The following is a 280257-nucleotide window of genomic DNA, read 5'->3' as shown; positions in this document are numbered from 1 at the left end:
AAATTAGGTGGTGGGTCCTACCACTAAGTGGGTCCCACCATCATTAATTATTTTTTTATTTTTTATGTGTCTTTATCTCTCTAAATGGAGAGGATTTTTTTTTGAATGGCAAATATATATATAAGATAAAGAAAAGAAGAAAGAGTACAGAATATACAGATAGAGCTGACAAACGATACTCCTACAAACCACCACAAAGGGGGGACACCCGGAACCCCACAAGCGAGGCCGGAAGCACACCAAGAAAACCCCCTAAAAAAGCAAAAACACTAAAAGAAAAAGAAGGCACCAAAAAGCCGAGAGCATCGAACCCAACAAACACCTGCAGGCAACAGAAAAACAACAAAAATAACCAGAAGGCCACCCCGGGGAGGAAGGGGAGATACAACCACACCCAACCCCAGGGAAAACAAACCACCACAAAACCCTACAGATTCAAACACAGGACGGGTTGCACCTCCCACCCATAGAAAGAACAGGAACTAGCAGTGCACTTAGCCAGGAACCACTTCCAAGCTAAGAGTTTAACTCTGTCCACCACTGGCTCCTCTCGGAGTAAGCCACCAGCAAAGATAAGGTCATTCTGAGACGCCCAAATGGTCCAAATAACAGCATGCCAAACAAGAAGCAACCCTAACCTAACTCTCCTACCCCGTCCTAAACCCGTAAAGGTCTGAAACTGCTGGGATAACCCCAGGGGTATCACAAACTCCCAACCCAACCACCTAGACACCTGGTACCACCCCGGAAAGAGGGAAGGGCGTGATAGGAACAAGTGCACCGCAGACTCAGACGGCCTGTCACAGAAAACACACCCCACCCCATCCTTAACTCGTCTTAAAAGACCACATTAAGAAAAAAGAGATTCTTAAAAACTATTAATTCTTAAAAAATAACATGTTTCTAATTGCTTACATAATCCATATGAAATAGTGTCCCAAAATATCTAGTAAATGTGAAAAAATGCAAATACAAAATCAACTTGAACTTGAACTCCACTTAGGGCGTGAATGGGGCGAAGACAACTACTGAATTGTGTCCACCAAACCCAAATGAATTTGAGATAGCTGCAGAAAGCAAAACAAAGATTAGAAACGTACAATTTCTTTTCTTTCTAAACTCTTTGTCAATATTCAAACCAAGGTAACCTACATACCAACATTAACTTCATGCTTCTTTTTAAGATTAGGGACAGTGTCAATTGTAACATCCTCCTCCAAGTTCTGTCGAAAAAAGGTTGTATGAGAGTCAAATAGATTAAACATATTTGGTATTTGTTTAGATTTGCTTATTTGAACTTATTGCGAGACTATTTTCAACTTATTTCCATAAACTCTTGAGTATAACTTACGAAAACAACTTAAAACTCATAAAAATAGTTTGATTTTATCTTTCTGTTTTAAAAATAACTTATACATAAACGCTTGATTAAGTTGTAATTAATTAGTTTCATGATCAAGACAGTACATCTTGGTTAATGGTTGGATGCAACCATCCAGATGTTATTGCTTTGATAGTTGCTATAGCTTCCAAACCACCAGCAGCACCAAGACAATGACCAATCATTGACTGAAAAAAGAAAGAAACTATATTAATAAGCTTCAAGATCCATAAAAGGATGTTGTTGGGGTTTTGATATATTTATTTTTAAAAGTAAAGAAGCTTTATACCTTAGTTCCGTTCATTTTCAATTCTGATGTGTCCTTAAAAACCTTTTTGATTGCATAAACCTCAGCCAAGTCACCAGCTACCGTGGATGTGGCATGAGCATTCACATAGTTCACCTTTATAGTTTAGAAATTAACCAATTAGGATTTATCAACTTTACTTGAATAGGACATATTTGAATCCGATTAAGTACATGTTTGAAATAACAGTGAGTTTGAAGCAATCGCAATCACAGTGACACTGATTTCATTTCATTGAAGATCCAAAATGCAGTTTTTGCCAAAATATCACGTTACACCGTGATTCTGTCCAACTCACCGCAATCTAAACATGTACTAAGATTAAAAAAAAAAATTCCGATATTAATGTTTACTTGTTTGTTACCTCTTCAGGGGAAACCCCAGCATTTTCTAAACTCTTGTTTATGCAAGATGAAACACCAAGTCCATCAGACCTTGGATCAGTCATATGATGAGCATCACATGTTATGGCACCACCCAAATATTCAGCAATTATTTTTGCTCCCCTCTTTGTTGCACTCTCTAAGCTCTCCATTATCTTATCTCATTGATATAAAATCAAGTTCACAGTGTTTGAATTGCATCAGGTGAACATAGTTTATTTGAAAGAAAAATGAATAAAATGAGGCTATGAGCAGTTGGTAAACAAATTAATTGTTGATATTATATTCACATGCATAACAAATCATGGGTGCTGAGTAGTTAAAATTCAACTTTACTATTTACTAACTACTCATTTTAGATGAATCAAATATCTGAAACAAGATGGTAAGTTTAAAATTCTACCAGTACACCAGAGCCTTCACCAAGGACAAAGCCATCGCGATGTTTGTCCCATGGTCTTGACGCTCTCTGAGGCTCTTCATTCCTTTGAGACAAAGCCCTGCAAGCAATGAATCCTCCAACACCCATAGGTATAATTAAAGCTTCGGAACCACCAACCACCATAATATCTACTTCACCCCTTCTAATGTGATTAGAAGCAGCACAAAAGCAGTAATTTGCTGTTGCACAAGCAGTAGAAATGGAATAATTTGGTCCCATTAGACCAGTTTCTATAGCCAATAAAGCAGAACCCATATTAGAAATGCTGTAGGGAATAAAAAATGGATTAATTTTCCTATGTCCCTTGTCGATGTAAGCAGAAACAGCATCGCTAATAGTGGCTAAACCACCCATTCCTGATCCAACTAGAACTCCTATTCTTGTTTTGTCCATCTGTTAGAACAACAACAATTTCGGTTCAATAGAATAAAGATACGAAAAACTCAATCAACTTATCCCTGATTGCAGTTCCTTTCTATTATTTCCAACTTAAGATTTAATGTATACAACATGTTCTTAAATACTAATCGTAATTAGTAACTATGAGTCATACTCATTGGTACCTTCAAAAAATATTTTTGACTTACATTGTTAAGGACTTCATTTCCAAGATTAGCATCTTCAAGGGCCCTCTTGCCTGCAACTAAACAATATTTCAAGAAATCATCGAGGCGCCGATCATTCTTGCCATCAATGTAACCTTTTGAAGAGAAATCGCGTATCTGACCACCAAAACGGACGGGGAAGCTTGAGGCATCAAACCTATCTATTAGGCTTATCCCACTTTCTCCCTCTAGAAGCTTGTTGTAAAATGTATCTATGTCACTTCCAAAGACTGACACAAGACCCATTCCTGTTATTACTACTCTCTTTTTTGGATCTTTCTCTCTTTTAGGAGCTGCAACAGTTGGAGAAGCCATGGCCTTGATTGTTTTGCATTTCCTGGCTGCAATACAAGTGGGGACATAGTTTATTTGCATGCATGCAGCTGAAGGCATTTGCATTCTTTGGGCCAATCTAAGTCCTTCATACTGAACCTTAAATATCCCATTGTTCTCTGAGACTTTGTCTGGGAGCAATGCTCCTAATGGACATATACCAGCAATTCTGGTGCATGTCATGTTGGTTCTCTCTCTCTCTCTCTCTCTCTCTCTCTCTCTCTCTCTCTCTCTCTCTCTCTCTCAAAAAGGAACGATTTGATGCTATTTTTTAAAGCAAGGGGTCGAGCATTTCTTTGTCATTTTAAAGAAATGATTAACTGTCCTCGTGAGCGTAACTGATGAAGTAGTTTTGCATCAAAAACAAGATAAGTATTTGTATCGTCTCCACAGGGATTAGTACGACATCACGGATATTTCAACATCAAATATCATTCTAAGTAAAAAGGGTGATTGTTTGTTTGAATTTACAACTATGTTAACTAAATGCAAAAAGTAAAAGATGAGATTAATAAGGATTGAAACTTGTTAGGAGTAGCGTTTCTTAACCAAGCGTCACACATAAACTAATGATCCATACGAATTCTAGCTTTATAAACAACATTATCACAATCAATTCTAAACTATCCTTCGTGTCCAAAGCGATATAATTAATTCTAAGGTATCGTTTAAACATTCGTGTCCAAATCCCTTAAACGATAACAAAGTCGATCGAATAACCTAATCGACCGTGTCCAGCCTGATTAAGTATCCGAAAGCATTTAACTCTTGATTATGGTGATTATCACAAGATTAACAAACTTGTCAAGAATGATATAACCTAAGATATATTGCTACTCTAGCTCTAGATTCAAGAGTTTGTGTCCAAATCATCTTGAATCTCATTGAAAGCATTAACACAAGAATAACAACAATATTGAATATAAATTGCTAGAATCATATTTTGCAAGATCAAAAGATTACATATTAGCAAGAATCAAGTACCTCTCATCCCAACAAAGAGTGTTTAGCTACACATCATCATGGAAGCCTTGCAAGGATGGATTGAAAAGGAAGGATTCATTACACTTGTGATGTCTCAACAAAGGAGTAAGCATCCAACTTCCAAAATCACTCTCACTTCATATGATCTACCCTATTTTCTCTCTAAGATATTACAATGAAAACTAAGAGAAAAGCTATAAAAAACTAACTAAGTTACTAAGACTAATATGAACTATATATATCTCTAATGAAATTCTAATAATATATAATATATCAAGCCCAAAATATCTAAATAATATCTAACATAATATCTAATGGAATAGTAAATATCTAAAATAATATCTAACATAATATCTAAATAATATCTAACATAATATCTAATGGAATAGTAAATATCTAAAAGAGAGGTAAACTTTTATTTTAAAGGGCTGAGTTTTTCACCTACGCTAATAGCGACATATACGCTATTAGCGAAGTAGGTCGGCCTAAATGGTGGCCAATGAGATTCTGCCACGTTGCTCCTTTTGCCCTGCTTCGCCCAAATCACGCTAATAGCGTGATTTTCTGGAGCTTTTACGCTAATAGCGTAATATACGCGAATAGCGTATTTCTTCAAACCCAGCTTCTACTTCGCTCCAGGTACGCTAATGGCGTACCTCTCTGGACCAATTTCGCTAATAGCGTGGAACACGCTAATAGCGAATTCTTCAAAACCAGCTTTTGCTAATTTGCACTTTTTCATGATTTTTGGTCTTTGCTCAGTGTCTTGGGGTAAATTTCTGCATAAAAGGATAGAGTAAGATATATAAAGCGTAATAAGGCATTTAACGCTAATTTCTCGGCTTTTCCTTCAATAACTTGCAAAACAAGTAACAAAAAGTGCTTAAAATATAACACGAAATTAACACTTTTTAGCACTTATCAGTAGCTCAGTTGGTAAGGACAATATATTATATATGCAAGGTCTGAGGTTCAAACCTCCACCACAAAAAAAAAAAAAGCAGTGTTTAAGGGCCTGTTTGAAATAGTTTTTGTTTTCAGTTTTTGAAATATACAAGTCATCTTCTTACAATGGTTATCCTTTTACATGTTTTAGTTTTTTAGTCCCCAAAACTAAAAAATTCAAAACAGTTTCCAAAACTGTAATTGCAATGCTATATCTCTAGAAAAATAACATCAAGAATTCTTCAAGAATAAAGAGCAGTCAATCACAATGCACTATTTGCCATAATTCAAGGTGGTGTGACTGAAAAATAGGAAGTGAACAAATCAAAAAATGCAATTAAAACTTGCCAACTGTGTCTTGAAAAATTCTTGATGCTATTTTTCTAGAGAAATAACATTTTCCTTTTAAAAATAGTTTAGCAAACAAGTTTTTAATTTTCAAGTTTTTAAAAACTAAAAGAGTGTTTTTGGGAAGTGTTTCAAACAGGTTAATTTTTATTTTTTTTAAAAAATGTTTGACTATTTTGTTTCTTCTAAACAAAGTTGTGGAATAAACAAGAGATGTACATGGCTTGGTCCAAGACTTTGGGGTATGCTATGTATGCACACCTATGTATAAGTTGGACCAGAGGTGTATGGTGAATAATAATACATTCTTTTTGGTGTATTCTAAAATTCAAATATGCATTTTATGATGGACCATTCTAAACTGTGTTGTCCATTTTGAAGGTAGATTGCGTTGTGCAGTCCGTAAGAAAGCAAATATAGAAAGTAGGTGAATTGGAGGTAGATGGCGTACATACAAGTTCTTGTATTTTTCATCTTGATGATGCTATATGCTAGTGGAATAACACCTCTAATAAGCAGTGATCTATTGTGTGTTCTTTGTGGGGAACATAATGAGACAATTTCACACCTTTTTATGGAATGTCATTGGTCAAAGCGGATATGGTTTGCTTCCTCTTTAGGGGTGGTATTTGATTCGAATGAGTCCAGGTATGTTCCTTTTCATAAGTGGTTAGAGAAAAATATTATTGATGTCGATGAAGATATTATAGTCCGTGTTCTGGCCTTGTGTTATGAGATATGGTGTGTTAGAAATAAGAAATGTTTTGAGGGGACCGATGTTGATGTGACTGCCACTATTCAAAAGGCACAAAGATCTATTGTGAATTTTAAGAGTGCTGGTACGGTGTTGGTGGAGACACTGAGTGGAGGTCCAATGTTGCCAATATTTGATGTTCATTGGACACCTCCGTTTAGTGGTTTCTATAAGCTTAATGTTGACGCAGCAGGTCCGATAGAGGGTGATAAGTGGGGTATTGGTGTTGTGGTGAGAGATAATGAAGGTGTTGTCGTTGATGCTAGTTGTTGGCAAGTCTGTTCATTAGCAGATTCATGGGTTGCAGAAGCTTTAGCTATGCGGAAAGGTTTGGAATTTGCAAAAGACATGTCTTTTCTGAATCTTATAGCAGAATCAGATGCTTCTAATGTGGTTTTAGCGTTGAATGCTCACCAACAATCTTCCAACTATGTTGGCTCTATTATTCGAGATTGTATTAGTTTTAAGGGTAGTTTTCGTAGTTTAAATTTTTTGCATGTTAGACGTGAAGTCAACCAAGCTGCTCATTATTTAGCTAAATATGCTCTTAAGAATTTAGATTGCATATGGGTCGAAGAAACTCCGCCTTGTATTTCTGCAGTCTTGGCATTTGATTTATTGCCAAACTTTCGTTATTGAAATTGTCTTTAACGTCAAAAAATAAAATAAAATAGTGGAATAACTCCTCTATTAAAAAAACCTCTGGACATAATACATGTCACCTACATCGGCTATTCAAATCCAAACCGATTCAAAATAAAACCGCAAACTGATCCAAAAAAACCCAAAACCGCAAAAGATCGAATATTTTTGGATGCGTTTGGATGTTGTTTTAAAAAAATCGCTATGATCGGATCGGATTTCGGATCACTTTCTCAACACCGAACCAAACCAACCGAACCGCAAAAGTAAATATTAATACTTATTATTAGTATTATATATTGCATTATTATGTTTCTTGTTGGTTTTTAATCATATATATTGCACTAATTTAATCTATATATTATTACTTCATATGTTTAAAATATAATCGATAATTTTCATACTGTAATTTTAATTTTTAATATATTTTGCATCAAACCTATTATTTTATCGTGTTTGTGTAATGCTAATATTAATAAAAAAAATTATATTCTTCAACAAAAAGTATAATATATATTGCATTTTGGATCCAAAAACCGATCCAAATTAAACTGCATATATTTGGATCGGATCGGTTCGGATTTTTTTTAGAATAGTCATCCAAACCAAACCGAACCGCATGTGATGTTTATTTTGGATCGGATGCAGCTGCATGAAAGAAAATAATAGGAATAGTGTGCTTATTGCAATAAGGATAGAATGGTGAAAGTGAAAGAAAGAGGTATTGCATCTTCCTTTTCGCAAGCACATTTTTCACATAGATTATATACACAACTTACCACTTGCCTTGGAGTGACGAGAAGGATAGGGAGTGGTACTTACTTAGGGCTCCCTTCCATGTTCAGACGAAGTAAGAAAGCTGTTTTTAACTATCTCAAAGACCATATATGGAAAAAGTGTCAATATAAGATTCATATCTTCTGTTGCAAAAGAGTACATCATTCCTCCTACAACGAAACTATCAATCATTGGGTTGGCTCGAACCAGTCTACACAAGATTTATAAACTTCAAAATTCTTAGCGAAATTTGTTATTATTTAAACAATCAATAGAGGTGATTGTTTAGTTCGAAACTATAGATGATGTTTGTGTCATATAGAGAAATCATAAGGAAAGTTTATGTAATTTTCTAGTAGTATGATGTCGTTGGTCACTTAAGATCTTGTTTTTAAAACGGATTTAAGTTTTGTTTGGAAGTTCGGAGCGAGGTGAGGATTTTAAAGATAAAAGAAAGAATAAATTGAAAAAGAAGAGTAAATAGTCCCCTCATCTCATAGATTTTGTTTTTCATGCAAAATTCAAATGCACTAGACAAGAATTTTGGAGGATTTGTTTTTTCCGGGATAATGGTTAGAGGTTCCTCGTATGTACGGAGGTTTTGTTTGGGTTTCACCGTTTCTAGGTGTTCCGCATATATACGGCACCTTTGTATTTCTCTTTTGGTCCAAGTTTTTTGTGTTCCTTACACATTCTTGACGTAATATATTTTGCCGATTCAAAAAAAAAAAAAAAAGAATTTTGGAGGATTTTGAATAAATTTTCAAGTTCATTACTTCTCTTTATCTGTTGGAAATTCATCATTTCGCTTTATAAAAGTTTCAAAATGAAAGATATATTCCTCATAAAATAAGCATTTCATTTCACTCTCTCAATAAAAGTGAGGGATTCCAATATGTCTTGAAAACTATTACTTAAAAAGTAACAAGTTTCAATTGCTTACATAATCCATACGAACTAGTGTCCCCAAGTCACTAACTAGATCTAGTAATGTAACAAATACAAAATCAACTTGAGCTTGAAATACAATTAGGGTGTGAATGGGGCAAAGACCACTACCGAATTATGTCCACCAAACCCAAATGAATTTGAGATAGCTGCAGAAAGAAAAATAAATATTAGAAACATACAACTTTTTTCCTTCAAAATTTTTACCAATGTTCACACCAAAGGCAACCTACATACCAACATTAACTTCATGCTTCTTTTTAACATTAGGGACAGTGTCAATTGTAACATCCTCCTCCAAGTTCTGTGGAAAAAAGTAGAAAAAAAATTATTAAGATTGTATGAGAGTGAAATGGATGAAACATATTTTAGGTTTGTTTGAATTTGCGTTTTTGGATTTATTTACGAACATAAGTAGTTGTGAGATTATTTTAAACTGACTTTCATAAGGTCTAGATAATAGCTTATAAAAACACCTTAGAGCTTATATAAAAGAAAGTTTAATTTAATCTTATCTTTCTTTTTAAATATATCTTATACTTAAATTCTTGATTAAGTTGTTATTAATTTGGTGGTCAAGGCAATACATCTTGGTTAATGGTTGGATGTAACCAGCCAGTTGTTATTGCTTTGATAGTTGCTATAGCTTCCAAACCACCAGCAGCACCAATACAATGACCAATCATTGACTGAAAAAAGAAAGAAACTATATTAATAAGCTTCACGATCCATAAAAGGATGTTGTTGGGGTTTTGATATATTTATTTTTAAAAGTAAAGAAGCTTTATACCTTAGTTCCGTTCATTTTCAATTCTGATGCATCCTTGAAAACCTGTTTGATTGCATAAACCTCAGCCAAGTCACCAGCTACCGTGGATGTGGCATGAGCATTCACATAGTTCACCTTTACAGTTTAGAAATTAACCAATTAGGATTCATCAACTTTACTTGAATATGACATATTTGAATCCGATTAAGTACATGTTTGAAATAACAGTGAGTTTGAAGCAATCGCAATCACCGTGACACTGATTTCATTTCATTGAAGATCCAAAATGCAGTTTTTGCCAAAATATCACGGTACACCGTGATTCTGTCCAACTCACCGCAATCTAAACATGTACTAAGATGAATTTTTTTTCCCGATGTTAATGATTACTTGTTTGTTACCTCTTCAGGGGAAACCCCAGCATTTTCTAAACTCTTGTTTATGCAAGATGAAACACCAAGTCCATCAGACCTTGGATCAGTCATATGATGAGCATCACATGTTATGGCACCACCCAAATATTCAGCAATTATTTTTGCTCCCCTCTTTGTTGCACTCTCTAAGCTCTCCATTATCTTATCTCAATAATATAGAATCATGTTCACAGTGTTTGAATTGCATCAGGTGAACATAATTTATTTGAAAGAAAAATGAACAAAATGAATAATATGAGGCTATGAGCAGTTGGTAAACAAATTAATTGTTGATATTATATTCACATGCATAACAAATCATGGGTGCTGAGTAGTTAAAATTCAACTTTACTATTTACTAACTACTCATTTTAGATGAATAAAATTTCTGAAACAAGATGGTAAGTTTAAAATTCTACCAGTACACCAGAGCCTTCACCAAGGACAAAGCCATCACGATGTTTGTCCCATGGTCTTGACGCCCTTCGAGGCTCTTCATTCCTTTGAGACAAAGCCCTGCAAGCAACGAATGCTCCAACACCAGAAGGTATAAGTGAAGCTTCGGAACCACCAACCACCATAATATCTACTTCACCCCTTCTAATGTGATTAGAAGCAGCATAAAAGCAGTAATTTGCTGTTGCACAAGCAGTAGAAATGGAATAATTTGGTCCCATTAGGCCAGTTTCTATAGCCAATAAAGCAGAACCCATATTAGGAATGGTGTAGGGAAAAAAAAATGGAGAAATTTTCCTATGTCCCTTTTCGATGTAAGCAGAAACAGCATCGCTAATAGTGGCTAAACCACCCATTCCTGATCCAACTAGAACTCCTATTCTTGTTTTGTCCATCTGTTAGAACAACAACAATTTCGGTTCAAAAGAATAAAGATACGAAAAACTCAGTCAACTTACCCCTGATTGCAGTTCCTTTCTGTTATTTCCAGCTTAAGATTTAATGTATACAACATGTTCTTAAATACTAATCGTAATTAGTAACTATGAGTCATACTCATTGGTACCTTCAAAAAATAATTTTGACTTACATTGTTAAGGACTTCATTTCCAAGATTAGCATTTTCAAGTGCCTTCTTTCCTGCAACTAAACAATATTTCAAGCAATCATCGAGGCGCCGATCATTCTTGCCATCAATGTAACCTTTTGAAGAGAAATCGCGTATCTGACCACCAAAACGGGCAGGAAAGCTTGAGGTATCAAATCTATCTATTAGGGTTATTCCACTTTCTCCCTCTAGAAGCTTGTTGTAAAATGTATCTATGTCACTTCCAAATACTGACACAAGACCCATTCCTGTTATTACTACTCTCTTTTTTGGATCTTTCTCTCTTTTAGGAGCTGCAACAGTTGGAGAAGCCATGGCCTTGATTGTTTTGCATTTCCTGGCTGCAATACAAGTGGGGACGTAGTTTTTTTGCATGCATGCAGCTGAAGGCATTTGCATTCTTTGGGACAATATAAGTCCTTCATACTGAACCTTAAATATCCCATTGTTCTCTGAGATTTTGTCTGTGAGCAATGCTCCTAATGGACATATACCAGCAGTTCTAATGAATGTCATGTTGGTTCTCTCTCTCTCTCTCAAAAAGGAAGGATTTGATGCTATTTTTTAAAGCAAGGGGTCGAGCATTTCTTTTTCATTTTTAAAAAAAAAAAAAAAATGTTTGACTATTTTTTTTCTTCTCAACAAGTCTTGGAATAAACTTATATAGCATGGTCCAAGACTTTGAGGTATGCTATGAACTCTTATAAATAAGATGTTGGACCAAAGGTGTATGGTGAATAATAAGACCTTTATTGAGTATTCTAAAATTTAGATATGCATCTTATGATGGACCATTCTAAATTGTGTTCATTCAATTATGGACCCAGGCTTGAGGAAGTAGGTGAATTGGAAGTAGATGGCGTACATACAAGTTCTTGTATTTTTCATCTTGATGCTATATGCTAGTGGAATAACTCCTCTCTCTATTAAAAACCTCTGGGCATAATACATGCTTTAACACCTCCTTTAATTAAAAGTTAAAACTCAATTTTCGCTAATTCAATTATTCAGGCATATTATTCACAATTCACAATTCAAGTGTACAGTGACACCAAATAAGAATCTAATAACAACAAAGTCTAATATATCCGTTGAGGTTTTAGTAAGAAGCTTAAAATCATCAATTTGACAAAAATAACATGTCTAATTTTATGCATTTCCACAAAATCCGGAAATAAATAATTAAATCTCTTAAAATTTAATTTAGAGAAAATGAAACTCACCAAAAAGAAGGAAAGGATGTGAAATGGTCGCAATCACGTTTCCCGGCACGGAGGAGACGATTCCTGACGCGGTGGAGGTTAGTCCCGGCACGGTGGTCGCCGGTGAAAATGTTCGGATCAAGAAATAAGTTTAGGGATTTTGTTGCGGACATCACAAGGAAAAAGATGGTGCGTTTAGTTTTTCAGATGGTGGTTCATGGTGGCCGGAAAGTAAGAGAGAAGGTGGTGGTTGGGGTTTTTGAAACTTCACCGATATAGAAATAATAGGGTTTTAAAAGGAAGGAGAGAGGAGTTCAATGGTGGTGGTAGTGTTGTCATACGACGTCGGACGGTGGAGTAATGGTGGCTGGAAGTTTTTGGTGGTGGTGGTGATTGGGAAGAGAAGAAGAAGCGTAGCTATTGGTGGAAAACAAAAACACGTGGTGTGTGTTTAATCATTAAAAAATATTACACAATAAAATAAAATGGAATTGAAAGTAAAGAAATAATAATAATAATAATAATAATAATAATAATACTCCCTCCGGTCCTATTTACAACAAACAATTTACTTTTTAGATATATTAAATAATTTATGTATTTGGTTTAGGTTCTTGACTAGATACTAGATACATACATTATTCAATGTATCTAAAAGGTCAATTTTTTCTTGTAAATAGGACCGGAGGGAGTAATAAACTAGCATCCAGACAGACACTCCCGTCTGTCCATCTTTTCTATTACGCTAACGTATGTATATACTTAACTATATTACTTTGTATAAATCATTATATAGTATTTCATACTCAAATATAATTTATTTCTTGTATAAATCATTATATAGTATTTCATACTCAAATATAATTTATTTCACACCATGTAAAAATAATATATAAAGCTTATAACATACTCCCTCCGGTCACATTTATAAGCAAAAATTAACTTTTTAAGTTCATTGAATAATTATTGTATCTGGTCACATTTATAGACCAGATACATTAGTCATTTAATGAACCTAAAAAGTTACATTTTGCTTATATATGTGATCGGATGAAGTGCAAAATAAAAACATGATAAATAGAGTTCTGTGAAACTTTGGCTATCCCAAGACTTATAATAATAATATGAAACTAAACCCCTAAGGCATAAACACCATTGGAAATGGTTAGTTTGATTTAATACTTACATACATTTAATTTATAGGCTAAATTTTCCCCCTTAACTTTCAAAAACTTGCAATTTTGGCCCCCTAAGTATGAAAACTACAATTTTGGCCCCATAAGTTTTAGCCCCATTGCAAATTTAGTCCTTTTTGCCAATTTTGACCGGTCAACGCCTACGTGGCACGCCACGTGTGTAATTATTTAATTAAAAAATTTTAAAAAAAAACCATATAATCATTTTTTTAATTAAATAAATGAAAAATGAAATAAAAAAATTAAAAAAAAATCAGAAAAAAAGAATTTAAAAAAACCAATTTTTTTTTTTGTACTTTGCTTCATCTTCTCTCCTACTCCTCTTATTCATCTTCATCAAAATCTTCAAATATTTATCAAAAAACAACAACATCACGTTTTTTTCTTCTTCTTAGTTCATTCCAAACACATAACCACAATCATCAAACACCATTTCTCTTTCAAATCCATCAACAACAACACAAAAATTCAAATTCGTCCATAAACATCATAGATCAAGTGATTCGAGCCAAGAACAACACACACCCTAGCTGTTTCATTTCGAATCACAAAGAGCAACAAACAACTTAAGGCTTTGGCTCACATACCACAAAAACAGATCGAATTCAACACAACAAGTGAAGATTCGTCATTCAACACAAACCATTTCCAGAACCTTTATCCAACAATAACAACAATACAACTTCATTCATACAAAGATCCAATCAATCACAACCGGATTTCGAGCTTCAAAGCATATTATCAGCGGCCAATTCGCGTTTTGGACCAAGGGAAAAAGCAAGAGCGAACAAAAACTTGAAGAAAGAAGAAGGAGGTGAAGAGAGTTCCTGATGAAAAAAAAAAAGTGAAGAAAGAAGAAGAAGGAGTTGCCTTAGATTTGTTCGTGAACAAAAAAGAATTAAAAAAAACCAATTTTTTTTTGTACTTTGCTTCATCTTCTCTCCTACTCCTCTTATTCATCTTCATCAACATCTTCAAATATTTTTTAATTCTTTTTTTTTGTGATTTTTTTATTTTTTATTTCATTTTTCATTTATATAATAAAAAAAATGATTATATGGTTTTTTTTAATTTTTTAATTAAATAATTACACGTGGCGTGCCACGTAGGCGTTGACCGGTCAAAATTGGCAAAAAGGACTAAATTTGCAATGGGGCTAAAACTTAGGGGGGCAAAATTGTAGTTTTCATACTTAGGAGGCCAAAATTGCAAGTTTTTAAAAGTTAAGGGGGGAAAAGTGCACTTTAGCCTAATTTATATCAAGAATATCAATATATTAATTACATCAATCACCGCTTAGAATTGTGATGGTACTCTTTTCAATACATGTCTATCATGAACGAAATTCACTTCGATTGCAAATAAAATTAACAACCAATAAACTTAAAAAGATTAGCACCATATTCAGACTTTTGAAGGGGTTTGTCCTCTTTCTCGTACTTCACTTCATTTCTTCTTTTTTATAAGCTACTTCATTTCTTTTAATTTATGCTTGTTCTTGTTTTCCCACTACATGCACTTAAATTAAAACAAGGCCGCCACCACCACATTAAGAGGATAAACACAATGTCACTCTATTTGATTTGGAATGAACAAATGACATATCAATCCTTCCATCTTCCACCTTACACCCAAGTAAATTTACATTGATAGATACATGATTATTATTGTTGCAATTGGACACAATATACATTTACTTTTAGAATTAAAGTATTAAAATATTTGTAAAATAAAAATGATTGAGACAAAAAGTGGTAGCATTTAAACCTTAAAAAGCAAGAACAATCATAAGAGTATAGGTGAAAAAGTAATTGCTCATAATATTATAGTTTAGGTTAGATACTTCTACATTTTGTTGTGTGTTGATACTGACAAAATATAAAAGATATAAGTATAAGTATGACAAAGTCATCGTGATGTTTGTCCCAAGGTCTTGGATGTTTGTTCCATCAACAACCTTAACCCAAGAGGGAAGTGTGTTTCATTGTTTTGTTTTTTGAAGAAGCTAAATTAACCCACTCAAATTGGTACAGAAAGAATTGAACCTGAGATCTTGAGGATGAGCACAATCCTAGGTCACAAACCAATATCATCAGGCCAACCCAAGTGGGTTGGAGTGTGTCATTATTTAAACAATCAATGGAGGTGATTGTTCAATTTGAAACCATAGAGAATGTTTGTGTCATTTAAAGAAATCATAAGGAAAGTTAATGTAATTTACTCATAGTATAAAGTCGTTGTTCAGTGAGGAGAAGGTTTTAAGGATAAAGGAATGAGTAAAGGGAAAGAGAAGAGTATGTAGTCCTCTCACCTCACAATAGATTTGTTTTGATGGGAAATTCAAATGACTAGACAAGAATTTTGGAGGATTTTGAATAAATTTTTAAGTTCATTACTTCTCTTTATTGGTAGGAAATTCATTAGCTTCTTTTTATAAAAGCTTCAAAATGAAAGATATATATTACTCATGTAACCAAAAAAAAGATATATATTACTCAAAAAAAGTGAGGGATTCCCATATGTCTTAAAAACTATTACTTAAAAAGTAACAAGTTTTAATTGCTTACATAATCCATACGAACTAGAGTCCCGAAATCACTAACTACAGTTAAAACTCTATAAATTAATAATGTCAGGACCGGAGAAATTTATTAATTTAGAGAGTTATTAATTTATCGATAAATTAATAATTATTAATTTAAAGAGTTTTTAAGTAATTATACTGTACATACCAAACAAAAAGGCAAATTAGTCTATGCCTCTTAGAATTACGTTGCAGCGAACCTTGAGACTCAACGTAAATTAGTAACTACTATGTTCATATGCATTGGAAATCAATAATGACTTTTGAAGTACAGTAAATGTAAACAAGAGGAACAAATGTGTTCAATGTATTCTTAATATATATTTTTTTTCAGTTTCTATGAATTATTAATTTATGATTTTCTTGGGACCGAAAATTATAAAGGAATCTCCCGAAAAATTATTATCTTATTATTTTATCGAGTTTTTCAATTTTTTACATTGGCCCAAGTCGGGACCGGACAAATTTATTATTTTAGAGAGTTTATTAATTTACCGAATATTAAATTAAAGAGTTTCTACTGTAGATCAAGTAATTTAACAAATACAAAATCAACTTGAGCTTGAATTACAATTAGGGTGTGAATGGGGCAAAGACCACTACCGAATTATGTCCACCAAACCCAAATGAATTTGAGATAGCTGCAGAAAGAAAAATAAATATTAGAAACATACAACTTTTTTCCTTCTAAACTTTTACCAGTGTTCACACCAAGGCAATCTACATACCAACATTAACTTCATGCTTCTTTTTAAAATTAGGGACAGTGTCAATTGTAACATCCTCCTCCAAGTTCTGTGGAAAAAGGTAGAAAAAAATATTAAGATTGTACGAGAGTGAAATAGATGAAACATATGTTGGGTTTGTTTGAATTTGCGTTTTTGGATTTATTTACGAACATAAGTAGTTGTGAATAAGGTCTAGATAATATCTTATAAAAAACAACTTAGAGCTTATATAAAAAAAGTTTAATTTAATCTTATCTTTCGTTTTAAATATATCTTATACTTATTTTTTTTGAACAAAAATATATCTTATACTTAAATGCTTGATTAAGTTGTTAATTTAGCGGTCAAGACAATACATCTTCGTTAATGGTTGGATGTAACCAGCCAGTTGTTATTGCTTTGATGGTTGTTATAGCTTCCAAAGCACCAGCAGCACCAATACAATGACCAATCATTGACTGAAAAAAAGAATAAACTATAATAATAAGCTTCAAGATCAATAAGATGTTGTTGGGATTCTGAAATATTTTGAAGTAAATAAATTTCTAACCTTAGTCCCGTTCATTTTCAATTCTGATGTGTCCTTAAAAACTTGTTTGATTGCATTAACCTCAGCCAAGTCACCAGCTACCGTGGATGTGGCATGAGCATTCACATAGTTCACCTTTACAGTTTAGAAATTAACCAATTAGGATTCATCAACTTTACTTGAATATGACATATTTGAATCCGATTAAGTACATGTTTGAAATAACAGTGAGTTTGAAGCAATCGCAATCACAGTGACACTGATTTCATTTCATTGAAGATCCAAAATGCAGTTTTTGCCAAAATATCACGTTACACCGTGATTCTGTCCAACTCACCGCAATCTAAACATGTACTAAGATGAATTTTTTTTCCTGATGTTAATGATTACTTCTTTGTTACCTCTTCAGGAGAAACCCCAGCATCTTCTAAACCCTTGTTTATGCAAGATGATACTCCTAGTCCATCAGATCTAGGATCAGTCATGTGATGAGCATCACATGTTATGGCACCACCCAAATATTCAGCAATTATTTTTGCTCCCCTCTTTGTTGCACTCTCTAAGCTCTCCATTATCTTATCTCAATGATATAGAATCATGTTCACAGTGTTTGAATTGCATCAGGTGAACATAATTTATTTGAAAGAAAAATGAATAAAATGAATAAAATGAGGCTATGAGCAGTTGGTAAACAAATTAATTGTTGATATTATATTCACATGCATAACAAATCATGGGTGCTGAGTAGTTAAAATTCAACTTTACCATTTACTAACTACTCATTTTAGATGAATCAAATATCTGAAACAAGATGGTAAGTTTAAAATTCTACCAGTACACCAGAGCCTTCACCAAGGACAAAGCCATCACGATGTTTGTCCCATGGTCTTGACGCTCTCTGAGGCTCTTCATTCCTTTGAGACAAAGCCCTGCAAGCAATGAATCCTCCAACACCCATAGGTATAATTGAAGCTTCGGAACCACCAACCACCATAATATCTACTTCACCCCTTCTAATGTGATTAGAAGCAGCACAAAAGCAGTAATTTGCTGTTGCACAAGCAGTAGAAATGGAATAATTTGGTCCCATTAGACCAGTTTCTATAGCCAATAAAGCAGAACCCATATTAGAAATGCTGTAGGGAATAAAAAATGGATTAATTTTCCTATGTCCCTTGTCGATGTAAGCAGAAACAGCATCGCTAATAGTGGCTAAACCACCCATTCCTGATCCAACTAGAACTCCTATTCTGGTTTTGTCCATCTGTTAGAACAACAACAATTTCGGTTCAATAGAATAAAGATACGAAAAACTCAATCAACTTATCCCTGATTGCAGTTCCTTTCTATTATTTCCAACTTAAGATTTAATGTATACAACATGTTCTTAAATACTAATCGTAATTAGTAACTATGAGTCATACTCATTGGTACCTTCAAAAAATATTTTTGACTTACATTGTTAAGGACTTCATTTCCAAGATTAGCATCTTCAAGGGCCCTCTTGCCTGCAACTAAACAATATTTCAAGAAATCATCGAGGCGCCGATCATTCTTGCCATCAATGTAACCTTTTGAAGAGAAATCGCGTATCTGACCACCAAAACGGACGGGGAAGCTTGAGGCATCAAACCTATCTATTAGGCTTATCCCACTTTCTCCCTCTAGAAGCTTGTTGTAAAATGTATCTATGTCACTTCCAAAGACTGACACAAGACCCATTCCTGTTATTACTACTCTCTTTTTTGGATCTTTCTCTCTTTTAGGAGCTGCAACAGTTGGAGAAGCCATGGCCTTGATTGTTTTGCATTTCCTGGCTGCAATACAAGTGGGGACGTAGTTTTTTTGCATGCATGCAGCTGAAGGCATTTGCATTCTTTGGGACAATATAAGTCCTTCATACTGAACCTTAAATATCCCATTGTTCTCTGAGATTTTGTCTGTGAGCAATGCTCCTAATGGACATATACCAGCAGTTCTAATGAATGTCATGTTGGTTCTCTCTCTCTCTCTCAAAAAGGAAGGATTTGATGCTATTTTTTAAAGCAAGGGGTCGAGCATTTCTTTTTCATTTTTAAAAAAAAATAAAAGAATGTTTGACTATTTTTTTTCTTCTCAACAAGTCTTGGAATAAACGTATGTAGCATGGTCCAAGACTTTGAGGTATGCTATGAACTCTTATAAATAAGATGTTGGACCAAAGGTGTATGGTGAATAATAAGACCTTTATTTTGTATTCTAAAATTTAGATATGCATCTTATGATGGACCATTCTAAATTGCGTTCATTCAATTATGGACCCAGGCTTGAGGAAGTAGGTGAATTGGAGGTAGATGTCGTACATACAAGTTCTTGTATTTTTCATCTTGATGCTATATGCTAGTGGAATAACTCCTCTATTAAAAACCTATGGGCATAATACATGTTGTAACACCTTCTTTAATTAACTTAAATTAATTAAAGAAAAAAAAAATTTGATGAATTTTTGTAAAAATTTTGGTATGACCTATTTTAAAAAATCAGTCTTTGTATGAAGCCAAAGTTGTACCTGATAGCAGTTTTAATTTTTTCATAATAAAGATTATAAAATCATCACAATGGACTTAAAAACAATTGCTAGATGAGAATATGAGGATTTCATGCTTTTGAGATTTACTACTCATTATGTACAAAATAAATAATCATCAAGTAAATTTTGTTATTTTAATTTTCAAAAGATTTATAAATGATAAGGGAGGTATTACGTAATGATACATGCACAATTTTCAAATCCAAATAGAAACGAAAGTCCTCAAAATACAGTACATACAAATACAAATACAAATTAACAAGCGACTACAAATACTCTATCAATTTAGTGATAACATGCAAAATACACTGTCTAAATAGTTTGTTTTCCATTTATTTTAGCGTCAATTATTGTATTTTGCATGACTACTGATTATATTTTGATACCCTAGCTACCGTAATTTCGAGATAGTTAGAGTTCATCTTTGCTCCATTTTCCATTCCCCCTTATTTTCCACAGAAGTTTAATTTCAGTTTGGCTTTATTATTCCATTTAGATTTACGCTAGCCACCGTACAATCTTCAGCTACTGCATATTTCAGAAACCCTATTTTTCTAGAGATTTTTGAATTGGAGTTTGCTTGAATCATTTCTTTCCAATTCACGTTGTTCCAATTTGTTTCTTTTAGATTCAATACTGTTGCGTCTCTTTATTTTATTATAATTTCAATTCATGTTAGAAGTATATCTTATGCATTCATGTTAGTGTTTTTTTTTTTTTTTGAGAATTCATATTAGTGTTATGCGGTTCAATATTTCAATTCATATTTTAATTTGAATTCTTATGCATTCATGTTAGTGTTTTTTTTTTTTTGAGAATTCATATTAGTGTTATGCGGTTCAATATTTCAATTCATATTTTAATTTGAATTTAAAACCTCTTTATTATTATTACTGCTACCACTTGCTGTTTGCGGCTGCTAGACCTGCCATGCGATTCAATATTATTGTGTTTATTGTTGCTTCTATGCGATTCAATTCATGTTGCTGCTAATTCCTCTACTGCCGTAGCTTTTCTTTTCATTTAAAGTGTCCATCATTAACAGGTTTGGTCTTTTTTATTTATTTATCAATATGACTTCATCAAAAATAGGTTTAGAATATTATTTTATCATGTCTGAGTAGTTTATTTGAGTCCAGAATACGAGTATCGTCAAACCAATTATACTCTAATAAATTGTATGTTATATAATTGAAACGAGAAGTATATTTTTAGTTCGAAAATTTTGTTTTTCTAACTGAAAGCTTTGCTACGAAAATAGGAATATAGAGATATTGTTTACACGTCGAAAGAGCGGCAACGATATTGGACACTAGAAAATTCGGAAATTAATTTTTAAACACATCGAAAGCGCTTTTTAAATCAATTTAGAAAATTTATATTTTAAAAAAGAGATTTTAGAATTATAACCGTGCACGCGAAAGCTGGCGGTTTTAAGTTTAAAATCTGGTAACGGGCGTGCGAAAGACGACGGTACCTTTAAATTGATTTTCTACTAAAAATTACTTTTTTTTTCCAAGTAAGAATTAATTATTTTTCAAAAACAGGACTTCGAAGTTGTAATTCGTACCACGCGAAAGCGGGCAATTACAAGATTCGACTTCTGGACCCGCGTGCGTTAGAGTAAGCGGTTTCTTTAATTTAATTATTTCCCGCAAAGAAAATTATCTTGTTTTAATATAAAAGTACAGTTTTGTGAGTATCAACGGTCGACGAGAACTACATTCCGGTCTCTTGTTATTATTATTAAATTAAATTCAGTACCGCAAATTTCAAACTATTTTACGCGCAAAAACATGTGGTGTGTGTTTAATCTTTCAAAAACATTTCACAATAAAATAAAAGGGAATTGAAAGTAAACAACAGCAACCAAGCCTCACTAAGTGCGGTCGGCTACATGGATCAAATTACGCCATAGTGTTCTATCATAACCCAAATTTGGATCCAACTCATTGACCTCTAAATCCTTTCTAATGGTTTCTCTAATAGTTTTCCTATGTCTTCCTCTACCTCTTTTAACTTGACTCTTCTTCATTTGATCCACTCTTCTTACGACGACATCTACGGGTCTTCTCTCTACATGCCAAAACCATCTAAGCCTATTTTCTACCAACTTTTCTATTATATGTGCTACCCCCACTCTCTCTCTCTCTCTCTCTCTCTCTCTCTCTCTCTCTCTCTCTCTCTCTCTCTCTCTCTCTCTCTCTCTCTCTAATGGTGTCATTCCTAATCCTATCATGTCTAGTCTTACCACTCATCCAGTGCGACATCCTCATCTCTGCTACACTTACTTGATTCTCGTGTTGACTCTTAACCGCCCAACACTCTGTATCATACAACATCGTCGGTCTGACTGCTGTCTGATAGAAATTTCCTTTCAACTTAAGTGGTACTTTCTTATCGCACAAAACACCTAATGCTCTTCTCCATTTCAACCACCCAGCTTGAATACGATGGCTTACATCTGCTTCTATTTCTTCGTCATTTTTACTATGGACCCAAGATATTTAAACCGTGTAACTTGGAGTATGATATGATCTTCAACTTTCACCTCCAAGGTAGACCTACTTTTCCTTTTGCTGAAGTTACATTACATATACTATGTCTTGCTTCTACTCAAGCGGAAACCATACGCTTATAAGACATGCCACCTGCATCAACAAGCAACTGCATGAAAGAACATCATAGGAATAATGTACTTTATTTCAATAATTTAATCTGAAATGAAATCTTTCATGTGTGATTTTTAGAGTGAAGGGTGATTTCTCACAATTCGAAAAGAGAGAAAAACACATGCGTAGAAGAGTAAGAGATTACACTTTATCTTCTTTATCTCTTTTTATAAGATTCATATCCTCTGCTGCAAAAGAGTACATGATTCCTCCTGCAACGAAACTATCAATGGCGGGAGATTATTTAGGGTTTTGATTCCAATTTTGATTTTTATTATTTCTTATCTTTTGTTTCTTAGAACTATCAAATGGGTTGACTCAACCCAATCTGCTACTCTGTTCTGGCTTGAAGAACCTGACTACATAAATGTACCAAATTGACCACCCGCTTCTTTTCTTCAAAGAGATCTAAATTAGTATAAGGGTAAATTACATTCATCTTCCTTAATATTTGTTTGAATGTCACTAACACCCTCTCTATTTTCACATAAACATTGAACTCCCCTATTACTAACTATGTGTAGATGCCGTTAAGAAAAATTGAATTCTCATAGCACCACAAACTAAGAAGGCATATCACATAAGAATGACTTTTGTATGTGAGAATGGTGAGAATAATTATCTGCCCTTAAGATTGAAATAGATGGTTGAGATTAAAAAATGTCATTTAAATAGCTCACGTGTCATTTAAAAAATGTCATTCGCCGGATCTGCAACGAATTTCCTCTAAATGCAAGACCTGGGTTTTCAAATCTTCACATGAAAAACTGACCCATTTACAATTAAACTCAGTCACTACCCGAATGAAATTCCTTCCTATACTTTCTAACTTGATTTCCAGTTTCCATTTTTTCCAAAGAAATTGTGTTTATATAGATCCAAAATAAACAAACATAATCAAATTCAAAGGCTTTGCATCTATCAATTATTTACAAGCCTTAGAATTTATTTCAATCTCAAATTTATTTACCAGCCTTGAAATTGGATCGGAAATGGTTTTGTTTTATGGGGTTGCCGGCCGTGAACGGGTGTAAGAAGGTGGCGGTGGCGGGTTTCCGACCGCAAATCGATGGTGGAAGGTGGCGGTGGTGAGATTCGCGCCGGAGAAGATTGATGTTGAGGAGGAAGAAGAAACAGTAGCTAGGAAGAAGAAGAGTTAAGGTAAAGAATGAAAGGTGTGAAAGTAATTGAGTGAGATTTCATTAGATGATTGACACATAGTCACTTTTAATCTCAGCCTTTACTTTTTAATCTAAAGGCTGTAGTTTATTCTCACCATTCTCACATACAAAAACCTTTCCTTTTTCTTGGCATTTTTGTTTGTGTTAGATGTTTGTTCCGTCAACGACCTTAACCCAAGATGGAGGTGTGTGTCATTATTTAAACAATCAATGGAGGTGATTGTTTAGTTTGAAACTATAGATGATGTTTGTGTCATATAAAGAAAATCATAAGGAAAGTTTATGTAATTTTCAAGTAGTATGATGTCATTGTTCACTTAAGATCTTTTTTTTTAAACGGATTTAAGTTTTGTTTGGAAGTTTGAAGTTAGGAGAGGGTTTTAAGGATAAAGGAATGAGTAAAGGGAAAGAGAAGAGTAAGTAGTCATCTCACCCCACATTAGATTTTGTTTTTCGTGGGAAATTCAAATGACTAGACAATAATTTTGGAGGATTTTGAATAAATTTTCAAGTTCATTACTTCTCTTTATAGGTAGGAAATTCATAACTTCTCTTTATAAAAGCTTCAAAATGAAAGATATAATTACTAAAAAAAAGTGAAGGATTCCTATATTTCTTGAAAACTATTACTTAAAAATAACAAGTTTTAATTGCTGACACAATTCATACGAACTAGAGTTCCCTAAATCACTTACTAGATCTAGTAATGTAACAAATACAAAATCAACTTGAGCTTGAATTACAATTAGGGTGTGAATGGGGCAAAGACCACTACCGAATTATGTCCACCAAACCCAAATGAATTTGAGATAGCTGTAGAATAAAGAAAAATAAATATTAGAAACATACAACTTTTTTCCTTCTAAACTTTTACCAATGTTCACAACAAGGCAATCTACATACCAACATTAACTTCATGCTTCTTTTTAAAATTAGGGACAGTGTCAATTGTAACATCCTCCTCCAAGTTCTGTGGAAAAAGGTAGAAAAAAATATTAAGATTGTACGAGAGTGAAATAGATGAAACATATGTTGGCTTTGTTTGAATTTGCGTTTTTGGATTTATTTACGAACATAAGTAGTTGTGAATAAGGTCTAGATAATATCTTATAAAAAACAACTTAGAGCTTATATAAAAAAAGTTTAATTTAATCTTATCTTTCGTTTTAAATATATCTTATACTTATTTTTTTTGAACAAAAATATATCTTATACTTAAATGCTTGATTAAGTTGTTAATTTAGCGGTCAAGACAATACATCTTGGTTAATGGTTGGATGTAACCAGCCAGTTGTTATTGCTTTGATGGTTGTTATAGCTTCCAAAGCACCAGCAGCACCAATACAATGACCAATCATTGACTGAAAAAAAGAATAAACTATAATAATAAGCTTCAAGATCAATAAGATGTTGTTGGGATTCTGAAATATTTTGAAGTAAATAAATTTCTAACCTTAGTCCCGTTCATTTTCAATTCTGATGTGTCCTTAAAAACTTGTTTGATTGCATTAACCTCAGCCAAGTCACCAGCTACCGTGGATGTGGCATGAGCATTCACATAGTTCACCTTTACAGTTTAGAAATTAACCAATTAGGATTCATCAACTTTACTTGAATATGACATATTTGAATCCGATTAAGTACATGTTTGAAATAACAGTGAGTTTGAAGCAATCGCAATCACAGTGACACTGATTTCATTTCATTGAAGATCCAAAATGCAGTTTTTGCCAAAATATCACGTTACACCGTGATTCTGTCCAACTCACCGCAATCTAAACATGTACTAAGATGAATTTTTTTTCCGGATGTTAATGATTACTTCTTTGTTACCTCTTCAGGAGAAACCCCAGCATCTTCTAAACCCTTGTTTATGCAAGATGATACTCCTAGTCCATCAGATCTAGGATCAGTCATGTGATGAGCATCACATGTTATGGCACCACCCAAATATTCAGCAATTATTTTTGCTCCCCTCTTTGTTGCACTCTCTAAGCTCTCCATTATCTTATCTCAATAATAAAAATAAAGTTGAAAACATTTTGAATTGCATTAGGTGAATAGTAGTCAATTGAAACAAAAACATGTAAATACACAATGTTGGTAAAACATATAGTACAACCTAAAAGAACGACCAAACTCTTCTAAAGTGAACAACTCGTTAAAGAGATTGTCCATAAAGAAATCAATGAATAATGGTAAGTTTAAAATTCTACCAGTACACCAGAGCCTTCACCAAGGACAAAGCCATCACGGTGTTTGTCCCATGGTCTTGAAGCCTTCTTAGGCTCTTCATTCCTCTGAGACAACGCCCTGCAAGCAATGAATGCTCCAACACCAGAAGGTATAAGTGAAGCTTCGGTACCACCAACCACCATAATATCTACTTCACCACTTCTAATGTGATGAGAAGCTGCACAAAAGCAGTAATTTGCTGTTGCACAAGCAGTAGAAATGGAATAATTTGGTCCCATTAGGCCAGTTTCTATAGCCAATAAAGCAGAACTGCTGTTAGGAATGGTGTAGGGAATGAAAAATGGAGAAATTTTCCTATGACCCTTTCGAGTGAGAGCATCAACAGCATTGTTAAAAGTGGATACACCTCCCATTCCTGATCCTACTAGAACTCCTATTCTTGTTTTGTCCATCTGTTAAAAAAATAGGATATCTGTTACTGTTAGAATAGCAATTCCGGTTCAAAAGAATAATGATACGAAAAACTCAATCAATTTGATTGCAGTTCCTCTCAGTTATTTCAAATTTTAGGATTTATAACATACAACATGTATTTACATACTACGGTTCAGATTACAACATTACCCTTAATCAGTAAATATGCGCCGTAGCTATAGTTTGTGGTATCAATCCCAAAGTAGGAAACTTTAAGAAAATACTTTTGACTTACATTGTTAAGGATTTCGTATCCAAGATTAGCATCTTCAAGTGCCCTCTTTCCTGCAACTAAACAATATTTCATGCAATCATCGAGGCGCCGATCAGTCTTGCCATCAATGTAACCTTTTGAAGAGAAATCGCGTATCTGACCACCAAAACGGACGGGGAAGCTTGAGGCATCAAACCTATCTATTAGGCTTATCCCACTTTCTCCCTCTAGAAGCTTGTTGTAAAATGTATCTATGTCACTTCCAAAGACTGACACAAGACCCATTCCTGTTATTACCACTCTCTTTTTTGGATCTTTCTCTCTTTTAGGAGCTGCAACAGTTAGTGAAGCCTTGACCTTGATTGTTTTGCATTTCTTGGCTGTGATGCAAGTAGAAAGGTTCAACTCCAATTAACAATAAAGGTAAGATAAACATGTTGTAGGTAACATTTCTTTGGTTTACATCATATTATATTGACAATATGTTCAAGGTCCTAAGCTAATAACCCGGAATATCGATATTAATATAGCTTATTTGATGTTCAAATCTTATTAGTATAATGCTTAAATTCAAAACAGAGAAGGAAAATGTAAATAAAAATCTAAATCTTTTAAACATGTTGGGTAATAATGAATTAATAATAAAAAAAACGGGGCATCCATTGTTCATGCAAACCGATGCCCAATGAAAATCCATAAATTGTACTCTTAATACTATTAATTTATCAACCTATCCGTCAAAAAGAGAAAATATTTGTATTTTTTTTATGCCAAGTGAATCTATTTTCTTAATTATGATCTAAATTTGAGAGTGTAACTCATTGGTAGCCAAACAGAACTTATTAAGTTAACAAGCAGTATTAAAATCAGATCAACATCAAGAATGTAAAACTTGGATATTTAAAGCATGGAAGAAACTAAACATTACTATTTCTAACTGAGCTACAATACAAGGATCAAGAGTAAAAAAAAAAAAGAAAAAGAAGGACTATTACCTGAAGCTAAAATGTATCTTTTCGGCATGCATGCAGCTGAAAACATTTGCATTTTTTGTGTCATTCTAAGCCCTTCATACTGGACCAAAGATACCTCAAAAGGACATGTACTAAACATGCCAATGCATGCCATGTTAGTTTTCTCTCAAAATGGAAGGGAAGAACAAATTAAGGAATATATAAAAGGCAAGCTTTGTTTTGAGTGTGGTTTGTGAAGTGCATGTGTCACTGTTTTTATTTGTCCTGAAATGTAAGAAAACAAATGGCTTTGGAGAAATAAACAAAGCTGAACAAAGTTTTGGTTTGCATTTCTTTCCTTTTAATTTCTTAACTACCTAAACAACTGTATTCAACCTTCAATAAAGAATGTCATATTTGTTGGTGAATCGTGATTATGGTCCAAATCTACTATACTGAGACATTCAAGGAATACGTACTATGGTTCAGTTCTTGTTTTTTTTGCCGGTAACTGTTGTTCAGTTGTATTTGTCCTTGGTTTAATTTTTTAATAATGAAATAAGAGTGTTCGTTAAATCACTTGTTTTTACTTCAATTTTAAAGGATTCTTTTTACCTTCTTGAATCACTTATGAAATAAGACTATTTGCCGGTAACACATGTTAGTAGATAAATGACTTCTTGAACGTAAAATGTCATTTTTCTCTTAGTTTGTTTCTTCTTAACTATAATAATATTATTTTTATTTTACTTTTTTTTTTGGGAAGAACAAAGTGAAATAAAAATATTGGTTGGTTTCTATAAAAAAAAATATTATTATGATTAAAACAACAGAACATTTATTGTTCATTCTAAAGGGGGGTTTGACCCTTTTATTTCTTCTTAGCAAAAGTGTTGCGATAAAGAGTGATTGTTTCTTTTACCATCATGTGAGCTTTTCACGCGCACTATACAGTTTGGATTTTAGAATCCGATAAAATCTGAACTGCATAAAAACTCCATAAAACCTCCAAAAATACGTTGAAATATTTCAGATTTTAGAATTTAAATATGGCGCGCAAAAAATTTATAGGGTGGGAAAAGTAATGACCAAAAACAATGGACGTGTATATAGAATGGTCCAAGACTTTGGGTTATGCAAAATCCTATAAATAAGATGTTGGACTAGGCAAAAGGTGTATGGTAAATAGAAAGCAGAATTTCATTTTCCCACCCTCCAAGACTTTCACCCGCCTCCATTTTTCTAATTTTATCTCGTTCGAATTAAATAATCTTAAGTCAAAAAACACGTTTCAGATCATATAATTCGGAACATACCCCTATACAACATACAACATCAAACTCCTCCCCTCATTTTCCCATTTTTGGACTTCGCCAGAAACTACTCCCAAACCATCCAAAATCTGAACCTTAACATATTGTATCATTCTTGAAGTAAAGTTGCTTGATCACATCGCACTTCATACCTTTTCTACCACTAAATAAAAGGTGAGTTGATTTCTTTTTTTCTTCTAGGCATTGGTATGTTTCAGATTATATATTTTGAAGTGCATTCATTAGGTATTCGGATTATATAATCCGAAACAAGGTCTGGTGTGATGAATGTTGATTCATCTCATTATTTTCTTCAATATATTGATTTGTGCATGTGCTTCTTTATTTCTTTCAAGTTTGGAGGCACGTCTCGATCGTGTTTGAGGCAACAGGTCGACCATGACTGCCTCGGTTAGGCAATAATGGATGGTTGGTAGGAACAAGTGAGTAAGGCCAAGCGTGACAAACTTGGACTGCTTCATGTGCTAGAGTCATAGGATGTCCCCAATCCTAAGCCCGAGGCAACAAAGCTCCAGCAATATGAGGCAAAGGATCAAGAGGATGTTGAGATGCAAGATGTGTGGTTGCCTGCCCAGGATTCACATCCCGACATTGTAGCGAACATGCCAGTCCTCGGTTTGTATGCACACCACGTCTCCAAACGCATATAAGAGGGAGATGTAAGACTTTAAAATTATTATTTTTGTATATATTTTATTATTTATTATTTTTTACAATTTCGCCCCAATTTAAAGTGCGTCAACATTAGGAAGAAGAGCTGAAAGCTGGAAAAATTGAATGTGTAACAGTTTAGAGTTGTCATCGCAGACAATGGATTGAATGCTCTTACGCGTACAAAATATACCATAATTGACCATAAATTGTTATCGACCCTTTTTTAGAGGTGGCATAAGAAGACATTCAACTTTCATCTCTTCGATTGGAGAGATGAAAATGGCATTGAACGAGGTGTTGTGTCTACTGCATCTTTCCATCGAGGACCGTCTCCTAGACCACGATGAGAAATCGAGTAAAGAGTCAGGGGTTGAGCTGGTAATTGATTTGATAGGTATTGACTTGAATGAGGCAGACAAGTAAGTGGATGACGCGCACATGGCTCAAGTAAGATTTAGCTACATGGAAAGAGAGTTCGTGAGTCGTTTGGAGGAAGCAAATTTAGGTGAGAAGGAGGATGATGTGGTGGAGATGGAGCTGAATCGACAATACACTTTCCAGATATACCTGTTGTACTTGGTGGGCATCATGCTCTTCACTGAAAAGAGCGCCACATATATTGATATGGCCTACTTTGAGTACTTCCATGATCTGGAGATGATTCACGACTTTTCCTGGGGGATGGCTACCTTGGGTCAGTTTTACGAAAGCATAAAGTTGCCTCTATTTATAAGACGAGGCAAATGGTTGGTTACCTTGCGCTGCTTCAGGTAAAACAAACGCATTGTTATTTATGTAATTTATAAACATTTTATATTATGTGTTGTTTTCTTGTTAGTACATGTTGATGCATGCATGGATATATCAACATTTTTTGGACATTGGGGAAAGGATTTTGCGGGCGTGTCCAAGGAAGATAGTCACTCGCGTGTTGTGATGTTTATATCGGTGAAAGGTATTACAATCACAAACCTTTATAGAGAGCACTTAGATCATATAACATGTTTTGATTATGTCTTCTATGCGTACTCTGATCACGTCAAACACGTCTGTTCCAAAACATCAGCCTTTACTCATGTTAGATCAGATACTAACCTCGAAAAGTTGTGTCTCTTCCTGAGCGAGTGTTGCGGCAGTTTGGGTTTGTCTAGACCATTCCCAAATATCCAACTCAGTATGTTTCATCTATAATTGCTCGACATAAGATGTTGACCACTAAGGACTTAAAAGATAATGTGTTGCATGATTGATAACAACATATGATTACATGAGATGGTATTTTGGGATTTCACATTTGTACGTGTTTCCTAAACTTGCGAGAGATCCTCCTAGGTCACCTGAGTAAGAGGTGATTACAAAGATTGTGCCTGAAGAGGAGGGCACCATGTTGTTAATAGACATGGGTCCACGATTAGGCCGCATTGTGACACTGGCCACTAGGTTATTAGTCGACTGTCATGTGGAGCATGGAGTCCAGTCTGGCACGATTTGGAGTGAATCATTGTAGAGGCTTAGGGAAGGACGATGTTTTGTGGCGTCAGATGGGGTGCTAGGGGAATGCTACCCTGTGGTTTATGGCTTCGTTTGATTTGGATATTTTGTTGGAACAAAATATGTTTAACAATAAACCTTTGAGAGTTTTGATGATAACAAGGTATTAAAAAATTGTCAATTGGATAAGCTAATATTTGTTCAAGTGTACAGGACCATAGACAAAAAATTTGACATCTTAAATAGGTTCTGGAAGAACAAAAGAGAGCTAAGGAATCAACAAAAAGGAAGCTTGAAGTATCTGAAAAGAAGTGCTTCTGAAGTCAAAGTGCTCCTGAAGTGAGGACGTCATCAAAAGCAAGTTCATCAGAAGCATCTCATCAGAAGCAAGTTCGTCACCAGAAGCTGAAGCTCATCAGGAGATGCAAGACTTAAAGCTTCAAAGGTTGTTCAATGGATTTAATCTCGTCTAAGTATTGCAGAAGACTGGAAGTGTGAAGCAACGACTATTTTGAAAGGATTTGAAGGCATTGGATGCTTGTTCTTTAAAGAGCGTTGACAAAGTACAATTGTACAAAGTGTACAACCACTACCTCCACTACTCTGTTTTTGTCTCTGCTACAAGACAAGAAAAATAGCTCTGCCTGCAACTATGTTCCCTCTCTATTGGAATGGATTTGAAATTGATCCTTCATAGGACAATAACCATATCCGGCAAAAGAACATTGGTGATTGATCAAAGCTTCAAACGACTCTATTTTGATGTGCTGGCAATTCACAACGTCTCTTTCACACCTCTATATAAATGAGTGAAGACTTAGAGTTTGGAAGAAGGACTCAACAACAATTTACAAGTGCCAAAACTCTGCTGAAATTGTTCTGCATTCAAAAGTTCACTTAGAATTTCTTATCAAGTTTCATATCTTAGAAATTCTAGAGTCTTAAGAGTCTGTATCTGATTTGTATTATGAGCACTATTGATTGTATATCAAGTGTTCAACCTCAAACATTTTCTTTGTAATTTTGTTTGATTAGAAGTCTCTTGCAGTTGTGCTTGAGCATTAGAAGTCTCTTGATTGTGTTCAGGAGCATAGGAAGTCTCTTGCAGTTATGCTTGAGCAGTTTGAAGTCTCTTGCTAAGTTTAGCAATGAGCAGTTGTAATCAGATATTATATTATAGTGAACTCTCCTTGGAAGTGCAAGGGGGACAGGACTACTTCCGGTTTGTGGAAGGAACCTGTATAATTGATTTGTGTCTTTCTTCTTTCTCTCTCTCTGTTTTTATCCGCTGCAAGTTAGTCCTGAACATCACTTCAGAAGCAGAACTCTATCTGCTCCTGGTCAGTGTTTTCTCACCTTCATATTTTGTTGGGAATACTTTGTATAATTTTGATATTGGTTTATGTATGTATGATATTATGATTAATGTGTGTTATGTTTTCATATTTTTTTTATGTGTGTCGATAATTTGTTTTTGATGCTTCTTGCTTGCAAATCGACGTAAATTTGCAAATAAGTGTTTCTTGGAATAAATATTCAGATTATATAATCTGAACTGTCTTTTACGTATTCAATTTACATAATCTAAAATGTGTCAATACAATGACCACAAGTGTTGTTAAAGTTGTTTTGGTGGAGGTTTGAGACATTTTGAATTATATTAACTGAAATGTAAATTTTTTGTTTTCGGATTCTATTTAACAAAAGGGCATTAACCATAATTGCATTGATTTATTTGCAATACACCAAGTCTTCTGAGTTTTGAGAAATTTTGGTCTATATAATTTGAAATATCATTAAAACACATCGTGTTATATAATTCGAACGGGGTAAAATTGGAAATATGAAGGTCGCGTGAGAAAAGGGTTGTGGGAAAAGAAATATTGATGTAACAATTCAAGTAAATGCACCCAAAAACCAACCCATTCTTCACGGCAACCGGCAAAAGCCCAATTGAATAATCCACCCGTCTTATTTTAATTGTCATTTTTGTATTTTTTTCTGTCTCAAAATAATTGTCATTTTAAAATACAATGCAACATTTATAATTATTTTCACTAATGTACCATTATTTATTGAATTGCACTGCATTTAATCACTTCATCAACTATATATAATTAATAAGATTGTTTTAATACATGATACTTATTTTATTATTAAAATCAACTCAACTACTCCCTCCGTCTCACAATATTAGTCGTTTAAGGTTTGTGCACGATTATTAAGAAAATGATTAATTGTGTTGATTTCAATGGTAAAATTAGTAGCATTTACTAAAACACCCTTATTAGTTGTAGTTAGTGGAGTAGTTAAGTTGGATGAAATTCAATTAATAAGGGTATAAGGGTGGCACTTCCATGACTTTTTTGCGGGAAAGTCATGTGACTTTGGCTTAATCTCGTCCATCGGATCAATCATACGCTTCAAATCATGACACATGTCTATTGATTTTAAAAAAGAAAATCAAAATTGGTATTCTTAACAGAAAAGAGAGAACACCAGTCTTCTAACCCACTTTCTCCCTTTCCACTTCAACCCCAAACGCAACACCACCCGTTTTCTCCGCAATCTGCCGTCAATCTCCGTCGTGTCGTCGCCTCCCTAATATGCCGAGGCATATTTCTGTAGGTTCACCTTCCATTATTGAATTGATGATTGTTGCATCACTATTATTCCATTGATGACCATTGTGGCATAACCATGATTTCTTTAATTTTCACCTACATGTCTCAGGAAATACAAGTCAGTTATCTTCTTTGATAACAAGCATGTTTGCAATTTTCACTATGTTTTTTTCCACAATACAAGCCATCCAATTTGGAAAATAGATTGAGAAGGCTGGAGGAGGTGAATTGCATAGCGTGTGGCAGAACGATTTTGGACAGTGCGGCGGATGAAGGTGTCAGAGAGCGGCGGCAGCGGTAACACTTGTTCGTGGTGGGGGTGGATGGTGGTTGAAGTGAAGCTGCAGAGGTTGGGTTCTGGGTTATGTTCCGTTTTTAATTTCTTCTGCAGTCTTGTTACACATTCTTCTATTCTAAATTCCCAGTTTTTACTTTTTTTATTTTTTAAATAAGAAATGACACGTGTAAGGTTTTAATTGGGGGAAAGGCATGTGCCTTTGGCGCCCAGAAGGCACTGAAGTGCTGCCCAGGGTATAATAGTGGAAAAAAATAATAAATGTTGCATTAGTATTGGAAAGTGACAATTATTTTGAGAAAAAAGAGACAATGATTATGAAACGAAAAGAATAATTATTTTTTATGAACTGCATACAACTCAAATACGACGATTAAAACAAGACAGAGAGTAAGTGATTTTGGCCCTATCCAGTATTTTGAGCTTTGCCTGTTTTGGCACAATCAATGCCTAGGTCAAAAGCTATCGTGTGAAATAAAAGGGAAATGTACTTTACCCCCAAAAAAAGGTAAATGTATTTATTTCTTAAGGGGAAAAATTATTAAAAAACTATAACTTGTAAGGGGAAAAATTATTAAAAAACTATAAACTTGTGCTAGCGGATATAGCGGCTTAAAGAAAAATGGAATTGATTTCCTTTACAGACATGATTAGCATGTAATGTGGGAGGATGAAGCAAAGAAAAATTATGTATCAAAACATTAATCAATGAGTAATACCTCAAATGCGTCCTTGAATTTTCACCAATCAGCCAAATTCGTCCCTGAATTTTGCGAAATATCTATTTAGTTCCTGAATTTTACAGATGTCCATCAAAATGGTCCCTCCGTCCAAAAGCTCCGTTAGTGGTGATGATGTGTCTTCTTGCATGCTGTGTTGTCCTGTACACATGTCAACAAGGCAGCCACGTGTATAAGGACTAATTTGATAGAAATGGTAAAAATTCGAAATTTAACTTTTCAGTGTCATTTTTTCCATGTTTCCAATTATACCCCTCTATGATAAGGATCGATTTGATACTTATTGTGATAATTTAAGGACTGATTTGATGGATAGTGTTATAATTTAATGTCTGATTTGATTGATTTTGTTTCAGGGAATGAGTACAAGGAAATATGGCATGAGAGGGCCAGTGATTTCAAATGACATGCATAAACATACACCACTTAGGGGTTCTGCTCCACAAAATCCAAGTGCTCTTGGAGTTATTAGAGTTCCAAATCCAAATTACGGGTCATCCACTTCTACACAACCCCAATACATGGAGTTTATCCCAACTCCAGGATTTCCAAAGCAGTGATGCTTGTTTAAATTATGTTTTTGGACTAGTTTCATTAATGCTTTTTGGACTTGCTTAATTTATGCTTTTTTGGATATGTAATGACTTAAGAACATCAAATGCTTGATGGCTATGTAATGACTTATTAACATCAAATGTATGACTTATGATGATATGCAAATGTCTGTCTTTTTACAATCAAAGTGTCTGTCTTTTATTTTTTACTTTGTTCAGCAAATGTATGCACCAAGGATCACAATGATTTATGTTGTGAAAATTCAAGGACTTATTTGATGGTATTTTCACTAATTTGGGGATCGATATGATGGATAGACATACAATAGAAAGACCAATTTGATTGAAATTTTTTAACAGAAGGGTTGGATTCATTCATTGACAACCTCTTTTCATTACAACATTACACAGGCTTGACACAATACAATAACATTTTAAACAAGTAAATCAAACAAATTACTCCTATCAATATCCTAATAAACCTAAGCTCACTTCCTACACAATCAACTTTATCCATCAACCTTGCTCTCCAAACCTCTTCTCTGACACTATCATTTGGCTTCTCCATCAACCTTGCATTTCTTCCATGACCAACACCATTGTTTTTAAAATAACGTAGTTCTTCAGCTTCATCAACCCACACAAAAAATTTACAACTTTCATCATCATCATATACAATCAAAAGACAAAATCAGTACTATTTAAACAAACCATTCACACATCACATAACCATTGTTAAACAAACCTTTGGCAGAGGGCAGACAGAGAAAGGCCTTCTTGGGTTATTGACAGTGTTGGCTTTTCTTACAACACAAATTCTAGGATACCAACATTGAAGCTCTCTCACGTCATCATTGTACATAGAGCTTGAAGATCAAGACCGACTGTTGTAGTTGTTTTTGTCCATACACCCACCACCAATCATTTTTAAACACCAAATCTTCAACAATGACCACTGATTTTTGAATTTCGAATTGAATCAAAAAAAAATGAGGGTTTTAAGTTTTTTGAATTGGGGAAGAACTTTGGCATCAATTCATGAAAGAAATTTTGAGGATTTTGAACTCTAGGTGACAAATTATAACATTAGGGTTCCAAATTTATATATTTGGGGAAGAAAGAGCCGTTAATGAGAAAGAGGAGAAAGAGTCGTTGGGAATTTTGTAATTTTCTGAAAATCAATCAATTTGGTCATTGGCAATTTTCTGTAAATCAATCAATTTGGTCCCTGCTTGCGTGACATCTGACGTGATAAGCCTTGTAAGAGGTTAACGGTACACGTCATCTCCGTTAACAGACCAACTTAACGGGGGGACTGATTTGATTCACATTTTGTAAATTCGGGGACTAAATAGATATTTCGCAAAATTCATGGACGAATTTGGTTGATTGGTGAAAATTCAAAGACGAATTTGAGGTATTATTCTTAATCAATCGATAATAATGTACTGGTTTGGTTAAAGATTTTGAACTTTGATTATAAGGGAAAGAAAAAGGAAAGGGGTATGGGTAAAATGGTAATTTGAGATAGAAAGGGCCACCAGCAGACACGGGGAAGGGACCTGCTAAACTAAATTAAGGTTCATTGAAGATGCCACAAAAGGACGTGTCCGCTAGTTACGGACCACATGATCCAAAGTTTTTACTTGCACAATGTAACATATAAAGACTGCAAAGTCTCTATCTTGTATGCTTACGCGTCCAAACTTCCATGTCTTAGGAACTAAGTTTAATTTTTGTCCCTTTCAAAAAAAAAAAGTTTAATTTTTGTCAAAAATTGAATATGGGAAGTTTTTCTTACTGTGTGTAAAACAATCCTTTCAATCGATATTTTATAGTGTAATTTGATATATGTGGTCGAGTTTACTCCGTCCGTCCCATATTATAAGAAGAAAAAAAATCACACTTATTAAGAAAACCAAAACATAGTAGTTTGCAACATAGTTTCTTGTGTTATCCTTGAAATAAATTTTATAGGAAGATGTAAAAACAATTTTCATTGGTTATTGAAAAAATGAAAGAGATAACAAATTGAATGCACTTTGCATTTAATTTTTCTTTGGAAAAAATAATTTTTTGAAACAATATAATTAAATATGATAAAAGTTTGTCTTTTTTGCTTATAATTTGGGACAAAGAAAATGAGTTTTTTTTGCTTATAATTTGGGACGGAGAGAGTGTTTATTTATTTAGGGATAAAGTTTGAACCAAAATAAAGTTTAATTGTTGTTGTAAAAAAAACAAACTATTAGAAAAAAAATACTTGAAGATTAATCAGATGGATTAAATTATAATTTATGATAAAACATTATGATGTAATTTGATCCATATAAATTATTTCATTTTTTTTTTGTCAAGTAGCTTAGTGGCTAGAGCTCACACAATTTAATATAAATCAATCGATTATTACTTTTCATAAATTAATATAATTAAATGTAGCAAAATGATGCATCAATTGTAAATTACTCCTTCCGTTTCACAATACTTGTCCATTTTGAAGAATTTACACATACCAAGGAATCAAATAAATGTTGTCATTTTTGATGAAATTCTTTGTGTTTTTTCTTTAATACCCTTAGTCATTTATTATTTAATTCTATTATTTTTCTCTCTATAATAAATAGGTAAGGGTATTATTGATAAACTAATAATTAATGTTGCATTGAAACTTGAAAATGACAAGTAAAATGAAACAAAATTATTCTCCAAAATAGACAAGTATTGTGAAATGGAGGGAGTATGAATTATCGTTTCAAATCAATTTAATTAAGTGTAGCAAATCAACGAGAAAGGAGACAATATGGAATTTTGCTACATTTAATTACATTGATTTGTAACAATAATGTACTCCCTCCGTCCCAAATTATAAGCAAAAAAAAAAGGGTTAATAGGCCTTTACCCCCTGTAATATAGGCGACTTTTGGTTTTGCCCCCTGTAAAATTTTTTTTTTTAAATTCCGTCCTCGTAAAATAAAAATTCTTCAGGTTTGCCCCCTGACCCCAATGAGTCAGCAGAACCTCCAACGTGGCACGCTGCGTCACCTTTTTCTGATGACGTGGCGCGCTGACTGTATAATTATTTTTATATTTTATTTATTTATTGAGGTACACGTGGCATTTTTGATTTTTTTATTTAAAAAAATTGAAAAAAAATCCGAAAATTAATAAACAAATTGAAAAAAATATTAAAAAATTATTGAAAATTGAAAAATTAATAAAAATGAAAAAATACGGAAAAATTTAAGAATTTTTAGAAAATATCATTTTTCAGAAAATTTTGAAATTTTATTTTTTCCAGAATTTTTATTTTTCAGAATTTTTTATTATTTTTCATTTTATAAGATTATTTTTTTTTTAATCATTTTTTATTTTTATTAATTTTTCCAGAATTTTTAAATTTTTTCCGTATTTTTTCAATTTTTTTTTATTTTTATTAATTTTTCCAGAATTTTTAAATTTTCAGTATTTTTTTCATTTTTATTAATTTTTCAATTTTCCAGAACTTTTTAAATATTTTTTATTAATTTTTCATTTTTCCAGAATTTTTTAATATTTTCAGAATTTTTTTTCAATTTTTTTATTAATTTTCAGAATTTTTTTCAATTTTTTTATTATTTTTCCTGAATTTTTTAATTTTTTTAAAAAAATAAAAAATGTCACGTGTACCCCAATAAAAATAATTATACAATCAGCGCGCCACGTCATCAGAAAAAGGTGACGCAGCGTGGCACGTAGGAGATTCTGCTGACTCATTGGGGTCAGAGTGCAAACCTGAAGAATCTTTATTTTACGAGGACGGAATCTAAAAAAAAAATTACAGGGGGCAAAACCAAAAGTCGCCTATATTACAGGGGGTAAAGACCTATTAACCCAAAAAAATCACACTTATTAAGAAAACTAAAACATAAGAATTTGGAGTATAGTATTTTGTGTTTTCTTTAGAAAAAGTTTTATAGGAAGATGTAAAAACAATTTTCATTGGCTATTGGTTATGGAAAAAATGAAAGAGAGAGAAAATTGAATGTAATTTGCATTTAATTTTATGAGAAACAAAAGTTTTTCTTGGAAAAGAGATTTTTTTAAAAAATAAGATTAAATAGGATAAAAGTTTGTCTTTTAGGCTTATATTTTGAGACAAAGAAAATGAGTTTTTTTGCTTATATTATGGGGCGGAGTACAATTATTCGTATTGATGTGTAATTATTCTCATCCAATATTACAAATAATTCATATTTTAATGACTAATGATATCTACCTTATAAAAAATAATTTTACTTCCTTCATTTTTTTTTTACTTTTTAATATGTATTTTTTTTAAGGATTTTAACATGTATTCTAATCTAATATTCTTTTTCGAAACAATGCATTCTAATATTATTAGCTAATATTTTTGGAATAAATATGATATATAATTTTGACATTATTTATATTATTCATTTAATCTTTTAGGTCAACTGAGTTATTGTTTTTATTTTATATTTAAATAATTTAATTTGGTAAAATTATACTATTAACATCATTACAACGAATTTTCCTATAAAAAAATCATTACAGCAAATTTATTTTAAAAAAGTCCAACATAAAAAACTAATAATTTTAAAATATACTAATATAAGAAACTGAAAAATTGTTTAACTATGAATAATTATAAATTGAATACTCATTAATTTAAATACATAAGTCCCCTAAGAAAACCAAATATAAGTTACTCATTAATAAAATAATTTTTATATGACTTTTAAAATTTGTTGAATATTTTACTAGTCTTTTCAATTGGTTTTTTCTTACAAACAAAAGAGTAGTAAAACAAAGTCTTTTTATTTGTCACAGTAAAACAAGTCTGTGTGTGAACTCTATTTTGTTTAGTGTAGTTCTTATGCTTTCTAGAAATCAAAACCCAACCGCCACCTTCCACTGTCTGCCACCTCATCACATGGACGCGGTTTTGCCATCATCACTCATCACTCACTAATCACCTCCCCCCACCTAATTATTGTAATTAAATTTGAAATTAATGAAATTAAAATGACAATCCCAATTACCAGAAACCAAGTTTTATTTCGACATTTGGCAGGTACACGCAAACCTTTGTATCACTTTCTGCGAAGTTTCATTTCAACATCTCATCTACAAACAAATCTCATTTCCTATTTTATTTATGAGTATTGATTAAGGATTTTATAAAGGGAAACTTTATATTGAAAATATAATTTTTTACATCAGTTTTTAATATACAACTATCTTTTTTAATCAATGTTTTTAGAATAATCATTAGATAAGCAACAATAAATTAATTTAAATGGTACGCGATGTGTTTTTGAAGAAATCAAAATGAGATTATATTAATCACCAAGAGAGATTCTACTCGTACAAGGTGTGCAGAGAGAACCCCTCGACAAAGTTACATAGATTAGTGTCTAATGCCAATGGTACGAGATGTTAACTTGTGCCTATGACAAAAATTGAGATAGAAGGAAAGAATAAGTTTGTGTGTCGCTCATATTTTTTTTATAGAGATTGGTCATTGTTTTTTTTTTTTTTGAGAGAGAGATTGGTCATTGTTAAATTGCGGCGAAAACTTCATATCGATAACATGTTAATAAATATATAGTTATCAGCATTCTTTTTTATTAATTTATAAATTTAATTTAAGCAAGGTAACAAGAAAAATTTAAATTTTATATTATAAAAAATACATTTTCAATATAAATATTTATAGTTTCACAATAAAATATATGTTAAAATAATAAAGTCAAATTATATTTGATTCCAATTTAATTAGATGAATTTACAAAACAATATATTTCTTCTGACTTAAATATAAATAAAATAGGTAAAGATGTATTTAGTCTAAATATAGACCAAAATACACCTTAAGAAGTAAAAATTACATATTCATTATTTTGATTAAAAAATTATTATATTATTTATTTTTCAAAAATATAAATAATAAAATAATTTTTTAGTTAAAATAATTATTAGGAGTATAAAATAAAATAAATACAATACCCGATTCACCCTTTCTCATCATCTATCTATATCTATATATTAACACTTGTCACTTTTTTTGTCATTTTCTCTCAAACATTTTCTTCACTCTCTCCACACACACCAACTGCTTTTTGTTCTCTGTTGTGCAAAGCAACATTGATTACATATACACATACACATAGGTAGTATATCTTTCAAGTTTTGTGAAAAAATGGAGAACAACCATAACAATCAACAATCTTTTTGGCAATTCAGTGATCAACTTCGTGTCCACACATCAAATCTAGCAAACCTATCTCTTAATGATTCAATCTGGGGAAACAATTACTCATCCTCCAAAAATCAAAGGAGAAATTTTGATACAAAACTTGGTGGTGAAATCATCATCAACAACAACTCTGTTTCTCTTGGAAAATCCCCTGTTTCTGATCATTTCAATAATCAAGGATCATCTTTTTTCTCTTTTGATGTTGGTGTTTCTCCTATTAATGGAGGTTTTAATAAGGGAATTTATTCAAAGCCTTCTTATGGTGGGAATTTTAATAGTAACATGAATGTTACTAAAGGTGAAGATGAGATTTTTCATCCATCTAAATCTTCCAAGAAGAATTCAAACCCTAATAAAAAACAAGGGGAGAACAATAACAGTGATGGAAATAAGAACAAGGATTCCAAGGCGGCTGCTGACAAGAGATTCAAGACTTTGCCACCAGCAGAGTCTCTTCCTAGGAATGAAACCATTGGTGGGTATATCTTTGTCTGTAACAATGATACCATGGCTGAGAATCTCAAAAGGCAACTCTTTGGTAATGATCCTTTCTTTCCTAAATTGTTTCCTTCAATTATGCAATTCTTATTATTTTTTATTTTTTTGACAAATTATGCAATTCTTATTATTATTTCCCTTTTTTTTTTTGGTTCGATTATGTAATTGTTGTTCTTACTATTATTTTTTGACAAAATTTTTTTAAGGTAAAAAGGATACAAATTATTATTATTATCTCTTGTCAAGAAATAAAAATAAAAATAAAAATATTATTATTATTATTATTATTATTATTATCATTATCATCATCATCTCCAATTAAAAAATGTATATTATTTTGCTTTTGATGCTATATGTTCTGAGTTTTTATTTGAAAATTCGGTATTCGGCCTAGATCCGACGGTCCAATCCCACCCCTTGAGGGCCCATTTAAGACAGAAGTAAAATTATACATGAACTAGTCTACTGAAATTGACACGAGTGTATGAGTGGTGAAGCATAGTCTTAGCTTGCGGTGGCCTTGGCTGCCCCATTTTTTTAATTTTGTTTAATTTTTTTTATAAGTTAAAGTGTAATTTTGGGTTTAGCTACTCGAATAATATGGATTTAGCTACCCGGAATAAATTACTTCGAAAATTATTAGTAGAAACATGAAAGAAAACACATTATCACTTAATTGATGCATTTATTTTTCTTATTTTGACACTTTGAGTCCCTATAGCAAGTACATAGAGAACTTTTTCAACAACGAAAATTGTCAAAGTATTTTTTATTTTTTCTATATATTTGGCCCCCTCAACAAAATTTGGCTAGCTTTGCCGCTGCCGGGGGTATATGTTATCTGATTGTCTATCTGTAGCTTTATTTTGGTTACCATGTATGGGGTGATATCAATATCACTGTACTGGTTAGTTTTCAGTTATGATATATAATTATGAAGCCTGAAATTTTGCAGTTATTGTTGACTCACCATAGAAGCATAATATATTTACTATAGATTGGTGTGTTAGCCATATAAGGGATTATAACCTGTTCTTCAATTCAATGTCAATTGCAATATTTGAGGTGTTTAATTAGTATCATCACAATTACAATAGCCTTCAGTATCAATTATGTTTTTTGTGAATGTTTGTGTTTTTAGGTTTGCCTCCCAGATACAGGGATTCAGTTAGGGCCATTACTCCTGGGTTGCCCCTTTTTCTTTACAACTATACCACTCACCAACTCCATGGAGTTTTTGAGGTATGTGTTACTTGGTTAATGTCATCTTCTTTCTAACCTAATCACATTTATGAGACTGTTAGTTAGGGAAGCCGAATTATCCATTAAAATTGTGCATTAGGCATCTCAATAAACTAATTACCAGCCTCATAATTTGAATACATTTTGGAACTTCATTTTCGCTGTGTCGTAATGTTACGTCGTAACATGTGGTGGGGTCGTTTGTTTGTTTAGGCTGCAAGTTTTGGTGGAACAAATATTGATCCAACGGCTTGGGAGGACAAGAAGTGTGCTGGCGAATCTCGTTTCCCTGCTCAGGTATCATTTTCATTCCAACCTTTACGGCTTTAGTATGGTGCATCAGCCGTAAAGAGTAGAGACGAGACAGTAGATTTAGACGGTCCCGTCCCATTGGCTGCTGCATCAATACAACAGTAGAGTTTCATGTTTTGATCTTCTAGTTTGTGGAAAACTAAGAATGTTTTCTTTAACATTGATAAATACAGGTAAGAGTGCTTACTAGGAAAACATGTGAGCCACTAGAAGAGGATTCATTCAGGCCAGTTCTTCACCACTATGATGGACCTAAGTTCCGTCTTGAGCTGAATGTGCCTGAGGTATTTGATCGTTCACTTGCGCGTATTGAATTATGGATCCCCCTTTTTTTTTAATTATTTCATTTCAAACTAAACTGTGCTTTCTTTTATGGGTTGTAGGCATTGTCTCTGCTGGATATTTTTGAAGAACAAGATGCTTCCAACGACACTTTCAAGGTTGTGTCAGCATAAAAGGGATGCAATCTACAAATTACTACAAAGAATAAAGGAAAAGAAATTGCAAGTCAGAAAGACGATACACTAGATAATTAGAGATTTGGGTTTGTTTTTATATATAGCTACGGACTTAAAAATAGAGTCCGTATATATGTAAAAAACAATTTGAGAGGATGTTCAGCCTATATATTGTGTTATAGAGCTGCTATACATGATTGTCCAATTTTTCTTTTGTTTGGGATTTTACTATCATATTTAAGAGAATACAATAATAATTATTAGTATTGAACTATTTTGCTTTTGGTTTTTATGCAAAGCTGCCAATTTACGGTTGAATGGTTCATTATAGGGTTATAAACGCAACAAAATAAATTTGTGCTTGAAACGTTGATAACTTGATATGTTTCAACTTCTGGAAATCTCAATAATTTCTTTTTTAAATTAGGTCTTTGACCTCTATTACATGCTCTAAGCGATTTAGGTCTTTTTTTTATTGATACTAAATTAATCCTTGAATTTTTCACCTTGAATGAATTGGGCTCTTTGGACGACTCTAGAAATCAAATTTAGATTTTTTTTTTTTTTAATGTAAGAGTTGTTGATTTTAATTGTTGTTAAATGATCATTCTAAGTAATCCTTGAATTTTTTCACCTTGAATGAATTGGGCTCTTTAGACGACTCTAGAAATCAAATTTAGATTTTTTTTTTTTTAATGCAAGTTGATTTTAATTGTTGTCAAATGATCATTCTAAGTTAGATTTTGCATCCTCATTTATTCTTTTGACGGATTGCATTCTCAAGTATACATTTTGATTGCAGAGTCAAAAATAATGTTCTTCTACTAATGAGAAGAAGACTTTGCCATTTCATTATGTCATTACATTGGTACAAATTAGAACAAAAGTTTATTAGAAGAGAATGATTAGGTGATCTATTTCATGAATGAAGAAAAATTATACTTATGTGATGTGATATGAATAACTGTGGTGTGTTCAGACTTCAGAGTATGGATATGCTTCAATCGTGAATTATGTGTGTGCTGGTGTTGCTATGGTTTGGTAATCTACCAAGGGCCGAATACTAATCCACAAAAAGCATCCTGTTGGTTGTCTGTTTTGTGAATCGTGATTGATCATACATAGAAGTAGATAAACTTAAAAGGTACGTTGATCCATAAATTAACAATAAAATAGCTTATCCTTTCGTTTTTTTTTGGGGGCTATGGATGTATAATAATCGTAGTAGAGTTCTTTAGGCGTTAAAATTTATTTTTTGTTTCAACGAATAGCTCTAAATTATTTAAATAACTTGTACTAGTTGTCCCCAAAAAGAAAAACTTGTAGTAGTAGCTGAAGTACTAACAAAGAAGCATTCTTTTCACTAATTGACTATAGTATAGTCAACTACACATTTTCATTTTTTTTTTTTGTTGAGGGTACACATTATCATTTTTGTGCTCTTTTTTTTTTTAATAAAAAATATGCGTCAATTTTGCAGTTGGTATATCAAAACTAGCTGGCTACAGCTATTACTTCGGAGGAGGTGCCTTACGGTATAAGTAAAGATAGAAGTCAATTCACACTTACTTATTTTTATTTTTTTAGGGGAATTGCCACACTTATTCTCATAAAAATATATATGAAGAATTAAGCTAACAAATCTACTCTCACTTGTTTTTGACCAATAACACAAACCTTTCTTCAAAATATCTACTTAAATGTGTGAATATTTACCTGATTTTGTAAATTTAATTTTTTTTAAAATAAAAAACCATGTAATAATTTGCTCTTATGACATTAAATTTTTGGGTTGATGTCATCTTACTTACTAAATTTCCCCCCATTTTTCCCTCCACTTTTCTAAGCCATTGGATTTTGCACATTTAGGCGCCATTCAATTTTAGCCATTGATCATATTTCATATTTATCTCTTATATTTTCCGAAACAACTGTTTCATATTTATCTCTTCTATTTTCCGAAACAACTGTTTCATATTTATCTCTTCTATTTTTCGAAACAACTATTTCATATTTATCTCTACTTCCGAAACAAATTGGCCCTACAACTATTTCATATTTATCTGTAGCCCTATTTTTCCGAAACAACTATTTCATATTTATCTCTTCTGTTTTCCGAAACAACTATTTCATATTTATCTATAGCCCTATTTTTCCGAAACAACTAAAGCTAACCCTAACCCTAATATTTTCCCCCCATTTTTCCCTCCACTTTTCTAAGTCATTGTATCTTGCACATTTAGGCGCCGTTCAATTTTAGCCATTGATCATATTTCATATTTATCTCTTCTATTTTCCGAAACAACTATTTCATATTTATCTCTTCTCTTTTCCGAAACAACTATTTCATATTTATCTCTACTTCCGAAACATTCTCTTTTCCGAAACAACTATTTCATATTTATCTCTACTTCCGAAACAAATTGGCCCTACAACTATTTCATATTTATCTATAGCCCTATTTTTCCGAAACAACTATTTTATTTTTATCTCTTCTGTTTTCCGAAACAACTATTTCATATTTATCTCTACTTCCAAAATAAATTGGCCCTATTATCTCTTCTATTTTACGCAAAAACTCTTTCATATTAATTTGTGTCATGTGTTTCATCCTTATCAATGTGTCAATCTTTAGTTAACAGAATGTCCTATTTTTCCATGCTTATCAGTATGTCAATCTTTAGTAAACAAAATCGCCTATTTTTTATGCAGAGAAGTCAACACAATGTGAATAACAAATTATGCTATTTCCTAAAAATAACGAGTATTTCAATCTTTCATGTTTATCAAGATGTCAATCCTTAGTAAACACAGTATGTCAATATTAATTTCAGGCTGATTCATATTAATCCTTATCCTAAAATGTTGGCCATTTCCTAATTTTGTTCCACTGTTTTGTGCTTAACGTGATAAGTAATACTCTTTATTGCTCAACCATCATATCCTACTCATACGTATTGCACCTTTTTCTATAAATACATCATAACCTATTAGCCAGACCTTCTCAATCTAAGCAAGCATTCTCTTTCTTGGAAAGGAAAAAACCGGCCAATGATGTCTGCCAAATACACTCCAATCTCAGCTGTTTCTGGAGGAAGAAAGAACCTCAAAATGTGTGTGCGAGTTGCTCACATTTGGTTGATTCGAGAGAAGAAGGTCCCCACTAGCATCATTTTCCTGAACATGTTACTGGTCGATGAAAAGGTTTTTACATGTTTGCACTCTTAGCTTTAAAATTAAACTAATGTCATCGTTGTTTTTTAGTTATGTAATTTAACCAGCTGTTTACTGATGTTGTTGTCGTCAATAGGGTGGACGTATTCACGCCACAGCTAGAAAAGATTTGGTGGCAAAGTTCAGGTCCATGGTTGAAGAAGGGGGTACATATCAGCTTGAAAATGCAATTGTAGGTTTTAATGAAGGTCCTTATAAGGTAACTTCACACAAACATAAGCTTAGTATGATGCACAATTCAACTTTTACCAAAGTACACTCGCCTGCTATCCCTATGAACGTTTTTGAGTTCAAGCCGTTCAATGAAATTCTCTCTTCAACTGTCGAGGAAGTGTCTACGGGTAAGACTTCAAAGACTTCAATTCTGAATGTGCGTTGTACATTATTACTACCTATAAGCATTCCTTTAGGAATTTCATACATTTGTTATTTGTTTTTGCTTTTGTATACGTAATTTCAGATGTTATTGGTCATGTAAGTGAAAGAGGTGATATAAGGGAAACTGAAAAGGACGGAAGGAAAAGCAGGGTTATTGATCTCACTTTAGAGGATCTTGAGTAAGCTTTGTCTGTTTCTTTGTAGCTGGTTCATGTAATATAATTTTAATATACCTTATGTTCCTGAATTGATATTTTGGTAATATTTTATTAAAGAAACAACCACTTGCATTGCTCTCTTTGGGGTGAACATGCTGACAAAATTGTGACCTTTTTTGGCAACCATGACAACCACACACCTACTATATTGATATTGCAGTTCTGCAAGACACGCATGTATTTAGGTATGTCATGTTTTAAGTTTGTGCTTTCTGCTGATATCAAGAATGAAATGTGAAATTATGTTCACTTGTTGTTGAATTTTTGAAAAATTAGGTGCTATGGGAGTTGCTAATGCCTTTAATGGGACTAAGCTGATACTTAATGGCGATTTACCTGAAGTCGCTGCGTACATGACAGGGTAACCATTTACATTTTTATATGTTATAGAATAAAGGCAAGTTTTTTTGGTCGTAATTAAGTTGTCTGGAGGTCCTCCCATCGTTTATGGTAGCTTATTTGGCATACGACCCTAAAGATATCCACTAACAATAGTTTTCTGATGGCATGTTAGAATTTGTAATAAGTAAGAATGTTTGAGAAGATGTGCACACAGAAAAGGGCAGCACAATATTAATAGTAACACTGTCAAATACTATTGTCCAGTTATTATTAATAGGTTACATGAGTTATATGTTGTCGTCCCTTACCTTGCTATTTGAGTCTCGCTACTCTTCTATTGACATTGGTGCCCTTTTATTAGAATGAAAAATGCATCAATACAGTTAACCTGAAGTGTCAGCCAGATTTCAACGAACAGCTCCGCGTCTTTATCAGATGACTTGCTCAACACCAATCGAATGACAATTGAAAGCATGATTGAGTCAACTGAGGTGGCTATCTATTTAATGAAATTTTTAGATGTATTTTTGGATTCATCTTTGTTATTTTTGTTCAATATTTTTATGCAAAAGGCTACGAAATATTTACAGATCTGTCAAGGTTCGGTGCTTGCCACTATATGTGAGATCGAAACTGGGGTTGATTGGTACTTTCGATCATGCACCCAGTGTGCTTCATTGACCACCGTTGACAATGGAGTGCTCCGTTGTCGCAAGTGTAAAACTTGCAAGGGTGCAGTCCCAAGGTAAACAAAGTTTATCCGAATATAATTTTTGTTTTTATCATGCGTGGAATTGTATTGATATAGTTGATTATTTGATAGGTTCAAGCTGCATGTCATCGTGATGGACGACACATGGTCCACTACTTTTGTTCTTTTTGATCGCTAGGTGACCGAGTTTATTGGGCGTAATGTGCAAGACTTGATCAATGAACGTGATGAGGTAGTCGTGTATTATATAATTGTATAAATGTGTGGTCTATATATGAGGTATATCTACCGACGAAAATTTGTACTAACATTTTATTATTTTTGAGCAGGGAGCAGTAGGCAATGATTATCCTACTGATTTTAATGTGCTGATTGACAAGCAAATTCTTTTCAAGGTTGAGGTTGGTGAAGGAAATGTCGTAAAGAAGTATCGGAATTATGTCGTAAAGAAGGCATCCGATGATGTTGGTGTCATTGAGCAGTTTATGTATAAGTATAATTTGAAGGTAGACATAACTGATATTACGGTTTTATAATTGTTATAGAATAATGCACATAAAGGAAGAATCGTGTTGCTAATTGCTTCCCTTTATTGATGTATACGTGATAGAAACCAGACGATGGATCTGTTGTTGAGCTTAGTGTGGATGGTGTTGCTTCCCTTTGTTCGTGTAAAAATTGAGCACAAGGACGACAAAGATGTTTAGCTTGCTCGAATGCTGAAGTCATTTGCTTTGTTATCGAATTCCTTCAATCTGCATAAATCAGACATTAAATAATCTGTGTTTTTTCCTCTTGTTTTTTACAGTTTGGTTTTTAATTTTCTTCAAGTTGCTGTGTCAAAAATTTATTATCATTGTCTTTTATTAGAGCTTCGACCTCTAAATGTACGAAATTTATTTTTAGATCTACCTCCGGAAGGTGTTAATATTTTTCTAAATGTTAGATAGTCATTCACTAAGTTGGTATGCTTGATGAAGAAAACTCAATATTGATTTGACTTGAGTAACTAGATCCCGCGCATTCACAGGTTAAATTAAAAGTACAGATTGACAAAACCAAGTTAGTATGCTTGCCTTTGCTTAGTATGTGTTTAAGCGAAGGAACATTTTATAATGTTTTAAACAAGTATGTAAAAAATCATTAAAAAATTTAAAATTTTAAGCATAATTAAACAAATTTTAATTTAATAGGGACTAAAACTACGTGCTGAAATTTTTTATAGGAACCAAAATCTATCAAAAAAAATTATGAGGACTAAAAACGAAATTTGATATATTTATAGGGACTAAAAACTTAATTAATTCTTCGTTTTATTATGTATCAAATTATTCCAGTCCGTGAGACCCGTTTTACGTCAAAACAAATAGAGGACCGCTATTTGAAGCGAATTTTTTCATCCCGAAAAGATCACGAGCGTGTAATGCTTTAATCATCAACCATTTGACCCTTTGACCTTGGTGGAAAACAAAGTATATTGATGTTAAATAGCCAATTAATAAGTGCCACCTCATGTGAAAATCTTGTGAAACCTTTTTTCGCCGAATCTAGCATTTACCAAACAAATATTCACGTTTAACAAATACTGAATAATGCTTATGGTTCTTGCTTCGATTCATCATTTTGATTAGAAAATTGCTGTTGACACATTCCATATGGCTGGGACACACATGTAAAATACCCTTTTACCCCCTCGACAGTTAACTGCCGAGGAATTTGAAATCCGGCTGCAGTTAACAGCCGAGGAATTCCTCGGTAGTTAACTGCCGAGAAAAACTGTTTCATCAGATGAAACAGTCACCTGCTCCCCCTACACACTATTTTCTCATCACCTTCCATACAACTCCAATCCAACCCAAAATCCTAAATTTTTTTTCATCAAATCTTGCTCCAAAATGATTCAAGCATCAAGCATAGGATGATTCAACACACTTTTGACGTAAAAAAACAGGTATTGTGCATTTTATTCGGTTTATTTTTTGGATATGTAACACTGTCATGGTGGTTTTACAACGTCAGTTACGTAACACTGTCATGGGGAATCTCGGTAGTTTACTGCCGAGGAAAACCTCGGTACCTTACTGCCGAGGAAAACCTCGGTAGTTAACTACCGAGGAACACTTAGGAAAAAATTTTGGAACGAAAAAATGGCAGCTACTGCCATTTTTTCCAAAAAAAATTTTCTTTGTTTTTTTTTTGTTTTGGTTCATTATGGCATTGATGTTTATGCATTAGTAAGTTGTTAATTTATATTTTTGTGTTGTTTAATTATAGTAATGACCGAGAACGCGGAAGATGTTTCGGGAGAGACAAAACGTAATTTTGTCCAAATTTCCGGAGATGTCAAACCGCCTAAGGTTGAAGTCAAACCAAACATTGATGGAGCTTCCGTCCATGTTGAAGCTTCTAAATATGTTAGCCCCGGTGTCGTCCCACTTCAAGCCCACGAAGTGGACACAGCTAGGTTTTTTTCTGACGACATTAAGTTTCAAGATAGAGAAGAATTGCTTGGGTGGGTACGTTGTCAAGCAAATAAGGCGGGATTTACAATTGTTACACAAAGATCAAGCTTGATCCATCCAATATTGTGCCTAGTGTGTGAAAGGAGTGGAGCTCACAAAGTGCCTAAAAAAAACTGAAGCATGCGACAACGGGCTCAAGAAAATGCGGGTGCTTGTTCATGATTAGTGGATATCAAAGTACGCAAACAAAGGAATGGGGATTGAACATTCTTAATGGAGTTCACAACCATGCCATGGAGCCGGCTTTAGAAGGACACATTCTTGCTAGTAGATTAAAGGAGGATGACAAGAAGATTGTACATGACTTGACCAAGAGCAAGATGCTTCCAAGAAATATTTTGATACACTTGAAGAACAAAAGACCACATTGCATGACAAATGTGAAGCAAGTGTACAATGAACGTCAAAAAATATGGAAGGCAAATAGAGGTGACAAGAAGCCGTTGCAATATCTAATCTCGAAGTTGGAGGAGCACAACTATACTTATTACTCAAGAACACATGGTGAAAGTAATACAATCGAAGATATCTTTTGAGCTCATCCAACATCCGTTAAGTTGTTTAACAATTTTCCAACGGTTTTGGTTATGGACTCTGAAGGTGAGAAAAACACAAGAAGGGGGGTTGAATTGTGTTTTTGAAATATTCTTCGTTTCTCCTAAAAACTGAACACACTGATCAGAAGCTAAGTGAGACAGCTTCTGAAGTGATAATCAGAATCTAAATGCAGCGGAATAAAACAGAGAGAGAGAGAAGAAGAACGACACAAAGCAATTATACTGGTTCCTTCCACAATCCGGAAGTAGTCCAGTCCCCCTTGCACTTCCAAGGAGATTTCACTATGAGTAATATCTGATTACAAATGCTCAAGCACACAAGCAAGAGACTTCCAATGCTCAAGCACACAAGCAAGAGACTTCCTTTGCTCAAGAACACAATCAAGAGACTTCCTGCTCAAGCACAACTGCAAGAGACTTCCTAACTAAACAAAATTACACAGAAAATTGTTTAAGGTTGAACACTTGATATACAATCAGAGGTGCTCACAATACAAATCAGATACAGACTCAATGGACTTAAGAATTTCTAAGATATGACTTTGAGACACAGAAATTCTAAGTGAATGCAGAACAATTTCAGCAGAGGTTTGGTACTTGTGAAAATCTTGTGAGTCTTTCGTTCAGCGTTCTTGCATTACCAATTCTCTAAGTCTTCACTCCTTTATATAGAGGTGTGAGAGAGACGTTGTGAAATTGCCAGCACACCAAAGAGTCGTTGTTGAAGCTTGATCTTTCACCAATAATCTTTTGCCTGATTTGGCTGTTGTCCTATGAAGAACAAATTTGAAATCCATTCCTTATCCAAAGGAACATCTATGCAGGCGAAACCGTATTCTGGAGCTGTTTTCTTGTCCTGTAGTGCGGACACAAAACAGAGTAGTGGAGAACGTGGTTGTACAATTCGTACAAAGTACAATGTCAACGCTTTCGTCCAAATTGCAAACACACGCCTTCAAACACCTTTGAAATGACCGTTGCAAACTCCACTAATCCTTTGTTTGTGTTTTCGAATCCAATAGACAGCTTTTGCATTGATGATTCTTCAATTCTTGATTCTTTGCAAATCCAGTTGATATTCAGCTTCTGGTGAAATGGCTTCTGATGAGGCAGCTTCTGATGATGCAGCTTCTGATGATATGACTTCTGCAGCTTCTGATGACGCAGCTTCTGATGATGTGGCTTCTGGACCTCTTGTCTTCAGAAGCACTATTCTTCAGGAGCAGCTTACTTCAGGAGCGCTATTTCTTCAGGAGCGCTTTTTCTCTTTAGTAGCAAGATGCCTTCAGGAGCGTCCAAGCTTCAAATTTTTGTTGTTTCCATAGCTCTTTATTTGCTCATTCAGAACCAATGATGATGTAACTTTATAATTATGGTCCTGTACACTTGAACAAATATTAGCTAGTCCAATTTACAATTTTTAATACCTTGTTATCATCAAAACCCTTTAAGGTTCATTGTTAAACACATTTTGTTCCAACAATCTCCCCCTTTTTGATGATGACAAACAAAAGTATTTAAAATTGATCAATTGTTGTTAATCTAATTAACAAGTTGACTTTGGGGTTCTGAGGTTTGTAAGCTCAGAATCTGAGGTTTGTAAGCTCAAACTCCCCCTGAGTCTGATAGTCTTTAAGGTGAGGTTTGTAAGCTCCCCCTAAGTTCTATCCAGGTTAATTAAATTCATTTTTCGCACAATAATATTATCAGAGCTTAAAAACAAAATTGAATCATTGAAAGAATTAATTTATAGATAAGAAGAATGGTTCAATTAATTTTACTTGAATTTTGATACTCCTTCGTTCGTTCATAGCTTATACCAATAAGGTAAAAAAAAATGATAGAAGGTTTTCAAAAATTTCAAATGCCATTAATGGGGCTCAGAGCCTTTAAATACTTGTCACATATACTCCCCCTTTTGTCATTATCAAAAAAAATAAAAAATAAGCATAAAAGACAAAAAGATTTGAGAAAAACTCAAACAAAAGAGAGTATAAAAGAAAATGAACTAAATAAGTCAGAGCAAAATATATGAACATGCATATCAATTGTCAGAAGCAGCTAAACAGTCAGAATCAGTAAGCATTCAGAAGCAAGAGAAATAAGACAAGATGGTTTCAGAAGCAAGGACTAAGAAATTTTAAAACAGACAACAAACAAAGAAAAACACAAGGGTGTGCAACTAAGGGTTGGTTTGTTGTTGTTTCTTCATCTCTTCCATTTCTTCAATCTTTTTCTTCAACAGTTCTTCAAGTTGTTGTTGCCTCTGAAGAAGAGCTTGTTCCCTTTCTCTAGCTTCTTGCTGCTGCTGTGCCATCTGTTTCTTCAGAAGCTTACACAACCTGGCTTCTCTGGTCAAGTAATCCGTTTCAAAGAAGAAAGGCTGGTTTGCCAGGAGCAGTGTAGAACTTCTTACTCTAAGACTCTGATTCAGATTTTCCATTAGCCTTCTGACTGAAGCTTGCTTGACTCTGATGCATTTAACCCTTATGCTTTCAATTAGCTCAGTTGCCCGGTTCTGAAGAGATGCCCAGGAGTCATCATATGCACTTGTGAGATCAATTGTCCTTCGTTGATCCACAAGATTATGCAACTGACTCAGGATTGAGAGAAGCTCAGAATTAATATATCCAGATTCCAGGATGTTTGAGGGTGGTTGTTCAAGGATTTCAAGATCAGAATCACTGATTTCCAAATCTTGAACAGGGTTAGGAACTGGAATGGTAAAGTGTGTTTGTGTGTTTGAAGATGAAGGCTGGTTAGAATCAATGTGTGTGGTGGAGGTTGAGTCTTGAACATTGACTAGAGAGATGTCAACATCCATGGGAGTTGGTTCTGGAGAGTGTTCAGGTAAAGGTTGAAATTCAGTTTCAGTTGGTGGTTGTTGTGGTGAAGTTGTTGTTTGATTGTTGAGTTGGGGGTCAATGATGGCTATTGGTGATTGTGGGGGTGTTGTGGGTTTTTGTGGTTCAGGTGTTTGTTGATGGGGGTTTTCTGAAACAACATTTTCAGAAGCAGCTGCTTCTGGAGTTGTTTCAGAGGCCTTTTCTGAAGTAAATTTGTCTATGGGTAACTCACCTGAGTAGTGGAGAGCAAGATTGTCTAAGACAGAAGTGTCTTCTATTGGTTCAGGTGCTGATGGTGAAGAGGGTGAAATGGGGAGAGAGGTGACTGGAATCTGAATTACTTGATCTGCAGGGCCAGCTTCAGAAGTGATCTTCTGTGGATCAGCAGATTGAGAAACTGCTTCTGAAGTTCCCTCTTCTGGAGCATTTTCAAAGACGAGCATCATATCGTCTTCCTCATTGTCTTCAGTAGGTTTACCAGCAATGGCTCTTACTTCAGCCGGTTTATCTTTGTAGAACCTATCACAGTCCTCCAATCCCAAAGCCTTGAGCTTTTCATCTCTTTGATGAGTGTATTGAGCTTTTTGATCCTTTCTTTCTGATATAAGATCAGCAGCACGTTCATCTGCCATCCTTTTCCTTATTCCTGTCATCTCAACCATAGGACTCACAAGTTGAAGGGGAGCCTTCTTCTTCTTCAGCTTGGGATCAGCCTCCTCTTTCTCTATTTCTTCAAGAGCTTCATCCAGCTGCTCTTGAGTGATTACCAAGTCTGCCTTACCTTTTCTCCTCTTCTGTGGAATAGAAGCAGCACCAACCTTCTGCATCTTTCCTTTTTCCTTGATAAAAACAGGTTTGGCAACTTCTGACTCAGTACTAGTTCTGGCCTTCTTTCCTTTAGTAGGAGCAGCTTCTGATTCAGAACTAGTTCTGGCCCTTTTCCCTTCAGGTGCCTCAGAAACAGCAGCTTCTGACACAGCAACTGCCTTGGCCTTCTTGCCTTTCCCTTTAGCAAGAGCAGCTTCCTCCTGAGACCTTGCATCTTCCTCCAAGACGTACTCAGCTACTGATTGAACTAGGAAATCAGAGTCACTTTCCTTAAAGATGGGAGGAAAGTCCCTGATTATCTCAGTTTCAGCAGTTGTCATTTCTAACCACTTTTCATCTTTAGGGGCTTCTTTGATGAACTTCATAGAGCATAAGCTCCTGCTACTGATAGTCCTTTCAGCAGTAGAGACTACGAAACATTTATCAGAAGCACTCCTTGTCCTTTTTAAGAACTCCAGCACCCTTCCTTGATGAAAGATTTCAGAAAGCAATCTTCCATAGGGTACTTGTTTTCTTCCTCTTGTAGTGCTTTCGTTTATGGCCCAGCAGAGATGATCCATTACATATCTGGGGAAGTTTATCTTTTCAAGATTGGTCATGAAATAAATTGCTAGCTTCTGTTGGTTGTTGGGTTGGTCAGACCCTCCTGCTCTTTGAAAGAAGCAATCATTACTGAATTTCACCAACATTCTGTTGTGAATCTCCATCTCTGAAGGCTTGGCATCTTTCTTCCCACCCAGAAGAGAGTTGTAGTAACCTTTTAGCAGGACATCTTCCTTCCTGACTATTTCTTGGAATCTTCCCTCTGCATGCATCCTACAAGCTTTAGCTATAACGTCCTCAGTGATGGTTATAGGAATGCCCATCACTTCAGACCTTATTTCTAAGCTATCAAATGATGTAGGATTCATATCCATGACCATTTTCCCTTTCTTTGACCCCGCTTGTTTGCTTACGACTTTTGCAGGCTTTTCATTGTACACTTCAGCTTTTAACCAAAAGTCCTTGACCAAGTTCACATATGTTGGCCCATTTAGCATCTTGAAATACTCAGACATCATCTGAGTTTCTATCAAACCTTCCATGTTTACTTCATACTTCTTGAGTGAAGCAAAATCCACCGGTGACTCTACTTGAACTATTAAGGATTCCCATGGAATATCCATAGTCTTCTTTTTGTAGATGGACCCAGATTCTGATACGCTTTGCTTGTTTGATGTAGATTCTGAAACTTTTGAGCTTGATGATGCCATTTGATGATTTACGAAGATTTGAAGAAGATGAAGATTTTAGGGTTCTAAGGTTGAGAGAATGCGCTTACTTCGCAAGAGGTTTGAGAGCAAATGTGTTTGTTGTGAGTGAGTAGTGTGTGAATTGTCAAAGTGTTAAAAGTAAAACGATTGCAATTCAAAAGAGACAAACAAACATAACATTAATGACAAAATTGGGGGCGCGTGAAAAGTACTTTCAAAGCTTTTAAATCATCATTGCCCTTTTAGTTATACACCAACACATATAGGCCACGTAAGAAGTTCACAGAGTAACTACCAAGTTAGTGGGCCAGAAGTTACTTTTTAAAAGGTAACTTCCAACGTTTCCACTAATTCAACTATTCAGAAGCAACAAATCCAGCTTCTGGACTTCAGATGCTGACGTCATCATCAGAAGCGAGTTTTCCTCAGAACCTCAATAAAGAGCTTCTGATGGACTACCGCTTCTGAACTAACTTCAGAACCTAAAATCCTATTCAGGAGCAAGCAAGCATTTAATCAGATACAAAGTGCATGTTCAAATTTTTCTTTATAAAATCAAATCTTTCAACAGTTAAAGGCTTAGTAAATATATCAGCCCATTGATTTTCAGTATCAATGAATTGTATATCTAAAATTCCTTTTTGAACATAATCTCTGATAAAATGGTGTTTGATTTCAATGTGCTTCGCTCTTGAATGCAAAATTGGATTTTTAGACAAACAAATAGCAGCAGTATTATCACAATAAATGGGAATACTGTTAGCAGTTATCTGATAATCTTCCAACTGATGTTTCATCCAAAGTAGTTGTGTACAACAACTTGCAGCTGAAATGTATTCTGCTTCTGCTGTAGACATAGCAATAGTTGTTTGTCTTTTGCTAGCCCAGGATATAAGATTATCACCCAGAAATTGACAATTGCCACTGGTTGACTTTCTTTCAATCCTATCACCAGCATAATCAGCATCACAGAATCCAATTAGCTTATAATCTAAGGATTTCCTATAAAGGAGTCCAAGATTGGTCGTTCCTTTCAAATACCTGAAGATTCTCTTGACAGCAGTCATATGAGATTCTCTAGGATCTGATTGGAATCTTGCACACAAGCATACACTGAATAAAATATCTGGCCTAGATGCAGTGAGGTATAACAAAGAACCAATCATACCTCTATACAGCTTCTGATCTACTTTAGTTCCTTCATCTTCTTTGCTCAGGTTGCACGTAGGATGCATTGGAGTGTTCATCACTTTACAATCTTCAAGTTTGAACTTCTTCAGAAGCTCCTTTGTGTACTTTGATTGATGAACATAGACTCCATCTTTGCATTGATTGATTTGAATGCCAAGGAAGAACTTCAGCTCTCCCATCATGCTCATTTCAAATTCATCCTGCATTAACTCAGAAAATTCCTTGCAAAGAGATGCATTAGTAGAACCAAATATTATATCATCAACATATATTTGCACAACAAGAATATCTTTCCCAAGGGTCCTTCTGAAGAGTGTAGTGTCAACCTGTCCTCTCTTAAAATCATTTTTGATTAAGAAATTACTTAGTCTATCATACCAAGCTCTGGGAGCTTGTTTCAAGCCATATAGTGATTTCTTCAATTTAAAAACATGGTCAGGATATTTAATATCCTCAAATCCAGGAGGTTGCTTAACATACACTTCTTCTTCTATGACACCATTGAGAAATGCACTCTTGACATCCATCTGATATAATATTATGCCATGATTAACTGCATAGGAAAGAAGTAACCTGATTGCTTCCAATCTTGCAACTGGAGCAAACGTTTCAGTGTAATCAATGCCTTCTTGTTGACTATACCCTTGTGCAACAAGCCTGGCTTTGTTTCTTGTTACTTCACCTTGCTCGTTCAGCTTGTTTCTGAATACCCATTTTGTTCCAATAATGTTCTTGTGCTGAGGTTTGGGTACCAGATCCCACACATCATTTCTTTGAAATTGATTCAACTCTTCTTGCATAGCTAGGATCCATCCATCATCTGAAAGTGCTTCATCAACTGTTGTAGGTTCAATCATTGAGATTAGTCCAATCATTGACTCTTCTTGTCTGAAATGTGATCTTGTTCTTCTTGGACTATCTTTGTTTCCAATGATTAGCTCTTCAGGATGTGAAGACTTGTGTTTGAATGTGTTTCTGGGAGGATCTTCTTGATGTGAGTCATCTTGTGCTTCATCAGAAGCAGCTTCATCTTGTGCTTCTGATGTGGGTTCAGCTTCTGGACTATTTTCAGACTCAGCCATCTGATCAGGTTCTGGAGTAGCTTCAGGAACCTGTATTTCTGCAAAACTTTCACCTTGCTTTGAAGTTTTATCTTCAAGCTCTTTGTCATCAAATTTAACGTGCATAGATTCTTCAACACAGAGTGTTTCTGAATTATACACCCTGTATGCCTTTGACCTTTCAGAGTAACCTAAAAAGATTCCTCTTTGGGCCTTGGCATCAAATTTCTTTAGGTAGAGCTTGTTGTTCAGAATGTAACATGTACATCCAAATTGATGAAAGTAAGAGATATTGGGTTTTCTTCCTTTAAAGAGTTCATATGCTGTTTTCTCCAAAATAGGTCTAATATAGATCCTGTTTTGAACATAGCATGCTGTATTCACTGCTTCTGCCCAAAAATGTTTTGGTAAATTGTTTTCATGAATCATGGTTCTGGCCATTTCTTGTAAAGTTCTATTCTTTCTCTCTACAACCCCATTTTGTTGTGGTGTTCTAGGAGAAGAGAATTCATGGAAAATTCCATGTTTTTCACAAAAAGCTTCAAATGGCTCATTTTCAAATTCTCCACCATGATCACTTCTGACTTTCAAAATTTTTGATTCTTTTTCAGATTGAATTTGAGTGCAGAAGCTACTGAATACATCACACACAACATCTTTACTCTTTATGAATTTCACCCAAGTCCATCTGCTGTAATCATCAACAATGACTAATCCATATCTGCTTCCATATAAGGATGCAGTACTTACTGGTCCAAATAAATCAATATGGAGTAATTCTAAAGGTCTTGAGGTTGAAACAATATCTTTTGTTTTAAAAGATGATTTCACAATTTTCCCTCTCTGACATGCACCACAGAGTGCATCTGAATGATAGTCAATGTCTGGTAGCCCTTTCACAAGTTGTAACTTACTAAGCTTAGAGATTAACCTCCAGTTAGCATGTCCCAACCTTCTGTGCCACATCCATTTCTTATCATTCACTGATAGTAGGCAAATCACCTTCTGATCAGCCAGTTCAGAAAAATTGATTTTATAGACATTGTCAACTCTCTTTCCTTTGAACACAATGGATTTGTCTTCCTTGTTGATTACTGTACAGTTGGGTTTTTCAAAAAGCACATCATAACCATTATCACAAAATTGACTAATGCTCAAAAGGTTATGTTCAAGACCATCTACCAACCATACATTATTAATTGAGGTAGAGGAGTTACCAATAGTTCCTGTACCTATGATCTTGCCTGACTGGTTGCCTCCAAATTTCACATTTCCTCCCTCTTTCATTGTTAGGCTGAGGAACATGGACTTGTCTCCTGTCATGTGTCTTGAGCAACCACTGTCTAGGTACCATGATCTTTGCTTTGGCACTGCTCTTAGACATACCTGCATCATTGACATTTTTAGATTTAGGTACCCATTGTTCTATGGGTCCTGGAAGGTTAGTACTTAAGGCTTTACTCTTCACTTCTTGTACCTTGTGCTGTGAGTTGGGTTGCTTCTGATTAACCATCACCTTAGGTTTTGGTACTTCAGAAGCAGTAACTGTCTTCTTCTGAAACTTAGACTTCAGAACCCCAGATTTTGGTTTCACCAGACTCTGAGGAATAGGTTCTGATCTTTTCAGGATCCTAACCTTTGAAGTTTTGGAATCAGATTTGATCATAGCCTTTGACTTAGAGTTCTTTGGCTTTGAAGTAATCTTAGCCTTAGAACTAGAAGCTTCAGGTTCTGATTGAACAACAGTTTCCAACTCAGCCCCTTCTGGTACAAAGAATGTTTTCAGACCTTCCTTGATGCATTCACAACAAGACTTTAGATTGGTTTTCTCCAGTTTCACTTCTGGAAAGCCAATTCCTCTGCCATTGTTCTTGTAAATGCTATAAATCATAGAAGCTACTCTGCTTCTGTCAATGCCAGATATAATAAAGTCTTCAAGAGCAATTTCATGGTTACTTAAAGGTTTTTCATTACACTTTTCTTGTAGCTTCTGACATAAGAACCTGAGCTGATCTTCATATGTTTTACACATGAAGTCAAAGCCCCTAAGTCCTTGTTCAGAAGCTTTCAGATCCAATAAAGTTGATTTTTGCTGTTGTACCAAATCAGCATATTTTTCTTTTAAATCCTTCAACTCATTGGTTCTTTCTTCAAAATGTGTAAGAAGTTCTTTAAGTGACTCAACAAGTTCATCTCTGGGAATTTTGGAATATACCTCATTTTCATCTTCTGAGTCTGAATCTGACCCAGCTTCTGAAGTTGCTGTTGCTACCAACCCAACAGCTACCTTTGCATCTTCATCAGCTTCCTCTTTATCAGATCCAGATTCACTACCCAAATCATCCCAGGTTGCCATTAAACTCTGCTTAATCTGCTTCTTGAGTTTGCTTGGTTTGAATGTAGACCTCTTTGACTTGTCCTTTGACTTTTCTCTTTGAAGATCAGGGCATTCAGCAATGAAGTGTCCAGGCTTCTTACAGTTGAAGCATCCCTTCTGATCTTCTTTCCTTGAGCTTCTGGAGTTACCCCTTCTGGAGAGAAACTTTCTGTTCTTCTTGGCCAGATATTGAAGTCTGTTTGAGAGCATGGCCATTTCTGCAGCATCTGGTTCAGAATCTGAACTTGACTGTTCTTCCTCTTCAGATTCAACCACTTTGAGAGCTTTTGATGACTTGCATTTGGATGGAAGAGCTATTGATTTACTCTTCTTAGTAGACTCATGTTCATTAAGACTTAACTCATGAACTTTGAGAGAACTAACAAGATCTTCGACACTTAAAGTGTTTAAATCTTTAGCTTCCTCAATGGCAGTCACCTTCGGTCTCCATCTGGCAGGTAAGCTTCTGAGAATCTTGCTTACATGATCAGAAGCAACATAGCTCTTCTTTAGAATCTGTAGACCAGAAACTAAGGTTTGAAACCTTGAGTACATCTCCTCAATAGTTTCATCATCCTTCATTTTGAATAACTCATACTGATGTACAAGCAGGAGAGCCTTTGCTTCTTTGACCTTCTTGCTCCCTTCATAATTTGAACAGAGAGAAGCAAACATAGCTTTAGCAGTGGATTTGTCACTCATCTTCATGTATTCTGCTTTGGGTATGGCAGTGACAAGAGCTCCTCTGATAATATGATGCTTCTTGTAAAGTTTCCTCAGTTCTGGAGTATGTTTCTTTCTATCCACAGCAGCTCCTTCTTCATCAAGGACTAAACCACCAACGCCGTCTTCCAGAATATCCCACAATTCTTCATCTAGGCTCATGATGTAACTATAAAAATTGGTCTTCCACCAAGAGAACTCTTCAGCATCTCCATTGAACTTTGGAACTTTTCCAACACTGGTTTTCTTACTATCACTATAATCATGTGAGACATTTTTATAGCTAGTATCACCATCAGGAGGAGGAGTAGTCATGTTTTTCTCAGATCTTTGACTGTTGCACGGTTAAGTGATACACAACAGACCAAGGCTCTAGATACCAATTGAAGGTGAGAAAAACACAAGAAGGGGGGTTGAATTGTGTTTTTGAAAAATTCTTCGTTTCTCCTAAAAACTGAACACACTGATCAGAAGCTAAGTGAGACAGCTTCTGAAGTGATAATCAGAATCTAAATGCAGCGGAATAAAACAGAGAGAGAGAGAAGAAGAACGACACAAAGCAATTATACTGGTTCCTTCCACAATCCGGAAGTAGTCCAGTCCCCCTTGCACTTCCAAGGAGATTTCACTATGAGTAATATCTGATTACAAATGCTCAAGCACACAAGCAAGAGACTTCCAATGCTCAAGCACACAAGCAAGAGACTTCCTTTGCTCAAGAACACAATCAAGAGACTTCCTGCTCAAGCACAACTGCAAGAGACTTCCTAACTAAACAAAATTACACAGAAAATTGTTTAAGGTTGAACACTTGATATACAATCAGAGGTGCTCACAATACAAATCAGATACAGACTCAATGGACTTAAGAATTTCTAAGATATGACTTTGAGACACAGAAATTCTAAGTGAATGCAGAACAATTTCAGCAGAGGTTTGGTACTTGTGAAAATCTTGTGAGTCTTTCGTTCAGCGTTCTTGCATTACCAATTCTCTAAGTCTTCACTCCTTTATATAGAGGTGTGAGAGAGACGTTGTGAAATTGCCAGCACACCAAAGAGTCGTTGTTGAAGCTTGATCTTTCACCAATAATCTTTTGCCTGATTTGGCTGTTGTCCTATGAAGAACAAATTTGAAATCCATTCCTTATCCAAAGGAACATCTATGCAGGCGAAACCGTATTCTGGAGCTGTTTTCTTGTCCTGTAGTGCGGACACAAAACAGAGTAGTGGAGAACGTGGTTGTACAATTCGTACAAAGTACAATGTCAACGCTTTCGTCCAAATTGCAAACACACGCCTTCAAACACCTTTGAAATGACCGTTGCAAACTCCACTAATCCTTTGTTTGTGTTTTCGAATCCAATAGACAGCTTTTGCATTGATGATTCTTCAATTCTTGATTCTTTGCAAATCCAGTTGATATTCAGCTTCTGGTGAAATGGCTTCTGATGAGGCAGCTTCTGATGATGCAGCTTCTGATGATATGACTTCTGCAGCTTCTGATGACGCAGCTTCTGATGATGTGGCTTCTGGACCTCTTGTCTTCAGAAGCACTATTCTTCAGGAGCAGCTTACTTCAGGAGCGCTATTTCTTCAGGAGCGCTTTTTCTCTTTAGTAGCAAGATGCCTTCAGGAGCGTCCAAGCTTCAAATTTTTGTTGTTTCCATAGCTCTTTATTTGCTCATTCAGAACCAATGATGATGTAACTTTATAATTATGGTCCTGTACACTTGAACAAATATTAGCTAGTCCAATTTACAATTTTTAATACCTTGTTATCATCAAAACCCTTTAAGGTTCATTGTTAAACACATTTTGTTCCAACAGACTCCACCTACAAAACCAACTTGTATAAGATGCCAATGTTTGAGGTAGTTGGGGTAACTTCGACCGATTTGATATATTCGGTTGGGTTTGGATTCTTGATGCATGAGAAAGAGGAAAACTTTGTTTGAGTTTTAAAAATGTTGCATAAACTTCTTACTTCAAAGATGAATATGCCTAAGGTGATTGTTACCGACAGAGATGGGTCTTTGATGAAAGCGGTTGGAATTGTTTTCCTGGAAAGTTATGGTATGAATTGTTACTTTCATGTGCAAGCAAATGTTAAACAAAGGTGCGTCTTAGATTGTAAATATCCTTTGGGAAAAAAGGATGGGAAAGAGGTGAGTAATCGCGATGTTGTCAAGAAGATCATGAGGGCATGGAAAGATATGGTTGAATCGTCCACTCAAGAGTTATATGCAAATGCATTAGTGGAGTTCCAAGATGCTTGTAGTGATTTCCCACATTTCCTAGCCTATGCCATGACCACCTTGAATGAAGTGAAGGAGAAAATAGTGAGGGTAAGGACAGACCGTGTGTTGCATCTTGGTTGTAGATCCACCAATAGGGTAGAATCGACTCATGCTTTGGTGAAGAAATATTTGGACAATAGTGTGGGTGATTTGGGTACTTGTTGGGAGAAAATACATAACATGTTGTTGCTTCAACACACTGCGATACAAACAGCCTTTGGTCAGAGCGTTACCGTGTTGGAACATAGATTCAAAGATGTCACTTTGTACTCCGGCTTAGGTGGTCATGTGTCTAGATATGCTTTGGACAACATTGCTATGGAAGAGTCACGTTGTAGGGAAACGTTGTGCATGAACAAGGAAATTTGTGGTTGTGTTCAAAGGACATCTTACGGCTTACCATGTGCATGCGAAATTGCAACTAAACTCCTTGAAGAAAAGCCAATTTTATTGGATGAGATACACCACCATTGGAAAAGGTTACGCATGGGAGAAGAAAGTAATGAACTTGGTTTTTCGGTGGATGATGAGTTGAAGGGTATTGTAGAACGTCTCAAGAAACTCCCTTTCCAAATGAAGCTTGAAGTCAAGGAGGCTTTGCGGCAATTGGCATTTCCCGAAACCACCATGATGTCTCCACCACCACAAAAAGCAACAACCAAGGGAGCCAAGAAAAAAGTGGACATTGCGATGTCTAAAGGAAGAATTACATCCACTAGCCGGATCCCTTCTTCTTGGGAGGTTGTTGGTTCCCAAAATCCGGATAGTCAACCGTCACCATCACCAACAACATCATCATATAAAAGGAAAAAAGGTGCTCGTCTTGGTAAAGCACCAATTTCCCCACTTCCACCACCTTCTCGGTATCCAAAGCCTAAGGCTATCCCGGTTATGAGGCCTATTGATTATATGCCACGCTTCATGCTTCCATTTATTGAAAAAGTGGTGGATGTTATTGGCGATGGACATTGTGGATTCCGGGCTATAGCCGAGTTCATGGGCTTAACCGAACAAAATCATCTCATGATTCGTACACATCTTATTCAAGAATTGAAAGATCATAGAGATGATTATGTTGAAGTATTTGCGGGTGAGGATCGTTATAACTACATTTTAAATGGCTTACATCCTCCCGCAAATACAAAAAGTTGTGCACATCTTGTTGATAAGTGGTTGACTTTTCCGGACATGGGGCACATTGTTGCCAATTATTACAAAAGGTGTGTGGTTGTGTTGTCAAATCTTGAAGTTGGTAACTCGGAATCTTTTTTTCCACTAAGAGGGCCACCACCGCCGGGTAAGCAAAAAACTCCCATCATGTGCGTTGGGGTAATTCCTAATCACTTTGTGCTTATTTACTTGAGGAATGGTTGTCCACTACCTCCATCATCTACGGAGTGGCACAATCACAAGAAACAAGATGCAGTGACTTGGGAAGATGAGTATTTGGATCAACATGAATTGTTCCGAAAGCTCATGGCTAGTGAAAGTGGAAACAAACCGCCAAAACCACAAAAGGAATAAAACAAAGCGGCGCCTATTTTGTTGGACACTCCCGAAAAACCAAAGCAACAATTTGAAGTTATTGCGGAAGATGAGGAAGATTTTATGTCACTTGATCTTCTCCAATCACTTGGCCTTTAACAAGGGATTTTTTGTCGGTGTTAGTCCTTTTTTTTTATAGAAATTACACCGACGTATATTTTGGGGTCAAAATTGTAATGCCAATTTTTTGTGGCCAATATATAAGTAGCATTATGTAATTGATATTGATATATATGATAATATGACTTTTATTTACTTGAAACTAGTGCAATACTTATTTATGGCTTATTAATGTTTACGCATTTGATTTATTCGTTATTACATTCCATTTAATTTTGTTCTAATCTATGATTATTTTGTTAAAACTTTTGTCAAGTGAAACATGTCAGAGGTTGCAAGAATTGAAGGTCGTGTTAGGTATTGCTCGTTTAAAAAGACGGTTAAGGTTATGATAACACCGACGGACTCTATTGATGATTTGAAGACACAACTTAACACTTATTTTGAGCATCTTGGTGAAAATCAATATACACGTCACTTGTCTGCTCTAATGCCAATGATAGACCTAGGAGAAGATAGAGATGAATTCGCATGGAAAACGGCAAGCTATATGCCTTGGATTATTAAAGACGATAGCGACGTCGGATTTATGTTTAGGAATATGGTGGAAAATAATGTATTATATATATATATATATATATATGTTCGTTCCATATGCAATTGTAATGAATGTAAGTAGGGATTTAATTTAATGATGTGTAATGTGTTGTTTTACAGTTGTAATGTGTTGTAATGTGTTGTTTGATTATGGACACTATGTTCCGTTTTGATGAATTTCAAACTTTTGTGTGGTTTGAACCAAATGTCGGTTTGATTTAATTATGGACAAATGTAAAAGATATTGTATTTTTCTTGTTTATGACCGAGTTTCATTGTTGTATAATTTGAATTGCCTATGGAAATGCTCTGGTGAAATTACAGGTCAAAACTGGCCTAAAAACGGCTTGGTAAGGGTTAGCATTAATGCAGGACCTGCTGTCTGCATAAATGCTTTCCTCGGCAGTTAACTACCGAGGAATTCCTCGGCAGTTAACTGCAGCCGGATTTCAAATTCCTCGACAGTTAACTGCCGAGGGGACAAAAACGTATTTTACATGTGTGTCCCAGCCTTCTCTAATGTGTGAACAACAATTTTCTTTTGATTAATCATTAGTATTTTTTTTTTGTATAAATACACTTTTCTAAGAGTCTTCATTTTTTGTTCCCCAAAATTGTCATTTAAAAATGCATAAAACTGCATTCTATACACCTCACCATGCAATTGTGTCAGGGTGCATGGGTTGCGCTTGGGCGTAAAAACAACTCCAAAACACTTCGTACAACTCTATTGCGATTGGACGCAAATCTTTTGCGCCTAGGCTTAAATTGAAAAAATGACTAGAAAATATATTTTAAGACAATTTAATTGTAAGGGTTAAGAAGTGGAGGTCCATGGTTTAAATTCCTACAAAGAGAAAAAACTAACACAACAAAACAATTAACTACTAACATTTGTCATTAAAAAATAATTGTGAGAGAGGCGATACTTGATATTTACAACAACAAAAATTATAGGATGATTACATTGATTGAAGATTTTGGTTTAAAAAATCGAACTCCTTTTAATAAGTTTGAGATATTAATTTGTTCATTACTTTATTACTTTTCTCAATTCCTTTTGTTTGTCTATTCTTCTTGCACTTTTAAGTCATCGATTCTCTAAATATGAAAGTTAGTTATCAACAAAAATATAATTATATCACATTATAATTATATAGTGTTTGATTATTTAAAAAGAAAGGAATGGTTGCATTTTTTAGTCAGTGACAGATTCACGATTTTTGAATAGTGGGGGTACCATATATAAAAATTTGTAGCATTAATAATTGTCATCCTACGATTTTTTGTATTATGGAAATTTTGAATGATTTTCTAATTTTTAATATCAGTAAAAATATCTTTCTTTATATAAATAACAAAACAATCATTTAACCGATTATCTCCCATTCGATTTCGCAGCATTTGATTCTTGATAATATTTATATTATCAAGAAATAATTAGAGATTTATGATTCCTTAAAAAAAATTAGAGATATATGATAATATGTGTGGGCCAAGAGAGAAATGATTTGTGAGAAGTGTAAGTCATATAGTCAAAATGTCAACTATATACATTATACTACTAAAAAAAAGTTTTTAAATTTTTTGTGTATGCACATCTTAATATTAGACTATTAGAAGACCAGTTTTAGGTATGTTTTGACAAGTGTCAATTTTTTAAGTCATCCACCTATACATCACAAAAACTACAAGGTACACTCTTTTTTTCCAAATTTAGCTCTCATGGCTTAGGCGCCAAACTCATTCTTTTGAAATTCAAATCCCCACTAAAATACAAAGAAGATGCACTCAAATCCACAATTTTAGGAAAAATATCTATTCACTTCCTCAAAGACTCATACTGTCATACCTCATATACCCACTTTCTCACACTAACTGCAAATTTCTTTTTCTCTCTCATAATCTCAAACCCGCTTCTTCTCTCTTCGTTTTCTTTATTCTTCCCTTTCATTGTTTCTTCTTCTCCTTCTTTTTCAAACCCTTTTCCTCATCAACATAAACATAAACATGGAGTTCTTCTTTCACTATTGAGTTCTTCATTCTTTATTTTTCCTCAGATTTTTTGGTTCAACCATTGTACAACACGGATCTACAACACCAGATTTGATCTTTAAGGGTAAGTGACTCTCTCTCATTTTTTAATTTCGTTATTTTTTTATTGTTCAAATTATTGCTTGGGTTTTTCTCATTTTTCATATTTTGAATGTTTTTGACAGCAATGAACAATCAGTAGCTATGATAAGGTAAATTCGTTCATCTCCCTATAAGTTAAAAATGTGCTAAGAGTTTTCATCTTGCTTTCCATCTCTTATTTCATGAATTGATTCCATATTATTATTATTCTTTTGTTGAATGTTCAATTGTTTGTTCACATTCACGGTTGTTTTGATGCTTTTGCTGAAACCTCAATTTTTTCTTTTGATTTTGAACCAATACGAGAACTGAGTTGTTGTATTAGTTGGTGGTAGAATTTCCTCAAAAGAAACCCCAATTTCAGTTTCCATTAATTTGGATTATACTTTCAAGTAAAGTTCTTCATGTTATTTGGTTATCGAATTTTGGTAGTATTTATGCGATGAATCAAGATTTTAATTAGTTATTTCAATTTTTTAAATGCACTGCTGCTGATTTCTTCAACCCACAAGGTGTTTGTAAAAGTGTCTGAATGAAGGTTTCAAGATTATATGAGTGGGATGTGTTATGAGGGCTACTTACACATCCAGGTGAGCTTCTATTGTTTTTTGGTTTATTTTGTTGCATTTTGTTTCTTTGTAGATGATCTTAGGTGTGACTCTTTAATGATTTTAATGGTGTTTTTTACAATACTATATAACTTCATTTTACTAGCTCATTATGTATACAATATGCTGGTTCATTTATTTAGAGTCAAGCACAAGATTCATTTTTTTTTCCCTAAAAATAATCTTTTTTTTATTGTTGTGTGCAGAATCTCCATTGTATATTTTCACATTATGCACTGATCTCTCTATGCTCTTTGTGTTTCCACCATTTCCACCATCTCACCTTATTTTATTTTATTTTATTTTCAGCACATCATGGAAGAAGAAATAAGAGCACAGTAGTAAAAGAATTCTCTTGTGGCCGAAAATGGTATCTCGGCTGTCCTTTAGAATTTTGCCATTCATGGTGAGGCCCAGCGAAAATTGTACTTTGTTGTAGTTTTAAAGGCTTTCTTCTTATTGTTCTCATATATTTTTTACGGTGTTTCTTATTTTACAAGTAGGTGTTTCTTAAGATTCACTGTTTGTAAACTTCTTATTTTACAAGTAGATGAACTAAGATGATTATAGTGATGATTCAACTTTCTTGGTTCTTTATTTGTTTGATTTGCTTCTGCTACCAATAATGCTATGTTGCTTTGTACTTTTCAGGTAGTTGATACCAATCCAACCAAAGGTATTTTTCCTCTAATCAATAGTGATACTCCTATTTTATTTTTGGCTCTATTCTAACTTAATTTAGATTCTTTTTAAAAAATCATTTTGCTGTCACTTTTGCTTAAATATGATTTTATAGTTTTGTTTGGAACTTACATTTTAGTGTATCCAAATGTGAAGTTAAGACTAAAACTTAACATGATTGTTTTGTGTTGTTCTGCATCTACTGCATTAGTTGGGGTAGGAGCGTATGCATATTGGAAGGATTTTGTTATTTTCTTTCCATAATTTAGATGTCAGAAATAGACTTCCTGAAAGATTTTTTTTGATGCCATTTATAGGTTAACACTTTTTAAAAAGAACCCTCTTTCTACAAAAAAAAAAAGGGTTTTTAAACCCATCTGCAATATTCGGTTCTTATCTTCAAAGTCAAACCCAAGATGCTTTGTTGGTCCATGCGACATTAGTGTGAAATTTTTAACTTATTAGTGACTTTCTGTTGACATATTTTCTGTGTTAAAAAATTAATCACATATTTTAAACATATTTATGTCTTTTTAGTGTTGAATAATGTATGTGTTTCTAATTTGACATCGGAAGATTGTTTTTGTCGCATAATCATTTTGCTTGCTTGCTTGCTTGATAAGATTATAGTTTCTTCATTGTTGATATTTTTATTAGATTTTTATTAGCTATTATATTCTTCTACAAGTAATTTCATGAAAAGTCCATGTCTTTGTACTTATTGTTACCTGAAATATTTTGTACAGATTTACTCTTTGCCATTTTGAGTTAGTGGACCAGAAGAGTTATTTTTCTTCCAAGAGGTATATTTCTCATGAAAAGTCCCTCACTTAAGGTTTGTTTGATTCATTATCATTGTATGCTAGATGGTTTTATTAATTAATATATGAACAAGATGCAGTAAGGTTTGTATGAATTGCACATAAGTCATAAGATGTGCACTTTGCATGAGAAAACATCAGGTTAATCTAGAGGGTTCCACGGGGATATATGCTGGCCCTTTTTAAAAATTAAGTACTTTAAAGTTTAAGTATTGTTCATACTTTTAAATGTTGAGCCATTATATTATATTTCTTGGAGTAGAATAAACATGTAATTGTCATGTCAAAAGAAGTCAATTGTTTTAAACAAGAAAAACAAAAGAAGTCTGTTGTTCTTCAGTAGTTTAATAATACAATAATTCAACAAGTTATTCAGGTAGTAATGTTATGTCTGTTTTAATGGTGCTGCGTAAGTTTGAGTACACCTGTTCCACTCAGAGTTAATTAATATCAATGTTGTAATTTTATGTTCCGTATGTTTAGGGCCAATTGCAAGACAAAGTTGCTTCAGCTGCTCTATCCAATATACTTAAGAGATGATGATGCTATAATCCAATGGTTAGAGATGATGCTACTGAAGCTTTTGGTTCCATTGCAGGTATTGCATTTAAAACTTCATATTAGGGAATTATGTGACCTCTCTTGTGTAGTCAATAGTATATGCTATTAATTGTGCTTTGTGATGTCATCCATGTATAAAAAGAGAAACACAAGCAAATTGTGTATTGTATGGAATCCATTAATAGATAGTATAGTAGCAGACTAAGTAATGAGCAGTTCTTCTTGTGGTTTGTATTCATTTTTTGTTGATAATTTTAGGCCATGTTTACTATACCATTCTTGGCTTCATGAATTTTGACATTTTGTGATTGATCAGAATTAATCCTTTTTTGCAAGTTTGACCCCAATTTATTTGCTTACAACCCAAACTTTTTAACCCAATTTAGACACAAGTTGACTTAATCAGAAAGCATCTTCTCCATACATCCTATATTTGTGCTATTTTTTCAAGAATCTTATTCCACACTCCTTCAAAGCTTCTAATGTTACACAACTACAAAAGCAGGTTTTACTTTGCTGCAATTTATAGCCAAACTTAATTAAGTTCCCCACTCTGTCTACTTTTCAAAATTTGAATCTCTTAAGCCATATGTCTCTCCCATTTTGAATTTTTACCTTTTCAAACTTACTTAAGTTATTTGCTAATTGTTATATCATACTTTTTATGCAACATGTTTAAAATGTTTATTTAATCTAAACATGTGTCAGATTTTAAAGGCATCCACCTATTAACTCACAAAAATAATAAAGTAGACATTTTTAGCTACTGCTACTTTTATTCAGGAATCTTTCTCTATACACTCCTTCAGAGCTGTATGACAAAAACAGGTTGTATGGTTCCTGAACCTCATATACTTTTCCGTGAAAGATTCCTCACCCCCACAATTCAAATTCAAATCGGATCAAGTTCCCCCCTCTTTCTACTATTTTTTCTTGCCACACTCTTCTATTGACAGTTAACTACTCCTTTTATTCAATATTCACTATAATTGAAGTACATTTTGATCTATTGCCATATGTTGTTTTCTCCAATTTTATAAGGATTTTTTCCCCATGCAGTCTTCAACTATATGCATTTCAAATGAGCTTCCCATATATTCTAGCTTTCATATGAGCCAAACTAAATATAATTGAAACTATGAGCACTTCAAATCAGGCCCACAGACCTCTTAATGCATTGGAGGGCTAATCAAAATTCTTAAATAACTTTTACTTCTTTTGATGGCGATCAAGTTCTGAGTCACTATTTGGGCTTAAGGAAGAGTTATGTGCATCTCATAGATTATGTTAATTTTCAATTTTATGCATATGATAAACGTACAATAGCGTTATGATTTATTGATAACTTCCACAAGCAAGGTTCAAACTACAATGGTAAGAAGGTTTTAGTGAGCTTCATTAGTGTTGGGATGGGTGGATTGTCACCAATTGATGGATTTTTCAAGGCACTTCAAGGCTTAAGAGTTAGCAGCAACTTTATCGTATCTTTGTTTGGTCTGCTGATGATTCTATGCCAATGGTTTTCGCTTTCAGAAGCAATCACAAGCGTTTTTGAAGATACAATACTAGCTTAAATATGACATTTGAATGATTTTAACGTGTATTTAGTATTACTCATGATGAGACTGTAACATATTTGTGAATGTATACATGTTTATATCTTAATAACAGACTAATTTAGCTCATACTTTTAGTAACAAATGCATGAAACTTCCTCAAACTATCCACTTATTAATCATAAAATCGTTAAAGTACAATTGTAGTCAAATTTAACTTTCACAATCATACAACAAAACACAAACCATACACCAACCAGACCAAAATTATATTGTTTCTTCCTCCTAACACACAAGGCCATTTTGGCAAAAATGAAAGCAATTTTTTATAATTTGAATATGTGGTTGATCAGTTGGAATTATGCAAGATCTGGTGGTGGTTTTTTTAACTTTTTATACACAAGGAAAGCAATGTACCTGATTTTTTTTTCTTTTGTTATCTGGAGTTATGTTCTTATGTGGGCATGTATTGTACTTAAATCTACAAGTGCATCTCTAACTCTTGCCTTATGTTATTTGGTTATGTCGCATCATTCGATAACACTTTTGTTGCAATACTTGGTGTAAGCATGACGCTGATTCATTTTGCAATTGTTTTCAACTTCATTATTTCTTTATTATTTATATTGATGAATTTTAAATATTAAGCGTCTCATTTTTTAAACTTCAACCATTTGGTTGATTCACAACACTACATGATTTGACATGTAATCATATTCAACTTTTGAATTGCATTGGAGGTAGTTTAGCTACTTCAAGGGTAATGCTTTGATCGTAGAATTGGTAGTGTAGTATTTTTTTTTGGTTAGCGACTAGATAAGTAGATATAATACAAGTCAAATATTTACTAAATGAGCAGATATAATACATTATTTAAAAAAATAGATATAATACATATCAATCAAGTCAAATCTTTACACGTGGCTATTAAATTTATGGGGACTTTATAAAGAAAATACATGTGGTTAAGCGGAGGTCAGGAGGATATATCTTTAAGTGAACAATTATCTCATCAAAAATTAAGAGGATTTAGAAACAATTCATACACAACTCAATCCGCACTCCAAAAACACGGGGCCTGTAAGATATACTTATGGTTTGAAAATAAAATGAGTTAAAAATTTTGTTTGTTGGATTAACAAATAATAGTGAATTTTGAGATATACATATATGTTAATCAATATTAAATGTATTTCATTCTGTCAAAAAAAAATTAAATGTATTTCATATTAGGTATAACAAACTACAAGTATATAAAAATATGTATATTTATAATTAATCTTCTCATAATTAATTTTCTTCCCGTGCGTTGCACGGGTGTAAATACTAGTGCCCACACATCCAACAACATACATCTATCCCAGACAAGAGTTATCTTTGATTCATTTATTTGATAAAGTGAAGCTTCTCTTGCAGGTTGAAAACTAAGAATGATAATTTAACTTTTGAGTTTCATGTACGGTGTATTAATCTTCTTCGGTCTTTGAGTTATATTACTTAGTTGGTGTTTATGTATTGTTTTTTGGCTAATGTTTGTGATATGGTCTTTTTTGCTTTGTTGGTATCTGATTTATAATTTCTCTTTGCATTGACTTTTCATTCTTCACATTGCACTGTGTCGGTTAAGATCTTTTTGTAGTTAATATATTTCATTTTGACATCTTTAAAAAAAAGTATATAGTCTATGTAAACTTATCTTAGGGCTGGGGTCACCTTAACGGTGAATTTGAATTGGATGAGTTTTAAATGTATTTTATATACATTATATTATATGGACACATGATTATCATCAAACGGGTCCATAGCTCAGTGGTAGAGCATTTGACTGCAGATCAAGAGGTCACCGGTTCGAACCCGGTTGGGCCCTTTTTTGAAATACATATTTTTTTCCTTTTCACCACTGATTACTACCCCAATAAATCCAGCTGGTTTTATTTTAATTTTTTGACTGAAAGCTGCAACTAGTTCAATAGAAGGAGATTGTCGTATCATATAACAAATAGTAGTAACTTTTTTCACAAATATTATCCTTACATTCCCAAAAAAAATTAATTGTCTACAAAGGAATCAAGATATAATTTATAGAAAATCATGAGCACTGAGAAGTGTTCTTGAACAGATTGTAAGGTCTATTTTTTGATGAAAAGTGTACGATGAATTCAAAGAAGGGGACAATGCTCTTAGATGGGCTTTAAAGGATCAAGTATTGAAACTCAAATTAGTTGTTGGAAACATTACACTCACCTCCTCTCAAGATTGTTTGAATGACAAACACTCCTCAATTTTATATCTTTCACAAAATTGAGGGGTTAGAACTCCGAAAAGAAAGCAAACTACAAAGAAATTAATCTACCAACAACAATAAGATGACTCATTTGAGCATGCGATTGTTGATACTAAATCAAATAGAACCATGATCACCAAAAAATTGATCATGAGGGTGGGCTCGAGGGACGGCAGTCCAGGGCACCATTTTTTAAGGAGCACCAAAATTATTATTTTTACTTAATAGTATATAGATAGATATATTTCTTTTTAACTTGTTTTGATTAATTATATTGAAAATATATTTTTAAAGAACCTTGATTATGAATAAATCTTTTGCAATAAAAAATGCAAGAAGAAAGACGTTCGAATAACTAAGGGCACAACTTTATTGATTCGTCCAGGGCAAAAAAAAATCTTAGAACCGGCTCTGATCACAACTCATTCATTCAGAATATTTACACAACAATTGGTTTGATGATAGAATTGATACACGTTAACATTTGAACAATCTACCCTAGCTTGAGTATTCCTGACCACCACTTCAGAATCAACACGTAACTCAACTGCTATGTATCTCGAATTTTCGATCATGAGCTAAGCTCCATCTTTCAAGAACTATTTCCCATAATTCTACCACATATGCGCTACAACTATATCCAAAGACTTGGAAATCGGAGGTCCATCTTTCTATCTTCATATTACTTTTTTCCTCGTATTATTATTTTGCATCTCTTTCGCAACTGCTAGTATTTTTTTTTCTTTTTCCGTCACATGATTCATGAGTCACGGCTTCTTTTTCCCCTTTTCCCTCCTTTTCTATCTCTTTTCTTTCTCAACACAACTTTCACATTTCATGAAGGGGTGAGATAGAAAAGACATTAAAGGTGTCCTATATTCTCTTAAAAATGAACACAATACTTTCGTGAATTTGGTATAACATATTCTCTAGTACCACCACTAAATAGAGGTACTGATGATAAATTTCAAAGGCAGGAATAGATAAGTCATTCATAATCCATAATCAGATGAAATTACAAACATGTTCAACGTATACACTTGAGAATAGTATTTTATTTATGAATAAAACAGTAATAGTATGAGTGAGTATACTATGAATTAATATTACAACAAGAACTCAAGAAACAAGTATTGAAACTCATGAAATTAATTAAAGACAAGTAGGGCAATGGACTAACCCATTCTCATTACACTTGGGGCACCTTATTTCACCCCCAGCAGTAACCAACTTACAACTCCCACCACAATCCCAACAAGGAACAAATCTAACCCCACCACATCCACCACACCCTTGTCTTCCAACACCTCTCTCCACACGTGTCGCATTCAATATCCTCCCAAGTCGACCCGTTTCATTAAGCTCCATCAACTCATCCAACCCACCCAAATACCTACCCTTCACAAACACCCTTGGCAAGACCACACCAACCCCTAACTCTTCCTCCGATAATAACAACTCCTTCACTTCCTTTAAAAACTCTCCATGAAGTGCCACGTCACGCTCATCAAACACAACCCTATGATTCTCCAATAAGTCTCTTGCTTTGTTGCAGTTATCAAACGTCTTTCTTACACCTCTCAACGATGTTGTATATATTACTACGGCGTCGTTTCCATTTGGTGGACATTTTTCTGGATAGTTGCTTAGTGGGTCCCTCCTTAATCTTTCTATTCTCTCGAAATTCGATTCTTTCTCTTCCTTTTGTTTCTCTAGTATGTCTCGTTGTATGAATATGTTATCCTTCAGTTTTGATGATGACAAAGATGGTTTTAATGTCCTCACTGAACCAACATCAACAACGTTCTTCGTTGGTTGAGATTGTGGTTGTGGTGGTTTTAGTGACTGGGACTCGTTTTTCTTCTTTGGGCTGCTTGACTTTGCATCTAACTCTTCGAGTGTGTGAAAGGAAGCAACCTTACGTGGTGGTTGTGGTTGTTGCGATGGTGGTGATGACGGTGGTGATGGTGGTGTTGGTTGAGGAAGTTGTTGAACAGCGGGTTTGAGTTGTTGGAGTGTTTTGCTAACTTCATCCCATGATTGAGGAGATTTTTCAGTAGCATCCAGGATGTGGAGAATAGGAGGAGGTAGAGCAGGTTTTTCTTCTTGGGAGATGGTGTTGTTGGTGTTGTTGAGGTGTTTTAGCCATGGCTCTTCGATGGCGTTTATGTCGAACACCGCGAAACTCGTCGGTGGTGGCTGGTATACGGCGGGTGCGGTTGCTTCTATACGTTTAGAGTTAGCACACCCCATTTCCTCTTGTGTTGTTTTCCAAATGCCAAAAGGATAGAGTGGGTTGTGAGTTTCGCTAAAATGTTCACTCACATATAATCCATATATGCATTAGTACTAAGTATATAAAAGAAATATAGGTTGGAATTTCTATAGTCACTCATATTTTGTCCAATCAAAAATTAAACAAATATATAGCATGCATACACTTATTTATGTCATTGACTATAATAAATTAATTAAATCGATGAGCAATTATCAATAATAGACAAAATATATTTGTCAATTTAATGATATTTTTATAACATGTGGTTCATATTTTCCAATCAATAATTATTTTGAGTTAGGCTAGATCCAAAATTTGAAATAATATCATAATCTATTAAAGCTTTGCAGGACCATATGATATTAGGTTATTGCTATCATTTCAATCGGTTCACCTTAATTTGATCTTACTTTTTTTGAAAAAATATATATTTGATCTTGATAGTTTATGAAAATTTATGCAATCAATACATTAGAAATTAAAATATTGAACATTTTTTGATAAACTAATTTTTATTTTAAAATCTTTAAAGAACATTCATTAACAAAACTCCAATCTTAATCTAATCTTGATGTGATAAGAATCGACATTGGATGTATATGACATGACATTAATGTGTTATTAGTGGTGGATAGTGCTGGTTTTTATAGGGATTAAGTTAGACATAAATCAAATCCTAATATGATATCTGTTAGAGAAATAGATGCTAATTTTACCAAATTGTTTTTATGAAATTGTAGTGTTTTTTAAGAGAAAAATAGCATAGCAAATTACAAAATTATTGTCTATGACTGCAGTGTGTGGGTAAAAAACTAATGTGAAGATAATGTGATAATTGTAATGCAAATTTAAGATTGATACAGGCGTGGTGGAGTGTGAGAAATAAAATTTATGTGGCTTTGATAGAGCACTATCCATTTGGTTAAGTTTAGATTGGACAAAAAGTCAAAAACTATAGATAGAGAGTGATAATGAGGGTAGGAAACATGCAGGCCTTAAGATAATCGTCTGGCAGGTGTGTTACTTACGTGGACTAGCGAACAAATCCAGCGGAATGTTTTTGTCCGGTTTGGTCCTACTGCATCTGCGTGCGTGTTGTGATTTCAGACCAAAGCCTTATACATATTTGTTTCCATTTTTTTTCTTTTATCCTTTTCATTTCCTAACGTATTTCCTAATTTTAGTTATTTTTTAACGTATTTCCTTGCTTCATAATATAGGAGAGTATTAAGTTCTCTTCTTTACCAAGTCGGCTTTACTTTTGTCTTTCTATTCTCTCTTTTATTTGTTTTTATTGAAGGAGTGTTTTGGGGTTAAATTTTTTTTTTTTATGTGAAATTATTTCTCTTTATTTTCCTGTTTTCATTTTAATTTAAATAAGTGATTTTTATATATAGTTAAGTTTTTTTCTCTCTTGTGATTTCATTACATGAGTGTGACGTCGTGTTGTTCGTCTTATGCAACGTTGTGTTGTGGTATTTGTTTGGTTCTTATTAAAAGACCGACTTTAATCAATTATAAATTTCAATAAATGATTTGGATTTCATAGCCGATAATTAGCATGTGCATGACAGGCTATGTAACAAAATCCAAAATTTTGCCACAACCAGGGATATAAGTAGGACTCCTCTACATGTTTGTTACGGTTATAGAGTGGCTAAATTAAGTCTACACATAAATTGACTAAATATATAAAGGGGTTCTTAATAGATTGAGTGAACCTTGGTGTTAGCTGAAGTTTTCTCTAAATCTAACAGTCTTTACAACTATAACACCATGCAGCAGCTCTAAAGGATCCAAATTCTTCTGATTGGTGAAGTGAGAACTGAGAAGTGAATGTGTGAAGCTAAAGGAAACTTGTGTGATGTGCTTGAATGATACTCCCTCTGTCCCTTAATATATGATCTAGTTGACTCTCGCACGTATGTCAATGCACAATTTTAAACTTAAATTTCTATTATTATCTAGTAGAAAAAATTATGAAAATTTAATATTTTGAAAATATTCATCGAGACGAATCTAACAACATCTTATATGCTATAATTTTGTCATTATATATTAGTAGAAAAATATAGTCAAAGCATGTTACATGAATAGTACACATTTTTAAACTAGGTCATTTAAAATGGGACGGAGGGAGTACTGTTGAAGATGAAATTGATGATTAGCCTTTCTTTCATATTTCTTATCAACAACTATTGTAAATGATAGAATTATGATCAGCTTCATTTCCATTAATTCCAGTTGTTATATTGCAATTTTCTTCTAAGCTTCTCTTTTGCTTCTTGTAAGAACTTTGAATTTTGGAGGAAGTGATGACTTTAATCTATTCCACACTTACCAGTTACCATCTTCAGATTCTAAATCCTCCTTTGATTTTTAACTATTATGTTGCATCATGTATTCTGCTTCGATTCCATCTTCACCATCGGGTTTGAAAAGAAACACTTAACCATTTGTTGGACTTGGAGTAAAACTTGATTGTCTCAAAGAAGTTGACAATATCAAGAGATAGGTTTGATAATTAAGATAAATAATTTAGGGATCAATTTGACAGCGAGTGACATAATTTATGGGCAAGTTTATGGATCGATTTGACAGTGTGACCGTTTGTAATGAGTTTCATTTAAAAAAAAATTCAAAAAAAATCAAAAATTTTGATCAAATTCGTCCATGTGGAAGCTTACTTGGAACTCCACGTCAGCGTTTAAGGTAACACTTAGCACCGTTAACGGCGAGACTTGACGGAAGGACAAAATTGTTTGAACATTATAAAATTTATAATTCAGAAATGTGTTGACTATTTTGATTAATCTAGGATGAAACTGATGGTACATACAAATTGAAAGACGAAAAATCATATTCACTCAATTCCATTTCCCCATGCATCAGAACATACGAGCAAATATAATTCATATTTCGGAACCATTCCTCACATCCTTATCATAAGAGGTGTGTTATTTGATGACAACTTATTTGACAACCGTAATTTAAAAAGAAAAAGTAGTATTGGCACGGAAACCATAGCAATAGAGAGATAAAGTGAAAAATAATGTGAGTATGAGAGAGAAAGTTGTCACAAAAGTTGTCACCAAATGCATGTTCATATATCATTTCTCTTATCATAAAAGTGCGCCAACACAAGGAAAAATAAAGTTTCAATTCTATTAAATTAACATATTAGTTACTTGAGTTGGTTGTAGCCTCTATACGTAGCTCAACAGTAACATTTCAAATATTATTGCAAAAAAATACTCTCTCCGTTTCAAAATGAGTGTCGCTTTAGCCAAAAAAAATTTGTTTCAAAATGAATGTCACTTTCAGTTTCCAATGCAATAATAACTTTTTCTTTTCAATTGTACCCTTCAATTAATACTCAGCGCACTACTTCCAAAGTATTACTTTTAAAACTAACCAATAGTTAATAAGGATAATTTGGTAAAATAACCATTCTTTTTCTTTTAATCATTGCATTTCTTAATATGTGTGTAAACACCTAAAACGACACTCATTTTGAAACGGATGGAGTATAAGTGCGTTATTTCTATGCTATAGGACAAAAAGTTGTGCAAATTATTTTGTCTAGCTTCTTTTTAATTATATATTATTTGGAGTGCACAGTGCAACGTCCCTAGCAGTTCAAATACAACAACAACAACAACAACAACACCGCCTTATCCCACTAAGTGGGGTCGGCTACATGGATCAAATGCCGCCATAATGTTCTATCAAAGACCATATTTGGATCCAACTCATTGACCTCTAAATCTTTTCTAATGGTTTCTCTAATAGTTTTCTTAGGTCTTCCTCTACCTCTTTTAACCTGACTCTCCTCCATTTGATCTACTCTTCTTACCACGGCGTCTACGGGTCTTCTCTCTACATGTCCAAACCATCTAAGCCTATTTTCTACCAACTTTTCTACTATAGGTGCTACCCCCACTCTCTCTCTAATGATGTCATTCCTAATCCTATCATGTCTAGTCTTACCACTCATCCAACGCAACATCCTCATCTCCGCTACGCTTACTTTACTCTCGTGTTGGCTCTTAACCGCCCAACACTCCGTACCATACAACATTGCCGGTCTGACTGCTGTCCGATAGAACTTTCCTTTCAGCTTAAGTGGTACTTTCTTATCGCACAAAACACCTGAGGCTCTTCTCCATTTCAACCACCCAGCTTGAATACGATGATGTACATCAGCTTCTATTTCTCCGTCATTTTGTACTATGGACCCAAGATATCTAAACCGTGTAACTTGGGGTATGATATGATCTCCAACTTTCACCTCTAAGGTAGACCCACTTCTCCTTTTACTGAAGTTACATTCCATATATTCCGTCTTGTTTCTACTCAGGTGGAAACCATACGCTTCTAAGGCTTGCCTCCAAGTCTCTAGCCTCCCGTTTAACTCCTCCCTCGACTCACCAAGCAAGACTACATCATCTGCAAAAAGCATACATCTCGGTGCTAACTCTTGGATGTGTTCCGTCAGTACATCCAAAACTAAAGTAAAAAGATAAGGACTTAGGGTTGACCCTTGGTGTAGTCCTATTGTTATGGGAAAATCTCCGGTATCCCCATCCTGCGTCCTGACACTAGTCGAAGCCCCCTCGTACATATCCTGGATAGCTCTAATATAGGCAATCCTCACCCCTTTCTTCTCCAGGGCTTTCCACAAAATCTCTCTAGGTACTCTATCATACGCCTTCTCCAAATCAATGAAAACTAAGTGCAGGTCTTTTTTATCCGTCCGATATCGCTCCATCACGCGTCGAAGTAAGTAGATCGCTTCCATAGTCGACCTCCCAGGCATAAAACCAAATTGGTTATCCGTAACGTGAGTCTCTTTTCTTAGTCTTCGCTCAATTACCCTTTCCCATAACTTCATGGTATGACTCATTAGCTTAATTCCCCTATAATTCGCGCAATCTTGTATATCCCCCTTGTTCTTATAGATTGGAATTAAGGTGCTTCTTCTCCACTCGTCCGGCATTTTCTTCGTCCTCATAATCTCATTGAAAAGTTTTGTGAGCCACCCAATTCCTCTATCGCCAAGACTTTTCCACACTTCGATAGGTATGTTGTCCGGCCCAACTGCCTTGCCATTACTCATCCTTTTCAACGCTTCTTTCACCTCGTGCTCCTGAATCCGACGATAATAGTTATAGTTTCGGTCCTCCTCTCTGATGTCTAACCTGTTAGAGTCTGGTAAGATCTCATATCCTTCATTAAATAAGTTGTGGAAATACTTCTTCCATCTATCCTTAATATCTCTCTCTTGCACCAAAACTATACCCTCTTCATCCTTAATACACTTCACTTGGTCCAGGTCTCTTGTCTTTCGTTCTCGTCCCTTCGCAAGCTTATATATAGATTTCTCCCCCTCCTTGGTACCTAAAGATTGGTATAATCCTTCAAATGCTTGAGTTCTCGCTTCGCTCACCGCCTTCTTAGCCTCTTTCCTAGCTATCTTATATTTATCCCAAGTTTCGGCATTTTTACACTTAGACCAATCTCTAAAACAATCTCTCTTGATCCGAACTTTACTCTGAACACTGTCATTCCACCACCAAGATTCTTTACCCCTAGGTCCAAAACCTCTAGATTCTCCCAATGTCTCTTTTGCCACCTTCTTAATCTCATGAGCCATCCTCTCCCACATATCATTAGCGCTTCCATGTGGTTGCCTGAAACCTCCCTCTAATATCTTGTGTTGGAATATCCTTTGTTTGTCACCCTTTAAATGCCACCACTTGATTCGCGGAGCCCCGCTACGGTCTCTTCTCTTTGCTTTCCTCTTAACCCTTACATCCATCACCATTACTCTATGTTGGGTAGTTAAGCCCTCTCCCGGTATGACTTTACAGTCTAAACAGGTCTTCCTGTCTGTTTTCCTAATGAGAAAGAAATCGATCTGAGAACAAGAGGCCCCACTCTTGTAAGTGATGAGATGCTCCTCTCTTTTCCTAAAACACGTATTTGCTATTGTAAGATCAAAAGCCGATGAAAAATCTAAGATGGAATTTCCCTCCGCATTTACCTCCCCGAGACCATACCCCCCATGCACGCCCTCGAAACCTCTCAAAACCCTCCCTACATGCCCATTCAAATCCCCTCCTAGAAAAATCTTTTCTCCTAATGGAATATCCTGAATTAATCCTTCTAGCTCCTCCCAAAACTTTACTTTAAGGTGTTCTTCTAGTCCTACCTGAGGTGCATAAGCGCTAATTACGTTAAAGGTGTCTTGTTCCACTACACACTTTAAGGCTATAATCCGATCTCCTATCCTTTTAACATCCACAATATCTTTCTTCCACTCCTTATCCACAATGATGCCTACCCCATTTCTCGATCTAACTTCGCCCGTGTACCAAAGCTTAAATCCTGAACTATCTAATTCTCTCGCCTTTTTCCCCACCCACTTAGTTTCTTGTAGGCACATAAAGTTAATCCTCCTCCTAGTCATAGTGTCTACTACTTCCATAGATTTACCCGTAAGAGTACCTATATTCCAAGTTCCAAAACGAATCCTACTCTCATGAACTAGCTTCTTTACCCGCACCCGTTCACGAAGATGTGGGAACCCTTGCTTATTTTTCACTACATCCAGGCGGCGATGCAGCGGCCCTTGCTCATTTGACACTGTACTCGAGCCATACAGCGCGTTGCTTCCGGGCAACGACCTAGCATTCACACTATTTCGTATTTGGTCCATGTCATAGAGATTCGACAAAGTTTTACGTTGGCTGTCGAGGCCTAACACAACCCTCTCCATTTTACCCGGGCTTGGGACCGGCCTTGGCAGGATTGTCCCTAGCAGTTCAAATGAAATTGAATAATAGCACCAGAAAGCATAGGTGGATGCAGAGCCTCTGGCGCTGAAATTTGAAATATATGCTATTGTTTGTTAATATTAAATTTGAGAATCTACCTATCATTCTGTTGTTTTCCCTTTGGATCAGTAGTTGTTATCACAAAAATCCAACGTTTTTCAATTGTCATACCAAATCCCCAACGGTCCAATTTCACGTGAGCACCTCTAAGATAAACAAAAATAAACAATCTAAAACAGGACGGTAACTAACGTGCCATGACACTATAAGGACAAGTTTTTGCCGAACACGATAGATTTCAAACTTACAATATAAATCAACTTTGAGAACATAGCTCTGTCTTCTATGTTATAAAACAGCAGCAAAACAACTGAAAATTGAAACATTCATCACTGAAATTTATCAAATGGGAAATTGTTCTTTCAAGGATACCACTGGTGAATGCCATCACTCTATCAGAATTCTATGTGATAGTGGTTCAATTTTACAATTCAAAGGTCCCAAAACAGTTGCACAAGTCCTTGAAAATCGCCCGGGTTATGGTGTTTTTCGCCAAGGTCATGTGTCGGCACCATTATCAGACCAAGAGAGCTTAAGCTACGGTCTTCTCTATTATCTTCTTCCCTTGAAGGAGGTACAACCAGATCAGAAAACTAGCTTTAGTGATGGAGTTTCTGAACAAGAGCTGGTTCAAAGATCAGATGCAGGGTTGAAGAATAGGAATGATGAGATTGTAAAGAGCTCGGTGCATGTTGCAGCGTGTGATTACGTGGAGAATCTGTCGAATGGTTCGGCTCTTGAAGTGTTGCCATCAGCTAAGAATGGTGTGTGGAAAGTGAAGTTGGTGATTGGTACAAGACAACTAGAGGAGATTTTGTCAGAACAGGTAAATACTGAAGCTTTGATTGAGAAGATGAGGATGGCTGCAACTGCATATTCTATTAGTAGCCCTACAAGGAGCAGAACCATGAGCACTTGGAAAGTGGGATGGAAGCCAACGTTTTTCAAAACATTCTTGGCGCCCGTTAGCTCTGGAAGAATTCCAAATCGCACTCTTTCTATTGATGATGCTGCAGAAGGGTCAAATTTGGATTTAAGTTCTTGTTAAGAAAAGGCTTCATAGTTCATACTCAAGAATGAAATTCATGAGTATGTTAAATTGTTAGTGTTAGGTTTTCCTTAACAATAAGGTTCATAAAGATGATTTCATCAAATATGTTTAGAAATTATAGGTACTTCTAAGATTGCCTCTGCTTAACTGTAGGGTATGTTTTGTGAATATATTTGGATGACTAGTCCAAATATGGATGTAATATGCAATGAATGTAAGTGTTATTGAACACTTTTCAGCGTGATCAGCGTGAAAGTAATTATTGATTTCTTTTATATGATTGCCTCATAAAACTACATTGACTAATCATTCGCAGCCTTAAAATCAATTGGTGGCCTTAGAACTAAGTATCACCACGTCACTTTGATGAAACAGTCGGTGGTTCTTTCTCAGAATCAGCAGTTGAGACAGAGACGTCTATGCCAGGCAGATCAGACTTTCCTGTAGGATTGTCAGGACTTGGTGATTCGAGAAAGTGATAGAGAAGCCAAGAAAAAGCAAACCATATTTCAGAAACAATAATAGACATTCTCCATAACCAGATTGCATCGGTAATTTCGTGTGTGATCCTCCAGTACAGAAACAGTGCAAGAACAACCACACGAATAAAGAAGACGAGGCTGTAAAATTTGAGGCAACAGAAATAAAGGCAATTGTCAGAAAACGTAGGTGGCTTTCAAGATTAATAATGACTATATCACATTATAAAACGTTAGAATTACAGGCAGGTAATATGTGAAGCAAAAAAGGCCGATATCATATTGTAAATTTGGTGGTGTTATGTGGACTGCATACTCACATTCAAGATCTTAATAAATGGACGGAAACCAGATTGCTTCTCAAAAATCTCGTTCATTAGGCATAAAACCTTAAACCAGTTTTCATTCTTCAATTATAATGACAAGCATTAGAGAGAGGATAAAGAAAACTTTATCCATCAATTTTTTAGGTTTAAAACATGTCATATTGCATTTACATAGGTCAAATATATATAGTGAAGCCAAAATGGTCATTCAGAATAAAAGGTAGAAAAAATTTGAAACGCAAAATGCATTTTATGATTGATTATTAAAAAATATATTTGATATCTAAAAAGAAAAAGGCATCTAACAAAAAGAAGGATTGGTACCGATATAATGAGCCAAGAGGAGCAGCAGGTCTCTTCAATTTTTGTGTAGGAGCAGCAGCAGGAATCATCAATTCTGTTGGCTCATCATCTTTTACATTTCCAGAATTCCCATCCTTTCGCCTCCTTGATAAGAGATTTTTTTGAAAGGGAGACATCATTTCTAAACATAAAAATACACTATTCAGCTCAAGATCAAAATGTAACTATCTAGTGATTCCTGTTTGTTTCTGAAAGAAGAGAGCAAAAATTATTAATTAAAATTGGTTCCATTTTTAAGAGAAACCAAATGGGGTTGCTCACAATTATTTCTCCAATTTTATATGATACTCCTATTATGGTGGAGGTACAAAATGGTTTGTGTAATGTTATTAGATGAAGAAAAAACTTACTGATCAACAGATATGAATTAATGCTTTAAGAGTTACTGATGAGTTCACCTCAGAAGCTGTAAATTATAATATCACTTTAGTTTCCTCCACTGGACCTCACTGTATTAATTTATTTCAAACTTGGAAGAGTTGCATTATGATACGCTCATGGTTTTGGATGTGAATTGGAATTGATACATCTATGCAGGGCCGTCCCTAAGAATTCGGAGGCTCGCCTCTTGGAATGAAAAGAGACCAGTGATAAAATCAAAACGTATTTTTTTTAAAAGAGCAATGTTCTATTTATATTTTTTAAAAGATAAATACAAGGTGCCGTATATATGCGATACACCCAAAGGTGAAAATGACTACCGTATACATGAGGAACCCCCACCTAACACCAAAAGCAAGAGGACCTAATTCTAATAGACCTAAAAGGCTAAAACAAGAGGACATAAAATGACTGGGGGTATTAAAAAAAATTGGAGGGCAGTAATACTAGTGAGTATTAAAATAAAATTTGAGGCCCATGGATGAGGGAGGCCCAGCTCTGTTGAGCTGTTTGCACCCCCTCAGGGCCGGGCCTGCATCTATGAAGCATGGACTCCGACACGGAAACGTGACACGACACTGATATGAACACGTCGACACCACTAATGTAAAAAACATAGGACACCGACACCACTATCTATATATTAATTTATTTATAAAAAATATCTAAATTTAAAATCAAAATACATACATATGCATCTAACTTAAGCAATTTATTTTATTAAAAAAAGTTTTATAATAAGATAGAATACTGACATGTGTCGGACACCGCGACACGTCTAATCGTAGAGGGTGTCCGTGCTTTATAGAATAGAAGGAAATATTTGAATCAATGACAATAAACTTAAAACCAAGGACACCCCTAATATGGACCCATATTTTTAAGGTCCGGCAATGGACCCTTTTATCTTAACTGCTACTACCAGTTTCTAAAAAGGAAAAAAAAATTATATTTAATCATTGGTAAAGTGCCCCGAAAAAATATTCTTGGTAAAGTGAGTATTAAGGTGTGGTTTTTCTCAACAAAAAAATTTCAAAGAATGCCGATCTCACTCTCACCCCCAAATTCCATGAGAAGATTAACAAACCCCAAATCTCGGCATCAACATATTTGTTGGATGAAGCGCTAATCTGCAAATTAATTTCATCTCGTTCAAAAATTCTAAATTTATTTGCACTAAACAACTTATTGTGTGACCTTTCAAAAAAAAAACTTATTGTGTGACCGCATCCGGGAGTGAACCAACAGAAGGGGAAGAGCTTTTTCACCTCAAATCAAGTCCTCTTCATCAATTCAAAGTCCAAAGCTGCATAACATGCTTTTGCTAGTAGTAACAAAATATTTTTTGCCAACTTTGTTGTTGCCATGACCAAACTGGGTCAAGCTGGTGTCAAGAATTCAATTCGTAGAATTAGAATTATATTAATGGTGACAAATTATATTAACGGAGTACATTTTATGTAAACAAATTTTCTTGTTTTTCTTAAAATAATAAGCACCGATGGTAGTTAATTTCTTTCATAGATCCCATGATTTCTCTTTTTTTTTTTTTTTGGGTGTGGAGATGAAGGTGGATAAGACATACAAGAAGAAGAAGGAAGGAGTCGATGAACTAAGAGAGTGATAGAGGAGGATACAGATTATAGAAGGGCATAAAAGTAATCATATATACTCTACTCCCTCCGGTCATTATTATAAGCAAAAATCAACTTTTTAGGTTCATTCAATAAATGATGTATTTGGTCTACATTATTGACCAAATACATCATTTATTGAATGAACATAAAAAGTTGATTTTTGCTTATAATAGTGACCAGAGGGAGTATTTTAAAAAAATTACTATGTGGGACCATGAAAAAATATTGAAACCTGCTGTAGAAGGTCAATTAAAGGAGACCATTGGTGGACCATTAAAATTAAGGACCATATTATGGGCTCCCTAAAACCAATATTATATTATAGAGCCTATTTGAAGGTGACAAATAAAAAGCCTCAACAAATTTTTTGTGTGGACTTTGGCAGTGTTGTTCACCAAATAGATACTGAACTTTTGATTTGAACAAAAAAAAAAAAAAAAAAAAGATACTGAACTTTTGATTAAAGGATAAATGTGCTCTGTTGCCATTTCTCAACTCTGAACTCATCTTTACCCTTTTGCTCTCTAGCTAATTAAGTTACTTTAGATTTCGTTTTCTCATTCTCTCATGTCAAAGATTGTTTAAAATTTAGGATCACTGATAAATAATAATCAAAGCACATATGGGCTTTGGATTCTTTCCATTGAAAATTCTCTCATTTTTTTCCCATTTTCAATCTCCAAAATTGAAATACAACAACCACTTTTCTTTATAATTTAATTCTCATTTTCTCTCTCTCTCATGTTTGATCGTTGAGAGAATTTTCAAGTGGAAGAATCTAAATCTGCACATATGAAGCCTTAAAAACCGTCATTGGTAGACCTCAAGACTCAGGCTTACTATTTACAGATCAGCCAACATTTGATCTCGCAATGATAATCGCCAATTAATTAATAAATAATATGCAAGAAAGGCATGAGTATGACAAAAAGTGAATAGATAATATATAATCTAAATGAAAATGAAAAAAAGAAACAATGAAAATAATGGCAGCATGATTGCGATAATAAAGGATTCAAAGTTATAAACAAAAGAAACAATGAAAATAATGGCAGCATGACTAATCATTAATCAATCCCAAATATCAAGGAATTGAAAATAAATAAAGTTAAAAAAGGAAATGAGAATTAATGTGAGATCATAAATTGCAAATGAAAATCTGAAAATACTCCTTTACTACTTATTACTTACGTGTTTGTAAAGATTGCCAGCACAAGCTTGCCATACATATAGTACATACCTCATCGCCGTTCTTCTCTCCTTTTACTACGGCAACGGAAGCACCTTCTTCTTCCTGCATGGTGATCAAGCTCCTCCATCTTTCTCTAAGATCGCGTTCTAGTTCAAACATGGTTGCTTCTTCTTGTTGATTGTGTTTGTTGTAACACAGTTGAATGTTCTTGACTTTTTTTTTTCTATTCTAGTGTACTGCTTTTTTTTGTCAAAAAAAAAGTGTACTGCTTTTTATTCTTTTGTGTTTGCTTAAACAATATTTTTTTTTATTACCAACTCTAAACATAAATAATAATAAACTCAAAACAAGTTTAAACTTGCATATATTCTTGTCTCGTCAAACATACTCCTTACTTTTTGTCAAAAAAAAAAAAAATACTCTTACTGAAACTACATACACTTCGAGATCAACTATTTTTGTTGTACTGTTTAATGTTCTTTTAGAATCGAGAACTTTCAGACTTATTTTAGGCATAATATTTTACACCATTAATTATTTAATATAGGTATTCTTGATTTTACAGTCATTCTTGATTCTCTTGGATTTCTCATTAAAAACTTCCAAATGAAATCAATTTTATACAATCAAATTTTTGTATTTTTATAAAAAAAATAAATAAAATAAAAACAGATTTACAATTAGTAATATTTGTAATACATAATTTTAATCATAAAAATTTTACTTTTGAAAGAAAACTACATTCGATAGCATAATGTTAATCATACAAATTTCTTATCGGCATATTACCAAACACAACCATCACAGAGAATTAATATATGGAAGGAATATCATATTACTGCATTCAATAGCATTCATTTCACCTCCTCTAGAGTTTTCCTACAAATTCTACTCCAGCTGCACTACACTGAACAAAACATGATTCACAATGATTTCAAGTCCTGAACAAAATGGTCGAGGATATTCAGATTACAGAAAAAGCAAAGTCATGTCACTTGAGAGTTGAGACATCAAGTATCACCACATCACTTGGCAATCATAATAAGACAATGACATGAATACTTCAACCTGCATATGGAAGTCATCTCGTCCTTATACACGTGACTCCTTTTTCTGAATGGCTTGTTCTATGTCAGGCACAATTTTCTTGAAGGCTAACCACTGCTCCTGAGTCAAACTTATTCCTGAAACACAAATATTAGAATTTGGAAATAACCCTCAATTATAGAACGTAACTATGTGTTTTATAAGGAAAAATATTACAAATCAAGTGAACAACAAACTAAGCTTTCTCCCACTACACGGAGTTGGTTGTATTGACTACTATGCATCGCAATGTCTTGTCTCATAGTTCATAAATCAAATCTACCAATAAACATTTGAATCGAAATCTCTGTTAATGGTTTTATCTATAACTTTTCACGGTATCCACCTAACTCCAACCGGTGGAATAATTTTTATCATGTACATGTGCTTCTACCGCTGTATGCACAGACCACCTAAAACAACACTAACCATCTTTTCTGAATTTCTTGGTAAAAACACCTATTTGCTAAATTATATATGAGCATGACAGCCAACAAAGCAGATCAATTTGGCAAAATCAAAAGTAGAAAGTACTACTCATACTATCATATAGGGGAAGGGCTTCACATTACACCAGAATTTAGCACTAAATTAAGCGTCAACATGCATAAATATTTTAATGCCAAACTTAAAAGGAAGTTCTCAACTGGGTCAATTTTGCTATGCCAATTGCAACGCCGAGACATCTAAGTTCTAACTAGTAAAATTGGCAATATGACATGAATAAGAGTAGTGTAGTCCAATGAAAAGTAAAAAAAAAAAAAAAAAAAAAACTTACATAAAAGATAGATAGTTTCAATTCATGAGCTTTCATGATTCATGTAAGGAATATATAGACAAGTTCTATGAACAGAGTTAAGTAATATTGGCAACAAGGCCCCCAACTTATTTTGAACCCTAATGTTTCTTAGATATTAAATGGAGCACAACAAGGGAAACACTCGAAAAGTTCAACTTAATTCATAACAAAATTTCCAAAGTTCAAACTGTATAAATTTCGATTTCGATGCACTTGACCAAACATCCATGAGAAATGCTAAAGTGAGACTGAAACTTAAGTAATTTGAAATAAATCTCCACCTATAGTATATAACCAAGGCCAATACCATATTAAAAGTAGATATACTTGTGATTTTGGCTGCAGCATAGTTCTCTATTGACAAAGCCTCAGACAGAAACGATAACTACTGCATGAACTTTCTCAACGTGCTATGCCATACTCATGTTTTTTTTCTTTCACAAACATGCCATACTCATGTAGTCATGTTATATGCCAAATATATAGATCATCGTGTCATCGTAAGTTCTTGAGTCTCTAATTTGGTACTAAATTAATGCAAATTACTCAAAACCATTCCATGCCTTTATCATTTTCAAATTTTATTCATTCTACCTATTTATAATAAAAGGTGTTTTAATTGTTGAAATCCTTCTTCTCATGACTCTTGAGCATTTTCATATAAAAAAAAATATGGACATTCAGATTTGTCATTGTTGATAGGTGAATTAGTTTAGAAGCATGCTTATATGAACCTTTAAAAAGGAACACGGTTTGTAGAAGCATTTCGGATTAAGGATGTTGATAGGGACCGGTATTGTGGGGTCAAGTCCCACATCGAGTATTAATTAAGAGGCCTGTTTCTTACCCCTTGATAGCTAGCTTTTAAGAGTTTAGTCCCTATTGTGAGAAATAAGCCAGCTTGTGTCATAGTTGTGCCTTAGAATGCAGTTTCAAATAAATAGGGAAGCTATGCAATTGGCAGGGAAACCAATGTAAACTGTCACATTCCACTCAAATCCCTTTCTTCTCTCTATTGTTCTCTAATTCTGTTGTTATTTCAAATCAGTAATAGAAATTCTATCTCAGTTTAGATTCTTATAAATTAAAACCAGTTTCCATCAGATGTCTCCTGAAAATCAATGTCATATTATATAAAAGAAATGGTCTTGACAGAAATTATATAAAGGAGCTTTAATTTTCTTTAATATTCTTGCCTTTAACTGTTTCTAATCCAATCTTGATATTTCTTGACAATAGAACTTAGGTGATACAGTTGTGCAAGTTAATAATAATTTGGAGATTTCATCTTTCATTCTAAGGAGCTGTTTGAATAAACAGCTTATTCTCAGCTTATAGCAAAAGCGTTTATGCATAAGCTTACATAATCTTGATATTCCGTTGCCTTGCTTTTTGCTAATTAGCTTAAATTTAACGGCCAAGGATAAGGGTTTGTTTGGATTAATGCATAAACACGTGTGAGACTAATTGATAGAAATTATGGAAACATCTTATGAACTTATGGAGACTAATTGATAGTACAACTTTACCTTTAGAAGAAGGAAGTTCTTTGCCATCCTTGGTATAAAACTCTCTAATGGAGACAAATGTTCTCCCTTTGAAATCCTGAATTGTCACCTTTCTCTTTTTTCCAAGCTGAAATGCAAAACCAAAATAATAATGTTAACCAGGAATAACCCTTTTCCCATGAATTGATTTCATCGTTAACCGGTGAAGTGCGTGCGAAAGAGAGTAAAAAATTACGAAACGGACCTCGCAGATGACTAGATCACCGGAATCATCATAAACAGTGCTTTTGTTGGAAGCTCCCTCTTGTTTAACCTGTTGTTTATCTTCTTCTTCTTCTTCTTCTTCTTCGCCTTCTTCTTTTTCCTCTTTCTGTTGTTCTTGCTGCTTCTGTATAAGAAAAGCTTCGATGATTTGCTTGACGAAGGCTTTGAAGGGAGGCTGAGATAGGTTAAGATCCAATTCATTTGAGGCTTGCTTTCGAATCTTGGATTCGGTGACGTCGTCCATGTTTGATTCTTGAAGGATCTTCAAAACTGTTTCTTCGATTCTTCCTTTGGTTTCGGCGTCATCCATTTTTGACACAGCTGAGCTCACTGGTTCTTTTGGAGAAAAGGGGTTAGTAAAGGGTTTGTGTCTGAAAGAAAATTGTTGTTAAAAAAGCGGTGATACTAAATTACTACGGTATTACGCTTTAATGTGTTGGCTAAATTTATTGGATATTTTTAATCCTTTTCAAGGATAATTTAATGTGTTTGCTGAATTTATTGGATATTTTTAGTCTTTTTAAGGAGGAGTTAAGATCTTCTTCATTTGATAAAAAATAAATGAATAATTTTTTTAAGGAAAAAATAAATGGATAATGTTATTTGATTAAAGATAAATATAAAAAAGAATGTAATGGATCTAGGACTGACAATGAACCGAACCAACTCGAATATAGTTCAGAATTCGACTCGACAATTAACTAGTTGAACTTGGTTCATGAACCAAATGAGCTGAACTTGAGTTGAAAATTAAGTTCGTTAAATAAATGAGCCGAACGTGAGTTATATGTAGTTCGACTCGATTGGTTCATGAGTTGGCTCGATAATATATATATAATAGTTTGGAAGTGAAAAGAGTATTTTGAGGATATTCTCAATTTTAATTCCTGAATTTTATTGGATTTTGTCTCTCTTATATGCACTAGTTTGTTGGGTAGTACGTTCTAATAATAATTTTAAGTCTTTTTTAATTAAATAATAAATTACATACCAACATAAACAGGAAATATGTCCAACAACTAACAATAATAAAATAAGAGTTGTCTCATTTAATAATAAAAAATGGTGAAAAAAAGTTCCACAGGTTAAGAACATATGCAGTCAATAGTTTAAGCTTTTAGAAGTTAAAATAGTCCCACATCGGTGGGTTTAAAAGAATAGATATGAGATTAGCTATATAAAAAGACGGAAGTGTGTAGTAGAGTTTCATAGTAGTAACACTCTACAGTAACTTGCTATGTTACATGCAAAGTGCTGTTTTACCTTGGCTACCCAAGGTTATAATTTTTTGTTTTTGCATTCAGCACAAATCTGTGTGCTATAGCCTTTAATTTATTTATTAAAAAATTGGCATTTTAATTATTTGATTTGAATTGACAAGTTGAACCTAACGAGTCGAGCCGAACTGTTCGTGAACTTTAAACGAGCCGAACTCGAGCTCAACAAAAGGTTCGTATCGAACTCGAGTCGAGTTTCGAGCCGAACCAATTCTTATCGAGTCAAGCTCAGGCGAGTTCGGCTCGACTCGACTCATTTCCAGCCCTAAATGGATCCTATCATAAAGTTGGCCTCACAACTATTAATTATTTTTAAATTTATTTACGTCTTTATCTCTTCAAATGAAAGAAATTGAGAGACTAATAAACGGAAATGATCTTGACCCCCTTTTGAAGGGTAAAATATGTAATTATTAATTTTTGTTTTGCTTTGTTCACGATGTGTTAGTCTCGATACCACGTCACCAAGAATATTAAATAGTTAATTTTCAACCGCATGATTTTTAGAAAAACCGGCCCAAATACGGTTTTTTAGATAAATCTTGTATGATTATTCTAAAAAAAAAAATCCGATTTTGTTTATTACATTGAATAATTTTTTGTTGGGTTTTATCTACCTCTTATTGAACTTTGAATTACAATTTCACCAAAAAAAACTTTGAATTACAATGGTTGGTTTAGAAACTTAATAGTTAACTCATATGTTGAACTTTGACTTACAATGGTTAGCTAGGAACTTCATAAAATATTTTTTATAGATCAAAGGCTTTTATTATGTTTCTTCCTCCTCTCTTCTTATGCTTCATTATAATTTGTTATTTTGAGTTATGTGAAACCTTTTAAGGTTAATTTTGTTAGCCGACAGACTCAATTAATGTAGTCAATGAGAGTTGACTTTTGTTATTTCAAGAATTAAAGATGTTATCTCTAGCATGAAGATTACGACATAGCCGGTGACTTAGCATATTGAAGAGTTTAAGAGCTTTGAAATTCGACAATAGGTAATTCAGAGAGAAGAATGGTCGAAGTCAAGCAGTTGCTGTCAAAAGGAAAAGAATTCAAATTCAAAAGCAGTAGTTTCTTGTTAAGACATGGGGAGCTGGTAGTTTTCGTCGAAGGCCTTCAGTCTTTAGCGGTTTAGGTCTTTGCAGTTATTTTCACTATGTATACATATTAGTTTTTCATATGAAAAACGGGTCACAAATCATTTATAGAATTCCAGCACTCGAAGTACCAGCGTCTAGAGAAAAAAGTCACAAAATGTATGTAATCTAATTTGTTGTACCACATTTACATTAATGCAATGCAATTTACATTTTTTTAAGTTTTTGCGTTTAAACTTTTAAGTCTTTTTTTACTTGCATTTTCTTCACTTGTTCCTGTCAACAAGGCAATTTTATTCATCTTGTACATAAAGCAACCTATGAATATGATGAACATCCAATCAGTTTCTGAAAAATCATTGCACAACATGCTCCAAGGATTTCTAGTTTGATCCTTCTTGCAATAACCAAAATTAGTCTTGTTATTTTCCAAAAACACCAGTAAACAACTCTCCTCATAAGTTGTAAGCATCTTGAGCTGATCATCATATTCTATTTCATTTCTATCATTTTAGTAGATATTACACAAAAACTCAAGCCATAATCTTTTGTACAAATGTTTTTTTTTTTTTACTAATTATACAAGTTTGAGTAGTATTAAAGCTTTAACACATCCACACACATCAATGCATTTCTTAGACTTACCAAGGATCCAATTCAAGTACCTTACTATTTCGAATCAATTTTTCCTTAGCAACCATATACTTTATTTTTATTTTTAAGAAAGCAACCATATACTTATAAGTATATAATTTTAAAATTAAAATTAATATTAGTATCATTTATTTATATTTCATGTATCTTAAATCCTAAAATTGATTACATCATGTCACGTATCTTATCTTATTGGGCCAGAAAGCGGAGACCCCGATAAAGCAGGCCCAGAAAAACGTTCAAAGGGGGAAAAAAGTAAATAATTTTGGCGCCATTTTTCCTATATACTCATCCCCAATTTCTCCATTGGAGCTTCTCACACATTCCTCCATCAAACCCTAGCTCGCAGCTCCACGCAAATCCAAATCTCGTTCCAATGGCTTCAACTCCCAAGAAGCTTCTTCAATCTCCCTCCTCAAAATCCAACCTCCGTTCACAATTCTCACCTCTCACTCCTCATTCCTTACCTACACGTAGATCCACGCGCTTGAACTCCGATACTCCCATAACCCCCAATCTCGTTGCCGAATCTCAAATTCAACAATCAACTCCGAGAAGAGGGAGAAGAATCGGTGAGAATTCTGTTCCAGCTGCGAAATCTCGTCTTGATTTCACTCGAAAAGATAAAGCTGTAACTCACAATAGTTCAATTAAAGTAGAAAATGAAATTGATTCTGCTCAATTTCTGAAGAAGAGAAGTCGGAAAGCTGAATCCGATGAAATTGCATTTGCTCCAAAATCGCCAGATTCATCGAAATCTGTAAAGAAGAGGAAGCAGGAAGGTGAAAAAACGGCTGAATTGAAGAAGAGAAATGGGAAGGGAGATTCCCTTAAGGTTTCATTCGCTCCGACGTCGCCGGATCAATCGGAAACTAAGAAGAGAAAGAGGAAGAACGAGGTCAAGGTTGAGAAAACGGTTGTTACAAGAGCTGGGAGAAAAGGTGGAAAGATTGCGAAGGTGCAGTATTACAAGAAAGTTGTTTATGACGGCGGTGAATTTGAAGTTGGGGATGATGTTTATGTGAAGAGGAGAGAAGATGCTACTTCTGATGAGGAAGATCCAGAAGTGGAGGAATGTAGGTTTTGTTTCCGTTCTGGGGACGAAATCATGATTGAGTGTGATAGTTGTTTAGGTGGGTTTCATTTGAAATGTTTGACACCACCGTTGAAAGATGTTCCTGAAGGGGATTGGATATGTGGGATCTGTGAGGGTCGTAAGATGGGTAAAGATGTTGATTTTCCAAAGCCGCCGAAGGGTAAGAAGCTTGTTAGAACAATGCGTCAGAGGCTTCAATCAAGTGATTTGTGGGCTGCTCGCATTGAGAGGTATGCTATATCTTTTATATATCAATTATATTATTTTATGTTTTTTAATAATAATTATTTGTACGCCAATTATGCGGTTTATTTACATCATTAGTTCAATGTTAGCAGTATATGGAAAGAAGTGGATGGCAGCTACTGGTGTCGGGTACGGTGGTATATGATCCCAGAAGAGACTTCTGTTGGGCGACAACCACATAATTTGAGCAGAGAGCTATATCGGACCAACGATTTGGCCAACATCGAGGTGATGGATTGTTAATGATTTGGTTGTGGTATACTATATTAGAAAGGTGGTTAGTATGAATGGAAGTTGTCCTAGTTGTACTTCCAATCTATCAAAGAGCATATTGAATTTAGCATGTTTAGTGACAATCCTTGATAACTTTGGAACATCTAGATGGCTTGAGTTTTCTCCTCCACAGTGCATACTCAATTAAAGTCTGTCTGAATCTTACTCTGGAAAAGAGTACTCGTGGTATCTAGATGTACCAAGAAATAATAGAACTATAGTTTAATTGAGTAGATAATAGCTGTCGTCAATTATGGACTGATTGCTTACTTTGATAGATTGATTGCATTCTTGATTAGTTTAGCTTAGCATTTCTACGATCACGTCTCTACTTACAGGTCAACTTTTATATGCCTTAATGGCTCTTATCAAACTTAGCTTAGCATTTCTACGATCACGTCTCTACTTACAGGTCAACTTTTATATGCCTTAATGGCTCTTATCAAACTTTAGCATCCTTGGGTCGGTTGACTTGTTTATGCTGATAACTTCGATTATATTATGCAATGTCATACCCATATTAATTTAAATAATTGGAGAAGTAGTTCAACTATTAAGTTCTACTGTGCTCCTGATTATTCGTTTCCTTCTTTTTGCATTCAATTTAATCAAATACAGTAAAAAAAGGGGACTAGAGTTATAATAATGAAATAGCTTGTGTATATAACACTTGTATTACTAAATGAAATAGAAAACTCCATCCTAAAATGTTGGAAATACATTGAAATTTATCCTTGAATATTGACAAGCTCACATTCGTCTTCTTTAGAAGAAGGAAATGGCATCTTTTGGAAACCTTAGAATTGGTTTTTATCTATTCTTGGAAGATGCCACTCATTATCTCCGGTAAAGTGGGTTTTATGAAGAGTTGAGAGAAACCAAGCCCAAAAAATGTGAGTGAATCTTTAGGTAAATGTTAAGTATCACTTCTGTAGTGATTATCATTCCATGTAACTTTTGAGTAGGATATCGCAGCTTGTAGGACGAGTCATGATGCACAACTAGTGGAGGGTTTTCCAAATTTGATAGAATTTGTGATCTATTATTGAGATAATAACAATTTTGTTGAAATGTTTATGTGAGTGTAGGCAAGAGGTGCCAAAAAATGTAAATTATGTTGCTTTTATGTGTGTTTTCATCTTCGATCCTTAGTGCGTGTAATTTTTCCCCATCATTAAAATTGAGCATAACTTGTGGTGCTGTATTATTTGTATTTCTATAGTCTCGTTTTTTAATGTTCAGGGTAATCAGAACTCATTCTCCTTTTTTCTCATCGTGGTGCTTCTCTGTTCAATATAGATGGAATCTGTCCTTCGACATTGCTATGTCATGATCCCTAAGGAGTATGCCAAAGCTAGCAATGAGGGAGATGATGTTTTCTTGTGTGAATATGAATATGACATCCAGTGGCACAGTTTCAAACGCTTGGCTGACATTGATGATGAAAGAGAGGTAACCGTCTTATAAAATATGTACAAGGACCATTCTTCTCATAAAAGAGTTAACCATTTAGCAGTGGTAATATTGACGACTTTATACAGATACACAGTTGAATGGTGATGAGACTGATTATTTAGCTGTGCTAGTACTGATGACTGTATATTTTTACATGGTAGAATTCTGATGAGAGTGACGGTGACGAAGACTGGAACATCGACAAGGAATCAGACTCTGACACAGATGAAGATGTTGAATATGATGAGGAAAATATTAAAATTTCACAATCGCAACCACCGACAAGCCATCAGTTAGCTGCAGTATGAACATTATTGTTCACTTGTATTAATTTGTATTATTTTTTGTGTTTATGAGTTCCTATGAAATTTTTGTTGTGTAAATGATACAGAATCTGCACAAGGGACGGTTCTTTGGACTTCAGAAGATAGGCACAAAAAGAATTCCAGAGCATATAAGGTCTCACAAACAGACTAATCTTGAAAGAGCAAAGGCATCATTGCTGTTAGCTTCGCTGCCTAAGTCTTTACCTTGTAGAAATAAGTATGTTGAAGTTTAACATGGTTTTTTAACATTTCATTTATCTATCCATGTTAAGCGACTATTACTAATCAAAACATGCTTTTATTTAGAGAAATGGACGAGATAACGACATTCATCAAAGGTGCTATTTCTGACAATCAATGTCTGGGGCGTTGCCTCTATATTCACGGTGTTCCGGGCACTGGCAAGGTACTATCTTCTAGAACTATCTACATTGCTTGTTGGTCTAATATCCAGCAGAACTTTAGTTTAGATATCACGGAGCAATTCTTATTATATTACTCCTTTTTTATGTGTGTAACGGCAGACAATGAGTGTACTCTCAGTGATGAGGAGTTTGAAGTCAGAAGTTGATGCAGGAAACATCAAACCATACTGTTTCGTGGAGATCAATGGTCTGAAATTGGCTTCACCGGAGAATATTTACAAGGTGAAGTTCACAAATCTTTTACTGTTTTTGGTTTTATGACCAAATTCCTTGGTTGCCTTATGGTTCCGACTTCCAATACTATTTTAGGTCATATATGAAGCATTAAATGGACACAGGGTTGGATGGAAAGAGGCTCTCCGTTTGCTAAATGAGAGGTTTGTAGAAGGGAAGAAAACTGGAGAAGAGGCTGACCGACCATGTATTTTGCTCATTGACGAACTTGATCTTCTTGTAACCAGAAACCAGTCGGTAACTAACAAATCCTGTTGCAAGAAACTTGTCATTAGGTGTCCACGTTATTTATTATATGAAACAAGATTGGCTATAACTTTCCTTTTATCACAGGTTCTGTACAATATTCTTGACTGGCCAACCAAGCCACATTCCAAGCTAATTGTGATAGGTAAGATTTAAGCTCTTGTGAATTATATTTATAGAATTGTGATCTTCTAGCTAAACAGATGTAATATCAAATACTGGGATCACAAGAATTCATATGATTATAATAAGAACTACAATGCCTTTGTGGACAACAAAAACTTAATTTTTGTAATAATGTACTGAATTCAGGGATAGCAAATACAATGGATCTTCCAGAGAAGTTACTTCCTCGTATATCAAGCCGAATGGGCATCCAGAGGCTTTGCTTTGCCCCATATAATTATCAGCAGCTTCAAGAAATCATTTCGAGTCGCCTCAATGGAATTGATATATTTGAAAAACAAGCTATGGAATTTGCTTCAAGAAAGTTTAGTCTCCAAGTCTTTTGAAGATTGGGTTCCTTTACCATTTTATGCACACGGGCACTTCTTTTGGTACAATAGCTTGTTGATTTACATCTGACATGATCTTTATTTCTTCAGGTTGCAGCTATATCAGGAGATGCACGCCGTGCTTTGGAAATATGCAGACGTGCAGCTGAAATTGCAGATTATCGAATGAAGAAGCTAGCTTCAGATCCTGATAATGTTGCTGCAGGTATAGTCAAAACCCATAGATTTTACGTGTCATCATAGGAGATAGAGGGATCACATGATGTTTCCTATTTCACATGTTGCCAATTAGTTACATGTGCCTTCACAAAAGTCTCATTTGTTTTTACACATTTGTAAACAATATGTGGATATAATAACCTAACAATAACCAAGTCAGATAAATCTTCACCCACATAAACAACTAGATTACTTGAGAACAAAACAATACACATTATTACAAAATTTATAGGATTTCAGGATCCAAGACCAAACTTCAGATTTTAATGTATTGTTTGCCCGATAATGTAAATCTAGTGTTCTCATTAATACTTATGCGGGTGCATCAGTATAATGAATTCTCCATTACATTGGTGTAATTTTATTAAAAGAAAAACATCGGTGTAATTTGATCCCTCTTCATAATCAATATAAGGTTAGTAGTCATATCACATAACTTGTATCTCAAACTGATTATGATGTAAAATATTTTAACAATTAATCAAATTATTTGTGTTAATAAGTTGATCAAATCTATTGGCAAGTGCCAACCACTAAGTTGTTTTCTTCAAGCACATAAATTATATAATCAGTAAACAAAAGTTCATGAATCATGGTATAAACTAAATAACCCAAATTATATAGTTATCATCTATCATAACCTCTACCTTTAGATGGTCTTGCTGATCCTTCAATGAATTACCATCAATTGACTCAAATTCCTGCCAGACTGAACTCTAGTCTGAAACTGATACCTACATTACCAAAATTGGAAATTGGGCCTCTTGAGTGTGCACGGCTACACCTGATTTCCCCAAGAGTTGCTTCACATTTAGCCATATATCTATAACTTCAGGAGGCACTTACATGTATCATATCAATGAATTGAAAACACACCTGCTGCTCCACAATAATTTTGTTGAAACTACCAGCATCAGTATCTCCAAAAAGAGTCTGTTACATTACCATGAGATTATGATAAACATGTCAACCATATTTTTTTGTCCACTTCAATATTTGTTATTCCGTTGTTACCTATGTGTGAAGGCTTGGTATTCAATGAGTTGGATCCAAATATGGTTTTTGATAGAACACTATGGCGTCATTTGATCCATGTAGCCGACCCCACATAGTGGGATAAGGCTTGGTTGTTGTTGTTGTTGTTGTATTTCATCCTTTTTCTTCTATAGTGGAATGTTTTCGCATGTTAACCTAAAATGCAGTCAGCATCACTTGTATGCACTGATACTTTATGTCTGAGGTAGTGTTTGAGCCCACTAATTCATTTGCATCTGCTCTCCAGGAAAGGGACTTGTTTGCATGGCAGACGTTGAATCAGCTATTCAAGAAATGTTCCAAGCACCTCATATTCAAGTGAGTTGAAATTTGCAGTGTGTGGATTTTTTTCCTTGACATTTCAAATATTTTTTTCCCCAAATGTTATAAGATTCCTAAGCAGCAGTCTTGACTGTGAACCAAGTCATGAGATGTAAAGTTATTAAATATACAATTAATACAAATGTTTCTGATGTAACTGAGATATCCACTTTTTTAAAAAGCAAAATGAGTGGTTTCTTTAACTGAGTATTATACCATGAACGAAGACTTTATGCTGTTTTATATGGCGCTGGCATTAGGTAATTAAGAAATAACTCACATGCTATTTTAGTTTATCAGATGTGACTGCTAGTCTTGTGGACCAGCGATCATAGGGCATAGGAAATTAATGTTTTCCTTTATCTTTAAGCCAGTTTTTTCTTGCGAATTTCATGAAATTACTTGAGGCAGGGTAATAAGCACTTTTATATATTCATTTAGCTGGCAGACTGACAGCATTTTATTTCAGTCTTACATCACATGCACCTTTTTTCGTTTTGAAGGTGATGAAAAACTGTTCCAGACTTGGCAAAATTTTCCTGACAGCTATGGTGCACGAGCTTTACAAAACAGGAATGGGGGAAACCACTTTTGAAAAGGTATGCTTCAGAAGTTTCTTTCTGTTGTTAACTTATTTTATTCTCGCTTGACATTCAGCATAAATTTTTCCACCTTAAAATTGAAGAGGTGAAATATGCTTACAACCTTCGTCCTCAGCTCTTTTTCAGTTTAATAGCATTATGGAAGTTTTTTATGTTGCATGTGACTCAAAATATATCAAATTACTTTTTTTTTTTTGAAGCATAATATATCAAAAAAAAAATTTATTTATTTTAAGGATAATATATCAAATTTCTTGGTGAACTTAGATGTGTTATATCCTGGTGTTGACTTTCTAGTAGAAAAGGCATTGGTCAGAAGCTTAACATTAATTTGTTTAAGTTATCTTATGTAAAGTTTCATTTTAACAATGCAGTTGGCAATGACGGTTTCATGTCTCTGCGGCAGCAATGGTGAAGTGTTTCCTGGACATGATATCCTCCTGCAAGTTGGGTAAGACTTATGTTTGTTTCTTACATGTTTCTGCGTTGAAGTGGCCTGGAAGGGAGAACCGGGGGGTGGTGGTTGGGGGGGGGTCTTGCTTTATACTCAAACACAAGTAACAGACTGTTTAACTGCTAAGTGTACGAGATCCATCCTAGTTGCATGTCTATTTTATCTAATAAGCCCTTCTTCCATTTTTTGCAGCTGTAAGTTGGGTGAGTGTAGGATCATTTTGTGTGAAGCAGGTGCCAAGCACAGGTTGCAAAAGTTGCAGCTCAATTTCCCGAGGTTATTTCTCAAAGCCCTTATTACTTCTTCAGCTGCCATTAATGATGCAAACCGATGAGTGAGATTATGATGAGTGTCATTTAAGTATAATCAACCAAATCAATCATTATTTTCCAGTAGTTTTGATCTTAATTTTGCATTCATCCGAGCCGTGTCTAAAATGCTTAATTTATTTGAAGTGTGTACGTTGCTGCAAATTTGAACACGTAACAATCACTTGTAATTATAATGAGAAACAGACTTAAAAAATTGGGTAGAGTGCTTTAAGAAAGAATTATGACGACACTTTGTAGTTTAGGCATATGTATTGGATCTGACAGTTTGACTTACAAATTTTGTGTGGAAACAATCCGTGTCTTTTGAAAAATCAACAACCCTTACGGGTACTACTAATGCTTCAAGAAGTTAAATGAGTATTTCAGCAGTTTGGTCAGTCTGTAAATAGATGGATACAAACACTTAAGTGAGGCGCAGGCAAAATAAGAAACAAGTTTCATTCAAGAGTACATCCGGTATCATTGCGTTGCTAGAATATGAAAACACTAATCTAGATGACAATAACGGAATAGTTTTTTCCCCTCCCTGTGCAACAGCCTTTTATTAAATGGAACAGAAAATGTCCAAAGACGCAAGGTTACAGTTATGATCACTGATCAGCAGCTTGCTCAATCTGTTTAATAATAAGTCTGGGAATGTAATTCAATTCTAGCTAATTCATGAACTAATGATATTCACTTCTCGCAGTCCCCTTTAACATGCATACATGCATAGGAGATGAAAATCTTAAAGTAGTGGAAAAGAAAATTTACTCACTCTTCAACCTGTTCATTTCTGTTTTATTTATGACCCACAATTATGTGGTATTAGTGAATGCAATTACATTAATTTGACTATTTTCATTCTACTTTTTATGACAGCGATGATGTAGCCTTTTCGCTGAGAGACTGCAAAGATCTACCTTGGCTGTCCAAATATCTAATGTAAGAATGGAAATTTGATTATGCTCTTAAAGAACATTTTTTCCTATTAACTTATGTTAATTTTTTTATTATTTACATAATTGTTACCATCTCCGGTACTATTATGAAGACCAGTGTTAGCATCTGTTGTATGTTGGTCCTTGGGTGGTCTGTCTATGTATTACACATGTATTAGGCCTTGTATTACCTGTTGCATCCCACAAAAGAGGGGCATCTCAGCCACACTATTATGACACTCTTGTAATTTTCACATATCAGAATTAATAATACAGTTTATTATTTCAATTTTCTCAGTTTCTCCTTTTGTCTCTGGTTCAATTTCTAAACTGTACTTCAAAATAATTGATGCTACAACTTCTATTCAACGAAAAATGATGCTTTTACTTTTTTGTTAAATTATTTTTGAAACATGACTTAAGCCAATAACTAGATAGGATTCATAAGGGGAGGATGTAACCTTGAGTGTCTGTGAGAAGATGCTTGTTTGTATTATAGCTTTCAATCTTTTTTTGTCAAGATAATTGTGACAATGAAGTTTGTTATTGATATCAATTTGGACATGTTATTACTCTAACGGCTGAGATATATTTAATCATTTTTAAGTATATTTAAATAACTAACTGTTCAACCTTTCTCTACACTTATTAAATTACAAATGAATCATCTTGTAGGTTAAAATTATGATTGTTTAACCTTTCTTTCATCTCAACACCATTTTCTGCTAAGGTTAAATTTGTTAGGAGTGAGAGTGGGAAAGATATCCGCATGCCCTCTTATTATTCTTCCTTAATTGTCCATCAAACATATTATGTTAACAACAACAACAACAACGCCTTATCCCACTAAGTGGGGTCGGCTACATGGAAAACATATTATGTTGTTGAGACATGTAAATATTACTAGTGTTCAGTTTTCATTCTGAAAATTGCATAGATATTTTTGGTCATAATATGCCCTTTGTCCTGCTGGTTACATAATTAAGAAAGGGGGATGGGATGCTGTGTGCCTGTGTTAAGGGTAGGTCTCTTAAAAATATATAGAGTAAAACGGGGCGGTGTTAAAAGTAACTCCCTATTATTATATATTATGAAACTAGAATATGCGATCCGCGCAGGTGTAGAATTATATTTGTTGTTTCATTCAAATCTCCATTGTCAGTATCAAACCGTAAGAAAACGTATAGTAATAAGCTCCTTTAATTTGACAAAAAATGCATAAGGTAAGCAAAGACAGAGGACACAGTTAGACGCCTTACCCCAACAATGAACCGCTTTAAGAGTTGATTGAAGCCGTGTTTCAGAATTCGACACATGTCAATGTCCAACACAGACATGACACTGTCACATGTGATAACACTGAATTATCTCAAATTATCATCTGTGTCAAACTCCAAACATGTGCTGGAAAGGGACCCAATCATCTTCCATCTGCTGGGACCGTATCTTTGTTTTCATATTCATATGAATAGTTCAGTGGGAGGAGGGAAAAAGGTTTTTACCATTGCTTGTCGAGAGGTGGTGGATTGGGAAAATTGGGTAGAGTACATAATTTTGAAGGAGCAATTAACTCTTGCATAATAGATGAATTGATTAATTAGACTAAGGTAAATGTAATGTTAGGCATGGAGGTGGCAGAATTAAGAAAGGAAAGAAACAGACGGATATTATGTAACGGAAGGTATTTTGTAACCAAGGAAATTTTCATAACGTTCATTCAATTCCATACATAATGAGCATAGACTCCCAATTAAGAAGGTAAAGAAACGGATGGATACGACATGGAGTGTACACCATGCACGAGAGCACCGTCATAAAAAAATAGAAAGGAGAATGAAATTTATGATTTTTGAGGATGACATCTCAACATATTTTTGACATGGCAAAATTGGGATTAGGTGGAGTATGAAAAGCTGAGACCATCATTAAAATTTGAGGGGCTGAATTAATAAATAATATAAATAATAAATATAATGGATTTATGTTTTTTTAATCAGTGTTAGAGTTTGAATTGATTAACCAACAATGTATTGGTGTAAGTGGTAAGAGACTTGATCTTTTTAAAGTGGAAACTCCGTACCAATATCATAGTAATAAAAAATAGAGAGTTTGATTTGTAAAAAAAAAAGAGAGTTTGACTTGATTATTTATCATTCTAGTGTTGTAAAATACTATCAAAATGGGGCAAGTTATACATACTATACCACGTAGTACTACTTTACCGTTCTTATTATTAAAATTGTATACCAATTTTTTAAGTAATGTAAAAATGTCATAAAAATATTGTTAGTATTTTATCTGTACAAGATGAATCTTAATGACGAGAAATAATGTTCTACAATGAGGTCGTCTTCTCTTGCAATTCGGTTGGAAGTCTGTGAGGTTGTTCCCGCCAACAATAATAATGATGGTCATGATGATGACCAACATAACGAACTCATTCTACTACCTTCTAGAGTTCAAGACAACTATCCAGAAGTCCTAGCTCAACTGGCAAAATGCCGAAATTGTTAGACCGGATGCCATGACCGTGGTTCGAACCCCGATACCTCCACTTGTGTGTGTGAGTTTATAATGGTTTTGCCATTTCGTTTATCTACCAAAAAAAAAGAGTTCAAGACAACTAGAATGTTGAGTTGTTTAGGATGAGAAATGGTCGTGCTCAAAGAGTAGAGTAATCCGACATATCGCAATAGAGGTAGACCTCATTGTGGAACATCCTATCCTATCCTATTATTAAAGATTTTGTGGTGCAAATATAATGTTGCAAGGACATTGCAATAGTCAGAAGTTGAAACTGAAATTCCTCACTTTTTTTTTTTAAGTGTGTTCTCCACTTATTTTTTGAATTGCAATTTAGGTTCTTAGACTATTTGACAAATAAAATAAGTAATAAAGAAACAGGGAAAAAAGTTATGGTACAAATTATATGCCTTCGGACAAATTAAAAGATCAAATTTATGATTTGTGAATATCGCACGAGGCCACACTATTATTACGGTACTACTCTGGTCTCTATGATAAGAGAAACTTTATTTTTTTGATACATTATTTATTGAATGTGCTTAAAGAGTGAATTTTCTCTTATAGTAGAAACCGGTAGTTTTTTTTTTTGAAGGAAGTAGAAACCAGTAGTTGATTTATAAATTATTAAAGCTTATATTATTAAATGTGTGTGGGTTTGATATTATGTTCAAAAAATAACTCATTCTACATTTTTTTTTGGAGGGGATAACTCATTCTACATAGCAAGCTGAAATTTCTACCAATTTATTTTGTTTTACCGTGAGAATTAAGTTCTACTTAGCAATTCCAAAGAGTGATTTCTTATTTATTTATATCTAGTTTTTTTTTCTTCAACGACATTTTTTTTCTTCAAATCACACTTTTTTTTTATAAGGCCAGAGCAATTGTTCTTGCAAGCAAGGAAACAAATTCTTCAAATCTTACTCTTATGCATGATATCAATTTTTGTACTGTGGTAAATGTAAGGGATCTGTGTTTTCTCACCAATCAGGATGCTTTACTGGAGAAATATAATACTACAGACATATTCAGTGAACTCGAACTTCAAGAAATTCGCCGACCTAAAAGCTCTATAATGGTAACTTGACATGTTTGGTGTTTGGTTTGAGAAAAAGTTTTACCAAACAGAGGAAAACTTACTAATTCTGATTTGGTGTTGTGACTATGAACAGGTTATTCTAAGTTGGCCTTGTCTACTTGCCTTCCATCTTTACAAATTCTTCCAGTGGTCTTCATCACTCCTCTCGACGTGGCAAGGAATCTTGTTGACAGTAGTTTTCCTGGTCATTGTGTCAGCTGTTATGGAAACACTCTTCATTCATCTCAATCAGAAAGTTCTAAACCCACCAATTTACCTATACAAGGCCCCATCAAGCATAGGCTTCTTCAGAAATGAGCAAAAATTCACCATTATTTAGTGCTGATCACATTACATGTCTCTATCTCATTAGTATGTATATACATTTTCTTTATCCCTAGGTTTTTGCTTTGAAAATGCAAGATTTGTTAAGTAGAATAATGTTATTGATATCCGAACTAGTTGACTTCCTCTGGCATGTATTATTTGAGTTAAAAAACAGAAGAATTAGACAGACTGTAATTGGTTACTAATTTTTTCAGTGTTTATTAGTATATAAGAGTTTAGGTATAAATATAATATTATTCATGTACGCATAGTAACACAAACATGTCTTTTAACACAATTCTTGTATCATAAAAGTAATGTTGGAAGTTAACGGCAAGGAACCGGTGATCAATGAAAAAAAAAAGCTGTTGAGATTTAAATACTTCCACATAAGATGATTACATTGCAATGCCCTATTTTACGAATACATTGATAAGACGTATACGTATCCAGAATCCTTACAGCATATTTTGTTTTTGCCCCTCTTCCTTAACCCTGGGTTTTATGTCACCTCAATGAAGCAGTGGCTGGTATATTCCTTGCAAACACTTAGCTCTTCAATTTGTTCGATCCATCCTTTTTGTTACTGCAAAATTTGGCACCATGATATATTATACTGATTAGAAGCTAAAGACGGTAGCAAATCATGATAAATAGAACATATATTTTTTCATCAAGATTTGAGCTAGCATTGGTTTGGAGGAGAAAAATTGGCCATCATCCTATATAACAATTCACACAATTTAGATATCTTAGAGTTATTATCATACATTGTACCAAAAAAAAAAGTTATTATCATACAAAGTAATTGAGAAATAAAGTGAGATGTATTTCATGGTTCTAGTTCGGTAGATGAAATATTGGAACACTTGAGGTGTTATTTAAGATAGAAAGGTGTTTCTTAAGCTAGAAAGGAAAGTCTACTGCAATAAAGACCAATAGTGCTTGAGTGCCGACAACACACTCTCTAACACCCTATTTGCAAAACACACTCTTCTATTGCTTGAAATTCAAATAGATTCCACTAATTCACAGTGCTTTATGCCTATGGAATTACTCCTATATAATAAAAGGCCTGCAAGTGTGTAGGCTAAGGGCTTCACAGCTAAGCATGTTGTCTGTGTTAAATGATTGGTCATACAAAAAAGATAAGATCAAGAGTTAAGGTAATTTGGAGAAAGTAAGAATAGCATGTATTAATAAAATCATGTCAGAAGCCTCATAGTCATAGCCCTTTAATTGAACGTAGAGAGGTGACCTAAGAAAGACTTAGAATCAAGCTACAAGAATATTAAATGTAAATTTGCTAGTTAAAATCAATCACTCCCCTTGCGAACCAAAATAAAAAATAAAAAATAGGGCTATGTTGTCTCCCCTTCTATCAACATAAACAAAATAAATATGTACCTATTAAAATCCTTCTCATTTGAACCAACTAGACCCTTAAAAGTCTTGATGCAGCTTCATGAATGATATGTTGTAAGACAAAGATTTATCTATAAATAAATGGTAAACTGGATAACCCATATACATGAGAAAGAGACAATAGATACCTTGACTTGGAGTCAGTTGCAGTTGGTGTTTTAATTTTGCCACTACCGGAGACAACCTCGTCCATGCTTTGTCCCTGTCGTCTGTACCTACCACCAGAAGCCACAAATCCAGGACATGGCCTGTATGCCTTTATAGGCCACCAGCCAAAGCCAGGAACTGTTGCAATACCACCCTGCATCCTACCCTCACCATTGCATCCTTTCTCAATTTCTTCGTTTCCACATGCTTTGCAACCGCTGTTCAGCAACTACTCAAAATAAGATGTTGTTGTCTCTAAAGATTTTTATTTAATGAAGGGGAAAATGGATGGTACCTCTGTTTAGTGGAGAATTCTGATTGATCAGAAACAGCAAGTTCATCATCTGGTGCAGAAGAAATGAGTGAAGTTGGAGAGCATAGTGTGGGAGGAACAAATATCTTAGTAGCTGGCCATGATTTTTTTGGTTTGTACAATTGAACGTGATGATAATGTTGAGGTGTTGGAACTGTGAAGAAAGCTGTTGTCATTCTCTCTCTCTCTCGGGGACGAGTAATGTGAACCACACTTTTACTTCAATTTATATCCCAAAAGTTCAACACCGATAAAAAATATTTACGGATATTTCTCGCTTTATTAATCGTATATTAGATTTATTTCTATTAACTCCTTTTTACTCGGGCAGGGTGCGCCCGTGTTTAATTTATTTGTAGAACAAGACCGAAAAAAAAAACACTGCACCTAACAAATTATCATTCCCACCAATATATTTCTTAAATCATGATTTTCGAGCAATCTGACAATAATATTGGAGAGGCTTGTGTGTACAAAACAGTACTTCTCAGACCATCAATTCTGCTTTTTACAACAAAATCATCATTTGTTAGCACAAAGTTTTAAAATTTGACTCGAAAAAAAAAAAAAATCCACACTGCTACTGGAACTAGAATGCGCAACAAAATTGGAGAATGCTTTTGCATTTGCTCCCGCAACTGCGCAGCCTTGGTTTTTCACAAGTCTCGCCTTAAGTTAAGACTTGATGCCACGGGTAATCTTTTCCATCCATCTTTTGTAGATTTACTTTTATCCACTTACCCTAGTTATAACTTTTCTGGCAAAATTATAATTTCCTGTATTATATACAGTATGAAAATAAAAATGAGATTCGAAACTTCAAAATAAATAAGATCTTCCAATTACGAAAAATTTCAAGCAGAGCTTCTGCAAATAAAACCCCGTCTCTAACACCAGTATCAGACATAATATATCATCTCTTATTATTTATCCATGCACAATTTGTTGCTCCACATCCCCATTCATCACAGAACTGTGATGATGAACCATGTACCACCGTCCATTATGGAACTCGAAGACATTGGTCACATTGAATGGCCCTGTATCCATGTCAACATATGTTTTCATGGTAACCCAAGCCATGTCTGTCAAAACCCGAGCACGTACATCCCGAACCTGAAAGTTCAATCCTTGATCCCAGTTGAATATGAGTTGCCAGCTCTGCATTACTCCATTATACCTGCAACATGGATTATAGTGTTACTGAACAATATTTGTTCACGCCAGAATGGCATAAATTCAAATGAAGTAAGAAGAATGTCAATAATTTCACAAACTTGCCAGAACTTCTACAAATTCAAAACTAATTATAATGAAAATATACATTCAATTTCAATCATGTTCAAACTGCCTGTATCTCTCTTTAGTATCAAGTCCCTAAATAACCAAAACTCAGTTTTATTGACCTGAAACTAGTACTAGAGAGTTCGCTAGTTCAGCCAAAATATTCAAGCTAGAAAACACTAAAAAAGAATTTTGAAGTGCTCAAATTGCTAATACTCTTGATGAGATGCCACCAGCACAATGAAATACCCTACCTTAACAAAATATAGTGAGGAAAAGAAAGAGGGGAGGAGGTCAGGTGGATGTCTACTAGGCACCAAATCATTCCCACCTTTTCTAAAGGATTGTCGTTTCAGGTTTTTCCTCACAACCAAAAAAAAACAATAGATGAATGAATGAGCATAACAATTTTATAAAATTATCCTATTAACCATTGGTATAAAGTATAAACACATGATGCGGTTTATTGAGTATGGAGTACTGTACCGACTATTAATTTGGGAGTAAATTGAAAAAAGTAAATTAATTGCGTCTTGAAAACACAAAACAACAATAAAAAATGAAACTTTTAATTGTTCTAAACCGACAATTATTTAGAAAATGGAGGGTGTAAGATCCCTTCCAAATCCTTAAATATTATCTTTGGTGAAGAGAGAAAACTTGCACAGGCATAACATTAGAACATCCTCTTGTTTCTGATTTAAATTTAATAACAGGACCAATCCAGATTTTGACTATCCGTAAATAAAAACCTAGTGGCCATCCAAAAACTTCTGTCAATATAATATTACTGGGAAGTGGGACCTAATAATCAATCCCTTCCTTTCAAGTGCAGTGTATATCATGCATGAGCCACATCCAAAAATATGAAGATAATTTTATAATAGAGAGAGACCAATTACTCATGAAACAAAAAGCCATACCCTGAAAAAAGTTCTCCTGAGGCATGGACGCACTTCACATAATCTGCGTTAAGCCAAAAACGACTCATTGCCGAAATGGACTTATCTCTTAAAATATTGAAGAATTCTGTATTAACAATCACAATTGCTCTTGTGGCAGCATAGTAAGCCTTCCACCCATTGCTTGGTCTAACGCTATCTTGTTCCAATGTGAAGTCCTAAAAACAGAATTTCAAAAAAAAAAAAAAAAAAAAAAATCACTAGAAGATACACATGGCAAATTGAGAATCGAAAAACTCGTCTAAAAAATTAAACCTGAGTAACCACCCAAATACACAGTAAGACAGGACAAAGTATAGGATGTTTAGGTTCATGTCAATTTGTTTTAAGCCTTTATTCTAAAGTGTAACTAGTAGGCCAAGGACGATAAGAAACATAACTTACGTGGACATTTTAAGCTATTACACCATTATCTAAGGAAAGGAACAGCAAGCAACGTCAAACAAACCCGCTCCTTTTAAACCTAAACCGCTGTTTTAAGATCAATGGTAATTTGAACATGGAACCAGACAGTGTGAGTTCCCACCTCCTATACTTGACCCAAACACCTGGAATCCACTCCCACTAGGGTTTTATAACAGCAATAGTTCAAACCAAAACCAAAAATGATAATTTTAATGTGGTCTATTAATTTCTAAACCTAGGAATTGAAAACAGTATGAAAATGGTAGCTTTTGATGAGAAATGAATTATTCACCTTGTGATAGAGGGCTTTCCAGGCATTATCATCATTAGCAGCCTTACGCATCAAAGAATTGGTCATTGAAAGACGACACAGACTGGGATAATCCAAGTAACTAAGCGCGTGCGTAGTAATCTCCGGAACAAGTTCCTCCATCATAGAAGAACCCGTGCGACGATCAGCCAAAACAACCGGCGCCGGACTGATCTCCGTCATTTGAGAAACACCACCGTTCAAGTAGGGTACAACAGCGTCGGAATTGGAAATGGAATTGGAAGAAGCGCAGTTGCAGTGCTTTGTTGACGGCGTGAATCTTCTTCTGAGGGAGAATGTTCGAAAGAAAGAGAAGAGAGCGATGAAGAAACAGAGGGCAGTTACAGTAACGGCGAGGAGGAAGGGTTGGGAGAAGTTAGAGAAAATATCCATTTATAAGACATTAAAACTTGGGATTCGTCGAACATGAAAACCCTAATTTGAAATTAGAAACCCTAAATTTGAAGAAAGAAAAAGGTTAAATTGAAATTGAAAGTGAAAGTGAAAGTGAAAGGCGTAAGAAATGAAATTGGAGAGTGAGAGAGAGAGAGAGATAACAGTCGCTTCACTCGTCACTCAAACCCGACAACGCCCACAACTGCTCTGCTCCATTATGCCTTCCTTCTTCCTCAAATATATTTCATCCCTATTATATTTTATTATTTGTCCTATAAAAAAGTTACATGCTTAAATATAACATTTAACATTGTAACCAAAAAAAAATATAACATTTAACATTAATTGATGTATCTTTCTGTAATTAAAATGCAACGTAAATATAAATATACAAACACGTTAATACTCGTCTTTTTCATAATGAGATTAACAGTAATACTGATACATCGTAAGATTCCTAAAAAAACAGTAATATATCCTATGTGTAAATATCTTTTTTTTTTGACAAAATCCTATGTGTAAATATCTAATTAGAGTCTATATAAATAAACAATTTTTTTTAAAAAAAAGTTGTGAGGGAATTACGTAATTCTATTATATATGTTAGATAAGGTAAAAAAAATTATATAAAAAAAATAAGGTAAATAAAGATTTTTTTTTTGTGGTGGCCGAAGGTTTACCGGGGTTTGAACCTCGGACCTTACATATATTATGAATTGTCCCTACCAAAAAATATGTTTGTGTGTGTGTGTATATACATTTTTTTTTGAGCAAATATATATATATATATATACATACATACATATTATATATATATATATATATATATATATATATATATATATATATATATATTTCATCCAAAAAATGCATATATTATTTAATTGACAAAACCACCCTTGTAGAAAAACAATATTTATTTTTTTTGAAGGAAAACAATATTTAATTTATTAGTTAAGTTAATATTAAAATCTTTATAATTTTGATAAAATTTTATTTTTAAATAATTTAATTTAAATTAAATAATTTTTCATTTTTTAAAATTTAATATCAAATTATTTTTTATTTTAATTATCTCTGATATATTATTATATTTCAATTTACTATATTTTTTTTTTGATCAAATAGTAAATGCAATAAAAGAGCAGGAAAAATTTTAAATTGTATTTAACATGGATAAGTCAATAATTTAATTTCTTATCCCATCTTATTGTTTCTAATTCATCTCCTGAAACTTAATTAGAGAGACATAATAGGATAGGTCATCAGGATTAATTTATCATATAATATTGTCTCATCAAATACTGCATTGAGATAAGATATGAAACAATTATCTCTTTTGGTTTTATAAAAAAAAATTTGGGACATTTTAAAGGATGATCTGATGCGTTTCCTTCATGAGTTTCATAGGAATGGGCGATTGGCCAATGGGATAAATAGCACCTTCATAGCTCTTATCCCTAAGGTCGATGGTCCTCAACGGCTCAACGATTTTCGTCCAATTTCCTTAGTTGGAAGCTTGTATAAAATTCTGGCGAAAGTGCTTGCTAATAGACTTCGGTTGGTGATTGGTTCGGTAGTCTCGGGCTCTCAATCCGCTTTTATTAAGGGGCGGCAGATCTTAGATGGTATTCTGGTGGCAAATGAGATTGTGGATGAAGCCCATAGGTGTAAGAAGGAGTTATTATTATTCAAAGTTGATTTTGAAAAGGCTTACGACTCAATTGATTGGGATTACTTACAAGAGGTGATGCTGAAAATGGGTTTTCCGACTCTTTGGAGAAAGTGGATTAAAGAATGCGTTGGGACGGCCACAGCTTCGGTCTTGGTTAATGGCTCTCCGACGGATGAGTTTCCCTTGGGAAGGGGGTTGAGGCAGGGTGACCCTCTTTCTCCTTTCTTGTTTCTTTTGGCTGCAGAAGGATTTAATATTTTGATGAAGTCTTTGTCTGATAATAATTTATTTACTGGTTACACGGTGGGTAGAAGTGAACCTGTGACTGTTTCACATCTTCAGTTTGCAGATGACACCTTGATCTTGGGAAAGAAATCTTGGGCCAATATTCGTGCTATGCGGGCGGTTCTTATGCTTTTTGAAAATCTATCTGGTCTTAAGGTGAATTCTCTAAGAGTCAGTTGGTGGGGGTTAATGTCACTACCTCCTGGTTATCAGAAGCGGCCATGGTGTTGAGTTCTAAGGTTGGCTCTGTTCCTTTTGTGTATCTGGGGTTACCTATTGGGGGTAATGCGAGGCGGTTGGCTTTTTGGGAACCATTACTTAATCGACTTAACTCTAGACTGTCCAGCTGGAACTCTAAACATTTATCCTTCGGTGGTCGCCTGGTTTTACTGAAGTCTGTCCTGTCATCTCTGCCTATTTATGCGCTTTCTTTCTTTAAGGCTCCATCAGGTATAATCTCCTCTTTTGAATCTATTTTAAATTGTTTTTTTTGGGGGGGGAGTGAGGACCACAGGAAAATATCTTGGGTGGATTGGAATACTGTTTGCAGGAGTAAGGAGGTTGGTGGTTTGGGGGTAAGGAGAATTAGAGAGTTTAATATTGCTTTACTAGGTAAGTGGTGCTGGCGGATGTTGATGGAGAGGGAGAGTTTGTGGTTTAAGGTGTTGTCAGCTAGGTATGGTTTGGAGGAGGGTAGATTGAGGGGTGGTGGGCGAGAGACATCATTGTGGTGGCGTGATGTTCATGCTCTGTGTAGGGATGAGTGGTTTAGATATAATGTTAGCCGTGTCATAGGAAGTGGGAAAAATACTTTCTTTTGGTCGGATGTGTGGTTGGGTCAAGTCTCTCTTCGTGACAAGTTTCCTAGATTATTTGATTTATCGTTGTTTAAGGACTTGTCTGTGTTTGATATGTGTCAGTTAGGGTGGGGGTGGAGGGTCAGGCTTGGTCGTGGAGGAGGAGGCTTTTTGCGTGGGAAGAGGAGGTGGTGGGGGAACTAATATTATTACTTCAAAGTGTCTCTTTACAGGTTGATAAAACTGATACTTGGCATTGGAAGTTGGAAACATCTCATGTTTTTTCCGTCCGAAGTGCTTACAAAGTGCACACTTCGCAACCGATTGGTGTTCCTACGGTGGCGGTGACAACTCTTTGGAATAAACAAGTTCCCCTTAAGGTCGTGTTGTTTGCATGGCGTCTGTTTCGCGATAGGTTGCCAACGAAGGATAATCTTCTTCGTCGTGGTGTGATTCCTTTTGACTCTCGGTTGTGTATTGCTGGTTGTAATTCAGTCGAAACTAGCACTCATCTGTTCTTACATTGTGCTACGTTTGGCTCGGTATGGCAATTCTTGTTAAGGTGGCTAGGCTTCTCAACAGCCCTACCTCTTGGTGTGGTTGACCACTTTAATCAGTTCTTCTTAGATGGTGGTAATGTGAAGGCTCGTGGTGCAGTTTTACAGGTTATCTGGTTAGCAACTACGTGGGAAATTTGGAAAGAAAGAAATAACAGGTTATTTAAAGGCAAGCATAGCTCTATTCCTCAAATGGTAGAAAAAATTAAGTCACTCGCTTTCTTGTGGTTGAAGGAGAAATACCCTTCTCTTCCCTTCAATTATCATGCGTGGTGGCTTAGCCCATTCACCATTTTGGGCATAGGTTAATTGTTTATGCTCTTTCCATTTCTTTTATTTTACTGTATTGTGTCTGTAATTATTGTTCTGACTTTGTTGTTTCCACCCTGGTACACCTTGTGCTAGGGGGATCTTTTGTTGTGGTAATATAATTCATTTTAGCCTCTTCAAAAAAAAAATTATCCTCTCCTATATAAAGATGACAAAAAAAACTCATACATGTGGACAACTACGGATAAAGCCCGTCATGGACGCATGAAGTATACGTTAATGAGTATCTTTTGATTAAATAAACATATATTTTAAATATTCTTTACTTAATGGATATTGATGCAGATTTAATAGTATATGTATCTGCGGATATCTGTACCGTTATTAAACTAAGTAAATTAAAATTGCTAGAATACACCCTCTAATATTTGTGTATGAGTGTTTCAGCAAGCTACACCTTTGGATGTTTTTGACCAATTTTAAGTTATAAATTGTTAATGCACTCCTTCTAAAAAATAAATGGGTTTATTTTTGAAGGAAAATAGATGGGTTTATGTTAACAAATATCTTATTTTATTATTTTTTAACAAGAATTATTTAACTGTTATTTTATGGATTTTTTTAGAGGATTATTTTATGGATGTTAAATTGACTGCTATTTGTACCTAAAAAACGTATGATATTTTTTGTCAATATTTTTACTATTTGAATTGTACTTACGAGACATTTAAGTTTGACTCCTATTGCTAATTGTCGTTCAAGTTTTGTTTTTCGAATTGGTCATTTTTATGTTGTCTTTTATGTTGCATTTCGTGACTATGGGAACAACTTTTGTTTTATAACTAGAGATTAACGATATTCATCATCACTCCTCACACTAGGAATGAACGACTCATTATTTTGTGTTCGTGAATTTAAAAAATAGAATGCTGATTTAAAGAGATTGAATGAGAAAAAAAGAGTAAGAATAATGATAATTTTCATGTGCTTTTGTGCATTCAAATTGTGTGTTCACAGAGAAAATCATATTATTTGGTGAGAAGAAACAACCATTTAAAAGTTTATGCACGGTTATTTCTAATGGTTAAATGTGTTTAAATATTTCACAACCGATGTTTTGGATCAATGAAGAATCAACCACTTAACCAAGCGGACCATTGCAACACTCTGATGTGAGATAAACAACCATTTAACCAAGCGGACCATTGTATTCTCCAATCAATCAGCAATTAACACTTTACAAATATATTTCACACACACTAGTGTGACACTACCCTTACTTTCATCATTTGTATCAAACAGGTTCATCATTGTGTCGTCACCTTTCAGCTGATATAAACTTGTGTTCTAAGGAGTGTTTCAATGGTATCCAATTCATGTAATAGGTACAATATGGCTCTTCAAGATGCATCATATTTTTTCAGGTACTAGTGAGTAATCAACCATGATATACAAGCCATATAAACATTCTCACCCGCGCTATATTGTTGTTATCCTCCAAGTATCAATCCAAAAACCTGATCTGAAGCAAAACTGTATAGAAAATTGTAAGACGATGACACTAAATAATCTTCATGTAATATACCGTTGCAAAACAAAGGAGGACGGGAAACAACTAGTTGGAAGGATGTGTTGAATACAAAATACGGTGAAGGGTCATTTCCACAACAAAATTCAGTGTATTCTCAGTGAATTCTTTATATGCGCCACTTGACAAAAAGTTTTTACCAGAGAGAAATTTATCCGCGGCCACTCGAAGGGGCTTGAGAGCAAATTGAAATAGTCTCGCACCGTCAAAGGTCCAAACTTTTGCTTGACAACTTTTCCTTGGAAGATTTCCAACTTGTGGGAACTTATCAAAGAGGATGATTATGGGGACGCGGATTGTGTATGTTGTCCGCGGACATTAGAGGACGATGATCACTTGTTTCGTAGGTGCTATCTCTCTCCTTAATTACTTCTCTTCCTCATCTTCAAATAGCAAGCATAAAAAAGGATCAATTTATAGAAGACTTAGTAATTGATATTAAAGTCACCTCATGGAGGTGGATTTTGGCTAGAAAAAAAAGGAGCACCTTGTATGCATCATGAATGGTTTTTGAAATCTCTTCATTGTCTTTTTTTTAGGGGCTAGTTTTTGCTTTTTGTTGGATCGAGTACCCCTTAAACTTCTTCCCATTTGATAGATCAAGTACTAGTTGTATTTCTCTTATTTTATCAAATGCAATACATTTTGCAGTTAAAAAAGGAAGGAAAAAAAAATGAATACATGGAAGGCTTAAATATGAATTTCGTCCCTGTAATATAGGCGTGTTTTGATTTTCGTCCCTGTAAAAAAAAAGTTTGAATTACGTCCCTGTAAAAATTTTTTTGTTTGAAAATGGTCCCTGGGCCCACTGTAGCGCTGATGTGGCATGGCATTTGCCACGTGGCAGTTGCTGACTGTGCAACTTTTGCCACGTGGCACTGACGTGGCGTGCCACATAATATTAAATTTAAAAAAATATTTTAAAAATTCTGAAAATTGTTTTTAAAATTAAAAAATATGAAAATAATTTTAAAAGTCATAAAAAATTACCGAAAAAATTCTGAAAATTATAAAAAATTTCCGAAAAATCTGAAAATAAATTTAAAAATCATAAAAAATTTCCGAAAAAATCTGAAAATAAATTTAAAAATCATAAAAAGATTTCAAAAATTTTAAAATTTATAATTTTTAATTTCGAAAATTTATAATTTTTAAAAAAAAATTGAAAATTTTCGGGATTTTTCAGATTTTTAAATTTTTGAAAATTTCGAAAATTAATTTTCGAAGAATGTGAAAAAAAATTCCGAAAAATTTAAAAAAATGTGAAAATTTTAAAAAATTTTAAAATTCTAAAAATTAATTTTTTTCCGAAAAAAATAAACTTTTTTAAAATTCTAAAAATCAACTTTTTTTCCGAAATTTTAAAAATCTATTTTTCGAAATTTTTTTATGATTTTAAATTTATTTTCAGATTTTTCTGAAATTTTTTATAATTTTCAGATTTTTTTCAAAATTTTTTATGATTTTTAAATTTATTTTGGGATTTTTCGGAATTTTTTTTTTATAGATTTTTTATGATTTTTAAATTTATTTTCAGATTTTTTTAAATTTAAATAAATTATTTTCAGAATTTTATTTTTTATTTTTTAATTATGTGGCACGCCACGTCAGCGCCACATGGCAAAAGTTGCACAGTCAGCAACTGCCACGTGGCCAAACCCTTGCCAACTCAGCTGAACAGTGGGCCCAGGGACCATTTTCAAACAAAAATTTTTTTACAGAGACGTAATTCAAACTTTTTTTTTGACAGGGACGAAAATCATATTTAAGCCTACATGGAATCCAAGTTTCTTTACGCATTGAATGTTTCAGTTTACTTTCTAGTAATGATAATTTACATTTGTCCATAAGATTTAACTCAACTGACAATATTGATATTGTTAAATTTGACATATTTATCCAGATTCGAACACAATACTTCATAGTTGTTAGTATGAGTTTAAGCGATATTTTCTACTTTGTCTATAAAAAAAATTGCTTGGAATATACCAAAAAAGAAAAAAACGAGAAATTGGATGTACTACAAATAACGTAAACACACTTGTTTTTGAGTTTTCTTTTTTGAGCATCATACTCTCTCCGTTTCAAAATGAGTGTCGCTTTAGCCAAAAAAATTTGTTTCAAAATGAATGTCACTTTAAATTTCCAATACAACTTTAATTTTTTTCTTCCAACTTTACCCTCAATAAATACTCAAACTTTTCTCTCACACAATTTTCAATGCAACTTTAATTTTGTCTTTTTCTTATAAAGTAAGGGCAATTTAGTAAAAGCGTTATATCCAATGATTATTTCATTCTATTTCTTAATCTGTGTGCCAAAGCCTAAAGTGACACTCATTTTGAAACGGATGGAGTAATAGATAGTTCTCACTTGGTTATAAATTAATAAACAAGTCTCACTCATAACACCATAACATTAATTTCAACAACACTTATTTTTTAAAACTAATTTATTAAGTGGAGTCTGTGAGAAAGTGAAGAGAGAAAGCTTTGTAACATTTATCCATATTGGGTGTCTATTGGCGTGCTAAAGAGTTACAACACTTGTTATACTCTTAGGATGCGTTTGATTTGCTAAAAAGTGAAGGACATAATATGACAACTTTAGTTGTACAGTGTTTGATCTTGTAAAACTGTTTTTGGAACAGGGCAAACAAGAGGCAAGGGACATGACAAAAGCAGACATTTTTGTCCGTCACTAAACCACAACACAACTTTTTGTCCAACATACAAGTTATCTGAAATACAAAAATAACTTTTTGTCTGCCAAAAATTGTATAAGACCAAAAATTATTCAATACCATAAAAGTTTGTCATGTGTTGTTCTGTCTTATGTTGTGCTGTTCTGTTTTGTGTTGTTTTATCCATTACATGTTGTTTAGCAATTCAAACGCACACTTAAAGACTAAAATATTACCTAATATGAATTTCCCTAAAAAAAAAAGGCAGAATTACACTTTTAGTCCCTTAACTTAATTTCAGGTAACAGTTTGGTCCTTTATCTTTTTTTTCATTTCAATTTTGTCCTTTTTGTCCATTTTCATATACATTTTCAAGCTTCAAATTTAATATTCTTATGCAAACAAAGACGAAGATCGTAGATTTGAAGACTAAAAGACCATAAGAAAATAAAATCATGAATTTTAAGCATAAAAATTTATATGAAAATGGACAAAAAGGACCAAATTGAAATGAAAAAAAGATAAAGGACCAAACTGTTACCTGAAATTAAGTTAAGGGACCAAAAGTGTAATTTTGCCAAAAAAAAACCTAATATGAATGACACCCCCTGGGTATCAATGGACCCATCCAAATAATGTTTTACTCTTATTTTAACTTCTTTTAAGAGTGGATTTATAAAAGAAAAAAGAATTGTAAAGGTGCTATTATTATTCTTGTAATAAAGAAAAAGTTCTTTTTTTTAACAACGAATAAGTTCTACTATTATCGTCCCCTCAAAAAAAAAAGTTCTATTATTATTGTGTGTTAAAATGAGTAAGCTAACGTAACTCAATTTCATACTCGCCACTTATTTATCAAGTTTTGGCATTTTTTTTCAGCCCATATATAGGTATTGTAAGTACCTATAGAGACATTTGACTGGAGTTCTTACTGCTTGAGATTAATAGTTCAACAAAGGTATCATTCGCATGAAAAAAATATTAGCAAGTTGAATGACATGAAAATGTAGAGGGCGGACCACCATTTTAGTTTTTAGAAGTTGTCACATTGGTTACTGAATGCATGAAAGTTGGTAACACATCTACAAGGGTATATTTTATTAGCCATTTTGATTATCATATATGTTTTTAGGTAGTCAATCTAGTCCTAAAATGTGTTTTTCTATTGGTCAACTTAGTCCATAAAACTACTACAAAAGAACACTAAGGATGTATTTGTAATTTTAATACATTTAAGGATTATAGTGACAACAATTCACATTCATAGATCAAAAAGGTTGTTGGCTCAAAATGTAAATGTCCCTGTATTATTTAAAAACCGATGTGGAGCTCCAACAATTCAAGCAAGAATTTAATCAATATACTCATCAATACAATTATTTTACACATGCATTCAGTGATGTGTCGTTACGTCAATTAATAAATATGAAAATACATGAGTTGTCATATTCATTACCTGACATTATTTGATGCATTTGTAAAATTATTATACACCGAGAGAACATAATAATTAAACTCTTCAAGTAATCAACCCTAACTTATTAAAAAAATATTTTGAAAGCGATTTATTTATTTTTTTCTACTATAAATTATTATTTTGATATAAGATAATCAAGTTTTTTTAAGCTTACATAAACACATAGTAAATTACAGTTCATTTTGATGTTTGTCAAAACTTTTTAACATTTTAAAAATAAATTATAATTCACTTGTTTTGATAGGAAAATGTTAGTATTATAAGAGTAATTTTCGCCTCATACCTGTTTGAACTCGAGTCCTTTATGTCTTTTAATATTCAACTCAAACCATTTGAGCTACCCAACTTGAATAAATTATAATTCACTTTTTTTTTTTTTACTTTTACTCATTTAAATTTCAAAATAAAATACTAATCCATCTCTCACTTCACCTCTAGAAGACTCCTCCAGGCTCCAACCAAACATCCCTTGGAAGCATGATCAGCATATGGTGAATTTTGCCAATATGCTAGAAATAATACATTCAAGTAATCTTTTTAAATCTTGTAAAAAAAACCATTCTTTTAAAATACAACAGAGATATGCCTATGAGCAATCATTAAAAAACAAAAAACATCACAATACAACAAATGGTATGAACAAAATTATAGCTGAACAAAATGCATACTCTTCTGTTTTCTCATTGAAAATATAAGCTTTGAATGTAGACTTTCATGCATAATCCTAGTAGGAATCTTGCCCATGTGAAATTTCCAAATCTGAAGCACTGATTGGCCACAAAATCCAGTAACATCTTATTTTTAGAAGAGGATTGAGAAAGAACTCACACGGTTTCTTCCTTGGATTGAGTTTGTAAGGTGTACTCCACATTGTGCACTTGTTCTTTCATGAAAGGAAGGTCGCTAGGTCTTTCCTCCTCCAAAAGATGTAAAGGTGTTTGGGGAGGGTATTTGTTCAAAACAAAGTCTATTTCCTCACCACTCATTTCCTTCTGATTGAGAAGAACCTACAGTGTAAATTTATAAAATGCGGTCAAAGTGATCATGCGCAACAGAACTTGTACATGAAAAGAAGCAAAGCACAAAATGCTGGCTGGATTATTTTCACCATAGTGGTATAATCTCGGCTAGCACGAAAATGCTTGCGATATTATATTACAGTTACTAAAATAGGTTTGAACCTGCCCATAAAGTGCTTTTAATTTCTTATGGTTAAAGATCTCATTTATAAAGTTTTAAGAATTCACAAACCACATAACTCGGATCTCATCCAAATTTACCTTTATAGTTTTAAGCAAAGCTGCATGGTGCCCCCTCAAAAGAGACACCGTCTTTCTATACATGTCACGTATCAACTCTTCAGTTCTTTGTGCAACTTGAGCATCAAGATTAAAATTTAGGGGAGGGTCAATCAGGTGGTAGTGATCATAAAGAGACCCTTCAAAATCCAGCCTTGGTCCAACAAATTTAACTGACTTCCTCCAAGGGGGTGGTTCTCCATGTATGACCATTGGATCCTCCAAATTCCAACTGCAAGAAGGGTGAAAAGGAGCTTATATGACTCATGAAAATAAGCACAAAATTAAATACAGAAAAATACAAGTAGCTATGCTAACATGGTCAGTATTTTGCGAGCAAGCCAGGATGCATTTGCAAGGTATTCAACTGAGGCTTTTGATGTGTCACGTCCATAGATGATCTCCTCCGCAGCTCTACCTCCAAGCAGAACCTGTATACCAAGACAGAACCATACTGAAATAAATCATTTAAACGGAAACAAAAAGAGGAAACAAGTTCATATACTTGAGAGTAATTTACATGCCTGAAGACGATGCAACAATTGAGGTCTGCGTTCAAACATATACGATTCATCATCAAGCCGCTGGAATACCAATTGAGATAATGTCTGCCACATGGTAGCTTTTTTCGTTAGTAAATAGTAACAAATAGCCTTGTGCATATAGAAATCAAACAGCCTTAACTAGATTACATTTCAGATTTGGCTCCTAAAAGACTTTTCTTCCTATTCATTTCTATGCAGAGCTTCAATTTTTTACTAAAACTTTCAATTTTTACTAAAACATGAGCAAAGGAAAGATTGACAAAATGCTTATAGGAGATAGTTGGGGTAATATATAGTGAAGGAAGCTGAACAAAGACCTGACCACGAGGTACTATTGAGATGCGGTCGCAGTATTCAACTTTTGCATTCTCATATCGCCGGAGCAGATGAGAAGTTATTGCAACTCCGACTTCAGTAGTTGCTCTACGACACTGTCCTTGGTAACCTAATTCTACTCCAATTCGTTTAGGTCCCACAGTAAGTCTGTCAACTGCTTCATCCATATCTGACTGAAGAATTGAGTCATGTCGCTTCCTAACAGCCACAAGAGCAGCCTCTTGGACCAATTGTGCTAATCTTGCTCCAGACCATCCTGAAATTAAGATATTTGTTCAGATATTGAAATGAAAATTTCCAAGTTAAAAACAGAGAGTCTATACCGGGTAGGTTCTGAGCATAGCTGGACAAATCAACAGAATCTGACAGTTTTACTTTGCTACCATGAATTTTCAAAATATCAAGTCTTCCTTTTGCATTTGGAGGGAGAATCTTGATCTACAGGAGAAAAATAAATGACCATTAACAGCATATTAACATTGAAATAACTTGCATTTAACACAATAATCAAGCAAACCTATGATAGGACCCAGGTAAGTCGATGTTTGCATTTAACAGGAAAACAAAAGAAGATTTACTTTCCATTTGTGATTGATTATGTTAGCAAATCAAAATAATTAACCCTGAACCCACCAAAAGAGAGAAAGAAATCCACTAACTCAGTCACAGAAAGAAACCTTTCTATCAAGGCGACCTGGACGAAGAAGTGCAGGATCTAACAAATCCCTACGATTTGTGGCAGCTAGAAATATGATGCCCTTTCCAGTATCAAAGCCATCAAGCTCTATCAACAGTTGGTTCAGTGTAGTTTCTCTTTCCTGGGTGGCTGCGTTATACAAGTTGTCTGTTGACTCCTTGAAAGTACCTTGTCGCCTGATCGCACACAGTTAACAATCAGCTGGGGAGATTGCTTATGGAGCTTAGCAAGTAAATTGATAGCAGGTTAAAACATGTAACATCACTAGCTTAGCAATGGTTTTGATAATTTTAGTTTCCCATAATGAATTCCATAATTCAAGAATCGAATAAAAACAATCAACTACCATGAACTAAGGTGGACTTCTGAGAAGTATCCCATGCCCATCAATATTACATATAGTGTCTGCAAGCTTGTACTTAAAAACTGTTTTTATAATAGTCACCTAATGCCATATCCCCTGTCCTTTCTCATTTGTAAAAACGGCATATGTCACAACCAGTACCTAGATTAGCATTACAAGTAATGCAGTGGCCTTTGCAATTACTTACAAACCTATTGGGAAGATTTAAATGTCTATTTGGTTTAAAATAAAGTTCGATGTTCGGTGAGGATTCATGACTTGCTAATTTCCTCATCATCACTTCATTTGGCTTAAGGACGAATAATGTCGAAGTTATAAATTCATTTTTTCCAATAAACACGTGAGCATGCCTGGACAGACAAACAATAGACAATGTTCATAATCATACAGTCATACCTAGTAGCCAATGCATCAATTTCATCTATAAATACAACTGATGGTTTGTTTACCTGCAAAGAGAAACAAATATTTGAGTACCCACCAATCACTAACATACAATCCTGAAATTTTACAATGTACACCATTTGCAAAAAATCAAACGGAAAAAAACAAACTTTATACTCTGTCATATCTCATATTGAAAATTACCCGTCCTTATGACAAACTGTCGGCCCATTTTTAGCAACAAGTGAAGCAGAGGCAATGAACTTACCAAAAAAAAACAGAGAGAGAAAGAAGCAAACTTAATGAATATCCTCCTTAATATTTCTAGGGAAGGAGGAACTAAAGAATTATTATTATCTTGATCAAATAAATGACAATTCATAGGGAATGACAGTTTAAAATTGCCATATGAATAAAAAGTCATTTTCAAATGTTCAATATATTTGATTAAACAAAGCAATAACATAAATATATATATATAGTCACCTACTCATTCACGAAAACTAAAGGATTCTGTGATCAGAACGATCAGTAGCATGTGATGCTTAATAAGTTAAATGTACATTGGGTGAAGGAACAAGAAGACAGGATTCAAGCATTTGATCACATTTGCAATTTAGCAGCAATACACTGCTTAAAAAAATCCGAAAGAAAAAGTCGTAGAATCACCTTGGCTCTTTTAAACAAATCTCTTATACGTGCAGAACCAACACCAACTAAAAATTCCACAAATTCTGATCCAGCCATTTGGTAAAATGGAACACCAGCTTCACCAGCTATAGCTTTGGCTACCAAGGTCTGCAAAAGCATGACAAAACTTAAACATATCACAGACAACACAAATTCTAACATCCAACATAAATGGGGAATAGCAATCTGACCTTGCCACATCCAGGTGGGCCCTCCAGAAGAACACCATGTGGGGGTTTGATCCCCATTTTATCAAATAGCTCGGGATTTTTTAGGTATTTCACCAACTAAAGAGAACAATGCATAACCTTCATAAGTTTTCACCCACTACAATAAACAGTAAGCAGAGACTACGAAAACGAGGCATAAAACAGAAATAAAATAAAGGTGGAAAATTCCAGGAAATAATAGCTATTGAGGGGGATAAAGTTAAATTATTCAACTTGACCAAAAAAAAAAAAGTTAAATTATTCAAAATAATTGTATAAAATCGTTAAAAAGTTAATATAAGTTATGGCTTCTTCAATGTTTTCTTTATGAAGTGTCATGGACTTTTCATAATTGTCCGCAGCCACGCATCAAGTTGAAACTTTCATATTTGTGAGCTGCTGAATCAGCCAGAAAGCAAAGGTAAAATGAGATGTTTTGATGGTCTAGTAGCGTTGCATAAATTAATGGGCTGGGACTATACGAGCAATTGCCTGCAGCCCAAAGCCTCTATTATGAATGAACTGGTGAGGGAGGGGGAGTGGACAATGGACCCCAAGCTGTCATTAAATTTACACCGACAATGCATCTCCAATAAACTCGTATATAAATTTATTTAAAAAGGTTTTTAAATGTGGGGAGACTCCCCCCATGTATCCATACCTCTTGAAGTTCATCTACAGCATCATCGATTCCAGCCACGTCAGAAAACTTTATTCCAGTTGAACCCTGAAAGAATGTTTTTCCAAATCCATAAACTAAGAATGACAATAAAAGACAAGAAAAATAAAAAAACGAAAAGATTTTAAAAAATGGAGAGATTAATGTAAAGATAGGCATTAACACACATCAACACGAGCTTCAGCTTTTGATAATGAGAAGTTCATTCCCTGCCATAGATCCTGTATATTGAATAAAAATCTCTTAGAGTGTACTTATCAACCAAATCCATTGAACAAAATTGGCTCAAAAATTCATGCATAACTTTATGAGTGAATCACTTAGTTACATCACCTACCCACTTCCTGAAGTTTTTGGGTTTTCTTGAAAGAGTGAAGCGAACAAGAAGGACCATACCAACAACTATAGGCAGGGTCACTTTCAGGATATCAAAGGTGGAAGCTAAACCGCCAACAGTCAAAAAATTATAAGTCTTAGCCAACAAGCCACCGTCCATGAAAAAGTCAAGAAGTCTATCCCAAAACCTCTCCAGCATTGAAACAGCAACTCCAAGGGAAAACTTAAGAATTGGTTTGGCTATAGGCCATCCAACATAGACGGTTGTCACAAATATAAAACTGGTGACAACAAATACTGCTGCTGAAAGGAAGCCACCAACTAGAAGTGCTGCTAAACCCACTACTACTGTCACCGCTCCAAGCTCGGCCACCACTCTGCTAGATATGGAAGCTGCAGCTGGATGAGGGGACACTGACATTTTTCCCACCCAAGACTGCAACAATATAATTTCAGAGTTAAAAGAGCAATTGCAATACGTTCACCTACAAAAGGATTTTATCCATTTATTCAGTACGCTGAATGACTTAAGCTATGAGTCTCTAACTACAAACTATGCAAGAAAAAGTATAGTAACTTAAATTTATTTGGCTTGAGAAAATGCTTTCTATTTTCATTTTTTATTTCAACAATACAACTCCTTTTTAAGTCTATTTCCAATTTTCAACTATATGTATGGGAAAAAAAATTAAAAATAGCAAAACAATAAGTCTGTTTTGTAATTAAAACTGAAAATATGAACTTAAAACAGAACATTTTCCTAAGCCGCATAGGCGCATACCCTTGGAAAAATTAAATGAAACTTAAAAACAGTAAAAATAATTGATTTTCCCCTATTAGCACCAACAACGCCAATGCCTCGTAAATTAATTTTTTTTTTAAGTATTACAAATAAATAGATCAACAACCGTGATTCGACGACTCTCTATCTCATATCGTGGTCCAGAATATTCCTCCAAAATTGCTCGAGCTTCACTGCTATCCACCCTTAGAACCCTACAAAATCCCGCACACACACAATCTATCACAACACCACAATGCACACAGAACAAAGTCTATAAAAACCACATGATATAATCAAACAAAAACATCAACTTTCTTCTTTAAAAAAACAAAAAAAAAAAAAAACATCAACTTTCATTTTTCTTTTACCATTTAGTCGCCTGCAATCTTTTATCACCTGGAATTTCCTTCAAATCCACAATATAATCCCTATAACCATATCCATAATCTTCCTTAGAAGTTACCAACTTAATCTTATCTTTACTCAAAGCTTTAGTAAAATCCTCAACACTCATTTTGGGTAAAGTTTTCAAATTCTCATTAAACTCTTCCTCTTCGGACAACGGGGTACCGAAAATCTGTTCAGGAACATAGAGTTTCCCTTTATACTCTTTAAGCAAATCATTCAAATACACAGAATCATCTCTCTCTTCAAAAAGCCCATCACTTTTCCTCTGAGAATTATTCTTCAATCTCTTCAACAAGAAATCAAAAAGACCCTCATTTGATTTTTGACCTAAATTGTGTTTTTGTTGTGAAGTATATAACTTGTTACCGATTAGATATTTGGGTGGGACTTGGCTTGGATTTTCTTCCAAGACTCGTTTGACAAAATCATCGGCATCGGAATTGGAAGAGGATTTGCAGAAAACTGTGAATGGTTTACAAAGAAGAAATTGCGTTTTTCTGTTGTGATTGGAATGAAGAGTTTTATGGTGGTGAGTGTGAATGTGATAGGAATTGTTGTTGGGGTAGCAGAGAATGTTCATAGCGTTATGGTGAATTCATATATGAATGTGACACTGAAAGGGTTTATCGAATTAGGGTTTTGAGAAAGATGAACAATGCAAATGCGCGAAGAAGAAGAAGAAGAAGAAGAAGAAGTTGCAAAATGGCTTCATTTCCCACCCAATCCGATAAACCTCATATCAGAATGGTTTTTCTAACCGGGTCGGGTAAGATGATTGTATGACCCGTTTTGTGTGTGAAGAGAGAATGAAACATTAAATAAAGGGAAACGTTAACGAGTGCCCCCGGGGCACTCTTTAAGATCCATAAGTAGTAAGTATTTTTAAAAATGCATGTAATCATTGCCTTGGAAATCTAAATATTTGACTTTTTTAAAGAATAATTGTTTATTTTGGAATGCTTAAAGAGTGCCCCGGGGCACTCGTTAACAAGACCCTTAAATAAATAGTAATGATAGTTTGACATCCATTTGACAACTTTGTTGACAACCTTGGTTTTCTCACTTCTTATTGGTCAAAAACAATGGAGAGAGAAAAAGGAAGAGAGAGAATAACAATATCATGTGAGTATGAGAGAAAAAGTTGTTCAAAAGTTGTCAAAAAGTGGTTGTCAAAATATCATTTCTCTTAAATAAAAGCATTAGCAAGTTAGATTTGTTCTTTAAATTCTTATTATTTATCTCACGTATACTTAATAAAAAAATCTCAATTATATCAATTGAACTATGCTTGGGCTTAAGTGCAATTATAGTCCCATGTTTTCGTCGTATTTTTTACCATGAAAAATAGTGATGTGATATAATTTAAATGACATGTTATATGATATGATTACGAGAAATGATAACATCGATGAAATTGTAAAAAATCTTTAAAAAGTCATTTCAAACATGTCGTGTCTTCATTGTTGTGAATTCGAACAATAAAATCACACTAATAAACTTACATGTGTGGAGTAAAAGGAATGAGTAATCAAAAGCAAAGTAATTTCAAGCAACAACGACAAACAAACTTAGATTTGAGTGAGAAGCAACCGCGCAAGCATAACGAAAGCAACAAAGATAAGAAAGAATGGAGGAAACAACACCCCAATATTTGTTAACTTAGTTCGGACAAAATATCCTACATTTGAGTGAGAGAGCGGCTCTTCAAATCTATTATAAAATGAGTGATACAAAGAGGTTACAAGAAATTAGCTTACAAGCTCACAAAGAATATATCATAATTTATACCTAGTTTTCATGTCACTTAGACTTCACAATGATTCCTAAGAGAAAATAGTAAAAAAAAGTTTTTAATCATTTCTCTAATGACATCTCACAATCCAAGATGTTTGTAAATACGTTAATTGCAATTTTTTATTGTTTGCATCAAGGATGCCTTATCTTGTAAGTCATTATTTTACATAACAAAAATCATGATGACTTTAGATTAGTTTCCACACAAATAAATGAATCTTTTTATAAATTATTCCAGGTTTTGGATGCAAAAACACGAGTTTATCTCAAATTTGCTTATGTCAAGCCAGACTAAATTGCTAAAAAATCATGTTGAAATTTAAGTCTCGAACACTATGTTTTATTGGATTTGAAATATTGACTTGAATACACTACTTTATCCGTGACAACGCTAAAGAAATCATATAATTTTAAGCGGCTAAAATATGGTTTTGGTCCCTGCAAAATAGGCCAGTTTTGGTTTTAGTCCCTCCAAATTTTTTTTATAGTTTTTGTTCCCTGCAAAAATAGACCAGTTTTGGTTTTAATCCCTGCAAATTTTTTTTTATAGTTTTTGATCCCTGCAAAAATAGGCCAATTTTGGTTTTAGTCCCTGCAAATCTTTTATAATTTTTTTTTAAAAAATTAAAAATTCTGGAAAATTGAAAAATTAATAAAAAATTAAAAAAATTCTGGAAAAATGAAAAATCAATAAAAAAATATTAAAAAATTCTGGAAAAATGAAAAATTAATAAAAATGAAAAAAATTGAAAAAAACAGAAAAAATTTAAAAAATCTGGAAAAATATAAAAGATTAAAAAATTCTGAAAAAAATAAAATTTCGAAAATTTTCTAAAAAAACTAAAATTCTGGAAAAATGAAATTTTTGAAATTTTAAATTTTAATGAAATTCTGGAAAAATGAAATTTTAATGAAAATTTTTTGAAATTTTCATTAGTATTTCTAAAAAAAATTCCGGGAATTTTTGTGTATTTATAAACCGAGAATAAGGGAAAAAATATGTGTATTTATAAACCGAGCTTAGGTTTTTTATATATTTTTTGAAATTTCGAAATTTTCATTAGTATTTTTTCTGGGAATTTTTGTGTATTTATAAAGCGGGAACTTTTGTGTATTTATAAACCGAGAATAAGGGAAAAAATACACTGAAAAAACTTAAGCTCGACATATATACTAATCAAAATTTCGAAATTTTGAAAAATACATTTTTTCCAGAATTTCGAAATTTCGACATATATACTAATCAAAATATTTTTTATTTTCCAAAATTTTTTCATTATTTTTCATTTTATTAGATTATTTTATTTTCTTTTAATCATTTTTTATTTTTATTAATTTTTCCTGATTTTTTTAATTTTTTCCGTTTTTTTCAATTTTTTTCATTTTTATTAATTTTTCAATTTTCCAGAATTTTTTAATATTTTTTCAATTTTTTTATTAATTTTTAATTTTTCCAGAATTTTATTAAATTTTCAATTTTCCAGAATTTTTAAATTTTTTTTTATAAAAAAATTATAAAAGATTTGCAGGGACTAAAAGCAAAACTGACATATTTTTCAGGGACCAAAAACTATAAAAAAAAACTGCAGGGACTAAAACCAAAACTGACCTATTTTTGCAGGGACCAAAAGCTATAAAAAAAAATTTGCAGGGACTAAAACCAAAACTGGCCTATTTTTGCAGGGACCAAAAGCTATAAAAAAAATTTGCAGGGACTAAAACCAAAATAGGCCTATTTTGCAGGGGCCAAAACCATATTTTAGCCATTTTAGGCCGAAGACAATTTTTTTTACTAATAAAAAAACAACAAGACTTGTAAAACACACAAAGTATTATTTCAAGATTTTTTCGTTGAATAAAAAATAGTCTTTAAAGCGTATGAAATTCGTCAATTTAGTCTCTATTATCAAGATTTTTTTTGTATGTGAACCAGACATCATTTGCACGTAATTACAAAGACTAATCCTTCGAGTCAGGTAGGTACGAATAGATGATAAAGTTTCCCCTCAAGAGATTTAGCATTCTCAATGCTAGATTCAAACTCATTACTTCTGATTAAACTGGAAGAAATTCCTTATAATCTCATCTAAGTGACGTCAAATGTCTATGATTTTAAGATATTAAAGGGTAGATTGATAATTTTTCATATACATCAAGAACAAAATTGAAGTTGATATTGCAGAGTAAATTGACAGTTTTTCACATACATTCAAGTATTAAATTAAAGTTGATATTTCGTAGTTAAACCATGCATACAGTCCACACTAACCATTTGCGCCTGATTTTTTTTTTTTAGTATTACTTTTCCCACCCTATGCCTTTCCTCGCGTGCCCTATTTTTTCCAATTTTACCCCTGGTCCGGATTTCATATTCCGGAATGAATTGTTTGTATTTTTCAGATGATTCCGGATTTTAAAATCCGGAATAGTATTTTAGCAGAACTTTTGCAATTTTAAGCTCTACAATTCGTAAAATAAAATGCGAATAAAATAAAAAACAGAAATAAAAAGACACAAACATAAAAACAACTCATTTTATTAATATATGAACAATACATTACAATAATTTTCAAGCTTTTTAAGCTTATTACATAAGATCCTAAATCTATTTCTAATCTCCTAAGAGCCTAATTCTAATCTCCTAAGAGCCTAACCACTGCTATGTGATAGAACATAGCAGTAGCTTGGCTATTGGAGGAAAACCGGAGGAGGAGGGAAGAGGAGGGCGGGAAGAAGAAACAAATGCCCTTGAGGGAGGTGGTGGGTGCTCAGACTTACGCCCATACAGGCGCAGCTAATAACCACACTGACCCACATGACCCTCAGATGAACCGCCCTTCGTTGCAGCGCAGTTCCATCCTCATTGACCGTTCATACAAACCCTGAAAGTTTTCAACGAGGCCCTTATCTATAAAAGGCCAACGATGGAAAACCATGGTTGTAGAAGGAAGAAGAGGAGGAAAGGGATGGTGTGAGAAATGGTGGGGTTTGGAAGGGTATTTATAGGGAGGGGTGGGTGAAAAATGGTTGGGAAGCCATAAATGCAGTCAAAAAACGTGGTAAAACACATTTTTTTTTCACTTGACCACTGTCAAAAACGTGTGGTGCAGACCACCGACCATGGCACTGAGGCGTTCCGGAATATAAAATCTGGAATGCACTTTTGGTTTCCAGAATATACTTTCCGGATTAATGCGATTATGGTGAACGAGGGAAAAGTTGGCACTTCTTTGTAGGGCTAAGGACATTCCAGAATGATTCAGCACTTTTGAAAGAGAGCCATCAATGTGGGTTTGGACGGTTACAACCACTAACACGTTTTCATTGACTATATTAATGACCTATGACTTTTTTTAGGCTATAAATAGGCTTCCATCTTCAACAAATACCTTCATTCTTCACTCCACCTCTTTTCTTCCATTCTCTTCAAATTTTTTAAGTTTTGTAGGAGTGTTTGTGGTGTCATGGTCAATGTTGACCGTTCCTATGAACCCTGCAATTGCATTGCAGCTTGTGTGGGGTTCATATAACGGTCAACAGAGACTCTTGACATCAAAGAAAGACACAAAATATTCATATCGTTTTTGTTCGGATTTAATTTTCCAGAAATCTCTTCATCTCTTTTCTTCAAATTTCTTCAAATGTTTTTAGTTTTTTAGGGGTGTCGGTGGTGTCATGGTCATTGTTGACCGTTCATATGAACCCTGCAATAGCATTTCAGCTTGTGTGGGGTTCATATAACGGTCAACAGAGACCCTTGACATAAAAGAAAGACACAAAAAAGCGCACAACATCTGGTCCGGATTTTATGTTTCGGAAGTAACTAACAATCTGGTTCGGAAAACATAATCCAGACCAAGGGTATTTTTGGAATTTTTACAGGGCATGCGAGAAGGCAGTAGGGTGGAAAAAGTAATACTCTTTTTTTTTAGGGTACAATGTTTGATCTTAGTAACCAACTAACCATATGGTCCATCAACTTATCTACTATTTTATACCAGAAAAAACAAGGCCTATATAATTACATTTTTGCCCTCATTTTAGGCACTTTAGGGGCATTGAGGTCATTTCCTTATTGGTGAAATTTCTTTGTGGACACCTCATTTTTTCCATTTATTCTGAAATGAAAACGCGCGTTGTCTACAAAACAAGAATGGTTGAATATCTCTTCTTTTACATAACATTGGAAGCAATCTGCGATTTCTTTCTTTCTCCCTTCTTCTTGAGATTTTCGTTTTCTTCCAGGTAATTTACTCTTCCTCTTTTCAATTGGAAATCATGATCGGTTGGTTTTTTCCTGTTATTTGTTCGATTGGTGTTATGTATGTCTGATTGCATGTCAAAAAGTTTCAGTTTCCAAAAATTCTTAGGGTTTTTTGATGATGAATTTTCTGTCATATTTTGTTGATTGCTATGGGTTTGTCTTAGATTGATCAAAGATTGTTTCTTTACATTTGGGTTTTGGAAAAAAAATGAAATTTTGGATGTGGGTCTCTATAAGTTTTGAATATGGATGGAAATTTTGATTATTTATTTATTATATTCCTTTTCTGGGTTTTTCTAATTCTATTGTCTGTTTGCATGTTTGGAATGATTTGATCAATAAGTGAAAGTGGGGTTTGTCATTTTGATGTTTTTACGGTTTTATTTTTGTCTTCAAGGATTGATTGAAATATGTGCCATTTTTTTTGATTTATATTCATCACGTGTTATTTGTTTTGTAGATAAGGTCAAAATTGATTTGAATTTGAATTTGAATTTGAGTGAGTTGAAAGATAAAAGGGAAGATGATTCTAAACGTGATCAACTTTCCTTGGACGTTAAGAATTTGAATTAAAACGACGGGGTTTCACCAGATGGAAAAGTTGCACAAACATTTACTTTTGCTGAGCTTGCAGTTGCAATAGAGAATTTTAGGGCAGATTGCTTTGTTGGTGAAGGAGGGTTTGGCAAGGTTTATAAGGGTTTACCTCGAGAAAATTAATCAGGTTCGTTAAAAATTGTAATTGTAATGCCACACATTCATGTTCTTTGTAATTGGTTTTATGTTAATTTGCTCATTTTAAGGTTTGTTAGATTGAGTATTTTTATTGTTGGTGTAGGTTGTTGCAATAAAGCAACTTCATCCTAATGGGGTTCAAGGAATCAGGGAATTTGTTGTTGAAGTGATAACACTAAGTTTAGCAGACCACCCAAATCTTGTCAAGTTATTAGGGTTTTGTGCGGAAGGCGAGCAAAGACTATTGGTTTATGAGTACATGCCATTGGGATCATTGGAGAACCATTTGCATGGTATGCTATATTGTTTGTTATCCTAAATTCCTAAGTGCATGTTTTGATTGGTAGCGAATTTAGTTGTGGCATTGTGATTTTCTTTAAACTCCAAAATGTAGCTTTTGCTAAAATCACATTGACATACTGTGATTGTGCCAAAGTCATTGTGAATCCGAACATGCAGAGAATGAATTGGCAGAAGTATTCTTTGTTTTCGAAGCTTAACTTTTTCCTCTACATCATTTTTTCAGATGTTTCGCCTTTACAAAAACCACTGGATTGGAACACAAGATGAATGCTTGTATGAGGCAAAACAGATGAGCTAAACTTTGAAGCCTTTTTGTGACATTTTAACCTGTGTGTTCTGTGCCAATGTGATCTGTATATGGTTTCCAATTGCGGATGCTGCCACAACATTATCTGTAATCACGAATCAAGTAGCAGTTGCAGTGTGACTGTAAATCACATTTGAAACCATGTCGCAGCGCCGCAGCGAGGGCATTGGGTGCAGAAAACTACAGTGGTCACACAATTTATTTTTATATTTTACTTTAGCTTTATATCATAGATTTAGAGAGTATTTTAAAGAATTAGTGATATTTTAAACTGATAGATGGCTGATATGAGATAAAGATTTTAGAGACGAAACAAGAGATACATGAGCCATAAAATAAATAATTGTAGATTAAAATATTTATGCTAATAAAAATTAAGTTGACGCCGCAATGACGACAATACACACCGCAATAGCTGCAATATCGCAAAGGCATCAACCGCAGCCGCGGCTGCATTTTAAAACCATGGTGTCATATTCCAATTGAGTTAAATTTTGATGCAGCCATACAGTTTTTAGATTAGATTATAATTAAGGTGGTTAAATAATCTTTTTCACACTTCTCAATAAACTCTTGAAATAGTATATAGAACTAGCAAGACTAGGAAGATTGATGAGCCATATAATGTCTACATTATAGGAGTATTTAAGAGGTCAAATATATATTTTTCTACATCTGTGAATTTTAAGATATTTATGATAGCCATGTATGGAAATTTGCAGTGTTGTTGGTAGTGGTTTGTATTTTCAACTTTTAGTAGCCAAAATCAATACCTTGGTTTTACTAAGTTTTAAAGGGGCCAAATGGTAGGACTGGTTTTACAAGTAACAAGTGATGCAGGGGATGCAAAATATCTCACTCAATCTGTTTTCATGGTTTTATCCACTGCTGTTGGTGTAGCTTTTAATAGACGTATAGTGCTGTTTGTATTTTGTCTCCATTTAGTTGTTTGATTTTGTTACTCATTGCTGACTAGGGTAATGTCTTGAATCTTCATTGGTTAGCCTTGGATACATCTTGTGCTTGGGATTAGCCTCTATTATTAATATATGCTTTGATTTATTTATGTTGAAAATAAGGACAATACTTAGAGATAAAGATGAATGGATGCAAATAACCGTGTTCAATTTAGAAATGGTAATTTCTTGGATGATTAGTCAAGCAATTAATTGAATATATTTTGGGATAAACCGTGTCAAGAGCTCTGCATATATTTTGCCATGCCTTGGCAGTCATACTAATGTTTATTTTATCTTGACTGATTATATTTTTCATCTTATTGTTTTTTTATTTGATTCATATTCAAAATGCTCTGCCATGCATTGACACTCATATTAATGTAAAAGTAGACTGTAGATGCATCACTATTTAATAACAATGAGTAGACATTATATAGATTTGATTGTTGATATTCGGAAGAACTGATTATTGTTGAAATTTTGTGTGTGTTGCTATGCGCAAAAGGTATTTGTGCGAGGAGGGTAGAAAGAGGAAGAGCCTCTTGAGATGATTGTGTACAACCAGGGGATGTTCAAGACTGAGCTCTATAACAAATGGCAGGAAAGTGGCACATGCCCTTATGGAGACCACTGTCAATTCGGTCACGACATTGGGGAGCTTCAACCAGTGATCCGCCACACACGCTACAAAACTGAGGTCTGCAAGATGGTCCTTGCTTGTGTTGTGATGGAGTGATGGCCAAGCTGGTGAGAGTTGAACCATATGTTACCTATGGGTAAGCGATTGATTGATGTTCATGTTAATGACTTTATAGCAGTTGCATATGAGATGATTATGAGTTTATGTTATGATATGTAATTGGAAGGGTAGATTTGTTGAACTTTCATATATTTTTAGGTAGTGTTATCAAATATAATTGGAAGGGTAAATTTCTTGAACTTTCATATATTTTTAGGTAGTGTTATCAAATAAAGTGTATGTGGCTGCACTATTGTGCTATAGCCGATAGCGTAAAGGAATATGAACAAATCACTGTTGTTTTGCGATACACTATTTAGTACAGATAGAGGAACTATAGCCATGTGGGTTGCGGGATTTGGATAAACCGATAGATTCCTCGATCGACAAACACTATTTTTAGGTTAAAAGGGAGATGAATGAGTTGTATAAATATCAAAGATGATTCTCTTATGGTCCCCTGTAACTAAATTTATTCCAATAGCATAGTTGCCTCTCATATCCTTAGAGTTTGAACTGAAACTTATGTCCATAAAGTTAACTTCATAAATTGTTTGTGGAATGTTTGAAGTCTACTATCTATAAATACTTTTTCGTTTATAATATTCACGGAAGATTGGGTTATTTGGAGATCAAGGATATTATTATTATAGCAGATACTTGCAAGTTGCAACTATGTTAGGAAAGGAAAATGCTAAACCTTATGTGTACTAATAGTAGAGTGTTCCTATGCATGTCACACAAGATGCATCAACAATTATGTAAAGTAGTGCACATATGGTCAATCACACCATTTTATTAAAAAGAGGGGCCTCAATTGTATTGTTAGTAGGGATTTAAAGTTTGGTTTTTGCGATTGGATTGATTTTTCTGTTTTCACTTTTCAGCCAGAAATACTACTTATGTATGGTCATTTCTGAAATACAGTAACAATTGATTATTGTAAACCTTAAATGATAAGAGAAGAGTAAATTCTTAACCTTAACTTTTGGCTTCTCAAGTATTTAGCATTTGGTAATCTTATGCAGATGAATTTGAGTTTTGTTTGTTCTCTCCTATAACCTAAGTTAATCATACATTTAAGAAGTTAGAACTGTTTAATATTCCAAATTTGGTCATACATAGTAATAACCTGAGATCTGACTAATATTCAGAAATTAGTATGTAGGCCTTATTATAAACTTGATGTGATTGAGTTTTTTAGAAACTTGGTGTATCTGCATAATATGGAAGGTACGTAGCATTTTGGATTGTTATACATTTTGAAAAATTTATGTTGACTGTAGGGATATTCTATTATGGTCTTCGAGACAACTGCTACTTATTCCGTTAACTTTCTCAACTTGGTTCCTGTATTGTCATTCTTAACCTCTATCATATTGCAGGTATCTAATCTAATTTAATTCAAGACATTTAATTTATCTACATAAATAAATTAATCTTCCATATATATAAATTTTTGGATGAGTTGCAGAATGGAGAATTTGAGGATTGGAACATGGGGTGGTAGAGCTAAGTGTATAGGAGCAATTATGTGTGTTGGTGGAGCATTAGCAACGAGACTTTACAAGGGGAAGGAATTTTATATTGGTCATCATCATCGTAGTCACCATTTTGCAGAGATTAGTGCTATTGCAGCCCACAAAACTCACATGCTTCGTGGCACTTTCTTTTTGGTTGGAGCCTGCTGTTCTTACACTGCTTGGTTTATTCTTCAAGTATGTCTCCTCCCCCTTTTCATATGTGATATTGTCTCTCTTAATTTTGTTGGCATACGTGAGATTTGTTGAAACTCTGTTATATTTCTAAATTTAATATTTTTCTCACTGCTCTTAGTTTCCTAACATAAATCTTATCAACCTTTGGAGAAAAAAAGAAAAATACTTAACATGGATTTTCATATTTCTTTCAATGGATACTTATTTAAAGATCAACTTACTTCACTTACTTTTCATATTAAACATTATTGGTCATAATATGCTATTAACTTACAACTCTGTCTATTACTATCAGTGGTCCGGCTCTCCGACCAACATTCCAGGAACTTCTGGAAAGGCTTAAAGAACTTCAGAGACGGTGTGCTATTCAGTTCCAAGCAACCAGGTCTGCTGGTGGGATAGAGACTCAGAAAAGAGTCCTAGCTGATCCATTTGAGAATTTTTTCTTTTTGTCACTCGCGGCGGCTGATGTATAAGGATTCTTTTGCACATATCTTACAAACTCATTCCTCATGAGAAGTTGAGTTGGTACAAACAGCTTGTCTTGAAGCTCCACAACATTAATCTTGCCAAACTATTGTAGTTATTTTGTGTTACCATAGATCTTAAACTCAACAGTGCTGCTCTTTGCTTGGAGTTTGAATGAGTTTCTTATTATCTTCTTCATTGTAATGTAATTTTATACGGAAAATGTTTGTACCACTTTTAATTGTACAAAAGGTAGAAAAAAAAGGTAAAGAAAACAAAAGAGCTTTCATTTTACTACATAGAACTGACACTTATTAGTTGTTGATTATTGCACCTTTATCCCGATTAATTTTTTAGGATTTTTATTGCTGTGCTGTATTGAAAAATTAATCATGAAGACTTTTTTAAGAGTTATATTATATTAATGTGAATTATGTTTGATATGCTGTTGTAAGAATTAGAACTATAAAGGGGTGTGGTGATCAAAATAAGACATGCTCTTTTTGTACAGCAAAGCTTTATAATACTTTGGTAAATCTTTTAAAAAGGTGCTAGGAATAAAAGGGTTTTCAAGACATGTCTTTCGCAATATCGGAAACTTAAAGTTCAAGCGATTATTCATTTATAATATATAGCTAGGAACTGTGCAGTTTGCTTGCTTTTCTCATTTATGAAGTTTGCATTTTCCCTAAACGATCATTTGTATGCAATACTTCTATTCTGCTCTTTCCCTTCATTTGCTAAAGTGTGAAATATGCAGCTATTTCCCTTGATTTGCTCATTTTTCGTGTATAACATAGTATTTCAAAAACACGATATTCAACCAGTACGAAGGATATCGAGGTCCAGATGATTTCCGAACTGGAAGTTCTTGCTGAAGGAAATTCGGATGATTCAGCGAATAAGGTAAATAAACTAAAGGTCATTCATGTATAGAATTCCTAATATGTTTTATTTGTGTGTCTAAATTCAGGGTACCTAATTTGGAATTTGTTCTCTAATGTGAGTCTAAATTATATCAATTATTTTCTAAGATCTTTACTTATTATAATTTAATCACATTCAATTCATTGCGACTAGGCTAATTATTGCAACTATTTTCTTTACCTCAAAATTGAATATGCACCCAAATGATTCTTTTCCCTAATTACTTATATTTTTCTCATCATTTATTTATGTTCTTACTTTCAGCATGTTATCAATTTCTTTGTTTTAATATAGGTTATTAAATCCTTTTATGAATTGCAAGAAACCTTCATACAAATTGTTATCAGGTTTTTATAATGAGTAAATACACCTTATTTTGGTTCAAAATAGGTTGCTTATTGTATGACATCTAATCAAATCTCAACTTTTATAATTGGTTAGTGAAACGGTTAAAAAATTAGAAAGAGACTCAATGAGGTTGAAATATTTTTTTTAGACCTAAATTGTAACAAAAATAAGTTTAAATACATTTTTAATTCTTTAATAAATTTATTCCTATACCATTTACCCTTTCTTTTTCTTTTATCAATCATCACAGTCTCACAAATATTAATCTCTATTCAGCATATCCCTAAGAAAATTTCAAGAAGAGTTCGGAATATACTCAAAAAAAAAAAATCTAGCTTTGCAAAGGCGATTCCAAAGATGGAAGTTGTAGATGAGCGACACTTAATTTCGTTGAATGGATGACTAAGAAAGACAACTTGCAAGTCATAGTATATTATGTTCACCTTAAAATAAGTTATACTACCATCATTTTATACATGATATCTAATTAATATTACAATTCATTTCCTAATAGGCATTTCCACAATGAGATATCAAGGACGGTTCTAAAGGGAAAGCGGAAAACGATGACACCCATTGATGACCAAACTCAAAAGAGGTATAAGTGTCGCTTGATTACAGCGGAGAGAGCAAGTCATGAAAAGTACTTGGGTGGCCAATGGTTCAACTTTTGCCGAGAACGTGTGTTAGAGGTAGGTGGTAAACTAATCTTTGATCTTGAACAACCACCTAAAAACATGCACATTCAAGTTGTTCCTAAATAGATCTTCGTTGTTCAACATCCGCCACTTTGACAAATCGCCTTAACTTTAATCCAAAACTATCTTGACTTGGGGATGCTATTTCTTTGGTTCATTTTGTGTGATGTGAATATTGGTGTTAATCCTTTTTGGTAACTCTATGACAATAGCACTCGCTTTTATAATTTTGGCTAATATGTAATCGTAATTTGCACATTATTGGTTACTTCATTGGTTCCAATTAGTTTCATCTTAATTATTATGATGTTTTCCTGGTCTCATAAACAAAATATATGCTCTTTTGATGCTTTGATAAATATTTTAGAAAGGTGCACATTTCTAATGTTTGTGCAACATACTCACATTTATAATTAACAACAATCTCTAAGAAAAATTCAGCTATCTCCCTTAATTTGCTCATTTTTCCTTTAGAACAATTTTTTACAAAATAGGTTATTTAACCCGTGCGAAGCACGGGTTTGTAACTAGTTATACCAGAAAAATGAATCCCTATATATTTCCATTTTTGCCCTCCTTTTGGGCACTTTAGGGGTATTCAGGTAATTTTTTAATTGATGCAATTTTTTTGGGGACAGCTCATTGTTTCCACTAACTATCTATTAAATATTAAGAGTAATGATATTTTGACATTCATTTGATGACAACTTTGTTGACAACCTTGTTTTTCTCACTTCTTATTGGTCAAAAACAATGGAGATAGAAAAAGGAAGAGAGAGAATAACAACATCATGTGAGTATGAGAGAGAAAGTTGTCTAAAAATTGTTAAAAAGTGGTTGTCAAAATATCATTTCTCAAATATTAATCTAATAATTTGTGATATTTGTGTGTTCATACTTAGTTCTCTCTAAAAGAAAACGTGTTCTCTTCTTCCTCCCCTTCTCTTCTCTCATCCGACCTCTTCCTTTCTTCTCTCAATCACATTAATATGAAGCTTAAACTTAAGGTAAATCCCTCTTTTCCCTTTTATCTGGGCCGTGTTTTCCCAACCTTAATTGGAAATTCTCAAGCTTACTATACATGTTTGATTCTATCTTTTGTTTTTGTCTCTAATTTGATTGATGAATTTTGATTTGTCATCTAGATTTTTGTTAATTGGATTTGTTTTAGTTTTTTTTTTGAATATTTGGGTTTTGTTTGTGTTTCAGTACCATCCAGATGTGTGCAAAGGAAGAGATTGTGGGGTGCAGTTTCACTTGATCAACGAGGCTTATGACGTGAGTTTTCCTAAAATTTCTCTAAACTATCCTTAATTTTCATTGCATAGTTAATTTAATTGTTATGATTGTTTGGGTTGATTACTATTTTTAGATCCTTAAATATATTGATATTGATTGATATTGGAGATTTAAGATCAATTGGTTCACATTTGATCTTTACTAAATAGTAACTTTTAAACAATCTTCACCGTTGATTTAAAATAAAACAACCAAGATCAATAATTGTGTCACACATTTATATGAATCCAAATCCAGTTTTTTTAATGTTTATGTAGCAACAATTTAGACCACATTTGATTACACTTGTGTGAAATAATTAGGGTTGTGCCCTTCTGTTGAGTCGTACAGTATCGGCTAAGTTTGCTTCGATAAATTTCATGACAATGTTAAAGACTTCTAAAATTCATGTATTATTTTGTAACTTTAAACAAAAGGAGAGATGTATCCTTTCTGGGTCATGATGTATCCTTTCTCGGTCATCTTCATATACACTCAATTCAATGTTATTGTTAATCAAATTGTTAATTATGTTGTTAATGTTGTTGTTGATATAATTGATCAATTGAATTGTTAATTTTTTGATTTGATTTTGTGATTTTTATTGTGTAGGTATGAAGAGGGGAGTTTTGATCTAGAAAGTTTTGATGTTAATGGTTTAGAAAATTTATGATTCAGTGATTTAAAAAAGGCAGGATTGGAGTAGCGATTGATAGCATAATTGAAGTTCTTGAATTTTTATATTTGAGGTAAGAACTGTTTGGTCTATTTGTTTGGATTGTGCATACACTGCAATTGGTTTAAAAAGTACTATAAATTCTGGATTTTATCTTTCAGTTGTGATGGAGGAGAGAAAAAGCTCTAACAATCTTAGTTCTTTAATTGGGGAATTCCTGCTATTTCTCTGTTTGTTTATTTTAGATTCTGCATTTAACTTATGACATTAGAGCTTATGTATGATAGCAGAAACCTTGGGAAGATAGTAACTGAGGCATGTGGATTTAACTTATGACATTAGAGCTTATCTATCAAATAATGCAGGAAGATCAAAAAGCAATACAAATGTCATATTCATCATCATACTTACCTGATTATTTTCCTTAATTTCCCATTCGTTTTGATGAATCTGCAGGATTTTTTATCCTTCTAAAGTTAATAGATCCTGTGAAAAATTGAGACCTGTTTGTTCTTCTATGTTCATTTGTATCCTATGCACTATTGTAGCCATTTCAAAGTCATATTTTCTGTTGCATTGTCGTCTTTATTGTGTTTTCTAGAGCAAATCTAATCATCCACAACAGTCGTAAAACTAAAGAGAATGTAACTGTGACGGTTCGATTTTGGTCTTTCAAGTAAGTGATTGTGAATTTTGTGGTTGTGTTTTGTGTCATGAACCAACGCTTCAATCAGATTTTGTTTGCTACATGTGCATTTCTGAATATACTTTGGATTTTGCCTTTTGTGCCATGAAATTTCCCTGCATTTTCATCTATTTTGAAAATTTATTGACATTTAATTATATTTGAACATTTGTTGTGTGTACAGGTTGGCTTACCTCTTCTTAATCTTGGTGTGGAAGATTTCACCAATCACATATTTGAGAGTTCCTCCTTCAAGGTTTAGTTTTTCTACTCCTCATTTCTTCACCCATGTGTTGGACTATGTTTTTTCAGCTAGGTTGCATTTGCTTTTATTACTATCCTCATTAATTTCAATCTCCCTACTGCACACAATTGTAGATTAGTGTTTGCTCCAGTTGGCCTGAATATAGATGCCTTTGATTTTAATTGAAAAATGTAACATTTCATGTCTCCTTAAAATTCAGCATGCCGCTCCATAAAATTCTTAATAACAATGTGATTTGGTCACTGAAATATATAAAAGGTATTTTCAGCATTATTTTCCTTTATTTGATATCTGCAATTTTCTTTGTTGACGCAAACTTTCTGATGGTTTTAGTTTAAATGGAAAGTCATATCTTAATTTTATGTGTCACCAATAGTCAATTAGTTCTATTGTAATTAAGAAAATTACAAGTTATGGTGTAAATTTATAGTGTGTGTGGTTAAGGCTATAATTCTTAACATGATTATAAGCTAAAACATGATTTTTATGAGGAAAGTTTTAGTGTATTCCAATGAATGGCCGCTGCAGCACCCTTCTGCAACCTCTTCTTCCAATTAATGCTAAGTTAATCATATATTATATGTATATGTGTAGCTAGCTGCTCTTAATAAAAGGCTAGGAACGTCTGATCGAGTTGGTAAGTTGTATTGGCTATCTTCCTGTTTCCTCATTCCTCCTCACCTTCAGTATGATAAGGTGAATGCATAACTTTGCTATCTTACAATATTTATATTTACCTTTCAAAATTCTTTATGTCAAGGTTACTCTAAAAATGAAGAGTAGGCACATTGCTGGGACCATTAAGAAAAAGAAAAAGAAAAAGAGTAAGTTTTCAATAACTTTTGTCTTGCTCTATAGTTTCCTAATTTTTAAACAACAGATTTGGAGGTTGGTTTTGTTCCATTTAGGGATTTGTGAAAGGCAATATCAAAAGAGTTTTTCTTTAATTCCATTCCCTTTATGTTTTGAATTTACAGATGTGGTAATTGAACTGATCAAAGATATGCCCGCTTGGACGGGACGCCATTTACTGGATGGCGGTGAGAATAGTCGCTACTTTGGATTAGAAAGCCAACCTTTGATCAGAGGGCAGATGAGGGTATGTGTACTGTTTATTTATTTTTTAAAATTCGAAGTCCATCCTTAATTGTGCAATCAACATGCATGTTTTAGAAGAGTTTTTTCCTTTGTTGCCAACTTGCCACATTGTTATTTCTCTATGTTTTGATGGAACGTTGGTGCAACTTATGAAACAGTTGTTTGGCTGTGTAGCAATTATATGTTAATTTATGATTTCTACTTTCTATGTTATTTTGGTTTTTGATATATGATTTGGCTGGTTTTATTTCAGTATCACATAGGTAGCGGTCATATTGGAGTGGCTATGAAAGAAAACTTTATCACTTGCTAGAGCATTGAGCTAAGGAATGGTAATTGATTTGATCAATACTTATACTATGAATTTGTTCTCTTTTAGATTTCATGTTCTGACTTCTATTTCTCCTTGACAGCCAATATTTTGTCATTCCTTTGTGGAGGGGAAGTGATTATTTGACAATGTTTGTTCAAGGTTTGATAAAAATTACCTTCTCATATCATTTTATTTGTAACAAATTAAATAATTATTGATCTGTCTTTGTAAAGAAGAAAATTTCTCCTCTTCCAACCTTTTCTGACTCTCAATGTTCCAACACAATATAGCTTAGTTGCGTAGTTCTAGCTAGCATATAACAAACTTATATTCTATCAGACACAAGAACTTGAACTTACAAATGATTTTGTAGGGGATTTATTTATGAAATTTTTGAATAAAGAGATTCAAGGAATGTCTTTATATAATACATTCCTTTATTTGGAAATGCACTTATAAAATATATATTAGTTTTTGGTTTATTCATTAAATTTCCTTTAACAGAAAAGAGGTCACCGTGGGAGCGGCGTGAACTCTATCAGATCATGACTGATGGAAGACGGAAGATCTAAATTGCAAGTAAATATATTCAATTAAATCATTTTCAATTGGCAATATGTCAAGAATGAGCTAAATATAATCATATGCTTTTATGTGCATTACAATGGATATAAAGTTACCATTCATTGTTACCCCTAAAGACTTGGAATTATTCATCTAGCATGTTGCTTATTGATTGGCCTATAATCCGGTTATTTTCACAAATTTTCAAGACATTTTTGCAGATTGCAGTAAAGTCTGGATATTTGAAGATTCTTATTAGAGGAATTTTAAATTCTGCTAGCCAGAAGATTACTGTATCTTCTGCAAAGACCTGAGCATTGCTGGCTTAAATTTACCACTGTCAAAAGATAAATAGACATGTTTCGATTCAGGGAACAACCTGATCACATTACTACATTAGGTCACATGTACTTGATGCAATTTATTAGGGCAAGCAAATTCCTCAAGGGTTCTTAGTTTGATGGGTTGTTGCTATTGTAGAACTAAGACTGAGACTTGTGTGCGGCAATGGCATCGCCAAAATTGTAAACATGATCATTCATCAATATAAATAAAATTCTTTTGTTTTCAAATTACTCATAGACAATTTATGGTGTAGTTCTTTAAATCATGTTACACCATTACATGTTTCTTAGATTTTAATTAAGAAACATTATGTTACTATTATTCATACGGAACATTGTGATTCATCATAGTCAAAACAATTAGAACATGAAGAAAGATGTTTCTTTCAAAGAGGATCAATGGGTTAAATATATTAACTAATTATAGTCAAAATATTACGTTAAAATACACTCTTCGGTTGGGTTAGTTTGGTTGAGGGCTGCTGCTGGTCTGTAATTGCAGCACCTGTTTTTCTGCTACTGGGTGCTTTTTTTCTGTTACTGGGTGTTTTGTTTTGGCTGCTGCGCTGCATCAGTAAGGCATGCAGCGTTTTTTCCTTATGTTGGGCTGGTGTTGTTTGCTTGCTCGGTTGAGTCTTTGCAGGTCTGTGGATAGTGTGAGCTATGGTTTTGTATTTCGGTGGTAATTGCGCCTGATTACAGTCACATAATTCTCACAATACAATTTATGAATGACAATAATTTACTGTAATTTACAAATTTCTCCTTCACAGCCAAAATTTTGAAAAATAGATTATTCAACCCGTGCGAAGCATGCGACCTTCGTTCTCAAATTTACGAAGAATAGCAATGTTAACAATTTTTTTTTAAAGATGGGTAATTCAACCCGTGCGAAACACAGGTTTGTAACTAGTTTTACTATGAAAAAAAAAAATATACTGGTCTAATATTTTAGATATTATTTTTTAAAGACTTTTAAGAAACATATGTTTATAAGAGAGGTAAATTGTAAATATTTTGGACCATAAGACCCAACAATAATAAAAAAATTAAACTTGTATTGGTGGGGTGCGCCAGCCCATGCAATAGTGCAACACATAGGCGACACTTGAGAAGCCCAATAGCAAGCTACTGAAGTGGCTTCTCCCCCTCAAAAAAGTAATTTAATATCATGTGACCCATTGGGCCACATATCAGATATTAAACTGATAAGAACAGATACTACACTTGATCTTAGCCAAAAGGCCGAGAAAGGTATGAGTTGAAATATGAGTTTGCTTCTGCTTTTATATCTCCCGTCCGCTCACTTGCTTTCTTAAACTAGCGATGTGGGACTGACTATTCTGCAACCGCTTGGTATATATATATACGCATGTGTTTACGCATTTAATAGGCAGAGGATATGTGGTTGGAGCACCCACCCACCAAGGAGAATCTCATGTCAGTAAAACATCTTACAGATTTGGAGAAGCTCTCTATACAAAATTGATTCCATTATTAATCAGTGAACACTGAACCAATATATAGAAGCAGGAAGTCATGCTTTCATTTCAATCTTCTTCTACTACTCAGTTTCATTTTCCTTAAATCATGATTTTTTTAATATAAATGATTTGTTAAGGCCACTATAGAAACAAACTAAGGCCTCATGAATCAGCTCTCAAAATAAAATAGCTTAATTGGAATCGTACCCCATGGCGGATCTTGGTCAAAATGTTAGGGGGAGCCATAAATACTAGCTAAAATATTATAATTGAAATTTATTAGAGGCATATATAATTTGGAAAATGCTAGATATCAAGAATGAATTTTCTTGATGAATTCAAGAATGACATGACAAAATAATCACCCTTAGATTTTAATCTTATTTATTAAAGTTTCATAAAAAAAAAAAATATAACATCCACCACCCCATGATTTCCGGCCAGGCTGAGATTTTATTGGCTAACATTAATTTCGGGACAATTTCTTGATAAAATCTTTCTTGATAAATAGCATTGCTCATATAATTTTATAGAAAAATCAAAATAATATTAACACAATAAAATAAAAATATGTATACAAGGGGAATGAATGAGTACTAACAAGTTCCCACCGTCTTAGCGGCAAGCCACTATGTAATGTATTTTTTATTAAAAAAAACATGGATGAGTCATATTATTATAGTGAAAGACGGCTCTGTTTGGTAAACCCAAAAAAAAAGCTTTTAGCTCTTAGTTTTTAGCTTATAAGCTCATTTGACAAAAAAAGCTCTGTTTGGTAACACTTTAGCTCTGTTTGGTACAACGAGCTTATAGCTTATTTCAAGAGCTTATAAGCTATTTTTCAGAAGCTACTTCAAGTAGCTTTTGAGCTTATAGTTTTTAACTTCTTATTTTTTCTTCCATATTTACCCTTATTATTCAAAGCAAAAGCTATCAGCTAATTTTACCAAACACTTCAACTAGCTTATCACTAAAAGGTATCAGCTAGCTTATCAGTTAAAAGTTATCAACTAGCTTATCAGCTAAAAGCTATCAGCTATCAGCTAATTTTATCAAACAGAGTATATGAGGATTGAATTATCGGATTTCGTTTTGAAGTAAGGAAAAAAAAAACACACACACACACAGAGAACCCAAACCACAACACAACACTACATCTGTGCTTTTTGCAGGTAGATAGAAGCATCGTCTTCTTCACCTCCTTTTCTCTAAACACTCAATTTGATTCTTTGAATATGCAAAAGGTTCAATTTGATTCTCTTACTCAAGTCGCAAATGTGACTGCTGGAAACTAAATCGCAATCCCGACGACGGTAACTGATACGATAACAAAAGAGAGAAGCCACGAGAGCTTAAGGACGGAAAGGAATTGAAACTGGAATCTGCGGCGATCGGAAATTTGAGATCGACGGCGGAAGGAATTGGTGTGGACGGTTTAGGAAGTAAAGCTGTGGGTGCCGTGAGGGAGAAGATGCTCGTGAGGGAGAAGATGCTCACAATCGCAGGGTGAGCACTGCAGTAGGAGTATATATATATAAAGAAAGAAAATAAAAAATTGGGGGGAGCCGTGGCTCCCTTCCGCTCCCGAGAAGATCCGACGTACCTTTCTTAACCCAGAAACAAATATTGCTCCAAAAATCCAATGTTGTTATTATGTTCATAATCAGGGCATTAATGTCTCATGAGCTGCGAGTCTTATATATACAGACCACATATATCTTCACTCCAAAACATAATCATCAGAACAAATACTACTTTCTATTTTCTTAGATATGAACATGTCTAGAAGTGAAATGGACTTCCCATAGCTTTACAAAAATAAATTGATTGATATACGTGTACAAAAAATAGAGGGGTAATCCAACGTTAAGGACACAATAGAACACCATGCTAATATAATAACAGTCGTATTGCAAACTACTATGCACATCTTATTAGGAGAGTGAGATAATGAAAGACTATTTTTGATGGAAAAGTCTTGAAGATTTTAAAATACTATATAGGAACGTATTGATAATCTTGTCAATATAAATAATTTATATTTATATCGTATATAATGACAACTTCAAAGTTAACTATCATTACTAAATAACTAACTTTGGTAAGTTATCGTCCGTCTTTTTGTAAATGATAATCATAATAGTAGTAAAGTTGGTGGGATTGAATTGATTGGGGCTATCTTAGGGGTGATCTTAGGGTTGTTTTGTTGTGATTGAATTTTGATGAAAAGTTGTTGGGATGGATCATGATGTGCGCAGAGTCGGTGAAATACAATACGTTGGTCAATTAGGAGTCGACAGAGGGACCTATAACACTTAGGATGAGAATAAGGTGAGGTCGTCCGTTATGTCCTTAGTCATTGATTCTTTGTACCCAAAGCTTGACCATTCTTATTGATAAGGCAGACGAGAGAGGACGGGAGACTTACATGGTGTTTGGGGTGTGTAAGGGAGCTCCTACTTTCATCAAACTTTTATTTTTTTATGATAGTTTTTTGTTTTGCAGGGCCGTTGATAGAGAAGCAATTGTCTCGAAGAATATTCTTGCTATCTATGAAGAGATGTCGAGTCAATAAATAAACTTTAAAGTACAAAATTAATTTTTCAGTATGGTTTTTTCTTGTGTTTTTTTACATAGCATTAATTTTATGCTGGAAGACTAATTTTATCTCTCACACTTTTTCTCTCAACCCAATTTGGTTTTCGACTGAAAATAAATTTAAACTAGTCTCTACATTTACTGTAGCCGACCTCACTTAGTGAGATAAATCTTGGTTGTTGTTGTTGTAGTCTCTGACATTTACATTAGAGACAAATTAACCCCTCTGTTATAATAAAGCATTAACTAATTTGTCCTTCATATAAACATGTCAGTGACTAATGTGGGTCTATTTTTTGTCAGATACTAAATTGGACAGTGAAAAAATTGTGAAAGACCAAATTGAGTCTTCACTCTAATTTATTTTTGCCAAGATTTTTCATAGTATAATGTTCTCAGTTTTGATGACGAAAGTTCATGAGCAAATGAAGGTGGTTATTTCTTTTCTTACGGATTTGAAGATGGAGATGGAATGAAAATGATGATGTTTTTTATTTTTTTTATTTTTTTTTTATGGATTTGAAGATGATTATGGGTGAAGATGATTAATATAAGCCGTTTGGTTTAGAGATTGCAAATCAAGTCAGGAAACGGAAAACAATGATAACAAACGTAAGTTATAGAAATGTGAGACAAATTTTCTTAGTTCTGGATGAGTTCCTTCCCATTGCAATTCATCTTTTTTGTTTATCTTCTTGGTACAGCATACATAGGTCTTTTCTCTACGATTGCATTATTACTGTATAATTCAGTTACAACAATATATGAAACAGAACTATAGACAATGAAATTCCACCCCTATAGAATCTGCCAATACAAAACTACAGAGGCCATGAGGAGGAATGTATAAGATCTTCAACCTTTCACTTTGAGTACCTCCCATTTTAGCTAAATATGCACAGTAAATCTCTTTTCTAAGAACCAGCGAATGAATCACACTGCACTATAGCAAACTTTCCCGAATATTCTTTCTCGGAATCAATCCCTATTGTTCGCAATGTAGCACCATTTTCATGGTGTCAAATCTAACATATGTGCACAGTAACAAGATGAAGCAAGTTTCTAAAACAGTCAGCAACGTCACACCTAACAAAAAGGTGAACAACTAACAATAACCCAAGAAAACTTGTTGAGGATGAAATGGTGATATGGGAATCAACTTTTTCTATTTTGTTGGGCTGTTTCAACATACTGCTCCGCGAGTTTCTTTACTTTCTCACCTTCCTTTATGAGGAAATTAGCATTCTTTGATTTGCAATGATACTTCATAACCTTTTCAGTTGTTTTTGCAACAGCCCACCTGTACTGTTCAGCCGTGATCACACCACTCTTGCACAATGGCCTGATATGCTCCTTGATGTAGGCTTCTACCTGTACAAAAAAAGACCAGTACTATTTAAGGAAGTATGGCAATTAGACAGATTTAAAAGAAAACAATGAAAATGAATCATAATAGAAATTAAGAGTATAGTATGAAAAAACATTTTATGTTTCCATTGTCTATTTTACTTTTAATTACAAAATTGCAACCTTGTATTGTGTCCCATTTTCAAATTTTTGTAAAGAAAACAACTATTCTTTTAACGATTTCACAAATCTTAAATAATAGAAAACAAATGAATATTAAAAGCAAAAAATATAAAATAAAAACAAATAACATTTTCTTAAACCAAACATATCCTAATTATCCAATATACCTTCTTCACTACTTGATTTTCATTGTTTGACTTCTGGGCAGGGATGTCAGATCTCTCTTCCTTCCTTCGAATATTTTCATCGGTCCCGGATGTATTAGGAGGTTTGCTAGTGATGGTAGGGACAAACACATTTTCTGTGAGATTCTCATTCCCTACTTCAGCACCATTTACTGCTTTGTCTAAGTCGCGTTCTTCTTCCTTATGGCAATCATTATTCTCGCATTGAGTTTCCGTCTTGCCCTCTCCATGTAATGATTGTAATTCACCATCTGGAAACTTTTTTATAAGTGGTTCTTTATCAGGGCCGTATAAATCTTCAAATTCTGAATCAACTGGATCAACAGCACCTTCACATGGTAGGAGTCCAGAAGAAACGGAAGGCTGGCCAATCTCTGCATTAATGGTGGAATCCTTCTGGACTGCATCTCTGTGACAGTTTGGTGAGCAAGAGGCACCTCCTGGCACTTCATTGTTTTCAGACCCCTTACAGTCTGCACTATCCAAAGCATTATTTGTTTTCTTCAAGCTCGTGGTGGAGAAAACGAGTTTCACTTTTGATTCACTCTGCTCTTCTTTTAGGTTAGGGATCTTTGTAACACTGGCACCTATGTAATCATCATCTTCCAAATCATACTCAAAATCACCAAAAATATCCAGCTCGGGATGAGATTCTAGTTCAAGTATATCATCAGGCCCTGACACTTCCTTTTCATTACATATTTCATTGTTCTTGTGGGGACTGCTTGGAGGTGAATCAGAAAACAAACCAGCATTTTTCAACGCTATTTGAACTGCAGGGTCAGTCAAAAGATCATCAGTATTTAGTTCTGATTGATCAGTTTGCAAGGGTGATGATGAGGTTGGTAGAGTTGTGTCTGTGTTTATGTTGGATTTTGTGTTATTTGTGCGATGCAGTAGCTCTTGTGAACAAAGATTCAGATAAACTAGCTTGCTTTTTGATCTGTCAGCAACCTCCTTTTCAATATTAATAGCATCTGCAACAGCCAACTCTGTGTCTGCAGTTCTACGAATGATTGGCAGATTTGTGTTCTTCAATAAGCGTTCCGTCAGGCGGTACAGCTGTGTCTGTTTTAACAATTAAAAGTAACGAATTCTTAAGAGAGCAGAAATACGGCAAACATTCAAAATTTGTAAGTGTAACTCTACCTATACTCTCTAGAAAAGGAAAGAAAAAAACTAATACTCTTTTTATGAGGAACTTCAGGCAGCATAACTCATCAACTGATACCAACAATGGAACTGGGATTAAGCCAACGATGGAAAATTCAGTAGCAACCAGGTGTTTGTGGTTTGGTAACAGAATAGAACTAAAAGTAAAAGCCAAGGCTCTGTTTGGGACTTTGCAGGGGAGGGCTTTAGGGGGAGAGAGAGGGGGAGAGAGAGAGAGAGAGAGAGAGAGAGAGAGAGAGAGAGAGAGAGAGAGAGAGAGAGAGAGAGAGAGAGAGAGAGAGAGAGGGAGGGAGGGAGGGAGGGAGGGAGGGAGGGAGAGAGAGAGAGAGGAAAAGAACACTGTTGATTAATATATTTTTAAATTTTAGAGTATTATAACATGGAGATGATTTGAAGAATTTTTTTTAAACCCTCCAAAATTATCCCCCAATACATTTTTTGAGTTACCCAAATTAGGGTGATTTTATATTATGAAGAAAACGAACTCCCCATTCTAGTTGGGGGGTCCATCCTTTCTTACTTCTTCCTTTCCTCCTTCCTTTTTTTTCCCAAGCCCTCCCTCCTTCTAAACTGTCAAGGACCCTAAATTAGTTCGCAGTCGGCAGAAAGGGATATCTATCCTAAGGATCCACCAAAAGGATAGAAGTTAGACATATTTTGCAACAAAAAAAGTGTTTGGCTATTTTCATCTCAAGTTTTCTTCTCCAACTATAACACATGTAACTTGATGTTGGAAATTAAAGCTACAGCTTACCTGCCTCACGGATACAGGAATTTTATTGTGGCGACAAGGTGCCAACACCGGTCTCATATCAGTTGGCAATTGGGCCTACTCACAATCGAGAAAAAAATGAAAAGTCATAAATATGTGACACCAACAACAAAGGTAATAAAACAATTGCATAAAAAAATTAATCAGATAAATTACGTACAAGCAAAGGATAATTTCCCTTAAAAATTGCATCGTCTTCCTGACTTTCATTTGCTGTGTTCTTACTTGCAACAGCTGTTTTTCTCGCAAGAACCTCCAAGGCCCATTTTCTTTTATCACCTTTCACAGAATCAGATTTAAGGCCAGATTCCTTTGTGCCAACTTTGGCACCAGCTGAAGAAGAAACTGATGCCCCTCCTGAGTGACTGCTTAATTGTACTTTACCAGCTGGACCACGTACAATCTTATCTACTTTTTTCTCAGATAAACAAACTTTGGTCATTGATAAGAGATTATTTACCTCTGTTGCTTTAATAGTCTTGTCATCAACAGATTGATTTGGTCCTTTTGCTGACGGATTATTTTGTTTAGTCTGTTCCGAGAAAGGTTTGACATCCTCTTTCCGTGGGAAAACAGATGTATCTGCTATATACAATCTGGAAAGAATTGGATTCTTGGCCTGACATTCGGGAGCTCGCTCTGATTCTGGGTTCTCTGAACTTTTTCTTAGAAGATCAAGAACTGATTTTAAAGTTTCGACCTTTTCAGGTTTTGAAGCTCTCATGCAACGATATTTCCAAAACTCAATTTCACAATCCCTATCCCATGCACGCTTTCTTCTACCATTGGATGTCCCAAAAATTTTCCTTGTTAGATTTTCACGTACTTTTCCTTTCTGCAACATTGACTTCTTTGCCTTCAGAGCTGAAGGGGATAACTTATTTACAAGTTCAGTTTTAGGCCCTGTTATAGCAGCCCTAAAGGCTTCGAGAAGATTTTTATCAAAATGGTTTTCCTCAAAGTTTATAGAGGATTTGTTGCGGACAGCTTCTCTAATTTCCTTCCTTAGATTTTGGACTAGTGAGGATGATTCTCCATCATCAGAAACTCTCTTCATAATCTTTTTCACCCTCAACCCAGTCATGTTTTCTTTCTTTTCAGCTAACTTTTTATTAGCATTAGTGTCAGCAAGTCCCTTGGAAAGCTTACGGTTCGTCCCTTTAACTATATTCATTATATCTGATGCTGCAATCTCCTTTGTTGGAGAATGTTTTAAAATGGGACTTTTCTTAGCATTGTCAGAAAGTTGAACATCGACCGAGTCATTAGCTCTAAACATTTGACTAGCAGCTGCTCTGGTTTTCTTTTGTGAAGCTTCAACCGATAGTTCGGGGTTGGCATCTTCATCCTCAACTTTTATACGAACTTGCTCATGACTGTAATAGACCGAGTCATTAGCTCTAAACATTTGACTAGCAGCTGCTCTGGTTTTCTTTTGTGAAGCTTCAACCGATAGTTCGGGGTTGGCATCTTCATCCTCAACTTTTATACGAACTTGCTCATGACTGTAATATCAAGTAAAAAATTGGAGGAATGGATAATCAAAAGCAGTCATAATTTTAACATAACAAATAGCAACCAACAAATTTATTTCAACGAAATATGGATTTAAAGATCTAAAATGATCGATGCAAGGTTCAGAAGGGTGACAGAAGTATTTCAATTTTTACACACTGAGTACGAAGAATATCTAGGCACCAGTGCTTTTTTCCTTGTCTCATGAGTTGTGAATACTAAGAAAAATCAAGATTCAAAATACTCTAAATTTTTATCCTGTATTGCCATTTTCCATCCAGAAGCACAACTTTCGTAATGATATTTTATGCTAATAACGGAATAACCACACACTTCTAAAGGCAAGCATGGAGCTAAAACGAAGCCCCTATATATAAGAATTGGGTTTAGAACTCTTAGGCTTTAGAATAATATATACATTTCTGTGGAACAGCGCATATAGGTTTGCCAGAAAATAAACAGATCCAAGTAGTGATTAGAAACTGGAATTAGTTGATATTGGTAACTGTTAAGAATAGGAAGTACTATGGAAAATCTTTTGGATTAAGGACACATTAAATCCTAAAATAAAGTATGATTAATTGGAGGCTTGATTCTGATTCTGAGTAACTGATTCCTGTTAATTAAGAGTTGATTGTGGGTTTTGTCAAAAAAAGAGTTGATTGCAGGGTGATTGATTAATAACTAATCAGATACCTTGAACCTTCCGTCTAGAATAAAAAAAATTAGGCCTAAAGCAAAGTGTGCCTCAAACTATAAGCTTATTGCATTCATATAGGCATGTCAATGCTAGACCGTGATGGAATTATAGACAAGGGGGAGCGGAGAGATTTGAGGTGTAATAACCTTCAATAAATGAGGAGGGCAGAAAGGAAGGGAAACCTATCAGAAACAAAAATGAAGGTGGGAGGGGGATAGGGGAGAGGATATCCAATTGATAAGTTAACTTTTAAGCCTTTGGACAGGGAGGTTTGCATACCCTCAAAATTCTGCAGTTTCAACCATTTATTTTATTGTTATGAAAGTGATTATAGTCTCTGTAAAAGTGGCTTGCTCTACTTCTCATGTAATAAAATTCAACTCCTGTCGATTCTCTCTGCCTCTCTCCCACAATCCTCTTAACAGTCACAACGACTAAGGAGCACAGCCATCTTAAAAAGATATTAGATTTAAATGAAATATTACCTGTAATCAAAATGCTTCCTCTTTCTACCAGCCACTCTGGCACTGTCATCACAAGCATTGATTTCGAGTTTATCTCCTAAGAACATTTTATTAATGACATTATAAGGTTATAAAACTAATTCAAATGCTTCTAAACAACCAATATGATCCACTCGTGATTCCCAGTCTAAGAGTGGCCTAAAAATAAAGAAAGCAAAATGAACCATATTTCTCAGAATGGTGCATTACCTTCCAAAGGAAAGTCTTCTGGAATCGAGCACGGGAGATCAGTTGCTTGATCTTTTGATTCGCTCTTGTCCACATTATCGACTAGAAGTACATTAAGACTACGACAATCAGACTACCTCATAATTGTAGAGTGCACACACAAAAAAACTTAAATGATATGTTTTAGAAGCTAACAAAAAGGCAGGGTATGTAATACAGTTTACCAGTTAAAAAAGTGCCCACCGATAAACCAAGATGAAGACCCATATCAGATTCAATTTTGCATGGACTAGTTTTGGCATTGGACTCATCAAATAACTTGGTTCCATCAAAGCTACTCGGTTCACGTCTTGTTCCATTATCACTTTCCTTTAAATCGCTATGCACGAAGGATTTAGAAGTTGGGTGTGATAATGAAAGCTCTAGTTCTTCTCCCTTCATGATCGGTGACACAGTTGTCTTCTCTGTTGCCTGCAGCTGATTATTTGTGTCCGACATTAACTTACATGGCTCATTCAACAGATCCCCATCAACTTCAGGAGGCAATAGGCCTCTCTCACTTGTTTCTGGAATCCATTTGTTTCGGTCAACCATTGAGACAACCACAGCTGTCTCTCCCGTATCAGCAATGGACACAGACACTATTCCGGCATGACATTCACTGTTAGTATTATCTGGGTTAAATTCCAGGGAAGCCCCCTTTATTGAATTGCCATCTGTTTCTTTAGAAACTGCATCAACCACACATCTAAAATAAACCCCGAATTAGAATAGTTATAGGACAAAACAAGATACAATATACAGGCATCAGCAGACAATTTTTAAGCAATTAAATGAGATGGAGAGTGATTTATGTAATGAAGTTGAAGTTTTAAATGAAATTAACAAGAGGAAATGTGAATAACTAATTATCCTAATACGTGTGTAAGTCGTTAATTTTGCTTATATTTTGATACGGGGAAAGTAATTCACATGCTCATGTTTCAATCAAAAGGAAGTTTACCTGGGAATTTTGTAGGTGACAATAATAAGATACAGGCTTATCAATATGTTGTTTAGCACAACATTCAGATAACTAAAACTTTTTTCCTTTCTTTTGATTGTTAACCACATATTAAATAGTTTCTTGTTTATTGTTTAGAATTATATATTATTGTATATAACCGGATTTTTTTATATAAGAGACCCATACTGAAGGGGGAGCCTTGGCACAACGGTAAAGTTGTTGTCACGTGACTGAAAGGTCACGGGTTCAAGTCCTGGAAACAGCCTTTTGTGTAAAACAGGATAAGACTGCGTACAATACACCAAAATGGTGGGACCCCTTCCCGAACCCTGTGTACACGGGAGCTTTAGTGCATCGGGCTGCCCTTAGAAACCCATACTGAATAAAAAACTTAGATTAACAGTTCGAACTTATCATGTCTTATGTTTTTATTTATATGCTAATGCTAGAAGCCAATATGAACTATATATGCATGTTAACAAATAGGACAAGTGGAGATTCAAGATCAAAGATAAATAATAAAACAGCAATACCAAATAGTAAATAATACAAATGAATTTCATACTTGTTCTTCTGCTGTTTTCTGATTGATATTACATTGTTACTCTTTATTACCGGTTTATGATATAAATGTTGTGAGTGATCGATTAAATTTTTTTGCAGGATTTGTGCATAAAATGTTTGTGCAAAACTTCAACGGTCGTTATAAAAGGAAGTAATTAGAAGCACAAAATACCCGACAGAACAACTGACAAATTCAACTTACCTTGGGCATAACCACGTACTGTCAGATGTACCTTCAGTATCAAATCCCACACAAAAGGCGTGATACCTGTCAATTTGCAGGTAAAGCAACAATCAGAGGGTACTTCTTCAAAAATCCTTATGATAATTTCATTAACGGATTCCCTTGACACCCATAAAAGTTGGTAAAAAAACACTTGCACAAGCTTTTTTCTACTATTTTATTAACACCATCTCTCTTACAATTGTAATCTACTGTGTAATTAGAATGAGTTGGTCATTCATGGCCACACTTTAACAAAGTCAGGGTCGTCTTGACTATGCAAATACACGTCTGACTGTATCCATGACTTGCATCATATTCCTGATCCACCTTCTAGACGTAACTGTCCATCTATTAGTGTTTGTTTATTATGAACTTATGATCAAGGCAATCTGCAAATTTTCTGATAAGCTGAGAAATGCAAAACAAAATTCTGCCAAATGGCTCTTGTGGATGAACTCTAACAATGCCATAGATATAAAGCAATAAATTTTACCCAATCAACTCAAAGACATATTGAATCAAAAAAGATTTTACAAACTTCCTAACCTAATCCATCCACTTGTTCTTACCATAGATCACATGAATCGCAAGCAATCGATGTATCAAGACCAGAATCTTCTTCAACACTTGCAAATCCATTTCGAATTTTGCAGCCATCACCATCCAAGCAAGTAACTGCCTACAAAATGATGAAATGCCAAGGGATTAGTGTTATACATTAATTTTGAAAAGGACAATTAAAGAGTATTGACCTGAACAAAGTCAAGTGCTGCAAGGATTTTTGTTATTTAAAAGCGTCGAGGAAGTTAGAGAAGCATTAAGTAACTGAGTTAAAGAATTAGGAAAATAGTTGCTTGTGGTGCACCCAACGAAAAGGTACATGTCAATATGTAGTTACAGTATCAATAATACAAATAACTGTTTAGGGGTCACAGTCGTATACAGTGAAAGATTTTTTAATCAGTAAATATGTGTTCTTTATTTTTTATATTTACCTTTTAACCCTGTTCAGTCTCACCATTACCTCTTACCATGTAAATATACTAAAACAATAAGCATATTACGATAGATAAAACCATATCAATTATGACATGTGTTTTTCACATCAGATTCGTATTTGTTATATGATCAGATATGTATTTGCACACAACTATAAACTTCCTGCATGACTCTGGAAAGAGTGTGTGAAATCTGAAAAGAGTATTAACATTGAGAAAACACAAGAAATAAACTTATGATATGAATCAAAAGATCTCTGCATATAAAATATGCACTCATCCAAAAACACAAGAAATCCTGGAATCCAGGTTGCAACAATCTGAATCAACATTCTTTGCCTAGTACTAGTATTCTAAAGTTGTATTTTACATATAGAAAAAATTACATTTTCATCAATGTAGTAAGAGGGAAATGACAGACTGTTATTCTTCCCGTCAATCGACCAGTCATCATCTCTGCAATCATGAAGGAAAAAGGTTAAAAGGTTATACATTTTTTTCCCCCACAGAAACATGACAAAACTGTAAAGCATTAATCAAAATTAAATGATAAAACTGTAAACTATTTTTCTTTTAATTGAGTAAGTTGATACTATTAAGAAAGATCTAGAGATTAGATAGAACATTATATGGTGTAATTTGATCCATGTAGCCGACACCACTTAGTGGGATAAGGCTTGGTTGTTGTTGTTGTTGATACAGTCTAGAAATAAATAAGTGTGCAAATTTCTGAAATTCATGACTTTCAACTTAAACACAAATTCTGAAAATACCAAGTGTAATATATGAGGATAAATAAATACTAAAAATTTGGTCGTCTTTCATACAAACAAAATGACGGTAACTTACCTGAGGAATGAGCCATCTTCAACTTTATTGCTCCCTATGGTATCATATACCTTCACAGTTATGAGTTTGATACAATTAGCCATACACCCAATTTCAATAGTATTTACAAGATACTAAATGAATAAATAGCATAGAAGTTAGACCATAATAGTAATCAAAACAGCAAAATGCATGGTCCAAAACAGAATAAATAACATGGGGAAATTCAATTGTAACCTGAAGAGTTATATTAAATGAAGGAAGATAAAAGCAGCATTCCGCAAATTTATATGACTCACTGGAACACAAGTGATCAACTGAAACTCATTCTGGCAAAGTGGGCAGAGATTAGTGATGGTAGCCCAGTTGTCAATACATACAAAGCAGAACCTATGAAACAAATGAACCATCCAAAAAATATCATATTCATATTTCAACAAGCACACTGAAACATGAAGGAAAGGAAATTAACATATTCAGTTGAAAGCAAGTCCAACGACGACTTGAGCCCGCATATTGACACAATTAGATTTTAGCATCAATATGTAAGACACGATCCACAATGTATATAGTAAGGTTGGAAGATTGAATAAAAAGGGGGGGTGAAATAGAAGAAATACCAGTGCTGACAGCAATCCAATACTCCCCTGTCAATAACCATATCCATACATATTCCACATGTTTCCCCTTCAACGTCCAAATTATCCTGTTACGAATTACACAACACTAATCTTAAGAATGCTTATTGCTTACATAATATTTGAATAAGCCATAAACAGCAATGAATAAGGGTTTAAGAAGTGAAAATTGATATGAATTAAGAAAGAGAGAGCGATAAGAGGAAGTTACATTGTCGTTGGCATCATCAAATGGATCCTGTGAGAGTGTCAGCATATCATCGTTCGTCTCGAAATCTGATTCCATTCAGAATCGCGTTATCGATTCCAAAAACGGCAAAGTAATTTAGGAACCAAAATCGTATATTGTGATTCAATTTGTGAAACTGGAAGGGTTTTGATGAAACCAATCCAGGCACGGAAATTCGAAGGCCAAAACCCAAAACAAGCAACAAAAAAAAAGGATTATTTGGAAAATCAGACACATTTTTTTTTTTTGAGGAAAAAATAAATTATACTACATGTTCTCTCTCTTTTTTTTTTTTAAAAAAAATTAAGTTAAATATTTTTTTTCTTTGAAAAAAATGTGAAATATATTTTTGACCAAAAAAAAATGTTTTTTTAAAGATTATTTTTATGTTGGAGTGTAAAACTCTTTACACTTGCATTTAATCAAATCACATCAAGTTGATGATTGCCGATCTAAATATGTGGCATTATGATATGATTTGATTGAACAAAATTTTACACCATCTATATATACAGATTAATATTTTTTTTAATTAAAAACTCATTTTAGGGCTCATTTGGGTTGATTTTTTTTTTGGTGGCCGGGGTTTGAACCTCGGACCTTGCATATTTTATGCATTGTCCTTATCAATTGAGCTATGCTCACGAGGACTGACTTAATGCAAATTGTATCTTCATAGACTTTTTTTTTTCTTCATAAACTACCATGACAAGCTTATGAATAATATATGTAAAAGCTTATTTATTTGCATATGTTATTTTGCATAAGCTCAAAATTAAACCAATTCAAACGGGTAGTCTTTCAAAAAAAAAACCATAGGACCTAATTTAGTGTTTGAAAACTAAAATTAATTTTTAGCCCGTGAGAATAGTAAGTAAGGGCAACTTAATCCCTTCCATAATGTTACACATGTTTTTCATTATAGGTCTCTCTTTTCTCTCTTATTCAACATGGTATCAGAGCCTCCACCCAACATTTATATTCACACTTCAGATGTTCAGTCTTGGACGCGAGAAGGTGTCTTAAAGAGTCCCACGTAAGATGGGGGATGATTTGACAATATGTTTATAAGTGGGGGCAATTCTCACATCGGAAGCCGGTTTTGTTAGGTTGTGTTAGAGTCAACCACGATTATTAAGATAACATTTTCCTAATGAGTTTCAGACGAAGGACATTGCTAAACTCCGTTACTTTTTAGGTATTGAGGTAGCACAAATCAAGGATGGTATTGTAATTTCACAAAGGAAATATGTTATGAATATTATTGAAAAAAACATGAATATTGAATGTCAAGGCAGTTGATATTCATATGTATCCAAATGTCAAACATCAATCTAATCAAGGGAGATATATGAGATTAGTTGAAAAGTTGAATTATCTCACAGTCACTCGTACTGACATTTCCTTTGCAGTTAGTTTGGTAAGCCAATTTTTAATCCTCCTTGTCAAGAAAATACAAATACTTTAATTCGGATTTTTAAATACATCAAAGGTGCTTCAGGAAAAGGCCACATTTATGAGGATAAATGACATACTCAGATAGTTGATGGCTCAAATGCTGATTGGGCAAGTTCATCCGTTGATAGGCGATCCGTTTTTGGGCATTGTGTACTTGTTGGCGGAAACCTGATATTCTGGAAGAGTAAGAAACAAAATGTAACTGCAAGATCGAGCATAAAGGTCGAATATAAGGTCATGACACTAGTAACATGTGAGCTCATTTGGTTGAAGCAGTTACTCAAGGAACTTATATGTGATAACCGAGCCACGTTGCATATTGCCTCAGATCCAGTCTTTCATGCGAGGACCAAACATATTGAGATAGACTGCCACTTAAACTGAATAAGGACATCGTCACAAGCTTTCTCAATTCAAATGATGAGTTGACAAATGTTTTATTTCATTTAACAAATAAAAAAAACAACTATCTGATAGGATTTAAGCCCATGAAAATAGACTAAACCAAAAGACTAGTCCAATAGATAGGAGAACTTCATGAGTTACATACCACATCAAGCACTTTAATTTATACGATATGGGACTTCTAACACGAAAAACAGGAAAGAGAATCGTTGCTTCACTAAACATTTTAAATCTTAGAGTGTCACATGGAAGATTCTAATGGTAGAAACGTCAAAGGAGACACACTTTGTTATGTTAACAAGACTGCCGTACTCTACGAGAGAAAAGCTATTTATAAAGTTTATAACAAACACCGACCAATAATATTCTACGATAATAATCAACACATTCAAGTACTTGGTCTAAACTTCTAAAAGCAAAAGTACCTTTGGTCTAAAGCAAAAGTACCTTGGTCTAAATAATAATCATACAAAATATTACACATAACTTTTTCTTTTGGACGCAACAATTAGTAAGAATTAATACTTTCAATGTTTTTTTTTTGAAGAATACTTTCAATGTTATAATTACTTTTTTTACATATTACAAACATGTGCAGCCACAACGCCTGGGAAAAAATACACAATTATAATGGAGTCACGCACGCTGGGGTGTAAATCGCCACTAAAAAAAACACGATACACGCATATGAATCAAGTTTTTGCTTTGTTGCATTGTTCGTTCCACCTAATTTTAGAGTATATAATTAATGAAGAGAACGACGAATTTGATCTAAGCAACTTTTATCGATAAAAAAAATAATATATTTAATACAATAAAGTCATTTTTTTGTTGTAATGCATTGTTGTGGCAAGTTTTGTTTTGTTTCATCAGCTTCATTAAAAAAAATGAACCCTTTGGTTGTGTTACGTGTATGTCTGTGTGAAATGATTTCATTATTTGAAAATTTGGTTTCAATTAATTATAAAGTGGACACTTCTTTCTCCCTCTGAATATCGATCTGTGTACTTTTGAAGGACACCACCACCAACTTCTCATTTCTGTAAGTCATCTTTTTAATATACACAACACATCCATGTAAAGCTCCATTTTTCATTCACTAATAACATAAGATTATATGTTTCTACTTTCTATTCTACTAGTTACACAATTTATTTTACAATATATTTTAATTGCTAATACATGCATCATCTTATAATCATATATAACACATCAATCCTTCATTACTCAGATTTGACTTTCATAAACATATAATTGTAATTGATATATTTTACAACCAGGTTAAAAAGAAACTCGATCTTTGTATTTTACTATTTTGAAGAATTCAGTAGTGAGGAGTTGACTTTAAACAATCTTGTTTAAGTTTTTATCAATGCTTCAATGGTTATTTGATTTTGGTGTTTCAGGTCCTACCTATTGTGTCAGGCAGCACTCTTTGAATTGAACTGATTCTAATTCTATACAATGAGCTGTTTTTGCTTGATGAAAGGCAAACCAAAAACTAAGCAAGAACAATCCTCCATTCTTGCATTGGAGACATCATGTAAGTACAAAAGTCAACATCTTTCTATATTTTTGTTATTTTGAACTACATATGAAGAACGAAAACAAATACATAGACACTGATAATAATTTGAAAAAATTGACATAATTGAATGAATGTAATCATACATTTCTGTATTGTGTTAGTGTCTGACACCAGACACATCTTCAATCTAAAGTATGGTTTCTACATACATATTTGAACTCAATTGAATCTCTCTTCACGGAACCATGAGTGACTAAAATTCAAAACAGAAAATAAAAATAGAAAACATTTGCTCAAACCAAACAGGCTCATATATGATTACCGCTGCTATAGTTCTATACATGTCAGATTTCTTGTGGTTTTAACTCTGATTTGGAATGTCCTTTACCATTTGACAGTTACTGTGAATGAGGTTGAGGCTTTACTTGACTTGTTTAAGAAACTAAGTAGTTCAATTATTGATGATGGCTGCATTCACAAGGTAAATTTATTTTGGTACTAGTAGTACAAATCAAACTGCTAAAGACTGATTCCAAATATTTCTCTCTATATGAACTGATATTGCATTTTTTTTGACATTACTGCGACTCATTTATTTTCCTAACTGTCATCATACTTGAGTTGTATAATTTTATAAAACATTACGTATATGCGCTAAATTCGTCAAGACAATTTATTTGCAGGAGGAGTTCCAACTCGCACTTTTCAGAAATAAGAGCAAGCAGAATCTACTTGCAAGCAGGGTACATTATACATACTCTGAGTTAGTCATTTATTTATTTATATTCAGCTAATGAACCCTCATACAATTGTAATTATGGATATAAAGATTAACAAAAATCTCTGAAACATGGATGAAATTCATGGTTTTAAATGAAATTTTATAGTGGATTTGTATTTCTTTATTAACTTTATGCTAACACAATCATTTTACTATACATGATATGATGTTGCAAGCTAAGAAAACTGAATGCAGGTATTTGATATGTTTGATATTAAGCGTAACGGAGTAATTGAATTTGGAGAATTTGTTCGCTCACTAAGTATTTTTCATCCAAAGACATCTGAAGAGAAGAAAATTGAATGTATGATATTAATCGTGTAACAGAAAAGTCAAACATTCAGTCATTTCTATGAGAGCTTGACAGTGCCATTTTTTTTTGTTCTTACAGTTGCATTTAAACTGTTTGACCTTGGGAAGACCGGATACATTGAGCATAGCGAGGTGAGTGTCCTTTAACCTTTCCATTGTTCATCATTTTCACTTTAGGATTGAGTAATGCAGCTTTGACAAAATCACATGGCAGTAGAATTAAATTTGTTAACAATTTGTATTAATTTACCCTTTAGGAGATAGAGTGCGGGTTTGGATTCACGGTGAATTGCTGTTATTCTGCTAATGCTACCCCCAAAACCAAACCTGCACAGAATCAATTTATGTCTTCATCATAGTATTTATTATATGTTTCAGATAAAGATTGCATAATTATGGATATGTTAGTAAAGAAATAAATAATGCAGTTGAAAATTTGAAAATGCTCCTATAAAAAGTGACATTAAAATCTCAAAATGGTCTTATATTTAAGGACAGAGGAAGTAGTTGTTTTTTGTATGAATGCTCCTTCTCATGTAACTTTAGTAGTTATAGACTATAGTTACATTTATGCATTTCATTGTAACTTTTTGAGTGTCTTATGAACCTTTTTTGTACATAATGGCACACTGAAGTTAAAGGAGATGGTCTTGGCTACTTTGACTGAATCAGAAGTTACAGTTTCAGACGATATTGTTGAATCCATTGTGGAAAAGGTTCTTAACCATATGAAACCATACATTTATCCGCCTTCAATTTCTATAGTTTCCTCAATTTAATTCTTATCTCTTATACTTCTTGGCCTGATCTTTTTTAGACAATGGAGGAGGTTGACTCAAAAGGAGATGGGAAGATTGATATGGAAGAGTGGAAAGCGTATGCAGCAAAGAATCCTTCTCTTCTTAAGATCATGACTCTGCCATATCTAAAGTAGGTTTCCTTCAATTTCATAGTTACTATTATTTTTGGAATACGTGATTTTCTCCATTCTAATCTTTTACTGTTAAATTATATTTACATGATCAAAACTCAAATGAATGTTGTGCCTGTCAGGGATATAACTATGGCATTTCCCAGCTTTGTTTTGCACACCGAGGTGGAAGATTAGCAACAAACAATTGAAGATCAATGCACTAGAAGGATTAAAATTTGCAGCTATAGAATAGAATGCATTGTAATTGTATATAATGTGTTGAAAGCAAAATCAACCGCTTCAATATGTACGCTTGCTTAGGCTTAGGCAATTATAAGTTGCCTTTGCCTACCTAACATTAATGGATTCACTTAATTGTATGCATGATATATATGTACTGAACCCAGTTAAGAAAAGTTGAAATTCCAATGAATGATCAAAGAAACTACATAAATAAATATAAAAAATTTTGTTTGGAAATTGTAGAGTGATTTTAGACCAACAAGCATAGATTTATTTGCATCAACTTAGAATGATTTTATTTATCGAAACATTAAATTTGGAACGAAGTGGCAACAGAAAAAAGTTGATGTTTCAACATCAACAGTCCTTGGCTTGGAAAAAAGTTGATCACTCCATGTGCATGGAACATATTCCAGCTCAAAGAAAGTGGTGGATACAAATGAGCATCAAACCAAATTGAGTGGATACTGCTACACCAGCTCTATATGGCATATGTTCTTCTAGTCAAATCGCAAGTGCACATATATATATGGTTAATTCATCCCCAAAGTCTGGGAACATAAATAAGTCTTTTTGATGGGGTGTGCTTGCACCAAACCGCGATTCCGGCATGAAGATCCAGCAATTCTTGCTGAACAAACTTATTGTAAGCTTTTTATTTCTTTCCAATATTTTGGTATTATGTGCCAATATTTTGTAGTTGTGAAGTACTGAATTAATTAACATTTTTTTGTGTTTGTAAACATCATATTCTTCCAGTTAATGTTTCTGAAATTGAAGCATTATACGATCTCTTCATGAAATTAAGCAGCTCCATGGTCAATGATGGGCTTATTAGCAAAGTAAGCTCTATAAAGTTGAGGCTGATAGCCAGATACCATAATAAAAATTGTGCAAGGACTTATTAGCGGTGTAGTTAATTAATATTGAACATATGCAGGAAGAGTTTCAGCTTGGCTTATTTGGAAGCAGCAAGAAACAAAACCTCTTTGCGGACAGGGTCAGCATAATATATATTATTGATTTGTGTACATTATATTAAACTATTACTATATTATTATATTATCAGAGTATATACCATACACTGCTTTGACTAGATTTGTAAGCAGGTGTTCAATATATTTGACTCAAAAAATGATGGTATGATAGATTTTGGAGAGTTTGTTAAAGCTTTAAGCGTTTTCCATCCAGCAGCGCCTCAACCACAAAAGGCAGCTTGTAAGAGTTCATCTCTCAAGAGAGTGTGTGTTTATATTAATGTCTTATAAATTAATTTGTATTAAAATCTTGATAATCTAGCTCTTTTGTGACAGTTGCATTTCGACTCTATGATATATGGCAAAGAGGCTTTATTGAAAGAGATGAGGTATAACAATGAGGTTTTTGTGTTTTGTTTCTCTCTTTGTTAAATGAATTTAGTATTCTTAAAGAATTTCTTTATTATTATCTTGAAACTCATGTAATTTGAGCGAAAGCTATTTCTCCTTCGCTCTTTCTAAAAAACCGGATCCTTCGAATTCACCACTTCAGACAAAAACTTTTTTTTTTTGCCTCTGGACGGTGCATCCTGGTGAACCCGCACCTATCCGGTTGTTTAGAAAGGGTTGAGGGAATAAAATTCTAAATTAGAATAAAATCCACTAGGTATCTTTACAACTTGAAACTCTTTGGACCGACTACGAAACTAAGTCTTATGGACCTGGTTTATTAAATAACTTTAATACAAGTTTTCTATCATTACTAGATCTTTTACCCGGGCTACCGCCCGGGACATTAAAAATGGAGAAGCTAAAAAAGTTATGATATTATTCATTACATAAAAAATAAAATAAATAAACATAAAAAGTATTTAAGGGCGTACAAATATTGGGTCACACATTTTCGAATATCTCCTTATAAACTACATTTGAAGTGGTGCTGATACAATCCCCATTGTCATCCGTTAATAATATCTTCAGACCATTGCAATGCCTATAACATTATGAAGGATGATCTATTTTAAGATCCGGCAATGCCGAAATTTAAAAAACCAAAATGAGTCTTGAAACAAACATGTGAGAATAGTTATAGCGTTATAGCGTTATAGCATTATGACAGAATATCTATTTTAAGATGCAAGAATGCCTCAATTAAAAAAACCAATATGAGTGTTGAAACAAACACGTGACTGTAATTATAACTATATGAATGACATGCTATTTTAAGATGCGGCAATGCCGGAATTTTGATCTGCTAAAATGAGTTTTGAAACAACCCCGTGATATTAGTTTCGTCGATACAAAACTACTACATATTTCGACATATAAACACGTAGGATATATAAGTAAACAAAAAACTAACATAAGAAGAATGAAACTCAGTTACCAAAAATACATACTTGAAGCTCAATTATTCAAAAATACAAACTAATATGTATTAATGATCACAAAAAAGTAGACTTAACATGATTCTTTCTTAGGGATGGATCATTCCAAGTTATATACACTCCATCTTGACTGCACAAATTAATATTATGGATGGATGTGCTCTCAAATGAGGGTGCCAAACACAATGTGTCGACAACCATGGACGTTGGAAAATAGGCAAGTGTTTGGCTCAAGACACATTTGAAGCACACTTATCTTGAGCGCCGCAAAGGGGACAACAATTACTCGCTTGTGCACCAGACCCATTCAGTAAAAAGAAGAGGAGAAGAAAATGTATGAGTAGAGTTTAAAAATGAATAGTAAAAACACTATCCACATGACACTTTTCTTCATAGCTCTCCTACTCATTAACTTTTCTTTACAGCAACTCATTCATTAAGCTTCTTTTTAACAAACATTATAGATTCACTAAGCAACCCCAACAAAACAAACTATATTGAACAATGAAATGGGAAATACAAATGATATGAAAAATAAACAAAACAAATAATGCCATATTTTTTGTCCCACGTTCAATTAATATGTGGACCAACGTTTCTTGTGTCACTGCTGTTTGACAGTGAAAGAACTCATTCAACATTCAAGCCTTGAATAATTTATCAACAGGAAAGCAGAAGCAAAAAAAGAAAATCTTATCTATGATAAAGAGGATTAAATCATTCTAATGGATAATTGGATATGATAACTGAGTACTTTATTATTCTAACTAATTTATAGTTTACTTGTCCAAACCCAAGGATAAAGATGACTATCACAATCTATATTCAAAGGACAACAAAATCTTATCTATAATTTCGCACAACTTATTAATTACAAACTAAAGAGTTGTCCACGTTTGTTGAGATTTTTTTTTAGAATCATCAAAATTTATTCACAGCAAGCATGTGCAAGGCGCACAACACAAATCGCAAACAGGATAGAACTGATAGACCAGAAAACCCCCACACAAAAGCGACCACCTATTAGCATAGTAACCTGTCTAAAAACAAAAATTAGAACTTTTCATGATGTATGTCAATTAAAATGGACATCATAACTTACTAACTTAGTAGCATATGAATCAATAATGACTTGAAGCAAAATTACACATTGTACATAACTTCTTCCTCTCTATAGTGACCATTAATATATGATATTTTTCAATGTCTATGCAACATTATAGTTTCAGAATCAGTTTATGAGTATGAAAGAGTATAACTTCTTTTGCATCAATGAACGTTGAAGTTACAGTTAGGAATCTCATGTTAGCAAATATAATGAAAATATATCTATTACTTTTGCTGCTCATGGTTTTTGTGTTCTGTTGCTTAAATTATCAAGAGATTTCTGATAATTCTTGGAATATATTTCAGCACAAAATTTAATTAAATCAGTATGACATGGAGTCCACTCTTCATGTTTTTGCTTCAAGCATGTTAATATCACCAAACAATGTGTTAAAATCAGCATGACATCTAGCTGAAAAGTTTGGATTACATAAAAAAAAAAATTCGGTGCTTTTCTATAATCAGTGCTTTAAAAATCAATGCTTCTCTGTAAATTCTTTTCAAAAAAATCAGAAGCAAATTTTAGAGGATCCTAAATAAACTTCTAACTAAAAAAAATTATATTTAAAGTGAATATGAAGGCTAGAGAATCGAAGACAAAGAATTGGTGACCAATACAATACAAATAACACAAACCGATACAAATAATTCATTAGAATGATCAGGAAAAAATAACACAACTGCTTATAATTAGACGTGTCAAATTCATCAATGAGTAGACAAAATAGAGAAACCATGTCCAAAGGGTTCAAACCATGATTAATAATCAAACTCAACGGAAATTCAATTCATCATCTAACAAAGAGAAGAGAGTTCAGCAATATGATTAACAAAGTCAAACTGTGAAATGCATTAACTTAAATGTACAAAATAAATTTAGGTAGTATTCTTCTTTCAAGCCAGTCACAAAGTTCTGAAATATGCTTTAGAACATACAAACAAAGCAGAGGAAAAAGAAAAATAATCAGCAAAACAAACAATAAGGCTGAAGAAGTAATGTTGCTGCATCATGGACTGAGGTTACGTTACAGTTATAATCGATGTTCTTTCTTATCACCATGAGCCCATTTACAAAATTATGAAGCCACTTGAACCTTAATATTGCATATCCTGCAGTTGTTGTTGTAGCACAAACTCCCTTGCAACTATGAAGAGAAAAAAAAATAACGAATAAGATTGAAGGTAAACAATCAAAGAATGGTACACAATACACATACATATAAAATATGCGAGTTGGAGGCAAAGGAATTGCACATGAATGTGAACGGAGACCGACAATTACCTTAGCGGCGAGATATTTAAGGATGGTTGAAAGGTAAGTAGGAGCACCATCGCTGATTGGCTCAACATATCTGTCGCCCTTAAACCACCGATCGATACCAGCAGGCAGTATACTTCTTGAACTTGATGCCACTATGCTTCTGATATTGCAATCTTCTTACGCACCTTAAGAGGATCAACGCAAGCATTGAGTTCAATAACAATGATGCTGCTCTTTTCCTTTGTATCACCTAACACACAAACAAAATATGGTCAACTTGAAACCTTGTAATAATATAATATAACAACCTTTTTATTTAATTTAATTGAAAGAGGGGAGATTTAATCATGATGTAACAGAGCAGGAATGGAACACTATAACCTTGAATTCATTGTAGTTTAGATCCAATAACTTAGCATATCTATCGATCTGATCGCCGAAATCATGTCCAAACATAGTGGGAAGCATGACAGCGCCCTAGCACATGAAAAGATTACGATTAATTTCAACTATAAAAAACATCTTCGAACCAAAACCTATAAAAAAAACGTAAACAGAACAAAGATAATTACATATTCTACATTGAGAAGAAATTTGTGATAAAAGAATAAAGTTTGTAGAGAAAAGGAGGAAGAAGAAGAAGGATAGAGTAAAAAAAGGGTATACCGAATCAGAGAACATCCATTCATCTTCTTACAATCTTCAACTGTTCTTCCTTGATTCAATCCCAACTAAACCAAACCACATCTTGAACAGTGGAAACAAAGAACATTAGAAAAGGGAAGAGGAAACAGATTCTGTGAATTGGAGAAGAAATGGTAGTGAGGGTGGGCGGTGAAGAGGAAACAGATTCTGTGAATTGGAGAAGAAATGGTAGTGAGGGTGGGCGGTGGAGAACAGTGAAGGATGTAAGTCTGTGCCTTCAAAGGTTATGCAACCTTGGAATGACCGCATTTATGTAAATTAATGCGCTTTGGGTAACAGCAAATGTGCTTTAATCACTTGACTACATGGATATAATAACTCTACATATATACATATTCAGATTCATGATGTATCATGGATATAATAACTCTACATTGGTATAACCAAGAGTTTGGGAAATAATAACAACATTTAATGCAATCATGAAAGTTTGAAAGTGGGAAAGGCATAACCAATAGTGCATGATACGTAACAGGCATGGGGAAAATGAAAAATTGAAGTCTGATCAAATCAAAGGATGAGATGAGATTATTTGATCCAACGGCTAAGCATGATTGGCGCCCAAAATGGTAGGTTTAGGGTTTTGCAATGTTATTAGCAATGTTAACAAAGATTAGAAATAAGTTAGATAATTTAATCTATCGCATGGCTTTGATTTTAACTTTCTTGACGGTGAAGACTTGTGTCTAAGTTACTTGTGTGATGGAAGGTAAGAGAGATGATACTGGCACTCCTAAGCGAATCTGATTTGGTTCTTTCTCATGATATAATTGAGGTCATAATTGATAAGGTAACTTTTTCATTTGTCTTTCATTTTTTCTTCCCCTCTCCAAGAGTTAATTATATATTTTCTGCTTGAAAATTGCAGAATTTAGCTCTTGGGATTTTCTGGTTTAATGTCCTCTAACCCCTCTATAATGGCACAGGCATTTCAAGAAGCTGATTTAAAAGGAGATGGACTTATTGATCAAGAGGAATGGGAAAGTTTTGTTGCTCAAAATCCATCCTTACTGAGGAATATGACAATTCCATATCTAAAGTAATATCCACTTTTCCTTTCATGCATTTCCTTCTAGGAGTCTTTGTGGATAGGTTTTGTTAGTAATCGTTAGTATTTGAAGTGGAGATGAAATCTCTCACTCTTTCTCACTTCACTTCTATATAACACATAATATATTCCTACCAAAAAATATGACATAAAAACTACCAATTCAAGAGATTACCCTTAACAGGTCATCGCCCCTTCCTTTGTGGTACCACGGTTACATTATCCTCATTTTGGTAACAATTCAAGGACCTCATAATGTGGTACCACCGTTACATTATCCTCATTAGTGCCAAACAACTTATCTAAGATGTACGTGATACTTGTAGATTGGTCCAAAGTTAGAATCGAAAGTACAAGAGTTTTGTTTCAATACCTAGATCAGTATGAGAAATCTTCTAAAAAATTCACCTAAGAACTTCATTTTGAGTGCCATTATTTTCGTGACACTCAAATTAACATCAGTATGATTGCCTTGTCGTTGGTAGGTTTTAACACTTTTGCATAAATAATCTTTTTACAATTCTCAACGGTGTGTCCAATAATATGACAATGAGAGTAAATTGAACGAAGCTTCTCACATTCTACTCATATGTAAAGAAGAAAAACCCTCTCATCCCATCATAACTTCATTATGCAATGTTCATATGGCATCAATGTCAGCGAGGACCCTCGCAAAATAGCCTTAAACTTTACCCTTTGTTTCTGTGTCTAAATCAATTGAGGATCCCACACTCTCGGCAATCTCAACTCGACTAGCAGTATATGCATGTTTCTGCTAGACTGGAGTCCACAATAGCAAATGCAAGATATCAGGATGCATGGATCGTGCTTCCACAACCCAAACGCTTCTCAAAGGTTCTTACAATCATCAAATGTAAAATGATGCGAAAGTGGTTTCCTATGAAATTTCTTAAGAATATTAAAAATAACACTTTTTTTAACTATACCTAGGATAAAATTCTCATCATTATATTCTTGGACAAAATACTACTGTAGTATTTTTTCATGACTCAAAACCAACACCTTCTAAACTTCAGAGTCTAGCGCAAACCTAGATTATTAACTCAATACTGACATGTGGCATGTGGTCTAAGCTTTATATCATAATAAAATTTTGAGTTGGACCTAAATCAATCTTACGAAACCACGGTGATACAATGATTTTGTTGAAACTCTGGAGGATAATTTTGTTTCAAAATCAAGGCAACTCACTGTTATTATGACAATCTCACTGTTAATTCCGACAACCACATAATATATATCATCAATACGGTTTTGTTTGAATATTAGAAGTGGATAAACAATATCTAATTAAGCTTTGTCATATTTGTGGTTATAAGTAACACTTGCCTTTGGAAATTGCAGGGATCTTAATATGCAGTTTCCTGGTTTTGAACTGGTATCAGATATTGAAGATAACACAATCGGCATTCCATGAGAAAGAAAATGTCTCTTTAGAGGAGAATAACTATTTATGCTGTCAGCTTTATTATTTACACAAAATGAAAATAGCTAGCTAATATTATAAAACTCGAATTACTGATCAATTATGTTAAGATACTAAGATATTAGATCGCTCATCGAATTGGTGATTACACCAGTTAAATTGATAGGCATCAAACTTTGTAAATTTCATGCTAAAAAACTTGAGATCCGCAGAAGAAATAACAAATAACAAAGTATTGTGTCAATATTATAGGTTGAAGTTCTTCTATCCGGAAGAATCGATTTTTTTTTTTTTTTTGGGAAATACTAACTAGTGTCACCAGACACCAGTTAATGAGACTAATATAGAAATTTTGCATTAGGAAGTGATGAAAAACAGAATGTTCCATTCTATGAAAGTTAAAAAAGTTGTTTTTTATAAAAAAAATTCTATTTTTAACTTTCTTAACTTGTGTCTCAAGACACTAGTTAGCATGACTCTTTTTTTTTTATCTATATTGTTTGGACGGGTTTAGCTTACTCGTCAACGCCCTAAGAAAGAAACACACACCCAATGAATGGGGTTTTTGTTGTCGAGGAAAACCTAATGAACGGATTAGTAACATTTTTTTAGGTGTTAGAATGGATTAGTGACATAGTATATACGTGGAAAGACACTCATACTAAAAAAACAATAAATATAAATTAAAGAAAATGTTAACAAATATATTTAGAACATTATTTAAACAATCAAATGATGTAAAATTTTAATAGAAAATTGTGTACTGATTACTTTATCAAGTTCTATCATCAAAACACGTCTTTTTTATCAAAACTTTAGAGTTTGATGATAAACCTTCGCCATCTTTTATCAATTTTATCTCATAATTAATAAAATTTGAGTATATTAGATGATACCTCATAATTAATAGTGACTCAATATCACATTATGGTGTTTATACTTTTACACTACGAGATTACGGGAAAATATTTAAAGAATAGGAAATGGGGGATCCACTTCAGTCCCATACACATTATTGAAGTTTCTAAACATGCTTTCTTTTTTCAAAAGCTAGACCCATATTTTAATTTTATAAATAAAATTAATTAAAGTATTAGTTCAATGAATATGATCCTTAAACAACAAAAAGCAAACCAAAATGAGTATACATCGTAAATATAGCTCCCGGAGACAAGATAAAGCAGTTATCTATTACATATGCCCAATGCTTTTGTGAATCCGAAGGTATCTAGATTCTAGAGGATCAACGTGGTTGCAAGATTTTTCGTGCCATTTTAATTATTTGAATATTTTTTTTCTTGTATTTTGTTTTGCAAAAGATTCATTCATAATTAAGTTTCTCTAAATATAAATTTTCAATAAAATTAATTAAAGCGGGTTAAATATATACATATAGTACCAACTATAAAATAAAATAATAATTTTGATGCAAAAAAAAAAGTGTCCTGCGTCGCTGCCACTTCCACCAATGTTCAAGGCCATTCTTATACAGAGCTATGTCACAAAAATGTGAAAACGCACACCCAAACACACACAAAAAAACCATAAAAGCAAAAAATAGATAAAAACTGATAAATGAGCAAGCAAAGTACCAAAGTAAATAGATAAAAAAAAAACCATAATTGTAAACTTATTTAAGGATATCAAAAAATCGCACAAAATTGAATATCATTAGATGTGTTTGAATGCTCTTTTATAAAAACCGATCGGATCGGATCAAATTTTGAATTGATTTTTTAAAACTGAACCAAACCAAATCAAACCACTTATTTTAACTTTTTTTATTGGTATGATATATTACATTTATATTATTCATTGATTTAGACTTTTTTTTAATACTACTCATTAATTTAATTTATTCGATTTGTTTTTTTTACTATCTCATATGTTTCAAACATAATCGCATTGGAAATATAACAATCTTAAATTTCTTCAAAAAAAATTTATACCCATTACGGTCTCACCCCGCTCGAATGATTAGTCCTTTTAGTTGCGTGCTTGTTTACACGGAATAAAACATAATCGATAATTCTTCTTCCGTAGGAATAATTTTTAATCTATTATATGTTATATTTTACATCATATTTATTATTTTACCGTGTCTTTATAATATTATTATTAACTAAAACATTACAATTTATAATTTGGGTATAAAAAATTAATCCAAAATAAATCACATTAAATTGGATGAAATCGAATTTTTTAAATTAATCATCTAAAACCAAACCAAATATATTAGGCAAATGTTAACTTGTGCCCTAAGGGCACATGTTAAGGAACTCATTAAAGAAATATACGCATCAAAAGTCATGTAGTCAACTTCTAGAAAGTTAAAATATCATGTTTTTCAATGCAAAGTTTCTTTTTTTGGATTCCTTAACATGTGCCCTAAGGCACAAGTTAACATGACCAATATTAATTTATGTCATAAAAACTGATCAAAGCCGCATCGTGAACATTGCTAGTAGTACATACTAGAAAATTCTAGATAAATGGATAATAATTGATAACATTTAATTAGATTTAAATTTAAATTTACGCTGAATTAAATAATTTGGGTTTGGTTTTATCTCAAAACTTTACCGTATATAAAGGCAACAACGGCTACGATAACACTCTCTTTCGTTCTCTTATTTTTAGACGATTTTTACACACATACTCTCTCGTGTTTGTGTTTGAAGCATCGTTCAATTTTATCGGAAGAGAAAAATTCTCTTCCTCACAGATTATAGATTATTCACAACTTTCTCGGAATCGCTTCCATTCATAAGCTATTCTTCCTCCTTCATTCTCCTTTGGTTCTTTCCTTTCGGTTAGAATCCCCTCTCGCATTGCTTTCATTTGTTTTTTCATCCTTTTCGAGAGCCAGCACTGCACCGTACATTCTTTTTTTTCACCAATCCCTTTCTTGGTTTTCTATTTCACTATCTCTTGATCATAAGTATATATTTTATTTCTTAGATTAGGTTTTTTTGTTTGGGTTCTTTTCAAAACAACAAAAAAAAAAAAAGGACTTTTTTTGTTGTTTTCTTCTTACTTGTTAATTGTTAAAGTTTTTCATTATGTAACAATAATTCAAGTAAGAAACTAGCAAAAAGTAGTTTTTTTTTGTTACCCGAAAGAAGAAAACAATTAGGGTTTCAACATTGAAATTGAATTATGTCGGTTGCATTGAGTTCTATTTGCAACGAGAGAGTATATTGGGAAGGTCAATCAGAACATTGTTCTGTTGATCCAATCCTGATTTACCTAACAGTTGATAGTGTTATTACACCGATGCGTGTTTTGGAGTCTGATTCAATTGCTTCTGTCAAATTGAGGATTCAGCAATGTAAAGGTTTTGTGGTGAAGAAACAGAAGCTAGTTTTTGGTGGCAGAGAGCTTGCGCGTAACGATACACTTATTAAGGAGTATGGTGTCGCTGATGGCAATGTTCTTCATTTGGTTTTACGCCTTTCGGATCTTCTTTTTATTGTTGTTAGGACGGTTTCTGGTAAGGAATTTGAGTTTCATATTGATAGGCGTAGGAATGTGGGGTATCTTAAACAAAGGATTAGGAAGAAGGGGGAAGGTTTTATTGATCTTGAGGAACAAGAGCTTTTCTGTAATGATGAAGAGCTTGATGATCAAATTCTCTTTCATGATATATGTAAAGGTGATGATGATGTAGTTCATTTGATTATTAAAAAATCAGTTAAGGTTAGAACTACAGCTATTCACAATGATTTGAAGCTTTCTCTTGAAGCTTCGATACCGGAGGAGAGAACCGATCAAAGAGCATTACAATTACAAGTAGAAGATAATAATAATAATAGTAATAATAGTAATAGGAACAAACAGATTCAGATAGCAAAGATACCACCTGGTGTTGATTTCTGGTTGGAACCTATTGTTGTGAATCCCAAGATCAATTTTTTGCCTTTCCATTGGGACTTGATCAACTCCACATACGAGGGTTTGAAGAAAGGAAATCGTCCTATTAGGTCCTCGGAAGGAACAGGAGGGACTTATTTTATGCAAGATTCAACAGGTCAGCGGCATGTTTCAGTTTTCAAGCCCTTGGATGAGGAACCTATGGCTGTGAACAACCCAAGAGGCCTACCAAGTTCAACAAACGGCGAAGGTTTAAAAAGAGGAACAAGGGTGGGAGAAGGAGCTTTGAGGGAGGTTGCAGCTTATGTGTTAGATCATCCAAGGAGTGGACCGCGTTTGGTGACAGGTGAAGAAATTGGGTTTTCTGGTGTTCCTCCTACTGTTATGGTGCAGTGCTTACACGAAGAATTTCACCACCCAAATGGTTATGCTTGCTCATCAAAACATGTTAAGATCGGATCATTACAGAAGTTCATGAATAATGACGGTAGTTGCGAGGACATTGGACCTGGGGCGTTTCCGACGGAGGATGTGCATAAGATAACTGTGCTTGATATAAGAATAGCCAATGCAGACAGACATGCTGGAAATATTTTGATCAGAAAGGAGGCAGGTGGCCAGATTAAGCTCATTCCTATTGATCATGGCTATTGTCTACCAGAGAAAGTAAGCAAAGTATTCTAATTTTTGAGAGTTGATTGAATTGCCTTGCATGATATATTCTCACAAAATTATTTGTTGCATTGCAAATTGAAACTTAATTTGTTTTAATTAGCTAATGTGTATTATATTAGTCGGGAGTTGCATTGATCTATAATAGTCCACCTCCTGCTAAAATTTAAGATTCTTCGCATTAATTTAATGTGGACTCGTATGGTTGTTTTCTCTGCAGTTTGAAGATTGCACATTTGATTGGCTTTACTGGCCGCAAGCACGCCAGCCTTACTCACCCGAGACGGTTGATTATATCAATGCTTTGGATGCTGAAAAAGATATCGAACTTTTGAAACTTTATGGATGGGATATTCCGCTTCAGTCTGCACGGACACTTCGCATTTCCACAATGCTATTGAAGAAAGGGGTTGAGAGAGGTCTTACTCCCTATGCAATTGGAAGCATCATGTGTCGGGAAAATTTGAACAAGGAATCTGTAATTGAGGAAATTATAAGCGAAGCACAAGATTCCTTGCTTCATGGCATGGAGGAATCGGCATTTCTTGAATCCGTCTCCCGAATCATGGATTTCCGTCTTGATAAGCTCACAAAATAGATAATTTTCCTTTTTTTGATTTATATATTGAGAAGGTAATATTTGTATGCAATGTAATTCTTTGAATGACTCTAGTCCATTTTTGGATGGACTGCACACAAAATCCGGTGGCTTGATTGATGTGTCCTGGACACCTGAAGCTCTTTTTCATTTCTGGCTTCTTTGAACTGTTTTTCTTTCTTTCTTCAGGATTGTACTACCAGGTTTAACAGTCATTACAAGGTCTGAATAAGATGATTTATACTAAGATGAGATTCTTAGGATTGACTGTAGATGCTTGACAAAGTAATTGGATCTGTCATTTGTACATAATAAATGTGATGTGTTAGGTGTTTATGTTTTGCTTCTAAAATAGTCTTATAATTAAAACTAACCTGTGATATTTTTGTTACAAAAATAATAGAACTGTGCAGTTCTTACCATATAGCACATATGTCTATTATTTGCTGTGGTACTTTGTTTGTAAGCACGGGTTGGTATTCCATGCCAAATATATCTGGCCTATATTTCACCTGACCTAGATATATGGTATAAAACCTTTCTTTGCCAGCTTCATTGTGACTTTTCCAGCCAAAACAATTTTCAATTTTCTTCAAGGATCATTGTTAGGATTATGAGGGCGAAATGTTAGAATATGTGCTTCTCAACATAAAATGAGTGAGGGAAGAAGAGTTCATTCCTTCATATCCATAATTTCACTAAGAAATTAGGTAAATTATATTATATTGCAAGAAGAATTATTGTTGATTTAATAAATCAAGGAATACTAATGGTTTAACTCTATCTTCAAAACATAACATAGAATTATGGATGAAAAAGAAAGTGCAAAGCTAATTTAATTTATAGACAAGTTCATGGATTTCAAATCACAAATAGTGATGGAAAATCAATTCAAATTTTTAAACAAATGTAAGTGATGAAGATTTAAGAAGTAAATTCTAATAGGTGAGAGATGTATCTTGCCCTTGGAGAATTCCACAACATCACATCTATCCCCCTCTTCATCCCTCTCTATCATCTAATTTTTCAGTTTTTTTCCCTCTTCATTTTCTGTCTCATTCCATCCTCATTTTTTCTTGGAGTAGGGGAATGCACGAATAATAAGGCCCGACTCAGGATTGTCTTTTCTATAAATATGGGTTTGTAATGAGTGTAGCATCTCTAACCATATCAGAGAACACTACCGTAGATCATCATTTGTAGTGATATAAGTGTCTTCACGATTTGTAACTTTTGACCCTGGTATTCAAGTTTATAGTTTGTTGCACAATTTGGGTATTCAAGTTTATAGGTTGTTGCACAATTTGGGATAGATAAGTTACAATTGTTGTAATCATATTTGAGATAGATAGTTGATACATTTTGTTGGTGGGATTTTTATTTGGAAGTAGGCAATAGCTGCTTAACCAGAATGGTTCTTGTGTGTTCTGGGTTGAGACCCTCTCCATTTATTAAAAGAAATGAGATTGCGATTAGGAAAGAGATAGACACAAAAAATAGGTGGTGGATCCTATTATTAAAGGAGCCACACCATCATTAATTATTTTCAAGATTTTTTGTGTCTCTCCAAATAGAAGAAATGGAGAAGAGATTAAATGGAGATGATCTTAACTCGTGTGTTCTACCACTTTCTTTGGGATGCAGTGTTGTGCTCATGTGTTGTATTCTATCAAATATCCTTGAATGTGTGGGTAAGTTCGTTGGCATGTGCATGCAGTTTTTTTCAACAAATAATTTCTCAAATTGGTTAATCGTTCACTTCAACTATCTCAATTGTGAGAATCAATTTGATCATGCTTAACTTTTATTTCTCATTTGTTTGATTGCAAAATTAATCAATTGTTCAAGTAGCATAAGACTTGACAAAGTGAAGGGTGTAAGGGAACTGGTGAGGTCATTTCTTGGTGAGACTAAAACTTTTCCTGCATTGTTGGAAAAAACGGTTGCAAGAGGGTATCATTTTTCCATAGACAGCGTTGTTGCGATTCAAGCTTTAATAGAAGAAAATGGTTATATTGGATTATCTTTTGCCAATGATTATTAATACATCATTTATAACCATTGATATGAAATGAATTACGAAAATAAAATAAGTAAAAAATGAAATAACATTTATACCATCATACATATACCGTTAAAACTTGTGTTCACACACTAAAATATAGACTCAATATTTGCTGAGAGATGAAATCACTTCATATATTATTCAAAGAAAAAGCATGGCTTAAATAGCCTTTACAATAAAAGTCACCTTACCCACTAGCAGTCTAACTAACCAAAAAATAAGGACCTGAATAATAGGTCACGTTATTAACTAAACAGAGAGAAAATAGCCACTATTAATTAAAACTAATTTTACTGAAGACTAACTTTACAATAAAAGTCACCTTACCCACTAGCAGTCTATGCTTTCTTGCATTTAAAACCATCCAAATGTTTTTCTTGCATATCAAGTCATTTTGAAGTTGTCTCTGATCAATTGCATGTTTTTCTGCACTTTATTTCAATGTTATTTGCAAAATTCATAACAAAGGGGTATTTTAGTCATTTCATGTATCCAACTTCATTTTAATCTCTGAAATTGCCTCTGAGTCTTTTCAATTGGTTTGAATAAAGTCTTGTCTTAATTCTATGTCAAAATCCATTCCAAAATTACATTTTGAGTCAGTTTAGCCCCTAGGGGCATTTTAGTCATTTCCTGTGTTACAATTCCTTTTAATCCCTAAAAATTGTCTCTGAGTCTTTTCAATTTGTTGTATGAGCCTTTGTTTCAATTCCATGTTAAAATCCATGTCAAAAATTGCATCTGAGTCATATTGAGTCAGTTTAGTCCCTAGGGGCATTTTGGTCATTTCACATGAAATTTTGGCAGAGAGAGGTTACTTTGAAGTACCTCATTTAGTAGTTGGTTCATTTTAGTCCTTTTTGTGTTTTTTATTAGTTTCACTTTACGTTGTTTACAATTTACATTTTTACCCAATTTTATTTTAATTGCATTTTAATCCTCAAAGTTTTATTATTTGCATTTCAGTCCTCAAAGTTTTATTATTTGCACTTTAGCCCCATTTTTCATTTCAAGTCCTCTGAGTGGTTCAAGTTGTTTTTTTAGTCCTTTGACAGTTTACATTTTAGTCCTCAAAATGTTTTAATTTCATTTTTAGTCCCTTTTCCATTATTGCATTTTGGTCCATGTATTTTCAATAATTGCAGAAAGGTCCTTAGATCCTAAACTCAGCAAGGCCGAGTTAGTTACAAGTCCAGACAGGTGTCAACAGCCCATTGGCTATCAAGTACACATGGCAGCCTATATAAAGGGCCAACTCATCAATGCACAGAATGAATCCCACTCATAACACGCCACATCACAAACACCATTCCACAATTCTCTCTCCAGAATCAAAGATCAAAATCATAACCATTTCCAGAAATCATCAAGAACATTCACCAAACCCTAATTTCCCAGAACCAAAAATTGAATCAAATTGAAGTAAATTCATCACAGTTCTCAGAGATTCACGTTTGAATCTTCATCATCGAACTAGAAAAACTGCAATTCAAGCACAAATTCAAAGAATTCGTACGATCACAGTGAGAGAAGTGAGAAGAAGAGAGAATCGAAGCAAGTTCTGAACCAGTGAAGAAGAAAGAGAGAAGAACACCGATTTATTTTCGGTCCAAACTTACCAGAAGCTTTCAAGGATCTTTTTGTTCGAATCTCCAATTCAAAGTTCAGGTAATCATCAAAACTTCTTCGTTTTCATTGCAAAAGCTCATCGAAGGTTCACAACCACAAATAAACGGTGAATCGAAGCAGATTAACAAGTTCTCAGACTTGTTCTTTCAAAGAACTTTGAAAAGATTCGAAAAAGTTTGAAACCGAAACCCTAAAAATGTAAATCTACGAAGATTCACCGTTTATTTGCGAAATCTAAGTGCATATTCATAACCAGCATAGAAAATAGATTAGATTAGGGTTTCGTTTCAAGAAGTTTCGAAAAGATTTGAAAACATAGAAACCGAAAGATTCAAGTGTAGATCTGCTCGTATCTAAGCCTCGTTTCGAAAAACTAAGTTCAGATTCATAATCAGCTTGAAGAATAGAACAAGTTGGGTTTAGATCCATGAAAATCAAAGTTGTTTGAAGTGTTGCCGGAATCTGGAATTCACGGCGGAGACGATGAAGATTCCGATGAATCTTCATCGTCCTCAGCCGTTTCTTTCCAGAAACCGGCGGTGGAGATGAACACCGGTGAAGAGAGAAGTGAGAGCTTCTCTCACTAGAACGAGAGATGGAGAGAGAAAGAAAAGGGGAAAATGAAGAAAACGTGAGAACAAGGCTTATATAAGCCTCAAGAGTGCTTCCTCACCGTTAGATCTAGGGTTTGATGGAGCTGGATCAATCCAACACTCCTGCTGCGTTTAGATAGTCCAGATCCATCAAAGACCTTGGGCCTGGGCTTCTTTATACTGGATTTCGTTTTCTTGCTTTGTTTTTGCTATTTCAACACTGTTTCTTGCTGTTTGCACCCCTATGTGTTCAAAACTTTGATAAAAAAATTCCTAAAAATTTTCTATTGCTTTTCTTGATATTTTTGTTGATTCTTAGTGATTTTTACCTGTTAAAATTGGTTAGGAAAATATAAGTGAAAGGTGGATTTCTTGATTAAGTTTAGCACTTGTAATGTTGTTAAAATCTTGTTAAAGCTTCCAAAATTGTGTGGAAATACTTGTGAATGTCATGGGTGCTTGAGACTTGTTCTTTGTGATATCTTTGCATATTAAAAGCTATAAAAATATATGTGATGTATCTCATTAATATTTTCACTTGTTTTGTTAAAATTTTGTGAACTTTTTACTATGTTCTTGATTCTAATACTTTGATACATGATAGTGCTACTTGATGAGTGATTCTATGATGTATATGCCTCTGAATTTGTGGTTATTTTACTATTTGGTGTGCTGATTTGTGATTACTTGTTTTATAAGTCATGTAAATGTTTGTTTGTGAAAATAAAGTGCCAAGTGTGTCTAAAATACATCATGATTCTTGACTTGAATGGGTTCTTATAATTCTCATATCATTGATTGTGATGAAACCTTTGAAAATTGTAATGATATGGGAATTATAGGTCATATACTTGTCTTGATATTATGATAAATTTTAGGAATATTTTGCTAAGAGTTTTGTCTCCTCTTGTGTTAAATTTTTGCTACTTTGTTTAAAATTTCTCTTCTATTATGCCATGTTATGTTACTAACCCTCTCATCCATAGTTCATTCATAGCATTCTCATCCCATCCCTCTTGTCGCGTCATTTTTCGGACGGTCAAAGACCCGCTTTTGATTTCACGACCGAACATTTAATTCTTTTCAAAAGAAAGTGGAAAAAGGTTCAAATACCACATTTTTAGGGATTAAGGGTTCGGGGGTTGGTTATATTTAGGGAAGGTGTTAAGCACCCTAAATATTCGTAGTATTCTACGAGAACCTCTTGATTTTATTTAACTTTTGTGCTATACACTTGCTTGCTTTAAAAAATGGAATTTGCAATGATAAAAGAAAATAGAGACCTAAATTATCTATATTTTTATCGATTTGGAAGGACGCATATCCTTTGCCTACGTACCCGTGAGGGATCAAAACCTCGTAGTTCGGGGTTGAAATTGACGTTTGATTTGTTTTGTGTTTTTTATAATTTTTGAAAAAAAGGTTTTATAATGAAAAGCCAAATGGCAAATGAGAATTTGTTTGTGTTTTTTAATTGAAAGAAAAAAATAGACTCGAAATAGAATTAGAATTGATTGATGATTTGATTAAGAAATTAATAAAATGAACGATCACTTGATTTAAGATCAAGGTTTGTTTATGAAAATATTTTTGTGATTTTGACATGTTTGCATGTTTTTGTTGTTTTTTGAAAAATGATTGAAAATTAGACTTAACAGAGCAATAATAAAAAAATAAAAGCGTGTGGACTTGTAGTGACGTTGGATTACTACATAGTCCCTAACCTAATCTTTTTGCATTTTTAATATGTAAAGCTGTAAAGAAATAAAAGACCCACACACGCACGCTATTTTTCGTTTATGTTTACATTGGCCCTAATTACATGCTAAATTTTGCAAATAAAATAAATAACAATAATTTAAATGCATGCGATAGTAAAAAAAATAAGATGAGATGAGATGCGAACAAGAAATAAAATAGAAATGCATGAGAACGAAAATAAAAATGCTAGAGAAATTAAAATGCGTGAAAGAAAATAGATTTAGGACCAGAGCGCTCTGGATAAATTTAATTAACAAGGACCAGATTGTTCTGGAGAGTAAAATAATATTAACAGTTAATTTAGGACCAGAACACTCTGGATTGAGGTATGTAGTTAATGACAAAATTTAAATATGCATATGATAATAGTAGATAATAGAATGTACTGCGAAAATAAAATAAGAATGAATGTGAAAATAAAATGGACCAGAGCACTCTGGATTGAGGAGTGGACAAAATTTAAATATGCATGATGATGTAATAAAAAATAAAAGAAATAAAAATGCAAAAGAAAAAAATATGAAAATGCAAGAGAATGTTAAAATGCATGCAAAAAAATAAATAAAGTTAAATGATGGGGTGTGCAGGCAATAGAAAGGGGGGTGCAGAAAGTAACAGAAATGGAATGGGCTTGAAACAGGGAGAAGGGCGCTGGGCTCTGTTGGGTTTGGGTCAGACCGGTTTGGTTCAAAAGAAACGAACCGGTTCAGAGCAGTATATATATGGGGGGCCGGTTTTTTTTCTCATTTTTCTCTTTTCCTTCTCTCTCTTCTCCCAATCTAGAGAGAGAAGCTCTCTTCTCTCTCTTCTATCTTCTTCTTCTCCGACGGAGAACCAGGGTGGCCGGCGGTGGTCCGACGGTGGTCCGACGCGGCGGTTAGCCGTCATAGACGGCGGCGCCGCCGCGGTTAAGCCTCCTTTTTCTTATTTTTTTCGCTCATTCTCCCTATTTTCTTCTCCTCTACTCGATTCTTCACTTAAAAATTCCAAACAAGAATTAAAAACGCCCTAGATCTAAAGTTTAGAAAGACTACCTTTATTGTTCTTTTGAATGATTTGGGTCTGGATTATGTTATTGTTGCGGTTTTGAGGTGTTATGTGAGTCTGGTGTGATGTTGGTTCTTGTGTACGTGTGTTTGTGTTGTTGAGTACGGTACTGGAAAGGGTTTTGAATGGGTTTATGCGTGACTGTGTGGGTGATGGTTATGTGATGATCACGTGAATGGTGTTTGTACTGCCTGTATGTGTTTGCAGGTTCTTTATAATGGAGATTGTGTGTTTTGGAACTGTGTTGTGCGTGTGAATTTTTTTGGCTGGAAATTTTGTTCTTCCTTGATTTTTTTGTGTATTTTTGCTGGAAAATTCTTGTCTTTCTTTGTGTTTGGTCGAAATTGCCTCTTTTTGGTGTCTTTTTTTTTGGACCGAAAATTTTTCCTCCTCCTTTTGCTGGTTGCATGGCTTGTATTTATAGAACTGGATTGCGACATCCTGTCTGTGAAGACAGGAACAGAAAACTGCCCTGGTTTGGGTTGAAGGAAACACGACAGCTTGCTATTGGCTGGATTTGGATATTTTCTTGGACAAAATTTGGACTTTTGATATAATAAATAATAATAATAATAATAATAATAATAATAATAATAATAATAATAATAATAATAATAATAACACTAATAATAATAATAATAATAATAATAATAATAATAATAAATATAATAATAATAATAATAATAATAATAATAATAATAATAATAATAATAATAATAAAAATGAGAGAAGAGGGCCCGACTCGGAACCAAATATGAGGTATTTTAAAATACCTCTCTGTCGAATTTTTCGCTGAAAAGTCAAAGACTGATCAGGGTTCGAGGACACGTGTCTGTGATATCTTGGGTCAAAAATTGGGGTATGACAGATGCCCCTATTTAAGTTTTTCTTCGTCCGGCGATTTGAAGATGAAATATTTGATTTGACGGGCCGAAGAGACTTAAATACCGAAAGTGCACCAATTTTGACCTAAGATGTTATGAATGCAATGCTTATGAATATAATGGTATGTATGTATGCGATGCAATTATGAATGCAACAATGGTAAACATATGCCGACTGAGGGACAAAACTGATAATGATTGCTGTGGAGGAAAGAATGCCAATTACCTTTGAAGTGATAATAGCGAACATGATAAAGAAACTGAAACTGTCTATTACTTTTGAAGTAGTAAAGACGTGTCTGTTACCTTTGAAATGGCAAAGACGAACATAATAAGAAATGGAACTGTCTATTACTTTTGAAGTAGTAAAGACGTGTCTATTACCTTTGAAATGGTAAAGACAACCATGATAAGAAATGGAACTGTCTATTACCTTTGAAATAGTAAAGACGTGTCTATTACTTTTGAAATGGTAAAGACAAACATGATAAGAAATGGAACTGTCTATTACTTTTGAAGTAGTAAAGACGAACATAACAGTGTCTATTACTTTTGAAATAGTAAAGGACAATGTCTGTTACCTTTGAACTGGTAAAGACGAACATAATAGGAAATAATATTGTCAATTACTTTTGAATTAGTAAAGGACACTCGAGTTAAGGTTTGAACAATCACTGGGGAATTTTGAGGAAAACATTGGTAAAGATGAATATTTGGTGGGACCTGCCACTTGAAACAAATTTGATTGGTGACAAACTATGAAACAGCCACATTGGGGATGACAATATTTGTTTTTTTTGAAAAATAAAATGTGATTTCAAACTGTTCCTTGGTTGGGACTAACCGTTTGAGACATGATGAGAGGTAAACTTAAGTGGTCCGTTGGTAAACTTTGTGACTTGAAATGAGATAAAAAGGTAAACTCAAGCGTCCGTTGGTGGGCTGGCAGCTGGACGTGATTGATATGTGAAGTGTTAAATTTTGTTCATTACCATGAGGTGATTTATCTGTGTGTACCGTTTGAGCCTCCCAATGGCTAAATAACGGCTATATTCCCTCTTTTAACAGTCATGAACAGTGAAAGGTAAACCCCTTTTTCTTTCCACCTAACGGCTATATTCCTTCCTCCATCCATAAATACTTCACATTCATCTCTTATTTTTCACAACCCACATCCCTATTTTCTCTTTAAATGGCTATATTCATTCTCATTGTCATCACTCTACTTGCATTCGTTCTTCTACTCATCGACGTCTTCCATCATGAAAAAATAGATGAAGAAATGGCGTTTCTAAGAGAGATTGATGTCGCAATAGCGATGTTGCTTGGTTTACCGTTACTGGTCCTGGCTTGGACTATGGAGATTTGTTCTCGTAGAAATCGCGGTTAGAATAGAAATGTGTTTCCCTCTCTCTTTTTTTGTTTTTTTTTTTTGTTTTAGATATGTTCTTGCTGGTGTTTGCGAGAATCTACTCGGCTTTTGACAAAAGTTTGCCAGAATCCACCGGGCTTTTGATAAAAAGGTTTGCCGGAATCCACCGGGCCAGGTAAGAGTTTGCCGGAACCCACCGGGCTCATAATGAGTGACATCTCTAGACCAGACACACCGGGAGGACACTTTTGATGATAAGAAGGTAAATGTAAGATGTTCATTTGTAGAAACTTGTGGCTTGACGCAATGATAAATAAAGACCGAACTGAAGAGATACGGCCGAACATGACTCTGGGTGACTGATGCAATCATGTATGAATAACTTTGTGTATATGTTGTGTATGCATGAATGTATGAGTGTATGAATAGGTGAAAGTATTAATGTATGAACGTATGAACATGTGAAAGTATTAATGTATGAATGCATGAATGTATGAGAGTATTAATGTATGAATGTATGAATGTATGAGACTCGTACGGCAATATGATGGTGAGATTGATGAGACACAGCTGGGCAGGTCTAAAGGAAAAATGGCCCGACATCACGCTACAATCGTTCAACACTCTTCATTGGGGATAACATTACTTGGGGATGAATCAAACATTGTCGGGGTAAGGCCCTTTTGAATAAACACTGATAGAAGTCGCCGTTTCTAAATCGAGCCACTTTCTCAAATTCATGCTTCAAATAGTCATTGCTTTTTTCGTATATTTCTTTTTTCATTTTTTTTTGTTTGAAATCCCTAACTTTTGCCTGGATCGCCCTTTCGGGTTTTCAATCCACCGGGAAGCTCATTTTCGTCTAAGTCTCCCTTTCGGGTTTTTAAACTTAGCGAGCTCTCTTCTTTTTTTTTTTTTTTTTTTTTTTTTTTTAAGCAATGACTATGTCTACTTGTTGCATCTGTCTGCTTTCGGACCGAATGCTGACACATGCTCCTATGATACATAGTTCTAAAGATTATATGTTTGTCCTTTTTGTTCTTCTTGAAGAAAAACACAAGTTTCAAAAGAATTTTCAAAGTTTTTGCTTCAAGTACTAATGTAAAAATGGAAGAAATTTTGCACATACAATAAACAAGAATTCCAAATAAAGAGGCACAGGTTCAAATTGATTTAATAGAAATGGTAACCGGCCAAAGGCATGTCTCCACAGATTACAGAATTTGGAAAATGGTAATTAATATGGGGAAGGTGCATTGAACATAATAACCGCTATGTTCCTTAAACAACTTTGAATCCCACTGCTTTGATGCTTCGATATCGGAGAACTTCTGACAGCTAAGGTGCCCCAAGTGAGCGATGCTTATTCTGATGCAGTTACTTGTCATAATCCCTTAACTTTTGCATAGATCACCCTTTCGGGTTTTCGATCCATCAGGGCAAACATTTTTTTTTTTTTTTTTTTATGCCTCTAATTTTTGCATGGACCGCCCTTTCGGGTTTTCAATCCATCGAGACGCTCATTTTTGGTTTAGACCGCCCTTTCGGGTTTTCGACCTACCGAGCTGTTCTTTTATACATTTTTTAGACAAAGTATTTCTTGACTGCATCAGAATTCACAGGACGAGGTAACTCCTCTCCATCCATATTTGTAAGTATCAAAGCACCACCAGAGAAAGCTTTCTTAACAACATAGGGACCTTCATAATTAGGTGTCCATTTGCCCCTGGGGTCTGGTTGAAATGACTTGATACTTTTGACCACAAGGTCTCCTTCTTTAAGCTCACGGGGACGCACTCTCTTATCGAATGCTTGCTTCATTCTTGACTGATATAGCTGTCCGTGACACAAAGCTGTCATGCGTTTTTCTTCAATCAAGTTCAACTGATCATACCTATCCTGACACCATTCGGCTTCAGTCAACTCAGCTTCTTTCAAGATTCTTAACGACGGGATCTCAACCTCTACCGGGAGTACGGCCTCCATACCATACACCAAAGAGAAAGGGGTTGCCCCTGTTGAAGTACGTACTGAGGTACGATAGCCATGCAAAGCATAGGGTAACATTTCATGCCAGTCTTTATATGTGACCACCATCTTCTGCACAATTTTCTTGATATTCTTGTTTGCAGCTTCGACTGCACCATTCATCTGCGGTCTATAAGGAGAAGAGTTGTGATGTTCGATCTTGAAATCATCGCACAGTTCTTTCATCATCTTGTTATTCAAATTGGTACCATTATCCGTGATGATTTTGTTAGGAACACCATAGCGGCAGATGATATTGTTCTTGATAAACCGGACCACCACTTGCTTGGTCACATTAGCATAAGATGCCGCCTCGACCCATTTGGTGAAATAATCAATGGCCACTAGTATGAAACGATGTCCATTGGAAGCTTTCGGTTCAATCCGACCAATCATATCGATGCCCCACATAGAGAAAGGCCACGGGGAAGAAATAACATTGAGCATGGATGGCGGTATATGGATCTTATCCGCATAAATCTGACATTTGTGGCACTTCTTGGCATGATGGTAACAGTCAGCATGCATCGTTATCCAATAATAACCTGCTCTCAACGCCTTCTTAGCCATTGCATAACCACTAGAATGAGTCCCGAACGAGCCTTCATGTATTTCTTGCATTAACAAATCTGCTTCACGCCGATCTATACATCTGAGTAGAACGGCGTCGAAGTTCCTTTTGTACAAAATATCGCCATTCAAGAAGAAACTACTAGACAATCTTCTTAGAGTCCTCTTATCTTTGCGAGATGCCCCGGTCGGATACTCTTGTGTTTGAAGGAAAACCTTAATGTCATGGAACCACGGCTTGTCGTCAAAGACTGCTTCAGCAGCAAACACGTAAGCAGGTCGGTCAAGGAACTTGACGCTGATTGAAGGTACAATTTTGGGGCAATTCACTTGGATCATTGAAGACAAAGTAGCTAGAGCATCTGCCATTTGATTCTCCTCACGAGGAATATGATTCAATTCTACTTTGTTGAAGAAAGTTAACAGACGTCTGGCATAATCTCTGTACGGTATCAACCCAGCATGATGAGTTTCCCACTTTCCTTTAATCTGGTTGACCACAAGGGCTGAATCGCCATGTATCTTGATTCTTTTAATCCTCAAATCAATAGCTTCCTCAATACCCATGATGCAAGCTTCATATTCTGCAATGTTATTTGTGCAATCAAAACGTAGCCTTGCAGTAAAAGGGATATGGTTGCCCTTAGGAGTAACGAGGACTGCCCCAATTCCGCTACCATAGACATTAACAGCTCCATCAAATATCAAACCCCATTCTAATTCAGGATCAGGGCCTTCATCAATCAATGGTTCTTCACAATCCTTCATCTTTAAATACATGATCTCTTCATCCGGGAAGTCAAATTTGATAGGCTGATAATCTTCGATTGGTTGATGAGCCAAATGATCTGCCAGGATACTGCCTTTGATAGCTTTCTGAGTGCGGTACACGATATCGTACTCGGACAACAACATTTGCCAACGAGAAATTCTTCCTGTTAAAACAGGCTTCTCAAATAGATACTTGATTGGATCCATTCTAGATATTAACCAAGTAGTGTGATTAATCATATAGTGGCGGAGACGCTTGGCAGCCCAGACTAAAGCACAACAAGTTTTCTCGAGTGCGGAGTATCGAGACTCGCAATCAGTAAACTTCTTGCTCAGGTAGTAAATGGCGTGTTCTTTCTTTCCAGTCTCATCTTGTTGTCCAAGTACACAGCCCATAGAGTCTTCTAACACCGTCAAATACATGATCAAGGGTCTTCCTTCAACTGGAGGGATGAGAATTGGAGGTTCTAACAAATACTCCTTGATACTATCGAAGGCTTTTTGACAATCTTCAGTCCACTCGATTCCTTGATCCTTGCGAAGCAATTTGAATATTGGCCCACATGTAGCAGTCATGTGAGAGATGAATCTGGATATGTAGTTCAGTCGACCAAGGAATCCTCTGACTTGTTTCTCGGTCTTTGGAGCAGGCATTTCTCTGATGGCTTTGACTTTGTCGGGATCTACTTCGATACCTTTCTGACTGACAATAAAACCCAGAAGCTTCCCGGATCTGACACCGAAGGTACATTTATTAGGATTCAGTCGGAGTTTGTACTTTCTCAAACGCTGAAACATCTTCAACAAATACTCAACATGCTCTTCTTCAGTCTCCGACTTGACAATCATATCATCTACATAGACTTCAATCTCTTTGTGTATCATATCGTGGAAGATCTTGGTCATACCTCTCTGGTAGGTGGCACCAGCATTGATCAAACCAAACGGCATCACTATGTAGCAGAAGGCGCCCCAAGGCGTGATGAAAGACGTTTTTTCTCTATCTTCGGGAGCCATCTTGATCTGGTTATATCCGGAGAAACCATCCATGAAGGAGAACACTTTGCACTTAGCGGTATTATCAACCAATACATCAATGTGAGGTAAAGGGAAATTATCCTTCGGGCTAGCTTTGTTCAAATCTCGGTAGTCGACACACATTCTGACCTTGCCATCTTTCTTCGGAACAGGTACTATGTTGGCTAACCATTGAGGATATTCAGAGGTGATTAGAAAACCAGCGTCAATCTGCTTTCGTACTTCTTCTTTGATCTTGAGAGCCATATCAGGATGAGATCTTCTCAATTTCTGTTTAACCGGAGGGCATTCGGGCTTCAGAGGCAGTCGATGTTCTACTACTTCCGTATCTAACCCTGGCATATCCTTGTATGACCATGCAAATATGTCGGCATACTCCCTGAGAAGCTCAATTATTCTTTCTTTCACTGTCGCATCCAACAATGCCCCGATCTTGATCTCTTTCATGTCTTCCTCAGTACCCAGGTTGACAATCTCGATTTCTTCCTGATGAGGCTGAATAGCCTTTCTTTCTTGTTCTAACATCCATCTGATCTCATCAGGAATCTCTTCATCCTCTTCTACCATAGCCTCGTAAACAGGGACTTCAAAGTTGGGAGGGAGCATAGGGTTGCCATGTTCAACGGGCTCATTTATGTTTAGTCTGCACATGATTTATGATTGATTTTAATGAGTAAATGCAGACTTTTGAATTTGATTTTTAAAAGGAAGAAAACAAAATAATAAAAAAACAAGATTTTTTTGTTTTATGTGTTACCATTTTTCCAGAAAATGCGAAATAAAATAAAGTAACGGTCGTGATAGAAACAACGATTTTTATTTATAACAAAAGTATTTGAAGCAAAGCCCTACATGATTTCACTTTCGTCTGAGGCAAGACGAAAGGAATTTTAAGAAAAACAAAAACAAGACAAACACATTACTTAGAATAAGGCATCACAGAAGGGACGTCCACTGCGATCCAGTTGCAACAAGTTCCTACGGGCGTCACAAAGACAGGTGTTGCTTCTTCGGGCTGATCCTCGAGCAGTGCATTAATCTCTGATGGAGCATGAATGAATCCTGCACTACGAAAAATACCTCCAGTAGGGTTGAATACCCCAGGCTTACTGTTGGGAAAACCTATTCCTTCTTTGCGTTTGTTCTCAGTCAGCTCCACTAACTGACCCCAGCCTTCAGTCTTACCTTCTTGTATTACTCTCTTGGCATCCTTCAGAGAAGCCATACAAGTCTCAACCTTCTCCACATTCTCTTCGGAAGAGAGTCCTTGAAATGATGATCCATCTGTACTGTTACCACCAATAAAGGAGAAGGATGACAAATGGCTAACCAACAATGCTACCTCACCGTTCACAGTTATGAGTTTCCCTTGACTGACAAACTTCAGCTTCTGATGAAGTGTGGACGTTACTGCTCCAGCGTTATGGATCCAAGGCCTGCCGAGTAGGCAACTGAAAGAGGCCTGTATTTCCATAATTTGGAAATTAATCTTGAATTCATGTGGGCCCACCAAGATAGGCAATTCTATTTCCCCATACACAGACCTTCTGGTCCCATCAAATGCCCTCACCGTCACTGTGCTGGGTTTCAAAAGAGCCTTCGAACATGACAGCTGATCCAGGGTAGATTTTGGCATTACATTGAGAGCAGACCCAGTGTCTATTAGAACATTTGACAGAGAGTCCGATTTGCAAAGGACAGAGATAAGTAACGCCAAGTTGTGGTTTCTTCCCTCCGGTGGGAGGTCTTCATCACTGAAACTTAAGTTGTTGCAGGCAGTCACATTTCCTACAATACTTCCAAACTGACTTAACGTTACATCATCGTCCACATAAGCCTGGTCCAAGACTTTCATTAGAGTCTCTCTGTGGGCGTCAGAGCTTGATAATAGAGACATGATGGAGATTTTTGCCGGAGTTTGCAACAGTTGATCCACAATCTTGTACTCGCTTCTCTTGATCATTTTCAAGATTTCATCGTTATCCTCATAGGTGGTTCCACTAGATTGTCCCATGGTTTTGCCTTTACCCACATTCTGCTCCTTCATTGGTACTTCTACCGGAGCACCAGCTTCCTTCTGAACCACAGAAGGGATAATACGTCCACTTCTAAGAATTTGACTACTTTCGGCGATATTATCCACAGGGATTGGCAGATCCAGTGGTATCTTCTTTCCATCTTCTATGATTGCATACTCATAGTTGTATGGAATGGTCCTTTGAGAAGTGTACGGTATCTGTTCTGGAGAGCAAATTACCAGAGGAGTGCTGGTTGGCTTTGCCTGGCTGAGCATTATCACTAGTGGTTCCCGGGTTCTGAATACGGGTGTGATGACACAAACATCTTTATCCTTGTTTTTCCTGGTGACAATTAGCTCTTTTCTGTCTAGCAAACCCTGCACGTCATTCTGGACTTGTATGCAGCCACGAGGATTTACAGAACATATGTCACATGCTTCATGATCATGGTTGAAAAGAATCATCTCACACATCTTTATGTGTATCGGGACCAATGGAGTCTTGATATCACGAGAATCGAGGACTGGGCTGTCTTTTTGATATATTTGGATCATGTTAATAGCAGGCCCATGCGGTGGTAAAGGATTGTTTTGGGCAATAGGGTCAGGGTTTGTGAAAGATAAATCCTTGTTGTGGATTAGTTTCTGAACTGCATCCTTGAGAGCGTAACATTGCTCCACATCGTGGCCTTGTGCTCCTTGATGGAAATCACACGTGAGCTCAGGGCGGTACCAACGAGGTAAGGGATTTGGTATCTGGGGGCGAGGCTTAGTTTGTACAAGGTTTCTCGCAAGCAAAGAGGGCAGCAAGACTTTGTACAACATAGGTATGGGAGGAAAATTGTTTCTAGGAGGGCGAGCTTGTTGTGGAGCTTGGAAATGATGTTGTTGTTGAGGATTATGTGGTTGAGGGTGATATGGGTGTTGGTGGTGTTGTTGAGGATTATGTGGTGGAGGGTAATTGGGCTGGTATAATGGAGGATAATATGGTTGAGGTCCTTGAGGCCTTTGTGGTTGGTGATTTGGTTGTTGATTTGTATTTGTGGAAAATGGTCGGGCTCTTTCGTTAGCCAACATACCGACTTCCTGTTCTTTCTTCCTTGGAAAGTTGCTTCCATATTTCTTTGTACCGCTAGTAGACGCACCGTCTTTCACTATTCGTCCTTCTCGGACACCTTCTTCGACAGTTATACCTACGCGGACCACATCCGCGAAGCTCCTGGATGCACACCCTACCAACTTTTCGTAGTAGAAAGGATTTAGGGTTCTCAAGAACAACTTGGTCATCTCACTTTCTTCCACCCGTGGGCTAACTTGGGCTGCAATGTTCCTCCATCGATGAGCATACCCCTTAAATGTCTCTCTATCCCCTTGAGTTTCAGCCTGGAGGTCGCCTCGATCGGGCGCCATGTCTACATTATAGTCATATTGTTGCACAAAGGCATCACACAAGTCCTGGAATTTTTGGATGCTTGCCTTATCCAGATTCGTGTACCATTTCGAAGCCGGGTAAGCCAAACTTTCTTGGAAAACGTAAATGAGGACCTTATCGTCTTTAGCAAACTCAGACATCTTCCTTACGTACATCGTCAGGTGATCATTAGGGCAGGAGTCTCCTTTATACTTTTCGAAGTCAGGTACTTTGAATTTGTGGGGTATCCGGACATCCGGTACCAAACAGAGGTCATAAGCAGATTTCCCGTACGCTTCTTTTCCCTTTAGAGCTCTCAATTCCCGATGCATCTCTTCATACTTGTCTTGTAAGTCGTCAACTCTATCCTGCCCCCCTACACTTCCGGAATGGAAGATGGGTTCTTCTTCTTGTGGTGTAGCATGAACAGCAGGCGCTGAGTAGGTCACAGCAGCCGGAGGAAACATCGGGACTTGCTGAGGAACATGAATTGTATGTTGCAAAGGAGGCATTTGTGTTTCACAGGCAATGGGGCGGAGTATCTCGCCCGCCGTCATGGGCTGAAACCATGGTGTGGAATGTTGTGGAGCAGAATAGGTTGGAGTGTCAGCACAGAAAGTCCATTCAGGAGTAGCAGATGTAGTAGCTTCGGTTCGAACTCTGATAGGAGGAGGAGGTGGCGGAGTATGCGCAACTGCCAACACCTTTACCAGAACAGTTAATTCTTCCATCTTTGTTTTCATGTCTGCCAACTCATCCAATTTGGTGTTTAGGGCTGCCACCTCATCACGAAGTGTCGCATTATCTTGCTCGATACGTTCCATTTTTCTTTTGAAGTTTGCTCGAGTGCCGTATACAATAGTTGACCGGTAGCGAGTGCGTCGGGCCACAGTTGAGACGGTTTAACCTTTTTATGGAAAAAAAAAATAAAATTCAGTGAGACTCGAGTTTGGAAATTATGTAATGCAAGATGATGCATGATATGTTTATGCAAACATAGACACATTTTTTTTTATTTATCGAAGGACTTATAAAAGTAATTTTGGTAAACGTCATAATTGAAAATTTTATTGAATAGTTAAAGTATTACGAGATAATTCCCTTTCTAAACACAAAGCCAAGGGATAAACTTACAAATAGAAACAAGATAATTCCCTTTTTAACAAAACCGAGCCAAGGGATAGACTCCAAAGTATATAACAGAAAGCATAAAAAACAACTGGGAAACTCTTGAGCTCCTGAAGCAGACTACTCTCCAAAGTCTGGGTGTGTCCCTGCGAAGAAATCCATGCATTCTTTCCTGCTGATAAATTGTGCAAGGCTCGCACTTTGAGCTTGAATCTGAGCGTTTTTCTCGATCAATTGTCGCTCTTTGTTGAGGAGCTCATGCTTGGTCTGTAGTATTTCCACATCTTTATCCCCCACTATGGACATAGCTCCCTCGTACTTCCTCTTCCAAACTGCACACACACGGTTTAAATCAGCCACTTTCTTCTGGTACTTTTCTTGGGTACAAAGGGGTAGGGGTGAATGTATCGTTGGAGTGGTTGAGGACAGGCACCTCGGTAGAGTGTAGGGCATCCTATTCTGAACGGCTTTGGCAATGACCCATTGAGTGTAGGTTTCATAAATGAGGTCCGATTTATCCCCCAATTGATTGCTGTTTTTCTTATGGATGGTATGCCAAGCTTTCACAAATTGTTCTCTCATACCTTTGATGTCGGCATGCTTGTGATAGAATATGCCTTCGATCGCAATGTTGAGAGGTTTTTCTTTAAGGGGATACCCGAACTGGCGCCTGGCAAGGATAGGATTATAGCTAATTCCTCCATGAATACCGAGGAGGGGTACATTACTGAATTCCCCACATTTGTCAATGATGGTTCCAGTGTCGTAAGCCGGATTATACCAAACTACATTATCTGGGGCAAGGGACATGATTTTTTCTGAGTATGGCTCTTTGTCTTTGGAGAGGTAGAATTGGGGTAAGTGTAAAACGTACCACTTATATAGTAAAGGTGCACAGCAAAGGATGGTCCCATCACCTTTCTTTGTCTTATGATGGATGGAGTGGTAAGTATTAGCAAGGAGGGTAGGGACCGGGTTATTGGTGAGGAAAATTTGGATGGCATTAGTATCGACAAAACCACTAATGTTGGGAAAAAGCACAAGGCCATAGATGAGCAAGGTTAGGATAGACTCGAAAGCGAGGGTATGTTTTGATGCAGCGAATGTGTTGGCTTTGTTGATTAGGAACTTGGAAGTTAGCCCCGAGATTTGCTCTTTTCCTTTGGTAGTGAGGTTATCAGTTATGTCGGATATCTTGAGATGAAGGGCAGTTGCGATGACTGATGCCCTAGGGTCCTCCTCGAGGCCACTGAAAGGTACTCTATCAAGTATGGGTAGACCAATCAAATAGGAATACTCTTCAAGGGTGGGGACAAGCTGGTAGTCCGGGAAGGTGAAGCAGTGGAGGCGAGGATCGTAGAATTGAACCAAAGTCTTGAGGATCCCTTCGTCGAACTTTGCATTGAGAATCTTGAGCAACTTCCCACGGCGAGACTGAAAACCCGTCAGATCAGTAATGACATTTCCTAAACTCCTCAAGCTTTCCAAATTTTGGCTTTGGAAGCTATACCTCTTAATACTTCTAGTAGCCATATCTACAATGTTTACAACAAAAACTTGTTTAAGTCCTTCGAAATTTTTTTTTTTTTTTATGAGAAAAAAGAGTTTGTTTATGAATGAAATGCATGTATGCATGATTATGCAACACAAACGGTGAAAACATGGTGAGGTTTAAGGTCCATGATGATGGAGTCAAGGGTGTGTACGCCATTTGGTAAGGACTATGGTTTTCATTTGCACATGTAACAAGGGTTCTACCAAGTTCCCAAATTGCAACCCCCTTGTGAATATATTGGTGTATAGGAATGCTCCTATTCCAATAACATCCATAAGGTAGTCTAGTTTGAGTGTAGTATCGCGTATCAACTAAAGACAAGAATGCTCTTGGTTTAGCCACCGCACTACGTCCTAAAAAGGCAAAGATGGGTTACGGGTTACTAAGGTCCACGGCTTCGACGGACACTCACATTGAAAGTAATAACGTCAACACGAATGCTCATGTTAACAAGACTACTACTTTCCGTGAGGCCTCCACCGAGTAGGGTTATCACTTGTAAACATGGTCCAAGAATGCTCTTGGTATGTCACTATGATTTTACCCCATCCTATCTTATATTTCTCTCAAGTCCGGGTATAGGACTTACTTTCTCACCACTCACGTTTAAGAAATGATAAAGAAGAAAAGAGAACAAATATACACGTAATTTTCATAAAAATTTTAGCAAGTTTATCGCACAAATTTTAAATAAGGCCAAGTTAGGCTTAACCCTCTTACTACAAAGTCCCCAGTGAAGTCGCCATTTCTGTCGCGTCATTTTTCGGACGGTCAAAGACCCGCTTTTGATTTCACGACCGAACATTTAATTCTTTTCAAAAGAAAGTGGAAAAAGGTTCAAATACCACATTTTTAGGGATTAAGGGTTCGGGGGTTGGTTATATTTAGGGAAGGTGTTAAGCACCCTAAATATTCGTAGTATTCTACGAGAACCTCTTGATTTTATTTAACTTTTGTGCTATAAACTTGCTTGCTTTAAAAAATGGAATTTGCAATGATAAAAGAAAATAGAGACCTAAATTATCTATATTTTTATCGATTTGGAAGGACGCATATCCTTTGCCTACGTACCCGTGAGGGATCAAAACCTCGTAGTTCGGGGTTGAAATTGACGTTTGATTTGTTTTGTGTTTTTTATAATTTTTGAAAAAAAGGTTTTATAATGAAAAGCCAAATGGCAAATGAGAATTTGTTTGTGTTTTTTAATTGAAAGAAAAAAATAGACTCGAAATAGAATTAGAATTGATTGATGATTTGATTAAGAAATTAATAAAATGAACGATCACTTGATTTAAGATCAAGGTTTGTTTATGAAAATATTTTTGTGATTTTGACATGTTTGCATGTTTTTGTTGTTTTTTGAAAAATGATTGAAAATTAGACTTAACAGAGCAATAATAAAAAAATAAAAGCGTGTGGACTTGTAGTGACGTTGGATTACTACATAGTCCCTAACCTAATCTTTTTGCATTTTTAATATGTAAAGCTGTAAAGAAATAAAAGACCCACACACGCACGCTATTTTTCGTTTATGTTTACATTGGCCCTAATTACATGCTAAATTTTGCAAATAAAATAAATAACAATAATTTAAATGCATGCGATAGTAAAAAAAATAAGATGAGATGAGATGCGAACAAGAAATAAAATAGAAATGCATGAGAACGAAAATAAAAATGCTAGAGAAATTAAAATGCGTGAAAGAAAATAGATTTAGGACCAGAGCGCTCTGGATAAATTTAATTAACAAGGACCAGATTGTTCTGGAGAGTAAAATAATATTAACAGTTAATTTAGGACCAGAACACTCTGGATTGAGGTATGTAGTTAATGACAAAATTTAAATATGCATATGATAATAGTAGATAATAGAATGTACTGCGAAAATAAAATAAGAATGAATGTGAAAATAAAATGGACCAGAGCACTCTGGATTGAGGAGTGGACAAAATTTAAATATGCATGATGATGTAATAAAAAATAAAAGAAATAAAAATGCAAAAGAAAAAAATATGAAAATGCAAGAGAATGTTAAAATGCATGCAAAAAAATAAATAAAGTTAAATGATGGGGTGTGCAGGCAATAGAAAGGGGGGTGCAGAAAGTAACAGAAATGGAATGGGCTTGAAACAGGGAGAAGGGCGCTGGGCTCTGTTGGGTTTGGGTCAGACCGGTTTGGTTCAAAAGAAACGAACCGGTTCAGAGCAGTATATATATGGGGGGCCGGTTTTTTTTCTCATTTTTCTCTTTTCCTTCTCTCTCTTCTCCCAATCTAGAGAGAGAAGCTCTCTTCTCTCTCTTCTATCTTCTTCTTCTCCGACGGAGAACCAGGGTGGCCGGCGGTGGTCCGACGGTGGTCCGACGCGGCGGTTAGCCGTCATAGACGGCGGCGCCGCCGCGGTTAAGCCTCCTTTTTCTTATTTTTTTCGCTCATTCTCCCTATTTTCTTCTCCTCTACTCGATTCTTCACTTAAAAATTCCAAACAAGAATTAAAAACGCCCTAGATCTAAAGTTTAGAAAGACTACCTTTATTGTTCTTTTGAATGATTTGGGTCTGGATTATGTTATTGTTGCGGTTTTGAGGTGTTATGTGAGTCTGGTGTGATGTTGGTTCTTGTGTACGTGTGTTTGTGTTGTTGAGTACGGTACTGGAAAGGGTTTTGAATGGGTTTATGCGTGACTGTGTGGGTGATGGTTATGTGATGATCACGTGAATGGTGTTTGTACTGCCTGTATGTGTTTGCAGGTTCTTTATAATGGAGATTGTGTGTTTTGGAACTGTGTTGTGCGTGTGAATTTTTTTGGCTGGAAATTTTGTTCTTCCTTGATTTTTTTGTGTATTTTTGCTGGAAAATTCTTGTCTTTCTTTGTGTTTGGTCGAAATTGCCTCTTTTTGGTGTCTTTTTTTTTGGACCGAAAATTTTTCCTCCTCCTTTTGCTGGTTGCATGGCTTGTATTTATAGAACTGGATTGCGACATCCTGTCTGTGAAGACAGGAACAGAAAACTGCCCTGGTTTGGGTTGAAGGAAACACGACAGCTTGCTATTGGCTGGATTTGGATATTTTCTTGGACAAAATTTGGACTTTTGATATAATAAATAATAATAATAATAATAATAATAATAATAATAATAATAATAATAATAATAATAATAATAATAATAACACTAATAATAATAATAATAATAATAATAATAATAATAATAAATATAATAATAATAATAATAATAATAATAATAATAATAATAATAATAATAATAATAATAATAATAATAAAAATGAGAGAAGAGGGCCCGACTCGGAACCAAATATGAGGTATTTTAAAATACCTCTCTGTCGAATTTTTCGCTGAAAAGTCAAAGACTGATCAGGGTTCGAGGACACGTGTCTGTGATATCTTGGGTCAAAAATTGGGGTATGACACCTCTAGATTTAATTTTCTTGCAATTTACATTTCTTGCAAAGAATTAGGATGTAAAGACCTAGGAATTTTGTAATTTTCTTTATATTTTTTAATTTCTTGCAAGACCATAGCATGTAAACTAGGGCATATGTAAAGGACAATGGACTCTAATGATGTACACCGACACAAGCACCGACACATGCACACGTATCACATGGTTACTTTAGATGAATGTTTAGGGAATGTATGCTTTAGATGTATGCTTAGGAATCGCGATACTTAGAAAAATTCTCTTTTCCAAAAAATGTGAACAACTTCACTCAAATATTTTTCTAAATAAACCTTGGGATCAAAATCCCATTGAAGTTTCCTTTTCTTTTTCTTAAACAAAAATCTTAATCATACTTGGATTTCTTTTGCAAAAGAACTAATTCCACCTCACATTTTTCCAAATCTTATGCCCTTGAGGCCTCTCTCTCTCATTCTTCAAAATTCCATTTTCAAACTTAAAATCAATCAACAAAAACAAAAACATTTTTTGGAAGAGAACTACGGTGGATTTGATCCCTTAAAAGGGTACGTAGGCAAGGAACCAATATTCCTTCAATTCAAATAAAAACAAAAATTCAAACACATCTTTTCTCCCTCCAATTCTTGGTAAACTCTTAGGTGTGAATATCATTTTTCAAATATCATTTAAAAATAAAGCGCACGCGTAGAAAGTAAAGACGGTTCCTATAGGATACTATAGTCGTTATGGGTGCCTAACACCTTCCCGTAGCGAAAACAACTCCCGGACCTCGATTCTCAAGGGTTTTGCTTATTTTTCCCTTCCCAAGAAAAAATGAGATATCAAAGGTTAAAAAGGTTCAAACTTAATCAATGTTTGACACTCGAAAAACCAAGATAAAACAGGTCCATCAAGAATAAGTCCAACAATCCCTCCTTTAAGCTGAATACGGTGAGTAATCAGCTTACTTCTATTGCAGACATCAACCCCAGCATCTCTCGTAGCTTGATAAATTGTTCTTTCTTCAATGGCTTTGTCATAATATCTGTAATTTGATTCTGGGTATTACAGTACTTCAATTTCACAGTTCCTTCATTCACCAAGTCTCTCAAAAAATGAAACTTATGTGTTTACTCTTGCCATGGAACACAGAATGCTTTGACAATTGTATTGTTAAACTGTTATCACAGTACATTGTGTTGCCTTCTTCTCCTTTATGCCCAAGTTTTTCGAGTATCCTCGTAAGCCAAATGTATTGACATGCGCAAGAAGCCACGGCAATATACTCAGCTTCAGTGGTAGATAATGTAACTACAGGCTGCTTATTTGATGCCCAAGAGACTGCACCTTCTGCAAGAAGAAATACAAAACCAGGAGTACTTTTCCTGTCATTAAGATCTCCTGCAAAGTCGATGTCCTTGTATGCCACCAATTCTTTGATGCTTTCTCCTTTGTAAAGAATTCCCATTTCAATTGTGCCATTGATGTATCTTAATATCCTCTTTGCTGCACACCAATGCTCCTCAGTTGGAGATGACATATATCTGCTAATCAAACTCACTCCAAACATAATGTCTGGTCTTGTTGCTGTCAAGTACATCAAGCTTCCAACAACTTGCTTGAACATGGTTGAATCGATCTTGGTTCCCTTCTCATCCATGGAAAGCCTTGTGCCTGGCACAATAGGATTTCCAACTGGTTTGCTATCAGACATGCCAAACCTTGCCAACACTTCTCTCGCATACTTTCTTTGACATATAAATATTCCCTTTGAATTCTGTATAATTTCCATGCCAAGAAAATAGCCCATCTTTCCCAGATCTGACATGTCAAATTCACGCATCATTGACATCTTAAATTCCTCACAAATACTTTTATTATTCCCAGTATAAATCAAATCATCAACGTGAAGACTGACAATTAAGATTTTACTTCCCTCCTTTTCTTTTGTAAAGAGTGTATGTTCAGAAGCACACCTTTCGAAGCCCTCTCGAACGAAGTAGGATTCTATGCGACTGTACCATGCTCGCGGAGCCTGTTTCAGTCCGTATAAAGCTTTATTTAGCTTATATACCTTTTCTTCTTCTCCCTTCTTCTCAAAGCCAGTAGGTTGTTTGACATACACCTCTTCCTTAAGTTCTCCTTGAAGGAATGCACTCCTGACATCTAACTGGTATACTTCCCACTTGTTTTGAGCTGCAGTTGCCATGATAAGTCTTATTGTATCAAGACGAGCCACCGGAGCAAACACCTCTGTGTAGTCAATCCCATATTGTTGCGCATATCCTTTGGCCACCAACCTAGCTTTGTACTTCTCTACATTACCATGTTCTTTAAGCTTGGTTTTAAAAATCCATTTAACTCCAATAGCTTTGACTCCACTCGGCAAGGTTGTAAGTCCCCACGTGCCATTTTTCTCTATAGAGTCAATTTCTTTAGCCATCACATCTCTCCATTTTTTTCTTTCGCAGCTTCATTGTATGTGACTGGATCTTCTTCTGTTATCATCATCATTGCTTCTTCTTCCTCCTCTGAAAGTCCTTCTCCGGTTGTGTATTCTGACATCCATGCAGGAGCTCTTCGAGATCTGCCTGTAGGCGAGTTTGGTTCACTTCCACCTGATGAAGTTGCAGAGGAGTTTCCCCCTGTTTGCGAGATTGTGTTACTTGTATTGTTAGAATCAGAGTCTTCTTCTAACTCTAACTCTTTGTTGGCATCTGAATTTTTTTCTTCCCAGTCCAGCACATCTGATTACACTTCTCCTTTGCTTTGTTCCCATTTCCAGCATGCATTTTCTTCAAATTTTACATCTCTGCTGATTGTTATTTTCTTGGTAATAGGATCAAAGAGTTTGTATGCTTCGGACTCCTTGCTCACACCAAGAAAAATGTGTGTTTTGCTTTTGTCATCTAGCTTTATTCTTTTCTGATCTGGAACATGTACATGAGCAAGACAACCGAATATTCGGAAGTGATCCACTCTTGGTTTGCAGCCAGTCCATGCTTCTTGCGAATTCATGTTTTCATGAGCTGTTGTTGGACATCTATTAAGATCGTGAATCGACCAATTTGCCGCTTCAGTCCAGAATTCATTTGGCATTTGTTTCTCTGACAACATGGAGCGCACCATATTCATGATCGTCCGATTCTTCCGCTCAGCAACACCGTTTTGTTGGGGAGTGTATGCTGCCGTTAGTTGTCGATTGATCCCATGAGTGCTGCAAATTCTGTAAACTCCTTTGAGTTATACTCTCCTCCTCTATCCGTTCTCAAGCACTTGATGCTTGTTCCAGCCTCCTTTTTCAGCCCATGTTTTGAATCCTTTGAAGGCCACCAATGCTTCTGATTTCTGATTCAAAAAATATATCCAAGTTTTAAGTGTAAAGTCATCAATAAAACTTAGGATATACCTCTTATTGCTGTTGGAAATTGGGCTAATAGGACCACAAATGTCTGAGTGAACAAGCTGCAATTTGTGTGTTGCTCTCCAAAGATTTCTTTTAGGAATGGGATCTCAATGCTGCTTCCCTACGAGACAATGTGTGCACAACTTCTGTGGAGTTTTCAAAGTAGGCAGCCCTTCAACCATTCCTCGATATGCAAGAGTTCTGAGTCCCTTGTAGTTGAGATGTCCAAACCGTGAATGCCATAGTCGTGATTCGTCATCGGATTCAATTTGCATACATTTAGGTAGAGTTGACACCATCTTCGCCAAAAAAATAGAACATTCTATTTCCACTCATATCTGAATGCATGATTGGTCCTCTACTAGGATGAAACACCTTGCAGGTGCCATTCTGAATCAATATAGTGAGCCCCTTCTCTTGTAATTGCCCAATACTTAACAAATTATTCTTTAGTTCAGGAATATAATAAACATTGGTAATTACCTGAACGATGCCATTTACCCATAACCGCACACTTTCTATTCCCGTCACTGCAATACGACTGTCATCTCCCAATTTCACTGTTTGCTTGAAGCCCTCATTCAGGTCTGTAATTCACTCCTTATTTCCACTCATGTGATTGCTGCATCCAGATTCCAAGAACCATATTTCTTCTCTTGTTGCTTTCTTTTCTTCAACATATGCCATGAGTAACAGCTCATCTTCATGCTCTAATTCAGCAAAGTTGGCCCTTCTTTCCCAATCTGGACATTCGTACTGGAAGTGTCCTTTTTGTGACACTTGAAGCACTCTATTGCTGCTTTGTTAGTTGGTGATGATCTCCCTCGACCCCGTCCTCGATATCCTCCAAACGTGCTTCTGCCTCTTCCTCTTCCGCTTCTCTCCTCTTGAATCACTTTAAGCACATGCTCTTCTTCATTGATCCTTCTTCGAAACTTTTGTTCATGGACAATGAGTGAGCTTTGAAGTTCATCGACTAAGAGGCAATTTATGTCTTTTGATTCCTCTATTGAAACAACTATGTAATTAAACCTCTCGGTGAGAGTCCGCAGAATTTTCTCCACAATTTGAATGTCTTGCATTGCCTCTCCATTGTTGAGCATGTTGTTTGCCACCGTCATGACTCTGGAGAAATATTCGACAATGGTTTCTCCTTCTTTCATTTCAGGATTTCAAATTCTCTTCTAAGAGCTTGCAATTGGGCTCTTTGTACCCTCTTACTTCCTTGATATTTCCTTCTCATTGATTCCCAAAGTTGTGCAGATGTGTCTTTCTGCAGGATTGTCTTCAGAATGCTCTTATCTATGGTTGCGAATAGATAATTTTTGACTTTCAGATCTTTTAGTTTCAGATCTGCTCTTGCCTTCTTCTCTGCATCATTCTCCACTACACCTGGGTTCAGCTCGATGTATCCGGGATCAATTAGATGCCACCACTCCTTGGAACGAAGTAAATTCTCCATCAGCATACTCTAGTGATCGTAATCCCCATCAAACTTAGGAATACTCAACAAGTTTTGTCCTTCATTGGACATCTTTCTCACTCTCTGGATCATGCCTCGTGGTGAGGCTCTGATACCACTTTGTTAAAACTTGTGTTCACACACTAAAATATAGACTCAATATTTGCTGAGAGATGAAATCACTTCATATATTATTCAAAGAAAAAGCATGGCTTAAATAGCCTTTACAATAAAAGTCACGTTACCCACTAGCAGTCTAACTAACCAAAAAATAAGGACCTGAATAATAGGTCACGTTATTAACTGACCAGAGAGAAAATAGCCACTATTAATTAAAACTAATTTTACTAAAGACTAGGTCCATCAAGAATAAGTCCAACATATACGACAACTAAAAAGTTGTCAAAATAATGTGTTGTAGATAACAATTATTTAATTTGTCAAAACAACAACTTTTTAAAAAATGCGCAACAATTCTGCATGGCGGAGCTTGATTGCCCTTTGAATTATCTAATGAGAAATGATATTTGAACATCCATTTTTCAACAACTTTTGTGACGACTATCTCTCTCATACTCTCATTGTACTTTTATTCCCTCTCTTCCTTTTTATCTTTCTATTGGGGCAATGATATTCTAACAACCAAAAATCAACAACTTTTGTGACAACCACCAATTTTCAAAGGAAAAGTAGATAGTGACACGGAAACCAAAGCAATAGAGAGAGAAAGTAAAAAGATAACGTGAGTATGAGAGATAAAGTTGTCACATAGGTTGTCACAAAATGGTTGTTAGAATATCATTTCTCTTCTATTGTTATTGTCCAATAGAAAGAGAGGAAAAAGGTTGTCACCAAAAGTTGTTGGAAATTGGTTGTCAAAATATCACCCCTCTTATCTAATTGGTCCTCAATTGTCAAGCAATCACCGATACCACGATATCAGGAGAAAGTGTTTTCCGGGAACAAGTTTTTGAACATATCACTTAAACACACAAAAAATACATTTTATTTAATTATTTAAAAAATAAATATTACTAATTATTTTATCTCTCTCCCTTTTCTCAATTATGTACTACTCCCTCCGTCCCTATATCTAAGCACTCATTTGACTTTATTTTTGTCCCTAAATGTAAACCCCTTTTCAAATTATTAGATGCATTTATTATTTTTTTCATAAACATACCTCTAATTAATACTACTAACTTATCTTGAAATATGAAAAGTCAAATTTTATACACATACAAACAAATGACAATTTGGTAATATTAACACATAAAACAGACACATTAATTACACTGACAACTTTTCTTAAGAAATGTGAAAAAGGCAATGGGTGCCTACATTAAGGGACGGAGGGAGTAGTGTCTAAATTTAGTGTCCAAACACTTGTGCTCAATTAGATATTTTCTCGTCCTCGTGAGCTTAGCTCAGTTGGTATGGATAATGCATAATATATGCAAGGTCCGGGGTTTGAATCTCGGCCACCACGAAAAAAAATTAAATATTTTCTCAATATCATTGTCAACACCAAGGACTTGTGCCCCAAATCACTTGAAATTGAAATTAGTCATATTTGAGTACTCCAATATGACTACTTTAAAATCAATTTTTATTTTTCAAAATTTACACTCATCTACGAAATGCTGGTTAGAAAAAAAAAATTATGTTTTATTTATTGTCCTGAAGATTTGATCCCTAAATCAATTTTAAAACAGCATTTGCCTAAGAGTACTTGTTTTTGTGCTTGTTTAAAATTACATTGAACACAAAATCATGGTTGCAATTAGATTTTGTTGAAACTCAGAAATATACTTTTTATGATTTAAATTATAAAATACAGCTAATTTAACGGCACATAAATAAGATAAATCTTTTAGTATACACTAGTTAATTTCTACTGTTAAATCAATATATTTTATCATTAAATCAAATAAATATAATAGACTTATTGACTCTGATAAACAAATTTTTGCATAGTGCAAAAATGTCTTATCTACATGTGCACATTTGACAAACCACACTGAACGAAAGTGCTGTTAGGATTACTGTATAGTACACCCCTACCTATATCTAAACACTCATTTGTTTTTATTTTTGTCCTTAAATATAAACCCATTTTTAAATTATTAGATGCATTTATTATTTTTTTCTAAACATACCCCTATTTAATATTACTAATTTATATGAAAAGTCAAACTTTATACACGTACAAACAAATGACAATTTGGTAATATTAACACACAAAACAGACACATTAATTACCCTGACAACTTTTATTAAGAAATATGAAAAAGGCAATGGATACTACATTGACACTATGTTTGGTATAAAAGAGAAGTTGTGAAGAGAGAAATAGGTAAGAGAGAGTATGAGAAGAGAGAAAAAGATGAGAAATAGAGTAGATTTAATAGGTTGTTTGTTACAAGAGAGAAAAGAGAGAAATAGAGAAGAGAGAAGTGTGTTTAATTTTTGAAAAGACCAAAATATCCTTACACTAAGAAAGTTAATATACAACTTTATCATAATTGAGTTTAATTTTGTAATGAAGTTAATGCATTTTAATTTTAATTTTACTTCACTAAGAAATTAAAATAGTTTTTTCAAACACAATTAAATATAAAAACAACATATAATTTATTAATTAAATTAATTATTAGTTTGATATGATTTAATTTTTTTTTTTAGGAAATGATTTAATTTTTTTTAATTTCAATTTTGAACAAAAAACCGTATAAAAACAGTATATTCTATATTTTGCTTTATTAGAGTAAAACGGCTCACCGTATCAGTAAAATGAAATTTGAAGTAGAACAAAAAAAATGAAATCTAAAAAACTGTTGAGAAACAAAGTATAAATAAACTTTGGAAACCTAATGTCCAATATAGTCAATTCTCCATTTCTTCTCACTTTCTCGGCACAAGTGGAGAGAAGTATAAAAGCTGTGGGACCCACTATTTTTTAATCTCTCTTCTCAACTTACGGAGGGAGTATTAGGATGAGGGAGTAGCAGTGATTTTTCCGCTACAAATTAAAAACTCATTTCAATCTCGAGTTGTGTTATTTGAACATCCATTTACATGCAATAGAAAGAGAAAGTAAAAAGATAACGTGAATATGAGAGAGAAAGTTGTCACAAAATTGTTAAAAAATGGTTGTTCAAATATCATTTCTCTTCAATCTCCCTTGACCAATTTCTCTTTTTATTTCTTTGAGAGGGACAACATGTGGGGTTTGGTTTGATCAAATAAATTTGTCTTTGGCTTTTACTTCCCTTATACTCTGCATCCACTTTCACATTCACATTTTAATTTTAGTCTCAACAAAACCCCATAAGATCCACCACCGGAGGCCATGGCGGATGGACCCATCATCCCCACCACCACCACCACAACCACCAGACCAAAAAGACCACGCCCACCTTCCGGCCGTACCAACCTAGCCTCATGTGTAGTAGCCACAATCTTCTTGATTTTCATCATCATCGTCATCCTCATAGTCTACTACACAGTTTTCAAACCACAAGACCCCAAGATCGCCGTCAACGCCGTCCAACTCCCCTCCTTCTCCGTCATTAACGGCACCGTCAACTTCACCTTCTCTCAATACGCCTCCGTTAGAAACCCTAACCGCGCTGCTTTCTCTCACTACGACAGCTCTCTGGAAATCCTCTACTCCGGTAACCAAGTCGGGTTCATGTTCATTCCCGCCGGCCAGATCGACGCCGGGAGAACACAGTACATGGCTGCAACGTTCTCAGTTCAGTCTTTTCCATTGTCGGCACCGCCGAATATGGGTCCCACTTTGGCGAATGGTGATGGTGTTGGGTTTAACTTTGGGTTGAGAGTACAACCAACGATGGAGATTGAGTCGAAGTTGGAAATGGCGGGGCGTGTTAGGGTTTTGCATTTCTTCACTCATCGTGTTAAGGTTAGAACTGGTTGCAGGGTTGCCATTGCTGTCAGTGATGGTTCTGTCTTAGGGTTTCATTGCTAATTAGTCTGTAACATTAGTTTTAAGTGGTAACTAGATTTAATATACTATATCATAGTAATTAATTGTTAGTGATGTTTAAGTAAGGAAGGCATCAAAATCAAAATTGTAAAAATAGGTTTTCAATATTAAAATTTTTGAATGCAGAGTTTTGGCATTGTTTCTTCTTGAGTGGGAGAGTGGGTAGAATTTGTGGATTTTATTTTTGTTTTTAATTTTTGATGTGTGTACTGTGAATGAGTGGGAGAGTGGGGACACAACACAAAGACAAGTGTGATTATTTAGGTTGGTTGCTTTATCGATACAAGTTAAAGGGGTTAAGTAAAGGGAGTGGGTAGGGAAGGGATGATTGATGAGTGTGAAGAGAAGATGGATTATGGAACTCGAAGCACGCTTTTTTTTAGCTTTTTGTGAGCTAGCTAGTTAATTAATTGTAGGTTAAGCAAAGTTCGATGCCAAGGCCAAGCCCCATATACTGCTCTTTTTTATTCATAGCATACAGGTTCCTTATGTTATGCCGAACTTATTTATATTTAAAGTTTGTCGAACCTCTTTGAATCAGAATTTGAATCTAAATTCTTCAATGCTGTGTGTGATAGTCTAACCACTTTGTGAGACCCAACACTTCCGATTATCGTACATACATTAACATTGAAAGGGACACTAATTGACAAAATCGTCCACTTTTTGCATGTGAGGTTTGAATATGGGAATCAAATCAAGTCATTTAAGAGAGAGGGAGGGGGCCAACCTTGCTTTGGAATAGGTAAGGGGCAGGCGTAGATGTAGGGGAGTTGATTGGTATTGTGTGTGTGTGTGGCAGTATCTATTTACTATGTCAAGAACTATCCTTTTCTATCGGTGATGATGACAATGGCATCTTCATCCAGTTACCAACTTCAGTCATATAGATACATCATTAGTTCATTTTTATTTGTACACACATAAAAACAAAAACTTCAATCATATATACAAACAAAATGAAATAGTACATCTTCTGCAAAAGAAAAATTCCATGAAATGGCCTCAAGTAGTTTGGACACAACCTTTTCATTTCTCAAAGAAATTAAGGTGTTTAAATGTCTAATCTTGCCACTATTTTGAAGGGGAAAAAATGGTCTTCATGTATCTAAAACTTAAGTAATTGAGCTCAAAGAAATAAGAGTTTTTTACTCAACACTACACTTTTCATTTAATTTTTTATTGATTTTTTAAAGTTGAGGCAAATAGATTAAGAAATTAAATCTTTATTGATGTAGTCTTAAATTACGAAAAGAAAATCAAATCGATTTTTTTTATAATGTAGGAAAACAAAATTGCAAGCCAAGCTCAGAGGTACAAACACCTCACGAGAGTTTGAATAAAGGTGAAGAACAACAATAATCTCTTGGAGGTGAGTTTGAATAACACAACTCGAGTGGAATTAGAGTTAACCATATCAATAACTACTAGCATAAGTTTTGTGATACCGTTTGAAAGAACTTGTGACAATTTTCAAAAGCTTTTTTCAACTAATTTTCGTAAATTTTCTAATTTAGCTTATAAAAACAACTTATAGCACATACAAAAACAATTTAATGTTATTTTTGCTATAAAAATAGCTTACATAATGAATTGTTTATCCAAACAGATCCTTGAAGCCCAACTAAAGCACCTATATTCCACCTCAAACAATATTTTAAATTTTGAGTATTAAAAAAACATTGAAAGGATTTGAAGAATTTATCCAGGTCATTCAAAATTCTCCTCCAATACCTTTTTTGAGTTCCTTCATATTAGATGTATTTTGTTTTTACGAAGAAAAATAATCTCCATTTAAGTTGTAAATTAATTTGATTTTCAACATATGTTAGTAATTCAAGTAATATATGTTTTGATTATTTTTAATTTTTTTAAAAAGTTCTTAATTTTTACGTTATTCTCTCTCACACTTAAAGAGTCTCAATTTAAAATTAGCTTTAGGCATACAAATACATTTAACGGTCCTGAATATAGGTTAACCAGCTCATTCTACTAAATCCAACCCAACCTTATTAGTAAAACAAAGGAGTTTAAATCGCAAGTAAGATTTGATTACGGTAGTGAAGCTAAGAAAGATGTAATGCCAGCTTGCATACATCTGCCTTTTTATAAAAAAAAATAAAAATATATCGCTTTGAAGCTGCATTTTCTCATGTTTGTCACTTTAAATAGTGAGTTAATTGATTCATTTTCCTATGAATGAGTAAATGTACACTGAAGATTCGCTTGAGCTTGAGAATGCCCACCCCTCTAGCTTCTTGGTAAGGATTTACCGGAATATGAAAATGATTTGATGGTTAGAGTGTTGGAGCTGAGGAGTACTGAAGTGATAAGGAGGCCACTGGCGAGGGTTCAATCTCCGCCCCCACCATAATAACAATATTCCATAAGAAAAAACAATTGTCAAATTTCTGGAAAAAAAAACTTTATACAACATTTTCATAAACTTTATACAATATTCCATAAGTAAAATCAAATAATTAAGCTAGTTCAAACACTTGATACTGTTTTGCCCCAGACACCTATCTTCTATAAACTTACGGAACAGAATGACAAAAGAAAACTGCCCTGCTTAGTTTAAATGAATCTTGTCAGTCTTCAAGCGAAAACCAGAATCAGAGATCCCCAATAAATTACAATAGTAATTACAAGAACTATTTGTAATTGTAGAGCTTGTATTCGAGGCGCAAGTCGGGTTGCCACCACTGATGAATCCCATGAGCTTCTTTGAAATCAGATGCAGGAGCAACATTAACTGTCACAGAAGCTGAAGGAATGAGGTGCAATGGTTCAGATTCCTTCCCAAACGCACCCATCAATAGGCCACCAAGTGAGTTTTGAGTTGCTAACCTTTCGATCACTCCGGCGCCAATGTCCTCCATTTTTCTCCTGTGTTCGAAGTATCCAATATACTCTGAACATATATGGTCAGATGGATTCACAAACAAACACGGGACCCACGCAGACAAAGCGGTAAATGGATCAATGATCAAATCCTTTGGCTGCTGCTTGGCTTTCATAGCTAAGGTGAGTCCAGCTGTTATCACGCTGCCAGCGAATCGAATCCCGTGTTTTACTCTCTCATCCTTAATCTTCTCAAGTGGAGCAGATACAAATGGAGGGTTGAAAAGAAAAGATTCAATAAAATTGCCATTCTTGGCCATGGTTTTCCCGGTAAGCAACGCCATTGCTGATCCTAGGGAGTGTCCAGCTAACCAAACATTTGAATCACCTACGGTTGCTACCGTGTTTCGAACAGCTTGAATAGCTATGTTGGAGCGTGAAGTTTGATGAAGACCTTGTCGGATAAAATGGATATCTAACTCGACATCACGCGAAACTGAGTGTGCTTTGGTTAGAGTTCCTCGAAAGGCAATCACATAACGTGGACTTCGATATAAAGTATCATTACATTGTGATGATGGAGGCTTGAACTCATAGATTGCACCAAAGATTGAAGAATCAACATCATCTACAAGTGGACGAAGTAGCTGAAAATGGAAAAATGTCCACCAAGGTGGCGCGAGAGCATCTGAACCTTCACGCTTTTCCTGCCGGTCCCTTTCTAGAATGTAAACACCTTGGACCAAACAAGCAGCAACCGACATTCGATGATATGGATTATCCCTGAATCAAACAGTATAATGGGAAAAAGATATGATATATACATATAATGGAAAAATGTGGAAAACAAGACAAATTCTTTACAATGACATTGGACACTATTAAAGAGTCCCTCATTGGACAAAAGATGGCCTGAACATGTGTTTATAAGTGGGGGCAATCCTCACCCCACAAGCCGGTTTTGTGGGGTTGTGTTAGGCCCAACCACGATTTCTAAGAGACCCTAATGTAAAGGGATGTAGTGAAGCTTGGTGGTGTGTTTGTTTTTGGTACAAAATGTCACAGGTTCAAATCTTGTCATCCCCATCCCTAACTAGATCAATGCGGCCGATTCGAATTGGACACTATTTGTCTTAGGAAAATACTTATAATAGGTGGACAAAAACACAGCAATCCTCATATATAACTATTGGGATTCAAAATGTCCTACCTTAAGTTTTTAATAAACAGAATACTTTGTAAAGTATTTAAATGTAGAGAAGAAAAATAGGTCTTGAAGTACATACATTTCTCAATATACTGATGTGAACACAAGACTATGCACACGATGTTGATATTAGTTTCACTGTTATGTACAATGAAGACAACCAATACTAACAAGGCAGAGAAGAAATAATATAATTGAAGTACACGAGACAGAGAGAAAATAATTGTTATCCACGTACAATAATAAAGAGCAAATTTCAAAAAGATTTATTAGAAAATCTTACCATAAAACATAAGTCAAATGCAAGGGTCCTGAGAGGTCAAAACTTTCCCTCTCAGAAGCCATGACAGTCTATGCACCCTCCTCGCCTTTCTTATCAGTAACTTCAGAGATTGTAAAAAAATTCAAAAAGGAAATAGAAAACAGATCAGTACTCAGCCAAAAGGATTCTCAGCATGTCTATGCATAGATGGACTACGAAATTTACCCCTAAACAAGATAAACTGAATCATGTGAACAGAAAGACAAAAAAAAAAAAAAAAAAAAAATCAGACCATTTTAGTTAACAACATATGTAAAAAACAGAACAACCATTACCCTGCATGATATGCATCAAACCCATAACATGTTTGACAATTCAAGCTCTGTTAAATTAATCAAGTAAATGAAAGGGAAAAAAAAAACTTCACCCCATAAGCTAAATTTCTGGCATTTACACTTATTTACTACAAATATAAAAATCATAAACCCAAACAAACATAATGTGCAAGTTCCTTAAAAAAATGCTCTGCGATATTCACACGGCAGCAAGAAAACCCCAGAAGGAATAACAAAGAGAGATCTGAATCTCACTAACAGCATGTAAAATATCTAAACAAGACACTAAAATAAAAACTTTTTTTTTTGAGAAAAAATAAAAACAAGTTTTATTTAATTATGAATTTGATTTTTAAGGTATCAGATTCTGGAACATATTTGGGTCAACAGCAACAAAAGATTCTGAAACACATTTCATTTGATTTGATTGTATATTGAAAGAATTAAATTTGACCGGGAAATCACATCCAATAGTAAATCGTCGAATCATCGACGATATAACAAAAGTAATATTCATAGAATATTCTCAGAATTGTTATTATATATGATAATGAAGATAGCGAAAGGCGTGTAGATATCATACGAAATTCTAGAAATGATGTAATAAAAAAAAATGATAAATGAAACTGAAATGTGAGATTTGAATTGCATTTGCATAAGCATAAGAAAAAATGAAATGATGATAGAAAAAAGTTGAAGGTGAATGAAAATGGGAAAGGGGAATCTTACGTTAGAATCTGAGAGGGTGAAACCAGTTAGATGTTTTGGATCTGAGAAGTTTGAGGAACAACGTCGTATGATCCGGTACTTGTCTTCTTTGACATGCCACCCGACCACACCATATCACTTTTTTAGTTGCTTGTATCATTTCCTAAATATAGGTAGGTTGCTTTTTTAAACAAAATAGTATAATATATTTCTTACTATCTTTTTAAATTTATTTATTGACAAATACACTCGAAAAAGTTGAATGTATTGGTATATAATATTATCATGTCTTTAAATTAATAGTCAAATGAGTTATTTGTTTTAAAAAATAACTATTTTTTATCATTTAAAATTCTAATAATTAAATTTTATTTATCAAAATTGTCTACTATTTTTTTTCAAACTTTTATTATTCATAACAGTGCATATTTATTATTTTTTACCATAAAATGTAAAATAATTAGTATAATTATTTTTTAAGAGAAATTAGTATGATTATTATAAATAATGAAATAGTGTTTTTTCTTATGAATTGATATTTCCTAAAATATAAAAGACGAAAAATATATCTTTATTTCATAAAAAATAAACGTTAATTTATTAATTTAAAAAACAATTATACCGATATAATTTTAATTTACGAATGTAGCAAAGTAATATGATAAGAATTAGATGTGTCCTCCGTGAACTTAACTCAATTGATAGGGACAATGCATAATATATACATGAATCTGAGTTTGAATCCCAAAACTCACTTCTCCATATTTAAAATGTGTGAGCTTCAATCACTAAACAACATGACAAAAAAAAAATTAGGCGGGTCTCCGAACAAGCGAAGACTTGCCTAAAAAAATAATATACAAAATAATATTTTAAAAGTATTAATCCATAAAATATACTAGTAATACCATTTTCTTTTGGTAAAATACAAAACAACTTCTTGACCAAAAATAAAATACAAAACACCATAAAAAATAGTAAATAACTTAGAGAATTTCAAAGCGAATAAACGATACACTACTAAAATAGCGGACTACACGTAGTATTATAAATGGTTCAAAATTTTCATGATATTTAAATAAGGTTTAAATATGTTTTTGGTCCCTATGAATATGTCAACTTTTAGTTTTAGTTCCTCTAAAATTTTCCTTCAACTTTTAGTCCCTATAAAATTTTCAATCTTCATTTTTGTCCCTCTTTTAAAGTAAACTCATAGGTAGAATTCATATTTTTTAATAAAAATTTTCAGAAAAATTTAAAATATTATAAGAATCACTCCCAAAAAATTTTAGAATTTATTAACAAAACATGAATTTAATATAAATTTTTATATTTTTTATGGTTAAAAATTCATATTTAATTTGTGTTTTGTTAAAAAATTCTAATTTTTTTTAGAATATTTTACACATATCTGCACAATTTTATTAAAAAATACAAAAATTAAATTAAAAATAGGGACCAAAAGTAATGATTGAAAATTTTATAGGGACTAAAAGTTGAAAATTTTTAGAGAGACTAAAACGAAAAGTTGACATATTTATAGGGATCAAAAACATATTTAACCCTAGATTGATTTTTACCCTATACATATCTTTCATTTTTCAAAATGAGAATGATATTCTGACAACCAATTTTTGACAACTTTTGGACAACTTTCTCTCTCATACTCACATGATGTTGTTATCCTCTCTCTTCCTTTCTCTCTCTCCAATCTCCATTGTTTTTGACCAATAAGAAGTGAGAAAAATAAGGTTGTCAACAAAGTTGTCATCAAATGGATGTCAAAATATCATTACTCTTTCAGAATACCTACTGCCTGATTTTTTTTTTCTTTCTTTCCAATATGATACTAGTTGCGAACAGAACAGATACTTATTTTACTTAGCGTCTAGTATAAAGTTTAAAAAAAAAAAACGTCTTGTATAAAGTTTCTGCAGGCGATTGCTTCAAAGATGGTTTGAATTTCTACCAACTTCAGTTCTGTAACTTTTTATGGAACTGTAAGGACGGGTTCGTTTGAGAATTCCCCCTGCTTTTGCTTCACAATTTTAAAAAACCAAGCAGTTTGAGAATTAATGTGGCAGTAACTACTAATGTGGCAGTAACACTACAAAATTGATAGAGTCTGAGCGATTGCAAGCGATTTCCCTGAAGCCGCCACCATGAACCCCGATTTCGTTTTCTCTGCAAACAGTGATACCAACATGTTTCATAACAAAAAGCCTCCCGATAAACAGCAGCCTACCAATCCCAAGCCATCCTTCCGTGAAAAACTTTTAGGATCCTCCCAAGAAATTCCTACCCGTCCCAAAGAAGACATGATTAAGAACCAACTCGTCCGTATTGAACATGAAAATGGCAACCGCCTCCTACCTAAAGTCTATCTTGAACCACAAATTTTCCAGGAATTGTGCACTCCATGGAAGGATGCTCTTGTGGTCAAACTGTTAGGAAAAAACCTAGGCTACAATACCATGAAAGACCGTCTCCATAAAGTCTGGAAGCCTCAAGGGGGTTTCGAAATTATGGATAACGACAATGGTTTTTATATGGTGAAATTTGATCAATCTGCTGATAAGGAGAAAGTCATCTCTGGAGGTCCATGGCTGATTTTTGACCACTGCTTGGCTGTTTCACATTGGTCACCTGAATTTGCATCACCCAACGCCAAAGTTGAAAGAACAGTTGTTTGGGTACGTTTTCCAGGCTTAAACTTAGTTTATTATGATGAAAGTTTCCTTTTGGCAATGGCTTCCGCTATAGGCCGTCCTATTAAGGTTGACACAAACACGTCGAAAGTTGAAAGGGGAAAATTTGCCAGAGTTTGTGTCGAGGTTGATCTTACAATGCCGGTGGTTGGAAAAATCTGGGTTAATGGCCATTGGTACAAAGTTCAATATGAGGGCCTCCATCTTATATGCACTAATTGCGGTTGTTACGGTCATATAGGAAGGAATTGCAACATCAAAGCCACCATTGACACTCCTGTGGCCGAGGGTAATCAACAACATGACACCGAAATTCAACAAAACAACCACACCACAGCTTCAGCTCAGCCGCATTCAACTCCTACAAATCATAACAGCCAAGAATTTAATGCCAGCCCCCCACAAAAGTCAACTGAAAAGGAAGCTATCATTAGCAATGATGAGGGAGTTAAAGATATTCATGGAGATTGGATGTTGGTCACTAGGAGGAAAAGGTCAAATATTCCTTCCCCTTCTCTCACTCCAAAAAACGTAACCCTAAAGCATAACAGACATCCCACTAATTTGTCTTCTCTGGCCCACCAGCCCAAGCATTTGGCATCCACTCACAAGCTGCCACCTAGACCCAACACAAATGATATCAGCCGAACCAACAAAACCACCTTTGACCCTAAAAGACGGCGCCATGATGACAGTATTATTGAGCCTATCCTTAACCTATCAATTGAAGCCTCCACATCGAATCCAAAGAAAATTCCCACACAAAAGTCCAAACCTCGTGCGATCCCCCCCATTCAGCATAGTCACGTGACCAAAGACCAACCCTCCACACGTGACCCATCTAAACCGATTCCTCAAGCTTTTCCCAGGTTTGTCCCTCAACCCGTTGAACCTACTCATGCCCAAAACATTCACCACACTAAAGAAAACAACCTGACTATAGATGAACTTAACAACAACATTGCCAGTAATAATTGTACCCTTCCTCAAGATGAAACAGTTGACACCATCATACCTCACTGTAAGGAAGCTCAAGAAACACCTTTCCGAAGTGACGAGGACATGGTCACTTAGTCCCCATTTCCTTCTTGTTCTTTCCGTCTTTAAGTTATTAATGGAGGCTCTCCTTGACATCTCAATCCTCTCTTGGAATATCAGAGGGGCTCACAACAATAACTCTAGAAGACATCTGAGAGACATGATTAGGCAGTATAACCCTACTTTCCTTGTTATTCTTGAAACTCATGTTCCTTTTGCCAAGCTTTACAATTTTTGCCTGAATAATGGTTACAACCCTGTACACATCATTGAAGCCCAAGGTCATTCTGGAGGCATGTGGCTTCTTCAAAGCACCGCCACCCCCTACACTACTACTGTTATTGACTATAACAACTTTTCCATCACTTTTGCTGTCCAAAATGGCGCAGCCATCACCACCTGCAGTTGTGTATATGCTAGTCCCAATCCCACCATGCGCTCCTCTCTCTGGAATCACCTCGTTACTCTCAGTCACAACATTACTGGACCTTGGATGCTCATAGGAGATTTTAATGAGACTCTTCTCCCTAGTGAGCAAAGGGGAGGAATCTTCAATCACTCTAGAGCCGCAACCTTCTCTACTTTTATGGATAATTGCCATTTACTGGATATCACCACTATCGGAGGTCGTTTTACTTGGCACCGCAACAACAACGGTCTTCGCATCCTCTCTAAGAAGCTTGATAGAGGTTTAGCTAATGTTTCTTGGAGGCTTGCTTTTCCCGAGGCTTTTGTTGAAATCCTTTGCAGGCTTCACTCAGATCACAATCCTCTCCTTCTCCGTTTTGGTGGTCTCCCTCTTGCTCGGGGGTCAAGGCCCTTCCGCTTTGAAGCTGCTTGGATTGATCATAAGGATTACGCTGACTTGGTGGATAAAGCTTGGAATTCTTCTAACCACAACACCATCACCGCCCTCTCCAAGGTTAGAGAGAACTCCATCATTTTTAATCACGAAGTTTTTGGAAATATCTTTAAAAGAAAGCAGCGTGTGGTCAAAAGACTAAGGGGGGTCCAACACTATCTTGAGAGGGTTGATTCCTCTAGACATGTCCTTTTAGAAAAAGAACTCCAGCAAGAATACAATCACATTCTTTTTCAAGAGGAAATGCATTGGTATCAAAAATCAAGGGAGCAATGGGTGAAATTTGGTGATAAAAATAGCTCCTTTTTCCACGCTCAAACCATCATTCGAAGAAAGAAGAATAAAATCCACAAGCTTCAGCTTCCTAATGGTTCTTGGTCCTCTGATAATGTCATACTTCAAGATGAGGCCCTCAAGTACTTTAAAAATCTTTTTTGCTCCAACCAAGACAGTCACCATAATCATCACTTCAATGAAGGTCACCACCCCTCTCTTAATGATGATGATAGGAACTCCCTTACTAGCCCCTTAACTAAAAAAGAGGTGGCAGCCGCTCTTCACTCCATGAAACCCTACAAAGCCCCTGGCCCTGATGGTTTTCATTGTATTTTCTTTAAACAATATTGGCACATTGTTGGAGATGATGTTTTCAACTTAGTGAACTCAGCCTTCCTTACAGGTCATTTCGACCCAACCATATCTGATAACCTCATAGCCCTCATTCCCAAAGTTGACCCTCCCTTAACCTACAAAGACTTTAGACCCATTAGCCTGTGTAACATCATCTACAAAATTATCACCAAAGTCCTTGTACATCGCCTCAGACCTATTCTTAATAATATTATTGGTCCCTACCAAAGCAGTTTCTTGCCTGGGAGGGGCACCACTGACAATGCCATTGTTTTGCAGGAAGTTATTCATTACATGCGCAGGTCCAAGAAGAAGAAAGGGTACGTGGCGTTTAAAATTGATTTAGAGAAAGCCTTCGATAATGTTAATTGGGACTTTCTCCGATCTTGCCTTTGTGATTATGGCTTCCCGGACATCATCATCAAGCTCATCATGCATTGCATTACATCATCCAGCTTCTCTATTCTTTGGAATGGAAATAAGTTGTCTCCTTTCCATCCTTCTCATGGCCTCAGGCAGGGTGATCCGCTTTCTCCGTACCTTTTCATTCTTTGCACGGAGAAGCTCTCATCAGCCATCAGCAATGCCGTTCATCAGGGTAACTGGGAGCCTATCCACATAACTAATTCGGGGCCCAAACTCTCACACCTCCTGTTTGCAGATGATGTTCTCTTGTTCACCAAAGCCAACAGCACTCAGCTCCGCTTCATCAGAGATTTGTTTGATCGTTTTAGCAAGTCTTCAGGTTTGAAAATTAATCTTCACAAGTCTAGAGCTTTTTATTCTTCAGGTGTCACTCGGGATAAAATCAACACTCTCACATCCATCTCCGGCATCCGTTGTACTACTTCCCTTGACAAGTATTTGGGGTTTCCTATCATTAAAGGGAGACCAAAGAGGAATGATTTCCTTTTCATCATCGAGAAAATGCAAAAACGGTTAGCGTCTTGGAAAAATAAACTCCTCAATAAACCGGGAAGGTTAGCTTTAGCATCATCCGTTCTTTCTTCTATCCCAACTTATTACATGCAAATAAACTGGCTCCCTCAAAGTGTTTGCAATAACATTGACCAAGTTACTCGTAACTTCATTTGGCGAGACTCAAACAACAAAGGCATACATCTTGTGGGTTGGGATAAAATCACCAAACCAAAAGTCTCGGGTGGTTTGGGTATCCGTGCTGCCAGAATTACTAACACTAGTCTTCTTGGGAAATTAGTGTGGGATATAATGCATTCTTCCAACAAGCTTTGGGTTCAACTCCTGTCTAATAAATATTCTCCAAATACTCATGTGCTCCGCGCTTCTGCCCCTTCCAGCTGCTCATCTATTTGGGCTGCTATCATCCGCGCAAAATCCGTGCTTCATGAGGGTTATGAGTGGAGACATGGCAGCGGCAATTCTTCTTTTTGGTTCACTAGTTGGAGCTCTTCAGGTCCCCTTGCTCCTCTTGTCCCCTTCATAGACATTCACGACCTTCATCTCACTATCAAAGACGTTATCAGCAGTCCGGCACCTCACACCCTCATCCTTTATACCACGCTTCCTCCTGAAGCTGCAAATCACATCAACAATTTGAATGTCCGTTTCAATGATTCCGTGGAAGACACTTTTGTTTGGTCCCCCAACATAAACGGTGTTTACACAGCTAAGAGTGGATATAATTGGCTTCTTTCACGTTCAAACTATAACAATTCAGCCTCTACCTCTATCTCTTGGACGTGGATTTGGTCATTACGACTACCGGAGAAATTCAAGTTCTTTATATGGCTAGCCTGCCATGATGCCGTCCCAACTTTATCCTTGTTAAGAAACAGAAACATTGCTCATTCTGATCAGTGCAGCCGCTGTGGCCAGCATGCTGAAACGCTTATTCATTGCCTCCGGGACTGTTTGCACTCCTCCAAAATTTGGCGTCATATTGGCTTCAACACCGCTGATTTCTTCATTGAAAATGATGCTTATCTTTGGCTAAATCACGGTCTCAAGGGCCCTCATTCTCTTCTCTTTGCTGCAACCTTATGGTGGATTTGGAGATATCGAAACTCTATGTGTTTTAGTTCTGAGGTTTGGTCGCTTCACCGTATTTCTTTCAATATTCAAGACACGGTCAATGTTGTCCGGACATCTTTCAACCTCTTTCCTGCTGCTGCTGCTGAAGACCGGGTTGTAAAGTGGAATTGTTTCAACCATTCTTGCTTCATTATCAATGTGGATGGGAGCTGCCTTGGTAATCCTCAGCGTACCGGCTTTGGGGGTCTTATTAGAAACACTGCTGGTTTTTTCACATCTGGTTTTTCAGGTCACATAGATCACTCGAATGACATTTTGTTTGCTGAACTACACGCTATCCTTATAGGGTTGCAGCAAGCCAAAAACTTGAACATTGTTGATGTTGTCTGCTATTCTGACTCTCTCCACTGCGTCAATCTCATTAACGGGCCTGCAGTGGTCTATCATGCTTATGCCACTCTTATTCAAGACATAAAGGATCTGATTCGGCCTTCAAACACTCCTATTTTGCACACTCTTCGTGAGGGAAACCGCTGCGCCGATTTCCTTGCAAAGTTGGGAGCTTCCATGGACTCAGACTTGTCTATTCATGCCACCCCCCTGAAGGATTGCTTCCTCTCTTAAAGGATGATGCTTGGGGAACCCTCTTTCCCCGTGCCTAGCTGATTTGTTCCTGCTTTCTTCTGTTTTTTTTTCTGTTTCTCCTTTGCCTTTGTAACCAAAAAAAAAACTACTAAAAATTAAATATCTCCCTGATGAAGTTCACATGCACCCCTAATTTTGTCATTGTCTATTTATTTCCGTTTCATTTGACAAACACCGTTACCATGGCAAACTCAGGTTCTTACAATTTACAACTTCATATCCAAATCCAACTCCAATTTTATCTATGACAACAATGTTTAGTGCTGCAATGTATAGGAGAAAATTAGGTGTAAGAAAGTATAATTAAAACACCATAATTTTGACAATTTATCCATGACCGCGTAATTTTTTACACAATTCTTTTGGCTGCATCAACTGGAAGGTGTGTTTTAATTGTACATAATTTATCTACGGACCACATAATTTTTGACACAATTTTTCCAACTTCATCTCCAAATCCAACTGAATTGGATTCCGCGCTACAAAAAGGTCCAGAACTGAAATTGTTGAAGAAAATGTCTATGATAAGGAGGGGCAGAAAGCGATGTCTGTAGTTAATAACCCAATTTTTGAAAAAGATGAAACGGCGGGACCTGGCAGCCAGGCCCGCCGAGGACAATGAGTATTATAGCTTGGAATTGTCGAGGTATAGGAAGCCTGCGTACAATTCCAAAAATTAAATTCCTTGTTCGGTATTATAAACCGAATATCCTTTTTCTGTCTGAAACTCTTGTTGAAGTTAATAAAATCGAGGAATTTCGTTACTTGTTGGGTTTTGATTCTTGCTTTGCTCCAGTTAGGAATAATAGAGGTGGTGGAATTGCTTTATTTTGGCGTAATTCGGTTAACTGTAGTATAGTTAATTATTCAGCTAACCACATTAGCGCTAAAATTGAAGAAGTTAGTCAAAGGGCTTGGATCTTTACAGGTTTTTATGGCTATCCAGAGAGTGGTAGAAGGAGAGACTCGTGGAATTTTATCCGTGGTCTTGCTAGGCAAATTAGTTTACCTTGGTGTTTAATGGGGGATTTTAATGATATTCTCCATGCTGATGAAAAGAAAGGAAGGGCCACCCGACCCAACTGGCTCATAAGGGGATTTAGACAAGCTGTTCAAGATGCTGGGCTTGTTGATGTTCATATGGAGGGATATCCCTTCACTTGGTTTAAAAGTTTGGGTACTGTTCGTGCTGTAGAAGAGAAGCTGGATAGAGCTCTAGTCACTAATTCTTGGATGCAATTGTTCCCTAATGCGAAGTTAGAAAATCTTGTTGCTCCGTCATCAGATCACTTTCCTATCTTGTTGGACAAAAGTCCGATGGCGCGCAATCACAAAGTCTCAAGGTCCTTCAAATTTGAAAATGCTTGGAGAATTGAAGATGGAGTAAATGAGGTCGTTCGGGATAGCTGGTCTGGGAGTGTAGGAAACAGTGTCATTAACAAATTGTCAAACTGTGTAGAAGACCTGATACGTTGGAGTAAAACTCATTGCAACAAACTTCGAGTGGATATTGAAAATTGCCGAAAACAACTCAACATAAGTCGTAGTACCGCGGGAATCCGGGACGAGATTCAATTTGATAGTTTGAGGCAAAAACTCAATCATTTACTTGTTCAAGAAGACATGTATTGGAGACAAAGAGCCAAAGCTCATTGGCATCGCGATGGAGACCTAAACACAAAGTTCTTTCATGCTGCAGCAACTTCCAGAAAGAAAGTGAACAAAATTCTCTCCCTTGAATCTAATGAAGGAGTCCGAGTGACTGATGATTCTGGGATGCGATCTATTGCAAAGAATTATTTTGATGATTTGTTTGAAGGACATGAAAGTGTCCGTTCTCCTGTGGTCACCTTGATAGATCAGGTGATTGATCATGAGGACAATGTTCAGTTAACATCACCCTTCCGTATAGAAGAATTCAAAGAAGCAATGTTTTCCATGCAGCCGGATAAGTGCCCGGGCCCTGATGGTTTTAACCCTGGGTTTTATCAACACTTTTGGTCCGTTTGCAGTGAGGACATTTTCAAGGAGTGTTGCCAGTGGATGAATGAAGGACAATTCCCTCCAACGTTGAATTCCACAAATATCGCCCTAATCCCAAAAGGTACTGAGCAAAAATCCATGAAAGATTGGAGACCCATAGCATTGTGTAATGTTCTCTATAAGCTTTTGTCTAAGGTGTTGGCTAATCGTCTCAAGAAAATTTTACATAAATGTATTGCCGACTCACAATCAGCATTTGTACCTGGTAGATCCATTCTAGATAATGCTTTAGTAGCTATCGAATTGGTTCACTATATGAAGACGAAGACAAAGGGTAAAGAGAAAAGTGTGGCTTTGAAGTTGGATATAAGCAAAGCTTATGATCGAATTGATTGGGCTTACCTTAGAGATGTCATGAACAAGATGGGTTTTTCAGAAAAGTGGATCCAATGGATCATGATGTGTGTGGAAACAGTTGATTACTCAGTCATCATGAACAAAGAGATGGTAGGCCCTATCATCCCAGGTTGCGGTTTAAGGCAAGGCGATCCTTTATCGCCTTATCTCTTTATTCTTTGCGCCGAAGGTCTATCAGCGCTAATCAGAAATGCAGAAATCAGAGGGGATCTTCAAGGTGTTCGAGTTTGTCGCATTGCTCCGAGGGTGTCGCATCTACTGTTTGCTGATGATTGTTTTCTGTTTTTTCAAGCGAATGAGCATCAGGCGAATACGATGAAGCAGATCTTGACTCAATATGAGGAAGCATCAGGTCAAGCTATCAGTCTACCCAAATCTGAAATTTTTTATAGTAGAAATGTGACAGCACCACTACAACATTCTATCACAAATATCTTAGGAGTCCGTGCGGTGCTAGGAACTGGCAAGTATCTTGGTTTACCATCTATGGTAGGACGAAGCAAAAAAGCAACATTCAGTTTCATCAAGGACAGAGTGTGGCAGAAGATTAGTAGTTGGAGTAGCAAATGCTTGTCTAAAGCAGGTAGGGAGGTCATGATTAAGTCGGTACTTCAAGCCATCCCGTCGTATGTTATGAGCATCTTTAGGTTACCAAACTCCCTGCTAGATGAAATAGAAAAAATGATGAATGCATTCTGGTGGGGTCATGGAGGTACAAGCAACAAAGGATTGCATTGGCTCTCTTGGGAAAAGCTATCTGTTCACAAAAACCATGGAGGCATGGGTTTCAAGGATTTGGCAGCTTTTAATGTAGCAATGCTTGGTAAACAAGGGTGGCAACTACAAACCAATCCGGAGTGTCTTGTGTCAAGAATTTTTAAAGCTAGGTATTACCCGAATAGTAGTTACCTAGATGCAAAATTGGGCCATAATCCAAGTTTTGTTTGGCGTAGTATTCATAGCGCTAAAGTTGTAATTCGACAAGGAGCTCGTTCGAAAATTGGTCACGGATTCAATATTCCTATAATTGGTGAACCTTGGATTGAATCAGGATCTAGCATTCCTCCTGTTGGTGAAGATATGCTAGCTCTTCAACCTTATTCAGTGGGTCATCTAATTGATCAAGGGTCCAAAGTCTGGAATGAACAGCTAATTCGTCAGTTATTTGCAGTTGATACGGCGCAACAGATCCTAAACACCCCTCTACACCAGCAGGTCGAAAGGGACAGGTTGATTTGGAAAGCAGAGAAGAATGGGTGTTACTCTGTCAGGAGTGCTTATCGGATTTGTATCAATGATGTTATTAATAATGAACATCTGCGAAAACCCGGGTATTGGAGTGGTATCTGGAGATTGAAAGTACCTCCCAAAGTTAAGAATCTGGTATGGAGAGTTTGTAGAGACTGCTTTCCAACACGGGTGAAGCTTAGAAGCAGGGGTGTCAATTGTCCTTCAGAATGTGTTAAGTGTGAAGACCCCCATGAAGATAGCTATCATATCTTTTTTCACTGTCAGTCATCGGTTGATATATGGCGTTCCGCCAATGTTTGGCACCTGATTTCCCCATCTCTGAATCAGTTTGATAATGCTCCTGATATTATTTTCTATTTGTTACAAAGTTTGTCTGCAACTCAGGTTGAAACTATTGTAACCATAATGTGGAGTATCTGGAAAGCCAGGAATCTTAAGCTATGGCAGCAGGTGACAGATTCGATTGCTACAGTAATAGAGAGGGCTAACCACCTTTTAGAAGGATGGAGGAATGCTAACCGCACACATGTCCAAATTAGACCGGAGAATATGCATTCCATTCCTAATATGTCCCACCACAATGAGATTGACAAGCTCAAATGGAGGAAACCGAGAAGGGGTAGATATAAATGCAACGTGGATGCCTCATTTTCAAGTACTAATAATAAGGTAGGATTGGGTATGTGTATCAGAGATTCTGATGGGAATCATGTCCAGTCAAAAACCATGTGGTTAACTCCGATTTGTTCTGTTGATGTTGGGGAGGCACTGGGACTTTATCATGCGATTCGGTGGATACATGAACTTCAACTCTCAAATGTTGATTTCGAGGTTGACTCTAAAGGAGTAGCTGATTATTTCAACAAAGGTCGTGGTGATGTTACCGAATTCGGTTCTATAATGGATAGTAATATCCAATTTTGTAAGTCTTTTTTAGCAAACTCTCATGTCGAGTTTATTAGGAGGCAAGCAAATGAGGTTGCACATACTTTAGCTAAGGCAGCCACATCTAGTACTAGCTTCCAGGTCTATGATGATATTCCAGCATGTATTTACGATCTTATTTTTAATGAAATGGTATAAGTTATGTTCTCTCAAAAAAAAAAAAAAAATCTCCAAATCCAACTCCAATTTAACTAGTTTGATTTAAAAGTACAAGGGTTAATTATGTTTTAGGTTCCTGTAAATAGGCGTGTTTCCAACATTAGTCCCTACTTAAATTTTATTAAATTTTTGGTCCCCAACGTTTTTTTCCGTTAGCAAAATAGGTCCTCGCTGTTAATTGTTGCTGATTGAGCAAACGGTGAAGCACATGTGGATGCCACATCTGACTTTTTTTTGTTGGGTTAAATATGTTTTTAGTCCCTATAAAATTGAGGCATTTTAAGTTTAGTCCTTACTTAATTTTAATAGTTGTTTTAGTCCTTACAAAAATACTATGCACTCAGTATTAGTCTCTGCTCAATTTAAATTTGTTTAATTTATGCTTAAACTCTTAAGTTTTTTAACAATTTTTTGTAGACGTGTTAAGAACATTACTAAAAGTTCCTCCGCAAAAAATTATCGCAAAATTTGATTTATATGTCCAGATTTTCAACCATTAGATTTATAGTTTCCACAAATCAACGTCATCACCCGCGACATTGTCAACCATCTCACTATATATCTATTGAATAAAAAAAACAAAGGAAGAATAAATAAATGACTTGTGGAACAAGCTAACCTAGAACAAAAGTGGCGCAAAATATTCAAAAAACATGAGTGTTCAGTGGCGTGACTTAAGACACGCAACACATTAACTCCTTGTGTGACTTAAGTCACACAACCGTTAACCCTTTAACCCTTGGGCATGACTGCAGGGCGCGAGTGTTTTGTGCTGGGGAGAAGAGCAGTAGTCTAGAACCAATTCCTAGAATTATGAAACCCATATTAATTCGAACCAACCCATATGATCCCATTTCATGCAAAACTAGTGGAAGTATACAAGATGCCTACAGATAAATCAAGGCTTAATTACATAAATGGTCCTTTAAATAATTATGAGATTTCAACATGGTCCCCTTATTAATTTTCGCTCCATTATGGTCCCATAAGTTACCTCCGTTAGTCAATTAAATCCATTCTGTTAAATTCTTTGAAAAAAATGTTAACATTCATCCCCTTCATCATCAAATCCAAAAAAATTCATCTTCTTCATCACTAAACCCAGAAAAATTCATCATCTTTGTCATACAAATCCAGAAAATTGAAAAATTAACCTTTCCTAAAAAAATTCACCATCTTCAACACTAAACCTAGAAAATATTATCACCTTCATCACTAAACTCATCAAAATTCATCACTTTCACCACCACACCTAAAATAAAATAAAAAATAAACTCAAATATTGAACCAAACAAATCTAGAAAAAAAAAACTCAAACAAATTCAAAATAGAGAGAACAGATAGAGGGGGGTCAATGAAAAAGGAAGAACAGAGGGTCAACGAGAAGCCATGAAAATAATGGTCTCTTATCCGGCGACCCAACAACAGAAACACAAACACCACCAAAACTCAACAAACACAAACCACAAATTCGACTCGACGAAATAGCAGTGATTGTGCTGCCCCCAATCAACGGCGGCGCCACCACCGACCAACTCTCCGCCGCTGTAGGAACAAGAAAAACAATCCAAAACGGGATCTGAAGGAAGAGGCCACGGAAAAAAAAATTAAACAACGTAAACAACTTGACATAAACAACATGAACGTCATCAAGAAAACCAGTATCAAAAAGCTCCTTCATGGTCAACCACTTCTCACCAACCGTTTCGTTCTTCTCAATCTTAACACTCTCAACAGCGAGTTTAGCAGCAGCAGAAACATCTTCACCTGAATAAACTTGCACCTTAAACGACGACCGCCACTGAAGTCCATTTAACGACGTCGTTCTTCATTATCGGAATCGCGATGATGATTACGCTTTCGGCGTGTGTAAACGAAGTAACCGTTTATCTGAATCTTACTCTTACATGTGTCGGTTTCCAGGGGGGAGGTTAATCTGAAGAAGAGGGGGTGAATTATTGAGGAATTGGTGGAAGGTGCATTCAAGGTTTGGATTGGGGAGGAAAGAAAGTGAAGGCAGCGAGGCTTTCAAAAGGGAACCCAGGAAAAAAAATTGACAGCAGAAAGTTTGGAAGGGATTGAATGTTAGAAGAAGAAAACTTCCAGGGTCAAGTTTGGATTTTGGATCTCAAAAGAAACAAGAAATTGAAGGTTTAGAGTTGAGAGGGGTTACTGAAGCTTATTGAGGGATTTGGGAGAAATTTTTTGATTGGAATTAATAATTGAGAAAATAATTTTGATGTGGAGAAAGGTTTTTTTTTTATTTAATCTTTTTTTTGAATTTGTTAAGAGTTTTTTTTCTTCAGAATTTTCTTGGTTTTTTTTTTCCCTTCTGGTTTGGTGTGAAGGTGATGAAATTCTGGGTTTAGTGATGAATGTTAACGTTTTTATCATACAATTTAACGGAATGGATTTATATGGCTAACGGAGGTAACTTAAAGGACCAAAATGGGGCGTAAATTATTAAGGGGACCAAATTGAAATCCCATAATTATTTAAGGGACCAATTATGTAATTAAGCCATAAATCAAAGAGTAATGCTTAATTAATTCTACAAAACCAAATTGTATTGTGAATGATGCCTCCTACTTATAAACACCTTTTCAAGTTATAATTTAGTCCTTACTTAATTTTAATAAGTTTTTAGTCCCTCCAAAAAAAATTACTTTTAATTTTAGTCCCTGTTAAAACAAAGTTTGTTTAATTATCCTTAAACTCTTAAATTTTTGAACGATTTTTTGGAGACAAGTTTAGAACACTATGAGAGGTTCAATTACTAAAATTTAGATTTTTTTTAACATGAAACAAATTAAATATGAATTTTTGAAAACAATAAAAGTTAAAGATAAAAGTAATAAAATCTGGACATATAAATTAAATTTTGCGATAATTTTTTGCAGAGGAACTTTTAGTAATGTTCTTAACACGTCTACAAAAATTGTTAAAAAACTTGTTTAAGCATAAATTAAACAAATTTGAATTAAACCGGGACTAATACTGAGTGCATAGTATTTTTGTAAGGACTAAAACAACTATTAAAATTAAGTAAGGACTAAACTTAAAATGCCTCAATTTTATAGGGACTAAACTTATTTAACCCAACAAAAAAAGTCAAATGTGGCATTCACGTGTGCTTCACCGTTTGCTCAATCAGCAACAATTAACGAGGACCTATTTTGCTAACGGAAAAAAAACGTTGGGGACCAAAAATTTAATAATATTTAAGTAGGGACTAATGTTGGAAACGCGCCTATGTATAGGGACCTAAAACACAATTAACCCATCAATCAATCATCTCACTCAAAAAATCATTCTTTTCTTCTTTCAAAATCACAGACATGTAGTAAAGAGAGTCAAGATGACAATACATATATCAGTTCCTAGATACTTGCAGTCCGAAGAATGAAAATTAAATGGTGATACCACTGCCTCTAGTATAAACGTGATATGTATACGCATTTACTTAGACCAAGCAACTGCATCTATTTCAGCTTGGGCACTTCGGTACAACTCCAGTCTCTTTGCAAGGCCACTACGACGTTCCATAATTGCAGGATCCTCATTCAGTAATGAGGACAAACGCTTGGTCTGCAAAGAGTATATACAGGCAGACAACGCTTAATTTATTTAACTTTAAAAACTAAATTAAAAGCAGCTCAATAATTTTTTGCTTTTAAGCAAGTTTTTTGAATAAATGAAAAGTATAATCAGGAAACTTGGAGAGGCAAATTTATTCTCACCTCCATTTTTCCTAGCTCAGTGAAAAAGTGATCAAGTAGGCTTCTTTTTGCCTCCCGTACTTGACAATAAACAATGGACTTCGGAATTGAATGTCGTAGAGTAGCGCAGACCATATTGACATATGACAAAATTGTTGTTCCTGAATACGCAGAGTGAGATTGAACAGTCAGTTTTAAGTTCCATTTAACAATGACAGATGATATACTATACTCCCTCCGGTCACTATTATAAGCAAAACTTCACTTTTTAAATATATTGGATAATTAATGTATCTAGTTTATAATAAAGACTAGATACATTAATTATTCAATGTATCTAAAAAGTCAAGTTTTGCTTATAATAGTGACCGGAGGGAGTATTAAACTATGAGAGCAACCATATACTGTCCGTTCAAGTTTGAGACTACTTTTAATAAGACATACCGATTCGCCTTAGATAAGAATCATTATATCTATCAAAAATTGAATGAGTGGGGTTGCCACCCTTGTCCACATCTTGAGGAAGCTTCCGAAAGAAATCAACCGTCAGATAGCCAGACTCCATATCGACCAGTTGTAATGTTGCCCTTTTGCTTTCATCTCTCATTCTATCTAACGAATCAATAGCTGCAGCCCCAACCTCAGCCCGTAAACCAGGGTATTGCTTCAAATCCTGAGAATAAACAAAGCCAGTATTGATGAGAAAATTGCCAGTAAATGAAAACCAGGTTCCAATTGTATTAATTTAATCATGAACAACTATTACAAAAAGGGCAAGTAAACCTGTGCAGAAGAACTGCAAGAAAGTAGCAATGAAACAGCAGACCAGAGGCCAAAAGTCATTGCCAATGCCCATAGCATTACAAAAAGATAACCTACATCACTATTTCAGTTACATATTTTATTTTAACACTTGAACTCAATAATGAACAGATTTAGGCCCTGTTTGGATAAACAGCTTATTTGCAGCTTATGTCACAACTGCTTATTATGATAAGCACGTATGTATAAGCTTACATATGCTATTTCTATAGCAGAAGATAAAATGCAGTTAAATTGTTTTTGTATATGATATAAGTTGTTTTCATAAGCTATCTTGGAGAACAAATTAAAATAAGCTTATGAAAAATGTCATAAGCTGTTTCCATATGTTCCCCCAAACAGTCTCATAAAACTTATGACAGTAGATAAGCTCAATTCATACTGGCCCTTATCATGTAACAAAATATAATTATCATTGTTTAGTCAAATGGACTTTTCACAAGTACAGGTTATATGATAATTCCATAAATAGAAAATAGAAGTAAATATATGAATGGGTTATATTTTGTAGTGTTAAAATTGTTTTTACTCCCCTCTAAGTATACCAACTTTCAGTTTTCGTCCCTCCAAAATTCTCCTTTGATTTTTGGTCCTCTAAATTTCTGGTTTCAATTTCAATTCCTGTTTTTTACAAAAGTTCACGTTTCATGTTCCAAGCGACTTTTTTTGATGACATATCACTGATAAGACCTTAAAAAAAGTCATTTGGAACACAACATGAACTTTTGTAAAAAAAGCAGGTACTGAAGTTGAAAGCAGAAAATTTATAGGGACAAAAAATCGAAGAAAACCCGAAAGAAAACCCTTTATCTCAAACACTTCTAGAATTCTCAAAGCAAATACAGAGGGATAGTTAGAACAAATATCTTAATACTCAATCAAAGAAAACCCGAAAGCTCTGCACATTTCAACTTCTAAAATTGAAGCCATTCAAATGCTGTTTCCAAATGAACATTGTCACTAGAATTCCCCGGCGAAATAAGAGCACCAGCAATTATACAATTTATTTAGAACAAATATAGCAGCAAGAAATAAAACTGGAATGTAAAATGAGAAGTCCCAGGAACAAACCAGAGTCTCACTAACAGCTTTGTGAACCAGGTCCTTTAATAGCGAATGAACCTGGAAGAATCAATTCAAAACAAGAATTCAATGAGTATGACCAAAGAGATCAGCAAAAGATTAAAGCTGAATGCTTAAGTAGATTAACCAAGACAAAAACACATAATACATAAAAAAGTATCCAATTAGAAAAATCACTAATTTACAGCTTTTAGACAGGGTTGATGTTTGAGGCTAAAGTTTTTTTTTTTTTTTTTTTTCTCTTTAATCAAGTATTTTATTTCAACACATTCTTTATAGCACACCACCACTACCACATAAGTTCTCAAAAAAATTGGGTACAAAATTTCAATTGCTATTGATAATTCTCTTGTGAAAAACATACTGCATCAACAGCTGCCTCGGCAGGGCCCCTGATTGTAACTAGAGTGGATTCAATGAGACGACGGTATCCTTGCTCTGGAGCAATAAGATGAGGTTGGTATCCATCAGCTTCTGTAATAAGTTTCCTTATATTTTCCATTGAAAGCTGCTTGTCAAACTGCAACCTTTTCAGAGCAGCAGGGAGCTGGTTGTCAAAGACGTTATAAATTTTATCACCTCCAGGTCGCCTGTAGGAAATTGACACAAATAAGGAAATACAGCATGAAAAAACAAACGAATTGCACAGTAAAATGTTAACTTCAATCAGAAAAGTATAACACATACACGCCATCAAGATGGTCTTTGAATATTTGATCAAATGAGCGACATATTTCCATGATTGCATATAACTTGCCCTGCATGTGATGGCAAAGCAGTCATTAGTCAACATGAAAACACTTAATAAGGATCCCTGAAAATGGAGTGTCATATTATCCAATCATCACCACATCAATATTTAAGTTCATCAAAATAAATGGATATTATGTGGGACGAATGCCCGTATAAACACACACAAATGACAAAAGTCTGGAGGGAAAGACAAGGTAACCAATGGTTTTGGAACAGAGAATTTAAATTGGCTAGAAAATAAGAGCAAACTTACCCCAGCATCAGCTGCAACAGGCTTTCCCAAACGAGCCAGTTCGGTTTCAATTTCATTTATTGTTTTGCTAATTAGAGACTGAATGCCTGGAATCTTGGACTTGATTACTGTCTCCAAATGCTGATATAAAAATCAATATGACTTTAGTTGTTGGAAGCTACTAAAACAGATTTACATAAAAATGAACACCTAATATTTCAGCAAATGATGCTATATATTGTTTTTGATGTACCTTTGAGAGCATCTTCGCCAGATGCTCAGACCCCATTCTGTTAGCTAGGTGTTTATATTCAGGAGTACTATTAAAGTATTCACGTTCTCTACGCCTTGCAGCAATCATGTCAACATTCTTGTTTATGTCTGCTTGTGATCTGTTCACAACACCGATCCAAGGGAACTTTAACCTATATGCTCTCCCTTCCAACATCTGAGCAAGCAAAAGTATATATCATGGATCAGTACAGAATCAAGTATTTACTTTTATAGCTTCTTAGAATAAAACAACTGATCATTATCAGGGTTATGCTATAAACTCGAGGGGGTGAGCAAGGATTAATCGGTTTGAGGCAGAAAGACACTTTAACACGAGAAATTTCAAGCTTTATGAACAATTCACCCAACTCCTTAGTTCTTCTAAATATGAAACTATGTCTAGATTCTATACTTAACAAGTTATTCTCATAGAGAATAAATAAGAATGCAGGTCAATTGAAATCAGGCCCATATCCTCAATATGGAAGGCTAACAGTTATTTTGACAGAGCAACTAATAATTATCAAAAAGCAACTTCATATGAGAGACCTCTGTAAATTTCTACTCATCAGTTAGCTGCTTGATCCAGATAAGCTCATTAGTCATAGGTGACCAATGCCATAGAATGATACCCAACCTTAGCACTAACTCAACCAAGGAGCCTGACTTGATGGAGGCGGATGAACCATGTAAAATTGTATGTATTATATTTTACTACTTGCAAAGAATGAGTATTTACAAGGTTATATAGATATACATAATTGGGATTATGGACCCAATATTCTAACACTAAGTTGCAGAGTTCACAGATAATAATGATGATGATGATGATGATAGTAATAATAATAACAACAACAATAATAATAGTAGTAGACATATGCAAGATCTTCGACCCCTTTTCCATTGTTTTGACCTTGTAACAAACTATAACCATGTTTGCATGCTATTATATTAAAATAAAAAAAATAATTGGACTTACATCAACAGCATCGGTACCCTTGTCCATTAGATCAATCTTCGTCAAAACTCCAATGGTTCTTTCGCCTAAAAGTTGAAACAAATAAACCAATGATTAGAAAACCATCAAACTATTTACTTAATGTTGCCCAATTCAGTCAGCTTGTTCTCCAAAAATCAACAGTGCAAAAAGTTAGAATAATGGTTAAATCTGCGGTGTAAATATACAACATATTGAAATATTGAATTATTGATTCTCAACAAACCATAAAAAGATTCGTTAAATGCATTCAAAATGGGAAACGCTAAAAGCCAAAGAAAAGGAAATATTGAAAGTACCGGTAGGATCCACTTCACGGGAAATTTTAATTGCATCAGATGTTGCAATATCTTGATTAGCCGGTGAAATAGCCAAAATTATACAGTTCGGCTGCAAAATAACATCAATTTCAGCATACTGCTTTTCGTACATGGGCCTAATTTTTACACAAATGTTATACCAAGAACTTGCCACAGTTTTTGAAATTAATGATGTTCATACATAATACAAGGTAAGCACGTCATTTTTGCACATCAGAGAACTTTGCAAGATAAACTTTCTAGAATGGTTGTTAAGAGCACGATTAAGATTGTGATATCATTAGATCTCACGTGTTTTTCTCCCTCCAACCATGAAAATCGTTGAAGAGACCGGAGTGGTAAGCACGCAGAGGAAAATCGTTGAATCGGGGGCAGCGTTTTCTCTAGTGTTGGTTTCCCATGGTGAACCGTTTTTGACCCAAACAACTCACACCTTTACAACCTGGGTTTTGTTTTTTGACTCGAAAGTTGATCAGTTTTTTCATTGCATAAAGGGATGCACTGAACTTGGACTTTTTATATGGGACTCGGTGGGGTTTTTATTTAAATACAGGGACTTGGGTTTTAGTTGAGAAATTACTTCCAAACTTGGGAACTTCTTAATCTATGCAAATGCAATTATCATTCGGTGGTAGGAATTAATAAAAAAAAAATCTATATTTGTTTCGGTCAACCTCTCATCTTTATGATTAAATCAGTGATAAAAGTTATGTTTCTATAGGATGATTATGTAAAGGTTATTTTTCTCAGTTATTTATCTCTATAATTTTCTCTATTTGTGGGAATCCTACAATTCAAACGATCTTACACTCCATATTTTTCTTAGTTATTTATTTTTAAAAATTAAACCATATAAGTTGATCCTGAAAATATTTTATTTCCTATTAAAAGCTTTAGTACTTGAATGAACATTACCTTCTCAATGTAGGAGCGAACCATATTCTCAATGTCATGCACAATACTCTCAGGTTGCCCATCTACAGTTATGCAAAAATATCTATGAGCATCTCGTACATCATTACGAAAATAAAATTCACACTAAATAGCCTTAAAACCGTGTACAGGAAAGACATGTCAATTGATTGCATACCTACAGCGACCTTCGTAAGCCCAGGAAGATCGATGAGTGTCAAGTTAACAACTGCAAGAGTCACAAAAGGTCACCCATAATTCAACACTTGAATAAAATGAGCAAACAAATAGACCACAAGATGATGCTTCTGTACTTAAGCATTGTTACCGACAGATCTACATATTATATATAAGAATAAGGGATGCAGTACAACAATAGATAATAAAATATATATATATATATATATATATATATATATATAATCAAACGTACCATTGGGAGAATATATGCTAAGATGAATAGGGACAGTTGAAATTTGTTTGGATCGACCGGTTTCTCTATCCGTTTCATCTTGAATTTCCTTCCTCACCGCAGCTACACAAATTAAACCATCACCATTACCATCCATACATACATGGAAACATTTCAAAATCGGTCAAATAGAGTCAAAAACATTTGAATCAGTAAAATCTAAATAGCTCAATCATTTACTAAATAGCAATGAGAAAAAAAGAAAAAAAACACAAAAACTCATACATATACAGAAACATTTTGAAAATGGTCAAATAGAGTCAATAACATTCAAATCAGTAAAATCAATGGGGGAAAAAACGCGAAGATTAGAGTGACAAAAGAAAAGTTACCAAAATCGGTGAATCTTTTCCTCGGAAGGTGAAGAAACTCAGCATATTCTCTTGTTCCCTCATCACTCTTGTGAAGCTGCAAAACAAGTGGTCTCCGAGTAACGATCCCTACAAATACGCATCAATTATGAACAAATTTCAAATCACAATTCACAATCCCCAATTGTATAAAAAAAAAATACCTGATCCACGAGGTAAGAAATCTTTGCCGACAACACTCTCCAATACGGAGGATTTTCCAGAACTCTGGCCACCAACGACGGCGATAGCAGGAAGAGAATCCCAAAGAGTAGGGAGTGCACTAGATTCACCGTGGTCACCTAAGGCGGTGCAAGCTCTTTGGATTTTGTTGACTAATGAGATTAGGTTTTCCATATTAGATCGGATCTAATAGATGGAACGGTTCCGGTAAGAGTTATCGGCGCGATCTAGTAGATCAGATCGCCGGTGACGGTTACGGCGAGGAAGAGAAAGAGGAAGGTGTTGAAGGTGAAAGCGCGTATGTTTGTTATGGAGGAGTGTGTGGACTTGGTTTTGAAATTGAAATGAAGGTTAAAGCAACGGGATAGCTCGCTCCTATATGTGATTTTCTTACGCTAGATTTTCGATTCCGTGCCCTTTCTTCTATTCCATGAAACTTCTTTTTGAATTTTTTGGTAAAATGTAACTTTTTTTAGTAATTATAAAATTATAATTATACTAAAAAAATTGTTAATACCTTTCTTTTGGTTTTTTGGCAGAAAATGTAACAATCACTACACGTTAACCAGTTTTAATTCAATTTTACTAATATAGATAATAATTATAATTAAAATGTTTAAAGATGATTTCATTCTTAATCTTTAGTAATAATTTTATTATCCATGTGTTTCATTGGTTATTGGCAAGTTCTTTAAAAAAATAGCTATTGGAAAGTTTTTATTATTTGATATTAGCAAAAAAAAATATTTGATAAATATGAAAACTGTTTAGTGAATTATTTAAATTAATAAATTTTTTATCAAGAAATTAATTAAGTTCATAAAATATATTATTTAATAAAAGATATGTTAGAAATTAGTTTGAAAAACTTATTTTGGTGTCTTGAAAAAAATTAACTAAATTCAAAATGCAATCTATTGTTTGCATATACCGTTGATTGTTGATTTTTTTTTGGTTACAGAGCTAAAGAAACAAAGAGATAAAGTGAATAAGCAAATATAAGAAAAAACGAAACTCCACTGAATCAAGATCACAAGAGTAATATACTAATATCCGTACTTTTTTTCCCTTGTTCGAGTTTTTGGATGAATTACATGTCTAGTTGGGATTCAAGTTAGCTGCAGTTCACTCAACACGAAAATTGAAGGAAAAACAAAACATAGAATGAGAAAAGTTAAATTAAGCTATGCTGTTTGTACAATTTTTCCAGGACAACTAAAGACATACAAATAAATGTAGGTATTGACATGAAAATCAAAACAATATAAAGAAATAGTAAAAACAACGAAAATGTGAGAGAGATATCTCAAAAATTGTCTTTAAATAGTCGTATAAACATGACTTCTCAGTAAAATTATATCTCAAGTCATCTAGCTCAAAAATGTGATTGAGATCTACAAAACGGCATGCAATATGATAAAGAACATGAGAAGATCCATTTAATAGCTTGTAAGTGAACCGTTAACTTAACTCATAATTTTTTTTTTTTAAAAAAAAAAACACCACTTATTTGCCTCATAATTACAAAAGTTATATCCATCTTAGAATCGCTAAAGAAAAATTGAAAAACTCTAAATAAAACTGAATTTGTGGTGGTGTATAGGATTCAAAAGACCCCAAAAGATAACTTATTTTGTATAAATATAAATAAATGATCAATGTCAAATGGATTTGAAAGAATATTCACTCTTCAGATTCACCATAGCCATAAGGGTTTTTGCTAGCCCAATTCCATTGATCACGGCACATATCATCAATGCCATGTTTAGCCCTGCACAAGGAACATAAATTTGTGAGGAAAAGGGGAAAACAATTAACTCAAGAAAACTTGCCCACATTTCTGATCAGAAGATATAATATTTGCAAAATTTGGAGACACCAAAAACATTGAATTTCCATAAAAAGAATTGAATAAACAGAAAGGAGAGTTTTAAGAACAACTAAATATCATGAAAGCATTCGCTTGAGAAAATCCACACTTACTTCCAGTTAAGTTCTTTTGCTGCTTTTTCTGTTGATGCATAAACAACTTCAGCATCTCCTGGTCTCCGATCAGCCTTTACAATTGGAATTTTCTAAATAGTAAAAAAAAAATGTATAAATTAATTAGTCATGTACTAAACAATAGCTTAATTTGACTATAAATAAATTAGTTTGTCAATATGTTCAGCTATGGAACTGAATAACAGTTGAATAGAAAGATCAGATGTTTCTTTGCCGACGCATTTTGCACATGTTGTGTCAATGAACTTGTTTCACATTAATTTTTTCATTTCATTGTATATCTTATAAAAATACAATTGACCTTGTTAGATATCCCATAATATTTAAAAAATCATCTATCTTAGGGTCAAAGTGAAAGATTTTTATAGTTTACTTACAACTCACGTAATGGAAATAAGTTGAACACAACTTTAAGAGCTATCATAAATGATTATCTTAACACTAAGCCAAGTCCTTATGCTATATCAACTTAAAGAGACCATCAAATGACATTTATAAAATGATTAAAAATGAGAGTAAGGGATAGCAAAATAAAAAGGATCATAAATAGAATCATCAGTCTGTTACCTTTCGAGAGGCCTGTTCAAAAGCTGTAACCATCTCCAAAACTGATGTTCCCTTTCCTGTTCCCAAGTTATAAACCTCACAACCTGTATGTGCAACATCACATAAAAGTGAAAATCCAAAAACGCACCAAAGAAAAAACAACTCTCATTGATTATGGGAATCCAACATCAGTTCACAACCATTGCTACCGTCAAGGAGTCTACCAAAATGAATAGACTGAATAAATTATTAGAAGAATTTGATCAAATTTCAAATAGTACCTGTCTTAGGATCATCTAGCTTACACAATGCAGCAATGTGCCCATCAGCTAAATCAACAACATGAATGTAATCACGGACCTGAGAAAAAGACAAGATTTATCATGTAAGATCCTCAAAAGCTTATCGGAAAAAAAAAAAATGTAAGATCCTCAAAAGAATTCAAAGGTAGATCTTAACAAATGGGAATTACGCATGTAAGCATGGACCAACTGTGACAGCATTATTATCAAAATAATCCAAATCGAAGGGAAATAGTGGATAGTGTGTGAGCTTAGCATGCAACTTTCCAAGTCAAAATTTCAGTAAATCAAGTCAAGAACAAAGAAAACATACTCCAGTTCCATCACTTGTGCTATAATCTGTTCCAAAAACTGTCAATGCAGAGCGTCTGCCAACTGCAACTTGCTGAACAAAAGGCATGAGGTTGTTGGGAATTCCGCGAGGATCCTCACCAATATGACCACTAGGATGTGCACCAACGGGGTTGAAGTATCTCAACAGTGTTATTTTCCATCCTGGATCAGAACGGTAGATATCACGACAAATTTCTTCAATGTATAGCTGAAAGGAAAAAAAAACTCTCGTTAGATTCTGATAGGATACATCTGTAATCTGTAATATACAACCAAAATATAAACAAGATTGCAAAGGGAATTCTTGTTTCACTATCCCTACCCAAGTATCCGATAAGTACCCTAAATAGTTCTCTAGTCATACCTTGGTTCGTCCATACGGGCTTGCAGCTGATAAAGGAAACTCTTCAGTGCAGGGGACCTCCTTTGGCCAACCGTATACAGTGGCTGAAGAGGAGAACACAAGCTGAAATCAATCAAGAAATACAGAATCATGTTAAGTAACAAAATCGCAACAACCAATCTCACAAGACACTTTAAGGTAGCAGTATTATCAGGGCACTAGAAGAAGAAAATATCTAGACTATATCTTATACTCCCTCCGTTTCAAAATGAGTGTCGCTTTAGCCAAAAAAAATTGTTTCAAAATGAATGTCACTTTCAGTTTCCAATGCAATAATAACTTTTTCTTTTCAATTGTACCCTCCAATTAATACTCAGCACACTACTTCCAAAGTATTACTTTTAAAACTAACCAATAGTTAATAAGGATAATTTGGTAAAATAACCATTCTCTTTCTTTTAATCATTGCATTTCTTAATATGTGTGTAAACACCTAAAACGACACTCATTTTGAAACGGAGGGAGTAGTATCTTATGATGAAACTTCTGAATCTTTTGAATCATTTCCCACTACAAGTACTCAGTCTATATGACCCGGCCCGACATTCTTCCCCTGCAAGATTCAGGACTTAAAGCTAAAATGAAGTTACCTTCTTGCATCCATGGGCAGCCATGACTTCAAATAGAACAATTGTCCCAATCAAGTTGTTGTCATAGTAGAGCAGTGGTTTCTGCACACTTTCACCTACTGCTTTCAGTCCAGCAAAATGTATGACAGCATCAAATCTGAAAGGAAATATACATATACATATACATCAAACATTTATAAATCAGTGATCAAATGAAATTGCAAGAGAACTTGAAATTGAAATGTGTGCAATCTTTTGTATAAAAGAAAAATCACAAAAGCTTATGCACAATCCTTACTTTGTGGAAGAAAATATTTTCTCAAGTCCATCTCTGTCCCGCAGGTCTAACTGCAATGTGAAGAAGTAAAATAAAATATGTCGGTCATCATCACAATAAAATAACGGTATATACTATCAATTTCACATAGGTAACATATTTTTCCAGGAAACTATTCACGTTATTTTATTCACAATGAATTATAGAGGAATGGAAGGCAAACGGACAACAAATTGTGCCACTAATCCTTTTCGGATGATAAAATCAATTCTTAAATACAATATTTATGAACTTAGAGGACATGATATTTTTATGCGTGACTCTTTGAAATCTTTTTAAGAGGTCATCGACCTCTGGTGCTAGGAAACCAAAAGTATCGAACGTAAAAATGAATTTATAAAAGCCCCAATCTTCTATCGGACAAGGGAGAAACCGGTCATGTCCACACATACAAGTTTCCCTTGTACCCACCTAGTGAAAAACTATTAAATATATTTTTTATTCAATAAGGTGAAATACTTTATCAATGTCTATTGCAGCTAATATTGTAATTTATATGTTGTTTTCAGCTATTTTTATGAAACGTCAAAAAATAAGCTATTTTTTTCAACTCCTTACAAAAAATAATTCAAATACATTTTGAATAATACAATAATTATTTATTTATCCCATAAACACTTATTTAAGTTTTTTTTTTTTTTTTTTCAAATTCACTTTGAAAACTACAGTACAGTTTAGAATTTCAACAAAATTGCAATATCACCAAAAAAAAGCCAGATTGGATCTAGTAGTAACGAAATAAACAAAACAAACATCACATCAAAAAGCATGTTATGTACTTGTCGGGCCAATTGTGAAACAGACTCAGCTCCCAATTATTATTCACACACAACACACACATATTATTCGAATCTGCCACCGTCTCTCCCATCCCAAGAATAATACCCTTCTTTCAATTTTACCCTTTTGGTTGGGTCCACTTGAAAATAATCTAATAAAACCCAATAAAAAACACTGTAAAACATTTTTTTTTTTAAATACAAAATCACCATGTTCGGCAAAATAAAAAATAATTATCAAATCATAAAGACAGTACAACCAAATCATTATTTACTAACTAATTAATTAAAAACAGACAGAGAGAAATAAAGAATTGAAAATGGTAGAGCAACGAGAGAATGTGCCGCGCACCTTATGAAAGGAAAGGTTACCGGCGAAATCACCGGCGAGTTTCTTGACTCTGTCGATGGATATTTGAGAAGAATTATCAAGGTTATCCACCACGACGGTGTTGTAACCGCCGAGAAGAAGCTGGAGGACTGTATGGCTGCCGATGTAACCGGCTCCACCGGTAACCAGAATGGTTTTGTTTGACATAATTGAAACGCTTTCCTTTCGCGAAAGTGAGAGAGAAGAGAAAAACTGAAGAATATTTTTTGATAAACTTTGAAATTGGAATGAAAAGGTATAGACTGCGTGTTTTATAGGAAAAGGAAAAAGAAAAGAGAGAGTTTGTTACGCGCCACGACGTGTTTTTTTTATTTTAGGACACTTTGCGTTCTTAATTTTGATTCCGGAAATTTTTCATTTTCTTTCTTCTTTTTGAATTTTTTTATTTATTAATAGTAATTATATTAAATGTTTTTTTTTTACTATTAATATTTTTTTATTTATGGTTGAATGCTACAGGTCATCCACGTGAGTTTACAGTGTGTCTGTTTTTTGGGTGAATTTACAGTGTGTCTGTTCCTGATTCGTCTTTGAATTTTCTTATTCTTTCCAACGCAGTCATTGGTGTTTCTATTTTCTAATCCTCATTCTTTCTTTTTTTAGTTCACGATTTAATGATTTATATTGTTTTTTGAGGCAGTGTGGATCATTCATTGGTTATAAATATAATTTTTTGGGCCAAATGTTTGGGATCAATGATTGGTTAATCATGTTAATGACAGTTACACTCTCTAGGTGGAGTTTTTGTTTTTTAGTTCAGCTGAGTGGTTACTATTATAAACAGTATAAACAGGGTCATCTTAACTTATACCCTAATGACACATGTTAAAAAATCTAAAAAGCAATTTTACATTGAAAAACATAACATTTTAATTTTTTAGAAGTTGAATGTACGACTTTTAATGCGTATATTTCTATAACGAGTTCATTAACATGTGTCTTTGAGGGCACAAGTTAGCATTTGTCTATAAATAAAATGATCTTGCTAAACAGTGTCATCATGGCAATGGTGAAGGAATCTACAAATAAAAAATTTATCTTGGAAATATATCATGCATGTTACTTTTGATCAAGTAATGATTAAACAATTTTTTTCTTCATAAAAACCTACTTGTTTTAGAAGCTTAACCAATGCCTTTGAGACACCAGTTAATATTCTCCTACATAAAATGGTGTTGCTAATTGGTGCTCTCATGACATTGGTTAAGGAATCTATTAGTATAAATTATGTTTTGGAAATGCATGCTTTTACTTCTGTCTTAACAATAATCACACAATTTTCTATTGCAAAATTACTTATTTTATTACTCTAACCAATACCCCAAAAGCACTCCTTAGCATTCTCTTAAATAAAATAAATGTCTTGCTAGACACTCGTTAAGGATTCAAAAATAAAAAATATTAATAGTAAAAAAATTTGATTTCTACGTCCATATTTTTGTTACTTATATCTTAAACTTTTGTCGTTTTAAAAAATTCATATTTAATTTATTTCATGTTAAAAAATTATAGATTTTAGTAAATGAACCGTTCATAGTGTTCTAAACTTGTATAAAAAAAATCGTTAAAAAATTTAAGAGTTTAAGGATAATTAAACAAAATTTATTTTAGCAGTGACTAAAATTATAAGTAAATTTTTTTTTGTAGGGATTAAAAATGATATTAAAATTAAGTAAGGACTAAACTTACAAGGTCGCCATTTTGTAGGGACCAAAAACATAATTAACCCAAAAATATATTATATAAAAAAAAAATCAAATATTTCAATTTCTAGTGTATGTACAAAATTTTATAAAAAAATTACTAATCTCTCCGTCTCACAATATTAGTCGTTTAATATTTGTGCACGATTATTAAGAAAATGATTAATTATGTTGATTTCAAAGGTAATATTAGTAGCATTTACTAAAACACCTTTATTAATTGTAGTTAGTTGAGTAGTTAAGTTGGATGAAATTCAATAAATAAGGGTATAATAGTGGAAAAAAAATAATAAATGATACATTGGTATTATTTTTTTTTTAAGGAATACATTGTATTGTAAAGTGACAATTATTTTGAGAAAAAGAAAAAGAAAAAAATGTTAAAAAGACAATAATTGTGAGACAGATGGAGTATTTAAAAACTTTAAAGAGTATTCGCAAACTCTCGTTAGTATTTTTCATAAAATAATAGGGTACTCGTAATAAACTTAAAAGCATGTCTGTTAAAAAAAACTTTAAGGGCATATGCTCTGTTAAAAAAAAAACTTTAAGGGCATGCAAGCTATTGTATATAAAAAATGATATAAGTTATTACATTTTTCATTAATTTAATTGTCTTATTACTAAATTTTTGTGGTAATTATATGTGCAAACATTATTATTTTGTTTGGTATAAAACATTTTTTGAATAAGATTTTGTATATAAGGTCCAACGATTAGTGAGATTTTTGTGGTGATTATATGTGCAAACTTTATTATTTTGTTTGGTATAAAACCTTATTTCTTGACAACAACAAAAAACATTATTTCTTAATAAGATTTTGTGTATAAGGTCCAACGATTAGTGAGAGACGCAATTGATTTAGTTATTCTATCATTAAAGGTTGAAGCTCTCATCAATAATAAATTTTTAATTTCCAAATATATATTCCTATATTTTACTCCCCCATCCCAGATTAACCGAGGTATTTGCTCATTTCATACATATTAAGAAAAATTAAAATAAATTTTGAAATTGACGAGGATATGAATATTCCTAATTCCGAAAGAGTTTACAATCCAAAATTTCCTATTATATATAGCCCGTTTGTTTCAGATTTTTTCCAAAAAAAAATCTATTTTTTCCCTTAAAAAAAATCACTTTTTTCATTTTTAAGTGTTTGTTTAGGATTTTTAGAAAAATCATTTTATCAAAAAAAATCTATTTTGACTCTAAAATGAAAAGCTATTAGGATTAGCTTTTCTCAAAATCTATTTTTTTCAACAACATGGAGATAACACATGTGCATGTTAGAACTCATTTTTTTTTAAAATGGATTTTTATGGATAGTAGGCAAACACAAATAATTTCAGATTTTTTAAAATCTCTAAAAAAAATCTAGATTCTTTTGACACAATATATTTTTTTTTTATAAGTTGAAACAGACGCACCCATAGTTTGATTTCTAATTTCTAATTATAAGTTAAAAGAATTGTCCCCTAGAAGAAAAAGTTGAATGAATTGAATTGCTGCCCAAAAAATGGCAAAAAGCCTAGACAGGCGCTCACGCAATGCAAGTGCAACCAAAATTGGCGATCACTTGTTAAGATATTTAATTGTGCTTTGTGTGTTGAAGTTGCCTACACGGATTCCTTCGCGGATCTTGAGGAATTGCTAATAAAACAAGGTTATTATTTTTTTTAAAGAAAACAAGATTATTTTATACATGCCGTGTTTATGTCAAAAAAAAAAATTTAAATAGAAGTGTTTCCTAAAAAAAGTAAATAGTAGTTAAGAATTAAATATGTTTTTAATCCTTATAAAATCACGACTTTTTGAGTTTAGTTGCCGTAAAATTTTAAGGTTAATTTTAGTCCTTTAGAATATTCTAGTTTGTAATAATAGTCTATATTTTGAAATCTTTTTTATACAAAATGGATATTTTTAGTCCTCCAAAATAGTAAAATTTTGTACGGATTAAATTTTGTAGGAGTTAAACTTGAAAGTTTGCAATTTTGTAGGAATAAATATATTTAATCCAATAGTTAAATTGTTTTCTTGTTTTTCTTCGTTCATGTATTTTTTTTTCAAAAAAATCTTGTAAGTTTTGAACATTTAATTTTGGTATTTGTTGTCTTCATCCGTTACAAAAACATATATGTGGCTAGCAGAGGGTGACACTATAGTTGTTAACGTAACAGACAACGCTGATTTGAAAAAGTGGATGATGAGTCACACGGTGGGAGGGACAAAAAAATCGGAGAGGGAACATAACCGAAAAACAAGAACAAAACAAATTCAAATTTAAAAACATTGGTTCTTCCTTCTTCTTCATGCTGCCTCCATTTTCAACTTGGTTCTTTGGTGATTATTAATTACACTTCAATATTATATCCCCCTTCAAACTCTAGTCTTTGGTAGCAAACAAATTTTCATTCTTGAACATAACTTGAATGGTTTAATTTAGGCTTAATTGTTCTTTTTATCCCTTAACTATTTTTTTTTTGTATCACTTGGGTTCCATAATAAATCTTTGGTTTGTTTGGGTCCCTTAATTATATGTTTGTCATTCAGTTTGGTCTGTCTGTTAGTTTTGTGGCAAAAAAATGTTAACTCAGACACACATGTCATTTTAGTATTGGCTCAAAATTATTTTTTTCCTTCATCTCAATCTTCATGTCTTCCCCCATTTTCATCTTCTTCAAATCAAGAATTCATAAGAAAATAATATTAAAAAAAAAAATCCAACATCAACAACACCGTCTCGTCAACACACATCTTTCACTTTCCACGACATCTATGAATCCACACACCGCATAAATCGACAACAACATGTTAATAGTTAGCAAACGAAAATTATCAACATAAAAAACAGTATGCTTCATTTGATTTAAAACAAAAGTTGTTTATTCCCAATTATGTTTATTTCAATCAAAAGTGGTTTGTACCCAATAAGGTTTTATTTCAAAAAATTATCACCATAAATCTCATAAAACAAAAACCGAAAAAGCAAAATTGAATTCAAAACAACAAAAAATTCCAACCCAATTTCAATTGTAATCGATGTGTTTCTCTCTTTTTTGTTAGAGTACACATTGAATTTACTTCTTAAACTATAAAAAATTTGTAAGGATTTTATTTGTATACATAGACGGTGTAAGTAATTTTGATATTATACTTAAATTGAACTTTAAATTTAAATATTATCATGTGTATGTACCATGCATGTAGCTAGCACTGAGGCTTGTCATTTTCTGATTTTGGCATATAGGCTTGGACATGCCTTTTATCTCCTTGGAGTTGCACTTTATAATCATCATCACTAGCCATCTGTTTCTTTTAACCCAACCTATAGTAGCAAGACTCATTAGACATAGAAACTTCCAACTTTATGGTTTTGTAGGACCTTCTCTATAATAATTCCTTTAATTAGCAGTACCTCCAAGTCACAAGAGAACATGGATGAAGATGAAAGTGCTGTGTTCTTCTTGTGAATAAAATGAAACTACAAACAAGGACAGCCAAGAAGGGAATAAAAATGAAATCAATGAGGACTAATAAAACGTGGAAGCATATGAACAGACTAATAAAACGGAATTTTTTTTTTGACCTACTTTATTCCCAAAAATACAAAAATACCCTACTTTTTCGAAAAAATGCAAAAATGCCCTATTTTTCAGTACCACGCCACTCCCAGTAGCGAGGTACCTAAAAGTTGCCAGCCATACCACGCCACTGGAACTTGCGTGCCATTTTGTGGGTTTTTTTTTTTTAATTTTTAAATACCTCTCAACTTGGAGTTGAGAGGTATAATAAGGACAAAAAATTTCATAACATGGACACACGTAAATGATGCATGGAAAAATAATAATAATAAATTAAAATTAACTTAATTTTAATAAACTAATAAAAATTATATAACAAATAAAATTACCATACAAGAAAGTCAACAATTATTATAAATGCCCTCCTGTCCCACACCCTCGTCTTCGACGATTTCTTCCGCGATTTACTTGAGAGTCATGTTGGTCTTCGTCATTGTTATCTGTAGTTGGTTGTATTTGACTACCATAACCCAACGACAACGACACATCGTGTTCCCGTGTTGGCCATCCCATATCCAGAAATTGTTCATTGGAGTTGATCGAAGCCGGAGAGAAGTGAGATAGTAGGTTTGTTGGTGTTGGTGGGTAGTTGTAGTTTTGGTTGGTGTACATTGGGTATTGTGGGTTGTTGTAGGGGGGGTAATTGGTGTTGGACGGTCCAGCTTGGTTTGGGTCATTATAGGAGAAGTAGTTGGTGTTCGATGTGCTAGCTTGGTTTGGGTCATTGTAACCATAGTTTGGCATGGAATTTTGTTGGTAAGTTGACTGATAATGGGGCTCATATGCATTTCTCGGGGAGGTATATGGTGGTGGTTGGATGATATTTTGTTGAGGGGTGTCGAGAAATTCATACATTACAGAACCTTGAGTGTTTTGTGTTGTATGTGGTTGTGATTGATGATCTTGTAGTTGAGAAAAAATGTCTTGATCCCAAAAATCATCATGAATTGGTGTTTGGTTGTTGTGAATTTCAGGTTGACGTTCCGGCTCTTGTTCTATTTCTGGATCTGGATCTGAATTTGATGGTTTTGTGACAACCGAAATAGTTAGACGTGGGTTGCATGTGGTTGTCAACCACTCAATATATGCATGAGTTGGGGTGAGTGATCTTGGCCGCATGCGAGGTAAAGTATAACGTCGTCGGTTGTCCCAATGTTCGCACTCTTCTGGAAAGCGAAAACCATTTGATTCATACCACGTCTTGAACCGTTTGTCCAACTTATGGAATTGTCGCATGTCTCGTGGGGGCCCTGGTATTTCTTGTGGCAAACCAAATTGAAGCATGACCCTATCAGTTGGATGCCATTCAACTTTGTCAAAACATATAAGGTAAGTTGTAGCAGTCCAATCCCAATAGTCTTCAGGTAAATTGTGCGGAACTTTCTTGTATGGTCTCCATTTAAACTGACAGAAGAGAGAAGTTTTAGTGTAAGTTTTATGGTAACTGGGAGGAGTCTTATAAAGAACTACCACAGTGGTCGATGGTGATGGAAAAAGATTTGCCAGGAACAATTATTGATTTTCAAACGGTCCCAACAACAGAAGTGGTCAATGAGACTGTCTTCAAGCGTCTCTTTTGGGCCTTTCGTCCGTGCATCTTGGGTTTCGAATACTGCAAACCAATTGTCCAGATTGACGCAACTTGGTTGTATGGTAAATACAAAGGAACATTGTTGTTAGCTGTTGCGCAAGATGGGAACAACAAGATATTTCTCATTGCTTTCGCAATCATGGAAGGCGAGACCAAGGAGGCATGGAGTTTCTTTCTGAAAAATCTAAGGCAGCATGTCACCCCACAGGCGAACATATGCCTCATTTATGATAGACATGTTTCGATAAAGAGCGCGTATGATGATCCACAGAATGGATGGCACGATGCTCCGACAAGCCATGTGTTTTGTGTCCGACACATTGCACAGAACTTTATGCGATCGTTCAAGGACGGAGAACTTAAGAAGAAAGTTGAAGGCATGAGTAAAAATTATATCTCTTTCCTTGTAAATTCGACATATTATTTGTTTAAATAACACACATCTAACTTTTTTTCAAAACAATGCAGGTTACGCCATGAACATCCCAACATTCGAATACCACCGCTCTGAAATCGCTGTTGCAGACCGAAAGGCTTTAGCATGGGTGGACAACATTCCTAAAGAAAAGTGGAATCAATCACATGATGATGATGGTCGACGATGGGGCCACATGACAAGTAACTTGGTAGAGTCACAAAACAACTTGTATAAGGGTATTCGAGGACTCCCGATCACAGCTATTGTGAAAGCATCATATTACAGGTTGGCGGCCTTGTTTGCTAAAAGAGGACATGAGGCAGCGACAAGGGTAAATTCTGGTGAGCCATTCTCATAAAACATCATGAAATATCTCAGGGATGAGGCTCATAAATCCAACAGTCATCATGTCACTCAGTTTGACCGGGATCAGTATACCTTCTCCGTCCGTGAAACCATCGACCATAAAGAAGGATTACCAAAGGGAGAATACAAGGTGGACCTGCAAAATAAATGGTGTGACTGTGGACGATTCAGAGCGTTACACCTACCATGCTCACATGTCATTGCCGCATGTTCTAGCTTTTCTCACGACTACAAGACTTTTGTCGATCCAAAATTCACGAATCAGTGTGTATACGCCGTATACAACATCCACTTCGACGTGGTTCACCACCAGACATATTGGCCTGATTATGAAGGACTGAAGGTGGTTCCCAACAAGTCCATGCGTCGGGCAAAGAAAGGTCGTCCACCAATTACTCGCATTAGGACCGAGATGGACGATGTGGAAACCGAGAGAAGATGCGGCGTTTGTAGGATGCCTGGTCATTCCCGCAAAGATTGCATTAATATTACACATCAGTAGAAATGTAGTATTTAATATTTATTGTATTTCGTTTTTTTTATTTTATAAATATTATGATTATTATTATAATTACCTTTTTTAAAATTAAGTTATTATTAGTATTATTTTTTCCATGCATCATTTACGTGTGTCCATGCATGTTATGAAATTTTTTGTCCTTATTATACCTCTCAACTCCAAGTTGAGAGGTATTTAAAAATTAAAAAAAAAACCCACAAAATGGTACGCAGCTTCCAGTGGTATGCCAACTTTTAGGTACCTCGCTGCTGGCAGTGGCGTGGTACTGAAAAGTAGGGCATTTTTGCAGTTTTTCAAAAAGTAGGGTATTTTTGTATTTTTGGGAATAAAGTAGGGCACAAAAAAAAAAATTCAAAACGTGGAAGCATATGAACAAATTAACAATCATTACATGAAAATTCGACCAACGTGCTGGCGACGGTGGTAAATCCAAAAAAAAAAAAAATTGAACAATTTGAGGAATCCTACGTAACTTAAAGTGATGCAGATAACATAATTGATTGATGTGACATCTAGAGTAATTTATTCAATCACATGAATAATTTTATTTGTTTTTTTTTTTTAAGATTTTTATATTATAAAATAAAATTTATAGACAAACTGAATGCATTTTATTCGGATAAATCCGTCAACGATAATAATCAAGATATATACCATTAAGTAAGGTCGGTTACATGGTCAATTTATGCCATAATATTATATAATAGACCAAAATTAATATCTCTAGTTAAAAAAAAAAGTTAAATCAGTAGCTCTGGTGTTTGATATAACAAAGAAGTTATCGATCTGCATGACTTGAGAGATGATATCCGCCAAAGCTTAAGTCAAATGAGAGCATGTGGCGATTCCTAAATCCGGAAAAAGAATGGTTTTTCAGGTATATTGTTAGGTATCCATTAGACATTCCCTCAAATCTAGGTTTGGATTTAAAAAGAAAACAATATCTTGGTATTTAGATTTATGAATGCATTTTTTTTTAAACAATGATAATGACAAAAGATTGTTTTCATTATTTCCAAAAAAATGCCATCTTCAAGCAACATTTCATCTTCTCTCTATCACAATGGCTCAAAAGTCTCACGTCTTCTCATTAGCCGGTTAAAATAAACACATCTTTTAGAAAATATCTGAACAGAGTAAAGGGGACTTTAAATACTCCCTCCATTCCTTTTCTTTTGATGTTTTAGAACTTCAATTATATTCCAAAACTTTTGATGTTTTAGTGAATTTATTATTGTTTTCTCAAGTTTACCCTTGTTGGAAAACACAATAAACTATTAAAGTAGTTATGACATTTGGTTTATCACATGTGAATTTAATGATAAATAAGGACATTTAAGTAAAAAACACATAAATATTTATATACTTTAATTACTCCTTAAAACTTGTTGTTTACTCCACAAACTATAGTAACAACATAACACAAATCCAACGACCAAAATAGTTGTTTACTCAGCATTTATAGCTACCTTGGGTAGGCTTACACCAAAAGATTGCACCTGCATTCTGATGCATGACATGCAAGTCCTTGCTTGATGCCATTCTTCTGGCATATCATTTACCATGCGCATGCTGGTATGATTTGTTACCCCTCTTTCTCTACAAGCTCCACAATATCATGCCAAACAAAGAACTTTGCATGAACTATCCAGCTCCCCACAAAGATGGAAACACCACTCCATTAAAAGAAGCTCAACCTTGACGCAGGCCGACTCAATAAGCTCCAAAAGCTTTGCCTATGCCAACAAATTAAGCTCCATTGGCATGTGATAAACATAATCCATCTATTCTCCAATGCAGCATCACATCACACTTGACACAAATCACAATCAGCTTGGCAATTTTCCCCTGGTCCGTACTGGCATGCAAGAGGAAGACAGTCTTGGATTATGTTTATCACAAATGTTAACCACTGAGAATCTAAGACAAAACTACGCTACTGGACATGCTTTCCTTGTGCTAATTATCTAATGAGAAGGCAAATTTATTACCTAGAGGAGTGCTTGGAACACACTTGTTATTAGCACTCCTCTTATTATTTATTAGATGAGAATGGACCTCTCCTGGGATTGTTCACACAGAAAATCCAATCCTAAGTTTTTCAATTAGTGCAGCGTTATATATATAATATCCACAATTCAATGGATACATTCTGAATAATTGATTATTGTTAATTCACACTATATATATTGACAATATGATCCTTAACAAAAACAATACCAGGATGGTTAACAGCGGATTTACATCGTGATTTGCTGGTATTTTTACCTCTGACTTTAAAAGCCAAGAGGATTGGGTTTCAGTGGCAATAAGTATTTGCAATTAGAAGCCACACATGACACATTCTCATATTTATATCATATACAAGACATTCCTTCTTGAGATATGATGATGGTGATTGCACTAAGATCTAAAATTTCAAAATTTGTCTGCTAAAAGACAGGTGACAGGAAGATGCTCTTTTGCTCAGTCAAGAACAGATCATTGAGCAGGGAAGTGAGGCTTCAACTAATGATGCACTGGTGCGAACCAGATGCATCCGTAAATCTTTAAACTTCGTCCAAGGGCACTGGCTGGGAGCTAAGAAGTCTTTCGGCCTCATCATTTGCTTCTGCTTGCATTTTCCATCTCTGCATAACAAAGTAAAATAATGAATTTCTATTGCAACACAAAGCAAAGGTCTTGTACGTTATTTAAAGTACTACTAAATACAGGGAATGTATTATGGATCCACTCCATTGCCTCCATTTCTTTAGTTTTGGAAATACAAACATAGTTCTTATATTAATAATGGAGAGGATATATGTCCGTAAAGACAATGCCAGTGTTAAGCTGGATTAGATTGTGAATTTAAAAGCACATTAAAGGGGAGATTATCCATCTATCACAGACAGCGAACAAGTCTGAGGAGAAAATGCAGTTATTTAATCAAGGGCATTAAGGATGGATATCTTAATTTCTTAGCTTCAGAATCTCACATCAAAAGAAAAATCAAGAGTATAAATGAATTCAACTTTCAATGTTGGCCTTCAGCTTGGTAGTCTAAGAAATTTATTATAATTTTAGGAGGAATTATTTTGCAAGATTTGGTGAAAGAAATTGGCCATGTTCATAACTACAACACCACATAATAGGGCTTGAATATTAAGCGAATATACCTCCTCTAAATTTTCAAGCTCCATGATTTGCTCTATCTGTTCTGTGAACCCATCCTGTAAAATAAGGACACTCAACTAAGTAATTAAACTTTTATAAGATTTCATGACACAAAAGAAATATAGATCAAATGGTTTACCACATCACTAGTAGTTTCAGCAGCAAGAACATCAGTTTCCATCTCCACTTCAATTTCAATCATAGAGGAAATCTGGCCAAAGAACAAAATTAACACTCATTCATTGATTTTAATATACAAAAGCAACCAGGAGAACTATTTTCTTAGAGGAGAGAATGTTTTCTATTCACCCTTTTAAAGAAAAAACATACCCTAGCATAGCTAGCAATCAATTCAATTCGTCCCTGGAGGGAATTTTGCAGGCTCTCTCGGACCCTTTTGACTTTACTTATCCGAGTCCTAGAGATAAATAAGTGATAATGGTAACTTCAGACAAGACCAAAGTAAGAGGAGCCAGACAATTAACGAAAATTGAGGACATCGACGTATATCGTCGTCGAAGAAAAATATTATTTTATCAGTTATACTAGAAACAGAGAATTATGATGATATAGCAATTAACCGATAAGAAGGTTCTCCAACAGCTGAAATTTTATTCTCAAGTTGGCACATCCGGGCTAACATCCAAACCTTCAAAAAATAAAACAATCACATTATATAACTCAAACAACAGGTAAAATGTTTCAACAGAAGGCGAGGAAAGAAACTATTGTGCTTAAAAATTATTTTATACAATCTTACTCTCATTATGGAGCATTGTTATATTAATCCATTTTTTTCTTCAACAATCTAACATTGTTGTATTAAAAGGAACTCAACCACAGAGGAGTATATTAGCAAGAATGCACGTCTGAGATGAAGCACTTCTCCCTTAATGAGTTTGTAAAATTCTCCGGAAAAAAAATTGTTTTTTTATATACAAGAGGTTGAAAATTAGGATAGATAAACTGTTAAATGTCGCCCAGGAAATGTAACCGCTCCCTTCCCCAAGATTAAGTAAATAAAGGTCAATATCACCATGCTAATTACAAATCATGCAAAATGCACACCTCTTTTTCAGCAGCTTCTTTTAAGTCATTGATGCGAGACTGAAGCATGTCATATTGAGATAAAAGACGTTGTTTGATAGCAGTTACTTCCACCGATCTTTGCGGAAGCTGCAATCATATATAAATGCATACGGACTTAGTATGTCTTTTTTGGGAAGATCCACAATTGCTACCTTTGTGAACAGTGAATAAAGGGGACAGCAAGTCATAATTGGACTTGGTATGTCTCAAGGATTTGCAGTGGAGAAACAAAGCACAAACCCTTCAGTTGTGAATAGCAAGTTTTAATCACTGAAGGCGATAATAGAAGATTAAATTATAAGGCACAGTCAGCAGAAGATTGCTTCTTTTGAGAAGTAAAACAAGTTGGATGAAGAGAAGAAAAATTAGCATCCCTCAATGGGAAAAGAACTGATGTATCAACTACAGTACCTGATTAAACTGGGGAAAAACAAAGGAGTTCAAGGCAGAGCCAATAGCAAGAGATGAAACTGCAACAACTGATAGGAATTGAGGTAGGCTGGGGTCAATAAGTCCAGAAGCAGCGTCACCAGTGGCAAACAAAGCAAGAAGTGGAAAGAGGATGGAGGGTTTAAGTAATGATGAATTTTCATCTTTTGTAGGGGCTCTTACAAGACGTGATTCCCGTCCATCTTTGTGGTTTGTTATGCACATAGCTTCACCAGGATATAAATCCGGGGCTCTTGAACTTAATTTAATGGGGCCCAGCTTTCTATATACATTTGATGGAGCTGCCAAGGCAACAGTTACCCTTTCGCCTTCTTGTGCTGGCAGATCAACTGTGTCAGTTGCAAATCTGTGAGTACGAGCCATACCAGAAGGCGTCTGCACCTAAATGCCAGGAGAAGAAAGAAAAGGATGTAAAGAGGTAACACGAGTGAGACATTATAAACATATCAGCAATTGACATGAGATTATTTCAGCAACAAATTAATATAAATAGTAAAAACTAGTAACGAAGCACTCGTTTCTCATAACTCAGAGCTCATAAAAAAAATAACACACTAGCATATGTTTACTCACTGAGAAAAACACCAGATTGAAAGGATAAATGAAGGTAGGGAACTGGGAATCATACAAAAGCAAGAAAATGACATCATACCGACACAAAAGTAATGTTAAAATTACTTAAAGCTAGGAATGAAACCTTTACCCAGTGCAGGTACTTCCAAATGAGGTCCTAATTGGGGTGATATCACAGCAGAAGTATTTCTAACATTGAGCAGGAGGACTCAATACAGGCATATAAAAACCTTCTGAAAGGTCTTTTTTTTTTTTTTTTGCAGAACTCAAAAGGCAGAGGGTCTGGAAAGGCTAATTATTAATTGCTACACTGGCTTCTCACAACTAACCAACTTAAACCCAACTCATATATAGCCATAGGTCCTTAATTAAAACTCTATATAATCAGAAAACCGCCTCACAAAATGGATACATACCACAATAGAGTGAACAGCAGATGGAATGCTTTGCTTCATCAGTTTCAGGAATCTTAACCCCTTTTTCCATGCTGTAATGTCCATGCTGCGTTCGGCAGGAGGAGATCCTTAGAAAAAGTGAATACTCCATGATCAACACCGTAAACATACATATTGTTAAATTAACACAAGGAAAAAGAAAAAAAAAAAACGGGGGGTGGGGGGGAAGAGGGCAAATACTTCGAAGAAAAAAAAGGTATGATGCTTTCCATGGCAACCACAGGATTCATAGGATATGGCAAGCTCAAAAGTGAGTTAAAAATTAACATATCATATTGATTAAAAAGAAATAAATCATCGAAAACCATACTGCTCATAGAGTAAATGATATGACTAACCAACCTGATTTCTTCTGATTGAATATTGACTATGTTTCCTGAAACAAGTTCATATTGGTAGCGGCACTTTGCACAAGATACTATCTGCAACAACAATGCTTCTGTCCTCATTTATCACAACAAAGAAATATGATACTACACTCTTGATGAAAACAATTTATTCCTAGTTCTGTACAAACTCATTATTAATCTTCATTGACAAAATCCCATCAAGGAATCTTGTTAGTGAGACAAGAACTATCAACAATACTCAAGAAGTCAAAGTATAATATAAAAAATTTCACAGGAAATTGAAGAGAAGCGAAAGAGAGTTAAGTTGTGGAATAAAGCCCTGTGAGTTTACTTATGGGAAACTTGAGTTCAGTTTTCAATAATCACTCTCCGATCAACAAAATAAACATTAAACTTATCCTTCTTCACAAGGCACTCTTATCATAAGTTTGGACTAAATGCTACCAATACAGGAACGGAATGGAAGATTGTCAAGGTCATAGTAGTTGAATCATCCTATTTATGTAGGCACAACTGGAGTGGGAGAGAAACAATTTACTTTTTTGTACTAAATTGAAATTGAAGGAAGAGCTCACCAAGGAAGGATTCAGAGATAGTAATAAATTACATAATAATTGAAAGATCTAATCCGAAATCGAACTCATTGAATTATTGCATAGGAGAACCAAACTAAAAATGAATTTAATATTGGGTATAGGCAACACAAGGGATAATAAATACCTGAATACCTTGTTGTGGCTGTGCAACTGCAACAGCTATCCGACAAGTAGGACACCTCACTATCTTCCCAAAGGGAACCTGCAACAATTCCCATAAGTAAAAAATGGTTACAAAACAAGTCCAATTTTTGCAATATCAGTGCCATGAAATGAAGAACTCAAGAGAAACAAGAAAATTATTTAACCCTACCTCCTCAGAAGGAGACACGCCCACCTCACATATATATTTAACCACGCTAAGAGCATCTGAAACCCTCAAAGATGCTGCCAAACCCTGAATCAACAATGTATAAACACGTGCATTTGGCCTCGACCACTTCCATCTCTCGACTAGAGGACCACTCTCACCAACTGTTACAGTGTATACGAACATGTGCTTCATCGTCAAAATCAAATTGTAACGGCTAAGACAACCGTTTGGAATTTGGATAAACAAATTAATTAAACACTAATAGCACAAGCTAATAGTTTATTTTTATTACTAGCTTATAACGGTTTTTGATCAGCTACTTCAAGTAGCTTTATAGTTTGATAAAGCTTATAAATCATCATTTTTAGCTTTATTATCTTAATGAAAACAAGAAAATTAAATATTAATTAAACGTATATTGTTTATCTCGTATCAAATATTAATTTTACTGAAAACTACTACAAATTGAATGAGTTAGTTTTTCCGCAGTAAGCTAACTTATCAGTTACGCACAAGATTGAATATATATATAAATAAATAAATGATGAGAAGAAAAAAAACCTTGATGAAAAGTGGAGCGCATAGAGTAAAAAACAGACAAAGCAAGTTGTGGATTATTCCTATCAAGCGCAGCAGAAATAATAGAGCAACAATCAGAAGTAGAAACAACACCACCATTAGTGGAAGAGTTGTCAGCAATTATCTGCAATGCTTCATCGGCGTCTTTGGCGGTGGAGGCAACTCGGAGAAGAAGCTGTTGATCCAATAAGTTGTTAGAGTTTGATGTTTCATTTTGGCTTTCGCTAACGGAAGCTTTGAGGTTGATGAATTTCAATGGTTTTGTGAAAATGAAAAGTGGATAAGAACTACTGTTGTTGCGGTTGGAATAAGTTTCAGAGAGTTTGAAAGAAGAATAAAAAGGGTGAGGAAGTGTGCGTGGGAATGAAGGTGTTGATATGTTTAGAATCATAGCAGAAATTAAATGTGAAAAACTATATAGATTTCGAATTGAATTGAATTGATTTGAATATTTACGCTTTTTCTTTTCTATAGTATTGTGATGATATTATTATGAGATTGCATTATGGTTTGTGAGGGAAGGGAGAAGGATGAAGCAGAATTTGAAGGTGAGTGAGTGTTTGTGGTGGATAGAGAATCGAGACGGATAAAGTACAATTTTTTAATTTAATAAATAAATGATTCTTTCTGTTAAACAAAATAAAAAAATTGTGTTCGTTGAAAAAAATGGAGGTGCGGGGAATCGAACCCCGTGCCTCTCGCATGCGAAGCGAGCGCTCTACCATATGAGCTACACCCCCAAGCTGTTATGTATCCCCAGATAAAAGTATTTATTTAATGATCCCGCGCACACTTCTCATAAAAAGTATCACTAGTTTATCACTTTATTGGTCTCATTTTATTGTGTTTCACTAACTTATTCTGAAGTTCGTTGATTTTAACACGTTATTATGTTTCAATAGTTTAAATTCAATTTAAGCCATTGAAGATTATCTTTACCATAATTTTTTAGTTTTCTACTTACTCATCCTTTGAGAGCAAAATCATTATACTAGCATATTAGTCGATATGAATGCTAGCACCTCTCCTAAAAAAATTGAATGCTAGCAAGTAGCACCTATAGAAGTTCTTTGTAATGCTTCGTGGACTTCTCCCTACATTATGAGTTTATCATCGAGTAGTTTTGCTCAATGGATGTTCTAGGGGTATACTTTATTAAACTTTTTTTGGTTACAAAAAGTTTAGGTGGGTTCGGCTCCGGTCACCACCAGGGTCAGGGCACGCCTCCGGGCCCAAAGGACACTTATAGAGGTATTTACAGATCACCCACCAACACTGCCCTCACATCGGCAGAGGGAATCGAACACACAACCTTCTGCAAGGAAGTGGCCCGTTCCTTACCAACTGAGCCAACGTTATCCCTTCTTTTGTTTCCTTCTTTTCCATCTAACTAGAAATACGTTCAAACTCCTCTAAAAAAAAAACAAATTCAATTGTTTACAGTCAAGCGTATTGTCTTATTCATGAATGGAATATACTATGTAGGGTTTGGTTTGGAAGCCTCATTAATCAATTTTACTATAAATCCATCGAAATATTCGAGTTCAACCCTTGACCGTAATCATTTAGTTGACCTTTAACTACCATGTTAAACTTCTTATCATTGTGGATCATTTACCCTAACAACCAAAGAGTTAAGACAAAAAAAAAAACAATAACATCCTTATTTTTTATCTTTAAAATAAAATGGTATAACACATATAATGACTCCATTCTCAGCGGTATATAACATTTACATCAAATATATATGGCTTGAAGTGTGACTAATTTAGGGTTAATAGTGTTTTACCCTCCTGTAATATAGGTCATTTCCGGGTTTACCCCCTGTAAATTTTTTTTTCTTTTTCAGAATACCTCCTAGTAGGCCATACAAAAACGACCTATTATTTTTTTTTTTACAAAAATTTTGGTTTTTATATGACCTACTAGGGGGTATTCTGGAAAAAAAAACTTTTACAGGGGATAAATAAAAAAAATTTTTTACAGGGGGTAAACCTGAAAATGGCCTATATTACAAGGGGGTAAAGCACCATTAACCCACTAATTTATCTATCGTGAAGAAGACAACGGTGACGAATTTGGGGATAACAATAATGAAGAAAAAGAAGGACCAGTTGAAGAATATGTCTCCGGTGAATTTCTACATATGGGGCATGTACCATTCATTTTGAGCCACTCATCAATACAAACAGCATGGAAATAATGGTTGCACTCAGGGATGCTTCTCAACGTCTCTTTAGGTTGATATTCAGATAGGCAAATCGAGCAAGTATTGTCATTTGGCTTCAATAATCGTCCACTCTCCCCAAGAAGAGTCTTGGGATACTTTTCAATTGTGGCACCATCAAGACCCATTGCAAAAGAAGGGAGAGGTTCTAAGGAAATTGTTATTGTAGGAAGATTTGAGCTCCTTTGTTCATGAAGTGGTACCGTTCTCCTCATCTTACCACATATACTGCAACATAAGCCAATCAGACACAAAAGTCCTGGTATTCCCACTCCCATTGCTATGCCGATTTTGACACTTCTTGAAAGGCCTGTATGAAATATGTTATCCTTTTTTTTTTTTTTATCAATCCTCATTTTTTATTTTATCCATGAAATTTGTCATCTAAATCAATGATATAAACAACTTAACTTTAAAGAATTAATATCATTTTTTGCTACATAGCCTTGAAAGAAACTTATTTGTCATATTGTCTCATTATCTAATAAATCGTGCTTCTATTGTTCAATTACTATCCATCGATATGTGTCAAAAAGTCCAAAACAAATTGGAATTGAATATGATGTATATCTCTTTCTTCCTTGTTTCACACATCTGTCCTTTTTTGAGAATAACTATATGAAATTATAGCATGGACTATCTAAGCATGACTTCATGTTTGTTTGTTGGACCTAACTTATAAAAATCATAACATGAGTCGTTCAATTATGATGAGACAACTAAGATCTTATAACCGGGTGAATGCATTATTATCTCAAACTCAAGTGTAGACAATCTAACTCACTAAATAACACTTCATATTGAAAATTCATTAAACATCATTGGATGGACGATCAAAGACGTCAAATTTAGTTTAAAAATATGAATTTGGTTATAAAATTGGTATTTTTTAAGTACTTCCAAGGAGAAAGCATAATTTTTCATATAAAATGAAATTTTCATATTAAATTTTACCACAAAATTATTTATAAACTCCAAGCAATTAATTTTATAAAATAAAGGTTATGGAAATGAAGTATTTTTACCAAAGAAAAAAATGTAAACCATTAATTAAGTGCCTAAAATATTAGTCTCTTTCATATTTAATATTTAAAATATACTCCCTCCGGTCTCAAATATAAGAAAAGATTCCCTTTTTAGGTTCATTGAATAATTAATGTATTTGTTTTACAATGTAGACCAGATACATTAACTACTCAATGAACCTAAAAAAGGAATATTTTCTTATATTTGAGACCGGAGGGAGTATATAAAAGCATGTCACATTAGTCTTTTTCATTTTGTGGGTACAATACATTTAATATTTAAGAACTATTTATCAAAAAATCATGAAAGATAGTGCAGTCGTAATTCGTGAGCAGACATACCTTAAATTAGCCTATTGAGAAGGATCCTCGTCTCACCTTAATTTTTCTTTACCAAAATAAAAAAGAAATATTTATAAAAAGAGTAATGATATTTTGACATCCATTTGATGACAACTTTGTTGACAACCTTGTTTTTTTCACTTCTTATTGGTCAAAAACAATGGAGAGAGAAAAAGGAAGAGAGATGATAACAAAATCATGTGGGTATGAGAGAGGAAGGTTTCCAAAAGTTGTCAAAAAGTGGTTGTCAAAATATCATTTCTCTTATAAAAATGTAGGAACTACCAATAGTTTTTGTATATTGAGCCTAGAGAAATACTACTAGCTAGACAAAATTCTACCTAAGCGAATAAATTGAGGCAACAAAACCAATTATTATTATTTTTTGACGTGAACAAAAGCAATGTTAAGGTCAGTGTGTATATTGTTGGGAATTAATCACAACCATAGAATGAAAACCCAAAAAGAAAGTTGCATAGCCAGTTGATAAAGCAAGAAGAAGAAGATAGCATACCTTGATTGGAGGGACTAGGGAAACATTCAACTTGAAGACTATTATTTTCATCCTCAGAGAACCCACAAACTTGACCATCAAGTAAACAGTCTCCACATCTTGGTTTGGTCCAAACTAACTCAACATCCCTATCAAGATTAGGCCAATATGGCCACATAGGAATATCCATCCTCGGTAACGGAACCAAAGCCGTTGAAATCACCTCACACGTTTGAGACAACTCCGTTGTCGACATAATAGGTGCTGCCCATGAAACTATAACCGGAGAAGAAGACGAGTTTGAATGTTCTTTGTCTCTTAGGCAATAGATTGGTGCTAATGGCAATTGAGATTCAGTAACATTGGAAGGACAACGTAGGAAAGTGAGGTTATAAGTGCTGTAAACTTGGGGGTTTAATTTAAAAGCTGAATCTGAAAGGTTAAAATTGTTATCTAAGTACCGTTTTGGGAGACAACCTTTGGGGTCGTTGACATGGATTGTTTGTGACATGTAATTGATGTTTTTAATGATTAAGTTATCTGTGTTTGGGAGGTTGAGAATAGTTTGGCCTTGGTTGTTGCATGAAAGTTGGAAAGTGGAGTTTGGATAATAGCTACAACGAGGATCTTGATTACTTTCTTTTAAACCGAAAGGGAAAGCAATATCAATATCACCACATGATAAAGTATTACAGATTATTTGTTTCCCTTTAGAAGATTGAAGTAGGGAAATAATAATAAAGACATGAAATACAAGTATTAGAGTTATGGAAGCCATTAATTAAAGAATTTGTTTGAGAGAGGGATGGGAACTAAAGGGAAGAGTGAAGAAAAGTGTAAATTGATGATGAAATGCAAAAAGGAGTGAAGAGGGGTTTGTTGGTTGTTGTTGTCCTATGAATATATGATAGAGTAGAAATGGAAGTAGAAGTCTTCAAGTCAAAATTGAAATGTATACTATTTGTCAACAAAAGTCAAATCAGAAAATAGATGGAAAGAGCTAGCGTACTTGGCTGGCAATTAATCTGGTACAATAATTGACCAATAACGTTAGACAATACGAATGGACCAAAAACATGACTGATGTGCTGGAGTTACTTCTGACCTCAAAGTGGCAATGCAATTTCAGGAACAGTACTATGATCACCCACCAAACACTTCATAAAAAAATAGTTTTAAAATGGGCTTAATTACACTTTTGGCCCCCTAAGTATCCAAAAGTTACGATTTTGGCCCTCTAAAAAAAATATCTCTTTTTTGGCCCCTAAAGTTCACTTTTGGTTGGAATTTTGGCCCCCTAGCCCAATTTTGACCCCGTCAACGCTGACGTGGCCGCATTTTTGTATTTTTTAATATATTTTTTTATTTTGTAATTAAAAAATAAATAAAAATTCTGGAAAAATGAAAAAATTTCAATTTTTTTTAAAAATTCTGGAAAATTGAAAAATTAATAAAAAAATTGAAAAAAATATTAAAAATTCTGGAAAATTGAAAATTTAATAAAAAAATTGAAAAAAATAATAAAAAATTCTGGAAAATTGAAAAATTAATAAAAAAATTGAAAAAAAATATTAAAAAATTCTGGAAAATTGAAAAATTAATAAAAATGAAAAATAATTGAAAAAATACGAAAAAAATTTAAAAATTCAGGAAAAATTAATAAAAATAAAAAATGATTAAAAAAATTGAAAAATTGAAAATTCATTAGTATTAAAAAAATTTAAAAATTGAAAAAAATTTAAAAAATTCGAAAATATCTGGAAAATTTGAAAACGGAATTCTTAAAAAAATGGAAATCTGGAAAATTGAAAATTCTGGAAAATACGGAAAATATTTAAAAATTTTCGAAATTTTCATTAGTATTTTTTCCGGGAATTTTTGTGTATTTATAAACCGGAATACACATAACTTTTTGTGTATTTACAAACCAGAATACACATAATTTTTTGTAAACCGGAATACACATAATGAAAATTTCCCGAAAAAAATACTAATGAAAATTTTCCTGGAAAAAATACTAATGAAAATTTAGAAGTTTCGAAAAATACACTGAAAAAACCTAAGCTCGACATATATACTAATGAAAATTTCGAAATTTCGAGAAATACTAATGAAAATTTCATTTTTTTTAAAAATGATTAATCTTTTTAATTTTTTCAAAAATTTCGAATTTTTTTTAAATATTTTCCAGAATTTTTATTTTTCATTAAAATTTTAATTAGAATTTTTCCAGAATTTTAATTAAAATTTCGAAAATTTCATTTTTCCAGAATTTTAATTTTTTTTAGAAAATTTCGAAATTTTATTTTTTCAGATTTTTTTAGATTATTTTATTTTTTTAATCATTTTTTATTAATTTTTCAATTTTCCAGAATTTTATAATTTTTTTTTCAATTTTTTTATTAATTTTCATATTTTTTTTAAATTTTTTTTGTAATTAAAAAAACATTTTTATTTCTGTAATAAAAAAACATTTTTTTTATTTTTTATAAATTAAAAAAATAAAAATAAAATAAAATAAAATAAATTTACACACGTGGCGCCCACGTGTCTGTTGACTGCTTGGGGGGCCAAAATTGCAACCAAAAGTGAACTTAAGGGGCCAAAAAAGAGATATTTTTTTTAGGGGGCCAAAATCGCAACTTTTGGATACTTAGGGGGCCAAAAGTTTAATTAAGCCTTTAAAATGCAGCGGGACAAATGGACCTTTTTGACTAAGAATAACAACAACCGCTGCATTTTGTACCAAAAAGAGAAAAAAAACAACAACCGCTGCTTTTCTTAACGTATATCACTAAACATTGGTCGGTTTTTAATTTATTAAATTTCGTGATTATAGCATATGACTTACTTTTTTTTTTTTTTGAAAAAAGATAGATTGAAATTAAATCAAAAGGTCATGGGTGTACACCGAGTGAATACTAATGGGCACCTCCTCAATCCAAACCAAACCCGGTTCAGATTGGGCTAATTGGGCTATGGAATGAACTAGCCTATTACCACTTCTGTGAGTGAAACTAAACAGACACATGTCAAAACAGGTCCTAAGTGTCTGGATCTCTCTAACCATCCATCCTAGATACGATCTATCTGGAGATTTGTCTGTTTTCACCATGCAAATTAGCCTTTCGCTATCAGATTCAAAAATCAATGTCTGAAACCACAGTCTCTAGCCAAGCACATCGTCTGGATCATAGCATAAGCTTCGGCTTCGAGGGCTTCGTCCGGACCAGGGAGATTCCAAGTAACAGATGCCATGATAAGCCCATGTTCATCGCGAATACATGCACCAAGACACCATCTTCTGAAGATCTGCAGGTTAGCATCGCTATTAGCTTTGTAGGTTCCTGGATCTGGTTTGTGCCATTTATGGTTGCTTCAGCAGTATGTTGGGAACGATGCCTTAACCCTTGTTTTTTCCCAGGATACTTCTGAAGAGATGCGTTTGAAAATTCAGGAATTCACTACAAGAATTTTGGCTTTTATTGAGGGAAATTAACCCTCACTAATGTAAAATATCCCTCAGTAATACACATTAACAGATTGGTGTCCCTCAGTAATACTGGCGTCAGTAATGTTACTGGCAGAATTTTCCCTCAGTAATGGTGATGCAATTGTGACAAAACATTACTGAGGGATTTATTCCCTCAGTAATAAAGTCCGTCAGTAATTACTTGCAAACTAATCCCTCAGTAATGTTTAGACGATCTGCATTACTGACGGAAATTTCCGCCAGTAATGTACTCCACACACTTTTTCTTATTCCTTCCCACTTTTTTATTTTAATAAATAAATAAAATTAATTAAAGACAAATAAATTAAAGAAATAAAAATTAAATTTAATAAGACACAAATTAATTAAACAACAACATATCATCATAATATTTGTACAATCCATAAATAGTTTTCGTACAAAATGATAAATATTTCAATAATATTCGTACAATCTAGAAAACTAAGAATAAACTAATTATCATAATATTCCGGCAAATTCGATCTTGAACTCCCTCGTGATGATATCCGCTCTTATTTCCTCCGCTCCCCGTATTTTGGGGATTTTCTTGCAAAGCATCATCTATATAATTCTTAAAGTTTCCATATAATTATCTTGCTGCCTTTGAAAAGCTTCAACAAAAGCTCTCATGGTGTTCTGCACATGTATTCAAAATGAATTAGTGTTAAACTTTCAGAACATCAAATTTTCAGAACACAATAGAAAGAAATTATGTAGTAATAATATGTTAAACTTACGTGCATTAGTGTTCACATTTGGAGAAGCAAGCTTTTTAAACCACACTCTTTGGAAGTTTTAATCAATGGCCTTTTATGGGTTTTAGCAGTAACAGACACTCTTAAAAAACAATGTCCTGATTCAACACAAAGCTCATATTAGTGTAGAACTCATTCTTCAATATAACATCAGCCTTTTATGCATAGAAGACCACACTAACTATTAGAAGTTTTTCTGAAGCATACAAATACTAAACAATGAGAATAACCAAGAAGTTCGTACCATAAATTTTATGTGCAATGTAAGTGCATTATTTGGTCCTATTACAAAGAGAAAATGTACTTACCGGTTCATAATACAGCCTGCTATAATCATTCAATATTTGTCCAACCTGTTGAATGCAAAATGATCTACACAAATCAATATGTTTGAAAGCTTAACACAAAAACACTAAGACAACAAATTAATAATTTAATTGAACCAAATAACCAGATCTAGGAGTGCAACAAGTTAAATCAATTGCAAAAGAAAAAGGAACAATTAAGGCACCACTAATAATAGTACATGGAACTAAAACCAATAATTTACAGTGTTCTACATGAGCATTCTGTTATAGAAAGATTAGTAAGAAGATTAATGGATAACATCTCAATGAGCATTCTGTTATAGAAAAAACAGAATGCATAATGTTAAGAAGCAGGATTATTTGTTTAATGCAGAAATAATGTGTGCGTGTGTGTCCATGCCACTATTATATGATGGTGTGAAGAAAAAATTGCAATATATGTGTGACTTGTACATTGAGATCAAGTGATCTTCCAACAACTACTTGCAATATAAAAGGCATGAGATTATTTGGTATGCCCATGAGATCTTCACCGAGTTTACCACTTTCATGAGCCCTAATTGGATTGAAGTATCTAAATAAAATGATTTTCCATTCTGGCTCAACTTTCTGAATATCTCTCGCAATTTCAGCAAGGAAAAGCTTCAATGTGAAGTGTCGAAGAGCAAACAAAGACAATTCATTAGAACTCAAAAACATGCACAATAATTTAGAGTTTATTTAACACAATTCTTAATACAAATAGTTTTGAAAAAACAGGTACATACGTAATCGAAAACTACAAGCTCGAAATCATCGAAACAGAACAAAAAAGAATGAACAAAGCAATCCAAAACAACAATGGGTTAGGACTCTAGAAATCATTTCGCTAACATAGAGATTACTTATCCAGTCCACAAATATATTCATAGCAAAAGCATTCACAAAAAGTTCAAAATTTGACGATTACCAAGCTATTTTTGAAGGTATAGGTCCTGTTATGCAATCATGTTTGATCATTTCACTAGCTTCTACCTTTCTTGTATGAAGAACAACAGTTCGGTTTCTGCTGCAAAAGAGGGAAAGTTCGACTAAGTTTCGTTGTTCCTAGACAGATGTTGTTCCGTCCAATATTTTTCTTTTTTAGCTTCTGGTGATGGCAGGATATACATATTTTCTTGCATTATTAACACCTCTTTGCATCCTCAACAATACAATTTATGTGTGTAAAAAGGTCTGCATGACTACTAATAATATTAACTTCTATATAATGGCCACAAACTCATAATCATCATTTCTATGTTATGAAAACTTGTTGCTACACAAATAAGCTAATTTAACATGAGAATTTTATTTAAAACCTATTTTTTTCATACTAATCACAATACCCATTAATCTCACATGAAGATTTCAAGCCTAGCTAATTAAATTCAAGCCTAGGAGAGGGAGCCCACCTCAATCGGTTATGAACTCAAATGAGGTGATTGCTAACCAAAATCCACACATGTAACAACATAACAACAACAACAAAAAGGGAAAATCAATTAGGGTTTCAATTTAATTCTATTGCATGTAAATTTCCTTGATCCTAATTGCTAATTCAAGTTCCCTTTTGCTATAATTAAAACCTAATTTAAGAAACTCACCTCAATTAGTAGAGATCCCTCAAGATTTTGATGATATGTGTAGCTTCACCAAGCTCCAACCCTTCATTCTTCTGCCCTTTACACCTTCTTTAACACGAGCCCTTCATCTTCTTCCTCAGCTAATGGGCAGATGAGATGAACAAATGAGCATGATTGAGCACATGAGAGAGGAAAGATTGAGATGTTTGAACGATTAAAATGCAAACGAGATGAAGGGGACGATTGAGAAGAAGCAAAAACCCGTTCTTCCAAAATGAGATGAAGGGGACGATTGAGAAGAAGCAAGATTGAGGTGTTTTTTGGGTAGAAAGCAAAAAGCGTGTTTTTGTTTCTGCTTGTTCTAATTTTCTTATTTTATTTTTTTATTATTATAAGTTGAATTAATTGGTTAGTGGCGGAAATAAAGGGTTACTGGTGGATTTGTTAATCTCTCATAACATTACCGACAGATTAAAATCCCTCACTAGTTCAATCCCATGTGCAACATCATTATTGACGGAAAAAATCCGCCACTAATCTAAGGCAGATCTGTCAATTGCAGTATTGACGGATTTATCCGTCAGTAACATAACTAACTGAATTATTGAGGGTTTATTCCGTCAGTAATGTTATTGAGGGTTTCTTATTGCATTACTGAGGGTTTAGACCGTCAGTAATTACTGAGGGTCTAAATCTGTCAATAATGCAATTTTAAATTGGTCACTAATATAGGGAATTCTTGTAATGATTGTTGCATGTTTGAAGTATGTAACACTTTTAGCTGCATGCAGGATAATGTCTTCTTCAGGTATTAATCGGTCTTCATAGACTTTTAAATTTCTGGTGAACCAGATGTTATAAATAATGGCAGCTGTTTGAATAGTAACCTCTTCATCTTTGTTGAGGATAGTATCATAAAGCCAATCCTGAAAGTTTGTTGTTTGTTGCTTTTCAAAATTAATGTTAAGGCTAGATCCAAACCAAACCTTGACACTGTAGGGGCATGTTAGAAAGACATGGTCCATAGTTTCAATTTTTGTCTAGCATCTAGGGCAGATGGGTGAGCATAGGATTCCCTTTTTGTTGAGTTCAGCTGTTAGAGGGAGGGAGTTGTTAAGAATTCTCCAAAGGATGGTTTTATGTCTGGGTATAGTATGAAGGGACCATAATTTTTTCCAAACTTTAGTTTCAGGGGAGCTGCTAGAGGGAGATGTGTTAGTCCTAGCTTTCCAGCCTTGAATGGCTTTGTAGCCACTTTTGACAGTATAAATACCATTTTTCTCATGCATCCACATGAGTTCATCAGTGTTGTTTTTGTTGATTAAGGGAATTTGCTTTATTTGATCCACATCCATAGGGAGGAACAGATTATTCAGGGTATCAAGGTTCCAGCTGTGCCCATCAGTGTGGATGAGATCCTTAACCCAACAGTAGTTGTGATTAACCTAGACAGGGGACAACGCTTTGTATGAATTATGAGTAGGAATCCAGTTATCTCCCCAAATTTTGAGATTGGCACCATTTCCAACCTTCCAACAACTGCCTTTAGAGATAACTCCAATGGAATGGTGAATGCTTCTCCAGGCATAGCTAGGGCAGTTTCCTAGGGTAGCTTGCAAGACATCAGATTAGGGAAAGTACTTGGCTTTAAAACATCTAGATATTAAGGCTCCCGGGTTGGTGTGAAAGCGCCAAACCTGTTTTGCAAGCATAGCAGTGTTGAAATCTCTGAGGATTTGAAATCCTAGACGTCCTTCATGTTTGGATTTAAAAAGATTTTCTCTCTTGGTCCAATGTATTTTCCTTTTTGACCCAGTAGTGCCCCACCAGAAAGAGCAGATAGCCTTTTCTATCCTTTCACACAGTCCTTTAGGGAGAAGGAAGCAGCTCATGTAGTATGTGGAAATGGCCTGGGCAACAGCCCTAATCAAAACCTCTCTTCCTTCAAAAGAGAGACTATTCTCTTTTCATTCCTTAAGTTTCTTCCAAATCCTATCCATAATAAAATGGAAATCCTGGTCCTTAGATCTGCCAAAATGGGTAGGCAACCCAAGGTATTTGTCAATTTTGTCACTGATTTTTACTGGCAGATTGTCTTGGAACATCTTCTTAGCATCACTAGTAATATTTGGGCTGAACACCATCTCAGATTTCTCTAGGTTAACTTTTTGACCAGATACCTCTTGGTATTTCTTCAAAATGTCCATAATAGTTTTTGCTTCATCTGGGTTGGCCCTACAAAATAAAATGATGTCATCAACATTGAGGAGGTGGGAAATTTTAGGAGCATTTGTAGCAATAGATATGCCATGAATGCCTTTATCCCTTTGAGCCTTTTCAATTAAACCAGATAGGACCTCAGCACAAATAATGTATAAGTATGGGGAGAGAGGATTTCCTTGTCTGAGCCCTCTTTGGGGTTGAAAAGGTTCAGAAGGACAACCATTTATCAGAATTGAGAAAGAGACAGTGTTGATGCATTTCATGATAGTACTAACCATTTTGATAGGAAAACCCATGACAGATAAAGTTGTTTTAATAAAGTCCCATTCTAAACTATCAATATCTAATTTTATACCAACATAGCCATTCTTACTCTTCCTAGGTTTTTTAATGTACTGGAAGGTTTCAAAAGCAATTAGGGAATTGTCCGTAATTAATCTACCTGGAAGAAAGGCACTTTGATATTCATTGATAATGTTAGGTAAGATGAGTTTAATTCTGTTAGCAAGAGTTTTAGTAACCATTTTCATGATAACATTGCATAAACTGATGGGTCTGAAATCAGAGGGGAGAGCAGGGGAGCCTATTTTGGGGATTAGGAAAATTAAGGTATGGTTAATGTCATTAGTGGTACCCCCAAAGTTTAAGATGTTCAGAACATAATCAATGATATTAGAACCAATGACATTCCAGTACTGGTGGTAAAAGGAGGCAGGTAAACCATCAGGGCCAGGAGCAGCATGACTCTTAAGAGTCCTGATGGCTTTAAAGACCTCCTCCTTAGAAAAATCCTTATTAAGAAAGTCAAAGTCAGAAGGGGAGATTCTATTCTTAACACCATCATAGGTGTCCATGTTGGTGTTATGGGCAGAACTCTTAAAAATATTTTGAAAATGATTTAAAAAGGTGGTATGAATGTGATTACTCTCCTTCCAGGTGTTGCCCATATGATATGTAATGCTATATATCCTGTTTTTTCTCTGTCTTCGACTGGCTTTGTTATGAAAAAATTTAGTGTTGTTGTCTCCATGCTTCAACCAGTGGACTTTTGGTCTTTGAGTCCACCACATTTCTTCATGTTTAAGAAGATCATCTAGGGCTTTTTCAGTTGCCTTTATCTCTATAATACAGTCTTTGTTGGGGATCCTGTTCTTCAGGTCCTCCAGCTTGTTTTGTTGTTCCTTAATTTTGATAGGAATGTCACCATACTTAGATATGCCTCAGCTATAGAGCTGGTCCAAAGTATGCTTCAATTTCACTGGACTGTCTCCCTCATAGCCTTTCCAAGCTTGTTTAACTACCTGGGCACTTTCTTTATCTTGTGCCCAAAGCTGTTCAAATCTAAGGATCTTATTTTGCCTCTAGTAGAACCAGCATTCCCCCTCTTCAAAAAATTCTAAGAGTATTGGATTATGGTCAGAAGTGTATCTGAGGAGGTGTTTGTTGGAGTATCTGGGAAAACAAGAGATCCAGTTAGTGTTGGCACAGTATCTATCAATCCTTTCTTTTATATGAATATTATCAGTTTGATTGTTTGCCCAAGTAAATTTATTACCACAGTAGCCAAGATCATATAAATCACAGGCATTAAAGGTATCATTAAAAAGTTTAGTAAGATTATATTCAATAGGATTACCCCCTAACTTCTCAGAGTTGTTTAGGACAAGGTTAAAATCACCAAAAATAAGCCACTTAGAGGTGGTTCTGTTTTGGGCTAATTCATTAATAGCAACACAAGTAAGATGCTTTTTGGAAGCATAGGGGTAACCATAAATGCCAGTAGTGTACCAGGAGATATCTAAATTACGAGCAATAATGTACATATCAATTAGAGTATTATTAGATTGTAAAAAATTGATTTGGATTACATCATTCCACAATATAGCAAGACCCCCAGACCTATGACATTTAGACATATTACAATCAACCATATACAAGTGAGAGAGGGGACCACAAGTCAGACAGGACTTAGCTTTTGTGTCAGACTTTTTAAGCCTAGTTTCCATTAAAAAGACAAGATCAAGGCACTGGGTTTTGAGGAGCTTCTTAAGAGCTCTAACTGCAGAAGGGTTACCAAGCCCTCTGCAGTTCTATGATATGCATTTCATGGCTGTTGGCTGACCTTTCCTTTAAGGCCTGCCAAATCTTCTGGATATTGTTGAGAGGTGCTGCTTGAGGTGCCTAAAACTCCAGATGTTCCAAGATTTCTTTTTGTGAGTTTCTGATCAGCTCATGTGTCTTTGTTTTGCTCCTTAGGAGCCTTTAGTATTCCTTGATAGGTGTTAATAGTCAGATTTGTGACCTTCTGCTGAGGACTGTGATATTGAGTGGTGTGCTGTTGAGGGTGACTTGTGGAGTAGCTCTGGCCATTGTTAGGATTTCCTCTTCTACTGATATGCATTGCTGCCATCTTGTTCAAAAGACCTTTGGGGATTGGGCTAAAAGGCCCTCCACTGATGGATCTCATGGGATTGCTGCTAAAGGTTTTTTCCTGCCTCTCCACAATTCGTCTCCCATAGTTTCTGGACCTTAACCAAGCCCCTCTAGGGTTAGTTCCATCTTCAAATGGTAGGGGGTTATTTGTGCACTGTTCTTGGGTATGTCCAACTAAGCCACAACCAAAGCAAAACATTGGAAGGTTTTCATATCTGAAATCAACCCAATTTATTCCATCTTGGTCATTTCCTATGTACATTCCAGCCCTTATAGGTAGATTGATATTGAGCAGTATCTTAACTTTCACAATCTTTGCATTGTCAGGAAATTCATACAGCCCCACATCCAATACTGTACCTAATTGGGATCCCATCTCCTTTCCCATAGTGAGAGATTTACAATGAAGGGGGAGACCCCAGAATTGAATCCACAGAGAAACATGGGAAAAATCCAAAGTGCTGAGATTAAGATTGCAGTCCCATGTATGGAGAATGAGCCAACAGTTTCTAACAATCCAGGGACTGCCTCTTTGGATTCTTAGGATATCAGCTTCCTTGTCCATCTTGATTTGGTACTGTTTTCCTTCCAATTCACTAATCTTGAGACCTAAGGGGTTGCACAAGA

The 280257-nt window shown here is 34.5% G+C and overlaps 31 protein-coding genes, 2 long non-coding RNA genes, 4 other non-coding genes and 3 pseudogenes across 56 annotated transcripts; 17 read left to right on the top strand and 23 right to left on the bottom strand.

Annotated features, from left to right (window-relative positions):
* Nucleotides 1-850: 850 nt before the first annotated feature.
* Nucleotides 851-4671, bottom strand: LOC146934351 (3-oxoacyl-[acyl-carrier-protein] synthase I, chloroplastic-like). 2 transcript variants are annotated; one of them, XM_085706227.1, is made up of 8 exons: nt 4436-4671; nt 3101-3459; nt 2475-2906; nt 2053-2226; nt 1671-1784; nt 1468-1569; nt 1157-1223; nt 851-1067 (listed from the first exon to the last, which is right to left on the bottom strand). In XM_085706227.1, the coding sequence occupies exons 1-8, from the start codon at nt 4440-4442 to the stop codon at nt 1000-1002; spliced, it is 1323 nt and encodes a 440-aa protein (XP_085562353.1). In that variant the 5' UTR covers nt 4443-4671; the 3' UTR covers nt 851-999. The 2 variants fall into 2 exon arrangements, with proteins under 2 accessions (XP_085562353.1, XP_085562352.1); XM_085706226.1 differs by lacking the exon at nt 4436-4671 and having other exon boundaries at nt 3101-3652.
* Nucleotides 4672-6136: 1465 nt separating this feature from the next.
* Nucleotides 6137-7121, top strand: LOC146934350 (uncharacterized). The gene has a single exon (XM_085707905.1). It carries the CDS (start codon nt 6171-6173, stop codon nt 7119-7121), a length of 951 nt encoding a protein of 316 aa, XP_085564031.1. The 5' UTR covers nt 6137-6170.
* A 1618-nt stretch (nt 7122-8739) lies between these two features.
* LOC146934349 (3-oxoacyl-[acyl-carrier-protein] synthase I, chloroplastic-like) lies at nt 8740-12749 on the bottom strand. Of its 2 annotated transcripts, XM_085706225.1 has the most exons (8): nt 12318-12749; nt 11077-11573; nt 10451-10882; nt 10020-10193; nt 9640-9753; nt 9437-9538; nt 9087-9153; nt 8740-8998 (listed from the first exon to the last, which is right to left on the bottom strand). In XM_085706225.1, the coding sequence occupies exons 2-8, from the start codon at nt 11491-11493 to the stop codon at nt 8931-8933; spliced, it is 1374 nt and encodes a 457-aa protein (XP_085562351.1). In that variant the 5' UTR covers nt 11494-11573; nt 12318-12749; the 3' UTR covers nt 8740-8930. The 2 variants fall into 2 exon arrangements, with proteins under 2 accessions (XP_085562351.1, XP_085562350.1); XM_085706224.1 differs by lacking the exon at nt 12318-12749 and having other exon boundaries at nt 11077-11747.
* A 3817-nt stretch (nt 12750-16566) lies between these two features.
* Nucleotides 16567-19767, bottom strand: LOC146934348 (3-oxoacyl-[acyl-carrier-protein] synthase I, chloroplastic-like). Its single transcript, XM_085706223.1, has 7 exons — nt 18792-19767; nt 18166-18597; nt 17735-17908; nt 17355-17468; nt 17161-17262; nt 16805-16871; nt 16567-16717 (listed from the first exon to the last, which is right to left on the bottom strand). The coding sequence occupies exons 1-7, from the start codon at nt 19323-19325 to the stop codon at nt 16650-16652; spliced, it is 1491 nt and encodes a 496-aa protein (XP_085562349.1). The 5' UTR covers nt 19326-19767; the 3' UTR covers nt 16567-16649.
* A 4600-nt stretch (nt 19768-24367) lies between these two features.
* Nucleotides 24368-27984, bottom strand: LOC146934347 (3-oxoacyl-[acyl-carrier-protein] synthase I, chloroplastic-like). The gene is made up of 8 exons (XM_085706222.1): nt 27635-27984; nt 26661-27019; nt 25972-26403; nt 25589-25762; nt 25209-25322; nt 25015-25116; nt 24659-24725; nt 24368-24568 (listed from the first exon to the last, which is right to left on the bottom strand). The coding sequence occupies exons 1-8, from the start codon at nt 27765-27767 to the stop codon at nt 24501-24503; spliced, it is 1449 nt and encodes a 482-aa protein (XP_085562348.1). The 5' UTR covers nt 27768-27984; the 3' UTR covers nt 24368-24500.
* A 13372-nt stretch (nt 27985-41356) lies between these two features.
* Nucleotides 41357-44371, top strand: LOC146934346 (DCD (Development and Cell Death) domain protein). Its single transcript, XM_085706221.1, has 5 exons — nt 41357-42081; nt 43183-43283; nt 43497-43580; nt 43769-43879; nt 43979-44371. The coding sequence occupies exons 1-5, from the start codon at nt 41487-41489 to the stop codon at nt 44048-44050; spliced, it is 963 nt and encodes a 320-aa protein (XP_085562347.1). The 5' UTR covers nt 41357-41486; the 3' UTR covers nt 44051-44371.
* Nucleotides 44372-47107: 2736 nt separating this feature from the next.
* Nucleotides 47108-49271, top strand: LOC146934345 (uncharacterized). The gene is made up of 8 exons (XM_085707904.1): nt 47108-47257; nt 47364-47628; nt 47748-47844; nt 47941-48068; nt 48160-48244; nt 48587-48716; nt 48816-48970; nt 49049-49271. The coding sequence occupies exons 1-6, from the start codon at nt 47108-47110 to the stop codon at nt 48615-48617; spliced, it is 756 nt and encodes a 251-aa protein (XP_085564030.1). The 3' UTR covers nt 48618-48716; nt 48816-48970; nt 49049-49271.
* Nucleotides 49272-68528: 19257 nt separating this feature from the next.
* Nucleotides 68529-73290, top strand: LOC146934344 (uncharacterized). 4 transcript variants are annotated; one of them, XR_015007740.1, is made up of 8 exons: nt 68529-68915; nt 69016-69042; nt 69445-69522; nt 69850-69946; nt 70192-70216; nt 70968-71024; nt 71526-71640; nt 72963-73290. It is a non-coding gene; the product is annotated as an uncharacterized LOC146934344 (long non-coding RNA). The 4 variants fall into 4 exon arrangements; XR_015007739.1 differs by having other exon boundaries at nt 68531-68915; nt 72663-73290; XR_015007741.1 differs by lacking the exon at nt 72963-73290 and having other exon boundaries at nt 68533-68915; nt 70968-71056; nt 71526-71876.
* Nucleotides 73291-74954: 1664 nt separating this feature from the next.
* Nucleotides 74955-75026, top strand: TRNAC-GCA (transfer RNA cysteine (anticodon GCA)). The gene has a single exon. It is a non-coding gene; the product is annotated as a tRNA-Cys (tRNA).
* Nucleotides 75027-76408: 1382 nt separating this feature from the next.
* On the bottom strand, nt 76409-77772 carry LOC146934342 (Glutaredoxin family protein). The gene has a single exon (XM_085706220.1). It carries the CDS (start codon nt 77694-77696, stop codon nt 76596-76598), a length of 1101 nt encoding a protein of 366 aa, XP_085562346.1. The 5' UTR covers nt 77697-77772; the 3' UTR covers nt 76409-76595.
* A 7056-nt stretch (nt 77773-84828) lies between these two features.
* Nucleotides 84829-85946, top strand: LOC146934341 (uncharacterized). The gene has a single exon (XM_085706216.1). It carries the CDS (start codon nt 84967-84969, stop codon nt 85666-85668), a length of 702 nt encoding a protein of 233 aa, XP_085562342.1. The 5' UTR covers nt 84829-84966; the 3' UTR covers nt 85669-85946.
* On the bottom strand, nt 84938-90282 carry LOC146934340 (cellulose synthase-like protein D3). Of its 2 annotated transcripts, XM_085706219.1 has the most exons (3): nt 90098-90282; nt 86801-86960; nt 84938-86291 (listed from the first exon to the last, which is right to left on the bottom strand). In XM_085706219.1, exons 2-3 carry the CDS (start codon nt 86956-86958, stop codon nt 86030-86032), a joined length of 420 nt encoding a protein of 139 aa, XP_085562345.1. In that variant the 5' UTR covers nt 86959-86960; nt 90098-90282; the 3' UTR covers nt 84938-86029. The 2 variants fall into 2 exon arrangements, with proteins under 2 accessions (XP_085562345.1, XP_085562344.1); XM_085706218.1 differs by lacking the exon at nt 90098-90282 and having other exon boundaries at nt 86801-87745.
* Nucleotides 90283-90866: 584 nt separating this feature from the next.
* Nucleotides 90867-94107, bottom strand: KELP (transcriptional coactivator p15 (PC4) family protein (KELP)). The gene is made up of 3 exons (XM_085706217.1): nt 93687-94107; nt 93464-93569; nt 90867-91233 (listed from the first exon to the last, which is right to left on the bottom strand). Exons 1-3 carry the CDS (start codon nt 94014-94016, stop codon nt 91142-91144), a joined length of 528 nt encoding a protein of 175 aa, XP_085562343.1. The 5' UTR covers nt 94017-94107; the 3' UTR covers nt 90867-91141.
* Nucleotides 94108-97058: 2951 nt separating this feature from the next.
* On the top strand, nt 97059-105728 carry LOC146934337 (origin of replication complex subunit 1B-like). The gene is made up of 16 exons (XM_085706215.1): nt 97059-98066; nt 98175-98310; nt 99655-99807; nt 99972-100112; nt 100202-100353; nt 100443-100542; nt 100661-100783; nt 100871-101032; nt 101129-101186; nt 101354-101532; nt 101647-101761; nt 103058-103128; nt 103635-103730; nt 104108-104184; nt 104380-104463; nt 105381-105728. Exons 1-16 carry the CDS (start codon nt 97117-97119, stop codon nt 105445-105447), a joined length of 2664 nt encoding a protein of 887 aa, XP_085562341.1. The 5' UTR covers nt 97059-97116; the 3' UTR covers nt 105448-105728.
* On the top strand, nt 99715-99792 carry LOC146934338 (small nucleolar RNA snoR28). The gene has a single exon (XR_015009261.1). It is a non-coding gene; the product is annotated as a small nucleolar RNA snoR28 (small nucleolar RNA).
* A 3877-nt stretch (nt 105729-109605) lies between the features above and the next one.
* Nucleotides 109606-111455, bottom strand: LOC146934336 (uncharacterized). Of its 2 annotated transcripts, none has more exons than XM_085706213.1 (3): nt 111238-111455; nt 110924-111160; nt 109606-110092 (listed from the first exon to the last, which is right to left on the bottom strand). In XM_085706213.1, the coding sequence occupies exons 1-3, from the start codon at nt 111429-111431 to the stop codon at nt 110056-110058; spliced, it is 468 nt and encodes a 155-aa protein (XP_085562339.1). In that variant the 5' UTR covers nt 111432-111455; the 3' UTR covers nt 109606-110055. The 2 variants fall into 2 exon arrangements, with proteins under 2 accessions (XP_085562339.1, XP_085562338.1); XM_085706212.1 differs by having other exon boundaries at nt 109606-109956.
* Nucleotides 111456-112073: 618 nt separating this feature from the next.
* LOC146934335 (Nuclear transport factor 2 (NTF2) family protein) lies at nt 112074-114821 on the bottom strand. Its single transcript, XM_085706211.1, has 3 exons — nt 114199-114821; nt 113463-113659; nt 112074-112435 (listed from the first exon to the last, which is right to left on the bottom strand). The coding sequence occupies exons 1-3, from the start codon at nt 114607-114609 to the stop codon at nt 112183-112185; spliced, it is 861 nt and encodes a 286-aa protein (XP_085562337.1). The 5' UTR covers nt 114610-114821; the 3' UTR covers nt 112074-112182.
* A 1541-nt stretch (nt 114822-116362) lies between these two features.
* LOC146934334 (uncharacterized) lies at nt 116363-118235 on the top strand (annotated as a pseudogene).
* Nucleotides 118236-124413: 6178 nt separating this feature from the next.
* Nucleotides 124414-131384, bottom strand: FTSHI1 (FtsH extracellular protease family). The gene is made up of 15 exons (XM_085706210.1): nt 130635-131384; nt 130391-130478; nt 129484-129918; nt 129314-129367; nt 129129-129194; nt 128450-128545; nt 128238-128366; nt 127581-127633; nt 126801-126996; nt 126447-126561; nt 126105-126379; nt 125767-125850; nt 125561-125673; nt 125225-125474; nt 124414-124951 (listed from the first exon to the last, which is right to left on the bottom strand). The coding sequence occupies exons 1-15, from the start codon at nt 131252-131254 to the stop codon at nt 124769-124771; spliced, it is 2757 nt and encodes a 918-aa protein (XP_085562336.1). The 5' UTR covers nt 131255-131384; the 3' UTR covers nt 124414-124768.
* A 5217-nt stretch (nt 131385-136601) lies between these two features.
* Nucleotides 136602-142258, top strand: LOC146934332 (WAT1-related protein At1g09380-like). Of its 4 annotated transcripts, none has more exons than XR_015007736.1 (8): nt 136602-136713; nt 137193-137456; nt 137571-137760; nt 137994-139214; nt 139542-139812; nt 141062-141160; nt 141250-141493; nt 141789-142258. XR_015007736.1 is itself a non-coding variant. In XM_085706208.1 (6 exons), exons 4-6 carry the CDS (start codon nt 139772-139774, stop codon nt 141834-141836), a joined length of 333 nt encoding a protein of 110 aa, XP_085562334.1. In that variant the 5' UTR covers nt 136602-136713; nt 137193-137456; nt 137571-137760; nt 137994-139771; the 3' UTR covers nt 141837-142258. The 4 variants fall into 4 exon arrangements, 2 of the variants coding, with proteins under 2 accessions (XP_085562334.1, XP_085562335.1); XR_015007737.1 differs by having other exon boundaries at nt 137193-137476; XM_085706208.1 differs by lacking the exon at nt 141062-141160 and having other exon boundaries at nt 137994-139812.
* A 3566-nt stretch (nt 142259-145824) lies between these two features.
* On the top strand, nt 145825-149385 carry LOC146934331 (VAN3-binding protein-like; annotated as a pseudogene). The gene is made up of 7 exons (XR_015007735.1): nt 145825-145961; nt 146758-146829; nt 147433-147475; nt 147599-147662; nt 147816-147937; nt 148190-148268; nt 148754-149385. The product of XR_015007735.1 is annotated as a VAN3-binding protein-like (transcript).
* An 835-nt stretch (nt 149386-150220) lies between these two features.
* On the bottom strand, nt 150221-150415 carry LOC146934330 (U2 spliceosomal RNA). The gene has a single exon (XR_015009009.1). It is a non-coding gene; the product is annotated as a U2 spliceosomal RNA (small nuclear RNA).
* A 3461-nt stretch (nt 150416-153876) lies between these two features.
* Nucleotides 153877-164530, bottom strand: LOC146934329 (RING/U-box protein). 4 transcript variants are annotated; one of them, XM_085706206.1, is made up of 14 exons: nt 164278-164530; nt 164049-164134; nt 163666-163818; nt 163450-163499; nt 162987-163056; nt 162172-162281; nt 161579-161644; nt 160031-160554; nt 159828-159908; nt 159600-159675; nt 157060-158404; nt 156882-156956; nt 154937-156022; nt 153877-154610 (listed from the first exon to the last, which is right to left on the bottom strand). In XM_085706206.1, the coding sequence occupies exons 8-14, from the start codon at nt 160398-160400 to the stop codon at nt 154395-154397; spliced, it is 3249 nt and encodes a 1082-aa protein (XP_085562332.1). In that variant the 5' UTR covers nt 160401-160554; nt 161579-161644; nt 162172-162281; nt 162987-163056; nt 163450-163499; nt 163666-163818; nt 164049-164134; nt 164278-164530; the 3' UTR covers nt 153877-154394. The 4 variants fall into 4 exon arrangements, with proteins under 4 accessions (XP_085562332.1, XP_085562333.1, XP_085562329.1 ...); XM_085706207.1 differs by having other exon boundaries at nt 157060-158275; XM_085706203.1 differs by having other exon boundaries at nt 163728-163818.
* A 2207-nt stretch (nt 164531-166737) lies between these two features.
* LOC146934328 (calcineurin B-like protein 7) lies at nt 166738-170172 on the top strand. 4 transcript variants are annotated; one of them, XM_085706202.1, is made up of 9 exons: nt 166738-167200; nt 167588-167701; nt 168085-168167; nt 168370-168429; nt 168663-168771; nt 168859-168911; nt 169415-169495; nt 169597-169709; nt 169833-170172. In XM_085706202.1, exons 2-9 carry the CDS (start codon nt 167623-167625, stop codon nt 169885-169887), a joined length of 633 nt encoding a protein of 210 aa, XP_085562328.1. In that variant the 5' UTR covers nt 166738-167200; nt 167588-167622; the 3' UTR covers nt 169888-170172. The 4 variants fall into 4 exon arrangements, with proteins under 4 accessions (XP_085562328.1, XP_085562325.1, XP_085562326.1 ...); XM_085706199.1 differs by having other exon boundaries at nt 167005-167200; nt 167565-167701; XM_085706200.1 differs by having other exon boundaries at nt 167066-167204.
* A 283-nt stretch (nt 170173-170455) lies between these two features.
* Nucleotides 170456-178117, top strand: LOC146934326 (calcineurin B-like protein 7). Of its 2 annotated transcripts, XM_085706197.1 has the most exons (9): nt 170456-170581; nt 170695-170777; nt 170876-170935; nt 171045-171153; nt 171249-171301; nt 176083-176163; nt 176300-176412; nt 177201-177295; nt 177787-178117. In XM_085706197.1, the coding sequence occupies exons 1-9, from the start codon at nt 170512-170514 to the stop codon at nt 177939-177941; spliced, it is 819 nt and encodes a 272-aa protein (XP_085562323.1). In that variant the 5' UTR covers nt 170456-170511; the 3' UTR covers nt 177942-178117. The 2 variants fall into 2 exon arrangements, with proteins under 2 accessions (XP_085562323.1, XP_085562324.1); XM_085706198.1 differs by lacking the exon at nt 177201-177295.
* Nucleotides 173121-175474, bottom strand: LOC146934327 (uncharacterized). Its single transcript, XR_015007734.1, has 4 exons — nt 175335-175474; nt 175050-175145; nt 174690-174918; nt 173121-174552 (listed from the first exon to the last, which is right to left on the bottom strand). It is a non-coding gene; the product is annotated as an uncharacterized LOC146934327 (long non-coding RNA).
* A 2332-nt stretch (nt 178118-180449) lies between the features above and the next one.
* LOC146934325 (phosphatidylinositol 4-kinase gamma 2-like) lies at nt 180450-183347 on the top strand. The gene is made up of 2 exons (XM_085706195.1): nt 180450-182407; nt 182634-183347. The coding sequence occupies exons 1-2, from the start codon at nt 181028-181030 to the stop codon at nt 183009-183011; spliced, it is 1758 nt and encodes a 585-aa protein (XP_085562321.1). The 5' UTR covers nt 180450-181027; the 3' UTR covers nt 183012-183347.
* Nucleotides 183348-197688: 14341 nt separating this feature from the next.
* On the bottom strand, nt 197689-201021 carry LOC146934324 (uncharacterized). The gene has a single exon (XM_085707903.1). It carries the CDS (start codon nt 201019-201021, stop codon nt 197689-197691), a length of 3333 nt encoding a protein of 1110 aa, XP_085564029.1.
* Nucleotides 201022-201445: 424 nt separating this feature from the next.
* On the bottom strand, nt 201446-202858 carry LOC146934323 (uncharacterized). Its single transcript, XM_085707902.1, has one exon. It carries the CDS (start codon nt 202856-202858, stop codon nt 201446-201448), a length of 1413 nt encoding a protein of 470 aa, XP_085564028.1.
* A 7553-nt stretch (nt 202859-210411) lies between these two features.
* Nucleotides 210412-210968, bottom strand: LOC146934322 (uncharacterized; annotated as a pseudogene).
* Nucleotides 210969-214358: 3390 nt separating this feature from the next.
* Nucleotides 214359-215325, top strand: LOC146934321 (uncharacterized). The gene has a single exon (XM_085706194.1). It carries the CDS (start codon nt 214516-214518, stop codon nt 215155-215157), a length of 642 nt encoding a protein of 213 aa, XP_085562320.1. The 5' UTR covers nt 214359-214515; the 3' UTR covers nt 215158-215325.
* Nucleotides 215326-217583: 2258 nt separating this feature from the next.
* LOC146934320 (alpha/beta-Hydrolases superfamily protein) lies at nt 217584-220657 on the bottom strand. The gene is made up of 3 exons (XM_085706193.1): nt 220553-220657; nt 219510-219609; nt 217584-218802 (listed from the first exon to the last, which is right to left on the bottom strand). Exons 2-3 carry the CDS (start codon nt 219569-219571, stop codon nt 217830-217832), a joined length of 1035 nt encoding a protein of 344 aa, XP_085562319.1. The 5' UTR covers nt 219572-219609; nt 220553-220657; the 3' UTR covers nt 217584-217829.
* A 2036-nt stretch (nt 220658-222693) lies between these two features.
* On the top strand, nt 222694-224313 carry LOC146934319 (uncharacterized). The gene has a single exon (XM_085707900.1). The coding sequence runs from the start codon at nt 222694-222696 to the stop codon at nt 224311-224313; it is 1620 nt and encodes a 539-aa protein (XP_085564026.1).
* A 12165-nt stretch (nt 224314-236478) lies between these two features.
* LOC146934318 (dynamin-related protein 5A) lies at nt 236479-243651 on the bottom strand. Its single transcript, XM_085706192.1, has 15 exons — nt 243280-243651; nt 243098-243205; nt 242727-242828; nt 242472-242522; nt 242297-242358; nt 241361-241451; nt 241044-241108; nt 240045-240239; nt 239813-239932; nt 239494-239564; nt 239171-239396; nt 238795-238845; nt 237346-237574; nt 236923-237062; nt 236479-236770 (listed from the first exon to the last, which is right to left on the bottom strand). Exons 1-15 carry the CDS (start codon nt 243470-243472, stop codon nt 236642-236644), a joined length of 1833 nt encoding a protein of 610 aa, XP_085562318.1. The 5' UTR covers nt 243473-243651; the 3' UTR covers nt 236479-236641.
* Nucleotides 243652-244712: 1061 nt separating this feature from the next.
* LOC146934317 (UDP-glucose 4-epimerase GEPI48) lies at nt 244713-249186 on the bottom strand. Its single transcript, XM_085706191.1, has 9 exons — nt 248924-249186; nt 247754-247803; nt 247477-247612; nt 246848-246949; nt 246464-246691; nt 246130-246208; nt 245870-245952; nt 245282-245373; nt 244713-245069 (listed from the first exon to the last, which is right to left on the bottom strand). The coding sequence occupies exons 1-9, from the start codon at nt 249107-249109 to the stop codon at nt 244982-244984; spliced, it is 1044 nt and encodes a 347-aa protein (XP_085562317.1). The 5' UTR covers nt 249110-249186; the 3' UTR covers nt 244713-244981.
* Nucleotides 249187-254570: 5384 nt separating this feature from the next.
* LOC146934316 (uncharacterized) lies at nt 254571-256154 on the bottom strand. The gene has a single exon (XM_085706190.1). The coding sequence runs from the start codon at nt 255532-255534 to the stop codon at nt 254602-254604; it is 933 nt and encodes a 310-aa protein (XP_085562316.1). The 5' UTR covers nt 255535-256154; the 3' UTR covers nt 254571-254601.
* LOC146934315 (uncharacterized) lies at nt 255732-257127 on the top strand. The gene is made up of 3 exons (XM_085707899.1): nt 255732-256218; nt 256310-256544; nt 256638-257127. The coding sequence occupies exons 1-3, from the start codon at nt 255732-255734 to the stop codon at nt 257125-257127; spliced, it is 1212 nt and encodes a 403-aa protein (XP_085564025.1).
* A 2182-nt stretch (nt 257128-259309) lies between these two features.
* LOC146934314 (Pentatricopeptide repeat (PPR) superfamily protein) lies at nt 259310-265220 on the bottom strand. 2 transcript variants are annotated; one of them, XM_085706188.1, is made up of 12 exons: nt 264689-265220; nt 264128-264288; nt 263939-264016; nt 263211-263290; nt 262830-262914; nt 261802-262221; nt 261370-261477; nt 260883-260950; nt 260632-260719; nt 260441-260512; nt 260304-260357; nt 259310-259775 (listed from the first exon to the last, which is right to left on the bottom strand). In XM_085706188.1, exons 1-12 carry the CDS (start codon nt 265095-265097, stop codon nt 259695-259697), a joined length of 1704 nt encoding a protein of 567 aa, XP_085562314.1. In that variant the 5' UTR covers nt 265098-265220; the 3' UTR covers nt 259310-259694. The 2 variants fall into 2 exon arrangements, with proteins under 2 accessions (XP_085562314.1, XP_085562315.1); XM_085706189.1 differs by lacking the exon at nt 261370-261477.
* Nucleotides 265221-265373: 153 nt separating this feature from the next.
* Nucleotides 265374-265446, bottom strand: TRNAA-CGC (transfer RNA alanine (anticodon CGC)). Its single transcript has one exon. It is a non-coding gene; the product is annotated as a tRNA-Ala (tRNA).
* A 908-nt stretch (nt 265447-266354) lies between these two features.
* LOC146934312 (putative RING-H2 finger protein ATL21A) lies at nt 266355-269751 on the bottom strand. Its single transcript, XM_085706187.1, has 2 exons — nt 268815-269751; nt 266355-267243 (listed from the first exon to the last, which is right to left on the bottom strand). Exons 1-2 carry the CDS (start codon nt 269569-269571, stop codon nt 266756-266758), a joined length of 1245 nt encoding a protein of 414 aa, XP_085562313.1. The 5' UTR covers nt 269572-269751; the 3' UTR covers nt 266355-266755.
* Nucleotides 269752-280257: the final 10506 nt, after the last annotated feature.

This window comes from Medicago sativa, chromosome 4 (assembly GCF_051527215.1).
Source record: "Medicago sativa cultivar Bolivia chromosome 4, Bolivia_mono, whole genome shotgun sequence".
Classification (NCBI taxonomy): Eukaryota; Viridiplantae; Streptophyta; class Magnoliopsida; order Fabales; family Fabaceae; genus Medicago; species Medicago sativa.
The sequence above is the reverse complement of the archived record's forward strand: the minus strand, read 5'-3'. Positions and strand labels throughout refer to the sequence as shown.

What these genes read in the sequence shown, in the direction of transcription:
- LOC146934351 (XM_085706226.1), bottom strand. Translation starts at nt 3,634, where the DNA reads ATGACATGCACCAGAATTGCTGGTATATGTCCATTAGGAGCATTGCTC. An exon ending in GAAATGAAGTCCTTAACAAT is followed by an intron (nt 2,907 to 3,100) that starts GTAAGTCAAAAA and finishes TTGTTCTAACAG; the next exon opens with ATGGACAAAACAAGAATAGG. An exon ending in TGAAAATGAACGGAACTAAG is followed by an intron (nt 1,570 to 1,670) that starts GTATAAAGCTTC and finishes TTCTTTTTTCAG; the next exon opens with TCAATGATTGGTCATTGTCT.
- LOC146934350 (XM_085707905.1), top strand. Translation starts at nt 6,171, where the DNA reads ATGGCGTACATACAAGTTCTTGTATTTTTCATCTTGATGATGCTATAT.
- LOC146934349 (XM_085706224.1), bottom strand. Translation starts at nt 11,610, where the DNA reads ATGACATTCATTAGAACTGCTGGTATATGTCCATTAGGAGCATTGCTC. An exon ending in CTGGGGTTTCCCCTGAAGAG is followed by an intron (nt 9,754 to 10,019) that starts GTAACAAACAAG and finishes TAAACTGTAAAG; the next exon opens with GTGAACTATGTGAATGCTCA. An exon ending in ATCCAACCATTAACCAAGAT is followed by an intron (nt 9,154 to 9,436) that starts GTATTGCCTTGA and finishes TTTTTTCCACAG; the next exon opens with AACTTGGAGGAGGATGTTAC.
- LOC146934348 (XM_085706223.1), bottom strand. Translation starts at nt 19,325, where the DNA reads ATGACATTCATTAGAACTGCTGGTATATGTCCATTAGGAGCATTGCTC. An exon ending in GAAATGAAGTCCTTAACAAT is followed by an intron (nt 18,598 to 18,791) that starts GTAAGTCAAAAA and finishes TTGTTCTAACAG; the next exon opens with ATGGACAAAACCAGAATAGG. An exon ending in CTGGGGTTTCTCCTGAAGAG is followed by an intron (nt 17,469 to 17,734) that starts GTAACAAAGAAG and finishes TAAACTGTAAAG; the next exon opens with GTGAACTATGTGAATGCTCA.
- LOC146934347 (XM_085706222.1), bottom strand. Translation starts at nt 27,767, where the DNA reads ATGGCATGCATTGGCATGTTTAGTACATGTCCTTTTGAGGTATCTTTG. An exon ending in GATACGAAATCCTTAACAAT is followed by an intron (nt 26,404 to 26,660) that starts GTAAGTCAAAAG and finishes TTTTTTTAACAG; the next exon opens with ATGGACAAAACAAGAATAGG. An exon ending in TGAAAATGAACGGGACTAAG is followed by an intron (nt 25,117 to 25,208) that starts GTTAGAAATTTA and finishes TCTTTTTTTCAG; the next exon opens with TCAATGATTGGTCATTGTAT.
- LOC146934346 (XM_085706221.1), top strand. Translation starts at nt 41,487, where the DNA reads ATGGAGAACAACCATAACAATCAACAATCTTTTTGGCAATTCAGTGAT. An exon ending in AACTCCATGGAGTTTTTGAG is followed by an intron (nt 43,284 to 43,496) that starts GTATGTGTTACT and finishes TTGTTTGTTTAG; the next exon opens with GCTGCAAGTTTTGGTGGAAC. An exon ending in TTGAGCTGAATGTGCCTGAG is followed by an intron (nt 43,880 to 43,978) that starts GTATTTGATCGT and finishes TATGGGTTGTAG; the next exon opens with GCATTGTCTCTGCTGGATAT.
- LOC146934345 (XM_085707904.1), top strand. Translation starts at nt 47,108, where the DNA reads ATGTCTGCCAAATACACTCCAATCTCAGCTGTTTCTGGAGGAAGAAAG. An exon ending in TGTTACTGGTCGATGAAAAG is followed by an intron (nt 47,258 to 47,363) that starts GTTTTTACATGT and finishes TGTCGTCAATAG; the next exon opens with GGTGGACGTATTCACGCCAC. An exon ending in CAAGACACGCATGTATTTAG is followed by an intron (nt 48,069 to 48,159) that starts GTATGTCATGTT and finishes TTGAAAAATTAG; the next exon opens with GTGCTATGGGAGTTGCTAAT.
- LOC146934342 (XM_085706220.1), bottom strand. Translation starts at nt 77,696, where the DNA reads ATGGGGTGTGCTAACTCTAAACGTATAGAAGCAACCGCACCCGCCGTA.
- LOC146934341 (XM_085706216.1), top strand. Translation starts at nt 84,967, where the DNA reads ATGGGAAATTGTTCTTTCAAGGATACCACTGGTGAATGCCATCACTCT.
- LOC146934340 (XM_085706219.1), bottom strand. Translation starts at nt 86,958, where the DNA reads ATGATGTCTCCCTTTCAAAAAAATCTCTTATCAAGGAGGCGAAAGGAT. An exon ending in CCTCTTGGCTCATTATATCG is followed by an intron (nt 86,292 to 86,800) that starts GTACCAATCCTT and finishes CAAATTTTACAG; the next exon opens with CCTCGTCTTCTTTATTCGTG.
- KELP (XM_085706217.1), bottom strand. Translation starts at nt 94,016, where the DNA reads ATGGATGACGCCGAAACCAAAGGAAGAATCGAAGAAACAGTTTTGAAG. An exon ending in GTGATCTAGTCATCTGCGAG is followed by an intron (nt 93,570 to 93,686) that starts GTCCGTTTCGTA and finishes TTTGCATTTCAG; the next exon opens with CTTGGAAAAAAGAGAAAGGT. An exon ending in AGAACTTCCTTCTTCTAAAG is followed by an intron (nt 91,234 to 93,463) that starts GTAAAGTTGTAC and finishes TTTGTGTTTCAG; the next exon opens with GAATAAGTTTGACTCAGGAG.
- LOC146934337 (XM_085706215.1), top strand. Translation starts at nt 97,117, where the DNA reads ATGGCTTCAACTCCCAAGAAGCTTCTTCAATCTCCCTCCTCAAAATCC. An exon ending in CAAGCCATCAGTTAGCTGCA is followed by an intron (nt 100,113 to 100,201) that starts GTATGAACATTA and finishes TAAATGATACAG; the next exon opens with AATCTGCACAAGGGACGGTT. An exon ending in TCCAAGCACCTCATATTCAA is followed by an intron (nt 103,129 to 103,634) that starts GTGAGTTGAAAT and finishes TTCGTTTTGAAG; the next exon opens with GTGATGAAAAACTGTTCCAG.
- LOC146934336 (XM_085706213.1), bottom strand. Translation starts at nt 111,431, where the DNA reads ATGACAACAGCTTTCTTCACAGTTCCAACACCTCAACATTATCATCAC. An exon ending in GAATTCTCCACTAAACAGAG is followed by an intron (nt 111,161 to 111,237) that starts GTACCATCCATT and finishes GTTGCTGAACAG; the next exon opens with CGGTTGCAAAGCATGTGGAA. An exon ending in GCAACTGACTCCAAGTCAAG is followed by an intron (nt 110,093 to 110,923) that starts GTATCTATTGTC and finishes ATTGTTATATAG; the next exon opens with GATGATGGCCAATTTTTCTC.
- LOC146934335 (XM_085706211.1), bottom strand. Translation starts at nt 114,609, where the DNA reads ATGGATATTTTCTCTAACTTCTCCCAACCCTTCCTCCTCGCCGTTACT. An exon ending in GGAAAGCCCTCTATCACAAG is followed by an intron (nt 113,660 to 114,198) that starts GTGAATAATTCA and finishes TTCTGTTTTTAG; the next exon opens with GACTTCACATTGGAACAAGA. An exon ending in TCAGGAGAACTTTTTTCAGG is followed by an intron (nt 112,436 to 113,462) that starts GTATGGCTTTTT and finishes TCCATGTTGCAG; the next exon opens with GTATAATGGAGTAATGCAGA.
- FTSHI1 (XM_085706210.1), bottom strand. Translation starts at nt 131,254, where the DNA reads ATGAACATTCTCTGCTACCCCAACAACAATTCCTATCACATTCACACT. An exon ending in CCAAAAACTTCAGGAAGTGG is followed by an intron (nt 129,368 to 129,483) that starts GTAGGTGATGTA and finishes TTCAATATACAG; the next exon opens with GATCTATGGCAGGGAATGAA. An exon ending in AAGCTGAAGCTCGTGTTGAT is followed by an intron (nt 129,195 to 129,313) that starts GTGTGTTAATGC and finishes ACATTCTTTCAG; the next exon opens with GGTTCAACTGGAATAAAGTT.
- LOC146934332 (XM_085706208.1), top strand. Translation starts at nt 139,772, where the DNA reads ATGGCCAAGCTGGTGAGAGTTGAACCATATGTTACCTATGG. An exon ending in GAACCATATGTTACCTATGG is followed by an intron (nt 139,813 to 141,249) that starts GTAAGCGATTGA and finishes GATGAGTTGCAG; the next exon opens with AATGGAGAATTTGAGGATTG. An exon ending in CTGCTTGGTTTATTCTTCAA is followed by an intron (nt 141,494 to 141,788) that starts GTATGTCTCCTC and finishes TATTACTATCAG; the next exon opens with TGGTCCGGCTCTCCGACCAA.
- LOC146934329 (XM_085706203.1), bottom strand. Translation starts at nt 164,352, where the DNA reads ATGGAATCAGATTTCGAGACGAACGATGATATGCTGACACTCTCACAG. An exon ending in AGTTGATCACTTGTGTTCCA is followed by an intron (nt 163,500 to 163,727) that starts GTGAGTCATATA and finishes ATAACTGTGAAG; the next exon opens with GTATATGATACCATAGGGAG. An exon ending in GAAGATGGCTCATTCCTCAG is followed by an intron (nt 163,057 to 163,449) that starts GTAAGTTACCGT and finishes TCATGATTGCAG; the next exon opens with AGATGATGACTGGTCGATTG.
- LOC146934328 (XM_085706202.1), top strand. Translation starts at nt 167,623, where the DNA reads ATGAGCTGTTTTTGCTTGATGAAAGGCAAACCAAAAACTAAGCAAGAA. An exon ending in TGAAGAGAAGAAAATTGAAT is followed by an intron (nt 168,772 to 168,858) that starts GTATGATATTAA and finishes TTGTTCTTACAG; the next exon opens with TTGCATTTAAACTGTTTGAC. An exon ending in ATGACTCTGCCATATCTAAA is followed by an intron (nt 169,710 to 169,832) that starts GTAGGTTTCCTT and finishes TGTGCCTGTCAG; the next exon opens with GGATATAACTATGGCATTTC.
- LOC146934326 (XM_085706197.1), top strand. Translation starts at nt 170,512, where the DNA reads ATGGGGTGTGCTTGCACCAAACCGCGATTCCGGCATGAAGATCCAGCA. An exon ending in AAAACCTCTTTGCGGACAGG is followed by an intron (nt 170,936 to 171,044) that starts GTCAGCATAATA and finishes ATTTGTAAGCAG; the next exon opens with GTGTTCAATATATTTGACTC. An exon ending in TCAACCACAAAAGGCAGCTT is followed by an intron (nt 171,154 to 171,248) that starts GTAAGAGTTCAT and finishes CTTTTGTGACAG; the next exon opens with TTGCATTTCGACTCTATGAT.
- LOC146934325 (XM_085706195.1), top strand. Translation starts at nt 181,028, where the DNA reads ATGTCGGTTGCATTGAGTTCTATTTGCAACGAGAGAGTATATTGGGAA. An exon ending in GCTATTGTCTACCAGAGAAA is followed by an intron (nt 182,408 to 182,633) that starts GTAAGCAAAGTA and finishes TTTTCTCTGCAG; the next exon opens with TTTGAAGATTGCACATTTGA.
- LOC146934324 (XM_085707903.1), bottom strand. Translation starts at nt 201,021, where the DNA reads ATGGAACGTATCGAGCAAGATAATGCGACACTTCGTGATGAGGTGGCA.
- LOC146934323 (XM_085707902.1), bottom strand. Translation starts at nt 202,858, where the DNA reads ATGGCTACTAGAAGTATTAAGAGGTATAGCTTCCAAAGCCAAAATTTG.
- LOC146934321 (XM_085706194.1), top strand. Translation starts at nt 214,516, where the DNA reads ATGGCGGATGGACCCATCATCCCCACCACCACCACCACAACCACCAGA.
- LOC146934320 (XM_085706193.1), bottom strand. Translation starts at nt 219,571, where the DNA reads ATGGCTTCTGAGAGGGAAAGTTTTGACCTCTCAGGACCCTTGCATTTG. An exon ending in CATTTGACTTATGTTTTATG is followed by an intron (nt 218,803 to 219,509) that starts GTAAGATTTTCT and finishes TGTTTGATTCAG; the next exon opens with GGATAATCCATATCATCGAA.
- LOC146934319 (XM_085707900.1), top strand. Translation starts at nt 222,694, where the DNA reads ATGAACCCCGATTTCGTTTTCTCTGCAAACAGTGATACCAACATGTTT.
- LOC146934318 (XM_085706192.1), bottom strand. Translation starts at nt 243,472, where the DNA reads ATGGAAAACCTAATCTCATTAGTCAACAAAATCCAAAGAGCTTGCACC. An exon ending in CCGTGAAGTGGATCCTACCG is followed by an intron (nt 241,109 to 241,360) that starts GTACTTTCAATA and finishes TTCAACTTTTAG; the next exon opens with GCGAAAGAACCATTGGAGTT. An exon ending in CTGAGCTAGGAAAAATGGAG is followed by an intron (nt 236,771 to 236,922) that starts GTGAGAATAAAT and finishes TACTCTTTGCAG; the next exon opens with ACCAAGCGTTTGTCCTCATT.
- LOC146934317 (XM_085706191.1), bottom strand. Translation starts at nt 249,109, where the DNA reads ATGTCAAACAAAACCATTCTGGTTACCGGTGGAGCCGGTTACATCGGC. An exon ending in AAAATATTTTCTTCCACAAA is followed by an intron (nt 247,613 to 247,753) that starts GTAAGGATTGTG and finishes ATTTCCTTTCAG; the next exon opens with ATTTGATGCTGTCATACATT. An exon ending in TTGAACAGGCCTCTCGAAAG is followed by an intron (nt 245,374 to 245,869) that starts GTAACAGACTGA and finishes TTTACTATTTAG; the next exon opens with AAAATTCCAATTGTAAAGGC.
- LOC146934316 (XM_085706190.1), bottom strand. Translation starts at nt 255,534, where the DNA reads ATGCTTCAATTTGGTTTGCCACAAGAAATACCAGGGCCCCCACGAGAC.
- LOC146934315 (XM_085707899.1), top strand. Translation starts at nt 255,732, where the DNA reads ATGGTGATGGAAAAAGATTTGCCAGGAACAATTATTGATTTTCAAACG. An exon ending in ACTTAAGAAGAAAGTTGAAG is followed by an intron (nt 256,219 to 256,309) that starts GCATGAGTAAAA and finishes AAAACAATGCAG; the next exon opens with GTTACGCCATGAACATCCCA. An exon ending in GTGAAAGCATCATATTACAG is followed by an intron (nt 256,545 to 256,637) that starts GTTGGCGGCCTT and finishes GAAATATCTCAG; the next exon opens with GGATGAGGCTCATAAATCCA.
- LOC146934314 (XM_085706188.1), bottom strand. Translation starts at nt 265,097, where the DNA reads ATGATTCTAAACATATCAACACCTTCATTCCCACGCACACTTCCTCAC. An exon ending in GCGCTCCACTTTTCATCAAG is followed by an intron (nt 264,289 to 264,688) that starts GTTTTTTTTCTT and finishes ACACTGTAACAG; the next exon opens with TTGGTGAGAGTGGTCCTCTA. An exon ending in ATTCAATCAGAAGAAATCAG is followed by an intron (nt 262,915 to 263,210) that starts GTTGGTTAGTCA and finishes TGCCGAACGCAG; the next exon opens with CATGGACATTACAGCATGGA.
- LOC146934312 (XM_085706187.1), bottom strand. Translation starts at nt 269,571, where the DNA reads ATGGCTTCCATAACTCTAATACTTGTATTTCATGTCTTTATTATTATT. An exon ending in CCCTAGTCCCTCCAATCAAG is followed by an intron (nt 267,244 to 268,814) that starts GTATGCTATCTT and finishes TATTTCATACAG; the next exon opens with GCCTTTCAAGAAGTGTCAAA.